Raw genomic sequence first — 287,140 nt, forward strand, 5'->3', positions numbered from 1 at the left:
GCCTAACAAACCGAGCCACCCAGGTGCTCCTCACAACAGGAATTTTTAAATTATGAAACAAGGTGGGAGTTTTCTTTGTTCCAATCCTCTTCTGCCCCCTAGTGGTAGCATATTTTATGCAATTTTTATGTAATTTTTTTCCAGCTCACTGAACCATAGACAAAAATTATGTATATTTAAGATGTACAACAGGATGATTTGACTTAATATATATATAGAGAGAGAGACTGTGAAATTTTTACCACAATTAATTAGCACATCCATCCATCACCTCACATAGTAACTTTTTTTGGTTTTTTTTGGTTTTTGGTGTGGAGTAAGCACTTAAGATCTACTCTCCTACCAAATTTTAGGTATACAATACATTATTATTAACTATAGCCACTATGCTTTACATTGGGTCCCCAGAACTTATTCATCTCATAACTGAAAGGCTGCCCTTTAACCAGCAACTCTCCATTTTCCCCACCGCCAGCCCCTGGGAACCACCATACTACTCTGGATCTGTGAGTTTGACTTTTTTGCCATTAGGAATATTTGGTTGTTACATTTCTACCATTAAAGTAACTTTGTACTTTATACCTATTATAAACCTTAAAATCAACTTCATAAACACATTGGACTGTGTGATAAAACTTCATGATAATTTTAGAACTTAATGTGTATATTAATTCACAACAGCATTACCCAAAATATTTTCCCTGAAAAACTCTCAGAGAGAAATATTCTGAGACATGTATGTGATTGTCTGAAAGCTTGGAAAGCAGAGAATATCATATCCTTCTCTTAGAATTCAAAATACACATTACCCTATTAAACACAAATCCTACAACTTTGATACTTTTTGTGATTTCCTAAGCTTTGCCATTAAACACCTTTTCCATATTAGACCTGATGGCATGCTGTAAAATACATTGGGAGGTGTTGGGATATAGGCATTGTTCCCAGCTGTCTGCTCCTGAGCATGGCTAAAAACTTCCTTCTTTGTGATTCTTCTTCCTTTGTCACACTTATTATTCCCTACTGTATCAACTTGAGTTCACCTGAATACTTTCCATCAGGTTGGCAAGGCAATGTATACCATAGTTCCATACCTAGAACTCTCACACACTCTCAAAATCAAATTTTGAAATACTACTCAACAGTAAAAGGGAATGAACGTTGATATATGCAACCACTTGGATGACCTTAAAGGCATTATGCTGAACAGGAGGGAAAACTCAAAAGGTTACATACTATATGATTCCACTTATATAACATTCTCCAAATTAAAGAGACAGAGAACAGATAAGTGGTTACCAGGGATTAAGGAAAGAGAGGAAGCGTATAAGATTAAAGCTACAGGAAAGAGTTCCTTTGTGGTGATGAAATGGGTCTATATTTTGATTGTAATAGTGGTTATTCACATTTGTAAGGACTAAGAATGGATCTTAGTCCATTCAAGCTGCTGTAACAAAATACCATACATTGGGTAGCTTATAAACAGCAAACATTTATTTTTCACAGTTCTAGAGGCTGGAAAGTCCAAGATCAAGGCATCAGCAGATTTGGTATCTGGTAAAGACACCTGGTTCTTCCTGGTTCACACACAGCTATTTTTCCCTCTATAGCCTCACAAAACTGAAGAGAATAAGGGATCGCTCCAGTCTCTCTGATATGGGCACTGATCTCATTCATAAAGGCTCTGCCCTCCTGACCTAAGCACCTCCCAAAGGCCCCACCTCCTAATAGCATCACCTTGAGGGTTAGGTTTCAACATATGAATTTTGGGGAGACACATTCAGACCACAGCACTATAAAATGCCCTAGAATTCTACATAAAGACATATAAGAAAATAAATGCATGGAAAAAGATTATGAAAATGAAGTAAGGTCTGTAGTCTAACTAATTGTACCATTGTATTGATGTCTCGCTTCATTAGTACACTGTAGTTAGGATGTCCCCATTGGGGAAGCTGAATGAAGGACTTACAAGACCTCTGTGTACTATTTTACAACTTGTGAGTCTATAGTTATCTCAAAATAAAAAGTTTTTTAAAATCAAATCCTATGGTTCATACCAGTGAGTTTGCTATATGAATTCTTTTGGATTTTTCTAAATTCCTCTAGACTACAAAAAAAAAACCCAAAAAAACCAGAAGTGATCATTATATAGGAATAATTAGGTAATGTGGCATTATTTTTCTTTGCATTGGCAATGTTAAAAGATAAATTGAGGCATATGTTAAATTTTTAACAGTTTATGTGCACAAAAAATCAATTCGAATTGGGCAGCATCCAATCCAACAGAGAGAAAGGAGTTCCGAAGAGTTATACAAAATAAGACTTTTATAGCCAAGAGGGAGTGGGAACAAAGAAATTCTACTAGATAAAAAAGCAGGCTGGTTATTGCAAGGTTATTTTCCTTTAGGGGATGGAGGGGGTGTATCATGCAGATTATCTAACCAGTGCTGACCAGGTAATTCCTGACTGACTAGTTTAAGAGTCCATTGCTTGGAGAGTCAAAACTGTTATTAAATCTCGGTTTGGTGACATGAGGCTTAACATAAGCAACTCCATTTTGGGCCTGTTTGTCTTGTTTTTAATAACAGACAGCTGGATGTTCATAACTATACGTCCTTCCTCTTCACTGGGAATGGAATGAGATATAATGATGCAGAATGGAATCTGTGATGTCTAAATTTGGTGTCTCTCCTGATCTGATGGGTGCCCCCAAATGTGGGAAGACAGTGGCACAAGCGGTGAAAGAATTCACCTGAGGCAGAACAAAGGAGATAGAGGTTTACTGAATACACTGCAAGGGAGCCTGGGCAGGACAGCAGAAGACAGGCTGTCTGCTAGGAGGCAGTGAGTGGGGACTGTTTTTAAAGAGGGAAGGTAAAGAGGTATGGGTGTCGAATGGAATTTTCCCCTTTTTGGTAACTGCATCTAGTTGTAAGTAACCCATTGGTCAGTTAGGGCCTATGCATACTCTGAGGTGGGTCACCTGTTGGGCCTGTGCTCGCTGTGGGCCCTTTCTACATTCCATTGCTCAAGGCTGTTTGTGTAAGAGGCCTCTACACAATCTTTGATAAACACACACACACACACACACTTAAGTGAGCTTTCTCTTTCTCTAGTCTTTCTTTTTCATCTCAGTAAATGCCTCCCCTCCCTAGCCCTCCCCCACTCACCTAGTTGCTAAGGCCAGACTTTTTTAACTCCTCTTTTCCTCACTCCCTACATCCAATCTATATCAAAGTCTTTCTGATAATACTTCCAAAATAACCTCAAGTCTGAAGTTTAAAAATATACAAAAAGAAGTGAGAATTGAAAGGAGACTAGGACAATGCATCTGACAGAGGGGAGAAAAACCAGGAGAGTGTGTAGACATAACAAGTGAAGGAAAAAGAAGATCCAGGAAGGAGAGTGGTCAACATTGTCAGATGCTACTAACACGTCAAGAAGAGAAGGAAGGTCGGGGCGCCTGGGTGGCGCAGTCGGTTAAGCGTCTGACTTCAGCCAGGTCACGATCTCGCGGTCCGGGAGTTCGAGCCCCGCGTCAGGCTCTGGGCTGATGGCTCAGAGCCTGGAGCCTGTTTCCGATTCTGTGTCTCCCTCTCTCTCTCTGCCCCTCCCCCGTTCATGCTCTGTCTCTCTCTGTCCCAAAAATAAATAAACGTTGAAAAAAAAATTAAAAAAAGAGAAGGAAGGAAAATGTTCATTAGATGCAAAGGAAGAAGAGAGTTCATCAGTTTATTTAGAGTGTCTTCCATACAGTAAGGCCAGGTTTCAGCGGTTTGAAGAATGGATATGAAATCACAAAGTGTAGATAATAAATATAGAAAATTGTATCAAGAAGTTTGGCTGTGACAGGAGAAGAGATAGTCATAGCTGACAGGGACACAGAGTTTTTAATATGTGAAAGCCTCAAGATTTTTAAAAATTCTCCTAACAAGGAGCCATGTTACTATTCTTTCATATATCTTACTTTAATACTCCATAAGTATATTCAGTAATTCACAACTATGATATTCATTATTGAAATTAGTTAAAATTAAGAAAATTAAAACCTTCTTCCTCCTACAGACTTAAGGTTAACTTTTTACTCAGCACTTATAACACATGACTTCAATACCTATAGTGTTTGGGAATCAGCCGAAATTCCCCAAATCCCCATAACTGAAATATATTAAGTCAAATAATGCTTATGCCTAGAACCATTCCATATTTCTCCATCTCCTGCATTTCTTTCTACCTTCTTCCCCCTTTACTTCCTCTATCTCTTGTCCTGTACATTTTATTTATTCATGTGGAAAAGTTCTTAATTTTGCAGGTACTTCAAATTCTATTTTTCAGTTAAATATTTCCAACTATCTACAGTGTTAAAGGTAGCGTCAGGTCCCGTGAGAGATAAAGTATGAGTGTGATATTACACTGTTCCTTATAATTAGTAGCTGTGATACCATCATTTATAAGAAAAATATATGTTTGGCCATCTGAATGACCCTTAGAATTTCTTAAGCGTTGAGAGTGAAAAAGGTGTCTTCTGTTAGGTTGACGAAACGCCCTTTGGTGCACCTAGCCGTGGAGCCTGGTTGCCAGTGCAACCAACCACTGATTAGAGAATTGGGGAAGGCAGGGAGAGGCTGGAGATTGAGTTCAATCTCCAATGGCCAATGATGTAATCAATCGTGCCCATGTAGTAAAGCCTCCATAAACCCCCAAAAGAATGAGGTTGTGAGAGCCTGCAGGTTGGGGAACACACGCAGGTACCGGAGAATGACACGCCTGCAGAGAGTGTGACAGCTTCACACTGGTTCCCTGCATCTCTTCCATCTGGCTCTTGCAGACTTTTATAATAAACCTTTTATAAAAAACTGGTAATCTTGTAATTAAACAGATTTTCTGAGTGGTGAGCCTCTCTAATTAAACCCAAGAAGGGGGCTATGGGAGCCTCCAATTTGTAGCCTGTCAGAAGAGCAGGTAACAGCCTAAGCTTAGACTGGCTACTGTCATCTGAAGGGCAGGGACAGTCTTGTAGGGCTGAACCCTTAATGTGGAATCTGATGCTATTTCTGGGTACTGTCAGAACTGAACTGAGTTCTGGACACCCAGCTAGTGTCCCAGAATTGCTGGGTGGTGTGGAGAAACCCCTGACATGCATGTTAGAATTGGTGACCAGAACACTTGTATCTAAACAAATTCACTGAGATTCTGGAGGAAATCAGGCAATGAATGGCCCTGAAAAATAAGTAATACTGTCTTTATTCCCCCCAAAAGTTAATTTTTTGGTATCTACTATATTGAGTATCTACTGTTTGCCAAACTGTATAAATGCTGAAAATTAAAAAACTAAGTAAGGCATAATCCCTACCCTTCAAGGAACCTGCTTCTCATTACTTCTGATATGTGGAACAGAGAAAAGACTAAGGCAAGGAGGTGATATTAGAAATGAGCATAGGACTTTCCAAAGGTACTGGGAAAAATGCCACAAAATTTTAGTTTTAAATTTCCCAAGAACAAAGAGACTCTTAAAAACTGAGAACAAACTGAGGGTTGATGGGGGGTGGGAGGGAGGGGAGGGTGGGTGATGGGTATTGAGGAGGGTACCTTTTGGGATGAGCACTGGGTGTTGTATGGAAACCAATTTGACAATAAATTTCATATATTGAAAAAATAAATAAATAAATAAATTTCCCAAGAACAGAGGAAAAATCCTTTCCAGTATGTTTCCTTAAAATAAAAGCAAAAAATTAAAACCTTCAAACCATGAGCTTCTACTTGTCTAATTTACCAAATTATCTTATATGCCTAAATAACTCTTCCTGTTCTTTAATATCTGTTGACCAATTCCTAAGAAAACAAAATGTGTAAGTTGCAGAGAAAAAAAAAAACTACTAAAACTGGAAAATGAAAGTCTTTATGAAAAAAAAATGTACATTGTCACTAGTTTGGAATGCCAGGAACTTTAGTGCATAATTCTATTATTATTTTGTTGTTGTTGTTGTTGTTGTTGTTGTTTATAAATCTACTGTTCAGGGGCGCCTGGGTGGCGCAGTCGGTTAAGCTGCCGACTTCAGCCGGGTCACGATCTTGCGGTCACGATCTTGCGGTCCGTGAGTTCAAGCCCTGCGTCAGGCCCTGGGCTGAGGGCTCAGAGCCTGGAGCCTGTTTCCGATTCTGTGTCTCCCTCTCTCTCTGCCCCTCCCCCGTTCATGCTCTGTCTCTCTCTGTCCCAAAAATAAATAAAAACGTTGAAAAAAAAAATTAAATCTACTGTTCAGACCCTACAGAGCACACCGAGTGCATCAGATAGCATTTATCATAAATATGGTGATGGAGATAAATGAGAGAGATATCATATATACAAAGAGTGTCTATGGTAGGCGTAAACTAAGGTTTACAGTGCAGTAGGTGAGTCAAGGCCAACAACAATAAAAGGAATTAGTTTATGGTGCAGGACAATATAAATGTTAAATGGTGCAATGCAGACCCTAAATCAGGAATGGCAAATTTCCAGGTCACGTGCCACCACCTGGCCCTGCTTCCTCCATGTAGACGTTCACAGCTGATTCTAGGTCTTGTTCCCACGGGGTTCAGACATGGCCTCAAAATCCCTGGTAGGATCCCTCCAGGCAGTCATTTCCAAACAATTGCAGCTGGTATTCATAAGGAAATCTATTGGCCATCACTGCTAAAAGGGTTTATAAAGAAAATAGTAAGTTAGCCTAGAATGAATGAATGGCAATCCCAGTCCTCCCACCTGTGAGTGAAAGCATGGAGGGAGAAATGCCAAGAGCAGAGTATAAATAAAGGGGGCTTAACATCAGCACTGAGCCCACAGGACAGGGAGCAGGAGCTGGGAAAGCCATCAACATGGTAGAATCCAAACTCAAGGTAAAGTGGTGGGTTAATTCATCCCACAATATTGATTTAGTGCCTGCTACTCACCAGGCAGAAGTCCCAGTTTTGTTCTTAAGAAGTTGTGGAGGGGAAAAGAAAAGCTGTAGAACGTGTGTAAGGCACTTAACCTCCCTAGGTCTCCATAAAATTGGGCAGCCATATTAGTCTAAGACTGCTGTAACAAAGTATCACAAACTGGGTGGCTGAAAACAAGACAAATTTATTGTCTCACAGTTCTGGACACTGGAAGTCTGAAATCAAGGCGTTGGCAGAGCCATGCCCACCTGAAATCCTTCTTTGCCCCTTTCTAGATTTTAATGGTTTGCTGGCAATCTTGGGCATTCCTTGGCTTGCAGCTGCATAAGTCCAATCTCTGCCTTTGTTGTTGTCACATGGCATTCTCCCAGTGCGTCTCTGTCTTCACTTGACCAGTCATACTGGCATAGGAACTTATAATGACACCAGTCATCCTGGCATAGGAACTCTCTCTAATCTAGTGTGACCTCATCTTAATTAAATCTGCTACAATACTATTTCTAAATAAGGTCACATTTGGAGGTACTGAGGGTTAGGACTTCAAAAATTCAATCTATAACAACAGTGAAAGTAGAAAACCTCTTAACTTACCATTTTAAACACTCAATGCAAAATAATAATAATCATAATAATAATAATAGTAGTTACTGTACATTTTAAAAAGTGTCAGCCTCTGCCAAACCCCTGTCAGGACCATGTGGTCACCACCTTCTGGAATAAGGATGTTCTCTTTAATTCCTCCTGATAGTGTACCAAAATCTACCCACTTGTAACAATTCTGCAGTGTGAGCTTGCAGATGACAGCCTTTCAGATATTTAAAGAAAGTGTTGAGACCACATTGTTTCTTTCGCCAGCTGAGCATCCCCACACCCTGTGATCTTTCATCATGACACCATTAGGGCCACTTTAGGACTCTGAGTGGTCTTACTTTCTTAAACTGTGACATTAGTACTGGGCACAACACCCTGAAACAGGCAGGCTACCCTAGAACTAATACCTCCCTTGTTGAACAACTGGAGGCATTGGCTCTCGTCACTGACTCACACTTTGCCTGACCACCAACTCTTGTTCGTGTATTCTGCCACTTAAAGTCTCCCTCATCCTGAATTCATGCAGTTGTCTGACCTTTTAGATCACTGGGATAACATGGACGAGAATAAAAGCCAACTACCAATCAGAGTGGAGAATCGTCCAAAGGGTTTTCATCACCCCTCCGCTCAAGGGACATGACCCAGTGGCAGAACAGGCAGAGAAGAGAAAGCTTTGGCCCACCACTCACATGAGACCAAGGGAAAATTGAGGGCAGAAGAGAAGACTTAGTATTTGCAGCACTCTAAGAGGAAAAGTGAAGAAGGTGGGAGCTTCAGGATGGAGAACAGAGATAGAAGCAGGAGGGGGGAGAAGGAAAGGGCCTAGAGAAAGCTGTGGGAATCCACCCACTGCTCTCTGCTGGCATGGGAAATGCCCTTGTGGGGACATTGCAAAAGTCTAGGGGTGACACCTCATGTGCCTGTGCAGCATGACTAGTTCAAGGGGCACAATACCCCATCTCTGAATCTCCTTAATCTGGATTTATTATTAGTGGCCTCAAATAAATTGTTACTTGAAACTTCTTCAAGGTCCATTTGTAGATCACCTTAGCAGAAATGATGACCCAAGCAGAAGCAGAAAGGAAAAGAGAATCCCACAACCCCCAAGCCAACCACCACCTCTGGTCCATTGTGAGAATCAGAGACAATATCAGAATCAAAGATTCTGATAATCTTTGATTACCAGAGACAAGTAAGCTGCACAACAATCCATGACCCCATTTTCCTGTGTACACAAACTGCATTCTATATCTATATAACTTCCACAAGCTGAGTGAGTTCTCACTTCATGGTTTTTATTGGCGTATATCTCTTACCTCTCCACAGACCCTACTCCAGCCTGACAGCAAAGCATCAGGAGGTAGGTGAAGCAGGTTGGTGGCTGTTCCCATCACCTCACTCACGTCAAACTCCTGTAACACAATAAACCCACTCTCCGACATCCCATTTCTCATAGTTAAGTAGGTTTAAGTAAAGGAGATATGTTATAGACATGATTCAAAATAAACAAAAAGAACACCGATAACAAACAGATGGGAATTTTTATTGATAAACCATGATTTCCTACTGGATACATAAAAGAATACAATTAACAATAACACAACATTCTAACATGTAAAATTTAAACCTTCAGAATCACTTTGATCAACATATGATGCTTTAATTTCTGGGAAAATAATGTTTTCTTTCAAAAGTATTCTCATATGCAAAAGAGCTTCTTAAAATAGGGGACTTATGAATAAAATTTTATAAAGCTTCCTGTGTAGAAAACAAGTGGACTCTACCACATCAGCTGCACCCTCCTAAAAATCCAAAACAGAAAGCCTTGAAGGGTCAAAATAGAGCCACATTCTACCCAAGCTACCAAAGATGAACCTTAAAGATCCACAAGTGGAACATGGCACTACCCCCTACCATTAGTTCAATACAATAGGCAGAAGAATTATAAATCGTAGCCTCATGACAACATGAGATAAAATTACTCTGAAAACATGAAGCAACATGTGTGTCAATATCATCCATCCCTACTACAGAGATACCCACATATTAATGTGTAAGTGTCCTTTGAAAGGAAAAGTTCAGAAATCATCTACAAAATTTCTATCTTCCTGGATTACAATAACTGAAGTGAAAATGGCATTTTATGGAATGATGCAGTGTGGCACTGTCTTTTGAGGAAGCTTACGAAAACACAACTCACAGGCTAGAAACAGTTTTGAAACAAGCCTACTCTCACTAATACACACTTACTTAAAAATGTGTATTTCCTGGGGCACCTGGCTGGCTCAGTTGGTAGAGCATGCAAGTCTTGATCTCAAGGTCATGAGTGCAAATCCCACGCTGGGGGTAAAGATTTCTTTTAAAAAAATAAAGTTTCTTTAAAAAAATGCATATTTACTGCTTGGTTTCTGGAAGAAAGTAGGATAAAAGTCCTCTATTTAAAATAGTGATAAAAATAATTGCACCTCAAACTATCCCCTATGTAATTTAAGATATTTACTATTAACATAAATATCATTTGAATACATGCTATGAAATTTTTAAGCCTTTAAAAGTGCTATGCTTTACTGGAGTTTGAAAACAAAGAAAAATGAGGAATATACTCTTCTAACAGAAGCCTCTACTGAGGGTAGAATAAACTCTAAAGCTGACCCAGGAGCAAGTCCACTTACTATAAGTGTCTCAGACTTCTAATGTGCAAGAAAATGATGCCTCCAAGAATATATAGTGGCATCTGGACCCATAGTAGCCACTTGGCAAACTCAAAATAAGTACTGTCTTTATGTTAAGAAAGGAGGTATTTACAATATATTTCTATAGAAATCAGTATTAAACTTCAATAAAGCAAATGAGAAAAAAATAAGGCTATTACAAAAAATTCCAGATTATATGCTAGCAGGTTAATAAAATAGCTTGTTCTAAAAATGACCAAAAAAAAATAAATGGTAGCTCCAATTTTCTTTAAATGTCATAGGACAGCCAGAAATGTTGACTTAAATAATTGAATTATATCAAAGATAATTGGTATTATATTACCAGACTATTTATAACTATATTTTACATAAACAGAAATTAAGGCTAAATATAATTTAAAAAAAATAACTATACCCAGGTTCAAAAGAGTGGGAGCAGGGAGAATTATGCTATCTATAACTCTGAAAATCCCCACATGTAGGATATGATATTGCATATTTAAGTAACAAGTTGTTAGGTAATAGATGTATATCTGGATTTTATATAAGCACAACACTGCTCAGATTATACTATACCCAAAATACTAAACCAAATATACTATTGTCAAAGTATTTTGAAAAACATAAAGTATAATAGAACAATTAAAAAAAAAAAAAAGCATTTTGTTGACCAGGCAATTTTTTCTGAACTCATCGATATAGCAAACAAATTATTAGTTGCCTTAATTTCTTTTTAGAATTATAACTAAAGGTGACAGAATGGTAAGACCCAATATAAAAGTGTTGTTCTGCCTTTAAATTGTTTGGCTACTAGTTATTCAGTCTCTGGAACCACTGGTCAGTCAAAACTGACAGTGACCTACACCGCTGTCATAATAAGGTTCCCCCTCAGTGAAAGAGAAGGGGCAATTTTAAATTAGTTCTTATTAGGAAATGTAATTGATGGCATTCTAAATGGAAGAATCTCACCATAAGCAAACTTAAAGGTAAAATGAGGTTTTTTAAATATTATTCTTCATAGCATATGAAGAAAAGAAAATAGTCTATACATTTAATTATTACTACTACAGGTCCTCCTTTTCCCTTACGCCTGTGGCTTTTTAATCACTTTTAATCCAACCCCACTGCTTGTAACAAAGTCAGTTCTCTAAAAAAGATATGAAGGAGGATGGAGACAAGGCATTACCACAGCCCCATGCCCCATGAAGCACAGCTGACTTTCTCCTCCTCCTCCTCATTCTCCTCCTTCACTTTTAATAAATTTATAATAAAAGAGATGCATTACAAGAACAGTTACAAGATGACTTTTTAATCTGAAAATCTGAAGTGCTTCACAAAAAAAGTATTCAAGTTCTAGTTTTTAAATGAGGAAATGTGGCCTAAAAAAGATACAAACTGTCTTCCATTGGCCTTTCCATTCTAGTCTTTCCCAATATACTATACTAGAAATTCAGTACAACTTATTTACTGAAGAATATAAGGTACTGGTGGTCAGTATAAGAGTCCTGGGCAAGGCAAGGGAGGAGAATATCCTTTGCCAACACCCTCCCCCAACCTCTTCAGAAGATACTGTCATCTTTAAAGATGTCCTAGGATATAAAGACAGAAAACACCATACAGGAAGGCCCAAACATAACAAATGTCTTTTTTAGATCAGACTGTTTCAAAGGTGTAACAGAACTACAAGCTTTTATCCATTTAAAAGGAAATACAAGAAGATTATTTATTTGATATTTAACTTCCACCCTCTCCATTGACCACTCTCTGAGGATCTATTTTCTACATATAAGTTTTAAGCTTCAAAACAGTGAATTTTGTTAACTCCTACCTTTGTATCCAAAATATCCAAAAGGAATATATGAACATCCACTCCCCTATAATTTCTTGAACACCGACTACAATTTCTTAAAATTCACTAAGATAAAAAAAAGTTGGAAAATTAACTTTAAAAGATATATTTGCATACTTTATTTTCGATGGATTTATTTTTAGACAGTTGAAAATGTTGTAATGCAGACTTTTGAAGCCCATGGCAATTATTTTTCTCAGGTTCACTTGAGAGAAATGCCATGGAATTAAGGAGCAAAAGTAAACCATTTCTTAGATTTAGAAGAGATCTTTATTTTTTATATATATCTAAAATATTTCAATATATTTAGAAGGAAAAATGAAAGGAAGAAGGAAGGAAAGGAAGAAAGAAGGAAGCGAGAAAGGAGAAAAAGAAAAAAAAGAAAGGAAAAAAAGGAGGGAGGTGGAAAGAAAGAAATTTTCTTTAAAATTTTCACCCAGAAAGATGAATATTATCTTCCAGAATACAGGGTAATCAATTATCCAGGTGCTCAAAGTTCAAATATCTTAAAGATTCACATAAACATTACATGTCACTAGACAGCTGGCCGGCCATCTGACACTCAGACACCTGAATCTAGAAGAGCTTCTACAGGACCCTGGGCAACACCTGACCATACTTGAGGTCAACAGTCATGTTCACCTCTCTTGTCCTTTGTCAAGCCCCAGCCTCTTTCCCAGACCACAGGGAGGCCAGCCTGCTGCGTCTCATACAGGATCTTGTTGTACCCTGGCTAATTATGCCCCATTACTAACAGAGCTGTGTCTTCTAGTCTAGGATCTTCTAGTCTAGATCACCGAGGGCACATACTGCTATGCCCTCTGACTCTCATCCCTGAAACAGACCCAGTGTGGGAGGCTGAGGAAGTGAGAGGGAGGGCAGTGCACCCAGAACCCCTTGGAGCAGTTTCTGTACACTCCTCAAGCTCTGAACCAGACTGCAAAGCACAGGAAAACACATTCTCTCTCTCCTTCTCTCCAGAAGAAAAAAAGGAAGGGTAAAGGTTGGGGGATGAGATTACAACTGGAGTGAAAAAACATCACTTTTCTTAAAAAGAAAAATTCTGCCCCCCTACATTTTAAAAAGAAAGAAGTGATATCCAATCAAAAAGGATATACCGGGACCACTGGGGGTGGAGTGGGCAGAGGGTAGAGTGGATGCTGGACGGGAACAGAGAAAGCTCCTCTTTCTGGTTGTTTTCTCCCAGTTCCCAGACATCTGTGTTTAATGCAAAAGCCAACACTGGTGTACAATAATGTTTAAGAACCTAGCATTTCCTCTAGAAAATAAAAAGAATAATCTAGAATAACACATTTATTCTGGAGAAGACAACACCTCCATGAAAAACTCCTTAACTATTTTTAAGAGGGGGAAATAAAGACATACAACTGCAATAACTCTGATTTTTTGTTCTACACAGAAGTCAAATGAAGACGTCTGTACAGCTATACATACTAGGACCTACTGTGCACCATCCCCCCCAACCCCATAAAAAGAAAAAATTATTTTTCAAAAATAGTCAGAAGCAATACTTGATCACAAAAACAAGACAATCATATGTGATTGGAAATGTCAATGTTACATGGAGTCCTTAAAGAACAAATCACAGCCACTGGTGCAAAGAAAACAGAAACGTGAGACAGAGCACAAAAATTTCTGAAGGGCGACAAAGGGAGGCCGCAGCTCCGCTCTCACAAGGACCGCATCCGCGAATGTCCCCACAGAGGTCACAAGAAGACAGCTTCGCTTCGGAGTTGTAACTCCTCACCGCTCGTCTCCCTGTGCAGAGGCAGACATCAGTTTACACAGATCCCTTGTTTAGAAACATTTACTCTGCCAAAACTTAAGAGCACTTCGATACACTGTCCTGAGTTTTCCATTCTTCGCATAATTTTATTTTCTTTACAAGAAACAACTGAAATGCTAAGGAGGGGCCCAAACTGCTAACCAAATCCAAGAGAGAAACAATGCCTTCCGTGCACTGTGTCCACCACCAGCAGCTGGCCAGCAGGGAGACAGAAAACAGACTACAGCTGCACGTCATGATCCCAAGTACACTTGACTCTCTTACTGGAACAGGGAAGACTTTAAACTGAGAATTGTTTAACCTCCAGGAGAGTTTATTTTAGGGTGTCATTTTCTATGCATTCAAGCGAAGCTCTAATCATTAGGACTACTGAAAAGAGATTTACCGTGGGCTTCACTGAAAAACACAAACAGATGAAGAGAAGCCTGCCTAGGTAATGCATTTCAATGTTTTAAAATGTTGACCTTAGGGGCGCCTGGCTGGCTCAGTCAGTAGAGCATGTGACTCTTGATCTCAGAGTTGTGAGGTTAAGCCCCACATTGGGTGTAGAGATTACTTAAAAATAACATTTGAAAATAAATAAATAAAACATTGAGCATATAGTATCTAGAAACTATTCAACTTGGGTAAAGTTTATAGTACAAGCTAATATTAACAGAAAAAACCTAAAGTTCCTACAGCACTAAAGTAAACTTACTATACAACATAAATGATTTTTATTTTTATCGTTTTTAAAACCACATTCCATTTTTAAATTTATTCATGATTTTTTAATACTGTTACATTTTTAATGTTTTTAATATTGTATATTTTTAATTTTAGGTTCTTCAAAAATGGGATGGTAGGTTTCTATTATTTCTGACCTTTCCCATATTTTCACTTGAGAATGTCACCCTCAAAAATAAGTCGCCTTTCACAAAAAACTGTACGTAGACCGAATGTTTTTTGTTTCTTAAATGTTTGAAATATTCTCCATTCACTGAAGAAACATCCATTGGAGAATTTTGCAACGACTTTAAATTACAAAGTTGGGTAACTAGGCACAACCATTGAATCTCAGCAGTGGATCCCACCTTCCCACCAGAAAAGAAGTACTGCCATCAGTGTCTCCCCAGAATGTCCCACAAGAACCTGGGCAAACGCTCTTCCCCAACTCTACCAGGGGGTGAAAGATGAGAAGAACTGGCTTGTTGACTTAGAAGGAAAAAGAACTGGTGTTCTTAACCGTAGTCTTCAATGATACTCCACTGAACACTACTAATGATGTGAACAAGTTCATTTGACGTTAGAGTGTAATTATCTACAAGTACTTAACACGTGAAAATGTCCACAAATCTCATGCGTTCTAAGGATTCTGAGCCATCAGGAGGGCTCACTCAGAATAAGACTTATTACAATTACAGAGATCACACACTCACAAAACGTCACTCTGTGACTGGGTGTAGAGTAGCCCTAACTAACCCGGGTGATCTACAAACCAGATCTCTACTTTCACGTCCTACATTTTCAACATTTTCTAAAGTAACGACTTACCAGTAAAACCAAAGAAGCTCAAGTTATTTTCCAAATAGACTATATTTTTCTTGATATGCTAAAAAAATCTGATATAATATTAGTATAAATGTTAGCAAAACAACAGACTTCCTCAATGAAGAAACAGCTAAACCCATCCCAGGATTTTATATTGCAAAGGAGGCTCATGTTCTCTCCTGAAGAAATCCCATTTTAAAACAGGAAACAGATGAAAGGGTTGCTTGGAACAGAAGCAAAACCTTGGAAACCACACATAACTGGGCTCTTGGTTATTTCAGTTTTTCTTTGTAAATTTTGTAATTGTGAGTTAAAACCTAGAACATGAGGAAACACCTAAAATTATGAGCAAAAACATCACTTTTTAATATTCATTGGCTAAACGGGATCATGTGACTTTTGTAAACTATCAGTTGTCTTCATTTAAATGGAAAACTCACCTCCTGCACTCCACCTCCCACACTCTCCCCAACAACTACCCCCCCACACACACACACAAAATAGGTGGCCACTTCAAATAAACGCATGAATACGGGAATGAATGCTTGCTTCCCTTCTAAAATATTAGGAAATCTAAAACACACTTACTTGGTTCATAGTAATCCACTATGGACACCAAAGCATCTTGTGTATTTGAAACTTTAAAGTTTCTCACAGCAGGAATATCAACACAAAACTGGGTTTCATTTACCTTGAAAATACAAAAGACTCTTAAGGGGGTGACAGACTATGTGTTCGTGACAAAGCAAGACACTTCTTTTTCTTATTATCTTAAGAAACAGAAACTAACATTTAGAGAGGATTTCTGGGTGCCAAGTACTATGGTAATAAGCACGTTACATAAATTACCTCACTTAACTCATGAAACAATTCTTACAAGATAGGTATTGTTCACATTTCTATTTCACCAAAAGGGATACTGAGAATCAGAGGGGTTAAGCAGTAAATCCAAGGATGCATTCTCCTGGGCCCTGGTGCCTCACCCAATCCCTGTCTAGGCAACACACCCCCTAGGTTACTGCTAATGGATCACAGCAGCCCCCTTCTCTGAAGAATTGCCCTCAGCTCAGGGGAGCAATCTCACCAGTAAGTGAGGTAACTGCAGGTGGGGGTTGTGCGCCCCACAACCAAAAACTGACATGTCGTACAAAAGGCCAACTCCTTGCCTCCTGGAGGGGCAGTTTATGCCAATTTGGCAACCAATATTATTAAAGGAGTCTGAAATTGATAAGTTCCTTCAAATATTCCATTACATGCCAATAGAAAAGTCAATTAATCAGTCAGAACATACCGGACACTCAAATTAAGATAACCATTAAACAAGTACATCACAGATATGAGACAAACACTAAAATCAATTACATTATTAAATGAAAACCTTAAAATTATTTTTCACGTCCCAAATCAAGCCATGCTTTTCAAACAGGATGTAAGATATGAAAATCCCTGAACAGAAAAAGAAGCTAGAGACTTTGGATGAGTTTTAACAGGGTTTTAACCAGAGTTGTTTATGAAGTTGTTTATGAACAAATGAGAACTAGCTTTTTTTAATGTGTATATATATTGCCAAAGCAATGTATTACTGATTCATACTTGGCAAAACTGGAAGAAGAGATGCAGGTAGGTATTCCCTCCTCAAAACATGATATCATAAGAATACTTAAACTCAATTGCGTTTCAACCTGAGTTTCATGTAGATGTTACAAGAATAAATTACATGCCAGCAGTTTTGAATACAAATACATTCTTGAATTCTTACATTTCTCTCACATATTTTATACACCTTATTCTTGGATCAGTAATTTTCATACAACAATGAGAAGAATATATGAAAATTATATAATAATTTGCGTTAAGATCAAACCTCTGAGAATATTCTTCTAGGATGTAAGCATGTATATATTCGATGCAGGAATGTTAATCCCTTTGGGATTTATTAAAAGCTTCATGAAAGCATTTTAAAACTCATAATTAAAGCTTTCATCATCAGCACTGAAACTGATAATTTTAGCAATTCCCTGAGGCAGAGGGGTTCTCAAATTGGGATCAGGACTGAATTTTTGAAATTACAATGTGACAATTTCTACAAAGTTTACATGTGGCATGAAATAATGATTTAGCTAGAAAGACTTTTCATCAGGCTCGTCAGTAACAGTATTCACTTTAAATCGATTTTATAGTGATGCCTGTTGAGTGGAGACAAATATGTGGTTGCCATGTCAGAGTCATTCGGGGACACAGAAAGCTCAAACAATGACAAAGGAACCACTCACAGAGCAAGGCAGACTTTCAAACACAATACATGGCAGCCTTGTCGCCTATACAAAACTTGCATTTTACTACTTACAGAATCTAAATATAGGTTGAGTTTTCCATGATCGTGTTCCACTTTCTTCACCGTCTCACTCAGAGGAATTGCATCTGAAGGCACGGTAAAACCACTGAGCAGGTTCACTTCCATAAGGGCCATGCCACTTCTAGCTGGGCCCAAAAACCTAAAACAAAGAGAAAGGATGGAAGGAAGAAAACCCTTTAGGAAAAACCTAAAGCCGTTGGCAAACTATCTTTAGATAAAAATTAAAACTGCCAAGCACTATTCCAAATATTTACTGTTTAGTTGACGTAAAAATCACTAGACAAAGTTGTAAAACCCGTAATCCTTTCCTTACAGGTATGAAATTCTGTAATTTTCAACGATATGAGGAATAATAATTTAAAAATGTGTTCATTTGTCATGAAATGCCTGCCATGTATCAGCCTTGTGCCTGTAGATCATAACAAGTTCAACCTGGATGCCCTTTCCATGGGCAACTCTGTGTTCTAGGGGTGATTCCAAACTGAATTACATTTTTTCATTTTCTCAGAATTTGACAGCACTAAGCTTTCTAGCTGAAAGCCAGGAGCTGAAAAAGAAACTGAAAACTTGACCACTTAACAGTAGACCACCGCCAAGTCTTAAGCAATCTTCTCTTCATCTGGTTTTAGAAAAAGAAGACCAGTAGGGAGAGTCCTTCTCTTTGTTCTCCCACATACTTGGAGCACATTTTGTGTTTTCTTTGGCCACCTGGCGAGAATTACAAGCCTTGGAAAGTTTTGTTACACTACATTGTTCTCTCATCCTGTTGTACACAATGTGAGCATCAAAGGATCCGGGCACCAACAACGTTTTGTCTCCTTTAAAATAAATAGTTTTCTAAAATGAATAGGTGGCAAGAGCTCTTTTGTTTGGAGCAGAAAGAGCCCAATGTGGTTAGGGAAAGGAGTTTGTCTCCAACATGAAAGGATCATTGTTAAGTGAGTTCCTGTTGTCCTTTCAGATGGCAAAAGCCAGAAGGGCTGGTAGAGAATCTTGCTTTTTAGAGCAGCAAACAGACGGCTGCCAAACATGACTGATGGAAAAGCCATACAGTTACAACTGCTGACGACAGCTGGCTCAGCGACCCCAAACAAGTGAAACCATCTGTGGGGCGATGCACGCAGCCAGAAGAGATGCTATTGAAAACCAATAAGTGCACTGCAGCTAGAGGTGTTTGTATTTGAGCAGACATTAAAGATGAGAAGAATGGCCAGTCTGCTTAAATACGATGACTTTCAGCACACCATCAAAAGTGCCTTGGTTGACCTGGTCTTTCTACTGGCCCACGACAGAACTTGTTAAATTACCATGCCATACACAGAAAACTTTATCTGAGATGAGTAAGGGCTTGGACCCTACTGATGGGAATCAAGTGCCTGAAATACCAGTTTTTCTTTCCATTAAATGCCACTGAAAATTTTCATTGAAAATATTTGTATTTTGTATCATATTTTTCTCAGAAGACTAGTAGCAGCATCCAAATCCTTTTTATAAGACCAACCCCTACTTTCACATGAAAACAGTTCCCTTCTCCAGTTTCTCCCAAAAGGTGGGGCGGGGTGGGGAGGGAGGGATATCCTCTATGTATCAAAGTCTATTGTCCCTCTGATTCCTGATAATAAGTTAAGATCTGGAATTCTGCATCCTTTCATGAGCTCTTATAAGTAAAAAGGCCCCATCATGATCTGAATCTTAGTTTCACCTAATTTTCCTCATCTGTTTCTTCAATTGACCTCCCTAAAGGGTAAAATCACTCTCACAGCTCCAAAGACTATGCTGCTTTGCCCATTTCAAAACCAGAATTTTAAACTTACTTAGAAGATTTATTTTTATTAATTTCTGTCTCCCCTCCAAACAGTAAATTCCATGAAGACAGGGCCTGTGTCTTTTTTAAATCACCATTATATGCCAACATCTGACACTGTGTTTGGTACATAATGGAGACTCAAATGATATTTACTGAATGAATGAATGAATGAATGAAGAATGAATAAATGGTGAGTGAATGAATGAGAAAAGCAGGGTTAATAATACCACCTGCTTTATAGAGTTATTGTAAAGATTAAATGAGATGCATGTAAAAGTGCCTGGTATAATGCCTGGCATGTAAATTTGTGATAAGTGTAGGTTATTACTACTTACAATAATAATAATAACTTGATGCTGCTCTTCCGGGGAAGAACCCAATCACAAGCTTTGCAAGGAATAACTTTCTTCTTAGCTAAAAGGAAGTCACTGAAGAAATTCTGATATCCCCCTCCTGCTGGTCCAAAATGCCCAGTAAGGGAAGGAAAGGGGCAAACACATGTGACATTTATACCAAAATCATGAACATGAAGGCCCAAAGATAGTATATCTGTACTAGTATGCCTGCAATGTATCAGCCTTGTGCCTGTAGATTATAACAGGTTCAATCTGGATGCCCCTTCCGTGGGCAACTCTGTGTTTTAGGGGTGATTCCAGATGAATTTCATTTTTCATTTTCTTCAGTTTCTAGTAGCAGTAACAAAGGAGACTGGATTCAACAAGAAATGGCTAAAAAGGTTGGCCACCGGGGGAAATACTCAGAGATGACTCTGAAGAGCATCTGCCAGCTCAGTACCACATCAGTGACTTCCAGCCCAACAACAAGCTAAGCTCAACCAGATCACTATGGGGTATTTAAAAAGAGCAAACAGTAGCTCCTCAATGTCAATGCATCTTTACAGTAACTCCCCACATTACATCAAATCATGCAGAGGTAAGAGGGCTGACAAGGAAGAAACTGTAAAGTCTCTTGATTCAAGAACCTTCTAAAGGATTTGCTCTCAAACTTGTGTGTGCATTAGAATGACCAAGAAAGCTGAAGAAGGCAGCTCACAGACTCTGAATCTGTGAAGTCTGTGAGTGGGAACCCCTTTTCCTTTTGACAAGATCTTCAGATGCTTTGGATACAGAACAAATTTAAGAATCACCTTATTAAGTACTCCTAGAAGCTAAAAGTGCCTATTTATCCAAGGTGAGGACCTTCTAAACTGGAAGATTTCCACTGTGTCTAAAAACCCCATTCTCTTCATTAAATTTGCATATTCTTATGAAGTCTTGGGATAAAAGCATAACACTGAAGGTTAAATATGAAACTGGAATAATTATTTGACAGAAATTACTAACTGCCAAGAAATAAATGATATTAGAGTTTAAACATGATTGGTTCATTTAAAGTTTTCTTAAATTAGACCTACATTTTATTAACATTTTCTATTCAGATTTGTTATGAATACAAGGAAAACTTGTAAACAATTTTGGACACATTGAAAAATACTTAAATAGAATTAAACAGAATTTCTAATTTGTAATTGGAAGTGTAATCATAACTAAAATCTTTGTTAAATGTAACTCATATTGGTATAGTTAGATAACTACATATATATAATAAAACCTTCAAATCTATTTTTTTAAGAGAAAGGACTTAAACAGATACCAACCTTGTACACACATTCAAATTCAAGTGATTTATATCATCCTTATTGTCTTTGACAGCAACATCTAAATCAAAGGCTTCTTGGTCTTGAACAGATCTTCGTCTTCTGGAGGAACCCGAATCTTTCACATTATAAATAACATTAAGCTGCAATAAATAATAAATTAACATAAATACTAAACTAGTAATAAATCATTAGCAATATATTACACCACCATTATGTATTATAAATATCAGGTAATGATTCTCTTTGGGATAAACCCAACTAGAACTGTAATCTTCAATCAAGGAAAAAGCTAGTTTTACTAGCTAAAAAAGTACTATTATTAACAAGTGTTATAAAAGCTTATAAGCAATGATTTTTAAAATTGAGGGAATTGTTAGCTAATACTCCAAAACAAGTATAGACCTTCAGGATATTATGGGTATGGCTTTTTTTCCTTCCAAAGAATGTAGAACATTCCCTTTAGGAAAAGAAGCAATACTACTGCCTATCTCCTCTTGAGAGCATCCGCTAACTCCTAAGTTCTGCTGCCCAACTGGTGTCATTTGCACAAATGGGAACCTTAGAAACTCTCAGTAAAATGAATCAAAAATAAAACATTCAAGAGCCCTGGTTGAACAGAAACCTGTTCAATTACTCAGCATTCTTTTTGACCATATAACATTTTTCAAAGATGATAAAATAAATGATGAATTTCAAGACAACTTGGTCTTTTTCAGCAAATACTCTGTGCCTACCACTAGTGTGAAAGGTACTGTGGGGACACTGGGCAAGTGTAAGGGCAAGTTTTGTTTTTTGTTTTTTGTTGTTTTTTTGTTTGTTTGTTTTTGTTGTTATTTTTTTCCCCAAAGAGTTCCTAAGATCAGAAGCTCTGGAATACACTCAAAATTTCCTACACCTGCCTCATGCCAAGTTGAATTGGAACCTATTGCAATTTTGTACCTCTTCCACCTTTTTTGATACCACAATTCATAAGCCTTATTGTTGCTATGTAATGTTGTATTTTCTTATACTTAAATCTCACACACACACACACACACACACACACACACACACACACACACACCCTCAGAACTAAACACCTAGTACCCACTGTAGATTTTCACACTTCAAATTTTTTTTAATTTTATTTCTTTACTTTTGGGGGGGTGGAGCATGAGCACGTGTGTGAGCAGGGGAAGAGCAGAGAGACAGGGAGAGATAGAGAATCTCAAGCAGGCTCTGCACTGTCAGCACTGGAGCCTGACACGGGTCTTGAACCCATGAACTGTGAGATCATGACCTGAGCTGAAACCAAGAGTCAGACACTTCACTGACTGACTGAGCCACCCAAGTGCCCCTGATTTTCACACTTTAAAAAATATTCTTTCTAAGCCTTCCTCTTTCAAACCTAAGAATTACAACTTTTTATTCTACTACACCTAGCTCATATAATCCTTCATTCCCTTGATCATTCTGGTTATCTCACTCTGGATATTCTCTAACTCTTTCTGGAACCACAATTAAAATTTTAGAATATTCTTAGAGGAGCTGAAGAATGGTTTCATAAAATTGGAGAGACGGTCTCTGTTATTTCCATCATCCTCGTTCCAGTGGCATGCAATTGTCGTTAGAGACCAACGTCATCAGGAAACAAACAAGAACTACAAAATGTGTCCTCTGGATCATAATTAATACCCATCTATAACGTAGTATTAGGGTTAATGTTTGACCTACAAAAAGCTCAACTGCCCATTCAGAAAACTTTGAGATGTCTTGCAGTTTATTTCCAACAGTTTAGCATTTTAGTACTTCAAAGAGGTTAACACTTACTGCAAACCTGAGAAGTTTCTTTGCTTTTCTGTATCCAGAGTGCTTACAAAAATATCAACTAAAAGAAACCTCAGTAACTATTTCTGGGTGACCAACTTTTTTGCAATTTGTTTCTCCATCATGAGAAGTGCCTATATAAGATTTCTGCATGTTGATACAGATTTGGAATAGTGAGTGTTCTGACCAGCAGGTGCCATTTTTTTTTTAACAATTTATTCATTTTTGAGAGACAGAGCATGAGCAAAGGAGGGGCAGAGAGAGAAGGAGACACAGAATCTGAATCAGGGTCCAGGCTCTGAGCTGTCAGCACAGAACCTGATGTGGGGCTTGAACCCACAAACCGCGAGATCGTGACCTGGGCTGGAGTCAGATGCTTAACCGACTGAGCCACCCAGGCACTCCAGTAGGTACCACATTTACTGCTGTGTTCCTTCAAAACTCAAGTAAAACTCATTTGGCTTCAGTAATTCGTCTACATTTGGTTTATCAAGAATCAATTCCCACCAATTTGGTGATTTAAGTACATATAGTTTTTCAATTATACCCAAAATAGCCTTTGTATTTACTTTTAGATTTGCTATTTGCATTAAAAGACAGCTTGGGAATGAGAATTTTCACATGGCCTTTGTTAGTAAAGACAAATATAAATTATTCACCCTTTTCTTTTTCTATCCTTTTTGTTGGATATTATTCCTTTTAACTATGATCATTTTTCCTTGATTTTTAAAAAACATTTACTACTATGTTTTGAATATCATACAAAATAATCTTAGAATCACTTAGAAATAATTCTATCTGCCCTCCTTAGCTAGTATATCTGTCCTTTCAACTAGAATACTTGTATGGTTTTTTGGAAAAGTAACTTCCCTCTATCATAGCCATTTTTTAACTTTCTCAGTAACTCTTTCAGGGTTTGTTTGGTTTGTATATTCTAACGAAACACATAACCATTTTTGGTCCCATCACATATTGTTTTTGGTTTCCAGTAAGATTATGTCAAGTCCCAGAGCATGTGGGTGGCTCAGTTGGTTAATGGCTCAGGTCATGATCTCATGGTTCATGAGTTCGAGCCCCACATCAGACTCTGTGCTGACAGCTCGGAGCCTGGAGCCTCCTTCAGATTCTGTGTCTCCCTTTTTCTCTGCTCCTCCTGCACTCAAGCTCTGGCTCTCTCTCTCTCTCTCCCAAAAATAAATGAACATGAAAAAAAATTTTTTTTAAAGATTATGTCAAGTCCCTGTAATTTTCAATGTATTATGTACTATAATAACTATTTGATTCAGGATTTTACATACTATTTTGATTTTATTCTAGCCCTATTGTACCATTAAGGGTAAGTTTCATTGGATTTTATTCTTATAACAAAGCACTAAACGTATCATGCTCTAATTGTTTTATTTACTATTGTATAAGATTTTCCATTAAAAGGACACATTTCCTATCTTCAAGTCAATTCCTTATAATATCATGTTGACCTTTATGTTTTTAAATGGATATTAAAAAGTTATAGGTAAAATTTAAAATGTATTTATTTATCAAGTCATAGTAGAAACTCTCCCAGCATTAGAATTTCTGAGCTGTATTTTCACAAAAAAAGTGAAAGTTGGGAGTTCCCAACAAGTCACATGAATCACATTGGAAGAATTAATCCTAACTTCAAAAAGCATACGATACTCAAGAAATATTTTTCCAAGGTTATCAATCCATTTGGTTACTGTCAACTGACTACTAGTAACATCTCTAATACTTTTTATTAAAGAGAGTGATCTATCTTGCCTAAGTCCACAGAAATAAATCCTCAAGAATTTTATACATTAAGTTAAAGATTTAGCAGTACCCCCCAAAATTATTAAAACAAGCCATATTTAACAAAACAAAAATAAACATTGTTACATACCTGACAAATCGCAAATCCAAAACCACTTGCGGAAATATTAACTGCAGTTGGCTGTACCACTGAAAGCTGAATAAAGGTGGAAAAAAGGTGAATAAGGTTAATATTCCGTATCTAGGTCCTTCCAGGTAGCAAAAGAGATCAGTGTTATCCCTCACTAGGAGTGTATGCCATCTGTGAAAAGCTCTAAGAATTTTGCACAGTCTCACATATCAAAAGCTATGGGCTCATCAGAGAAGAGAGGTGAAGACAGATGAAGGGACACTCTCCACACACCCTCACCTTTGCCCTTTGGGAGGGCACATCAGTGCCATAGTCAGGGCTGCCCTTCTGAAGCAGGAAAGACAAGAAACAAAGGTCATCTCCCTCCTCCAGTGTCCCTTAGTCAGCACCTAATCTTCTGGCCTTCCCACGAACCCAGTGGCACATGATCATTGATTATGATTAACACTATTCCTTCTCTTCTATCACTATTCCTCTTCCTCATTTTTCAGCCTTGAAGTTAGCACTTTCATCCCTCACTCTCAACTTCCCACAAGGTTAACCACAGGAATAAAGTTAGGGTCTAGAATAGTCCTTTATTAACATTTCAAAGGAAGAATCCTACTACTGGCTCTATCTCCTAAGAGGACATGTGGTCTAGCTAAAAAAGAACATGGCCTGAAATCATGGGTTCAAACCCTAGCTCTACTATTACTAGCAACATAATCTTAAACAAGTTACTTAACCTCTGTCTCAGCTTCAGTTTTCTCATGTGCATGGTGGGGATGAAAGTACTTACTTTCTTAGTGTCGGTTTGAGAAGTAAATGCAATAGCACATGTAAAGAAATCTGGCACAGTGCCTGCAAAGAATAGGAACTCAACAGGTGTGTTCATTCTTTTCCCAATATGATAGAGCCCATGGTTCCTCCTTTTCCAAATCTTTCCAAAGTTCCCATCCCCTCCTTTCTTCCCCAGCTCAGCAGTTCAACCAACGGAGGACACTCCTTCCCCCCAGTCCCTTTACAAGGCTCTAGAAACAAGTCTTTGTTGAAGTCGATAGAATGGAAATAAAATAGCATTCCAGCATAAGGAATCATCCACATGGAATTTTAAATAACCACCCCCTTGTCCATACCTCTGCCATCTGGAGAAGAAAGCGGTTCTGTCTGTCAATCTGAAACTTTATAGGACTTGGTGAACTGGGCCCCATCACAGTCACTTGGACGTTTGTACTTTCTGTGTTCATTAGAGCTGCAAATTCAGATAGGGCCTTCAAGGCCACAATGGTGTCCTGTTGAGGAAAGAACAACATGTGTGCATGTAAGTATATATCAAGGTCACCAAAGAGTAAATTTAGTAATGTTTAGGACACCCACTATGCATTCATCCACCTTCCTTGAGAGTGGAGCTCCCCTTTATTCATTTTTAAATGTCCTTGACCTACAGTACAGGAGAGGTGTGGAAAATATCCGCTGATTGAAGCTGAGTATCTACTGTATCAGTTACCATAGATGAAAGATGACCAACATAATGGGGAACTAATTTATTCCATATACATATCAGATACGTTGTTTATATCAGTGATGAGAAAAAATTAAAATGAGTAACTCAGACCTTTGACTTAAGGTACTGAATTTTTTAATTGCCAATTTTATGAAGTCATGAAAAAAGCAATCATATACTTCCTTTAAAACATTACGTTGGGGTGCCTGGGTGGCGCAGTCGGTTAAGCATCCGACTTCAGCCAGGTCACAATCTCGCGGTCCGGGAGTTCGAGCCCCGCATCAGGCTCTGGGCTGATGGCTCGGAGCCTGGAGCCTGTTTCCGATTTCTGTGTCTCCCTCTCTCTCTGCCCCTCCCCCGTTCATGCTCTGTCTCTCTCTGTCCCAAAAATAAATAAACATTGAAAAAAAAAAAACATTGCATATATATTTAAACTATTAATTAGTTTAAAAAATTAAAAACTATGGGGCGCCTGGGTGGTGCAGTCGGTTAAGCATCCGACTCTTGATCTCGGCTCAGGTCATGACTTCATGGTTCGTGAGTTCGAGCCCCACATCAGGCTCTGCACCAGAGTGCTTGGGATTGTGTCTCTCCTTCTCTCTGCCCCTCCCAGGCTTGTGTGTGTGCACTCTCTCTCAAAATAAATAAATAAACATTAAAAAAGTTAAAAACTATCATCACTCACCTGGGTAGACGCAAAACCTCCCAAGCTATTCCTTTGCCTGCTTAGCCACCTCATAATGGGGATTCCCTCAGAAACCTGATATTGCAGGAAGTGTGAAAGTAGCGCATAGGCTGCAATTTCAATATCCAGGGAGCGTGGCTGCCAGGATTCAGAAAGTTTAGACTCTGAAGACACCCAGAATTGCATGCCTTCTGCAAAAGACAAGTAATAATAGTCTGACCAACTGAACAAAAATTACATTTTATACCATTAAATATCCCTACACTGGTCCAAGTTCTACCTGACTATATATAAAAATATATACGTATATATTTATGCCATGCAAATACATGTGTATTCACAAACACAGACACACATATAAACATTCACTTATATGTCACTTTCTAAACTATCATAACTTTTAAATTTTCATCTTTTTCCTCTTGCTTATATTTTAGAATGTTTTGATGAAAATAATTTCCCAAGAGAAATCCCACATGTTTGGCTCGAGACTAAACAGCTATAAATGAGAAAAAACATATACTCTAGAAGATTTCTGACCAGGCCATCCCAAAAATATTTTAGGATACATTAGAAAGAACCCTGTTCTGGGAATCTGCCATTAACCAGCTCTAATGTTCTAGGAAACCTCGCTTTTTTTTTTCATTATCTGAAACTTGGTGTTATAAGTTCAAAATCCAAGGCCCCAAGAAAAAATGAAGGACTCTGGCCAACTTGACAATCTTCCTAGAAATATCCCTGCTGCCCCCAGAGGAACATCTTACTTGGTGCTCCCTACCGCTTTCAAATATTACTCTTTAGATGATGATTACACTTAGGTGGAATGTGAAATAACTACCACTTGTACAAGCAGAGAAGGAATACCAAGGACTTCCATCTCTGTGTAATAATCTATCCCCAGCACTGCAACAGGCAAAAAAAAAAAAAAAAAATAGTAAGAATTCATTTTAAGGTACCGCTAACAATAATGCAATATTTTTCACACTCTTAGAAATCACTTTCTGTAGTGTAGTGTGGAAAACACTTTCTACAATTATCCCTTCTTGAATTAACAGGGCTTTGAATCAGTAGACATTACCTAAAATTATTTCTGCCCACCCATCCCCATCTCTGTGTCTGTCTGTCTGTCTATCTACCTATCTCTCTCTCTGTCTCCCTCATACACCCACACCACTCCCTGGATCCCTGACCAAAGAGGCCATTTGGGAAGTAGCAACACCTGTACTTTTTGTCCTGTTGTAGTTCATTAAAACAAAAAGTCATCCAACTCAATAACAGCATTTTGTGGCATTCGCATTCTATGAGTTAGCATATTCATTCAAATTTTGAACATTTGCTAGGAGTTATTCCCATTTTACATCTAGGGAAACTGAAGCTTATAAAAGCAAGTAGCAGAACCAGAATTCAAACCCAAGTCTCTTCACAACCCAACATCCTACGGACCATTGAAGGCCACCCAACCAGAAATGGTATCAGAGAACTCAAAAGGTAACTGACATAGGGCAGAACATATCTAAAAGAAGGAAACAACCAAGCCCCGAATTCTCTAGAAAACTCAGGGAGAGCAGAAGCAGCCATGTCAGACCTATCTGATCTCATCTGCATTTCATTTTTCTTCCATTTCACAAATTTTTTTAACGTTTATTTATTTTTGAGAGACAGAGAGAGACAGAGCATGAGTAGGGGAGGGGCGGAGAGAGAGGGAGACACAGAATCCAAAGCAGGCTCCAGGCTCTGAGCTGTCAGCACAGAGCCTGATGCAGGGCTCAAACTCACGAACCATGAGATCATAGCCTGAGCCAAAGTTGGACACTTAATCCACTGAGCCACCCAGGCACCCCTCTTCACATTCTGAAGATATAAATGTTATCAACTTCATATCTGGCTTACAAAACCTTTTCACATAATTTATATATTTCATAATGCATAGCAGTCTAACAATCTCAAATGACCCCATGCATTACCTTCTTGTTCTGCTCTCCAAGTCAACATATTCAAAGCTTCCTTGGCTTTAGGGCTCCCCACAGATGACAGTGCATAAGTTATAAGAGCTAAAGTATAATTGTCTGAAATTCCTCTATTAAATTCAGACTCCAAAAAGTTGATAGACTCTTGTACATCAATATTAGGCTAGAAAAAAAAACATATATTTTACTATTCAAAATAACCCATAACCACACATTTAAATGAAAAGTATTTTTAAACATTTATTCAAAAAATAATTTCAGTGTCTGTTAAGCCCCTAACTTTGTCCTAGGCAATAGGAATCAATGATGATCATTGACATTTAAATATTTGCTATTCATTTTGAAAATAACACTGCTTTTGAAAAAGAAATGCAGGAATCATACCCATTTATAATTGCAGAAAAAACAATAAGATATCTAAGAATAAACCTAACCAAAGAGGTGAAAGACCTGTACTCTGAAAACTATAAAACACTGATGAAAGAAATTGAAGATGACACAAACAAATGGAAAGACATTTCATGCTAAGGGACAGGAAGAACACATTTGTTAAAATGTCTATACTACCCAAAGAAATCTACACATTTAATACAATCCCTCTCAAAATACCACCAGCATTTTTCACAGAGCTAGAACAAACACTCCTAAAATTTGTATGGAACCACAAAAGACCCTGAATAGCCAAAGCAATCTTGAAAAACAAAAGCAAAGCTTGAAGGCATCACAATTCCAGAATTCAAGTTATATTATGAAACTGTAGTAATCAAAACAGTATGGTAGTGGCACAAAAACAGACACACATATCAACAGAATAGAAAATCCAGAAATGAACTCACAACTACATGGTCAATTAATCTTTGATAAAGTAGGAAAGAATATCCCATAGGAAAAAGTCTCTTCAACAAATGGTATTGGGAAAACTGGACAGCAACATGCAAAAGAATGAAACTGGACCACTTTCTTACGCCATTCACAAAAATAAATTCATAATTGATTAAAGACCTAAATATAAGACCTGAAACCATAAAACCCTAGAAGAGAACACAGGCCTCTTTGACACTGGCCATAGTAACTTCTTTCTAGGTATGTCTCCTGAAGGCAAGGGAAACAAAAGCAAAAATAAACTATTGGGAATACATCAAAATAAAAAGCTTCTGCACAGCAAAGAAAACAATCAACAAAACTAAAAGGCAAACCTATGGAATGAGAAAAGATATTTGCAGATTACATACCTGATAAAGGGTTAGTATCCAAAATATATAAAGAAATGATACAACTCAATACCCAAAAAGCAAATAATCCTATTAAAAATGGACAGAAGAGGGGCACCTGGTTGGCTTGGTCAGTGGATCATATGCCTCTTAATCTTGGGGCTATGAGTTTGAGCCCCATGTTGGGTGTAGCGATTACTTAAAAATTAAAAAAATAAATCTTTTTAAAAATGGGCAGAAGATATGAATAGACAGTTTTCTAAAGAAGACATACAGATGGCAATGGGTAAATCAAAAGATGCTCAACATCACTCATCATCAGGGAAATGTAAATCAGAACTACAATGAGATATCACCTCACACGTGTCAGAATGACTAAAATCAACAACACAAGAAACAGCAGGTGTTGGCGAGGATATGGAGAAACAGGAACCCTCTTGCACTGTTGGTGGGAATGCAAACTGGTACAGTCACTCTGGAGTTTCCTCAGAACATTAAAAATAGAACTACCCTACCATCCAGCAATTTCACTACTAGGCACTTACCCAAAGAATACAAAAATACTGATTCGAAGGGATACATGCACCCCAATGTTTATAGCAGCATTGTCTATAATAGTTAAATTATGAAAACAGCCCCAGTGTCCACCAACTGATGAATGGATAAAGAAGATGTAGTACACATACAAACACACACACACACACACACACACACACACACACACACACTGCAATAGTACTCAGCCATAAAAAAGAATTAAATCTTGCCATTTGCAATGACATGGATGGAGCTAGAAAGTATTATGCTAAGCAAAATAAGTCAGAGAAAGACAAATACCATAGGATTGCACTCAGATGCAGAATTTAAAAAACAAAACAAATAAAAAAAAATGAACAAAGGAGGTAAAAATGAGGGAGAGGCAAATGGACTCTTAACTATAGAGAACAAACTGATGGTTATCAGAGGGGAGGAGAATGGGGAGATGGGTGAAATAGGTGATGGGGACTAAAGCAGTACACTTGTGATGAGCACCAGGTGATGTATGGAAGTGTTGAATCACTAAATTCTACACCTGAAAGTAATATTACACTGTATGTTAAGTAACTGGAATTTAAATAAAAACAGAAAGAAAGGAAGGAAAGAAAAGAAAAAAAAATTAAAAAAAAAAGAACACTGCTTTCCAGTTTTTATGAGTAAATAGGCACCATTCCCTAGAAGGAATAAGAAATAAAAAATAGAATTTTTTCTACCATTTAATATCATGAACTCAGATGACAGCACAAAATATAGCTTGAGAAAAATGTTACTCATATCTGATCTCAGGTGTTAAGGCTCTAAATTTAGGGGAAAGTTTATCTTCCATGTGCCTAGTACTGGACTAGGGAAATGGCAGGAGCTTACAACAGAGAATGGCTGTTTTCAATCATGTGAAACGCAGCTGGCATTAAGGCAATAAAGGCATCAATCACTGAGACAGCTCTGGAGCATAATTAAGCTCATTAACATAACTTTCCATGTATACACATTCTCATCCAGACATCCATGCCTATTTAACATGCTTTTTAGAGTGTCGGTGTACTATGTACTAAATTAGCAGACATGGTCGTTGCTCCATATTATTTTAGAAATTAAAAAAAATCCTTTGCAATCTAAATGTGCTAGAATCCATTCCCAAATTCTGAAGAATTTTCTTTCCCCTAAGAAATTAACCTTTCCAATGATAAAATATGTATTGATTTACCTTACCAATAGCAAGTACAAAAACAGTTATATTAAAAAAAATTTTTAGAATTCTCTTTGTTATTCTGAAAGAGTGGGTTAATATTTTCATTTTCAGATTCTAAAATAAAGCCAGAAATGCAAAGCCAAAGGTGTCCAAATTCAGACCTCAAAAGTGATATACAATTGCAAAAGTCTTTAAGTTTCCAGACATACATTTGATCCATCAAGACCTACCTTCCTTGCGATTTTCCACCCATCATTTATTAAATTAAAGATTAAATACCTGATATTTTTTATAGCCCAGGAGAGAAGTCACAATATAAGCTGTAAGTGTCACTGGACTTTTATTGCCACCTTGAAGCTCACTATGGATCACTCTTCCTGGCTCCCAAAATTCACCATTGGATTTCTGACGTCCTTTGAGCCAAGTATATGTTCTGTGTAACACATTCTCATCAATATCTATGTAAGGATCAGCTTCAAGGAAACATCTTAAAACAAAAGCTGACAACCTAGGTGAGAAAGGAGAAAAAACATATAAAATACACTCTATGAAGTCCTCTAACAGTGAACGAGAAAATATCAACAATAACAACATATTTTCTACCAGAAGATTCACCAAAGGATGATCACTAAAGAAAGAACAAAGGTAAGAAAGACAACCAAGAAACAACATAAACATCTCAGCCCAGCTGGTGGATACATTTTCCACTTGAGTGTGGTCAAGAAATTCCAGGTCAACTCACAAATTTGGAAAGGAATTTAGAAATCATCTAATCCTGCCTTATTATTTTATAGATTGGGAATTCAACACTCCAGGAGAGTTGAAGAAATTGTCCAAGGTTATCATCTTTGGACTTTTCTAGGTATTTACCAAAGAAGATCCCACCACACACTTCACTCAGCCCTAAAGCCATGGATTAACTATATATAATTCACAGTCAAACCAGAGTACGTTAAACTAGCAAAAATGGATAGTTTCTCTCCTATGAGACAGGAGTCAGAACATTACAGCCTACGAACCAAATCTGTCTGGGCCAAATCTGGTCCTTGTGCCAAATCCAGCCCAGGGTCTATTTATGTGTGCCTCTCTTCCACCACCCTCCACCTGAGCATGGTTTTTAAAGGGAAGGAAGGAAGGAAGGAAGGAAGGAAGGAAGGAAGGAAGGAAGGAAGGAAGGAAGGGAGGGAGGAAGGGAGAAAGAAAACACCAGAGACTTTATGTGGCCTGCAATGCCTAACATATTTACTATCTGAGCCTTTATAGCAAAAGTTTGCCAATGCTTGCTACAGAACAATATTTCACCTAAATATTTAGATGAAAAGATCATCAAGCAATAAAACACTGAAACCTTTCTATTTATGGATCTATATCCTGATGCATGCCAAAAGAATATCTGAAGCAGATATGGTTCATCCTATGAAATGTTTAGTGTGATAAATATCACCAATATTCAGTAATATCTGGTCCTCTATTTTACTTTGAGTATGCAGAGAAATACACTTCTTTGCCCTTTTGAAGTTAAGCATGGCCATGTGACCAGCTCTGATAATGATAAACTGAGAAGAAATGTTGCACCCAGGTTGAAGCACCTGATTACCAGTGGTGGATACTCCAGCCTTCTCTTTCCAGGCTGCTGCAAGCCTGGAGCCTCCTGGTGAGATGGTGGCTGTTGAGTAGATTACAGAGCCCCCTGCCGACCCAAAGAAGAAATGCAGCCTGAGCAAGAAAAACCCGTGTTAAGGGATTTTAGGGGTGGTTGTTACCACAGTGTGCCTGGTCTAACCTGACGGCTACAGTTAGTCAATCTTCTTCTGAGTGAAATGTAGAATTAACAATAATTCAAGGAGAGAAAGTAATCATCCAAAATCAGCCACACATAGATTCCATTCTGGAGGAAATGTGGATGTTTATTACTTAATTCTATCACTGTTTTCCACAAAAAAAAATAATAATAATAATAATAACCTTAAAGAAACAACGTTGACTGTGTTAACACAAAATTTGTATTCATCATGTCTGATTAAGAAAAGAACTATGTTGGGGCACCTGGGTAGCTCAGTCAGCTGAGCATCCAACTCTTGATTATGGTTCAGGTCATGATCACAGGATGGTGGGATCAAGCCCTGTGTCAGGCTCCACATTGAGTGAGGGAGTATAGGAGCCTCTCTCCTCCCTCTGCCCTCCCTCTGCTTGAATGCTCTCTCTCTAATAAAAAACTTTCAAAAAATGAAGAAAAGAACTATGTCACAATCACTCAGTATTTCTAACCCGTTTTTCTTGTCAATGACACGATCATTGTAAGTATTTTTATTGTTTTTCTCACCACAAAAAAAAGGATGTATGACTTATCTTTTCTAAATAAAAACACTTTACTTATTATTGCTTTAAAACCATATTGTAAAAGGAAAATCTACTTTAAAGCCAGGCAATAGGAAAAGAAACCTACAAGCCTATATACACAGGGACACATCTGTCAATTTCATGGCCATTTTGAGAGCCCATTGGCTATTAACTGGCAATTAATTGGCTAATGAGAGCCCATTCATGGCAGATTTGTTCTGTTAGTAAAACACTTACCAAGTACTACCAGAAGGGTCATCATTCCCAAAAGCACTGAAAGAGCCATCTTCCCTCTGGTAGAGAAGTTCTCTCTGATAACCTGAAGACACAAAAATAGATAATCAATGTATCACAACATGAAATGAATGAGTTTCTAATCATGCCTCTATACTGAGGAAACATGAACAGAGAATGGGAAAGAAGATATCAAATTAAGAACTAATATTGAATACTTTCTACATTAAGTGCTGTGAGAGATTTAAAATATCAACACTTTTTAAGTAGAATGTGTAAAATAAGAACTGTGATAACCCCAAATTAAATTCAGAAGAATACTGTAACAGAGACAACAATTCTAGCCATTTTAAAGCAAGCAAAATTAAAGGCCAAGTTTTATTTAACTCTGTAGTGTTGACTACAATAGTTTCCATGCTTAATCATATAAAACTGTTTGTACCTAAAGTATCATAATTAAAGTTTAAGGCTAAAATGAAAGGTAAAAATACTTTCAATTTTTAGGCCAACAATAGCAGGGGAAAATTGCTAAATAATCTAAGAGAATTGCTTTAAAATTTTTTGGCCATGGCCAACTGAGGTAAACCAAAGGACCAACTGGTGTACCAACCACCTCAATCCAAATTCTCATTATAAAAAAAAAAAAGAAAGAAAAAAACATGGGGTGCCTGGGTTGTTCAGTCGATTAAGTGTCTTTCACCTCAGGTCAGGATCTCATGGTTCATGAGTTTGAGCCCCACATAGGGCTTTGTGCAGACAACTCAGAGCTTTGGTTTCTCTCTCTCTCTCTCTCTCTCTCAAAAATAAATAAACGTTTTAAAAAATTAAAAAAACAAAAAACAAAAAAGAACCCAGCAGTGGTAATGAAGTCTCACTATACAAGTAAATCGAGGAGGGGGTTAAGGCTCATGCAGCTGCTTTAATAAAAGCAGATGATTCATATTCGCAAACAAATAGTGCAAATAAGGCAGATGTTTCATATTTGCAAAGCAATGCATGCAGGTCTCAAAGACCAGTGACCGAGAAATCATAGGCCAAACACTAAAAGATTCACCAAACAACCCACAACAAAGTAAGTTGCTAAAAATGAAATTAAAATAGCAGTAATTTATCCAAGATTCCACTACAGGCAGGTGATGTCACACAGGATGAACTTTGCAGCATGGTCACATAGAGCCTGGCAACCAGAAACATTTATAAAATGTTGAATTCAATCCCTCGTAAACTCCAGTAACAAAAAAAGTTTACTTTATGAATAACACATTTTAGAAGAATCAATAACTAGAATTATTCATATTTAACTAACAAAACATGAGCATTAATGGTTTAAAATTATAATCTGCTCTTGCCATGTCCCAAACTGTCCTCCCTTCTTGCCTTTCCCAAGACACCCAGATCTGAGTATCTGACTTAAGCTACAATAAGATAAAGAGTGTAAAAAACAAGACACTGTTTCATGGTGATCTTTAACACCTCTAGTAAAAGAAATATAAACAACATTTAGGTGATGTCAGAATTTTGCTTAATTTAAACAATGGGGTTATAATCTTGATATTTAAAACTGAAATACTACAGTACGATAATTAAATATCCAACCTTTATCCAACACTATGTGTCAGAAACTGTTCAAAGCCCTTTCAGATATTAACTTAGGTTAATTCTCACGACAACCCTATGATGGAGATGCTATCTAGAGGTAGCATCTTGAGGGATAATGACACTGGAACTCAGAACATGCCAAGTGCAAGGTCATACAGCTGGGAGGTATTGAAGCCAGAAATTAGCCAACTTCTATGACCGGACATAGCCAAGGTTTATGTGTCCAAAGCTGCTGTTTCCTGCTAGCTCACAGAACTCTTTCAGTGATTAATGTATGAGAAGTCCTCAGAACAGTACGTTTTACATGGCAAGCCCTCAATGAACAATAGGTATCACTCCATACTATGAGCATAGGATAAGGCTTTCTAACCATCCAATTTTTAAGAAAATATTTAACAAATTTAACCACAAAATTGTTCTAAACTTTTCCATGGCAAAACACACCATTAGCAAAGTTAAAAGATGATGAATTAGAAGAAAATATTTGCAACATGTAACACAGATAAATGGCTAATGTCCCTAATATTAACATATATATTTTATATATATCTTTATATATGATTACTACATATCTACACATATATTTACATAAAGTATATATTAAGTTTAGAGAAAAAAAGTAAAAATCCTACAGAAAAAAATGGGACAAAAGAAAAAAACAATTTCACACACACACAAAAAAGAGAGAGATGGACCTCAATATATGAGAAAATGTTCAACTTCGTAAGTGAAATGCAAATTAAAACTACATTGAGATACCATTTTTCACCCATCCTATTAGCAAAGATTCAAAAGTTTGACCACTCATTCCCTTGGGGAAGGCTGTAAGGAGACCAGTACCTCTTTCATTGCTAGAGGGAACTCAGAATGCACAACTGCTGTGTAAGGGAGTATCTATACCTTTTGACCCAATAATGCCACTTCTAAGATTCTACCCTGAAGATACACCTCCAACAATGCAAAAATATGTGCAGAAAATTATTCATTGCAGCATTATTTGTAATTACAAAAATACTGGAAGTAGGTGCACCTGGGTGGCTCAGTTGGTTAGGCATCTTACTCTTGATTTCAGCTCAGGTCATGATCTCACAGTCCGTGAATTTGAGCGCCCCATTGGGCTCTGTGCCAGAAGCCTGAAGCCTGTTTGGGATTCTTTCTCTCTCTCCTCTCTCTCTCTGCCCCCCCCCCCATACATTCTATCCACCCACTTCCCTCTCTCTCTCTTTCTCTCTCTCCTTCCCTCCCTCCTTCCCTCCCTCCATCAAAATAAATAAATAAACTTAAAAAAAAAAAAAAACCACTGGAACTACCTACATGCCCCTGAGTTGGAGACTGATTGAATAAACTGTAGAACACATTCAGTGGAGTCTATGCAATTGTGAAAAAAAGATGAGGAGTAAGTCTCTGAACTTATAAGAGTGATTTCCTGGATGCACTATTAAGTGAAAAAGACAAAGTCTAAAATAGCATGTATCATATACTACCTTTTGTGTAAGAAAAAGGGGAAATAAGAAAAAATATATATGTGTTCATTTCTGCAGAGAAAAAGAAACTAGAAATGAAGTTACCCACAAGGAGTTGGGAGAAGGGATACAAGAGGGAGAGATACCCCTTCACATATACCTTTTAGAATAAGTTTGACTTTTAGAAACATATTAATGTTCTACATATTCAAAAAAGAAAACAAGTAAGAATAGAAAAAAAATGATAGGCATTATTAACACTACTTTAGCTCACTTCAACATGTTTTAGTCTTCATAAACGTTGAAAATAACATATCATATAATCTCTTTCTTTTTCAGAGGCAGAGTTCACAGAGAAGCAGAATAACTTTCTAGTGTTTACAAAGGAAATTAGCAAAAGAGTCCAAGACATTCTCCCTCAATTTCCAATTCAAGACTAAATCCACCAGATAGCAGAGTTTCACTGTGAACTCGATGTGACAGAGGAGGGGAGGAAAGGAGAAGGCAGGAGATGAGAGGAGGGAGGGATGGAAAGGAGAGGAGAAAGAAGAAAAGAAAATGTTCAGGACCCATCATCACTAAAGGAGGTGCCTCTGTGGGGAGAAGGACCAATTTCTAAAAACAGGACCATGTGCCTCCAAGCCCCCAAATCACGTCAACAACTGCAGTTCCAAGTATGAGTTATTGTAAAACCAGTCAGAGAGATGAGATCATGCAGATGAGATCAGTGCTTATGGAAATTACCCCTCAGGTGGCTGACCTCCAACAGTCCCCATTAATATCAACAACTAACACCATTCCTCTCCTAGGGGCAGCCAGCGCAGAGGAGGGGGAGGACTCACAGACAATCTCTAGCTGTGGAGTATATTTCTTGAGCTGGCTTAGATGACCCTAGACTCCAAACCTCCAGCTCTGCTCCTATGGCAGAACAAAGAAGAGAATCAGAACCTAGAGAGAGGAACTTCTATGACTCTCCTCATAGGAATATCCTTTGAGGTTTCCTTCCTCACCTTAAACCAGCCATGCACCATCAGAGAACCCTCAGCTGCTTATCCTGAAGGACCCTGTTGACTTGGCTGGAATATTTACCATAACACAACGATTCAACATTCAAGGGCAGTCAACTCAGTTAGAGACTTTTCGTGATAGGTAAAAAAGGCAAAACTGGGGCGCCTGGGTGGCTCAGTCGGTTAAGCGGCCGACTTTGGCTCAGGTCATGATCTCGCGGTCTGTGAGTTCGAGCCCCGCGTCAGGCTCTGTGCTGACAGCTCAGAGCCTGGAGCCTGTTTCAGATTCTGTGTCTCCCTCTGTCTCTGACCCTCCCCCATTCATGCTCTGTCTCTCTCTGTCTCAAAAATAAATAAACGTTAAAAAAAAAATTAAAAAAAAAAAAAGGCAAAACTATGGTCTTCTCTAAAAGTTTATGAGGAAATAGAAGTATTGCCCTAAGTTCCTAGTTTCATGAATAGCTCTTGAGTTAGAAAGCAATAGTTCAGTAGGAATTAGGAGATACTTCTCAAAACTAAAATACAGAAGAAGTCAAGAGTTGATAGGATAATGACCCAGGAACTATTATTTATAAAGGGCCAGACAAGATACATACTTACTGGGTCATGAATTTTCTTTGGAATGGCCATGAATGTAAAATATTTTTAATTTATCATAAGAAAGATGAAAACACTGTTCATAGAAACAAATAGAAAAAGACTCTAAACATAATGTGACTTGGTTTACCTCAAGTGTCAAAATTACATTTAAACAAAAGAAGTAAAATCAGCTCCTTGTAACTCTATCACTCACCTCCTCTGGTAAAAAGCTGATAAAAAACATTTTCTGTACTAAAAGAAAAGTAATCATCCTCAACACCCTTACTCTGTATGATACCGCACATGGAAAGTGCGAACTTACTTCCTGGATTGTTAGTTATTCAGTGTCTTCACTATCGCCTCTAGCCGCTCTTGTGATGACCAGAAGCAGCATCAGAATTCTCAAACCTATTTTTCCCGTTTTTATGTCAATGGAAAAAATACGATGTGTTTTCAACTAGGCTTGGTCTGAGTCTACACTTGAAAAATAGAGCCACAGGCACTATGATTTAAATATCTGAGGAAAACAAGTGGTTTAAATCTCTAATTCACAGGATCTCTAATCCTTATCAAAAACAGTTTTTGTTTTATGGTTCTATTTTTTCTTTCTGACAGCAAAAGAGACTTCATTCAATGATGTAGCTGTTGTTTTGAACAAAAAAACAATGGGTTAGGTTACAAGGCTCCTGGGCCAAGCATGATTTAAGTAAAACAATGCTCTGTTCATAAATGACATTTAAATAATATAATCATGACTCATGCCAAAGCCACTTTAATTTCTTGAAAAATAAAAACAACTACGGTATATTTAAAGGACTTTGGCAAATGTGATGGCAAAAGAAAAAACAGTCTCTGAAATGAGACACTGATTTCATAATGAAAATCATTATACCAAGAAGCTTTTGTCCACTACTTTGAAATACAATTCAGTTCAGCATGTGAAATAATGTGTTTGGGGGAACTCCACTGTGTTGACTTCCATCAGCCACTTTGCCAGCTCAAAAGGTGAGCTGAAGCCACGGGTCCCATTTCCTAGCTAAGAAGAACCTGCCAAGGCCAGGTAGAACCTTTAGTGTTTATAAACAATCACTGAATTATGGAAGTACTTGAGAGATGTTCTGGGCCCAATCTCCACTTTAGGATGATGAACATAAAGCTCAAAGAAATTAATATTGACAGTAATTCATTCATCCAGTCTGTATTTATGGAGTTGCCTATATAGTGACACAATGGTGAGAAGATTAAACACGGTGCCCACTGTCAGGGAGCTTACCTTCTAGCGAAGAACACACACAGATAACAGGCAAACAAGATAATTTTAAATAATGTTAAATGTGGTGAAGAAGGGGCACCTGGGCAGCTCAGTTGGTGAAGCGTCCAACTTCAGCTCAGGTCGTGATCTCACGATCTGTGGGTTCAAGCCCCGCATCAGGCTGACTGCTCAGAGCCTGGAGTCTGCTTCGGATTCTGTGTCTCCCTCTGTCTCTGACCCTCCCCTGCTCGTGCTCTGTCTCTCTCTTGCTCTCTCAAAAATAAATAAACATTAAAAAAAAATTTTTTTGGAAGTGTGGTGAAGAAAATGAAATGGAGTCATATAAATGAGAGTTTCTAAATGGAAAGGAAAGGCCATTCTGAGGGAAATGCCACCTAAATGATGAGAAGGAGCCAAGCCATGGAAAGACCAGGGAAGAGGATCCCAGGAGAAAAAAGAGCAAGGTGAGAGACCCTGAAGCACCATGGGGCTGCGAGTGAGTGTTCCAAATGTAGCCAAGAGTGAGCCAAGGGAGGGCAGCCTCAGGCAAGGTGAGAGAGGGAGGCAAGGCCAGTTCACCCACTGGAGAACCCATTAAAGAATTTTAAGCAAGGAAGTGACATGATTTTAACATTTTCAAAACATCCCTTTTATTATATGGGGAGCCTGTATTGAAGGGGAATGGGCATAGCAGAGAGGCTTTCCAAAGGGAAGCCACTGGAGTTGTCCAGGTGAGCAGTGACAGTATTTGAATGGAAGGATTCACCACGGGATGGAGACAGTAGAAGAATTTCATATTTGCTTTTGAGGCAGATGGACAAGACTTACTTGCTGACTGTGGAACCTAACTCCCTGGTCAGATGCAACTAACTATACTATGCCTAAGAGTTATTGGGTGTTTACTGTGTTAAAGTATGAAAATGTTTTATTTAACCTTCAAAACAGCCCCATGAAGTGGGTATTTTATTAGCCCTGTCTTATGGGTGGGAAAATGAGGCTGGGGGAAACCAGCCTAACATTACAATCCATAAAGCATATAAAATATGGAATTATGTGGCATTTTCTAAAATATTTTGCTTTATTTCATTAAATTATCCCAAAGAATATGTACCAAATTATAAAGCAACAGTCTAGTTCCTATGTGCTTTCTACTTGAAGTCAGTCACACCACATTTTGAATACATCAGAATCTTGTTTTCAAACAGTACAGAGTTAAATTATGACAATCCCAAATATTCTTCATCTCCTTTAATATAACCATTATGGCAATGTGTAAAATCTCATTTGTTTTTAGCATGGCACTGACTACCACAGGGAGCACTTGGTGCCACTTCCTAACCCTAATTATGATAGGACTTGAAAATATAAGCTCTTGTGTTTAAATACGAACGATCTACAAATACATGTATGAAGGAGGATAATTTAAAGTTTATTTATTTATTTTTGAGACAGCGTGAGAGAGAACAAGTAGGGGAGGGGCAGAGGGAGAAGGAGACAGAGAACCCCAAGCAGGCTCTGCACTGCCAGCACAAAGCCTGACACGGAGCTCGAACTCATGAACCATGAGATCATGACCTGAGCTGAAATCAAGAGTCAGACGCTAAACCAACTGAGCCACCAAGGCGCCCCTGAAGGAGGATAATTTTAAATGGGCAGCTCTGTCTGGAAAGAACCAATTGCTAGATCTTTGAGGACTTCCTGGAAGACCTAACCACATTTGAGGCCTGCAGGGCCTGTCTCTAATCTGAGGGAAAATATACCACTATCTCTTTCCCCCACAGCAGCACCCACGTCACACCCCGCTCTGATTCCAGTCCCTGGCCCTCCTCAGTTTATCCTCTCACGCAGCCTATGGCTCCTGACTCACAAACCCCTTCCTCTCTCTTAGCCCTTGTCTGTGCCAGCCTACCCCAGGGAGAGCTTTGGACACTGGCCAGCTTTTCCTCTTTGCTCCCACATCTTACAGCTCACTCTGGTCTAACCTGACACTTCAGATTCTAACCTTTGCTGTCTTCTTCCCTATAGGAGCCCACATTCCTCTCTTACTATTTTATCAGAAGCCCCATTGAGACCTCTTGCACATTGGCCATACTCAAGCATCTTGGCCAATTCCTGGACCTTTTCCATCCTAAGCTTACTGCTTTTAACAATCTAAGAACATTGCAAAGTAAAGTTATCCCCTATAGGTCTGAGGAAGAGCATGAATTCCAGAACAAGATCACCTGGGAGTAAACAGGGGTAAGTTATATAACCATCCTGTGCCTCAGTTTCCTCATCTGTAAAATGGTAGAAGTGACAGTACACCCACCTCCTAGTGTTTTTGGGAAGAAGTAAACGAAAACACTTGTAAAACATTTAAACAGGGTTAGTTATTACCATTATTACATAAAATTTTGTTCAGGATAAACACGTCCCTACATAATGAGGGAACCTGGAAGAAAAGCTCACATCAAAATAGTGTCTTTAAGCTTTCTAATTCTTAACTGTGGAGAAGTTAACAAAACCTAACAGCTGGCCTCTATTTGCATTTAACCCATTCATTCTAAAAAAAAAAAAAAAAACAATAACAAAACACTTGGGAGTTTAAAAGTGTGGACTCGATTTTTTGATTATACTGAACAAGGATTTTTTTTAGCATTTTGCATAAACCACTCTAATCCTCACGAGTTTGATGGCAGCAGGTATCCCAAATTGTAACGAGAGATAAACTCAGCCACACAGAGATTTGGCTAGAAGTTCCCTAACATGGAAAAGCAAAAGCGAGACTGAAACTTTGGGTGGTTGGCTTCTGGAGTATTTGAGGAAATCAAATTTACATTATTCTTGTTAAAAATGTTTTTGCAGGGGGCGCCTGGGTGGCGCAGTCGGTTAAGCGTCCGACTTCAGCCAGGTCACGATCTCGCGGTCCGTGAGTTCGAGCCCCGCGTCGGGCTCTGGGCTGATGGCTCAGAGCCTGGAGCCTGTTTCCGATTCTGTGTCTCCCTCTCTCTCTGCCCCTCGCCCGTTCATGCTCTGTCTCTCTCTGTCCCAAAAATAAATAAAAACGTTGAAAAAAAAATTAAAAAAAAATGTTTTTGTTGTTCTCTAAGTATGGACTGTAAGAGCATGGACTCTCAGGCCAGGCAAGGAGTTCAAATCCCATCTCCGCCACTCACTTGCTACGTGACCCTGGGAAAGTTACCTTTCCTGTGTCTCAGTTTCCTCATCTGTAAAAATAGGGGGACAATACTAACACTGTGAGCATTAAATGAGGTATTAGGTGCAAAGGGCTTAGAACACTGCCTGGCACATATAAGCACTCAGCTAATGATAACTGTTGTTATTTGCAAGTTGCAGGCACAAAGCATCTGGTGTCTGGGAACAGACACCTCTCAAGGAGTCAGGGGAGAGTAATCCCCAGTGTGGCATTTTCTGAGGGGCCAGCAGGGCCTCCCCATGCAAACTGTTCCCTCCTAACTCCCACCTACTTGACACTTTAAACGCACTGAGAAGGTGCCCGCCCCATGACACCACATGTGTTTATGTATAGACTGTCTTCACTGAACAGAGAATTTCTTGAGAAGAAAGGCCCTGACCTCCTCTGTTTCCTTAGCAGTGGAACTGACACTGGCACTAACAGATGCTCCATAAATGTGGGATGAATAAATGAACAATCAGTCCTCTAGATGTTTAGTAGCTTTAAATTTTAAGCCCCTTATTAAAATACAAGCCCCTCTAGGGGCGCCTGAGTGGCTCAGGTGGTTAAGTGCCATTACTTCAGCTCAGGTCATGATCTCACAGCTCATGAGTTCGAGCCTTGCATCTGGCTCCGTGCTGACAGCTCAGAGCCTGAAGCCTGCTTCAGGTTCTGTGTCTCCTTTTCACTGCCCCTCCCCCACTCACACTGTGTGTGTGTGTGTGTGTGTGTGTGTGTGTGTGTGTCTCAAAAATAAACATTAAAAAAAAAAAAATACAAACCCCCCTAGACACTAACTCCTTAAACATGTTAGCAGCAATTTGTGACAATTACATCTTCCCATTGCTCATTCTTTTAGCACATTTCAGCACCATCTAGTCCTACAACCACAGAGCAAGGACAAATCACTTTATTCTGAAATATGGCATAGGGTGAACTCTGCCTAAAAAAAAAAAAAAAGGTTTTACAAATAAAAGCATATTTCTAAAATGCTTACCTTGCCTCATAAATGAAAGGGCTTTTTCTTTTAAGTTTTCTGTCAGTTGTTTCTTTTTAGTTAGGTAATCCAAAACATAAATATTTGGAGCAAAATTTATCATATTCTGTTCACCACAGCCATAAGGCATCCGAATCAATGAGGCCAAGCCATTGATGGAAGAACCAAGGATATCCCCTGAAAGCACAAGATATTCAATACATTCAGCAAATACTCAATAACTGTACCTCCTGGTGGCAATGAGACTCCCATTAAGTACAGAAGGCATCGGACACTGACGCAATAGTTATTCCACTGCTTGGAACAGAGTACAAACATTACATCAAACTTTTAGGAAGACTGGCCAAATAACTGATAACACAGTGGCAATGAACTTGTAAATTATGTGACACATTAGACTCTTAGCTCAGTTAAAGATGTGGCATACACTAGGCAAAAAATAAGTTTAAAAAATAATTCTTGGACAAAAATATGTCAGGGATTGATCATCAGGAAACCATCATTTTTATATAGGAAAGGAATGTTTTATTAGTAGTATTCTTCACATAGCTAGAACCTCATTCTGATTTCTTACTAAGACACTATAAGATTTTTTAAGGGCAAGGCTTAGAGTAGTTTTCACTGTGTTCTATTTAGCAACAACAAAGTAGAATTAACCAGTCAAAGTCTTTCAATGAATATCACAGTCAAAAAGGATTAGGAATAGTCTTCAAAGTTAGTAATCTAAAATTAAACAAAATGCATGTTTAAGAGACACCTCTATCCAAATTCTAATACCATGACTGGGGAAACAAGTAAAAATTCAGAAATACAGAGGCTGAGTTCTAATTCTGACCCCGCTGTGGTTGAGCTGTATGGAGAAGAACATTCTTCTGTCTATTATTATATTTTAGAAATTTACACCATTCCAAGTCCAAATACTTAGTGAGCATCTAATCCTAAAATAAAATTTTTAAAAATGAATCTAAAAAATAAAGCCCTCTTTTAAATGAATAAGCTGCAGCCATGCTAGCATATGATGTCTTAAAGTTTAGATGTTAACACCCGTTAACACGTTAACAGATGTTAACAGAAAAATAGAGGTTATATTATTACCACTTATGCTTTTATGGTTTCTAATATTTAAAATGAACATAAACTTAGATTCTCCATATTCAAAGAAGCAAACTAATATTCACACTAATATTCTGGGCTACTAAATAGATTTTTTTTAATAAATATCATATAGGACCACCTGGGTGACTCAGTTGATTAACTTCAGCTCAGGTCAGGATCTCACAGTTTGTGAGTTTGAGCCCCATGTCAGGTTCTGTGCTGAAAGCTCAGAGCCTGGAGCCTGCTTCAGATTCTGTGTCTCCCTCTCTCTCTCTGTCCCTCCCCTGATCACACTCTGCCTCTCTGTCTCTCTCAAAAATGAATAAACATTAAAAAGAAATTTTAAAAAATGTATCATATAAAAATACAACTTGAAAAGCCATTCTTTGCGCCACGGTTAAAAATCAAACCTCAACAGTATTTCAGTAACCAAAGATAGATTCATTCAATGTAAGAAGTGGTGGTATACATTTGAAATTCAAGTCTTCTTCCCTTTGTGTGTATGTGTGTATATGTGTGCATGTGTATTGCATCCCCTGTGTGCGTGCTGCACCTCCCAGCATCACAACACTGTGGGAGAATTTATTCCTCTAAGTAGAGAGGTTATTTAATTCTTCTTAAGAATTATACCCAAGGTGAACGAGCCCCATTTGGGGCTCCATGCTGTCAGCACAGACAGAGCCTGCTTCAGATTCTCTCTCTCTCTCTGCCCCTTCCCTGTTCTCTCTCTCTCTCTCTCTCTCTCTCTCGCTCTCTCAAAATAAATAAATAAATACTAATTTTTAAAAAAGAATTAGGGAAGCCTGGGTGGCTCAGTTGGTTGAGTGTCCGACTTCGGCTCATGTCACGATCTCACAGTTCATGAGTTCGGGCCCCGCATCAGGCTCTGTGCTGACAGATCAGAGCCTGGAGCCTGCTTCGGATTCTCTGTCTCCCTCTCTCTCTGCCCCTCCCTTGCTTGCACTCGGTCTCTCTCTATCTCTCTCAAAAATAAATAAACATTAAAAAAAAATTTTTTTAAGAATTATATTCAAGACTCCCAAAAAGTCCTCTATGGAGGGCTTGGTTGTTGGAGTTATAATGGAAAACACTACACCTACAGATGAGATTTAAAATAACTTCTGAAAAAGTGCCTTAGGTCCTGACATCTTGAAGACCTAACAAACTATTTATATTCGTTAATCTTCATTAATCTAAACATTTCCTTCGGTTATTTGTAAAGCACAACTATATAAACAAATCGTTTGTGTGGAAGCTCTGTTTAACAGCTGATGCAAAAACACACTTAGGTTGCCAGAAGGTGACTAGGACAGGGTGAAGTCAGTGGCTTGCTTCCTGTTATAAAGGTTATCTGTGTCCTGCACAGAGAACTGCTCTAGGCAAGAGAGCTCAGCGTTTGGTCATCAGAAGCACTTGTGGAGCCTTTTCAAAATATACACACCCTAACCATAGCTCAAGAAATGCTGATTGCGTAGGTCAGAAGTGCAGCTCTTACAAAGCTCCACACAAGATTCTGATATTATCAGTGGTTGAAAGCCACAGAAGCCAGAAGCTCTGCCCTTAGAAATACTCCCTCCCTTGGGGCCCCTGGGTGGCTCAGTAGGTTGAATGTCTGACTTCGGCTCAGGTCATGATCTCATGGTTTGTGGATTCGAGCCCCGAGTCGGGCTCTGTGCTGACAGCTCAGAGCCTGGAGCCTGCTTCAGATCCTGTGTCTGCCTCTCCCTCTGCCCCTTGCCCACTCATGCTCTGTCTCTCAAAAATAAAAATTGGAAAAAAAAAATTTTTTAATTAAAAAAAAAAAGAATCCCTCCCTCAAGCCACATTATAAATGAGCGCTGCTAGTCAAAGAGTGATCTTCACACACATCAGAAGCATCAACATCAACTGGGAGCTTGCTAGAAATGCATAATCCAAGGCTCCACCCCAGGCCTACTAAACCAACATCTTCCTTTAAACAAGATCCCCACGTGGGGCACCTGGGTGGCTCAGTTGGTTGAGGGTCCAACTTCGGCTCAGGTCATATCTCACAGCTTGTGAGTTCAAGCCCTGCATCAGGCTCTGTGCTGACAGCTCAGAGACTGGAAGCCTGCTTCAGATTCTGTGTCTCCCTCTCTTTCTGCCCTTCCCACACTCACGCTCTGTCTCTCTCTGTCTCAAAAATAAAGAAACATTAAAAAAAAATTTTAAACAAGATCCCCACGTGATTCAGATGCACACTGAGATTGAGAACTGGTCTAGGTAGAACACCTATCTGCTAGTCTTTCTACTGTAATCAGTAGTTGGTACCAACTAAAAACTTTAGCAACCTCTTCTCATTAGGACTAAATTAGAAAATACATCTATAATAGATAACAAATGTGTTATACACACACACACACACACACACACACACATATATACACATAAACCTGGAGTCATGGCAATATATTGTATTCTTACCAATTGCAGTGATCTGAACTCTTTCACTACCACTCACTGTGTTGGGAGGAAATGAGAAACTCAAAGTTTTCAGGGGAGTTTGTAATTTGTGGACAGCCAAGTCTAACAAGATGGATTGTGAATACAATTTTTCTATTCCTTCAGCCTGTTGGAAAAAAGGAACATGATTAACATGGTCTCCACTCATCCGTCTACAGAGAGTTTTATGCAAATAAGATAAACATCTTGCCTGCAGTGTCTGCACTATGTGTACATTAGGTAAATACCTACCATTTTTGATTCCTGCTTCAAATCTGTTAATAAATGCTTACTTTCTAATTAAAGTAGATAAAACATTTCATGAAATAGCAATTGAGAGGTGCCTGGATGGCTCAGTCGGTTAAGCATCCAACTTCAGCTCAGGTTATGATCTCACAGTTCGTGAGTTCAAGCCCCATGTGGGGCTCTGTACTGACAACTCAGAGACTGGAACCTGCTTCAGATTCTGTGTCTCCCTCTCTCTCTGCCCCTCCCCCTCTTGCATTGTCTTTCTTTCTCTCTCTTAAAAATAAATAAACATTTAATAAAGTTAAAAAAAAAGAAATAGCAATTGAAATGATAAAGGAGAAGATGAAAAGGTAATGATAAAAACTCTCTGAGGTAAATCCTATTATTATCCAAAGAGAGATTTAAAAAGAGAGAGAGAGAGATCAAACTCCTTGCCCAAAGTCACACTTGACAGAGCTGGCATTTGAACCTAGGGCTGTCTCACCCCAGGACACAAGTGCTTACCCACCAGGCTGAGTTTTTCTGCATAATGCCTTCTCTAAAGAAAAATCTACAAAATTGCTTCTAACTATACATTCAAAATACATACAACTGTAGATTCAAAATCTACATATCAACTTGGCATGTTTTTTTTTATTTTTTTAATGTTTATTTAATTTTAAGAGAGAGAGAGAGACAGAGTATAAGCAGGGGAGGGGCAGAGACAGAGAGGGAGACACAGAATCTGAAGCAGACTCCAGGTTCCCAGCTGTCAGAACAGAGCCTGACACAGGGCTCGAACCCACGAATCATGAGATCATGACCTGAGCCGAAGTCAGACGCTTAACTTACTGAGCCACCCAGGTGCCCCTCAACTTGGTGTGATTTGATAGGACCCTAATGTAAAACAGTTTGTAAATGTAATTAATTGACTGCAAAAGAGATTTGCTATATAGACATATCATAAATTTGAAGAGGAAATGGATGATTACTTCCAAAACATATTATGTATCTTTACACACAGATGAGATAACAATTAGACAATACCAGGGTGGAGGAGATGACCTACTAGATCTTGCCAACAAATTTAACCAAGAGAAAAACCATCTTCTGTTTCCTTTTTAATTATATATTTCCGTTTCAATTATTCAAGACTTCAAACATTTACCTTTACTAAAATCCTCTGGGTGACAGCATCAGAAGCAGCAGGTGAAATGGCCGTGACTGTGATTGGAATTTCCCCCAGGTGTGTTGGCTTGACTGGGAAAACAACAGTTGCCCCATCCTCACTGGGAACCAGAATGGTCTGCTGGTGTCCGGTCGCATTTATTTCATTTAAAGCCATTAGAATATCAAATTTGTCACTTTTCTCAATGATTACTTGAACCTGGAAGGAAAATTATCAAAAGTTTTGTATAATAAACGCTCATAAGTAAAGTGTTGCTTTAACCACATCAAGTGCTATTAAATCCATGAGGCTCAAGACTGGAGAAATAGGAGACAGAGATTCAGCCAAGAAGAGGATGAGAAGGTTATCAGGGAAAACTTCATTTTCCTATGTTCTCCTCATCCACTTCAAGATTTGTGGGAAAAGGGCACTCTTCGGTTCCATTTCTAACATTAAACTCCCACTAACATTAAATTCTGTCATCATCCGAAGGCTTTGAGTGGGAAGGATGTGCCCAGAAAGGTTATTTCATGTCACAGTATTGCCACAAGCCTGATTTAACTGCATCATCCAAGGACACTGGTCCCATTAGAAAAACCTAAGACAAACAGGATGCAGGGTTATTACATCTTTTGAGAGTCTTGGCTAAAATTATCCCAAGGAAAGAATGATGCAGACATCAGTCCTAAAGCATATGTTGGTTGTAAACTTGTGTAAAGTCTGTCAAAGTTGCCAGTCTTGCCAAGGATGGCATTTATCTAGGCCTTACACTTCATGAATTGTTTTCCATTTATTTTCTCATCTTTTTCTCAAAATACTTTGTGTAGAAACAAGAATTATCATTCCCATTTTACATTAAGTTATTTGCTGGTAAGGGGTAGAGTGGGACATCGAATCCAGGCCTTCTGATTCCAGATCTTCTGCTCTTTTCAAAGTACCATTGTTGACTACGTTAAAAAGTACAATTTAAAAATAATTTACAAACATAGTGCTTAATGAGATTGTGGCATTTTCACTTAACGAAGTTAATAACATAGTCCTACTTACTCTGGGGGGAAAGAATTAATCACTTGGTTAGCACTACAATGGGCACAACACAAACGGTGGCCTAAGCCTGCCTTCCAGGGAACTGACTAGCTAAGGAAACATTAGGCACATGACTCAAAACACAAAGCCTTGTTTTGAATATGTTGTATTCAAAACAAAATACATTATAAAAACATGGAAACAACCTAGAACAGAATGGGTGAGGAAAGATATCCTAGTTTTATGCCAGGTCTTGAGAGGAATAAGTCAAGGAGCACAGAATGGCAGTGTAAAGGGGCAATGTCTCTAGATGTGGGGAAGGCTGGGAAACAGCACAGGGAGTCAGGAAAGACACAGACCTGCCTCACATACAGTAAGGAAGTTACGTGGCTCAAGTAGAAAACATGTGCAAGAAATTAAGAAAGGACAGACACACTAATACAATCCTTAGACATTAATAAGTAGAAGAAATTACTGACAAAGTGTGTTTATTTTCAATCTCTCAGAAATGTATAGAATGCTTACATGCCCAGATGCCCAAACATTAATAACCCTGTGTGTTTTCTCCATTTTTTTCCTGAAGTGTGAATGATTAACAAAACTTTTAATACATTACCTCAGTGGCATCTTTCAAATAATTGAATATGGTTACTTCCAAAGCAAATTCTTCACCTCTGATAACAGAGTAGGGAAGATTCAAAAAAATGAAAAATGGCTGGAAGGCTTGTAGCTGGAAAAAACACAATGAATACATATTTTATTGAAGTCAAAATGCTTCATATTACATGCAATTAAAAGTAAATCTCACAAAACCTATGAAGCCTATAATTTCACATAGAAATGGCCACTTGCCCATCAACAGAAAACAAACAGCAACTTACCCCAAATGAATGATGATGATAAACTGATGTGGCTTATGGTATTTAACATATCAATCACTACATTTTACTAAATGCCTACCAGGATCCAGGAACTTTATTTTTTTATCATTTTATTTTATTTTCATCATGATAATCGGTGTACTGTCTAATCCCCACCCCCTCCATCCATCATCCTCCTACCCATCCTCCCACCCATCCTCCCACCCATCACCCCTCTGGTAACCATCTGTGCTATAGTTAAGAGTCTGTTTCTTGGTTGTCTATCTGGTTTTTTTTTTTTCCTTCACTCATTTGTTTTGTTTCTTACATTGTACATATGAGTGAGATGATATGGTATTTGTCTTTCTCTGACTGATTTGACTTAACATTATACTCTCTAGCTCTATTCATGTTGTTGCAAATGCCAAGATTTCATTCTTTTTTCTGGCTGAATAATATTTATATATATACACACATATATACACATATGTACACATATACCACATCTCCTTTATCCATTCATCTATCATTGGACACTTGGGTTGCTCCCATAGTTTGGCTATTGCAAATAATGCTGCAATAAACATGGGAGTGCATATGTCCCTTTGCTTTAGCATTTTTGTATTTTGGGGGGGGGGGGGTAAATATCCAGTAGTGTGATTCTTGGATCATAACGTTCTACTTTTAGTTTTTTGAGGAACCTCCATATTGTTTTGCACAGCCAAATTGGCTGCACCAATTTGCATTCCCACCAACAGTGCAAGAGTGTTCCGTTTTCTCCACATCCTTGCCAACACTTGTTGTTTCTTGTATTGTTGAATTTAGCCATTCTGACAGGTGTGAGGTGATAGTTCATTGTAGTTTTGATTTGCATTTCCCTGATGATAAGTGATGTTGAGTATCTTTTCATGTGTCTCCTGGCCATCTGTAACATCTTCTTGGGAGAAACAGCTGTTTATGTCTTCTGCCCATTTTTAATTGGATAATTTGGTTTTGGGGTACTGAGTTTATCAGTTCTTTATATATTTTGTATTTTAACCCTTTATAGGATATGTCATTTGTAAATATCTTCTCCCGTTCAGTAGGTTGCCTTTTAGTTTTATTGAGTGCTTCCTGCACTGTGCAGAAACTTTTTACTTTAATGTGGTCCCAACAGTTTATAGGTACTTTACACAATTTCATTTAATTCTTACAACTCATAGGAGGCAGGTTCTATGCACATATTTTACAGAAAAGAAATCTGAAATCCAGATATATCTGAAACGAGTACAAGATCACATTGGTAGTAAATGAAGGAACCAGAAATGGATCCCAGAATGTCTGATGCCAAAGTCAAGCTCCTGACCTACTGTGCTATAATGACTCCACTAAGTGGCCAAATCAAACAACCCCTGTTTTAGACTCGTGGAAAGTCTAGACGATGTTCTGCTTACTATGTTCTAACATATACATGCACATGTACTTCCTCATTGGTGACCCAATTCTGATACTGTTGGCCAAATCCTTCATGGGAAGCTGAACCCCTACCCTGCCTCTGAAAGCAGCCATTGATTAATTTAGGCCGATGGTTGTCACTGGCAGCAGTAATTTCCTCTAGAGGTTTACTTAGACATTTGTGAAAGTGTCTTAGATTGTCACAATGATTGAGGGGCACCATTGACACATAGTGGGTGAAAGTCTGTAATGCTCAGGACAGAAGAACTGTCCCCTGTCCCTCATGATTCTTGAATATCTCTTCAGACATTCATGTAAAGTACCTTCTTGTAATGACCTGAACTTCAAACCTAATTCCAACTTATATATGAACCCAAATATTGGAAATATATTGCATTTCTCAATACACACTGAATTTTTCATAAATACAGCTATTTTATAAATCAACAGAAGACTGCCCTTTGTTTTGTTTGTAACTTTACCAAAAGTCGTTCAGTTTCAGAAACCGACATCACCACAGGCAGTACTACTCAAGGTGTTTGAGCGGCTGAAACAATACCTATACATCAAACTTGCAGCTATTACACACAGGGTGATTCCATGCCTGGAGTAAACAGTTAAATATGTATGACTCTTAGTGCAGCTATGACTGACAACTTATATACTGTAATATGTATTACTTTATTACAGATTACTTTCCTTTTATTTCTCAATATTTCACTTAAGGCATCATATGGATTTTTTTAATTGAGTATGTAAGTATACTACATTTTCTATGACTTGCATTGTAGATGGTAAAGGGGAAAACAAAATATCTGTTATAAAAAGGGGCTTCAGGTATGACAGAGGTGAGAACTACTGGTCTAAGACCAAACATGTATATTCCTCTCGCCAGCCACTGGGTTAGGAAGTCACATATGCTGCAATCTGACTAGAAATGTGAAGGCATGTCTTCTAGGGGACATCTTGAGAAGTTCTGCTCACCCTTATCAGAGGGACACACAGAAACCCTCTGTCTTCTGGCCTTTGGAAATGGTTGGATTCAGTCAATAATAAACTTTTTATCCAAATCTTAACATGGATGGAACACATTTAGGAGTTCAATACAGCTCACATTCTAAAGTAAACAACTAATAAAAAACAAAAAGGAAAAGCCAAGGAACCTCTAAACACTGAGCAACATCATAAGCAATTGTTTTTTGAAAATCCATTGAAGAGTGGACACTTTTTTTGCTTTGGGTACTTTAACATTTATAAGCAGCTCTTTCATATACTACCTCCACTGGAGTCCTGGTTAGTCCAAGACCTAAGTCCTCAGAGATCACAAATGCGGTAGCCACCCAAGAAGTGATAGAATCAGGCACGGTAACTTCAAAGTCTTGGTAAATCTTGGAACTAAAGTCAAGATAAAAATAAAAATCACAACCCCGAGAACTGACACATTTCCAAAAAAGTCAACATAACCTAAACCATTTTTGGAAGAGTTTTAGTTTTCCAAATTGTTTGCCTATCTAAATTTTTTTGAGTGAGCATGAAACAGCAGATCCCAAATTCTCAAGGACCAGGTCATTTAATAAGGCCATAACACTGCATCCTGACTCGTATTCCATTAAAAGCTTTCAACAATGTTTACACTTTCAGAATGACCATGATTTTCATAAATGTACAGATAATAAATACATATTTTCAAATTTAACTTGATTTATTTCTGTCAATTTACATGAAAGTTTCCCTCCGTATCCTGGTCATGTATTTGTGTGTGCGTGTTTTGAGCTTTGACTTGTGTCTTATTTCAAGTTTCCATACATGGCTGACTATAAAATATATGCATATTTCATGATTCATCTGCTCAGTCATCAGACCAGATAGCACAGGGTTTGTCAACTAAGCTGAGTCCCTCCACCACCTGTGCTGCTTCTCCCTGTGGCTCACGGGGATGTTTTACAAGGAGCTACAAGGCAGAGACAGTAATCGTCAGTACTTTCACCCCAAGGTAACAAGTGTACTCTCAGCAATTTTCTCAAACAAGAACCATGAGACTTCAAGGAAGTTCAAAACACCCTTCGTTAGAAGAAGGTCTATCTTCTCCTTAATGATACTCTCACTGCCCAATTTGCATGTGGCTTTATTATATACTACATTTAAATACACTAAATATCGTTCTAAGATAAAAAACCTCTTGGTCTATTTAGCTTTAACCACAATATGTTTGCACTTAAACATTAGAAAGAACACAAAACTTGTTTAAAAATAACACTAAACAAAATATATATAAGCAAAGAACATGATAAATCTTTACCCCATGTTGGTGTCTAGCCAAATCCAAGTCTCTGGAAAATGCTTTCTGACACGTGGATCGCTAACCGAAGAGAAGTCATGGAAATCTACCAAGTATCCTTCATTTTCCTCCACAAACCTCTCGGCAAGTTCTACGCTGTCATCTAAAAATCAACATTGGCAACTGTTAGGAAAAAAGTCCCTGTAGAGAATGATTATAAACTCAGTCCATGGAATTGCAGCACCTCTCAGCTGAATGGGACTTTAGAGCTCATCTTATCCAACCTTCTCGTTTTACAGATGAGACACCTGAGACCCACAGAAGTCAAGTGACTTACCCAAGGCCCTGTGGCCAGTTACGGCAGCGCCAAAACTTAAAAAAAAAAAAAAAAAAAAAGTTTCCTGCCCATATGGCCAACACCTAAAAAACTACTTACAGTGCAGTTGCTAAAAAATAAGTTAAATCACATTTTTAAAGTTACCTTCAATTTTTCTATTCTTTTTAGCTCCCTGGTGCCAGTTACCAATGGCTATCCCAGCCATAAGATGCCACAATCATCCTGGTTACTAACTTAAAAACAGCCATGTTGCCATACAAACTCTGGGTTACCTACTTCTATTTTTTCAACTTTTCTATAAGTCTATAATTATTTCAAAATAAAATGTAAAAAAAAACCAGACTACAGTCAGTACCAGGGATACAAAGATGAATGCAGGGAGCTTCTTCACTCACAGTCTATTGGAGGAGACAAATAGAAAACTGTAGTAAACATGTTAAGAGTGACACAGACAGGGGTGCCTGGGTGGCGCAGTGGGTTAAGTGTCCGACTTCAGCCAGGTCACGATCTCACGGTCCGTGAGTTCGAGCCCCGCATCGGGCTCTGGGCTGATGGCTCAGAGCCTGGAGCCTGTTTCCGATTCTGTGTCTCCCTCTCTCTCTGCCCCTCCCCTGTTCATGCTCTGTCTCTCTCTGTCCCAAAAATAAATAAACGTTGAAAAAAAAAAATTTAAAAGAGTGACACAGACATATAAAAAATGCCTATTGTGCACAATAATGGCTGATTTTATCCAAAATCTGAATGATGAAAATAGTGTGGCTAGGGGAAAAAAATTCATTTTGCAGGGGTTTTGGGGTTTTTTTATTCTGTTTTCTTTAAGTCTCCAGTTAAAGAGTACCCCACATGGGAAAGGGACACAGGGCAGGTAAGCTAAGTACAAAGGCATGTCCCGAATATGACAGCGAGTATTAGGTAAGAGGGGTGTAAAATGAGAAGAGAAAGAATGGCTAAATCCAGATATTAAATATCCAATCTCCCATGCTGAAACTTAGATTGATCCTTTAAGCAATCTTGACCTATTGAAAGTTTTAGAATAAATTAGAAACATGATCCAGCCCACAGCTCATGTTTTATAATGATAACTCTGGCATCAGTGTGAACAATGGTTTAGAGCTGGAGGAAATAAAAGGTGGGCAAAGCAGGTAAGTTAGGAAGTTATTACAATAGTCAACGAGACACTGACAAGGGCCTGAAGCAAGGAGAGGAGAGGAAGAATAGTCTCAAGAAATGATTCTGCCCTGCCTCTTGGGTGGATGACTTCTGTGTATGCCCATGGCATGCTGACTCTCCCCACCCCAGTCCTCAGCACACTCTTCTATATATTGTTTTGCCCACTAGACCAAGTTGAAATCTCATTGCCTCGTACATACTAGGCATGCAATTAATATCATCACTATCCATTAAATAATGAATGAACGAACTGGATCTGAGGAATAAAATAGTAGGTAATTGCAGACTTATAAGTGCTAAACATGTGTCATACAATTTAAATGTTTTTGAATTTAACATCATAATACCCCTGTAATACCAATAATATTATTAGCACTATATTTCAATTGGAGATTTGAGGTTTAGAAAGGTTAATTGACTTTCTCAGTGTCAAAACACCAGAACTTAAAGGCAGAAGTATTTGATGGCAATCCTTTTCTTAACTACCATGTTATTCCACATCTGACAGAGAGGAAGGAACTAAGGATGTGTTGTGGGTTTCTGATTTAGGCATCTAGGTAAATGTTGATTTCATTAACATAGGTCTGAAATTATATCAATTCAAGGAATCACATATCAATAAAATTATATTAAGGAAAAGCAAGGCTGTAAAGGAAGAGAAGATCATAAACTTGGCTTGTGACATACTGAATTTAAAGCATTTGTGGGATGCAGAAACAGAGGGGTAAGATAAACAGTCAAGATGTTCCAGAGTTTGGGTTAATGAAGAAGATGTCAGGGAAGGACAAGGAAGTAGGGAAGAATGCTACCAAACTGAATAATCATGGTGGTCCAGGCCAAGTACTGGAGGAAAGTGAAAGCAGAAGGAGCCAATAACCCAGAATAACCAGAAGTCAAGACCAAGGAAGATATTTGGTCTCTAGTAAGGACAAAGAAGGCATTCAATAGATTTAAGGGAGTGAGTGAATATCCAAGGTAGAAGGATAGGCATTTGAAATGTTAAAAGTAAAGCAGTGTTCCAGTGATAACGTGACCTTGAGTAACTACTGATGCCATAGTGCTGACTGCAAGATACATTATGTATTTAGGAACCCTGATCCAGAAGAGAAGCAGAAAAATGAATGCCAGTCACTTAAGAAGGTTTCTAGGGACACAGTATGCTAGGAGGAGGATCAAATTTCTTCTGTTAAACAGTGGGGGAAAAAAGGTAGAAGAAAGTTCTTAGGAAATGTAAAGGATACAATAAGTATTACTAACAACAGAATGAGTATTACAGTGGAAATCAGGATTTGATAAGTAAGGATGAAAAAAGATGGGTAAAAGCAGATACCAACAAAGAGAGAATGGAAAAAGATTGCTTAGAAGGTGTCTAGGATGGATTGTTACATGAAGAAAGCTAACCATACCATATTATCTTTAATGCATAGAAATCATAATGACTTCATAAAATTTTTAATACTATAAAATGATCTTTTTGCTTCAGGACAGAGGCTCGGGTATCCTGTAGTGTCAAAAATCAGCCCAAAGCTGGAGAGCCTGGGGCTTAGTGTGGAGTAACTGAGAAGACCTGACAGGAATAGGGAATCCGGGGATACAAATTGTGACAGCCTTACAAGATGATATTAGCATAATGTTACCTAAAGGAAAAGAGAACAACTCCTGGAGTTAACCATTCTCATTTCCACACTTCCTTCAGTCAAAACATTTCACTTCTTCCTAAGCACTCTTATTATTAGTTGGGTAGCAACTCTATTTAGCAACACAGGGAGCTAGGATGTATAGATGTGACCCTGCTCAGGAAGAACTCAGACTGATGAGACATGCACGTGTGCAGGTGCATGCATTCACGCATGCTCACTGCATGTACCAGCATACTTATGGCATCTGGGCTATATGCTAGGTGAACATCAAAATGCCAGAGAACAAAAATGTTTCAAAACTATGTTGTTCCTTTTATCTAATTCCAAAATAACAGCACAGTTTGCAATACAAATTGGAAGCATAGGATCTTCCAATATGCCCCAAAAAATAACCATTTCAAACAACTACAAGGGAGCAAATGGAAATCTAGACAGAAGCCCAGACAAATATTCCATGTCATGGCTCAAATGTACATTAAACTCCAAAGACTTTAGGAAAAGAGAACAGAAAATGAAATCACAATATCCATATCCATTAAACCAGAAAGCATCCATACTTATAAGTAATTTTAAATACCTGAGATGAAAGACTTAAATACTTTGAAAGCACATTGCTAGGTTCTACTTACAAACACCATCAATGTAATCCTTCATAAGGTTTGCATCTGTCAATACCCAGAGGCCACATTCCTAAAAAGAATAATTTAAAATTTTTTTAAAATAAAAGTTTAAATGCTTTGTAAAATGTCACAGCCATCTTCTATACTCTTAATTCACTATTGTTCATTTGTTTTTATGCAGACATGAAAGTTTTGTGTTTTTTTGACTCTATCTCATTTTTGAGAATTTAGGTACATACATGAGCATTCTCTCTCTCCCTCTCATACACAGATACAGATACACACACACACACACACACACACACACACACACACATTTTCCATTTGCTTTTAAAATTGGAAGGATGATTATCTTTCCATTTCAAATTATATTTATATAACACTATACTTCAACAACACATTTAATAAAAGGTTAATCAGATAATTAATTCTGAAGGTGTTTGCAATAGTAAAAGATATTAATATCTTTCCAAATTATATAATAAGCTAAACATACCTGAAAAACTGCAAAAGAATTCATGAACATGCCTAAATAATACCCTGTGTTATAGAGCTCCAACTCATGGACCACCTAAGGAGAAGATAAAATATGTGGAATGAATTGATTTGTATCATACTGTTCTGCCCTCTGTAATATTTCTTGTATGTTACTTAGATAACACACAGCCCACATGCTTATCTAATTTGAAAGTGACACAAATGGAACAATAACAAATATTTGAATGCCTTATTCATGATTCAATCAGCTAAAATTACATTGATTCTTTTAACTTATTTTCACTCTGTTCACTAATCCAGAGTTCCTAAGAAATGTGGGCTTGAGGTTTGCTCAGGAGGAATTTAAATGTCAATTCCTAAACCAACACACAGGGGTCAGCATTGAAAACAACCCATACTTCTGGCAGAAATAAATGGGTTAAATTTGATGGTTAATATAAGTTCTGCAAATGTCACTTAACTACATTTTCTTAAATAACAAAAAGAGATAGTTTACAAAAAAGAAATGTAAATTATTAACAAACAGAAAAAATATTCAACCTCATTGATAAAGCACTGCAAATTATAACATTAATGAGATAGTTTTTTCAATATTGAGATATTTACATAATCACATTAGCAATGTTATTTTTTTAAGAGCAGCACTCACTACTAGGAAGAGAGAGTAAAATAGGCTAAAAGACTGAGTAAAGTTGGCAGCTCCCAAGAGATAAACACAGATTAGAATATGACCTAGCAAGTCCATCCCAATGTATATGCTGAAAAGAACAGGCACTCAGATATACATGTATGGCCAATGTTCATTGTGGCATCAGTCACAATAACCAAAAGACAGAAACAACTTAAACGTCCATCAACAGAAGAATGGATAAGCAAAATGTGGTATATACATCAAATAGAATATTATTTAGCCATAAGAAGAAATGAAGTTCAGATACATGCTACAACATGGATGAACCTTGAAAACATTAAGCTAAGTGAAATAAGGCAGACAGAGAAGGAAAAAATTTTATATGATTCCTCTTATATGATATGTCTAGACTAGGCAAGTTCATAAAGACAAGTAGATTAGAGGTGGCTGGGGCTGGGAATAGGGGGAAATGGAGAATTATCACTTAATGGCTACAGAGTCCGTCTGGGGTAACAAAAAAGTTTTAGAAACAGATAGTGATGATCGTTGTACAACATGAAAGTAATTAATGCCACTGAACTGTCTTTCAAAAATGGTTAAAATGGCAAATTTTATGTTACATAAATTTCACCACAATAAAAAAAGTTAAGATATTATACAGTTTGGTAACTATTTCAACCTATCTCTCTTATTTACATTAGCATTAACTAGACAAATTAAGACAAAGGCAGGAATACAAATCATGAAAGAGTCTAAGTGCAAGTTTAAAAAACAACCACGTTTGGAGCCCCTCAGTGGCTCAGTTGACTGAATCTTGATTTCGTCTCAGGTCATGATCTCGTGGTTTCGTAAGTTCGAGCCCCACATCAGGCTCTGCACAGGCCGTACAGAGCCTGCCTGGGATTCTCTCTCCCCCTCTTTCTCTGTCCCTTCCCCACTCACGCTGTCTCTGTCTCTCTTAAAATAAATAAATAAATCTTTTTTTAAAAACTTAAAAAAAACACACACACATTTAAAATCAAACACCTGTAGCACCTGGGTGGCTCAGTCGGTTAGGTGACTGATTTCAGCTCAGGTCATGATCTCGCGGTTCGTGGGTTCAAGCCCTGCATCAGGCTCTGTACTGACAGCTCAGAGCCTGGGAGCCTGCTTCGGATTCTGTATATCCCTCTCTGTCTGTCCCTTTCCTACTCACACTCTGCCTCTCTCTGTCTCTCAGAAATGAATAAATGTTAAAAAAAAATTAAAATCAAACACCTGCATCCACTTTTTTTGCCACACTAACAACAACTGCAACTACATCCATGGTAAGCAAACACGGTGCTAGAACAGGCACCGAGAAGAAAACAACAGAAGGAGAAAACAGAAAATTTCATAATATCTCAACAAGCTGGCAAATACAACCAGTATATAGTCCAACTATAGACAATGGAGCCAGAGCCAGACATAATGGAGAGAAAAGATTTTAGTCCCAAGACTCAAACTCTGCTATAGGACACAAATGCATGCAAGTTCACCTTCCCCTGACACTCAGGCATGAATCAATGGAATTATCAAGAAGAAACATCTATCTCAAAAAGAAATCCTCGTTTTCTCACTGGCTCAACAAAAAGGCATTGCCAAGGCTGGAGCAAAGGCTGATGTCTGAAAATCATTTCTGGAATATCTAGCACACTTAAATTTTCCCAAAGTGTTCAAGAGTCTCTCAGCACCATGTATAAATTTAACAAAAACAAAAGAAACCAAAATGGTCTATTACCACAGGCTCCTGATGCCCTTCTCCAGAGCCAACTCTGAAGAAACAAGAAAAGCAAGTAGGAAACTTGGATGAGTGGTATGAGAAAAGCCTGAGAAGAGTAAAAGATAACTTTAACTGGTGTGTTGGGAGGAAGTGGGTGGCAGAAAGCTGCTAGAGGCTGTCTGGAGAAAAGATTTTTTAATTCTGCTCTTGCTTCTTTCCAGGAAGCAGCCTTGGGACAATCATTCCTTGCATTTTCACTGCCAAAATCAGCAGCTGCACCAGCAGCCTACACTGCCTGTGTAAGGGTCAGGAAGATAATACCAGGTCAGCACCTCTGCTTTTCTGGTGGAGAAACTGAGGAAAACACGTGGACAGACCCATGGCCACAAGCACTCACTCTTCCTCTGCACTCCAAACCCTAAAAGCTGGTGGATCATGACCCCAAAAAACTGCCTTTTCTTGGTGATGCTTTTCCCTAAGAGCTTAAAAGTGAAACATTGAATAAAAGCCAGCAGCACACAGGGAAGATCAAGAGTAGTTCTCTAGTCTCTGAAGCTTGACCCCTCCCCCTCTTTAAACTCACAAGACTTACACAGATTGGAATGGGGTGTTCATCCTTCCCCAATGGACAATATCAGAACAGCTGCCAAATCAACTACATCCAAAGAGTATGACTTCCATAAAAGACATCCAAATGGACAACACGTAACATATGATGTGAAATATTGAAAAGGCCAGTTCAAGATTTTAAAATAAACATGGCAGATAGACATAAGGAGATAAAGGAAAATATTAGCAATATAAAACAAGAACGAAAGATAAGAACCCAATGAAAATAATATACATTAAAAATATAATAGCTGACATAAATAACCCAATACAAGAAATCAAAGGAGGATAGATACAACTGATAGATGATCAGGGAGCAGAGTCAACTGTGGAGCTCTCTCAAAGGAAAAAAGGAAAGTCAAAAAGATAGTGAACATAAAACAAAAAGCTAAGAGATATGGAGAATGGAAGTAGACGTGCCAATCACTGAATAACAAGAGTCTCAGAAGAAGAGAAATGGAGAATGAAGAAATAAATGAAGAAATAACAGATGTAAATTTCCAGAATTAAAAAATGAAGGAAGAGCATAGACTGCAAGGGCAATCAATAATGACACTGAATTACAATCCTGTACAATCACAACATGGTCTGGGCAGGATTGGAGAAGAAGGTGGTAACAAGTGAAAGACAAAAGGGATGTGCAAGAAAATGAGAGCATACTGGGGCACCTGGGTGGCTCAGTTGGTTAGGCATCCGACTTCAGCTCAGGTCATGATCTCACCATTCCCAATTCGAGCCCCGCATCAGGCTCTGTGCTGACACCTCAGAGCCTAGAGCCTGCTTCGGATTCAGTGTCTCCTTCTCTCTGCCCCTCCCCCACTCACACCTCTGTCTGTCTCTCTCTCTTTCCCTCTCAAAAATAAATAAACATTTAAAAAAATTAAAAAAATAAAATAAAATGAGAGCATGAGAAAAAATGCTCGTCTTGTCTGGTGAAGATGGAATTTTGATAGTCTTAAGAAATCAGCAAGAATAAATAGTAGTATGGTTCATGAGTTAAGGGCATCTGTCATAGGAACAAAAACAGAATGTATAACTTACAAACCAGAAGAATAAAATTTGATCTAACCCCTGGAAAAAATAAAAATAAAAAGAGGGAAGAAAAGTAATTGCATTTAAAAATATGAAATAAAGTAGAAATAATTCCTAATTAAGACAAGAATTACCATACTTGTAAATGTGTTAAATAAGCTTATTAAAAGATATGGACTACCAGACATTAAAAACAAAATATAATATAATAACATGCTACCTACAAGATAAACTTAAAGGAAAACTTATAAAAGCTTGAAAATAAAAAGGTAGAAAAATATGCCAGCAAGGTTGAACCAAAAGAAAGCTGGGATAACAATCTTCTGTTTTTTTAATGTTTATTTTTTTAGAGAGAGGGAGAGAGAGAGACAGAGTGCAAGCAGAGAGAGAAGGAGACACAGAATCCAAAGCAGGCTCCAGGCTCCAAGCTGTCAGCACGGAGCCTGATGTGGGTCTCGAACTCTTGAACTGTGAGATTATGACCTGAGCCGAAGTTGGATGCTTAAATGACTGAGCCACCAAGGCGCCCCATGGGATAGCAATCTTATATATGACAAAATTTTATGTAAATATATTAAAAGATAGACAAAGAAACAAAGACAGAAACAGAGCACAAGCACTAGATAGGGGTGTGTGTGTGTGTGTGTGTGTGTGTGTGTGTGTATGTACATACACAGGGAAACAAAAATGAAATAATATACTTAAGATATTTAGAAAGCTATAAAATGAGAGATATTACTAAATTCAGTTAAATCAAATCCAAAATGCTATAGACTTTTTAGAATAACATGAGTTTTTTAATATCAAGAGAAAAAAATGACCAATTTGTTTTAAATAAATCTTTTTTAAAAGGGATTGATGGGAATGCAAGCTGGTGCAGTCACCCTGGAAAACAGTATGGAGGTTCCTCAAAAAACTAAAAATAGAAGTACCCTATGACGCAGCAATTACACTACTAGGCATTTATCCAAGGGATACAGGTGTGCTGTTTCGAAGGGACACATGCACCCCCCATGTTTATAGCAGCACTATCAACAACAGCCAAAGTATGGAAAGAGCCCAAATGTCCATTGATGGATGAATAAAGAAGATGTGCTATATATATATACAATGGAGTATTACTCGGCAATCAAAAAGAATGAAATCTTGCCATTTGCAACTACATGGATGGAACTGGAGGGTATTATGCTAAGTGAAATTAGTCAGTCAGAGAAAGACAAAAATCATATGACTTCACTCATATGAGGACTTTAAGAGACAAAACGGATGAACATAAGGGAAGGGAAACAAAAATAATATAAAAACAGGGAGGGGACAAAACAGAAGAGACTCATAAATATGGAGAACAAACTGAGGGTTACTGGAGGGAGGGGGGATGGGCTAAATGGGTAAGGGACACTAAGGAATCTACTCCTGAAATCATTGTTGCATTATATGTTAACTAATTTGGATGTAAATTTAAAAAAATAAAAAATAAAACAAGTCAAAATAAATAAATACGTAAATAATTTAAAAAATAAAGGGATTGAGAAAAATTACCTTTATAGGCTGAAAAAATATATAATTTTTCTCAAGATGACCAAATTAGCCTAAATATTTATATCTTTTTTTCCCATGTGTTGTTAATTACTATACTTAATTAATTGACATAGGTTATACAATGTAGATACAACTAGCAATGGCTAGGGTATATCAAGGATATATACAAGAATACATCAAGAACTTACATATAAAAATGAACAACAATGAACTTACAAAGCAAAATTGATTAATGAATAGAGGATTAGTTTATGTAACTAATGTAACTAGAGGTTTATATATTTCTTGGTTTATAAGTGTTCTGCAAATTAACAGGATTTCACTCCTTCAATATACCACAAATAGTAAATTCAAAAAGGCTGTAATTATATATAACCATTATGTATAACCAAAATAGAAAGTACTTCAAAATTATCGAAAGCTCTCTTCTCCAGGGTCATCCAGAATTGTACAAGTCAATTTCCTAGTACTTTCTTGAGAGTCTTGAATTCAAATACAGTATGAAAATGAGGGAAAACTCTAGATGGCATCTCTCATGTAAGACAGCAAAGACACTGCACCACATAAGCCTCTTCCCAACACAACAACCAGAATGCAAATCCTTTTTATTTGGAAGCTTTACTCATTACTGACTTACACTTGAAGAGGAACCAATAAAATTTCCCTTAGATATTTGAAGTAATGCAATAAAGTTTCTTTTTTGCTCTTTTAGCATGTATTTTTATAATGAAAAAATAGCTATACTCACATTTTCCATTGTAATATCATTAGAGGCATTCATCAGATTCACGCTTTTGTCAACAGCCACAACCCCAACTATCGAGTCTGGCTGTGTCACAGATATCCTAAGAGAGACTTTCTCAGATGGTGCAGCATGAGTTTTACTCCAAAACAGCTTTATCTAAGAAAGGGAGAAAACAGGATTGATTTATGTGACTTTTTTAAAGCATTACTTACATGTCTCACCAACAGCAGTTCAAAGGACTCAAAATCTAGCAGAGATTCTCCATTTGCCTTGACTCAGGGATCATTCTAAAACCATACATAAGCCTTCTCTGGGGGAAAGAATTAAAAAAAAAAAAAAAAAAAAAAAAAAAAAACTTTACTCACAGTATTTGCAAGTAATAGAACTTCCCACAGTGGCATAAATCTGAATTTTCCTTCACTTCTCTACCTTTCCTCTTCCCTTTCTCCCACACCCCTCATCCCCCAGCCAGTGCCTGGCACACCTGGGGAGGGTCAGTATCCTGGAGGAGGAACAGGAAAGAGCAAAGAAACTGGAGATGCCCACGTGCTGGTAACCTGAACTTAGAAGTGAGCCCAGGGAGAGGCCCCTTGGGGACTCACAGAACTACTTGGGTTGGGGACAAGGAGATGTCTTCCCAACTGAAGAGGTGATCAGACCAAACACTAGTTAGGCCCAATGCTCTGTGTCCCCATGGCTGCCTGAACTTCCTCTGTTCACTACATTCATCAAATGGCCCTAACTCATACTTCTTAATGAGCCTCAATCATCTCATCACAGCAAAACTGAATGGCTTTGTCATGAGGCCCCTTCCTACTAAGAAGGCTCATCTTGTCTAGCTCTGTTTCAACATTCTACTGCTGCAGTGACTGTACTACCTGACCAAAACTGCCTTACTGTTCCCCTCGACTTGACTGAACAGGCTTCTTCCTGACCATAAGCCCCTGATTCTCCCTTTACTTACAGCATTTACTTTAGAAAACTTGGAATTGTAAATTCTTTCTCTGTCCCTTTGAAATGTAAGGCTTCTCCCAGCCTCTTGCCACTTTTACCACCCAGGAAAGTCTCTCCCAAGGACGGGAGCCAATCCTTTGAAATGTAATCACCAAAAAAGAATCACTAATTGATCTCCCAAGGCTCTGTGGGAGGATAGGACCCTAACTTATACATTGACAGTTAGCAAACACAGATGGCCTAATCACATTACCGATCTCTTCTCAGTGTCCTCCAGTACTTTTCCACAAGCTCATTCACTGCTTAAAACTCTCCTGCCTGTGGAGCAACTGGGTGGCTCAGTCATTTAAGTGTATGACTTCAGGTCATGATCTCACAATTCGTGGGTTGGAGCTCTGCATTGGGCTCGACGCTGACAGTGTGGAACCTGCTTGGGATTCTCTCTCTCTCTCTGTCCCTCCCCCACTTATGCTTTCAATCAGTCAATCAATCAATCAATCAATCAATCAATAACCTCTCCTGCCTTTTGTTTTAATGAAGTTGAATTCAATCTCTCTCCCCTATTGCCAACACTCTTGAATAAAGACTTGCCTGTTTAACTTGTCCAGTGAAATTTTGTATACATATACCCTTTATACCACTGTATCTAGTTTACTTTTAGTTTAAGTTTCCCCACGTATACCCAAAATGAAGGGGAGCAACATGTTCCAGCCTTGTACTTCTCACTCTTGACTCTGCGCCTCAGAGACCCTATGGCTTCCATGTACACTTACGAGTGGATGATTTCTAACCCTCCATCTCTTGTGCTTTCCACATCCCATCCAGTTCAGTCATTACCAAACATCCAAAAGACTCGTTAATTTTCCCTTGCTTAAATATATTCTATTTTCAAATTTGCAGTTTCTTTGTGAGTAATGGAATAAACATATAAAAAGTAGAGAAAGAGGGGCGCTTGGCTGGCTCAGTCAGTAGAACATGTGACTTTTGATCTCAGGGTTATATGTTTGAGCCCCACATTGGGTGTAGAGATTACCTAAAAATAAAAGTAGAGGGGCGCCTGGGTGGCTCAGTCGGTTAAGCGTCCGACTTCGGCTCAGGTCATGATCTCACGGTCCATGAGTTCGAGCCCCGCGTCGGGCTCTGTGCTGACAGCTCAGAGCCTGGAGCCTGCTTCAGATTCTGTGTCTCCCTCTCTCTCTGACCCTCCCCCATTCATGCTCTGTCTCTCCCTGCCTCAAAAATAAATAAAACGTTAAAAATAAAAGTAGAGAAAGATATATCTTTGCAAATATAGCTGAAATTATATTTCTTATCTTTCATATCTAAGAAATTTCTTGGAATTATGCTATTTATATACTCTGCTTCCTCAAAGCCAACAACCTCTTACACTAAACTTTTTTAAAACTTGGTCTCACTTTCAAAGATATATGCCTTAAGTCCAACTCCTATTTTAGAATTCATCTTTGTTACGGGATTAATGGAATTACTACAAGTCAAAATTTGCTCTCTAAAAATAACAGAGCATACCATTATCTTTGAAAAAACTTCCCATAAAGTGAAAAATAGAAGTCTGTATTCTATTTTGACAAAACTAATTAACAACTGTCAACATAAGACATGTATGACTACTACAACCTCTCAGAAGTTTAACAAACTAAGCAAACAGAAATGCTATCAAAGAATTGTACTTGGCAAATCAATACTTTTAAACAATGATTATTTTGCCTAAAAAAACCTGAGAAGGCAGCAGCTCTCAGAACGATGGCTCATTTTATTATGCACTAGATGATTCAATTCCATCACGCACTCTTTCAGCCAGGTTACTTTTCAAAGTTGGGGTTCAAGGGGGCATCCCACACAAGCCATACACCTTAAGCTACAAAAATCCCTGGTGCTTTTGGAGATCAAACTCCACACAGATCTCCACATGCAAGGTAGCCAAGCGTCCTGTAAATCTGTCCCGGGTTAGATTCCAGGCCCATGAAACGGATAAACCAAATCTGGGCTCTGCTTCCACATATCACTGCTGACGGCCTCGTTCCCTACACGCGCTTCATTTCACTCTCATGCCAGCATCAGCACCACACAAATTCTGTATTGTTGCTGGAACTGCATGCCAGAACAATATCGACCCTGCCATTTGAGAAATCCTGAAATAACTTCAAGAAATTGAGTTCAAGTCTTAAAGCCAAGAATCATAACTTACAAATAAGACCCACACTGCCCAGTAACTCTACATGTGAAAATCCATATGTGGTAATAATACTGAAGGGATTTAACCATAGTTCTAGATGTAAGTATAAATTTCTAACCAATGTTATTTAATGATACTTTTCTAAAGAAATATTGCATTTCTCAGACTTCACCAGTATGAAGTTTTCTTCTCACATCATTACCTTAAATCTTACCTTATTTTTAAAAACAAGCTGAACAGGAATTTTTAGAACATCATTTATAATTTCTCCATCATCTTCAACATAATACACAATAATACAGGCTTTTGGAGCCCAAGAATTTTCTGGTGTTAAAGAGAAGGCTGTTGAATTTTGCTTGCCTACAGCCACCAACTGTCCCCTGGATATTACCTGAAAAGAGTAGCAGAAGAGTTTCATTTTATGCCAAAGCTAATGAGACTCTCAACTGCAGCTATATTTAACACAATTTTAACCATACACACAAACTGTTGACTTAAACCAACTTCAAAGCATTTTTCAGTGCAAGGAAACCTCCCTGACCAACAGAGAGAATATAAGCCAGGAAACAGAAAAGGATAAGATAAAGAAATAACTGACTGAGACATCAGTAGCTTCACAGTTAATTTATTTTTGAGTAGAGAATATAGAGCGCCACTGGGGAAAGCTGAATTAGAAAGATTCAAAGCTATGGGTAGCAATTTTTATTTTTTTGTTTTTCTCATACTTTATAATTTTCTATGATGAACTTATGTGGATTATCTCATAGAAACTTAAATTTTAAACATAATGCAAGATTTAATCACCCATCTTAAATTGGAAATGCAAATATAGGTGAAAAGAGAAAAAAGGATTTTGATTGCAATATAAAAAGGGCAGGCTAAAGGGTATGAGACTGAATTTTAAAAATTAGTGAGTTTAGTCTAGGGGCGTCAGGGTGGCTCAGTCAGTTAAGTGTCTGATTCTTGGTTTCGGCTCTGGTCATGACCTCGTGATCTTTGAGTTCGAGCCCCCTGTTGGGCTCCACGCTGATGGCGCAGAGCCTGCTTGGGATTCTCTATCTCTCCCTCTCTCTCTGCCTCTCCCCTGCTCACACACACTCTCTCTCTCTTTCTCTTTCTCTCTCTCTCAAAATAAAGAAATAAACTTTAAAAAATAAACATAAAAATTCGTGAGTTTCGTATACACATAAGGGAGACATAAGGTAGCTCATTTGAGATGATTCTATAAGAGATAATAAATTTAGATTCTCTATTGATTACCATATAGCTTAACTCCTTCCTTAGTGGCTTGTTGCCACTAACCACCAACTCAAAAGGTGATCCCACCTAGAAAAAAAAAATCTTAATTAATGAATACACATTAATGACAAAAGACTACAATTATATTGTAATTAAAAGTGACTGCACCCATTACCTTTATATTTTCATCTCTTGTTTTTAGCTGGATGTATGCTTTACTGGGAGACTTAAACATACCATGAACTGCCATGCTACTCACACTGTTAAGAAAAGAGGCCTATAACAAAAGAAAAGGGAGCTATAAATTTTCATCCTTAGTAACACCCTGAGAAAAAATACTATCTGTTTTACAATTCCTGAAAGGCAAATGCACTTTTCCTTTTTTCTCTCGTAGGAAAAATCTGTTCCCCAGCCATTGGCTCTTCATCATTTTATAGCTTATACTGTAAAGAAAGTGACAGCTTTAAAACACAGAAGAGGGTCTTCATCACCATGATCTAAGAGGAAAAAGCATAGTCCTAATTTATTTCAGAAACAAAAGCATATTATCAGGAAACTCTGTGAGAAGAGAGAACAAAATGAGAAAGGACTCCTTTCCTTCTCTCCACAACACACAGTCCATTTACAAGCAAGAAATCATACCAGCCCATGTGATCTACCAATAGTGTGAAACTCAAAGGGCCAAACGTGTGGCGGAACCAAGTAACGAAAAGAAAGATATCAGAATGGTTGGGGGAAGGGGGATCTCAGATGAGCCACTCTGAGAAGGAACTCAGCAAAAGAGGTTTAAAAAAAACATTTTCCTTTTTCATTTCAGCTTCTGCCAAAATACACTTCCAAATGATTGAAAACCAATCTAGGCTGGAATTTGGGGAGCTTCTTCATCATACCTTCAGATTGCTATATTTTACTGTGCTCTTCAGAATGAAATTATAAGGAAGCATTTCATCTACCCCTCACCCACTGTTATTAAATTACTTTTAACACTCCCCCATTTTTTTAAATAGAAACATGTGTCTACTTCCTACTTCCTGTGCACTTTGACCTCTAATAGGTTGAGTGCCTACCACGAGATTACAATTTTAATGATGTTGTTGCAGTAACATAATGATGAGAAACAGATGGCACCTCCAACTGTAGCTCATTGGAATCATCCAGGATTGGGAATTCAATTTTAAAGATTCCATTTTGAGGGACAGTATAATTTATGATCTGGACAGCTTCTAGTTCCTGGTTCCTGCTGCCCCATCTGCTCCAGTACTCAGAAGAGTTTTTCTGTGTTACTGTTATAACTACATTATTTCTTCTTTCTTCAAAAGTCAGTCGATTGCCATCAGCACGGGTTACCTTCACCTAATTGTCAAAACACAACAGTTTAAAAACGGGTAACAAGAAAAACAAAGAATTGAAGTTCAGTTGAATCTAGTTCCCATCTGTGCTACTCCCATGAAACTGAACTCTCAAAAACTGTTGGCAGTACCCTAACCTCCAGATGAAGCACTCTCTCTAGATAGCATCCAACACTACCGACCATTCCCTTCTTGATATTATTGCTTCTCTTGCCTTCCATGGCTCCACAACTGCCTTCTTTGTTCCAAAGCCCTCTTTCTGCCTCCTCACAGTGTCCTTTTGGGTTCCTCCCAACTTTCCCTAAATTGGGGAATTTGTCAAGGTCAAATTACCAGTTATCTGTGCTTCTCTTTTTCTCAAAGACCTCATCACTCTTACTGCTTTCCTCACCTTGCTCTGGAGCTCATACTCAAAACCTCCAAGTTCTACTTGCAGGAAATTTCTACTTGTATATCCCTGCCACCCCAAATTCAGCACATCTATAACTGAGCAACCATCTTGCCTCTTCTATTTTTGCTAACACCACAATTCTGCCGACTTAACATCTCTGGACTTCCCCCTCCCTCTTCCCACCTCCCAAATCCAATAAACACCGAGTCTTATACTTCTCTCTTGCATCCTCTCCACTTGCACATCCATCCCCTTGAGGCTACTCGCCACCTCACTCCTGGGCTACACTCCTGCACATAGCCTGATCGGTCTCCCTGGAATACTGCTCTCACCATACCCCTCCAACATTCATAAGGCACCTAGGCTCTTCACTGACTAAAGCATAAAGTTCAAAAACATGCATGTGCCATTTAGAATCCTCTACAACTCCCCCCACTTCACCCCCTGTTTTCACTCTCACACTCCAGGACACAAACTCCCTGCTACAATTGAACTGATCTGGGGGAAGGCACCTGAACTTGAGAAGCAAGGCTCTCACCTGTGTCTCAGCTCATCTCGCTCTCCATCTCCCACCCCTACACCAAACATTTAAAATCCTACTGATCTTTTGGGGTGCCTGGGTAGCTCAGTCAGTTAAGCATCTGACTTCAGCTCAGGTCATGATCTCACAGTTTGTGAGTTTGAGCCCTGCATCAGGCTCTGTGCTGACAGCTCAGAGCCGGGAGCCTGCTTCAGATTCCCTCTCTCTCTGTCCTTCCCCTGCTCACAATCTGTCTCTCTCTCTCTCTCAAAAACAAAATAAATACTTAAAAAATATTTTAAAAATAAAATGAAACCCTACTGATCTTTTAACAAATAGCTTACATCTTCCCCTTCCATAAAGCGTCCTTTAATGACCCTCATCCCTATCCCAAGGACAACTCTTCCTCCCCAAACTCTCAATGTTTCACTCTATTGATTTGGAAGTTACCATTTGCAGCCTCAAGGGGTTTTTTCTTACCTTTTCAAACTAAATTATATGATCATTGAAATCAGGAATTATCTAAAACTTCTCTTGATCCATTCAACAAGAAGAGACAGCTTCTTTCTTTAAACCAGAGATCAGCAAACTATGGCGGGCAGGGAGGCCAAATCCAGTCTTTTTGTAAATAAAGTTTTATTAGACACAGCCACCCTCATTTGGTTACAAAGTAGTTACGGCTGCTTTCACGCTACAATGGCAGGGTTAGGTATCTGTCACAGAGATAATATGTCCCACAAAGCTAAAAAATATTTACTATCTAGTCCTTTGCAGAAGTTTGCCAGCCCCTCCCTGCTTTAACTCACTACAGAAATGGGGACACCTGAGTGGCTCAGTTGGTTAAGCATCTGACTTTGGCCAGGTCATGATCTTATGGTTCATGAGTTCAAGCCCCGCATCAGGCTCTGTGCTGACAGCTCAGAGCCTGGAGCCTACTTCGGATTCTGTGTCTCCCTCTTTCTCTGCCCCTCCCCCACTTGTGCTCTGTCTCTCTGTCTGTCTCTCTCTCTCAAAAAATAAACATTAAAAAAATTGTTTAAATCACTACAGAAATGTATTCATGACATTGACATTATCCTGCCTTAAATCATTATTTGTCACCATCACAAAAACTGTGAATCCAGGGTAGGGACTGGGTTCTTCTTAATTCTGTTAAGCCCCACCCAGCAACCTGCCTTGCACATTGCCAAAATTCACCTAATAAGTGTTAAATAATAATAATAATAATAATAAGTAGATTCGTTAATAATTTTTAATGCAACATCTTTGCTAGAACTAAAATTAGTCATTATGAAAATCAAACTGAAATTGAAATATTTCTGCTAACATCTAATTCTTTCTAGTAATTTATAAAAGCTTTGATGTAGCAATCCAAATCTAACTTAAATTGCTTATTAAAATTTTTTTGAGGAAAATACTTCTGTTGGAAACTACTTTTTTAGAAAACTTAGACAAAGTTCATTTGGGAGCAATTCTATATATTTCACATATCTAAAGGGGAAAAGTAATTTATCTACTTTGGGCTTAATTTTTTTTGAAAAGCACTGAAAATATTATCTGCCATTCTATTTCATTAAACTGAACTTACTGCTTTAGATCATTAATAAACATGCCAACTTACAGTGGCTGTAAAGTTCAGAGATGGCTTCAAGACAGTAGCATAATCAAAAAACTCAATGATGTAATCATGTTGCTTGAAAAATACATTAGAGCTTGCATTTCTTGAGATACCTGTTTTGGAAATTGCACCATTTAGAAAGTAAATGTTACACTTCACGAACAGCTTCTATGCATTAAATTTCTCTATCTAAGCTACTTCCCCAAGAAGCTAAGGTATCAGGGCACAGAAGCCTCATTCCCATACTGGCTTGGCCATGAAGAGAACTACACAGTTCTATTACATCCTCCATGGACCCCTCCTGAGCGCCATTACTGCTATGTCCACCCACAACATGTACACTAAAAATGAAGGCCTTGACTGAGTCATCTTTTGCTCTTTCGGAGTTTGGTGAAAGCTGTTGATAGCAACAGAAAGATCCAAGTAATTAACTCTTATTTTATTACTGAGAGAGAAAATTGCTCATGAGCAGACAAGAGCTCAGAAGATGTTAAATGACTAAGAAAAAACAAAACAAAACAGAAGATGGTTAGTCAGCTGAATAGTTTATGTAGTTTTCAGGTTGAAAAGAAAGAGCAGAAATGGAGAAAATTACAAATACCTATTACATGTGGTTGAAAGATAGACTGTCATAGAAAATAAGTTCCCCTTCCTTATGAAAACATTCTGCAAGAGACATTAATTAATAGTCATGACACATTCAGCATTAAGTAACATCTTTACAAAGGACCCCAAATGAATGTGCTAGTTATAATAAGAAGAGAGAAGAGCGCCTTGTAAATAACTTTACCTTCGCTTCAAAGTCTACAAACCTGTAAGTGATTCTGTCACTGTGGCTAAAATTTCCACCGGCCCAGGGGAAGACAGATACATGTATTCAGAAAACCCTTCTGAAAAATCCATTACTTTCTTCATTTCTTCATCATTAAAAGAGAAGTTTGCAGATCCATTTATCTGTTTTGTTTAAAATAATTCAATTTTACTCTTCACTTTAGCAATTCAAATTTTAGAAATAAAACTCAAACTAAGTCACAAAAATTTGATAGCTCTGGTTCCATTTTAATCACTATAAAAGGGTAAATTCTCATTTGTCCAATGCTAGAAAACTCTTGATTTTATTACATTCAATTTTTTCTTAATTCAGTATGAAATCTTATTTCTATAAAAATTATCACTTATTGTGTTTCCCCATTTGAAGTTATAAGATCTCTGCCGAAGTTACCTTAAAATTTTTCGTAATATTTTTCTTCCTGCCCCAAAAGGATAAAGGTAAAAATGTAAGTGTTACATCTCCTTTCACTGGCTTCCCGTATGTATACCTGAAAAATAATAAATGGTTTTTTCTACATTTTCAACTTGATATTCTCAAAATAGCACATGAAAATATTACTTTCAACAGCATACACTGGCAATCCAACTTAAAAGAATTATATTTTTAAAGATACTCTCACTGCAAATTTTTAAAACTAAACATAGCTTGGAATATCCTTAATAAATGGTGAACCTTGAAACTAAGTCTCCAAAATGAGAAGACTTTTAACTACAATACTTCAAAACCGTTCATAATACATACTTTACCTCTAACCATTTTAGAGACTCCAGAAAATCTAATCGTAACTGCAAGTGACAGTTTCCTGTCCAAAGATCTTTTTTGAATCACGAAAATGTTTTATTCCTAGAAGTCTGAACTGGCCCATTAACTGTGTGCCCAGGACACGTCGCAGCTTTTGAACATTTTTAAATGTTAGTTGAAATTTCAATCGCCCAAGGCCCATTGTTGCACGTTCTGATATTAACCAGGAGGGTTTACTAGACCAAACATAGTGGAGCACCAAAATGTGCTCATGGCTATCAAAACTTGGATTTTTGCAGAAAAATGTAAAAGAAGAGTCATTTTCTTTACCCATAGTACCAAAATTACCTTTTTGAATCAAATCGCATCTCTGCTGCTTTACATTCCATGTATTAATTTTATTCCTCTTCATGTGAAACAGAGAGGTAGTCTTTGGTAAACCATTTTACTGCCAGAAAGCCTTTTTTAAAATGTGTTTCCTGGGTTCCTTCCATCTCTATTGTGTAATAAATGCTCGGCCAAACACGGAAGTCAATTTTGCTTTGCACTCTATAAATCTAACAGTAAACTCCTGTTTCCTGAATCCATTAGTTGAACGTGGAAACAGCCCCTCATCTGGATCAACTCAACTCAAAAGCCAATGGTAAAATATAGCATATTCCAAATTAAGGAGAATAAAACAAATCCATTTTCAAATGTATCACCCAAATGAAGACAGTAAAGTTAGTGATAATCCTGCTCAGCAACTTCAGCACCAATTCATTCATTCAAAAGAGAGTCCTCAAACTTAGTATTGCTTTGTGCCTTGTTAAAGACTAAATAAATGAATTACTAGGATACCAGGACATAATACTGTAAAAGAGTTATATCACATGATCGTACAGGGGGCTTGAAAATCCAGACATAATTTAAGGTATTCTCAGACACAAATATTTTTGTTGTTGTTGTTTAAATGTCAAGCAGATTTAGCTTTCTACACCCTAAGTTAATCATAATAATTGGGAAACAAGGATACTGACAATTATTGTCCTAAATAAATCTGGAAGCATTTAGAATAAACTAATGATTCAGAAAATAATAGTTTGGCAACATTTAAAAAAGCAAATCACACATATTCTAGGACCATATCATTAACAAAACAAGGATTTTTTTTAAACAGCCATAGGACAAAAGATTTACAAAATGATACATAAAAAATTGAACCTATCAATTTTTCTCCCACTTTTTTTTCCATGTCATTTCCAGGATACAAATGTCTCAATTCATCAAATAATAAATACATTTAAATAAACTTTAGATTAAAGAATATTTTTTTAATTTTACTGTCTGCAGAATATACAGAAATAACTAGATGTGTGCTATGTTATTTTCTTTACAGTCCTCTAGAACTTTCTGTGGTTAGCAGAAAAGAGTCCATTATTTATTTTAATGAGGTGGGAATAGTGAGCAGATGTTCACATCAAAGCTAATAAACAAATGCAGATTTTTATTCATATCAATGAAAGATTTCAAAAGAAAAAAAAAAAAAAAGACTGTTAACCTTCTCTGGGAAATTTCCAGCAATGCTCTTCACATTATGCCTCGATGGGACAGATGGCTACTAGCAAAAGAAAAGCCCAAACTGTTTAGCATCTGCTCATAGGATCATCATCCCCATCATCATTTCCATCTTTTCTGGGACACAGTATTTATAGAATAGGCCTATGCCAATTTTTATAGACTGATAAAAGACTCAGCTGGTCAAAAGATTTCCTTAATCTGTTGCAAAGACATACAGTATATCCTCAATGTGAATGTAATCCAGCCTCCTACAATTATGTAAGCCAATTCCTTGCAACAATCTCTTAATATATATCTTCTACTGGCTCTACTTTTCCAGTGGAACCTTGGCTGATACACATACTAACGAAAATGATGTGAGTACAATGTGGTGAATGCTAAAGAAATACTAGGGGCCATCACTATGGTCATGCTGTTCTCAGGCATCAGTATTTCAAAGAGGCTTAACAAACAAGAATCAGGATAAAACTACAAGGGTTCTTTTTTTTTTTTTAATCTAATTGGTTTTATTAAGCGATTCATGAATCAGCGGCATCCCCTCTAGCAAGTAAAGAGATGCTCCTGTAAGGGTTCTTACTACACTAGCGGGGAGGAGGGTGTCAAGAGACCCACACTCCCTAAAATTATATATAAAACTTTCTGAAGAGTTAGCAGAATTTAAGAATCACTGTTTTAACTGATTGTAGTGAATCCCTGGCACAGCCCTTGGAAAACCAGAAACAGAAGCAAAGAAGGCATCCATACTCAACCTAATGCGCAAGGACCCTGATGGTCTGTGTAGATTTGTACTCACTGTTTTATAAACACTAGTCAAGAAACTCAAAATAAAACCCAGACAGAATCCTTAGCCTTTAGCTAAGATCAAGGGCAGGATAATAATTATGTAAAATTCAGGCATTTATGTGTTTTCTAAACCATAAGTCCATCCATGGTACCCAAATTCATATTGCAAGCCACCTCTTAGTTGAACACAGGCAGAAAACTAAGTTGTATATAAATTGTAGACATATTTTTGCCTTTGTGTGTTGCATGGTTTTCACATGGTTTTTTTTGACAAATAAAATCTGAAGCAGAGGTCCTCAGAACGTTTTGTCTGTGGGCTGCTTCCACAGGAGACTCACACCCATCACTGCCACTGTCACAAATCCTCACCAAGAGAGGAATATGGTGATGAGCAAGCAGTAAGAGGGAGTCTAGTGTCTATGAGATATTACAAATAAAGTCTGAAACTAAATACATTTCAGAAACCAAAGCACAGCTACTGACCCATCAAAAGTGAGAGCTACAGAAGGTCATTCCTGGAATAAGCCCAGCCCACACTTTTTGAGAACCACTAGTCTGGGACTCTGAGGATGCTTTTTGCCTTAGTAAAACTAAATGCGATCTGTCCGAGCCACCGGATCAAAATCATGTGCGCCATGATACATCTGTCATATGGGGGGGGGGGGGGGGGGGGGGTTGGAATCGCTCTGTGTACATCTGCTGAAATGATGAGGAGTGTGAACTATTTACTCATTTGCTAACTGCAATAAGACAACCAAATCCCTCCCCCATGATTCAACCTCCATTGTTGATAGAAAAAAAAAAAATTAGGATTTAAGAAGAGGTAGGGCGCCTAGATGGCTCAGTTGTTATGCATGTGACTTGGGCTCAGGTCATGCATGATCTCACTGTTCATGAGTTTGAGTCCACATCAGGTGAGCTCGAGCCCCACTTTGGGTGAGTCCCACTTCTCTCTTTCTCTCTCCCTGTCTCCCTCTCTCTCTCTGCCCCTGGCTCACTTGCACCCTCTCTCTCTCTCTCAAAAAAGAAAAAAAGAAAAAGAAGTAAGTAGGAGGGCCTGGGTGGCTCAGTCAGTTGAGCATCTGACTTTGGCTCAGGTCATAATCTCAGTCTCACAGGGTTTGAGCCCTGCATCAGGCTCTGTGCTGACAGCTCAGAGCTTGGAGCCTGTTTCATGTTCTGTGTCTCCATCTCTCTCTCTGCTCCTTCCCTGCTTGTGCTCTGTCTCTGTCCTTCAAAAATAAATAAACATTAAAAAAAATTTTTTTTTAAAGAAGAGGTAAGTAGCCTCTATTCTCTATGTCACCTGAATTAAGAATGAAGATACAACTTTCTTTTTTAATCTGGAACAATCTATAATATAGATCCCCTGACTCGTCTGAGAAAGACAGTTGTTCATGGGAAATATTTTAGGACTGGATCAGCTTGGAAGCAGACAGATGGGTGCGAAGAACTGTGCAGACATGTTCCATGCTTAATTATTTGATACAGATATTTGTTTCCTGCCCATTGGGGTATTTTAATAAGCAGAACATTGTGCTAACACTCTGGAGTATATAATGAGCTCTCTGTCAGACAGTTTTATAACAGCATTATCCATAAAAAAAAATGATACTTACTTCGCTGTGACACTACCATTTAAGCTCTTAGAATTCAAAGAACAGTATAATGGTGTCTGCAAAGTAACTTCAAATTTTGGTAATACTGGAAAAGAGAAGCAAGGATAAATATCTTAATCTATTTTATTATCATTTTTAGCTTAACAAAATAAAGACTAAATAGTTCTAAAGGAGTCAACAATCCGTACTCTTTGAACCTAGATTCCTTAGCATCCAAACACACATTAACACAGATGAAAAGCACTGCAGTTCACCCTTACAAGGCTGGTGATGGACAGTGACAGTGGGGGCCAGTTGGTGTGGACGCTTGTGTCAGTGGAAGCTTCTCATCAATAGAATCTAAATTGTATCCAGAACCCTAGATGCTAAGGCATCTGAATGCTGGGAGACCAGGCATTCATTCAACCATCACCCATCAGTGCTGCCTTACGGTGTATTAAAATACTTGCACATCACATGTGCTTCTACTGCAGCCCCTTCCCTAGGACCATTCTCCAACTTGGTTACTAAAAGCACATCTTGGGGCCCCAAGACTCTCCCTCTACGTGTGCTACATATGCAGCCATGCAGAATCTTTATTTTTTGAGGCAATCAAAGGCAAATCTTGTGACAGTCTAATGTAATGAATTGCTATGAAGAGAAAGTTATGTAGTAGAATTTCTAAGTTAATCACTAAGATATAGCTACAAAGTAATGATGCTTTTTGTGTGACAGTGATTCCTTTTGGCAATCCCAAAGCTAAAAACCTCCACTTTGGTCAGCTTTATATAATCAAGATATGAGATATTTTACAAATATGAACACTATTTGATATAAAGCATACTATCAGAGTAAAAAAAATTTTGTATCCTTCCAGTCTAATAGAAATGTTTTTCTCTAACTTCACTAGCTATGAAGAAGAAATAGATCAGTCTCATTACAAAGCATCCCACCATTCAATTAATATAAGAAAAGTATCAAGGAGACCAATGCATCAACAATATAGATCAGACCTCCAGCTCCAAACCAGGCCAAAGGCCCTTAGTCTGTCAAGAAAGCCAAAAAAGGCCAGGAAAGCCAAAAGAGCCACACGATCTTCTCAGAAGTGGAATTTCCTTAGAATAAAGAATTCTGATGTCCCCTCCTCAAACATCATAGGTTGGCAATCAATTCCCCACCTCTATCATATCCAATTCAACAATATATAACCACCCAGCACCACCTCTATGTGAAATGAAAATAACCTAGGGGCGCCTGGGTAGCTCAGTTACTTACGCCTCAGACTTTTGATACAGGCTTAGGTCATGATCTCACAGCTCTTGGGATTGAGCCCCACGTTGGGCTCTGTGCTGACAGTGCAGAGCCTGCTCGGAATTCTCTCTTTCCCACTTTCTCTGCCCTTCCCCTGCTTCCTCTCTCTCTCTCTCAAAAGAAATAAACATTTTTTAAAAATAAAAAATAAAGTTAAAAAATAGCCTATAAAAACCTTGGCCACCTCTGATTTATTCTTTTAGGTCAGGGCTCTTCAAAAGAAATAAAATGTGAGCCACGTATAATTTTAAATTTCTAATAGCCACATTTAAGAAGTAAAAAGAAGCAGGTGAAGTTAATTTTTGTAACATTTTATTTAATGCCACATGCCTAAAATATTATCATTTCAACACGTACTCGATATAAAAAGTTATTATTAATGAGCCCTTTTCCTTTCTTCTTTTTGTACTAAGTCTTCAAAATTTGGTCTTTACCCACTTAGAGCACATCTCCACTTGGACTAGCCACACTTCAAGCACTCAATAGCTACATGTGGTAAGTGACCCCCAAAGTGAAAGATTAGGGGGTAGTAAATGGTAACCAGCATGAGCTAAGAATAGTTTTTACATTTTTAATTTGTTGGAAAAAATCAAAAGACAAATATTTTATGACGTGAAAATTATAGGAAACTTTAATTTCTGTGTCTATAAATAAAATTTCTCTAGATCACAGCCACATTCACTCACATATTGTTATGATTGCTTCCTGCTACAATAGCAAAGTTGAATAGTTATGACAGAGACCTATGGCCCACAAAACCTATTACTATTTGGCCCTTATTTTTTTTTTTAAGTTTTATTTATTTTTGAGAGAGAAAGCATTAGCAGGGGAGGGGCAGAGAGAGAGGGAGACAGAGAATCCAAAGTAGGCTGTGCGCTGACAGCAGAGAGCCCAATGCAGGGCTTGAACTCACGTACCGTGAGGCTCCGACCTGAGTTGAAGTCGGACACTTGTCCAACTGAGCCATTCAGGTGCCCCAATATCTGGCCCTTTCTAGAAAAAAAAATTTGCTGACCCCTGTTCTAGGGGATCATGAGACTTAGGAAGTGACAGTGCTATATAAGATATGTGGAGCCTGAGCCACAAAAGTGTAAACAAACTACTTTCCAGAATTTCTATTCCCTGAATGAGACACAATGTCAAAAAGTGACACAAATCAAATGAAAAAGCTCATGTGTAACCTCAAAATAGCCATTCAAGTTATAACTAATAGTGAGATCCTATACTTTCATGCTCATCTTTCCTTCCCCTCCAACCACCAACAAAATAGTTGGGCCACACTGTTTTTATCTGTGCATGACTGTGATATAAACATGACAGCTGCAAGAAGAGTATTTACTCAAATTAAACAGTCTTACCAATTGGCAAAACAGATTTACCAATTAAACAGATTGTCTTTACCAAAGCTGACCAAATGAAAAATATGGGAAATAACTAATGTTATGTTTTTAAAAATTACAAATCTTTAAATATGTTAAGATCACAACCAAGTACAAAAAAGAAAAATTATGCATAAGAGAGACCATATAATGAGACTATAGGTGATCTGTTTCCTACATTTTTTTCTTTACAATGACCTTTTATATCTTTTAAAAAAGAAAAAAATACGTTAGGTCTGTAAGAAATGCCAGGATTTTACTTTCACTAGGATTTTTACTTTAAATAACATATCTCTTAGAAATTTCTCTTATCTCTGTGAAAAGTAACAAGTATTTTTTTCCTTCAAAATAAACCGAAGAACTCTTACCATATTCTGAAACCTGAAATGATTGATAATATGTCTGGTCCTATTGGGAGGAAGAAAAAAAAAGACAAGAAAACATGTGAGTTCTTATTTACTTATTTTGCTTGCTTACTTACCTGTATTAAAAAGATTCAGAAAATTATTTTTAACTGTATTTATAATGATTTAATGAGCAAAACAGATTATTTTAATTTCTGGAAGTTTATTTTTAGTCATCCACAACATGAAGCCTATGAGATTTCTTGATTTTTTCTTGTCAATTTACTATCATAAAAAGATGGTCTAGAAAGAATTGGCACGATATTTTCAGTGTGCTAAACAGGAAAAATATGCAGCCGAGAATCCTTTATCCAGCAAGTTTGTCATTTAGAATAGAAGGAGAGATAAAGGTCTTCCCAAACAAACAAAAACTGAAGGAATTCTTCACCACTAAACCAGCCCTACAAGAGATCCTAAGGGGGATCCTGTGAGACAAAGTACCAGAGACATCACTACAAGCATGAAGCCTACAGACATCACAATGACTCTAAACCCATATCTTTCTATAATAACACTGAATGTAAATGGATTAAATGCGCCAACCAAAAGACATAGGGTATCAGAATGGATAAAAAAACAAGACCCATCTATTTGCTGTCTACAAGAGACTCATTTTAGACCTGAGGACACCTTTAGATTGAGAGTGAGGGGATGGAGAACTATTTATCATGCTACTGGAAGCCAAAAGAAAGCTGGAGTAGCCATACTTATATCAGACAAACTAGACTTTAAATTAAAGGCTGTAACAAGAGATGAAGAAGGGCATTATATAATAATTACAGGGTCTATCCATCAGGAAGAGCTAACAATTATAAATGTCTATGCGCCGAATACCGGAGCCCCCAAATATATAAAACAATTACTCACAAACATAAGCAACCTTATTGATAAGAATGTGGTAATTTCAGGGGACTTTAACACCCCACTTACAGAAATGGATAGATCATCTAGACACACAGTCAATAAAGAAAAAAGGGCCCTGAATGAGACATTGGATCAGATGGACTTGACAGATATATTTAGAACTCTGCATCCCAAAACAACAGAATATACTTTCTTCTAGAGTGCACATGGAACAATCTCCAAGATAGATCATATACTGGGTCACAAAACAGCCCTTCATAAGTTTACAAGAATTGAAATTATACCATGCATACTTTCAGACCACAATGCTATGAAACTTGAAATCAACCACAGGAAAAAGTCTGGAAAACCTCCAAAAGTATGGAGGTTAAAGAACACCCTACTAACGAATGAGTGGGTTAACCAGGCAATTAGAGAAGAAATTAAAAAATATATGGAAACAAACAAAAATGAAAATACAACAATCCAAACGCTTTGGGACGCGGCGAAGGCAGTCCTGAGAGGAAAATACATTGCAATCCAGGCCTATCTCAAGAAACAAGAAAAATCCCAAATACAAAATCTAACAGCACACCTAAAGGAAATAGAAGCAGAACAGCAAAGGCAGCCTAAACCCAGCAGAAGAAGAGAAATAATAAAGATCAGAGCAGAAATAAACAATATAGAATCTAAAAAAAACTGTAGAGCAGATCAAGGAAACCAAGAGTTGGTTTTTTGAAAAAATAAACAAAATTGACAAACCTCTAGCCAGGCTTCTCAAAAAGAAAAGGGAGATGACCCAAATAGATAAAATCATGAATGAAAATGGAATTATTACAACCAATCCCTCAGAGATACAAACAATTATCAGGGAATACTATGAAAAAATTATATGCCAACAAATTGGACAACCTGGAAGAAATGGACAAATTCCTGAACACCCACACTCTTCCAAAGCTCAATCAGGAGGAAATAGAAAGCTTGAACAGACCCATAACCAGCGAAGAAATTGAATCGGTTATCAAAAATCTCCCAACAAATAAGAGTCCAGGACCAGATGGCTTCCCAGGGGAGTTCTACCAGACGTTTAAAGCAGAGATAATACCTATCCTTCTCAAGCTATTCCAAGAAATAGAAAGGGAAGGAAAACTTCCAGACTCATTCTATGAAGCCAGTATTACTTTGATTCCTAAACCAGACAGAGACCCAGTAAAAAAAAGAGAACTACAGGCCAATATCCCTGATGAATATGGATGCAAAAATTCTCAATAAGATACTAGCAAATCGAATTCAACGGTATATAAAAAGAATTATTCACCATGATCAAGTGGGATTCATTCCTGGGATGCAGGGCTGGTTCAACATCCGCAAATCAATCAATGTGATACATCACATTAACAAAAAAAAAAGAGAAGAACCATATGATCCTGTCAATCGACGCAGAAAAGGCCTTTGACAAAATCCAGCACCCTTTCTTAATAAAAACCCTTGAGAAAGTCGGGATAGAAGGAACATACTTAAAGATCATAAAAGCCATTTATGAAAAGCCCACAGCTAACATCATCCTCAACGGGGAAAAACTGAGAGCTTTTTCCCTGAGATCAGGAACACGACAGGGATGCCCACTCTCACCGCTGTTGTTTAACATAGTGCTGGAAGTGCTAGCATCAGCAATCAGACAACAAAAGGAAATCAAAGGCATCAAAATTGGCAAAGATGAAGTCAAGCTTTCGCTTTTTGCAGATGACATGATATTATACATGGAAAATCCGATAGACTCCACCAAGTCTGCTAGAACTGATACATGAATTCAGCAAAGTTGCAGGATACAAAATCAATGTACAGAAATCAGTTGCATTCTTATACACTAACAATGAAGCAACAGAAAGACAATTAAAGAAACTGATCCCATTCACAATTGCACCAAGAAGCATAAAATACCTAGGAATAAATCTAACCAAAGATGTAAAAGATCTGTATGCTGAAAACTATAGAAAGCTTATGAAGGTAATTGAAGAAGATATAAAGAAATGGAAAGACATTCCCTGCTCATGGATTGGAAGAATAAATATTGTCAAAATGTCAACACTACCCAAAGCTATCTACACATTCAATGCAATCCCAATCAAAATTGCACTAGCATTCTTCTCGAAACTAGAACAAGCAATCCTAAAATTCATATGGAACCACAAAAGGCCCCGAATAGCCAAAGTAATTTTGAAGAAGAAGACCAAAGCAGGAGGCATCACAATCCCAGACTTTAGCCTCTACTACAAAGCTGTCATCATCAAGACAGCATGGTATTGGCACAAAAACAGACACATAGACAAATGGAATAGAATAGAAACCCCAGAACTAGACCCACAAACGTATGGCCCACTCATCTTTGACAAAGCAGGAAAGAACATCCAATGGAAAAAAGACAGCCTCTTTAACAAATGGTGCTGGGAGAACTGGACAGCAACATGCAGAAGGTTGAAACTAGACCACTTTCTCACACCATTCACAAAAATAAACTCAAAATGGATAAAGGACCTGAATGTGAGACAGGAAACCATCAAAACCTTAGAGGAGAAAACAGGAAAAGACCTCTCTGACCTCAGCCATAGCAATCTCTTACTCGACACATCCCCAAAGGCAAGGGAATTAAAAGCAAAAGTGAATTACTGGGACCTTATGAAGATAAAATAGCTTCTGCACAGCAAAGGAAACAACCAACAAAACTAAAAGGCAACCAACAGAATGGGAAAAGATATTTGCAAATGACATATCGGACAAAGGGCTAGTATCCAAAATCTATAAAGAGCTCACCAAACTCCACACCCGAGAAAACAAATAACCCAGTGAAGAAATGGGCAGAAAACATGAAAAGACACTTCTCTAAAGAAGACATCCGGATGGCCAACAGGCACATGAAAAGATGTTCAACATCGCTCCTTATCAGGGAAATACAAATCAAAACCACACTCAGATATCACCTCACGCCAGTCAGAGTGGCCAAAATGAACAAATCAGGAGACTATAGATGCTGGCGAGGATGTGGAGAAACGGGAACCCTCTTGCACTGTTGGTGGGAATGCAAATTGGTGCAGCCGCTCTGGAAAGCAGTGTGGAGGTTCCTCAGAAAATTAAAAATAGATTTACCCTATGACCCAGCAATAGCACTGCTAGGAATTTATCCAAGGGATACAGGAGTGCTGATGCACAGGGGCACTTGTACCCCAATGTTTTATAGCAGCACTCTCAACAATAGCCAAATTATGGAAAGAGCCTAAATGTCCATCAACTGATGAATGGATAAAGAAATTGTGGTTTTATATACACAATGGAATACTACGTGGCAATGAGAAAGAATGAAATATGGCCTTTTGTAGCAACGTGGATGGAACTGGAGAGTGTGATGCTAAGTGAAATAAGCCATACAGAGAAAGACAGATACCATATGGTTTCACTCTTATGTGGATCCTACGAAACTTAACAGAAAACCCATGGGGGAAGGGAAGGAAAAAAAAAAAAAAAAAAAAAGAGGTTAGAGTGGGAGAGAGCCAAAACATAAGAGACTGTTAAAAACTGAGAACACTGGGGCGCCTGGGTGGCTCAGTCGGTTGGGCGTCTGACTTCGGCTCAGGTCATGATCTCGCGGTCCGTGAGTTCGAGCCCCGCGTCGGGCTCCGTGCTGACAGCTCAGAGCCTGGAGCCTGTTTCGGATTCTGTGTCTCCCTCTCTCTCTCTGACAGTTTCCCATTCGTGCTCTGTCTCTTTCTGTCTCAAAGGTAAATAGACGTTAAAAAATTAAAAAAAAAAAAAACAAAAAAAAACCTGAGAACAAACTGAGGGTTGATGGGGGGTGGGAGGGAGAGGAGGGTGGGTGATGGGTACTGAGGAGGGCACCTTTTGGGATGAGCACTGGGTGTTGTGTGGAAACCAATTTGACAATAAATTTCATATATTAAAAAAATATATATATGGCCTGTTTCGGGGCACCTGGGTGGCTCAGTCGGTTAAGCATCCAAACTCAGCTCAGGTCATGATCTCATGGTCTGTGGGTTTGAGTCGCACGTCAGGCTCTGTGCTGAAAGCTCAGAGCCTGGAGCGTGCTTTGGATTTTGTGTCTCCCTCTCTCTCCGCTACTCCCCTCAAAAAATAAATAAATAAACATTACAAAAAAATATTTAAAAAAAAAATGACCTATCTATATTTCACTGCATTTGAACAAATTGCTTAATTTGACTTCCATCATTTGTAAAATGAACACTAAATTAGATAGTTTAGGAATTTATGAAGCAAGAATAACACATGTCAAAGTGTGACTTCAGATTTGTTCTGAATATAACTCTCAAAAAAAATCAATGTATAAAGTTACACATAATTCAAGTATTTACACACAATCAAAAATACAAAATCATCATGGGCCAACATCTTCTACCTTTCAAATTCCTTGAATTATTTTCTAATCCAACTCCTAAAACACTGCATTCTACCCTATTTTAACAAATATTGTTAATTATTTCCTTTTCCAAGATCAACAAGAAAACATGTGGCCTATTATTATATCATTTTTTCTAATTTCCCATATTTCTGTACACTCTAAATCTATGAGTAACACATTAAATAGAACCTCTTCAAAATAGCTAAGGAGTGCCAAAAATAAAATTTGTATTCTAGGGTTGCCTGAGTAGCTCAGTCAGTTAAGCATACAACTGTTGATTTGGGCTCAGGTCATGATCTCACAGTTATGAGATCAAGCCCCACATAGGGCTCCATGCTGAACGTGGGGCCTGCTTGGGATTCTCTCTCTCCTATACAAGGGCCCGCACACTATCTCTCTCAAAATAAATAAACTTAAAAAAAATTGAATTCTAAATCTGATTCCCTATGTTTATCAAAGCAAATACACAGATGCAGCTACAAAATACTAGTTTTTTAAAAATCATCCTTGGTTAATCAAGCAACCGTACACCAAGTTGTTTCTTAATCCTAAAAGATGGATAGAGTTCATTGCAAAGTATAAAACAAATGTAACTACTTATATGCTAACAAAATAACTGTCTGAAACTTGGTTTTGATGATATCACTTAAAGTAGATCCCTAATCTTTATCAAAGCAGGAAATGACGCCCAATGGAAAAAAGACAGTCTCCAACAAATGGTGCTGGGAAAACGGGATGGCGACATGCAGAAGAATGAAACTGGACCACTTTCTTACATCATACACAAAAATAAATTCAAAATGGATGAAAGGCCTACATGTGACACAGGAAACCATCAAAATCCTAGATGAGGACAGGCAGCCAACTTCGCCAGAGGCAAGAGAACAAAAGCAAACATGAATTATTGGGACCTCATCCAGATAAAATGCTTCTGCACAGTGAAGGAAACAATCAACAAAACTAAAAGGCAACCAACAGAATGGGAGAAGATATTTACAAATGACATATCAGATAAAGGGTTAGTATCCAAAATCTGTAAAGAACTTATCAAACTCAACACCCAAAAAACAAATAATCCAGTGAAGAAATGGGCAGAAGACATGAATAAATACTTTTCCAAAAAAGACATCCAGATGTCCAACAGACACATGAAAAGATGCTCAACATCACTCATCATAGGGAAATACAAGTCAAAAGCACAATGAGATACCACCTCACACCTCTCAGAATGGCTAAAATTAATAACTCAGGAAATAACAGATGCTGGCAAGAATGCAGAGAAAGGGGAACACTCTTGCACTGTTGATGGGAATGCAAACTGGTACAGCCACTCTGGAAAACAGAATAGAGGTTTCTCAAAAAATTAAAAATAGAACTACCCTATGATCTAGCAATTGCAGTACTAGGTATTTACCCAAAGGATTAAAAAAATACAGATTCAAAGGGGTACATGCACCCTGATGTTTACAGCAGCATTATCAACAACAGCCAAACTACCAAAAGAGCCCAAATGTCCACCAACTAAAGAATGGATAAAGAAGATCTGGTATATATATGTGTGTGTATGTACACACAATGGACTATTACTTAGCCATCAAAAACAATGAAATCTTGCCATTTGCAACAATGTAGGTCGAGTTAGAGTGTATTATGCTAAGGAATATAAGTCAGTCAGAGAAAAATACCATATGATTTCACTCATGTGGAATTTAAGAAACAAAACAGATGAACATATGGGAAAGTGGGAAAGAGAAGAAAGGGAAACAAACCATAAGAGACTCTTAATGATAGAGAACAAGCTGAGGGTTGACAGAAGGAGGTAGGTAGGAGATAGGGTAGATGGGTGATGGGTGCTAAGAAGGGCACTTACTACGATAAGCATTTGGTGTTATAAGTAAGTGATGAATCACTGAATTCTGCTACTAAAACCAGTATTGTCCTGTATGTTAACTAGAATTTAAATTTAAAAAATAATAATAAATAAAAATAAAAGGAAAAAACAAATTTTCATTTACTTAAAAAAAATAATAAATAAAGTAGATCCCAAAGAAATTGTGTTGATCAAAGTCTTAATAATCTACAGATTTGTGGCTTGTATCTTAAATTGTTTTCATGCCCTGTATAGGAATGTTATAAAATACATGTATTTGGTTCAGTTATAAATTCTAATTTCTCATCCTCAAAAATCAAATCAAGAAGGTGATCTACCTGTATTGCCTATTTTACTTATAAACATAAGAAATCTAGTCCTTAGGGGTGCCTGCATGGCTCAGTTGGTTGAGCATCTGACTCCTCATTTGGGCCAAGTTCATGATCCCAGTGTCATGGGATCAAGCCCCTCATCCGGCTCTGTGCTGAGCATGGAGCCTGCTTAAGATTCTCTCTCTCTCTCTCCCTCTGCCCCTCTCCCCGACTCGTGTTCTCTCTCTCTACGTCTCTCTCTCTCTCTAAAATTAAAAAAAAAAATTTTTTTAAGAATTCTAGTCTTTAATTTTTGCTTTATTACTAAGGTCAGCAGGTGAGTCTACAGAATAAGTAATTTTATAACAATGATGATGTCTCTGTCAAGTTAAATATATCACAAACACTAAGTGAGTACTACATGAAAAATACTACATGAGGCTATGTAAAGACAAATTACAGTCCTCAGCATAGGAGTGTCAATCGAGAGACGGAGATACACATAGTAAAGAGCAATAATGCAAGACTGACAGTGTCCTGCAGTTTGATGCATTGTGCTTTGTCTCTTAGTCTCTCCTATGCTAGACCCACACATACTTCCATCTCTACTCATTTTCTAAGACATAGTTCAAATATTACTGCTTCCCTGAATCCCCAATCCAAAAGGAATCTCAGCACTCTAAGCCTCAATGTTCTTTAGTCCTTCCTTCTGTCCCTTTTTACCCTGTAAAAAGTGTATCATAAAGAGTTATCTTAAAGAGTATCATAAAGTAGTTTATCTTCCTGCAAGTTCTTTGATGGCCAGCTCCATGCTGGATAATTTTTTATCCTTTATAGTTTACCCCATGAAGTGCCAACCCAACCCAAGAGTTCTCTTGATACTCTTAAGGATCTTTCTGACTCCTTCCTTCCTTCCTTAGTGGTCCCCTCTTTCTGCTCCCGAAATGTTGGCCCTACCCACCCTGAGCCCAATACTGTTCTAATTCTCCAGACCCTTAAGTGAGCTCATCAACTCTCATGGTTTTAACTGCCATCTCTATACTAAAGAAACCTAAATCTTTATCTCTAGCCTATACCTCAGCCCAGAGATTCAGACCCACTTTCTGGACATTTCTATCCAAATGTCCTACAAAATGTCCTGGACTTCTTTAACTGCATTTAGCCTCCTCCAGGCTAACCATATTAGGTTAGATATGGTTCCCTCCCATAATAACTTGTATGTAACTCCATCATTTTACTTACCACAATACAATTATCTGCTTCATATCCATCTCCTATAACAGACTATGAAATTTTTGGGAACACAGCACCTATTCAGCATGCCTTCAAGGTTTGTTGAATGAATGTATGTATAAAATGAACAAATTGATTTTGTCCCCAGGCTGGTTCTTATGGGGCTCTTTAGATTGGCCTCAATTATCACACAGTATCTCCTGCCAGAAATTGAAATAACCTTCTCATATGAAGAATCAGACAACACTGACAAGGCTCAGCCATTTGTGAAATGGCCCATAGAGTAACCTTAACTCTCCGCCTTGTGTCTGAAAGGAATATAAATGCCAAGAAGTGGAAGAAGCCAACATCATGGAAACCGGGGGGGGGAAAGGCAGCAAAAAAAAAAAAGTGCTTCTTCTCACTATCATTTTAAATTGTTCCAATAAATCACAAAATCATTTTGTAACTAAGTGCTGACAGGGTGCTTTGTACCAGATGAGGTTTTCCCAAGGTGTTTATAAGTGGTGAAATGCAAATCAAGAAATAAATTACTTTACTGTCCAAAGGGTTTGAAAAGCAGAAAAATGGATTTTGTAATTTTCAACATATTGTCCATTAGGCAATCAGGTCATACCAATTTCCACAATGAGTTGTTATTTTTATTAAATATTTTTATAAAACATATAATCAGGAATGGTAGAAGATACTGAAACACTTAAAACTAATAGAAATTTATGTCATAAATAACCATAAAAACATTGATGCTGAGTACTTTCATAAGGATAAAAGAGGTATGTGCAAACTTTTTCTATAAAGGGCCAGATAGGAAGCATTTTAGGCTTTACAAGCCCATATGGTCCCTGTTGCAACTTTTCAACTGTGCACTGAGGTAGCAGGTAAACAATGAGACTGTGTTCCAATAAAACTTTATTTACAAAAACAGACATTGGGCTGGATTTGGCCTGTAGGCCAAGGTTTGCTGAATGTTAGTCTAAAAAGTAAAATTGTTCTATGCTAATTCTAGCTGAACTAAATTGACTAACCTTAACTGAAAACATGGAGAAGAAAGAAAAGAAAAAAAAAACAGAGCTTTTGTATGAAGCACAATTTCATTTACTAAATAATTTTCCTTCAGCTCCACAGAAACAATCTGATTCAAAATGAGTTTTCATGTTTATTCTAGCTCATCAAATATAGTTCGTGCTCATTCACTCTGCCAGCAACTAAAGGAGGCTGACCTGAAAGACTTGAGCAGCATGTCTTCTAAGCAAACACCTTTCCAGGTGCAAGAATACATGACTCATTCACATCTTCTCAGTTCCACTTGCCCCAGATGGTCACTGTTCCCTGGAGAAAGCACTCCCTTACAAAGCCCACTCTTAAGCACTTACATCCACTCTCGTAAGCCTGTCTCCATTATACTTTCTAACCAAATTCTAAAGGAGAAATGGAAAAGAAGAAACAGGAGGTATTCTCAGTAATCTCTGTAATTTCTTTGTTCCCCTTATCCCTAAATCAATAATTTGTTGTGATGGTATATGTTATGAATATCAATCAAATGAAAGGGAAAAGAGAAAAAATACACTATTTTAACTAGTTCCTTTAAAATATGTTATGACTAAGCATAAGAGACTGTTAAAAACTGAGAACAAACTGAGGGTTGGTGGAGGGTGGGAGGGAGGGGAGGGTGGGTGATGGGTATTGAGGAGGGCACCTTTTGGGATGAGCACTGGGTGTTGTATGGAAACCAATTTGACAATAAATTTCATATATTAAAAAAAAATAAAAATAAAAAATAAAATATGTTATGACTGTATGCAAATTAAAGATATGTGAATTGCTAAAAACATCTATTCTAGTTACAGAATTTCCCTTGTCTAACCACGAAGCCATCCAACTCTTGAGAGAGTTTCTATTTTTAATAAACTTGAAGGAATATGGCACACTATATGACCATTTAAAAAATATATATAGTAACATGCAGGCAAGCTTCTAGCAACTCTTGCTTCTGGAGTAAAAAGAAATGCCAGAAACAGAAGTAAGGATTTTTGTTTGCACATTTATGTTCATACATGATTGTTTAAGTTTCCCAAAAGTCTGCTTCAGCACTGATCTCCAGTGTCTGGATTTAATTTGTATTTAAAGGTTAAGAAAGGCACTGAACTTTCTAAATCCACACATAACAAATATAGAACTATTTCAGACTCAGTTTTGGTTTTGTCCCCCAAGACAACAGATGCCAACTATATCCACAGTCCCAAACAGGTGCAAGTCTAGCACATAGGACTTGCAAAGGAGGTTTCCAAAAAACTAGTTTTGCAACACTTAACCAAAAGGGTCAAGATGGAAATTAACTAGAAAGGAATTTTAGGAGAAAGTTTTTGATGTGCTTTCACACATCAGTGGCAGTAGGCAGGTACCTGACATGCCTGAACAACCTTAGAGCAAATACTGGTATTGGCCAGCCATGCGGACAGCTAAGCTAAGAGAGAGTGTTGCATTGGGAGTTGCAAGAAGTGTTGCCTACTTAGTTGCAAGAACCAAAGAAAGTGTGACCATTTTCCCTCAACTAGATATGCAAAAAAGAGAGAGCCACCATGGGGCTGTCCAGTCCTGATCAAAAATAGCCTCCAGGGGCACCTGGGTGGCTCAGTTGGTTGAGTTCTGACTCCTGATTTCAGCTCAGGTCATGATCCCATGGTTGTGGGATCAAGCCCCACATCAGGCTCCGTACTGAGCATAGAGCCTGTTTAAGATTCTCTCTCTCTCTCTCTCTCTCTCTCTCTCTCTCTCTCTCTTTCTCTGCTCCACTCCCCAGCGTGTTCTCTCTCTCTCTCTCTCAAATAAAAAAAAAAAAATAGCCCCCACAGGGGGAACACCTCTGGAAGGTATACTGTATACTGTAGATGCCTAGGAGCTGAAGACAAAGTGAAGAGCAGCCAGAGGAGGAGACAAATTTAAAAGCATCAAAGACACTGAATGGAAAGCCTCTCAGCAATGGTAGGCGTGCTCCAAAGAACCCACAAAAGACTTTTATGAAGGGAAGTTGTTTATTTTAAATACCTGCCAAGCCCAGAGAGTTCTGATGCCAGATGACAATGGTATCATGTCGAGCCATGTTAAATTGCCATTTTTGTAGGACAAATATTGGCAAATTCATATAACTCATCTTTACATATCAAGTAAGAATTTTTTACCCATTGTCTCTCTTCCCTCCACCTCTTTCAATCATGGAGGAGTTGAATGCAGCTTAGTGACTCGGGGAGAAGCAGCCAGACCAGAGAAGACCCAAGCTGGGACAAGATAGCACTTGATTTTATTGGACCAGACATATTAGTTATTGGACATAGCCTCATTTTTGTGTATAAATATAACCAAAAATGACAGAACCTTTTATTACCAAAAAATAACTCAAAAAATGGTGAGATTTTCCCTTTATTTCAACCAACTAATAGGATAGAATGTGTCCCAAAGAGCAGGACTAAATGGCAAAAAATAATGCTGTGGTTTTTGTATTGCACCTTTCACGTTATACATGTTCAACCTCACAGTCACACACAAATAACTGGGCACACCAAACAGGCCAACTGTTCATGTTAAGAAAGGCTGGGGATGCAGAGGGTATCGACAATTCTGACTCATAAGATTTCCCACTGAAACAGTTATGGTTAGAGTTCTCGACAGATCTACAAATGTCTCCTTAATCCATAATAGGAATGAAATTATATGGTGTTTTTGCTGCTGTACCCACAACATACTATATTAATGTTCTCCTTCTCAGAAACAAAAGATTTAAATGAGCTGTCTATACTCTTTATTGCCCCTGTCACCCAGATTCCACCACTACCATGTCACTGGCATAGAAGGGCACTCAGTAAGCGGTGGCTCCTTGTCTCTGCTAATTGCCTATGGAGTCTCTCTCAGGCCTGGTTCTCCTGGAGACTTCTGCAGCACCTAATGCTGTAGCCACCCTCTCTGAATCCCTTCTGCTCTGCTCTGTGCCTGTACTTTCTTGGTTCTCTCATTCCAAACCTGGCTGTTCATTCTCTGTTGCTTTGGGTGGTTCCCCTGCTTAGCTGATGAATGTAGTGATTTCCCTCTGATCAGCCTGCCCATCTCTCTTCCCTAAACCAAGTTTCCAGCCCCAAATTCCCCTGTAATGGGCGAATTTCTCCCAGAGCCCACACTTAAAATCCCAGGGTCACCTCTGTTAAAAGGTAAACTGAAGCACATTAAAAATTTTAAGAGTTTGGGGTACCTGGGTGCCTGAGTCAGTTGAGTGTCCGACTCTTGGTTTCAGCTCAGGTCATAATCCCAGGGTCATGGGATGAGACTCAAATTGGGCCCGGAGCCTGCTTGAGATTCTCTCTCTCTCTCTCTCTCTCTCTCTCTCTCTCTCTCTCTCTCTCTCTCCCCTTCTGCCCTTCCCTTGCTCAAGCTCACACCCCACTCCCTCTCCCTCTCTCTCTAAAATAAAATAAAGTAAAATAAAATAAAATAAAATGAATAAAATAAAATAAAATAAAATTATCTTAAGAGTTTATGTGAACAGAATTCGATTGGAATTGGGCAGTGCTGACCAGCAATTGGTTAGGCATGCTCCACCAACAGGAGCTCAGGGAGAAACTTTTAAAGAGAAAAGGCAGAAGCAAAGTAAGGAAATTATTGATTGGCTATAACTTAAAGCCTTAGTTGGCTGTTTGTGACTGGTTACCCTTAGCATTTTGATTTTGTAACCTTGGGGCATTCACAGACTTAGATTTTGGTTTGCATAAGTAGTCAGCCATGGCAATACAGCCACATCAGTCTAATGACCTCCTTCTTTAATTAATTTAACACCTTTTGGGGCACTTGGGCAGCTCAGTAGGTTGAGTGTCCGACTTTTGATTTCGGCTCAGGTCATGACCCCAGGGTTGCGGTATCCACGCTCCACCCAGAGCCTGCTTGAGATTCTCTCTCTCCCCCCTCTCTGCCCCATCCCCCACTCACACTATCTTGCTCTCTCTCTCATTTTAAATAGATAGATAGAGAGATAGATAGAGAGATAACATCTAAAATTTCTCTTTCTCCTTTTCACAATCCGATCTAATCAGTCCCTAAACCTGATGAATCTTCCTTTAAAGTGTCTCTTGAATTCACCGATTCCTCTTTAGTTTGTGCTGCTCCCCTAAAGCAATCTCCTATTACCTTCAGACTAGACTGTTATAACCTAACACAGAAGGTAGGCTGTACTTGCTAAGCAATGATACTGACCCTCTGGCATCTCCCTGACTTCAGTTCCTCTCCTTTCAATCACCTCACATGCTATGATCTTCCTAAAATACTACTGTAATCATGTCACACTACAAAAATCAACAAGACAACAAATATCAACGACATTTTTTGTTGTTGTTTTTCAGAGGTTTATCGTGACAACATGTCATTCTTTCTACTGAATAACATTTTGGTGTTTTTACATTGGGCATGCATTACTTTTATAATCAGAGAAAAATAACAAAAGTGTAATTTTTATATCTTTTATAATAAGAAACTCATTCACATAAAATTTTTGCTTTCTTTGTCCTCCGAAGTCTTATATGAAATTTATAACATTAACATTCAAAGTAAAATAGTTTTTAGAGGCCCCCACTGTCTACAAAATAAAATCTAGGGGTGCCTGGGTGGCTTGGTTCGTTGGGCGTCTGACTTCGGCTCAGGTCATGATCTCACGGCCCGTGGGTTTGAGCCCCGCGTCAGGCTCTGTGCTGACCGCTCAGAGCCTGCAGCCTGTTTCAGATTCTGTGTCTCCCTCTCTCTCTGCCCCTCCCCTGTTCATGCTCTGTCTCTCTCTGTCTCAAAAATAAATAAACATTGAAAAAAAATTATTTTTAATAAAATAAATAAAATAAAATCTAAAACATTAGCCTAATATCCAATATGTTCAATAGCTTGACCCACAAACTCTTCCAACATTCTCTTTAACTATTACTCTCTGCAGGGCCTCCACTCCAGGCAAGTGCTTGCTCCCAACCCTACTGCTGTCACCTAGCTCCACACCTCGTTCCACCTCTCCCCCACGGTCCCCATCTGAGTCCTACAGTGCCCTCCACCTCCATCTAGTTGAAGCATGGAATTTTTAAAGATGTGAAGAGGCTTACAAGTCCTCTGACCCAAGCTCCTTATTTTAGAGCTGAGGAAAACAGATCCAGAGCTGAAAGAACTTGTACACAGTCCCTTGACCACAGCATGAGGCCCCACATCATGTAACTCCCAACCTAGTGCTCTTTCCAATTATTACATGAAGTCTTCCCTGACTGTAAGCTCCTTGAAAGTAGGTTTTGTGTCTTATCATCTTTGGATGTTTACTGACTGGTATTTCTTCCCACCTAATGTATATTAAGAAAATTCTATATTTTTAGTTTCATTCAGATTCCTACTAATTCTCCTATGCTTAAGCCTAATACCTACAGAACAATAATTGTGTAACATCTATCTTTTTCCCACAGAACAATAATTGTTTAACATCGTATCTTTTTCCTCTTTCATTTTTACCGTAAAATTAGCAAATAACTTAAAAATTAACAAGAAATCACAATGAAAGTATCATCCATAAAAGTCTCAGTAGATGTATATTGACCTACTTGGAGAAATGATAGATGTGCAAAAGAACGGAAATGTTTGTTAACATTCACATTGTCCTTTCCTTTCCTGTTTAGAGTCTAAACATCTGTGGCCTAAAGTGTAGTTGCAACATATTTCTCTCGGAGTTTTCAAGCCAGGCATCGGGATCAACTGTGGTAGATTCAATAAACAGAGATGCCCAGTTCCCACCCCCAGTTACTGAATCAGAACTAACAGAACTACAGCCCAAACAAAACAAATGCTTTCATTCATCTATCCTTCAACAGAGAATTATTGAACCTAAGTGCCAGCATTGTGCTAAGTGATGGACAGACACCTTCCCAGGATAGGGTTTTTAATTTGGTGAAAAGAAATATATTTATCAAATAATCATACACATAAATATATAATTACAGACAATGATAAAAGTTGTGAATTAAATTCATAGGGAATTATGAAACTTGAAGATGAGGCTGGAAAAGTAGTCAGATCAGGCAAGGCCTTGTGTAGGCCATGGTAAAACATGAATTTTATTCTGAGGGCAATGGAAAGCCTTTGGAGAGTTTTAAGCTGAGAAATAACATGATCCAATTTAACGTTTAGATTACTTTCACTGCTATGTAAGGGACTGATTACAAGAGGAAAAAAGTAAATGTAGGGAGATGCATTACGAGAAACTGTAAATATCTAGGGAAAATATGATGGTGGCTTGGACAAAAAAGGCAGAGGTGAAAATAAAGAGAAGTAAAAGTAGACGGATTTGAAATATATTTAAGGGTACAATCTGTGGGAACTGGTGAAGGTCTGGATAAGGATGGTAGGAGAGATGAAATGTCAAGGAAACTCCAAGGGTACCAGCTTGAATAACTGGATGGAAATGGAGTAATTCAGTAAGATAAAGAATGCTGGAAAAGAGCCAGGTGTGGTGAGCGATGATTATAAGAATGATACTGGATACGAGGACTTCAGGATGCCTTTAAAACATCCAAGAAGAGATGTTAAGTAGGCAGATGGTTATAAAGGTCTGCAACACAGAGCTCTGGGTTCTCTCAGACAAATTTGAAAGTCATTAGTGTATAGATGGAAAATGCAACCATATCTATTAATTAACTTGTCTAGAGTGAGAAATGAAAGAAATTTAAAGCCAAACTCTACAATATCCCCATATATATGAAAGAATACATGGCAAAAGAAGACAAGGAGAAGAACCCAGGCTAGCAAACTAGTAGAAAGAAACTTAAGTACCAAATTGGAGTGAGGGGAGGAAGTGGGAGGTACAGAGATGAGACAACTTAAAAAAAAAAAAAAATTGGCTAGAATGGGAAAGAAAAAAGTAGTTACTGGCAAGGAAACTAGGGTCAGAGTTCAGTGTCTGCCTGTCTCTCTGTCTGTGTCTCTCTCTTCCTCCCCCTCCCCCCCGCCGTCCCCCCTCGCTTTCGCTCCTCCTCCCCCTCTCCCTCTCTCCTTAATCCTGTGAGAGACTTGAACATACTAGATTTTGTGGAAAGATCCAGGAGAGAGAGATCCAGGTTGAAGATTCAGGAGAAAGAAGAGATAATTAACATTGTAAGGTTTCTGAGAAAGTAGAAGGGAGAAACCAGGGAAGAGGTTGAGGTTTTGGTCTTAGATATGAAGAATTACATCTTTCTGTAAAAGAAGAGGACGACCATGAGATGGGTACACACACAGGTAGACATGTAAATCTGGCAGAGCAGTTTAAAGAAATTCCTAACTGATAACTTCTGTTTTTTATGAAGTAGAAAGAAAGATTATCTACTGAGAGTGAGAAGGGAGAGACCAGAATCTCCCCCATCAGACAGCATTTTCCTCAATCCATTCTCTCATTTTAGAAATAATTACAAACATTCTGGTACTCATCAAGACTATCAACTAGGGAGGCTCAGAATCTGACTTCAGCTCAGGTCATGACCTCACAGTTTATGTGTTCGAGCCCCAGGGCAGACTCTGTGCTGACAGCTCAGACAGAGCCTGCGTTGGATACTGTCTCTTTCTCTCTCTGCCCCTCCCCCCACTCACGCACTCTCTCTTTCTGGGTCTCTCTCTCTCTCAAAATTAAACATTTTTTTAAGTTTTTTAAAAGACTGTAACTAAACTAAAGATGAACATAATTTGTTCTATACCTGATAGTTACTCATAGTACTAGGACTTGGGGAAAATGGATCTAATGAATAACCAAGACATAGACCATTTAAGACTCCAGTTAGAAGGATGGTGGACCAGACACCCAATGCCACAAGCACATGCATGCTCCTAAAAAGTTTCTCCATTTGCAGTACAAATATATTATGCTGTACAAGAGACAAGCTGGTTTCCTTACCAGAAAAGTGCTAACTAGAAGCATACTCTAAAACACACACACGTGCGCGCGTGCACACACGCACACACATTCATTTAACCCTCTCTGTTCCTACTGAAAGTAAAAAGAATAAAAGTTTTTAAAGATATGCCACATGGCCACCTTTCTTGGGCACCTATCTCAAGCAAGAGGAAAAAGGAGAAGCATAGCTACAACTCTGTATTGAATGGGAAAGTTACCCTTGAAGCAAAATAATTCCATTTCTTGCTCATTTCTTCTTTTCTCACTCTACCCAGGGACACAGTACTCATTTTAGTGTCCCACCTGGGACCCAGGGCTGTCACCAGCAGAGTCCAAAGAGCTGTAACTTTCCAAAACTCCCTCTATGCCATTGAAAACTGAGCATCTTATAGAACTATATACACACATCATACCAATGTCAAGTTCCTGTTTTGGAGGTTGTACTAGAATAATGCAAGATAAAACCATTTAGTACACTGTGTAAAGGGCACGCAGGACCTCTCCATACTATCTTCACAACTTTCTAGGGTGAATCTACTTCAAAATAAAAAGTTCTTCAAAAATTAATCCTCTATGTCTTATATCACCAAGATTATATAGTCTGCTAGGTTACAGCAAAGTAATCCTCACTAATACATTAATGGATGTTAGCCTATTTCCCCTACCAGATAGCCTGTATGCTATAACATGAGTCTCCAGCACTCAAAATCTTCAGTCTAAAGCCATGGCTGTTGTGGTCAGAATGTGATACACGTTGAAAACAACCCAATGTGAAACTCAAATAAATAAATTCACAGATGAGAGAGGAGAAGTAACAATCAACACCACAGAAATACAAATAATTATAAGGGGTATTATGAAAAACTAAATGCCAACAAATTAGACAACCTAGAAGAAATAGATAAATTCCTAGGAACCTATAACCTACCAAAACTGAGACAGGAAGAAATATAAAATTTGAACAGACCAATAACCAGCAAAGAAATTGAATCAGTAATCAAAAAACTCCAAAAAAAAAAAAAAACCCTCCCAAAAAACAAAAGTCAAAGGCTTTACAGGCAAATTCTACCAAATATTTAAATAAGAGTTAATACCTATTCTTCCCAAACCATTCTAAAAAACAGAAAACGAAGGAAAACCCAAGTTCATTCTATGAGGCCAGCATTACCCTGATACCAAAACCAGATAAAGGCACCACTAAAAAAGAGAATTACAGGCCAATATCTCTGATGAACATAGACACAAAAATCCTCAACAAAACACTAGCAAACTAAATTCAATAATACATTAAAAAAAATCATGCCCCACAATCAAGTGGGATTTATTCCTGAGTTGCAAGAGTGGTTCAATATTTGCAAAACAATTAACATGATATAGCACATCAATAAGAGAAAGGATAAGAACTATAAAATCATTTCAATACATGCATAAAAAGCATTTGACAAAGTACAACATACATTCATAATAAAAGTAGATTTAGAGGGAGCATACCTCAACATAATAAAGGCCATATATATGAAAAATATAACATCATCCTTAATGGGAAAATACTGGAGCTTTTCCCCAAGGTCAGGAACAAGCCAAGGATGTCCACTCTCACCACTTTTGTTCAACATAGTCCTGGAAGTCCTAACCATATCAATCAGACAACAAAAAGAAATAGAAAGCACCCAAATTGGCAAGGAAGAAGTAAAACTTTCACTATTTGCAGATAACATAATACTATATATAGAAAACCTGAAAGACTCCACAAAAAAAAACTGCTAGAACTAATAAATTCAGTAAAATCACAGGATACAAAATCAATGTACAGAATCTGTTGCATTTCTATACACCAATAATGAAGCAGTAGAAAAAGAAACTAATCCCATTTACAACTGCTCCAAAAGCAATAAGATACCTAGTAATAAACCTAACCAAAGAGGTGAAAGACCTGTATTCTGAAAACCATAAAACACTGAAGAACTTACCAGACAAAGAAATGGAAACACATCCCAACCTCATGGACTGGAAGAACAAATATTGTTAAAACGTCTATACTACCCAAAGGAATCTATACATTTAATGCAGTTACTATCAGAGTAGCAACAGGATTTTTCACCAAGCTAGAAAAACAATCCTAAAGTTTGCATGAAACCACAAAAGACCCCAAATAGCCAAAGCAAAGCAAAGTTGGAGGCATCACAATTCCAGACTTCAAATTATATTGCAAAGCTGTAGTAATCAAACCAATATGGTACTGACATAGAAACAGACACAGATCCACAGAAAGAATAGAAAACCCAGAAATAAACCCACAACTACATGGTCAATTAATCTTCAACAAAGCAAGAAAGAATATCCAATGGAAAAAGACAATCTTTTCAACAAATGGTGTTGGGAAACCTGGACAGCAACATGCAAAAAATGAAACTAGACCACTTTCTTACATCATATACAAAAATAAATTCAAAGTTGATTAAAGACCTCAATGTGAGACCTGAAACCAAAAAAATCCTAGAAGAGAACATCTTTGTTCTCAACCTAACCTCTTTGACATCGACCATGGCAACTTCTTTCTAGATATATCTCCTGAGGCAAGGGATACAAAAACAAAAATAAACTATTGGGACTACATCAAAATAAAAAGCTTCTGCAAAGCAGAGGAAACAATCAACAAAACTGAAAGGCAGCCTACAGGATGGGAGAAGATATTTGCAAATGACATATCTGATAAAGGGTTAGTGTCTAAAATCTATAAAGAACTTATCAGACTCAACACCCAAAAAACAAATAATCCAATTTTAAAAAGTAGGCAGAAGAACAGGTGAACAGATGAAGAGATGAAACAGATGAACAGAAGAACAGATGAAAAGATATTCATCACTTACCATCAGGGAAATGCAAATCAAAGTTATAATGAGATATCACCTCACACTTGTCAAAAAGGCTAAATTCAACAACACAAGAAACAACAGGTGTTGGCAAGGATGTGGAGAAAAAGGAAAACTCATGCACTGTTGATGGAAAGCAAACTGATGCAGCCACTGTGCAAAACAATATGGAGGTTCCTCAAAAAGTTTAAAACAGAACTACCCTATGATCCAGCAATTGCACTACTAGGTATTTATCCAAAGAATACTTTGGTATTCAAGGGGTCACATGCACCCTGATATTTATAGTAGCATTATTTACAATAGCCAAACTATGGAAGCAGCCTAAGTGCCCATCACTTGATAAATGGATAAAGAAGATGTGGTATATAAATATATTGTAATGTCACTCAGCCATAAAAAAAGAATGAAATCTTGCCATTTGCAACAACATGGACGGAGTTAGGGAGTATAATGCTAAGCGAAGTAAGTCAGTCAGAGAAAGACAAATACCATATGTGGAATTTAAGAAACAAAACAAACGAGCGGAAAGAAAAAAAAAGAGAAACAGACAAACCAAGAAACAGACTCTTACCAGAGGGGAAGTGGGTGGGGGGATGGGTGAAATAGGTGAGAGGGATTAAGGCGTGCACTTGCTGTGATGAGCACCAGGCAATGTATAGAACTGTTGAATCACTATATTATACACCTGAACCTAATATAACACTGTATGTTAACTAACTGGAATTAAAACAAAAACTTTAAAAGCCAAATATAAAACAAGGAAACAATCTACTGTGTGAAGGAGTGATTGTCTGGCACCCTCAAATCATGTCATAGATGTGGGCATCTTCTCCACCAATGTATACAGCAAGATCTGTTGACGTCTAAACTCAACCAAAAACATGACTATCTTTAAACAGCAATTACAGTACATATTAAATAATTTAATGTTATTCAGCTGAAAGCGTCAGGAAATCTAGCTTCTAGCTCTGACCCTACCATAACACTGTGTGAGCCTAACCAGGTCACATTACTTCTCTCCAACTCTTCTTCCATAAAATGAGGAGGTGGAACGGGGTAACCTTGCTATGTGCTGATGGCTTCCTAGCACCCTCCATTTCACTGATACGCTAATACCTGACCCAGAGTTTCTGCCTGATGCCATTAAGCTGTACCTGAAGAGGACAGCAGGTAAAACACCCTTGAAAAGAAGGGCACTCCTGGGGTGGCTTTTGGAGGGAAAGAACAAGACAAGGAACTCCTCAAAAAAATTAGGTTGGGGTCCAGAAATCAAAATGCCTACCACCAAAGGAATGACAATAGCAGATCAAACAGCTCACTACAGAAGTTTATAAGAGGCTAGGATATTCAGTTCTTGACTGAAACCTTTTTTAATTTTCAGAATCAGAAAGTCCAGAACATTAATCCAAAAGGCCTGTTTTCCACTGGCTCACAGGTGCCTCAAATACAGCAACTAAACATATTCTCAAAATGCAAATACATGAACATATTTCTTCTAAGTTTGGTAGTGTATGGAAGACTAGAACTCGAAGTCAAAGAATACCACAGAGGATAATAATTAATAGCAATAGTCTAGAAGAAACTGTTCATTCACTTATTCTTTCATCCCACATGCATGAATGAGTTCCTAAAACAGATCAAATACTTTATTAGCCAGAATAAATATGAACATTAATGAAAATAGAATTCCTGTCTTTAAGCAACTCACAGTCTACTAAATAAGGCAGTCATATTTTTTAAAACTAGAATGGTGGCTCAGTCGGTTGAGTATCCAACTTGGCTCAGGTCATCAATTCACGGTTCTTGAGTTCAAGTCTCACATAAGGCTCGCTGCCGTCAACACAGAGCCCACTTCTGATCCTTTGTCCCCCTCTCTCTCTGCCCCTCCCCTGCTCATGCTCTCTCTCTCTCAAAAAAATAGACATTTAAAAAAAAACTACCCTGGGGCGCCCTGGATGGCTCAGTCTATTGAGCATCCGACTTCAACTCAGGTCATGCTCTCACGGCTTGTGGGTTCAAGCCCCACGTCGGGCTCTGTGCTGACAGCTCAGACCCTGGAGCCTGCATCGGATCTGTGTCTCCCTCTTGCTCTGCCCCTTCCCCGCTCACACTCTGTCTCTGTCTCTCAAAAATAAATACACATTGAAAAAAAACTTTTTTTAACTACACTGACCACAGTTTGGAAAGATGAAACAAATTCTGGAAATTGATGGTGGTGATGGATGTAAATGTACTTGATGCCACTGAACTATATACTTAAAAATGGCTACAATGGTAAATTTTATGTTATTTATATCTTGCCGCAATAAAAAAAAAAAAAAAGGAAACAACTGCTCTGATCAGTAAGTGCTGTAGTAAAGGTGTGTATAAGGACCCATGGAAGAACGGAGAATGAAGTGTTGACCTGCCAGTTGCCGCTGTAAGAAATCAGAATTTTAAAACCAACTCCCCTCCCCTCTCTCCCAGCACATGGAAGTAAGAACTTGAAGTCTTTCCCAAAAAAAGCAGGCTTCCTTTAAGCAGAGGCTAGCAAAAGTATTTTGGAAGCTACATCTACATTCCAGAGAGGATGCCACTGTTTTCTGACCTGTCACAGTTTGCTCCATGCTTTCTGTTAAGCTGTCATCACAAGCCAGGGGAAGGGTTACCAGATGCTACTTGCAGAGAGCTTCAAGGACAGGAACTGTCCAAACAAAGATGTGCTCCTTTGCAAAGGACAAATAGCTCCAGCAGAAGGAAACTGACTCAGGCCATAGCTAGGCAGCAAGGCCAGAAAGATAAGGAGCAGTCTAAAAGGCTATAAAAAGCCATGAGATGCTAGCAATCCTTACTAACCTTTCCACAATAATTAACTTGAAAGAAAATACATGAAACTGCTATAAACAAAGGAACAATTTGTTGCAGACTGCTTCTGATTTGCAGAATAACTTGACACCCCCATGTATCAGACAGGGTTCCAAAGGACTGATTTCAAGTCTTGGGACTACTGAGTTGAGTTCTCTACCTTCAATTACTTGTCCCCACCCTAACACTGCTTCAGAGTGAGACAAGGGCTGAGAACCACAGTCGCTTACAACTAGAAGAAACCACATGATTACCTAGTTCAGTGGTTCCCACGCTGGCTGTGCATCTAAATCACCAGAGAAGCTGTTGTAAAAATACAGATTTTCCCCAAAAATTTGCTATAGTAAGCTAGGGTACCAGAGAGCTCCATAGAGCTACTTACCTAGAGAGTCAAAGTAAACAGCCCAGAGTCTCACCACTAGAGAATTAAAGAATGAATTGGGGGTCCATCTCCTGTTCTACATCTTTTATACTACCCAACACTGTCTCTCAGCAGAATAGATAGAAAGTAAAGACTCCTGACTGCGGACATCAATCAGCATTTCTCAAGATGTGGTCCAGAAAAACAACGGAATTTCCCAGTGTTCATTTAAAATGCAAATTCTTAGGTCCTGTGCCAGCAATACTGACTTGGGATCTGGGGGTAGGGCCTGAACTCTGCATCTTAAACAAGCTCCCCAGTCAGTTGACTCTTAGGCACACTGCCGTTAGAGAACACTGGTAAGTTCTGGCAAGTGGAACTTCACACGCTCAACTTAGCTGCATGAGCTCCTCTAGAAGGGAACACAGGCTTCCATCTGTCGCTGCAGAAAAAGGGTAAGAGCTACAATTATCAACTGAGCAGGATTTCTCTGTGACTCAGGCTCTTCCTTCAGGTTCTCAGAGAAAAAGGAGTGCCAATTCTTGGGTCACCCAGAGTCCTGCAACTGAGGACTGTGGGCTACCCCCAGGGAAAGGGCTGGTATGGCCAGGTCCCTCCTGGCTCCAGGAGCCTGGTGTTCAGACACCAACACAAGCCATTCTTTTCAACAACTTTTAGGGACTCCTGGGTGGCTCAGCTGGTTGAGCGTCCAACTCTTAATTTCGGCTCAGGTCATGATCCCTGAGTTGTGGAATCAAGCCCTGTGTCGGGCTCCACACTGAGCATGGATCCTGCTTGAGTCTCTCTCTCTCTCTCTCTCTCTCTCTCTCTCTCTCTCCTGCTGCCCCTCCCCTTGCTGTCTCTCTCTCTCTCTCATTCTCTCTCTCTTTATCTCTATCTCAAATTAAAAAAAAAAAAAGGTTTTAAAGAACCTCTAAACCTGGAATATAATTTTTAAATCATAGATGAAAGATCATTTGTAATGAAACCTGGTTATACATGCAATGGAATATTTTTCAGCCTTAAAAAGGAATGAAATTCAGACACATGCTGCCATATGGATAAACCTTGAGGATATTATGCTAGGTGAAATAAGCCAGTCACAAAAAACAAAAACAAAACAAACAAACAAAAAAAACCAAATACTATATGGCCCCACCTATATGAAGTACTTAGAGTAGTCAAGTTCATAGGGACAGAAAGTAGAATGGTGGTTGCCCCTGGCTGGAAAAGAGGAGGAATGGGAAGTTAGTATTTAGTGGGTCAACAGTTTCAGTTCTGCAAGATGTAAAGAGTTCAGGAGATGGATGGCAGTGATGGCTGGACAACAATGTGCGTATATTTAATACCACTAAACCATACACTCAAAAGTTAAGATAGTAAATTTCATGTATATTTTACCACAATTAAAAAAAAGAAAAGGCTCAGTCAATAGAGCATGAGACTCTTGATCTCACAATCATTAAGTCTGAGCCCCACATTGGGTGTTGAGTCTACTTTAAAAATAATGAAAAACAAAATTGCAACTATTTGGGAGAGCCAAGGATACCAGTCAAGAGGTAGATACCTAGAAAGAGAAGGCACCTGGAGAAGTACTGGAAAACAATGAAAATATAAGCAGTGTTTAACATTCACAAGTTATCTGCCCAAGGTGTATTTGTAAGATGATTATTAAACTGGAGCACATCTCCCCAGTTGTCCTTTAATGTACCTGAAACATAGCAACTCTGTAAAACACACTTCTATGAAGAGGCATTATAGCTAAAATAAACCTCTACCCTCTAAGAGGAGGATGCGGTGCTCCTGGAAGTTAAGACAGAAATGTTGGGGCAGGGGAGGTGCTACTAAAGGAAAAAGGGATAGTGATTCTTCTCAAGAGAAGAAGCACAGTCCCCAGCACAGCAAAGAACCATTCACATTCCAGGCAGGTACACAAATTAAGTACATGCATAAGTAGCACACATTAAAAAAAAAAAAAAAAAAATCAGTGCTCTTACTAAATTTCCTAAGTTTAAAAGAGCTTAGGGGCACCTGGGTGGCTCATTCTGTTAAGCGTCCGACTTCAGCTCAGGTCATGATCTCACAGTCCATGAGTTCAAGCTCCATGTCAGGCTCTGCGCTGACAGCTCAGAGCCTGGAGCCTGCTTCGGATTCTGTGTCTCTGCCCCTCCCCAGCTTGCACTCTGTCTGTCTCTCTCAAAAATAAATAAACATTACAAAAAAAATTTTTTAAAGAGCTTAAAAGTTATTATCAAGAGTTGCTTTGCAATGTAATTAAACTAGCATAATAGGGGCACCTGGGTGGCTCAGTCAGTTAAGCGTCCAACTCTGGATTTTGGTGCAGGTCATGATCTTAAGGTTTGTGATCGAGCCCCACATCTGGCTCTGTGCTGACAGTGCAGAGCCTACTTGGGATTCTCTCCTCTCCCTCTCTCTCTGCCCCTCCCCTGCTCATGCTCACTCTCTCTCTCTCTTTTTCTCAAAATAAATAAATACTTTAAGTAAATAAATAAACTATCATTATAAAAAGTGCATGTCTGTGAATATACAGAGAACTTACTGTGTGTGTTCTACCATTATATACTGCACAATAAAGACATTAAAAAAAAAGAAAACCTAGAAATTTTATGAAATCAAAATAATTAGTCATCATTAAAAATCCTGAAAGTGGAAAGCAATACCAGAAGGTCAAAAGAAATGTAGTAACCTAGAAAGGTTAGTATATAATAAATGACTCGTTCACACTTATTCTATAAAGGTACATGTTATGGTTGTAGAAATGCCAAGGAGCCCACCAAGTGTGTTTTACCTAAAGGATTCTTTTTCTGACCTAGCATAAAGGGTGATTTAAGAATGCCTTGCTAATTGGAACACCTGGGTAGCTCAGTCAGTTAAGCATCCAACTCGATATTGGCTCAAGTCATTATCTCATGGTCATGATCTCAAGTCAAGGTCCTGATCTCATGGTTGTGAGATCAAGCCCTGAGTAGGGCTCTATCTTGAGCGTGGACACTGCTTGTGATTCTCTCTCTTCCTCTGTCTCTGCCCCTCCCTCGCTCCCTCTCTCTCTCTCTCTCAAAATAAATAAACACTTAAAAAAAAAAAAAAAAAGAATGCCACACTGATTACAGTCACTACAAATCAAAGCTCCAATAAGTCTAATACTAAGATCACTCCATATTTTTGCTAGAGACAAATGGAATTTCAAAACATTCCTCTGAAATGTTTTCCCTTCCCTGAGATCTAATCCTGAGAACAGTCACTGCCTTAGAAAAACAAAAATATAGTGTACAGTGGTGGACTATTTAAATAATAAATATATTTCTACCACAGTCATTATTCACTGCTGAAAGAAAAAGGAGTTCAATAATAAGCAATAAACAATCTTTGAATGTTGTGCAGGAGTCCAGGAAAGATAAAAACCAGAGACCAATACAGGGTCTCGGGTTGCTTCCCATAACATTTCTTTGATTACACTGACCCCTGGTGGCCCTTAAAGGACTCTTTTCTTTTCTTTTCTTTTCTTTTCTTTTCTTTTCTTTTCTTTTCTTTTCTTTTTTCTTTTCTTTTTTCTTTTCTTTTCTTTTAAATAAAAGTGCTTAGATTTCCGTAGTGTGTGCCTTAACATTATATAACCTGGCAGGAATCCTTTCACAACGTGTATGTATATCAAATAATCATACTGTAAACTTAAGTAACCTATCCTTTTGTCAATTGTACCTCAATAAAATCTGGGGAAAAAACACTGTATCACCAAGTACCTGATCAATATGCTGGTCTTTTCTAAAAGATAAAGATGCCTTATGGAATGTGGAAAAGGAGACATTATATGTATTTCAATACTAATGATTATTAAATACCTTTAATACACTCATCTAATAAATACTGACTGATATCCATGTGTGAAACACGTGCTAAGTCATAGAGATACAGATGTGAACAAGCCCCAAAAGACTACAGTCTCTTAGATGCCACCAGTTAAAAGTGACATGAATGAACCAAGAGAAGCACAGAGTGCTATGGAGATGTCTACAGGGATTAAGCCATTCAAGGCTGTTCGAGGACAAGGGTGGCACTTAACAAAGCTGAAAAGGTGGGCAAAGGCCAAATCTTGTAAATGATTTGAATTTTTTAAGCACCTACCTTTCCTTGTCTTTCTTTTCCTAATCAATATGACCAAATCAATATGACAGATCCGGTCCACAAACCACTGCATGAGAAATCCTGTTAATTTTCAACTTATGATCTCACATCTTCCAAAAGTCTTTCTCCACTATTCTATCACCCTCTGTCTTCTAGTACATATCCTGTTCACCACTCACTGAACAAATTAACCTCTTGGAGGCTGCCACCCAGCTGAGATTGTCCCTGGCCACCGTGCGGAAGTGCCTCTGAATGGACCAACAGTGGACACTGACCCAACAGAAGTCCATCCACAGCCACCAACAAAGAGGGTTGCTTGAAGGACTCTGAGATGACGGTTATTCAGATGAGCCGATGCGACCAGTCCAGATTTGGACTAGAAACACCATAGAGGTTGACAGAAGAGTGAGGGGAGAATGACGCAGCCAGAGAGACAGAATGAGACACGATCCCAAAAGCATCAGCACTCATCCTTACAATACACCTTCTTTATCCCATGCTAGTCCAAGTCACCCTGCACCCTTAGAAGTACCTGATGAGGGAAATACAAATCAAACCACAATGAGATACCACCTCACACTTGTCAGAACAACTAAAATTAACAACTCAGGAAACGACAGATGTTGGCAAGGGTGCAGAGAGAGAGGAACCCTTTTGCGCTGGTGGTGGGAATGCAAACTGGTGCGGCCATTCTGGAAAAAAGATGGAAGTTCCTCAAAAAATTACTGATAGAACTACCCTACAACCCAGCAATTACACTACTAGGTATTTATCCAAAGGATACAGGAGTGCTGATTCGAAGGGGCACATGCACCCCAATGTTTATAGCAGCACTATCAACAATAGCCAAAGTATGGAAAGAGCCCAAATGTCACAGACTGATGAAGAAGATAAAGATGTGGTACATAGATACAATGGAAGATTACTTGGCAATGAAAAAGAATGAAATCTTGCCATTTGCAACAATGTGGATGGAACTAGAGTATATTATACTAAGCAAAATAAGTCAGTCAGAGAAAGGCAAATATCATATATGATTTCACTCCTATGTGGAATTTAAGAAAGAAAACAGATGAACATAGGGGAAGGGAAGCAAAAATAAGATAAAAAAAAAAAAAAAGAAAGGAAGACAAACCATAAGAGACTCTTAAATACAGAGAATAAACTGAGGGTTCCTGGTGTGGTGTTGGGTGGGGGGATGGGCTAAATGGGCGATGGGCATTAAGGAGGGCACTTGTTGGGATGAGCACAGGGTGTTATGTATAAGTGATGAATCACTAATTTCTATTCCTAAAATCATTATTACACTATATATGTTAACTAACTTGAATTTAAATTTAAAAAATAAAATAAATTTTAAAATTAAAAAAAAAAAAAAAAAACCTGATGGACCTCACTGACTCAGCACCTCACGATTCCTCCGCTGTCACACTGCCTTGTTTTCCTGTCACGCTTACGTTATTCAACTTTTATTATATTATCCATGTCAGCACAACAATGATATTGAGGACAGAGATTTTGCATGTTTACCTCCTTATTTCCACAACTGCCCTATACGCCCTCACATATTTGATACAGGGACAGATAGATGGAAAGACAGACAGATGGATAGATAAACAACTGATCCTGGAGAACTCTATAGTGAAATCAAAGGTGGGAACTAAGAAAACCCTAATTCCTTCACACTCACAGTATATGTCCTAATCATCAATTCCCATCATTCCCAACATGTGCCAGTAACACCAAACTTCTCCCAAACCCCCAGACCCGTGAGGCTCTCTTCCATCTTCCCAACCTCTACACACAGCCTTCTCTCTGTGAAGTCTCACAAACACTGACTCTCTTCTTCTTCCATAAGCACAAATGTCTTGCTCCCCTAGAGTTCAACACCCCCTCCTCCAGGCTTCCCTGAGCCCTATACACACCTCTACACTTTCTCACTGCCCACCTGTCTCACCCCTGCAGCACACCCTCTCCGCAGGCACTCTTCATGGATGCTCAAAAACCATGTGCTGGCTAAGAGAGACTAGATCTGCTTTTAGGATGTGACCCCTTCCTAAAAGCAGAAAGGAGAAAATTTTTTTTTAATTTTTTTGGTACACTTATCCCACTTAAGGTCTTATGTTAATGAATGATTATTCCTTCTAATAAAGTGGTTCTCAGTGGGGAAGGGAGAGGGTATTTTTTCCCCGTGGAGAGTGACGATGCCTGTAGACAATTCTGTTTGGCACACTTGGGCTGCTACTGGCATCTGAGGTGCTGAGGCTAAAGATCCTGCTAAACATCCTACAGTGTACCCAACCATGCCCACAGCAAAAAATTTTTGTCCAAAATGTCAACAGCTCTTTTAATAGAACTATTTTTAAAAGCTCTTATTTGGGGCGCCTGGGTGGCTTGGTCGGTTAAGTGTCCGACTTCGGCTCAGGTCATGATCTCACGGTCCGTGAGTTCGAGCCCCGCATCGGGCTCTGTGCTGACAGCTCAGAGCGTGGAGCCTGTTTCCGATTCTGTGTCTCCCTCTCTCTCTGCCCCTCCCCTGTTCATGCTCTGTCTCTCTCTGTCTCAAAAATAAATAATCATTAAAAAACAATTTTTTTTAAAAAAAGCTCTTATTCACAAATTTATATATTTTTTAATAAACTCCAGAGAAAAATGGGACAATATTCAATGAATCTTCAAACATCACACAGGGATGCACAGGAGAAAACCTAAGGCAGAGAGATGAGTCTGCCCTGTGAGATCTCAGAGCTTCAAAGGTTGGCAACAAACAAAGGAAGTAGGTAGAGGAGTTGGGGAGAAAGAGGACTTGGGGAACAGAAAATTGGTGTGGTCGTTTAAAATCACTGTTTCTTTTTTTTTTTTTTTGTATGTTTTAATGTTTTGTTTTGTTTTGTTTTGTTTTTTGAGAGAGAGAGACAGAGAAAGCACAAGTGGGGGAGGGGCAGAGAGAGGGAGACACAGAACCTGAAGCAGGCTCCAGGCTCTGAGCTGTCAGCACAGAGACCTATGCGGAGCTCCAAAGCATGAAACGTGAGATCATGATATGAGCCAAAGTCAGACACTTAACCGCATAGCCACCCAGGCACCCCAATCACTGTGTGTTTTTTTTTTTAATTTTTTTTTCAACGTTTATTTATTCACACTGTGTTTTAAAACAATGATAAAGTAGGTTAGTCCAATCTCATCAGGAGTCATTCAGAGACATAAAATTTGCTAAATTATAACTATGTATCTGTAGGTTAGTTTTAAAATACTCAACGTATGCACTGAATAAGTAAAATAAACATTAATCAGTTTTACATTAAACACAAAACGTTTTGTGGTGCCTGGGTGGCTCAGTCAGTTGAGCATCCGACTTTGGCTCAGGTCATGATCTCGCACTCTGTGAGTTCGAGCCCCACGTCTGGCTCTGTGTTAACAGCTCAGAGCCTGGAGTCTGCTTCAGATTCTGTGTCTCCCTCTCTCTCTGACCCTCCCCTGCTCATGCTCTGTCTCTCTCTGTCTCTCAAAAATAAATAAACATTTAAAAAATGCAAAATGTTTTAACCTTCAAACATTGTATTACAGAAAAAGGCAACAATGGCTAAAACTCTAACATATTACAATGAAAGCTAACCCATTGATAAACATAGCAAATTCAAAATACACCCCTTAAATTATCTAGATGTTCAGATTAACAATTTTCTGTTCAGTGAATAAATGACATTGGAGATATTTCCCCACCTGACCTAATTAAATCACTTTAGCATTCCCCCTGAAAATATATTTATACTCACATTCACTTGAACTTGAATGGACCAGTCACCAAGTATTGGATGGGAAGATAATTGAAAAGTTTTGGAAACGATGCCAAGATCACTTTGTTCTGACAACCACTGTTGGATCAAATTGGACTTGGGGTCCTACAACAAAAACCGTACATGTTAACTATATAAATACTGCCGCATACATGTGTTATGAATGATGCCCTCCATGCAGCACTCCCAGGGACATCCTAAATATGGCACAGAGATACGTTTTGTAAAATTTTGGCCATATGTTACTAAACAGAAGACAAATCAGAATTTCTTCCTTTCTCATACCCTCCTGAGAACATCTTTATTCTGCTCCACCTTCCAATTCTTGGCACCATATTTCCCTCTACATGGAACACACATGACATGTGTAGCACCAAACCTGTGCTGTCATTGTTAACCTAGAGATAACAGACCTTGTGTATGTATTCAGGGCCCACTGCGTGTCAGGCACTCTGTCGTATCATTACCACTCATACATCACTCAATCATCACAACTCTCCCTCAGGGTAGGACTGTCCTCACATTATAGCAGAAAACAGATTCCCAGAGAGGTTAGGTAAACACTCAACTGTAAGTAATCCATGAATTCAGGATTCGAACCCACACACCGTTTAATCCAACAAAATGTATCATAGCCATGTTTAGCGAAGGTTGTGCAGGAAAAACACTTCAGTTTTCCTAGACTTCCCCAATGATCCCGTCATGCACATTCAGCCAAGCCAATCCAGCAGTCATCCCGGACTTCCCTTCACATTCCCAGCCCTGTCGACTCCACCTCTTTAATCTCTCTCTAATCCTCACATCCAGCTGCCATGTCCTGTTTTCTGACTATTACGACTAATCTCCCTCCTCCACTCTTGCCCTCCAATAAATACATCTTCCCTTCTGCCAACAGTGTTGTCCATCTGAAACACAAATCTGAGATTGAGGCAAAGTGGTGGAAATGCTTCGTACAGTTCCTGACATATGACAAGCAGTGGACCACGAGGTGGTGATAGCTTTTGTTTGCCTACAGAATGAGATCTACACTCCTTGACATAGTTTACATAACTTAGCAGTCTGATTCCATCTATACTTCTATGCTCATCTTCCTCTAAACATACAGATTTCTTTGCAATTCACTCCCAAAAGCCCATGCTTCTCAGCCTCTACAATTGCTGCACAGAATGCCCTTCCTTCCTGTCCAATAGGTGAAATAAGCTCCAGTGTCCTGCCTCCTATAAATGCTTCCAACAGACAAAATGGCCACTTCCTGGAGAGTCCCTAGTACATCTGGAGTTTACCCCTTTTGAAGACTACCCCTTTTGAGTTTACTGAACTCATGGGTTATGTGGGATTTTTTTGTTCCCAGCTAGACTGTGAACTCATGAGAGCAGGGATCAAATATTTTCCCTGATTGTTATTCTCTATCCTTTGACTAGACGTAGTGGGTCAGCCCAGTTAACGGAAGCCAGAAGAAACCTCTCTCCCCAAGTAGGGGAGGATGTGAAAGTCAGAGGTAAGGACAATGCTGAGAATTGAGTTAGGAGTAGTCTAGTAAGCCAGAAACTAATTGTTAAAACCAAATACCAAAGCAAGTCAAGACTAAGTATGTCACCCTCCTTGGCAAACTCCTAGGATGGGCATTGTAATCAGCTGTTGGCTCTCCTGCACCTGCCACAGCATGATGCGTGGGTGAAAACAAAAAATACCTTTTTTCTTCTGTCAGCCTGACAAAAATAAAAAATAATAATAATAATTCCCAGTGTTATTTAAACTGAATGGAAAGGAATGTTCATACTCTGCTGATGCATTATTTGGTGAGGGTATACGCTTCTCCCAGGTGGTACCATGGCCCTACAAAAAAAGGAAGTTCTAAATGAAGTCTTTGATGACTTTGAACCTGGAGGATCTGGACGGTTGGGAGTGAATGAGATAATCCCTCTGGTTTGTTAAGCCTGCCTCAGACCTAGGCCTAACTGTCACCAACAGGAAAACACAGAGAATGTAGAAACACCAGAAGTTTTTACACATCAGGATTCGAACAGACCATGCATGGTGGCACCACAGCAGAACCCAGCATTTGTACGTCACCATCTCCTGCTAGGATGCACACAGGACAGCCATATACAACATGAACAGTGGCCCTGACACAGCCAGAACAGCCACATGCTGGAGATGCTGCAATAGTGGCCCCTTGTGCTCTCTGAGTCACCTTTAGATGGTTCTGGTGCCTCAGCACAGCACAGTACCTGCTGCCTGTGCCAGACTGTCTCAAGCAATAAATCCCCAGCTGGAGAATATGTCCAGTAGGAGTATTTCTGCCACTCCTCAGAGTCCTGGATTATGCACCCAGCGTCTGTCTAGCATGTAGAACTGGAGAAGTCAAATCACTTAAACGAGGTGGTCCCCTCACCTCACCAGGAATGAGGTCCTGGTTTTGTCATGGCTGCCCCACACCAGAGTGTCAGGGCACAATCACAAGATACACCCTTAAGGCAACAACAGCTATTCCCATACAAGGTCATTCATCTGTACAAGAAGCAACACTTTCTTCAGGAAGGAAGTCACGGTAGAAGTCTGCTGTGCCAGCTACCATGGAGGTGTTGAAGGCACTGATTTCCATAGTGTCAAGCCAGAGTAGCCAGAGGTAGCGAGAATTAGAGCAGAGGTAGGGCACGTTTTTACCACTGTCAAAAGGGCCCTGAAGGCCTTTTCAACCTGAGAAGGTCAGTTATCAAGGCAGACAAAATTAATAATACCAAACGACAAAAAAAAAAAAAAAAAAAACACACACACAAAACACTGAGCACCCCCTGAACATGCTGTGACTTGACAGTCAATATTTTAGCTACATCCTACAGCTACAGCAATTCTTTTTCTTTTTTTTACAGCTTACTGATTTGACAAGTTTATACACTCTGCCATGCTCACCACAAGTGTAGCTACTAGCTGTCGTTAGGTCACTTACTACTACAGTATCACTGACTGTCTTCTTGACCGGGCAGGATGGATTCCGAGAAGTTAGCCTCCCAGCCATCAGTGCACTTCTCCACGTTAGCCTGAAGGTGGTGCTGTACTAGGGAGTACAGCTTTGTTCAAGTCAGGGGTTCTTGTTACACTAAGTTCCACTTTTTTCTAAGAGGTTTTGCCAAGAAACCAACTATTCTACACTGAAAGATGTAGAAAACATCACATTCTGGCCCAAATGACTGTTTTTCAGATGGAGGAAGACAGCAGTGTGGGCATCGGTGCTCCCATGTGGCTTCTGCAAGTGGCAAGGCTGGACCTGAGCTCATATCCCAGCCTCACTGCCCGGGTGCAGACAGCAGAGTATGGCAACCCCCTGGGCACTGTTCCCAACCTCTCTGGGTTCCAGGTGGAATTTCAGTCTAAACGCCCCTTCCCGAGCCAAGAGGGCCACATGCTGGCAAAGCCAGTAGGATTTCTCAGGACCACAGGTCTCTCTGAGAAAGCCAAATGTGGCAAGCAAAGTCCAGAGTTGTAGAGAATAGCCCAAGAGTACAAATCAAAGGTTTCAAAGGCAGATCCTAAAGCACCATGGCGAGGCAAAATAATAAAAATGCACAGACCAGCACAGTTCTAAATGCTTTACTTAAATTACTCACTTTAATCCTCACAAAAACCTCTGTGAGGTATTTGTCCCGCATCAGCAGGGTTAGTTCTGGGTTGATGCCTAGAACGGGCAATTTATCAAGTGCTGACTCTCATTACCACAGGTAGAACAATGCAGATTGGATATAAACCGCCAGAGACAGGCAGGTGACCTCTAAATCCTCCACCTTACACTTAATTTCTGGCACGTACTAAGTTCTCAGTATATGTGGATAAATGGTGAAAGATGATATGACTGCGGTCCATAAAGCCCTGCTTAGAGAGCTACTTGAATTTAGACATGCTATTCACTATACCAACCTCCTTTTTAGACATTCCATTATACAGTGAAGGCAGAGATTCACAGGACTGCAATTCTTGGAAATTCAAGAAATACACACTGAGCAGCATGCCAGCCGATGTGTTTGCTACAAACACAATCTGGCTTGAAGTTACATGTACACATGTTTGTTTGCTTGATTTTTGTTTGGCTTTTAGTTTAATTTATAACAACAAAGAAGTTAAGAAGAATAGGAAGATGCTGAACTAAAAAACCTAAATTTGCCTTCCATTCTATGTCATTTATCAGAACATTGAAGGAAACCAAGAGGGTTCCCAGGACCAGGGACTTTCAGTTATAAAATCAAGAGAGTCCCAGGCAAACTGGGGTGAGCTGATCACCTTATTTCCAAGTAATGATCAAATGTCTAGTATTCTCCTCAGCATAAGTATAGAAAAGCAGGTCCAGCAGGATCTCAATGGTCCTCAACTTGGTTCCCACAGGAAAACACTCAGTCTGACTATCTGCCTCCAGACTATCAGAGTGTGCAAGCAGCAGAGGCCAAATGACTCCCTGCCAAAGGGGTTCCCATAATAACAAGAGCTAATGTTCAGTGAGCATGTACTATGTGGCAGGCATAGTTCTAAATGCTGTGCTTGGATTATCTCACAAAACCTTTGTGAGGTATTATTATTACACATTCTACAAATAAAGAAACTGGGGCTCTGAGAGATTAATTTTCTCACACAACTAGCATCTATTCTTCTTAGAGCAGACAGTGATCCTTTTATAAGTCAAATCACATCACGCCTGTCCTCAGAATTCTCCAGTGAATTCTTGCTTCACTCAGAGTAAAATCCAAAGTCCATATCATGCCTAAGAAGACCCTGTATGGTCCATCCCTCCTCCAACCAACATACCTATATCTTACCTCATCTCCTAATATTTGTCCCCTCACACCCTGGTACACTTTCAGCCTATTTTTCCTCCAATGCACCCAACAAGTTCCCACCAGGGCCTTTACACAAGCTGTTCCCGCTGTATGTATGGGCTCATTCTTTTATTTCCTTTAGGTCTCTGCTCAAATAGGACTCCCCTAACAATCTAGAGAAAAGAGCAAACATAAACACTCTCTCTCTCTTACACACACACACACACACACACACACACACCAATCCCTTTATATACATATTTATGTGTTTATTTAGTGCCTGTCTTCACACTATTCACTGAAATATAAGCTTGATGTGAGCAGGGGACTTAATCTGTTCTGCTCAGTGCCCCACTCCAGAGCCCTGACCACAGAAGTTCAAAAAATGTTTAACAAATGAATTAATCAATGAAGAAGCAAGGACTGGAGCCCAAGCTAGCCAACTCTGGAGCCTGAGCTCTGACCCCACTGCTCTACCATTTCCCTTCCGAGAGAGAGTATTCTCATGTTGGGAGGGAAGCTTACCCAAGGCTAATTCTAAGATAACCTGACCAGAACTTCGCACAGAGCTTTAGTAAGATGCTTTATTTCTTACTGGCACAGAGTCCCAGTAAGTGCACAGAGCTTTATTTCTATCTGGCACTTACCTTAATTAGAATGTTTAAAGAAGTTTTATAAGGTTTAAAATCTGAGAAGAGTGTAACGACACGAAACTTCACTTCCTGCTTCGGCTTGTACAGGGACTTGTCTGTTTGAATGAAGACAGTCATTCTCTTGGTCTCAAATGATAAGCGCGTACTATTAGAGAATAAGATCTCATCCTGGGCACGTCCAGTTACACGTAGCTCATAAATCCCATCTGCACTGTTCAGAGGTAGCTGGAGAAAATGAAGAGATCAGTCTCATTATTTTACCTCAAAAATGTTTTTAATTATGTTAGAATAGAAAAATTTCTATTTTTTAGGTTTACTTATTTTATTGAGGGGGGGGGAGGGGCAGAGAAAGGAGAGAGAGAGAATCCCAAGCAGGCTCTGCACTGTCAGCACAGAGCCTGCCATCAGGATCAAACCCATGAGATCATGACTTGTCCAAGAATTGGACACTCAACTGACTGAGCCACACAGGCACCCCAAGAATAGAAAATTTAAGTCTATAGTATTATTAAACGTAATTGCCATGTTGAAAAACTTGCCCCTCCTAGGCACCAACATTAAACAATTTGTTTTGCCTCTTAACATCCTGTAGTTTTCTCTCCCGTTAAATTGCAGGGTTCTCAGAATGGAGGGCTCAACACCAGTCACCTTGTCATTTCCCAGCCCAAGTGTACATTCTTCCCAACAGTCACTGTGGGTCAGAATATTTAAGGTCTTTCAACACTTTTCCATGCCTCCCTCTTTGAGGCAGTGAACTGGTGAAAAGCACAATTTGCACAAGACTTGTTTCTTGCCATATCTCTCTCGAACACTTTTCTACAGTGTGCTCTCTTCCTGCATCCTGCACATCACAGGTCATTATCCTGGAAAGGATGGGGGTGCTGCTGCTTTCCTACTACTATTACCAACAGAATTCTTACCTTCCAGCATTAACAGACTTGAAGCCATACAGTTTACATGACCTGTCATTTTACAACAATCCTTCAGGTGGTGCTCTCACTAACACCATTTTATACAGGGGCTTACAGGAATTTGGGAAGCTGTTCCAGGTTACTAGCGGAGATCCAAACCCAAGATGAGCTATACTACTCTAAGAAAAGCCTCCATATGATGTCTTTAAAGCATGTCTGACAATTCTCTGACTCTCTGCCCTTCAAAAAGTAGAGCCTCATTCCCCAGACTTAGGGACTTGCTTCTCAAGAAAATAATGAAGCTGTGTTAGAGAAAGGATGGCTTCTGCCTGATTCTCTTTCTCTCTGGGATTCTTCGCTCTGGGGGAATCCAGCTGCCATGTGAGGAGGACACTCAAGAAGCCTGTAGAGAGGCCCACATAGGGAGAAATGAGGCCCCCCACCAACACCCACCACCAGCTCGACAGCCATATGAATGAACTACCTTACAGAGGATCCCTCACCTACTGAAGCCTTCAGGTGACTGCAGGTCTAACTGACATTCTGACTGCAGCCTTGTAATAGCCCAAAGCTTTGGGATAATCGGTTACACAATAGATGGCTAGTATACCTGACTTTTAGTTCGTTTTCATAATAAACCTGAGGTTCTGAAACTAAATTCTGGCTCGTGTTGGCAAATAAGTTTTGTCCACAGAAAGCTCAGAGATCCTCCAGTAACTGCAGCTACCTTGAAGCTCACAATATGGATGAGAATATGAAGTAAATGTAACAAGCCACCAATAAAACGGTCAGCAAAAAAATATTTAGGGAGAAAAGTACTGATGCCCACAATTTACTTGGAGACACATTTTAAAAATAAGATGAATTAGGGGTGCATGGGTGGCTCAAACAGTTAAGCATCTGACTCTTGGTTTCAGTTCAGGTCATGATCTCACAGTTCATGAGTTCAAGCCCTGCATTGGTCTCTGCACTGAGCATGGAGCCTGCTTGGGACTCAATCTCTCCCTCCCTCTCTGCTCCTCCCTGGCTTGCTTTCTCCCTCTCTCTCAAAAAATAAGTAAATAAACATAAAATTTGTTTTAAAATAAGATCAATTAATGGATGGAGAGACAGATGGATGGATAGATATGAAATAGAGCAAGTACAGTAAAGCATTAATGGTAGATTCTGAGTGGTGGATACAGAAGTGCTCACTACAAAATTCTTTCAAGTTTTTTTTATATTGGAAAAATTCTTAATAAAATGTTAGAAGAACAATCAGTAGCATCACATTTACATAACTTCTAGTGGCAATTTTTGCTTTTCTTCAATAAATATTTATTGAGCACCTCCTAGCTCCAAATTGTTCTAAGTCCTTGGAATACAACATAAGCCAAAGATGTGTGCCCTAGTAAGGCTAAGAGTCTAGCTTGGAACTTGCATTCTTATATTCTATTTTCCCAAATGATACTTCAGTTCTCAGATTCTTTTAAATAGATATTTTAATACTATAAGCAGAAAATTAAATATGCCAGCATATCATATATATGGCAAAGGTTCATAAATACTTTATATTTAAATAATGATATTTGATGGGATTGCTTTTTATGATTTGGATATAGTTTGATCATTTTTAGTGGCACAGAGCCTCCAGAACTGATAGCAGATTGAAGATTTACGTCAAATTAATAATGCAGAGGCACAAAACTAAAGAGCCCTATTAACCATGAGAATGCCAAATAAAGAAGCAGAAGTAACACAGACGTGTTCAAAAACACAATCTCTGTGCCCTACTCCATCCTCCATCAGGGAGCTGGCATCGCCTCAGGAGGAGACAGTACTATCTTCATGCTCCTTTCAGCTACCCCAAGTAATTTGCTTTTTTAGCTGCCCCATTAGAAACCCTGCCCACCCTCCATATGTAAGATTTAGGTGATTCAGGATCCTCAAAGCCTCAGTGTTATTCCCAGGGCTGGAAAGTCAGAGATTACAAAAGAACGTGGTGTATCAGTAGACCAGAGGTGACTCTATAAACCATGAGGCATCACCATACGCCTTGTGGTGTCACTGCCAAGTCTGCATGGCACTAAGGATGCTGAGCTGTGGTAGAGAGCTTGACCCTCCACTGTTAACAGTAGAGGGACATAATGTGAAAGAGAATGAAGAAAATAATGTGGATTTTCAGCAATCTTTATGAAGGTTTTTCTCTGTATCGGACCTAGAATGGGTTGTAACCTGCTCCCCACAGTGGAGAGGCCACCAGAAGGTATTAAAAGCGCTTGTATCTCTACTGATCCTTCTGCCTTCTTGGGGTCCCAGTTACTGAAAGAGTTCCAGGGATTGGTAATAAAGAGGTTCCCTCATCAGAGACTTCCCATGCCCTTCTCTTATGCAAGAACCGTTATCTACTCACGGGGATTCTGCAGTTTCACATGTTGAGCTGAGCGCCGAGGGCTGGAAAAAGATACAGTTCCCACAAACGGACACTGCCTGGCAGCAGTACATCAAGGAGCTTTGATCAGCCAAGTACCAACTGGCACCTGAGTGGCACGTGCTCATTATGCTAAGTCTATTCTGTGTATACATAAATGCAAATTTCCTGAGTAAATGATTGCTCTTTGCCCAGGGTATTTAAGGCAAGTGTGCTCAAAAAGGTCCTTGGGGAGGGACTCCTGGCTGGCTCAGACAGTGGAACTAATGACTTTTGGTTGGGGTTGTGAGTTCAAGTGCCATGTTGGGTGTAGAGTTTACTTAAAAATAAAATAGAAATAAATAAAAATTGGGGCGCCTGGGTGGTTCAGTCGGCTAGGCGTCTGACTTCAGCTCAGGCCATGGTCTTATCACTCGTGAGTTCGAGCTCGCATGGGGCTCTCTGCTGTCAGTGTGGAGCCGGCTTCAGTTCCTGTCTCCCTCTCCTTTTCCCCTCCCCAGCTCATGCCTTCTCTCTGTCTCAAAAGTAAATAAAAACATTGAAAAAAAATTTTTTTAATAAAAATAAATAAAAATTTACAAAAGATCCTTGGTGGGCAAGGAATTAATCTGGGATGACTAAAACCATTTAACCTTCTCTGAAAGATCAATTATCAAGGAAACAGAGACAACAAAATAGGATTTATCCTACTCTACTTCATTAGTTACTTATAATTACTAAAATAAGGAGAGATTTCAAATAACTTTCAAAATAAAATTGAGGGATTTAAGATGACAGTTTCTACTTAAAATATATTTTTGAAATGTTAATTATACATAAAATAAACTTCAAAACATTCCTAACTTTAAAAACCCCTCCCTCATGTTAAGTTGGATTTACTTACAGAGAATAAAAGAAATTTGCCTAAAACATTTTCTGCAAAAAAATAACCTTTATACTAAGCATCAATCATTTTTATTTACTTCTTATTAAAAGTTGATTTTAGTGTATCAAAAATAGAAACAATGAGCTAATCAGATATTAAAAACCATTTGTTTTAATGAAGTCAAAATATTTACATTTTACAGCAAAAATTCATGAGAACCTCAAAAAACAATCTGAAATATTACAAACATCAGAATGCAAGTGCACACTCTGAAAGCTGAGCCTATTTTGACAACTCATAACAACGCAGAACTTTCTATTTTTGCCAAGCATTATCAAATTTTCCCAGACACACTTTACGACTAAGTCTTTAAATTTTTGTTTTACTAGAAAAGGGATATAATGTCTAAGAAAGCCTTCAATAGGTAATTGCTATATCTATCTACAATAGAAATGGCATTACTGGGAAAGACAAATACAGGATTTGGAGTTAGCATTTCACATAGGTAAGGATTAAAAGAATAATAGCAGCCAAAGCCCAGTTAATGATAGTTTGGACAAGTGCAATTTACAATAAACTGACATTACTGGAACAATCCCAAGCCTAATGCCTTCTCTTTCCAGCCTTTCTACACTTCCAGCCTGTGTAACTATAGGCTTCTCTGATGAAACCAGACAGTTGTACTTTAAGCTGTGGTTTCTGAACTTAAATCCCACCCCCTTCTGCTACAGGACAATTCTATTACACAGGATTTATTTTAAGCTTCTCATTGGAATACTCTTTCAACACTCATGGCCAGCATCTATTATTTTAGGGTACATAAACGCAATGTAATGTTTTATTACCACTGAGATTGGGCTCTCCCCCCATTTCCACCTGCTTTGCCTCTCTTTCCCTACTTCCTATTCAACAATAGAAAAGCAGTTATATTTCTTAAGAGGGAAAGTACAAACATAATAGGTAAGAAACAACAGCTATGGTACATAAGTAATTTTTATAAAGTACTGTTTGGCAGTGCTATATTTTCTAGGAATACCATCCCCTACCACCACCCCTGCAAAAACTAATGTGCTTTCTGAATGTGCTTGATAAGTAACCTTCAAGAAGTAATGGGGGAACCTGGCTCATCAGTTAGTGCTAATCCTACATTAAGTATGTAAAGTATCAGGGCCCAAGTTGTTAAAAAGAAACCACAGGCCCAAGGTGGAGTCATTTGCTCCCAGAACAGTAAATCAGGACTTAACTGCAGTTTCAACCTCTCCAGGAGTGGAATTTTAAGCCAATCAATCTGGAACTTTCTGACAAGCACCAATGAGGTAATCTGTCACATGGGCCCTCTCCCCCACCCCCACCCCACCCAAGGGAAGATGAGGTAATCTGCAGGATAAGACCCCATGCCCTTCCCTTGCCTGGAACAATCCTTTCTTTTCTTTTGCTAATAACTTCCTTTCCCCACCTTCCTTCCTACAAAAACCTTCCGTGTTGTACAACTCTTTGGAGCTCCCCTCTGCTTGCTAGGTGGGATCCTGCCCAATTCATGAATCTCTTAATAAAGCCAATTAGATCTTCAAATTTACTGGGTGAAATTTTGTTTTTTAACAAAGTCATTAGTCAACTGTTCTCAGAAAAGTATACCAAATTGCATCTCTTGTTGGATGCTGTGGTCTACTTTCTCTACGGTACATTCAAAGTGTGAAGCTCCAAAATAAAACATGGTAATAAAAGTACAAACTTCCAAATCAAAGCTATGAGAAGCAGGATCAGTTCACAAACAGCATTTAATCACCAGGTTTTATGACTTTCTCAACAAAATAATAACCCTTTTCACTTCCATAGCAAATTTTACAGCACTTTCACATCTCATTTCACCTCCAGGGTAAAGTACCCCCTATGAAGGAAGCAGTTTCTTTATCCCCTTTTCCAGAGCTAGGACAAGGGTGGGGTGAGTGAGACCCTTGCCTCTGGTGCAAAACTTAAGGAGGAGCCAAAAAAATCAGTAATCAAGATAAGTAAATTTTTAATATTTTAAAATAGAAAAGGTAGTGCAAAAAATTAAATTATGAACACAAAATTTTTTAACAAAGACAGGATCAATATCACCAATGTCTCAGGCTTCAATGTGGCTCAGCGTGACCCTCCACTTTCTAGGACAGGGAAACCGAGGGGCAGAGTGTTAATTTCACACTCAAAACTTTGAGGTTCAGTAAGGCAGAAACAGCACCAAACCAGCCGAGGTTTCTTGGCAATACTCCAGGAAGGTTTCCCCAGTGAAGTTCCCTGTTTCACAAGCAAAAAATCTTTGCTATGAGTTTGAAGAGGCTAATAACCGATCTCCCTGAAGTAACATTCTTTTAAAAATTTTTTTAATGTTTATTCATTTTTGAGAGAGAGGGAGAGAGAATGAGCGGGGAAGGGACCGAGAGAGAGAGGGGGACAGAGGATCCAAAGTGGGGCTCGAAGCTGAGAGCCAATGCAGGGCATGAACTCAAACTGTGAGATCGTGACCTGAGCTGAAGTCGGGCACTCAACCGATGAGCCACCAGGTGCCCCTAAAGTAACATTATTCTATTTTTTTTATAATTTTTTTTTTTTTTAGTGTTTATTTATTATTGACAGAGAGAGACAGAGCATGAATGGAGGAGGGTCAGAGAGAGGGAGACACAGAATCTGAAACAGGCTCCAGGCTCTGAGCTGTTGGCACAGAGCCCGACGTGGGGCTCGAACTCACAGACAGCGAGATCATGACCCGAGCCGAAGTCAGATGCTCAACTGACCGAGCCACCCAGGCGCCCCAAAGTAACATTATTCTTAATTTAAAGGTGAAACTGAACTCAAGACAAACTCACAAGAAACGTAAATTGATATAAAAGTCAACAAAATATTAATTTATTTGTCTCATCAATGCAATGTATATTTCTGCAACCACATTTTTTAAATGGATACTTACTGATGGAAGAGTAAGTGTCTTGAAAGAGCCTAAAAGCAAAACAGGGAAGAAAATAGAGTCATAATTGGAATATGATGACATAATACAAAACTCCCAAGAATCTCCTAAATACTCTTTCAGATGTGGAAAGAATCATAAGCTTACAGAATCACAAACTTATTTGGCCAAAACAAAACAATTTTATTAAATCCCAGAACACCTGAGAGATTATTACATATCCTTGTGCTGAAGAATTAAGGAAAGTGGAGCCAGACTTAAAAGGCTATCAGTGGGTGAACCCCCCCCAAAAAATTAATTTAAGTTCTGCTCTCTTTTCCATTATCATTTTTGTTGTCATTGTTGCTGCTACTCTTGTTGCTGCTTTCAGGTTATACACATTTGAGGGACACTTCAATCGGTGTTGAGGAAGAACCTAAGGTTTATTTCTTACGTTCTCAGACCCTCATGATAAAAGAAGAAAAGGAAGGCATTAGTCATGTGAGGGGTGAGCTGGGACTCATAACTGACTCACTGGTATTAGAGTGAGGCAGACTTTTTTTTCATGTAAAGTTTCTAAACATAGGACTTCTAATTTAACTCATGCCAATTTCTCATCAGATCTAATTATTTCAAGGGGAAAAAAAATGTTTCAAGTTAAAAACAAAAGAATACTTATCCAAAGTTCCCATTTAAGTGACATGAGTTCAGAGGTGGTGACAGGTCCTCACAGTTCCTTCATTTAAGAAATATTTGTGAATATTTAAGAATTTTTACCACAATGACAAGACAGACGTGGCCCCCATCCTCCTGGAAGCCACATGTGTCTATCCGGTGGGAACGGACAGACGCCAGAGCACAGCACAGTACAGAGCAGGGGTTCAACAAGTGGCCTCTGGAATTAGACTACATCAATTCTAAAATGAATCAACCATGTGCTCACCCCATCTTTGAAAAAGTTACCTGATTATCCAGGCTCCATTTTTTCATCCATAACATGAGCATGCTAATTAATAATAGTACCAATCTCACAAGGTGGTTGTGAAGAATAAGTACGTTGATATCTGTAAAGTGGATAGAACAATGTCTGCCACACAGGAAACACTTCATAACTGTAAGTCATTATAGTGCCAGAAAACCCAAAGAGCTATCCACTGGGGATGTCAGCATGCCTCTACAGCAAGGTCTTCAAATTGTTATAATGGAGCATTGAGTCAATTAGGACATATTACCAATGTCAAGTTAGAGGATCAAGTTACATATATGTACTTTCTCAACCAAAATATTAAATATTAGAAAACCTTAATTCCTTAGTTTTGCTCAATGAAATAGAAGAAATAAAGCTAATACATGTCCTGCCTGCCTACATCCTTATAAATGGTCTTGCACAACCCCCGATGTGCATACACCCACTTTGAAGACCACTACCCCAATGGGCCTCCATGAAATACAAATATGTTTTCAGCAGCAGATAAGCAATTCATCAAAATCATTTATCCCCTAGCAAAGATCAGTTTATCCAATAACTGTCGCCATAGAAAGCAAAGAGCAAGACTCTTAAATAATAGGACAAAGGACAAAAAGTGTCTTGAAAAGGAGAAGGAGAAACAACTGAACAGATATAACTCGACATGGAAACGCTGCAATAAAGATAGGGCAGAGACCACCTCAGAGGGATCAGGGGAAGGCACCTAGAGAAAATGATGCCAGAGTCTAGGGTTGTAGGATAAAGGAAAATTAGCCAGATGCGAAAGAAAGGGAAGAGTTTCCAGGCAGAGCAGCAGCAAGTGCAAAAGAGTGGAGGTCAGCATGAGTCTACAGAAGCAAAGAGCTGGCAAAGAGAGGATTATAGAGATGAGGCTGGACCAAATCACGAAAGGCCTTTTACACAGCGTGAGTCCTTGCCAGGATCATTCCAGGTTCTGCTGCTCTCCCAGCATCCTGAGTTAGCATTTGTCCTGAATCTTTTCGGAGCAGCAAAATATCAATATGAGATGGGTTTAATGTGCACAAGATTTAACTCTAAAATACTATAGTCATGCTTTGGGAATATCTCAACTTGTGGGAAGAAACATCTCATCAAGTTCTTATTTTTAATGAGATGGGCATATTCTATACTGAACTGAAGAGAAACTGAGAAGCCCTATGATATTGCAGCAACTAAGTTTGGTGAGACATTCAAAAGCACCATAAATACAGACAATTTACTGGACAAGTTTTGTGTTGTAAAAATATTTGCTGAAGGGAGTCATGGTACTCTCCAGGCAAAAAGACAAACCCTGTAACATATTTGAACTGAAACATTTAAATAGTTCAATATGGGGGTAACAATGGAATTGAGAATATCCTCCACACAGCAGAATTTACTCTGATCTTAACACATACCTCAGCATATGTGAAGAGAGTGTGTTCTCAATTAAAAATGTACCAACAATGAACAAGTGGAATTTGAAATTAAAAATAACACCATTTACATTAGCATACCAAACAAAGAAATACTTAGGTTTAAACCTAACAAAATGGTTACAATACCTATATGAGGAAAGTACTCTGGTAAATGAAATCAAGGAAGGATTAAATAATTGAAGAGATATTCAATGTTCACGGACAGAAAGAATCAATACTGTCAAGACGTCAGTTCTTCCGAACTTGAGCCATAGATGCAACGCAATCCTAATCAAAATCCCATAAAGTTATTTTATGGAAATCAACAAACTGATTCTAAAGTTTATGTGGAGACGCAAAGGACCCAGGATAGCCATTACAATATTGAAGGAGAACAAAGTTGGAGGATTGATGCTACCAAGTCTAAAACTTACCGTAAAGCTATAGTAACCAAGGCAGCGTGGTACTGGCAAAAGACAGGCAAACTGATTAATGGAACAGAAGATAGAGCCCATAAATAGACCCCTACTAATATGGTTGAGTGATCTCTGACAAATGAGCAAAAGCAATCCAATGGAGCAAAGCTGTCTCTTCAAAAAGTAATGCTGGAACAATGGACATCTACAAACAAAAAAGTGAATCTAGACAGACCTTACCCCCTTCACAAATATTAACTCAAAACGGATCATAGACTTAAATATAAAATGCAAAACTATAAAATTCCTAGAATATAGCATAGGAGAAAACCTAGATGACCTTGGTCTTTTTCTGTACAACACCAAAGATACAATCCATTAAAGAAATAATTCATAAGCTGGACTTCATAAAAATCAAAAATTTCTGCTATGCAAACGACAACATCAACACAATGAGAAGATAAGCTACAGATTGGAAGAAATATTTGCAAAAGACACACCTGATAAAGGACTGTATTCCAAAGTATGCAAAGAACTTTAAAAACTCAACAGTAAGGGGCACCTGGGTGACTCAGTTAAGCATCTGACTTCAGCTCAGGTCATTATCTCACAGTTTGTGAGTTTTAGCCCCCAATCGGTCTCTGTGCTGACAGGTCAGAGCCTGGAGCCTGCTTCGAATTTTGTGTGTCTCTTTCTCTCTGCCCCTCCCCCGCGCGCACAGGTGCGCTCGCGCTCTCTCTCTCTCTCTCTCTCAAAAATAAACATTAAGAAAATGTTTTTAATAAATAAATAAATATTTTTAAAAAATAAAACTCAACAATAATAAAACAAATAACTCGACTAGAAAATGGGCCAAAATATTAATAGACAACTCAGCAAAGAAGATACACAGATGGCAAGTAAGCATAAGAGAAGATGCTCCACATCATAAAGAAATGCAACTGAAGCAATAAGATACCAGTACGCTGGTATCAGTCATTGACAACATCAAATGCTGGCCAGGATGTGGAGCAACAGGAGCTCTCACTCACTGCTGGTTTGCAATGCAAAATGATACAGCCACTTAGGAAGACAGTTTGGCAATTTCTTACAAAACTGAACATACTTTTACCATATGATCCAGCAATTACATTCCTTGGCATTTACTCAAGAGTTGAAAACTTATGACCACACAAAAATCTGCACACAGATATTTACAGCAGCTTTATTAATAATTGCCAAAGCTTAGAAGCAACCAAGTTTCCTTCAGTCGGTGAGTGGATAAATAAACTGTGATACATCCAGACAATGTAATATTATTCAGCTCTAAAAATAAATGAGCTATCGGACCATGAAAAGACATGGAGGAACCTTAAGTGCATATTACTAAGCCAAAGAAGCAATCTGAAAAGGCTACATACTATACAATTCCAACTAAATGACAGCTGGAAAAAGCAAAACCATGGATACAATAAAAAGATCAGGTTGCTGCAAGGTGGCATAGAAAGATGAATAGGCAGAACACAGAGGGTTTTCAGGGCAGTGAAAATACTCTGTGTGATATTATAATGATGGACATATGCCATTATACATTTGCCAAAACCCACAGAATATACAATGCCAAGAATGAACCCTAAGGTAAACAACGGACTTTGGTTGTTTATGATGTGTCAGTGTAAGTTCATCCTTGCTAAAAAAAAATATGTACGATTCTGGTTAGTGATGTTAATAGGGGAGGCTAGGCATATATAGGTACAGGGATAATAAGAGAACTCTGCCAAAAAAAAAGTCTTTATTTGAATGTTCAAATTGTCTGATCATTCCATTATATATATTTGTATAAATTATATAAATATAAATATATATAAATAAAATATTATACAAATAATAATATAGTAAAACCTTGGTTTGCGAACATAATTCATTCCGGAAACATGCTTGTAATCCAAAGGACTTGTATATCAAAGCGAATTTCAAGAACCATTGGCTCGGTTGTGATCATGTGACATTCGGGATCACGTACTACTCCTATTGTAAAACATCGCTCATTTATCAAGTCAAAATTTTTTAGAAAAGTTTGCTCATCTTGCAGAACACTCAGAAAGAGTTACATGCAATCCAATGCTTTAATGTATATATAACGGAACGGTGAAAATACTTGAATGTTCAAATAAGTTATGGATTATAACCTACTGAATAAAGAGTCAGTGTGCTCATGCTGCCCTATAAGTAAATAGATGAGTGAAAGAAGAAGAAAAGGTTCTTCTTCACCATAAAATTCCAACTAATAAACACAGAAGGAATCATGGAATTAGAAAATTTCACAACTATCATGGTAATAATTGATTCAGCGATAATCATCAATCTTGTGTGTGCAAGCTGGATGAGACTCGTGAGAAATAATGAGCTATTGTTGTCCTAAACTACTAAGTTTTGGGGTGGTTCAATCACAGAAATGGATGACTGGAATACTCTTGAAATAAAGAGTAACTAGCAAACCTCTAAAGGTATAGTCAAACACAATAGCCTGTAGCCATAGTGGCTATTGAAATGAGCAATTGAAATGTGCTACAAATACAAAATGCACCCATATTTGTAAGACTTAAAAAAGTAAAAGTATATAAACTATCTCAGTAATAATTTTATAATTACTACATGTTGATAATATTTTATGAATTACTGGGTTAAACAAAAAATATTAAAATTAATTTTTTAATTAATTTTTTTAAGTTGGACTCCACCCAGCATGGAGTCCAACACATGCTCAAACTCACGACCATGAGATCAAGACCCAAGCTGAAATTAAGAGTCAGACACTTAACTGACTGAGCCACCCAGGCGCCCCTAAAATTAATTTCACCTCAATTTTTTTACCTTTTTTTTAAAGATCTTATTTTTAAGTAATCCCCACAGCCAACATGGGGCTCAAACTCACAACCTCAAGATCAATAGTTGCATGATCCACTGACTGAGCCAGTCAGGCGCCCCCCCCCCCCACTTTTTTTAACTTTTCTAATATGGTTACTAGAAAATGCTATTACATGAGTGGTAGCACCATACTTGTATTGGACAATGTTGGTGTAGAGGATGGAAGACTCACGTGTTTGCTTAGAAGCAATAAAACAACGAACGGGTCTGACTGCATACAACTTTTAAGTTTGGTGAATAAAATAATAACAGATACTATTTATAGTGTTATAAAAGCATTACATATTTTAGCAGATCTAATTGGCATCATAATCTTATTAAGTATTATTATCCTTCTTTTACAAATGAGAACCCTGAGTCACAGAGGCATTAAGTGACTTGCCCAAGGTCATACAGAAAAGAAGTAACAGAGCCAACATTCTAACACAGGCAGGCTGCTTCTTGGATCTGAACTGTAAATCACTACTCTCGGGGCATCTGGGTGGCTCAGTCAGTTAAGTGTCCGACTTCGGCTCAGGTCATGATCTCGCAGTCCCTGAGTTCGAGCCCTGCGTCAGGCTCTCTGCTATCAGCTCAGAATCTGCTTCAGATCTTCTGTCTCCCTCTCTCTCTACCTCTCCCCCACTGCTGCTTTTTCTCTGTCTCAAAAATAAATAAACATTTTTTTTTTTAAATCACCACTCTCAGGACAAGAACAGCAGCTGTACCTCTGTTCTTTTACCCTGCGTACCTTTGATTATTATAAAGGTTCCCCAGCCTAGAGAGCCTCTTTGTGCACGTTATCACCACTCAAAATCTCCATTACCTGGGGCTCCTCTCCTCAACTCTATGCTAGTCATCAGAGAACCTGGGGATTCTCTTTCATCCATGTTTCTCCCAACCCTTAGAGTCACGCTATAAGCACTGAAGTAGCAGAGCTAATTTTAAAATAATTCATGTTATACAAGAACTTCTGAAAAGGAAATAAAAACTTGAAAATTCCCCGACTCTCATAACACTTCCTCACACTAGTTTTGATACAGTTGATACATTTGATACATTTGATACATTCAATATCTGAAAAATCCCTCTTCAAAGGAAAGTTAAATAATCACATCTGTCTATGGTTGGGATCCCAGGGAAGCCAACGCTGAGATGGTGATTAAAGTGCAAGGGGTTTGGGGAGCTCCGGGGTGGTTCCGTCGGTTAAGCACCCACTCTCGATTTCTGCTCAGGTGGTGATCTCACGGTTGTAAGATCGAGCCCTGCTTTGGACTCTGTGCTGGGGGTGGAGCCTGCTTAGGATTCTCTGTCTCCCTCTCTCTCTGCACCCACTCTCTCTCACAATAAACTTTTTTTTTTTTTTAAGTGCAAGTGGTTTTGTAGGGAGTGCTCTTGGGATCAGCACCTGGAGAAAGGAAGGGAAAGGAAGGAGAGGGGACAGGGGAGAGAGGGAGGCAGAACTACAATGCAGGCTCCAGAGGTGTCACAAGAGGCGCTCAGGAGCAGCCATGATCCTTGAGAACTGTCCTGAGTCAGGGGGAGGGGACTGGACACTCACCCAAGGAGGGGTGCCCCTGGGGCAAGGTGATTCCCTTTACCACAGCCAATTCCCAAAGGGAATTGAGTAGCTAGAGGGAATGAGTCCTTCTTCTCTGAAAGGCTCCATTTGGGAGCATGCACAGCACAGCATCCACCACAATATCCCACATTGGAACAAAATCAAAAAAATTACACTGCAGAAAGCAGGGCCCCAGCAAATCAGTACCTTCGATTATTGAGAGGTATTTATTTTTCATTACTTTAGAATAAATCATCAGGGTTGACTATTTTGTCAGCCAGTGACTTGGAGGAAACAATGTGCTTCCTTTCCATCATGGACTAACATACAGTCTACCTCCATCACCACCAGATTTACAAAGACTGTGTGTCTGTGTGTGTGTGTGTGTGTGTGTGTGAGCGCGCGCGCGATTAGGGCAAGGGGCGGGGGATTTATTTTTATCTAAGTGTGACACCAAATAAGGAGAAAGTAAAAAACAGCTGTGAATCTACAATCCAAATAAATCCAGTAAGTTGATTAATTGGAGGGCAAGCATTTCAGCAATTCAAGACGAGCTACCAACCCTTTTTTTTTTAATGGAGCTCTTTTGGTCAAACTTTTGAGGGGTTTTCTCATTAGAGAAAAATTGGAAAAGGATGTTGACTGCATGCCTGGGTCCCACTACTCTGACACATGAGAGTGTCTGTGTACAGACCCAGGAAAGACAGAGCCAGAAACAGAACCTGGCCCCAAAAGCTGGAGTGTAGGGGCAGAGACGTCCCGCCCACCCCTGATTCTGACTGGATTCAGGGAGTGGCTCAAAGCATGTGTAGAGAGATCCAATTTAAAGCCCACTCACTGCTCTTGTGTGTCCTTATTAAAAGGTCGACTTCAAGTACTTGACATTTTTTTTCAACATGTTGTGTTCCTTCTAAATTTACAAATGCAGCTTGGAATTTCCTAGGCACTTACTAAGCCTTATGTGAAAGTCCTACATTCTAGAAATAATTTACACAGTCAAAACATAAAATTGGGAGCAGAGTTGTGGGAGTGCAGATGAGGAATAGTAATCTCTTTCTGTACTGTTGCTAGCTTGAAGATTAAATAGAATTTGCAAATTGTTGTGACCACTTCTGCTCCCTTTTAGCAAGTTTCCATTCAGACACGGGAAACAGTCCCCACCTCTTGAAACACTGCATGGCACTCTTTTAAATCAAAGGCTAATGATCCGCTCTGTTATGTGAAGTCCTTCTCAACATTATTGTAGGTAAGTCTGTAAAACTCCGGTCATTTTTGTGTATAACCAGAGTCAATCTTTGAACCCTTTCAGATGCTTTCTCCTTCCCATCGCTGCCGAAGCCACTCAAAAGAAACCTTGTTTTAAGGCTTCACAATTGGCACAAGCCTGAGAGCTGGCCATTTGATTTACAAATAGAGTCCAGCTATTTTTAACTTGTGTAATAAGCATACACAAAAACTAACCTTCCCTTAACTTTTTAAACACACTCTATAATACCATATGCTGCCTCTTCTGACATCTGTGCTCACCAAATAGCTCTGCAGAGAACTGCTGAAGGGAATGGGTAGTGTGTAACTGGAAATCCAATTGGTCCAGAAATATTCTGTATGGGAAAAAAAAAAGAAATAGCTTTTCCACTATATACGAGTGTGTGTGTGTGTGTGTGTGTGTGTGTACTTTTTTTCAACTTGTTCCCATTAAATTTACAAATGCAGCTCAGAATTTCCTAGGCAAATATATGCCTGGCTTAGTATTTACAGCTTAATTATTTTTGGCAACTCTCTGCTATTGAGGAATATATAGTAATAAACTTAAGTATATCACTGTTTTAGCTGAAAACTTTGACCTCTTTACCAAGTTATTACATATTCTCAGTATTCAGTATTTTCTTTGTTCACAGACTGTGAGAATGGGGTTTTCAACTCCAAATCCGTGGAAGACAAAATCTTAAAATATGCTTCTGCTTCACAGTTTAATGTCACCTTAAGGTTAAGTAACTCTTCAGTGAATTCAACCTATACAGAAAAGACAAGCATTTCTAGTAAAACAAAACAAAGCAAATCTCTTTTGGTCCCATATACACCCTTTTAATTTTTTTTTTCTCTCCTGCCTCTCCTTACTTACAAACATCTCAATAAACACGAGTTTCATAAATGATGTTTTGTTCCATTTAGACCACTGAGTATAAACAGGTCGAACAAAACCCACTAAAAGTAAAATGAATAAAATGGTACAGTATAAACTAAATGTTAGGTGCGATACATATGAAAAACCAAGAGTCACACAAGACTCTGGGCTACTAAATGTACAGGGCACTTTTGATGTCAGGGTTAGCAAACTACGGTCCACGGGCCAAATGTTGCCCACACCCACTTTCATACAGTTTGTGAACCAAAAATGGTTTTGCATTTGTAAATAGCCGGAAAAAGAAACAGAGTAATATTTCATGACACATGAAAATTATATGAATTCCAAATTCAGTGGCCATAAAGTTCCATGAGGACACTCATTTATTATACAGTCTATAGCTACTTTGCCTCTACAAAGACAAACAACATAAACCATAAGGCAGCAGAGCCTATCATGTTTACCATCTGGCCTTTTACAGAAAAAGTTTACTGAACCCCTATGGTATAATGCTCCTTTTAGGGAGATTTCCTCCTTTCTCAAGGGATAAGAAATAAGGCCCACTCGAAGTCAGAATCGAAGTGCCTTAGTGGCTCAGTCGGTTAAGTCCAGCTCTTGATTTCAACTCGGGCCATGATCTCACGGTTCATGAGTCCGAGCCCCAGCCGGCTCTGCACTGGCAAGCAGAGCTTGCTTGGGATTCTCTCTCTCCCTCTCTCTGCCCCTCCCCCACCAAAATGAATAAGTAAACTTAAAAAAAATTCAAAGTGCCTTCAACAGAGACCTGGCCTGATGCCACAGCGTGTGCTCAGAAGGGTGGCATTGGTACTAACATCTGATACTAGGAAATGCTGGGTACGACACAGCTAACATTCTCCAGTGTTTAACTTTAGCCAGCTAACATTCTCCAGTGTTTAGCCAGACACTATGATAAATGTTCTAAAGAAGTGCACTAAAAAAGAAAAAAAGAAATGGGTAAAATTAATTTTAATGACATATTTTATTTAACCCAATGTACCCAAATATTATCACTGAACATGTAATCAATATTAAAAATTTATCAGTTTAAAACAATTATCGGGGCGCTTGGGTGGCGCAGTCGGTTAAGCGTCCGACTTCAGCCAGGTCACGATCTCGCCGTCTGTGAGTTCGAGCCCCGCGTCAGGCTCAGGGCTGATGGCTCAGAGCCTGGAGCCTGTTTCTGATTCTGTGTCTCCCTCTCTCTCTGCCCCTCCCCCGTTCATGCTCTGTCTCTCTCTGTCCCAAAAATAAATAAACGTTGAAAAAAAATTTTTTTAAACAATTATCAGTTTTGTTGCACTTTTTGGTATGAAGTATTCAAAATCCAGTATTTATTTCATACTTGCAGGCCATCTCACACAACCCACATTTTAAGCACTCAAAACCCACGTGTGGCTCGTGGCTACCACATTGCACAATGCGGCTCTGAAGCACTGTTTCATGTAATACTCACACCAATGCCCTAAGGTAGGTATTGTTATTATTGCCATCATTCAAATAAAGAAACCGAGATTAGATGAAATGAAGTGACTTGCCCAAGGCCACTTAGGTAGTAAAAGGTAGTGCACAGGGTTCAATTCCAGTGTGGTTCCAGAGCCCCCACTCTGACCCACTGTGTCTCCCAAACTATACAGAACAGACCTGGCTATCACTTCCAAAATATTAGTCCAAACGAAATCTCATGTTTCGTCCCTGCCCCTCCTCTGTAGCTTAGTACACTCTTGTGTTAGTATTTGAACACACCCACTCTCACCTTTCGGCTCTTATCTGCATTGTCATTACCTCAAGCCCCTATGTAGCCCTGCAGAAGACCATCCCTCTTCAACCCAACATTCATTTGCAACATTCATACCATACTCCCCCTTCTCATGCCCAGGGCAGACACAGCTAATCCATCCACTCTATTCCAGTGAACCCAGACTTGACCTTGAAACCATCAACATGACACTCCAAGCAGCCTCTACCATCAACTCAAGATGGCACATGAAACGAAACCTATTTTGCTTCCCCTTGAGGAGACAAATATTTACCCTACCCAATACTGTGCCATGTACAATTTGATGCCTAATAAATATCTGGAATTCTCAAAATAGTAATGCCCTGTCTTAACCATATTCCTGAGAAGATTTAACAAGAATTTCAGCGAAACTTAAATTTATCATATTAAATCATTTCTGCCAGCTACATTTTCATAAATATAAACTCCCAATATTGCCCTGCTACCAACAGCTATCAAGTACTCTTAAAAAACATAACTCCTTATTTGTGTCCAAACTCTTTACCACTCTGGTTTTTAGATTAATTCATGGGCCATTTTCTTCAGAACTAAAGACCCAAGGACCTGCCCACTACCTCCCTACCCAACTCCCCCCATCAAATTTTCTTTGGCCAATTTCACCCTCATCCTTTCAAAGGAAGAAAGTCAAGTCATGGAATTTTCCGAAGAGAAATGAAGAATGCAAGACATACGGCAAGACCAGACCCACTATAATTTCCTTCTGATTGTCAAGTTTTGACATTGCACCTTTGGTATGATGATCATCTTAGCCCAGACCAAGAGATGATATATTACAATTCCACTTCTTACTCACACTGACAACCTCATGGCAATAATAAAATAACTACCCCATCCCTTCGAGCTTCAAGTAAAGCATACTACCACCATAAATACCCCTTTCTCTTCATTCTCTTGTGCTCCCTCCCCCAATAGCAATACAAGTATCAGCCCTTGCATTCCAACATCCCACAATCCAGCAGGGGCCCATTTGGACACCACCAGCAAATATCTCCAATTCTGCACTTCTTTCTCCAATACTTATAATGTATATCCCCACTTCCTATGAAGAGATGACCAGATGTGTACAATTTAGAGGCAGATTTTCCTAAAACTGTATTTCAATTTTATTCCTCATCTCAAGTTCATCCCTCAAAATATTTCTTTCCTTATCTCTTTCTTGCATCAAAACAAAAAGTACAAGTCTTTTTTTTTTTAATGATTAATCCACTTACCTGTGCTCCTGATCCTGATCCCACCATTTCTTATCCATGAATTATCCACCCGTCCCCTTTTGCAGCCACCACTTTTACCTCTCTACTGTACATTTTAAAAGATCATCTACCTCTCTCCTTTAAACCATCAAACTTTGGTAAGAGTAGCCTACCCTCATATTCTCTCACCACCCTTTTGTTACTTAAAACTAGGCTTTTGTTTCAACTTAAAACCATTCACTTGAAGATCACCAATGTTCTTTTTTCTGTCTTTGTCTTTTCTTCTCTGACCTTCTGGGACAGTTGGGACTATTAAAACTTTCCTTTTTTGTAACTTTCTTCCCTTGGCTTCTGAAACATCTTACCATCTTCAATCTATCCCAGTCTCTGGCTGCTCACTGTTTGTCCATTTCATTGATTTATTTTCCTTCTTCCAAGCTTCTATCAACAGTCTTGTTCCATAGGGTTTGTCTCTCTTGTGCATCTTACATGTTCCCACCAAGACTTCGAATATTGTCTGCCTCTGTGAAAACAATGCCTTAAACTCTCTCCCTAGCTGCAATTTCAAAACTATCTGCTGTACATCTCCCCCTGGATGTCTCCCTAAACTTTAAAGCAGAATGTAGCATCTTTTCAGAAAACACACACACAAACTTCTATCTCCCCATGACTACCACTCCCAGCCATCAGCTCTTTCCTCCAGCACACCCTTCCCTCCCCTAGTATGTGAAATGACTGTTCCCACTAAATGCCAAATATATCAGCAGAAGTAGAACATTTATGAATGGGCATTTGTATAGCTCTGGATGTAAAAGGTAGTGGTACGGGACACAGGGTCACACACAAGAAGCACTATTTACAAACCACATTGGATTTTTTATACAAAAAAGAAATAAAAATTCTCCAGCCTTCTGCATTTTAAATATTATATGTTATGTTATCCTTCTGGAGTCTCTGAACCTCCTCTAATCCTTCCTTCCTCTTATTCCCCCATCGCCCCCATTCATTCACACTCAGATAGAGCAAATAACCGATAAATAATAAGTTAACGGGGGGGAAATGTCATCGGGCAAACAACTGGTTTCAGCATTGTAAAGTCCTCTTTACAACATAAAGGATCAAACGGTAACCCAGCCCAAATTCTTACAGGATCTGATTTCTATTTCCACCACAACCCCTCCGTGAGTCACTGGAGGAGTGACTCATTTCGTGTTAGAAGAGGAGCAGCACATGTTTAACTTGGAGTTTGAAGAATCAGTATGTTCACTTTCAGCTTCACTCAGTCACTGATTCATAATCAAACCCCAAAATATGCTTCTCTACCGCATAAAATGAACCCCAATGCTTAGGGATGGGGGTTGCTTGAAAGCAAATACGGAAGTCTAGGAAGAGACTTCTCTCAGCCAGCCATGAATCATCCTAGACTTGCAAGGGCATGTCTCTCACCCTCAGGCTTTCCAGCACTTACCTGGTCAGAAGCAATTCGTGAGATGCTGAAGACGAGTCATTCTCATTTTAATTCTCATTTTAATCAGTTGTGATGACTGCTTAACATAAAGTTTAGATTCCTGGACCTTACCAATGTCTTGAAGGAGTGGACATGAGTCTACTTTTTTTTTTCAAGACTTTATTTTCAGGTAATCTCTATACCCAACACGGGGCTCAAACCCACAACCCCGACATCAAGAGTCACATGCTCCACCAGCTGAACCAGCCAGGCACCCTGAGTCTGCATTTCTAATAAATACAACTCACACTTGGAGAAAGCCACAGGATTTAGTGTTAGAAAGATCTACGAGGCTCCTAGCCCCACCCCCACCCCATGTAGAACCATTAGTCCATAAAGAGCAACTCCACCTTGAGCTGAAATAAGAAACTTGCACAAATATGCAGGTAAGCATTTTAAAACTCCTTAGCTAGCCTTATTTTCTTCCATATCAGGAAAATCAACATTTGCAAATACACCCTAGGTCTTACACACAGTTCTCCATATGTTAGGCCTTCCGCAGGGCTCTCCATGTGTTAGGAAAATTTCCTAGAGTATAATGGAAATAGCACTGGATTGAAAATCTGGGGGCCTGTGATGTTTTCAACTCTTGGTCAAGTCACCAAACACCATGCCTTAGTCTCCTCAGCCATAAATTGCTGACTGAATAATTTATGAATTGGCTTATCTCAGAGGTCCCATCCAGATCCAAAATTCTGTGAAGCTCCAAGTAAATTAGGTGGAGAGCTAGCATTTCATTGTGATTCTTCAGATCCAGATTAGATTTCATTAGATCCAGGACTAAATCACCACACACAAACACGACAATAATTTTACAGCAAGGTGACTGATACAACATTGCACCAATACCCCAAAGTAAGGCAAACAAAAAATATGCCATGTTTTTTCAGGCAGTATAAACCTGCAAATTCAGAACCAACAGAACCGACTTCAAAGTCAAGCTTTACTATTTACCCTGTTAACTCCAGAAAGTTATTTCTCCTCTCTTAGCCTCAGTTTCTTCATCTCTAAAATGAAAATAATAGTGTCTTCGTCACAAGGTTACTGAAGTATTGTGCATTAAGTCCCTGGCACTGTAAGGAAACTCAGTATTTAATATGTTAAATCTCTTCCCAGTTCCTCCTAGTGATGTGCCTTTTATAGAGTTCCCAGTTCAAGATCATCCCAACTGATGATTAATAATTGCCTGTCATGATTGTTACTATTCACTTTTAATAACAATAGCTACCATTTTCTTGAATAATGCCTATGTGTTAAGTGCTATAAACATGTTATCTCACTTAATCCATACAATAACCATGTAATTGCATAAGGCAGGAACCACTATTCTTCAGATAATAAAACTGAAGCCTGGTGAGATCATGACTGACCACATACAATCACTAATGGAAGGTTATTCAGGTAGCCTGGCTTCAGAGTCTAACCACATCGTGATTACACTATGGTCCTTTACCCTCTGGCACCACGTACATACTCACACACGTATATATATTTGTGTATATATATATACGTATAAATACATATCACACAATAGTAAAGACATGTGAATGAAGAGTCCACACCCTTTAAAAATAATTCTCACAAAACTACAAGTTCAGACTGAGTTCTACTGGCAAAGCTTCCTGTGAAAACCTGCCCTGGGAGACCTGCCCACACACTAATTAATCTACTCTCATAAAAACCGTGGGACTGATTTTGATCTACAAGCCATGAAACGTACGCTCAGGAGCTTTGTATCCACCAGAAAGCCCATCCAAACTGAATTGGATGATTTTTTGTTTTTAATTTTTTCAGCTAATATCTCAAATTTGAGATATATTGATTTCCCACCCTTACCTGGATCAAGATAGAAAATAAAACACCCTATCATCAATGTGAGAAAGACAATAAAGGACAAAGAAGAATTTTTAACTTTTTTTTTCTAATGTTTATTTATTTTTGAAGGAGAGAGAGAGAGACAGAGCATGAGCAGGGGAGGGGCAGAAAGAGAGGGAGACACAGAATCCAAAGCAGGCTCCAGGCTCTGAGCTGTCAACACAGAGCCCTACGCAGGGCTTGAACTCACAAACTGCGAGATCATGACCTGAGCTGAAGTCGGATGCCCAACTGACTTGAGCCACCCAGGAACCCCAAGAATTTTTAACTTTTAAAATATAGGAAGTAAACACCCCATTAACTCTCCAAGATTTTAAAGCAAAAAGAAAAAGCAATAATAAATAATATGGTTACACTCATAGAGTAAGTCTCATGCCAATGCCTCAATGGGAAGACGGAAGTAGGCTTGGCACCATAACTAAATAAACAATGAATTCCCACTGTAGCACAAGACGCCCTACAGAACAGCCAAGGTTTCCACTGACATTTTCTGTTTAGGTTTTTTTCTTAAATCAGGTTTATATAAAACCATCAACAGGGAATTCATTAATAAGGGGAAAGGGTGTATTGGTTATTATTTGAGGCAAACCTCACTCAAGAGAAACACTGAAAGTTTACAAATGACCATCTGAAACTGTGGAAAGAGAAGGGGAATAAAGCAGAAAGAATGATTTCTAGGACATTAAAAAATAATTCAATCATTCCATATGCCTTCACAGGTGAGAGGACAGTTCTCATATCTGACCCATGAGTTCAAGTGTTCTTAAACTTTTTTTCTTGATTTGGCATGGAACTCCAGGGTAACATCACACCAAAGGAAAAGATAAAAACCAAGAAGGGAAGAAATAAATTGACAGACTCACTCTCCACCCAACGTAGAGTCTGATTCGATTTCAAATACCAAAAGCTACTCCATCTTCTCTCCTCTGGTAATTACGGCCTGCTGAATTTTTACCATGTTTTGTCAATTATGTCCACTTAACTATTTTATGCAATGGAAGACTATGAACTTAGCTCTTTTCACTATAAAGAGGATGATGACGACGGTGGCCATGAGGGCTGCGGTGGTGGTGGTGGTGGTGATGGTAGGGTACGGTAGAATAGTGGCAGGGATAATGACCAGCACACTTCAATGTCTGAATCTCACCACTGAAGAGGCATTAATACACCTGTACAGAATGCCACAAAGCTTAGTAGAAACACTTATGCTAAAGGGCCATTGTTCACCCAAAAAACCTCATAATTGATCCCAATAAATGTAGAATTAATATATTTAAAAATGAATAAGCTAACTCTAATGTAATCAATGCTGCTGGCCTCAAGGATGGAAATGTAAATAAAATTTTCCCTGGATCTGTCAAACAAATAAATGAACTCTTCCTTGAGGACAAGCGATACTTTCCTGACTTTTTTAAATTTTATTTCTATCTTTTCCATTTTTAAAATTTTAATTCCAGTGTAGCTAACAGACAGTGTTATATTCATTTCAGGCGTACAGTGTAGTGATTCAACAGTTCCATATATTACCCAGTGCTCATCAAGATTAAGTGTATTCTTAATCCCTTTCACCTGTTTCATCCATCCCTTTTTTAAGGCATATTCTGCAATGTGAATCCTTTAGCTATTATCCTTTCTGACACGAATTAGGTTACAAATGCATTCTGGTTATGCTGGAACACTGCTCTGCACCAGGAATTTCTAAAAACACCAAGACTGTTAGAAACAGCCACCCAGAAATAGTCCCCCCTCCTTACCCAGTTCTGCTGGAAGATGAATCTTTATTAGAACCAACCTTTTCCTGGAGGCCCTCATAAGAAAGTGATGAAATAATCAGACCTAAGGTGTATTTATGTGTTTGTGTTTATGTGGCAAGGGAGAAAACATTGAATCCTAGCAGGATCTCTGGATGTCGAAGATGCACTGATTTAAAATGCTCATTTGTCTATGTACTGCTCCAACTGGAGAAGTCAAATAAAAAAAAAAAAGTCATGGTCCTTAAGTCCTAACATTACAGGAAGCATCTGCTTTGAGAACAATGACTCATAGCCTCTGATAACAGAGTAACATTCTCCTTTGAAAGAGAGAGAGTACTCCCAGAAATGGTATTTTCAATGAAACTGTACGCCAACAGAGTCAAAAAAACACCCATTGAAAGAGGTACATTTTCTCTCTCTCTTTTTCAAAGATCCATTCTGCTCTCAGGACAGTGTTGTCTGATGCAGTCTTGAGCACATTAGCCTTCCCAGAGGCATATGACCAACTCTCTTCCCAAAAGAAAAATCTAAGAATAAAGTTTAAAAACGAGCCACAATATCCCCTTCCCCCCACCACAGTGTTGGTACTATTTGCAGAAAAAAGAAAAGAGCCTGATAAAGGAGATTGCAGAAAAGATAATGCAGTAGAAATTCTAAAATAAGAGCATGCAAACATCTCAGCAAAGCCCAAACATTATTAAAATCATCCATGTTATTCTGGACCTCTGCATTGCAGTAAAACTGCCACACTAGTAGAGCCAAGATGATAAATTTTAGTTAGTAAATAATGAATGTGGAACTACATGAAATATTATCCGCCCTGACTTAGTATTTCAATATTTTCTTTAGCCATTATCATAAGACCAGGATTCATTCATTTTCAGAAATAATAATTCAATAACAAAAACAGAGGTCTCCTCCCGTATAAAAAGGAAATAATGCTTCCTGCATCTTCTTCAGTATTACTACCTATAATATTAACTGCTGTTTACTGAATTCCCAATAGATGCTAGACACTGACTTTCACTTTACACCTGCCCTGGGAAGTAAGTTTCATCATCCCCATTTTATAAATGAGGAAACTGAGGCTCGGAACAGTTAGGTTACTGCAGGAGATCATGCAACTGGTGCTAAGACAATCTCAGATCTTTAGCCCTAATCTACATTTCCTCTCCAGGGAAACAAGGCCTCCCACCTTCCTTTCCTTACATTTCTCCTATGAAAGACAAAGTGGCTTGGCCCCTGTACACACCACTTCTTGCTGACTTCTATCCCAAACTTACCCACCTAGTCAGTCAACTTCTGGTGGAGATATAGATAAACTTTGATTTTATCTCCTTTCACGATAGTGTTAACTTCTCTATGCTGGTAGAGGATAAACATTAATATAATGAACTATTGTGAAATCCCTTCCACTCTTAATTATGTGCCCTTAAATTAATTTTTTAAGATAACTCTTAACATTATAGGCATTGATGCCTCAATTTCTGCCCTCTGACTAAACATCTAAACATGCTTCCAGTTAATTGTGCTTATAGTTAGGTGGTTAGGATTATGGGTGATCTTTGCTTATTTCCTGTACTTCCAGGATGGTTTATCAGATTGTAAGCACTGAGCATATATTTCTCTTTCAATTAGAAAAAAAAATACTATAAAGTTTCATTTTAATGGAAAAAAAGCTAAGGTATTTACCCCCAAAATTATTTTTCCCTTAGAATCGAAAAAGAAGACATTCACTGAGCCAATTTAACCCTAAACCAGATTAGAATCCAAACTTAAGGGAAGTGGGTTCTTTCACAAATGGCTCCCACATATATATCATTTTCCCCTGTACTTTAAAAATTAAGAAATATTCCGTAAAACTGGACTTTAACATTGTGTAGCTCTTTTCCTTTCCACAAGCCTATTTATTAACATCCTTAGCACTCAGTAAATATAAAGAAACACAGTTGCATATGGTTTATGTAAGCTATATAAATACGGTTTTGTGTCAGACTATTAAGTTTGCCCATTTCCTCTTCTGGGCAGTCACCGGCCTACATTTCCTAGCCTTGTTTGCAGCTCCACGTGGCCATCACAAGAGGAACAGAATTGATAATGAGCCACTTCTAGGCCTATCCCACAAAAACCTCCCACATGAGAAACTCAGTGCTCTTTCCCTGAAGTCTCAGAAGGCACATGTTGATGAGGGAGCCACAAAGTGGAAGGAACCTGGGTCTCTTGGAAGAGCATACAAGAACACCATTTTAGACTTCACAGGAGCAAAAATTAAAAGTGCACTACATAAAACACTGCAACTCTGGGGTTTCTCTGTTACTCACCCTAGCACATGGCTTTATTAACATACTCCAATTATTACTACAGAAGGGTAAGACTCTGTGCTGTTTATCTTACCTTTTTCAAAGACTCCCTCTGCTTCCAGGACAGAGACCGTGAGGTTGGCTGCCATCTTGATGACCTCAGCCTTCACAGTGACCTGGGAGGGGCTGTGTTCCAGAAGCTCTACCCCAACAGTCACATTTCCTCCAGGCCTAATGACCCCTGGGGCTGTCACCAGAAACCTAGGCCTAAAGAGTTCCCAACAAAAGAAAAATACAATTTCTTATCTTTACATCTGCATTCTTTTCCAATCCTCAAATTTCACAGACAGTGAGATAGACCCTCCATACTGTGTCAGTTCCAATTGTTGCAATTATCCCTGTATTGCTCCCACTGCTCCATTTAGCAACTGCACTGAAATGCTATGGAAACAAGAAATCCCATAAATCAATTTTAATGCAGTAATTCCTGTACACTAGAGGTGGGCATGTGTTATTTCCATTTTATAAGCCACGAAGAGCACAGGATGGCATACACTGTGGCATGCATAAGTTAGTGGCAAAGTTATAAGCCTCTAAGCTTCTCCTTTACAGACAACCTCATCCCAGTGTGATTTTTTTTTCTTGGGTTAAACACCCGCGCACGCGCACACACACGCGCACACGCGCGCGCGCACACACACACTTTGCGGGTTTTATTCAAACTTTCATCCTTGGGCATCTGCCCCAGAAAACATCATCTAACAAATACCACTGATTGAAAGACACCATCTGAAATTAAACTGCCAGTGGTAAAATGCCCAGGTGTAGCAGGGCATAAAAGTCAGCAAAAACAGCACTTTCTCTGCCCAAGCCAGGGGTTAAGGCTCAACTGCAAAACCCTTTAGGAGTGAGGCACTTTCCATTATGCGGCTTGTCTCATTAGTTATCTTCCTGCAGTGTCTGCACCTGAACCACTTCAGTCGCCGCAGCCCCACCTTGCCAATGCCGAAGTTGGGACAGTTAGGAAAAAATAGATCATGTGCCTTCGGGAGAAGAAGGCACGCTGTGTGGGAGAAGAAAAAAAAAAATTGCTTTGAGGAAAAGGCAGAGGCGACACGGACTAAAACTGGAAGGACTCTCTAGAAAGTAATTTCGGCCAGAGAGACGCTTCAACAACTTCACGGGTGGAAAAAGTAACTGTTCCGTGGAGAAGCACGCTGAGGCGACAGGCGGTCAAGCCTCCAGGCCGGTGCCTGGCTAGGGAGTGCCGCGGCGCGGCGGGTTCCCACCCGCGGCCGCACGGCCGCCGCCCCCTCCCGCCCGTCCGCCCGCCCGCCCCCCGCGCGCGCCCCGCGCCCGCGCTCCTACCCGGGGGCCGCGGCCAGTACCACGGTCCACACGCACACGAGGTGGGCGGCGGTCAGGAGCCCCGGGCCCCGCATCTCGGCCGCGTCTGCCTGAGCCACCGTCGGCTCCTGGGGAAATTCGCGGGCGCCGCGGGGTGTGGCTTTCCACCTCCTCCCCGCTTTTTTTTTTTTTCCCCTGACTCTGGAGTTTAGCAATCTGAAATGGGCGCGCCTAGAAGCGGAGTGAGAAGTCTAAATTGAGACGGGACTTGGTGGCTCCACCCCTCCCACCGGCATCACAATGGCGCTTCTGGCTGCCCCGGCAGGCATCGCAAACCCAGGGGGGGTCCGAAAGCGGTCTCTAAATGCGGTCAGCCCCACCTGGCCCCCAGCATCCCTGCTCCCCGCGGAGAACACAGGGCGCCCGCTTCCCCAGCCCACCGGGTTCCTCGGGCTGTTTACACTAGCGCTCTACCAACGATGCCCAGAGTGAATAAACAGGCCCATCCTTGTGAGGAGAAATTCAGAGCAGCTATGTGAACTGGAAAAAAATCAATCATTGTCCCCCAGACTATGAGTCATAATTTTAGAGAAATGGCACACACACACGCATAGACACACACACACGAGGCCAAACCAAGGTACTTTCTGGATAGTTTAATGTATGTGAATGAAACAGGAGGGAAACGATTTTTACTTAAAACACAAATTAAGGTATTTTGTTTGCCTGTCCAGGAAAATGTTGTGGTTTCTCAGTTTAAAAAAAAAAAAAAAAAGGAAGAAAGAAAAGGAAAGAAAGGAATTCTGGCACATGCAAAAGCTAGGTGTTGCTACTCAGAGCTGTGAGAAACAATTTTCCGGGGAGACGCTTTATATTTTGGGCCGTCTCTAAACACTCTTGCTACAGAAAGTATTCATTAAAACTGTAAAGTTTGGGGCGATTTGTATAAACACATTTAGGATTGGGGCAGCTCTCCTGTCCCAATAGGACAGTGGCCCTGGGTGCCCAGCAGTTACTCGAGCCCAGCTCCTTGCCATCCTGGCTTGTCAACAAGCTCCTTCCCCAGTTCTTTGGCACGGGCACCATCTTCAGATGACTCAGGTTTCACCATGACTACACCATAAAAGCAGAGAACTGCCAGAAACTGTTGGAAACAGGGCACATTCAGTCCCTGACAACTTAAAGTTTCTAACCCATGGAGAAAAGTTTTAGATGGTGACTTTTGAATGCGGGGTAAAATGCAAAAGGAAAAGAGGTCAGCAAAGGGATGTCATATGACAAAGTTATGTGCTAAATAAGGGAGAAAGTAGCACCTAGACAAACTGTGGTTTTTGGAATCCAGGAACTTGCCTTCCTCCTTTTCCTGTTCCACCCTTTTTCACCCTGCTGCACAGCTAGCAGAGGTCCCTTATGTCCCTATGTCTCCCACAGGCAGTCTATCTTTAGTGGCCGGCTTCCTGTGCAGGCAGGGCTTGAGGATAGTGAAAAGTGTCTGAGTGGATCCTTGGGTAGAGATCCTGTCCCTAACATAACTATTACCGCTGGTCTAGTCTCCTTACCTCTGTTGTTCAGCGAGGAGGACCGGGGTCAAGTGTGAGCCAAGCCTGGAGCTCTAAATCCGTGCTTCTCAAACTCTAACACGTATGAGAACCACATGAAAATGCAAGCGCTATTTCTGGGATGGGGACTGAGATTCTGCTTTTCTCCAGTATACTGTGGGTCACAGAAGGTCTACAAGGAGAGGCAATTTGGAGGCACTTTGACTTAAAAAGGGATTTGGGAACATGGAGAGAATTCTTTTCAAGCTTCACTTCACGGGGATGGATCAACAAGTTCAGCTTTGTTCTAGAGGCAAGCAGATGTAAGAGGGACTCCAAATGTTGCATTCCAAGAAGACCTATAGAAAAGTTTAGAATGACCTAGTTATTTATTTTTTTAAGTTTATTTATTTAGAGAGAGAGCACAGGCAGGAGAGGGGCAGAGAGAGAGGAAGAGAGTATCCCAAGCAGGCTTTGTGGGGCTCAAACCCATGAACTGTGAGATCATGACCTAGTGGAGATCAAGAGTGAGACATTTAACTGACTGAGCCATCCAGGCACCCCTGACCTAGTTATTTTATAAAATTAAATCCGTGCCAATCTTAAACAAATGTACCTCTCTATGCCTTCCTTCTTTCAATACACTTGTTGAAAAGCTTAATCACACAGAAATTTAGCGATGTAGATTTGCATAGAGATGAAGCTACTACAGGCGTGGTACAGAGCACTCAATAAAAATGTTTTAAAAGGATTATCTCTGTTCATCTCAGAGGTTTTTTTAATCAATGAAGAAAAATTGAAAATAATCTGAGGCTAAAAATAAGGGATTGGCTTAAATAAATTATGGTATATCCATGCAACAGAACACTGCAAAGTAATTAAAAATTAAGTTCTTGAATTGGAGACTAATTATCTAGAGATAAACATTCATGATATGCTGATGTGTGGATAGAGAACCTGTTTTATAAAACAGAATCTAAATATTCCATTTTCATAAAAATAAAGTATGTTTATGTATACATATATATTATAGATATATGCACTAAAGACAGAGTTGAAGGATATTCACCAAAATGTTATCTGTATCCTGGTAATTACCTGTATCTACCAAGTGTTCCATAATAAATATAATTGTCATTTTCATTTTTGGAAGAAAACAATAAAATGGTAGCGAGTAAGGGAGCATCTTAGAAACTCTTCTGAATAAAATTCATGAATTTTAATACTAAAAAAAATATGTGTGTTCCTCCCATGAAAACTGAATGGCCTTTGGCATAAGAATTCCCCACTGCTCCTATGTCCCTCCTGACCTATCTTCAGGGTGTGGTTCAACGAGAAAGCGGAACCAGTATGAGACTGATCCTATGCAATCATGGCAGCTGGTGGAGCAGCCATGGCTTCTGTGTCTAGTGTTGAACCTAAAGTTGCTCTAAGTCAGCCAGGGGGTGGGGTGTAGAGCTAAACGTGGACAAGAACAAGGAAACATGAGGGAGAACTGGAACCCAGGTCTCTCTTAGCACCTCCAACTGTGCTGTCATGGGTAATCTGCAAGAGAAGCTGGCATCTTTCACCAAGAGCTGCATATGCACTTAGCCCAGAAGTCAGAAAAGTTCAAGGAGGAGATCTAACAACTGAAGAAACATAGGCCCCATTGCCACCCCATACCCACAAAGTGATTTAGCAGATCAGTAACAATGAGAGCAAGTGGCTCACCTGCCTAACACCTTGCACTGACCTTCAGAGAGTAAGCAATATGGTTTCTGCTTCACTACCGGCTTCCAAGTTCACACAGAACGTCTCTTGCAACCAACTCCAACTCAGAACCATACAGGGAGGGGAATTCTGAGAAATTTAGCTCCATCTTAGATAAGTTGCCACAGTACAAAGCTACCAAAGTCTGTGCCTCATCAACTTGACATCTGTGTCTTATCCCTTTTAACGCTATTAACTTCAAAAAAAAAGACAATAGAAAAGTCATACTTTCACTTAGCATGAGACAACTATCCCTCATACAACCAAACACAACCTACACCTCTCTCCAAAAGGGGATACAAAGTTCCTTTAATCATCTTTGGACTTTGTTCATGCCTCATCTAGCTGAATCACATTCTCACTTTGAGATCCTATATAGTACCAAGGTATAAGTTAATAGCTACTATTAACACATATGATAAAAGAATGACAGGGAGAAAAAAATATTTGGTTAATATGTACACAAATGTATTTATAGCAAAACAAGAGGGAAGTGCAAATACACTTTGAGAAATGAGGGTACAGTCCTCAGTTTTGCTACTGGTCACATGGAAGTAGAAGGTATTTATAAACTACCTTCTTCCACTACATATTTCTCTGCTCTCAATAAGCACCTAACTTCTTTGCATGGTTCTTTGTGTGGTGAGGTGACCCAAATCTTCATTCCTGAAGGATCTGGGCCATTAGCAGTTCTTCCTATATCGTATTGTTGTTTTCTACTGATCTTAATCATGGGACCTGGGAAAACTAAGAGATGCCCCAGTGTATCTTCTGCATTCTAGAAACACTCCAAACTTTCAGTGTGTGGTGGCAACTCCTTGACAAGCAGGATCATTCACTCACTCCTGCCAATAGATAGAGTAACCTCTTCTTTGGCTATTGATCCACTGACATGAGGAGCCCCAAGTGACCAGATAGCAATCTCAACCACCAGTTTAGCTGAAACATTGCAGTCAACTACTAGAAGAAGTGCTCTCTTGGAAACCGAGACCTCTACACCAGCAGAGCCCAATGTTACTCTGGAATTGGAAGCAAAAATTTCAGTAGTGGATCACTAGAGGTAATAGAGGAACCACTCTTATTTCCACCCCTTTATTCTCAGACCAGTGAAACTGGCTTTAGGAAAAACATTAGTTGCTGATTTAGAGCACACACCACATCCTAGAGTTTATTGTTTAATTTTTACACACTCAAATTTGCAACATTTCAGAAATATTATATATGTAATTAATGTCAATTTATATACATCATCTATTTGAGACCTATATCGATAGAATGCTGCACAGAACACCAAAGTATTCCCTGAGAATTTTTTTACCCAAGAACAGTAAGAAAAAAAATCCCTGTCCACTGGAAAACAAGGAATGATATTGAAATTAACTAGGGATAATAATAATGAGACATATCTTTAACTTTCTATATGACAGTACAGAGTTTAAAATTAGAATTCTATGTCCAACCAAAATATCAAACAAGAGTGAAGATAGAAGAAAAATATTTCCAGAAATGGAATGGCTCTGAAACTTTGCCTTCCACAAACTCTTTTTAGGAAGTTACTTTAGGAAGACATATTTAGCAAACCAATTTTAAAAAGCCAAGACAAAGGAAGTTGTAAGACTCAGGAAAAAGTATATATAACCCCAAACAGCAATGAAGAAAGAAGTTTCAACAGGAAGAATTCTAAGAATAAGATCTCACGGGGGGAGAGGGGGAAGGGAGATCTTAATAGAATAGATTAACACGATGGAAAATTGGGGGAGAAAATTGAAACAACAATATTGTAAGATAATGCAATAAAAGGTAAAGTAAATTAGATGCTCAAGGAAAAAGAAAACTGAATAAAAAGGGAAGTATAACTGTAATTCATTAGTTGGGTCTGCAGTAAACAATAATTATATAATTATGTTGATACAAGCATGGTATATTGATCTGTAACTTACAGAATCGACCTCACTGAAGGGAAGGAATTAAACTTTATTCCGCTTTTCCTATACAAACTGTATCACTGGGTAACTAGTAGATATGGGGACATTTCTCCTTATACAAGTTTTTGAGCTGATAAATGTAAAATGAATATGAGAATTAGAGCAGCACCGAAACACACCCTTAATGAATTAATAGATCTAGACCAGTGCTGCCCAGGAGAACTTTCTGTAATGATAGAAATGCTTTGCATCTGCCCTAACACAGTAGCCATGAGCAACATGAGGTTATGAGCATTTGACATGTGGCTAGTAAAACTGAAAAACTGAATTTTAATGTTATTTAATTTGAACTAATTTAAATGTAAAAAGCAACATGTGACTAATAGCAACCACCATAGATCATGCAGACCTAAACAATGATCATAAATGCCCACTAAGTATCACAAAAGGAGACATCCAGATAGTATGTCTCCCAGTAGAAGAACCCATACCACCTAAGTGGGCTTGCCAAAAAATTGAATGCGAATCAGATCAAGCCTCTAGATTCGACTACCAATTTGCAAGGAAATATAGGGGATCATATTAAATACTACATGGATGTATTAACAAAATTCAGACCACAGGAAAATTTATAAAACAATCTAATTTCTTCAACAAATAAATTGCAAGGAAAAATAAAAGAATGGAAACTATGGATTTAAAGGGACTTAAAAGACAACTAATAGCAATATATTATGAAAAATTTGGTTCCATTACCAAAAACCTAAAAAAGAAGTTATTACATTTCTGAATGGTTGAAATTGTGAATACTGACAAGATAATGGATGATATTTTAAAATTTTTATTAATTATTTACATTGGGGTTCTATTTTCTTTTTTTGAGTTCTATTTTCTAAAAGGGTGTTTATCTTTTGGAAATACACACTGAATATTTGTGGGTGAAATATTACATCTGGGATTTGCTTCATAAATAACACAGGAACCAATTCAGACCTATAAGATGGCTATTATAAAAACAAAAACATGGGGCATCTGGATGGCTCAGTCAGTTAAGTGTCTGACTTCAGCTCAGGTCATGATCTCTTGGTTCATGAGTTTGAGCCCTGCATTGGGCTCTGAGCTGTCAGCACAACTTCAGATTCTGTGTCTCCCTCTCTCTCTCTCTGCCGCGCCCCAGCTCGTACTCTGTCCCTCTCTCTCTCAAAAATAAATCAACATTTTAAAAAATTATAAAAACAAAAACAAACAAAACAGAAAATAACAAGTATTAGAAAGGGGTGTAGAAACCTTTGTTGAAAGGTGCATTGTGCATTGTTGGTAGGAGTGTAAATGGTGCAGCCACTGTGAAACATGGTATGGCAGCTCCTAAAAAAAATAAACATAGAATTACCATACGATCCAATAATCCATTTCCGAGCATATGCCTAAAAGAGTTGAAGGTAGGGACTCAAACAGATATTTGTACACCCTTGTTCATAGAAGAATTCTTCACAATAGCCAAAAGGTGAAAGCAACCCAAGTGTCCTTGATGAACGGATGAATAATAAAATGTGATGTATCCTTACGATGGGATATTATTCAGTCTTAAAAAGGAAGGAAATTCATGCTCAGTTTGGGACCTTGAAAATATGCTAACTAAGGGAAATAAGCAAGTTATGAAAGGACAAATGTTGTACAAGTTCATTTATATGAGGTACCTAGAGTAGTCGAGCTTATGGGGATAGAGAGTACCTTCCACTGGTGGTTGCCAAGGGCTGAGGAGAGGGAGGAATGGAGAGTTATTGTTTAACGAGTAGGGAGATTCAGTGTGGGAAGATGAAAAAGTTCTGGAGATGGATGGTAGTGGTGGTTACACAACAATGCTAATGTACTTAATGACAAAGAACATTATGCTTAAAAATGGTTAAAATGGTAAGTTTTATGTTATGTATATTTTACTACAAAAAGTAACAATACAGGAAGGGATAAGCAGGTGGGGCAAAGATGGAATTATACGGCTGTGAGTTGATGACTGTTGAAGCTGAATGATGAGTATATGGGGATTCATTTTACTCTTCTCTCTACTTCTGTATATGTTCAAAATTTTCCATAATGACAATATTTTTGTACCAAAACAAGATTTATACGAAGAAACAAAAAAAATCAGTTTAAAAGAAAAAACTAAGGGGCACCTAGGTGGTTCAGTCAGTTAAACATCTCACTCTTGATCTTGGTTCAGGTCATGATCTCACGGTTTGTGGGTTCAAGCCCCACATGAAGCTCTGCACTGACAGCACGGAGCCTGCTTGGGATTCTCTCTCTCTGCCCCTCCCCCGCTCATGTGCACACTCTCTCTCCCTCTCTTTCTCTCAAAATAAATAAACTTTAAAAAAAAAAAGGAAAAAACTTAAACAGAAAAATAGCTAATAAAACTCACCAGAAAAATATCATCACAGAGAAAACGAAAATTATGACCAAAAATTGTGTCCTAAATTACCACAGCCTAAGGAAGATACTTAGGTAAGACTTCAATGAAGAGATGGAGAGCCAGTGGAGAGATGAAACTGGAACTAGAAATGCAAGGAAAGAAAATTCTCAGCTTAAAATGACTTCCTCTAGAAAGAGACAATTGTAGGTAATGGGGATTGCTGGGTTTTCTTTTGTTTTTCTACTAAGTCTTGTAGAATTATCTGAATCTTTAAACTATGTGCATATGTAATTGTTTTCACACTATGTGTCAAGATTTTTAAACCTCACCAGTAGTATATACACACCAAAGGTTAATTGTTACATTGACCTAATACTTTGTTTTGTTCTGTTACCAACATTTTAACTTCTTGGCTTCTCCTTGCTTTTCATATTCATTGTTCACTTTTGGCACCTGTGTAACCTTAGAAATGAACACTGTATATTGACTACCAGAAAGTGATCCAGTGACTCCCTCTGCCATATATTCCTTTTTCAGAGCTGGAAAGGTAAAATACACCTTTCTAGTTTCAATCCAGCTAGACGTGGCCATGTGACATAATTCTGCACAACGATACATCCAAAAAAAGACTGCAGAGAATGCATTCTCTCCCTGAATAAAAAAGCAACACCCCAAGAGAGCAGGCCCTTGGCTTGTCTGCTTCCAACCTGCCCAGGACACAGGCATCAGACCTTGCAACTCAGAGGATGAAAGCCACCTGAGGAGAACAGAAGGAAAGATAGGTACAAGGTACCTGGATCTGGAGCGCACTAGTAAGCAGCTGTAGCAGCCCTGGACTGCTCCAAATGCCTCCTTCCCCATCAGTTCATCTCCTTGTGGGAGGGAATTCCTGAGTCAGCGCCAGCCTGTCAAGCCTTTCCCCATGGGATTCTCCCCTTGGGCGAGGTTGGCAAGCTGTATGGTGAGCCTACTGTTGCCTCAAAGCTCTCCACTGCCACTTCTCTCTCCTGCCTGTCCAGAACATGAAAGGTGATCTTTCACATCCTGTCTTACCCCCACAAAACCAGCACACCCTTGAGGTCAATGAGAAATCAAGTTCTCCACCCATTCTTCAATATTTTTTCTTTTGATTACGGCATACATTTCCACTGTCGTATTTTTTTAATATTTCTTTCTTTCTTCTTTCTTTCTTTCTTTCTTTCTTTCTTTCTTTCTTTCTTTCTTTCTCTTTCTTTCTTTCTTTCTCTTTCTTTCTTTCTCTTTCTTTCTTTCAAGAGACAGAGAGTGTGTGCCCATGTGCAAATGTGTGTGAGCCAGGGAGGGACAGAGAGAGGGAGAGAGAATCCCAAGCAGGCTCCAGGCTGTCAGCACACAGCCCATACCAGGGGCTCAATCTCACAAACAAAGACCTAAGCCAAAATCATGACCTAAGCCAAAATTAAGACTTGAATGCTCAACTGACTGAGCCACCCAGGGCCCTGCCCCCCACTGTCATAGTTTAATCAAAAGTTTCATCCAATCAAGCTTCAAGGGATGTTATAAGGATATATTTACTCCCATGTGCTAAAATGTGTTTGCTTATTGAACTTTTATCAAATCACAGATTTTCGGAAAAAGGAATTGTATAACAGAAAAGAATAAAACCTATGTGAATAGCATTATATAAATCTGATTCTAATATATTTAGAATATAAACCAAGTATTCAATGTACGAAAATAAAAATGATTTGAAATGGAAACAAAACACAAATGAGTCATGAAGCCAACCATATCCTTGGGTTTGTAGTGCCTAGTTTCACTGTCTTTGCTGACCTGCCTCCAGATCTTAGACTCAGTTCATCCATAATGGCTAGACTTGCCTTTGCCATGCAGTTCCCACCTCAGGACTCAGCCTGAGCCTGTGTGCATTCATACATATTTAGCTCATTTTGGCTTCTGCTCCCCTCCCAGGGTCAGCTGGCCCAAGAGCCACACAGCTGCTGTTCTCAATTCCTTGCTTTCACTGGCACCAAATATATACTTTGACTCCTATAGGGCCTGGTACTCTACCACCATTGAGCTAGTCTCTTACAGAAAGATGACATTTTCATTTTCAATACGTTAAAAAATCATATATTAATGAGGACTTCATTCAGATGCCTCTTTCAGTTACTGAAATAATTTATTATTGCATACTGCCTTTTTTCTCTTTTAATTTTTACTTCTTCCATTTATTTTTTTATTTATTTATAGAGAGAGCAGATGTAAGTGGGGGAGAGGGGCAGAGGGAGGGAGAGACAATTTTAAGCAGGCTCCATACTCACCGCGGGGCCTATCACAAGGCTCGACGCAAGGCTCGATCCCAGGACTCTGGGATCATAACCTGAACCGAAATCTAGAGTCAGACGCTCAACTGACTGAGCCACACAGGTGACCCTCCTTTTCTTTTTAAATTAGCTAGGCACAACCCATGGATCAGGACCACTGGATACTTCATCAAGAATTCTTGGGCTTTAGCTGGGAGGATGGCCTGCCAAGAGAGAGAAAACAAATTGACTCAGGTATCCTGTATGTCCCCAGGAGTCAGTGTAGCAGAAGTTTATTGAAGACAAGGAACATGGGATGCTCTCCTTTTGCATGAGCAAAGAAAAGAAATGAGCAGGGTTCTTCTTCAAAAGTCAAGATAAGATGCCTGCATTTCCCTTCATAGAGATATAGCATCAAAGAGAATTGGAGCTACAGGATTTCTACACAAATGGTGGGTCAACCTTCTCAGCCATGGCAAGGGTCCAGGACGATGCAGGGAGGACTGTTCCTTCTACTCTCTTTTGTACACACAGGGACTAATGGATAAATAGACAGTGTGTCTCGTCCAAGAGTGGGCAAAGTTGAGAAAAACCCAACTGAGAGGGTTTTGTGGTTTGGCTTTGTTCCTTTCTTTTTTTAACTTAAAAAATTATGTGACAACTCCTGACAAGTTCAACACCTACCTCTTTGTTCTCTCCTCCATTCTCTTCCTCTCCCTCACTAGATATTTGACATTGTCTGTCCAGAAGCAACCATCATCGTCATTTAGAATACACCCTTCCACTCAGTACTCATACTAGTAAGGTTGAGTACATCTTCACATATTAATTTTCATCTTCTATAAATGGCCTCATGAGATCTTTTCTCCCGTTTGTATTAGGTTGTCTTTTTCTCACAGATTTGTAGGAACTTTATGTGTGCTGGACTGAAATGTTATCCTAATGTATAAGTTACAAATATTTCCCTCAGTCTCTCTAGTTTTTGTTTATTCTCTCCTATGTGGTACAGAAATTTGTATTTATGGTATGGGCAAATTTGTCACACTTTTATTTCATGGGCTGTGCCTTCTGTTAAAAAATAATCTCTTCCTACTGCAAAGTCAAAAAGATATTCTCCCATAATTTCAAGTAGTCTTAAAGTTTTTTCACGTCTAGATTTTTAATCCATAAAAATTTTTTCTTTACATACAGTGTGAGGAAGGTATCTGATTTTACTTTTCCATAGGAATCCACTGTCCCAATAAATGGGTTAAATAATGATTCTTTCTTTAATTTATTTGTATTGCCACCTGAACAGACTTTTAGTTCTTCAGTATTTTGTCTGCATTTCCTTCTATAGTAACAAAAATTTTAACTGGAAACCTGGGCATTCAGACTTAAGTACATTTCCCAGCCTTACTTACAGCAGAATGTGGCCATGTTCTGGCCAACAAGTTGTTAGAGGAAGTAGTGTATGCAAACTTCAGGAAATGTCCCCAAAGGGAGGAGACATACCTTCTTCCTTCCTAAACCTCTTCTCTTCTGGTGGAATACAGACATGTTGGCTAGAGCTGGAGGAACCATCCTGAGCCATTAGTTGAGTTTAGGAAATTTGGCCATGCACAGTGGTATAAAAAGTTATAAGAAGTGGTATAAAAAGTTGCTCCCTCACTTCCTCTGCATTAATAGGTGAGAAAGAAATACACATCTATCCTGTTTAAGCCATTGCCATTTTGAGAATTCTGTCTCTCACAGAAAGAAATTCTAACTAATATATTTATATCAATCTGCCACAAATACTTCAGTCTATTTCTAAGCTCTCATTTCTCTTCTACTGACCTATTTATCTATCATTGGACCAGACACTAAATGCTTTAATTAATATAGTTTTATATTAAGTTTTAATGTCTAATATGTAAATCACCTCTCCTAGTTACTTTTCAGAATTGCTTTTGGCAGTTCTTTGACTATTACTCCTCCATATTGACTTTAGAGTCTGTCTAGTTCCATGGCAGAAAGTGTTGTGGCATTTTTACTTGAATTTCATTTAACCTATAGATAACTTAAGGAGCATCAACACCATTATGAAATTGAATGTTCCCATCCATGGGCATGGTATAGCTCTAGATTTATGTTTTTATGTTTTACAATAACATTTTTTGCTTTTTCTCCATAAAGGTCTGCATATCCTTTGTCAGATTTATAGTCCCTGGGGCGCCTGGGTGGCTCAGTCGGTTAAGTGTCTAACTCTTGGTTTCAGCTCAGGTCATGATCTCATGGTTTGTGATGTGAGTTCGAGCCCCATATCGGACTCTGTGCTGACAGCTTAGAGCCTGGAGCCTGCTTCAGATTCTGTGTCTCCCTCTCTCTCTACCCCTCTCCCACTCATGCTCTGTCTCTCTCTCTCTCTCTCTCTCTCTCTCTCTCTCTCTCTGAAAAATAAATAAACATTGGGGAAAAAAAAGATTCAGGGGCGCCTGGGTGGCTCAGTCGGTTAAGTGTCCGACTTCAGCTCAGGTCATGATCTCACCGTCCGTGAGTTCAAGCCCCACGTTGGGCTCTGTGCTGTCAGCTCAAAACCTGGAGCCTGCTTCAGATTCTGTGTCTCCCTCTCTCTCTCTCTCTCTGCCCCTCCCTCACTCATGTTCTGTCTCTGTCTCTCAAAAATGAATAAATGTTAAAAAAAAAATTTAAAGATTCATAGTCCTTGATGTTATTGTAAGCGGTATTTTTATTGCAATGTTTAATGGGTTACTGACGGTATAAAAAATACCATTAAGGGGCGCATGGGTGGCTCAGTCGGTTAAGCATCCGACTTCGGCTCAGGTCATGATCTCACAGTTTGTGAGTTCGAGCCCCGCGTCGGGCTCTGTGCTGACAGCTCAGAGCCTGGAGCCTGCTTCACATTCTGTGTCTCCCTCTCTCTCTGCCCCTTCCCTGCTCATGCTGTGTCTCTCTCTGTCTCAAAAGTAAATAAACATTAAAAAAATTTTTTTAAAAATACCATTAATTTTTGTGTATTAATCTTATATTCAGCAACCCTGCTGAACTCATTTGTTCTAAGAGTTTGTCTGCAGAGTCTCTTGCATTTCCTATTAATTACTTTCCATCAAGTAACCACAGGGATGTGGAAAAAGTAGAGTTGAATTGACTCAATGGTGACAGCATCAGGAGTCTTGAAATAGAAGAGTAGTATAGGCAAGAAGTTTGGATGCTAGCAGTAGAGACAAGCCAGTAAGATGGTGACAGGATGAACAAGGCAGAGTTGGAATTCTGAGCAAGAATACAAGCTACCACTCTTGAGGGGTATATGTTAGCACTGGAGCCAGAGATAGGGCCATGAAACACAGGAGTTGAGGGAAAGGAGAGTAGAGTCTAAGAAGATTCAAGAATCACAGGCAGTAACTGAACCAGACAACATCAGTCCCATAGAGATCATTTAAGGCAGATCAGTTTGGGCCAAAAATAGACTTTGTCCAATCTAAAGAAACATGGGGACAAAAGTTGCTCTGTCTTAGTTGAGACACTGAATGCCACTATGGGAGTCAATACCATTGCTAAGCAGGAAGGTGTATGGCAGAAAAGAGAAGAACTGGATCCCAGCCAAGGATGGATGACTGGAAGCCACTTTAGACTGAAACATTTTGACATCTCATAAACACTGAAAAGAAAGGTAATTTTGTCAGGGCTGCAGTGTCTCTCCAGAGCTTGTAGTTAATAAGCCCTTCTTTACAATTCTCGTCACCACTTCTGAATTCTGTAGTGTTTTACATTTTCATTACAGGGTTATGTGAATTTTAATAAAAGGCTCAGAATATTACAGCAATGCCTCTGAGTTCTAGATGTCTATGTAAGGGGCCCTGAAATCACATTAGGATAGTTAGGAAACAGCTCTACTATCTGGAATAGGATTCTTACTCTTTTCAACCTAAAGGTCTAAAAGCAGAGGGGTGCCTGGATGGTACATCAGTTGGTTAAGCATCCAAATCTTGATTTCGGCTGAGGTCATGATCTCATGGTTCATGGGTTCAGGCCTCACATTGGGCTTTGCACTGACAGTGCGGAGCCTGCTTGGGATTCTCTCTCTCTCTCTCTCTCTCTCTCTGCCCCTTCCCGGTGGGCACATCCTCTCTGTCTCTCTCTCCCTCCCCCCACCCTCTATCAAAAATAAATAAATAAATAAACATGAAAAAAAATTTTAAGGTCTAACAGTAAAAATCAGGAGGGATGGTAATTGGGACTAGAGGTCCATAAAGTGATAGATGCCAGAACTCATTTGACTTTCATTCTGAATCTAGGAAAAGCCTGCTGCAAATGGTTACCACCATGCCAGTGGCCAGAGAAGTAGCCAGACTTTTAACAACCTCCAGAGACCCAGGGTGCTGCCATTCTGCATCAGCCTGCCACCTAGTGGTCATAGCAGTTTATGCAACATGTTACTTGAGTCACCACATGATCTACCTCCTCCTTTTCTGTGCCTCAGAGTCTACGCTTACTGGGTCAAAATAAGGAAAAAAAGGGAAGTAGACATTCCTGTTACAATGTGACATGGCAATAAAGTTATTGATAAAATTATTATGGCAAGATGTTTCCAATAATAAAGAAATGTAACTCTTATACTTGTTATATAATTAGGAGTTTCCTTAAAACAACTGTTTCAGGGTGCATGGGTGGCTCAGTCAGTTAGGCATCTGACTTCAGCTCGGGTCATGATCTCATGGTTTGTGAGTTCAAGCCCTGTGTCGGGCTCTGTGCTGACAGCTCAGAGCCTGGAGCCTGCTTAGGATTCTGTGTCTCCCTCTCTCTCTGACCCTCCCTTGGTTCTCTCTCTCTCTCTCTCTCTCTCTCTCTCAAAAATCAACATTAAAAAATAAAAATAAATAAAAATAAAACATTTGTTTCAATGTTACTTGCTTAAACATCAGTGAAATGGACTATCAGTATCCTCAGCTTATGCCACAGTTAGATGATTGGCTCAGCCTTGTAGAATGCTATGAAGGACACAAAAAATGAGACCACAGAGATTTTAGGATTACCATACTGATCTTGAGTAGTCTTATATTCATCACTGTAGACATCAGGGTGGACAAAAGAATTTCAATTTCCTTCAATAAAAATTGAAGATAACCTCAAATAATGCCAAGCTCAACCTTAGAACAAAAGCCATCCTAAAAATACCTTTCACTCATACTTCTTAGAGACTGTAAGTAAGACTAGGTTACTTCTTAAAAAACCTGTAAGTAAGATTAGGTTATTTATTCCAAAATATTTTCCATTGTATTTAGACCTGTGGTATGAAAAGAGGTTACTCTGAACCAACCCAGGGACTCTCAGGATAAACTTGAATGATCTCCCAACTTCAGGTCTCTCCAGAAATAGCAGCTGTAGGGAACAGCAAGCCACCAGGCAGACTCTGGAGTAGTGCTGAGTAGGAATTTCAGGCCCAGGCCTAAATCTGGAGCCCTATTCATGCAAAGTCATCTGGGATAGGGACCATTCATGGCCCTTTCATAGCTTTACCTCTAGATTATATGCACTCAAAAAGCATCATCAACCTTGGGAATGCAAGCTGGTGCAGTCACCCTGGAAAACAGTATGGAGGTTCCTCAAAAAACTAAAAATAGAACTACCCTATGACCCAGCAATTGCACTACTAGGCATTTATCCAAGGGATACAGGTGTGCTGTTTCGAAAGGACACATGCACCCCCATGTTTATAGCAGCACTATCAACAATAGCCTAAGTATGGAAAGAGCCCAAATGTCCACTGATGGATGAATGGATAAAGAAGATGTGGTATATATATATACAATGGAGTATTACTTGGCAATCAAAAAGAATGAAATCTTGCCATTTGCAACTACGTGAATGGAACTGGAGGGTATTATGCTAAGTGAAATTAGTCAGTCAGAGAAAGACAAAAATCATATGACTTCACTCATATGAGGACTTTAAGAGACAAAACAGATGAAAATAAGGGAAGGGAAACAAAAATAATATAAAAACAGGGAGGGGGACAAAACAGAAGAGACTCATAAATATGGAGAACAAACTGAGGGTTATGGGAGGGGTTATGGGAGGGGGGATGGGCTAAATGGGTAAGGGGCAGTAAGGAATCTACTCCTGAAATCATTGTTGCACTATATGCTAACTAATTTGGATGTAAATTTTAAAAAATAAAAAATAAAAAAAAAGACACCTGAGACACTTGAGATAGTTGGAAAAAGTGAATTTGGACCGGACACTAGAAGATATTATGAAATTATTGATAACATTTTCAGATGTGATAATGGTATTGAGGTTGTGTTAGAGAATGTCCTTATTGTTAGGAGAAGCATAATAAAATATTTAGGAAAAAAAAAGTATCATCAACCCAAAACTCCATGATGATGATAGTCTCTAATTTGGAATTAATCAGTGCTACCCTCTCATATATTGGAGTTTTGTTTGTTTTTACTTTTTGTTTTGGTTTTATGCCATAAAAGTTTTTCTCTACTTGATGACTGTAAATCATTTATTAAAATGAGCCCAGTTTAAGATAATGCTTAGTAAAAAAACTGATCTCACATGTTTAAGTGCAAAAAAGGGAGGAAAGGAAAATACACATGAAAGGACATCTCTCTTTCTCACGATTTAGGAGGATAGGAATCAGCATTCATGGAACACTACCCTGCTCTGGATATTTTGCCATCTTGTATATTACTTAAACCTTCAGATAAACTTATGAATTTGAGAAGGTAGTACCTAGGTTCAGATCCTTCCTCAACACTTACCATCTGTGTCCATGAGCAAACTGCTTACCATCTCCAAGCCTCAAGGTCCTTGTCTGTCAAATAGAGATAATACCTGGGAAGAGCCATAAAGATAAAGGACCTGGCACAGGAAACCACCCAATAAACTGTAGTAGACATTAAACTGAAGCCAGGTATTAATTCCATTTTATGGATGATAAACATGTCAGTTCTAAATTGTTTTCAAACCATTGCAACTTAAAAAAAAAAAAGAGGAATAGCAAAAATCTACAATTAGAGCCATATCTAGAAACCATAACAGCTATTGTTCCATTGATTACTACAGAAAAGAGAAAGAAATGCACTAGCATTTTTTTAAACTTTTTTTTAAAGTTTATTTATTTTTGAGACAGAATGAGCAAGGGGGGTAGTGAGAGAACAAGTAGAGGGGCGGGGGGATGGTGTGCAGAGAGAGGGAGACAGAGGATCCAAAGCGGGCTGACAGCATACAGCCCCATGAGGGCCTCGAACCCACAAACCATGAGATCATGGCCTGAGATGAAGTCGGATGCTTAACCAACTGAGCCACCCAGGCACCCCTTTCTCTTTTTTCTGTAGATTTCTTTGAAGTAGTCTCTACACCCAACATGGGGCTCACACTCACAACCCCAAGATCAAGAGTCACGTGCTTTCCCAACTGACACAGCTCTTCTAAATTCTACTTTCAGGATACCCAGGTTTGTTTGTTTGTTTTACACATACTGGGTTTGTAATGAACTATCAGAAAAGAAAAGATTTATTTTTCCCTACTTTTCTCCAGCTCCTGTCAGAAAAGTTTTCAAGTTTCCTAAGATTTGAGCAAATAATTGCTAGTGCAATTTTGTTTCCTCAAGATAGCTGAAACTATCTCCAGCAATTCCATTCATTCTCAAGGATCCAATTACAAGAATGCAGGGTTTCCTTAGGCAACAATGAAGTGCCATGTATATTTCTGTGCGATGCTTTGGTATTGTTTTTTGTATTCCTTTTGAACTTACACAAGATCCAAATTATTACACTGTTAATAAGTTAATTAATATACATCAACCCTGGTCAGGAGACAGCAGAAGGAACTATTCCTATCATTTGCAATGCGATAAAGAACTTAAAAGATCCCTTATGTGTAGGAATTGATCTGAGCAGCACCAGCAAGTTTACCTAGAGTGAGGGACAGTTTCCATAGAAATACTAAGCATCTTGATAACAATTTATCAATCCCAAAAGATATATATGACATGAGAAGTTTAGCGATAAAAATATGCATTAGATTTTACGGTTTTCACTACATGAAATATTTTTTAATTTTTTTAAATGTTTATTTATTTTTGAGAGAAAGAGAAACAGAGCACAAGTGGGTGAGGGGCAGAGGGAGAGAGGGAGACAGAATCCCAAGCAGGCTCCATGCTGCCAGCACAGAGCCTGACACGGGGCTTGAACACACAAACTGTGAGATCATGACCTGAGCCAAAATCAAGAGTTGGACTCTTAACCAACTGAGCCACCCAGGTGCCCCTAAAAATATTAAATTTCAGTGTTAATATGTAAAATATAGTAGAATCTTAAAGCCTTTCCATCCAATACGATCTTTTGTATGTGTTCTCTTCAAACATGAAGATGATGATACAAAATCTCTATCAAAAAGCCATGACTTGACAAGAGGAGACAGGTAGAGAACTGTTACACAGGGGGAAAAAAGAGAGACTTAGAATGTTCAACATTATATGTCAATAGGGGATTGCAAATCTAAAAAATAATGAGATACCTCTACAGACCTATTACAATGGCTGAACTCCAAAACAATGACAATACCAATTGCTGGTGAGGATGTGGAGCAACAGGTACTCCCATTCATTGCTGGTGGGAGTGCAAAATGGTAGTCACTTTAGAAGACAACTCAGTGGTTTCCTACAAAATTAAACATACTATTACCATATGATCCAACAACCGTGCTCCCAGGTATTTACCCAAATAAGCTGAAAACTGAAGTCCACAGAAAAACCTGCTGAAGTGGGGTTGGGAACAAATGGTCAAGAAAGAATTCTTGAGACGTGTTATAGTGCAACTTAGTAAGTTTATTTGGGTAGCATGGAGACAGGACCTGTGGGCAGAAAGGGCTGTCCTTTTGCTGTGTGAAGCTGGTAGTTATATGCTTAGTGCTCAGGGAGAGGGGATGTGCAGGGAGTATTAGATGATAAATGTCTTCTTCGAATTTCTATTTATAAAACTACTTTTGCAACATTTCTCTGGCGCTTATAATTCAGCTTGATATTAACTATCGGTGAAATGTACAGGAAGTCATGAGACCCTTTAAGAATATAGCAGCCAGTACCTATTTGATCCTTAATGAAACTGCAGGGTCAGCCTTCTGGGCTGAAGGTGAACCTTTTTCTGCTTCTATGCCTCATTACTGCAATACATATTTATAGTAGCTTTATTCATAATTGCCAAAGCTTGGAAGCAACCAAGATGTCCTCCAATAGGTGAATAAACGAATTATGACACATCCAATACAATGGATTAGTATTCAACCATAAAAAGAAGTGAGTTATCAAACCAAGAAAAGATGTAAAGGAATCTTAAATGCTTAAGGAAGTTTGCCTGTAAAGACGTCATATTATACGACTCCAACTATATGTCACTCAGGAAAATGCAATATTATAGAGACAGTAAAAAGATCACTGGTTAAAAAACTAAAAAAAAAAAAAAGGTAAAATAAAATAAGATACCATTGGCTGCCAGGGGTTGGGAAAGAGGGGTCGGGAATAGATAGGTGGAGCCTGGGGACTTTTTTGGGCAATGAAACTATTCTGTATGATACTGTAATGGTGGATACATGACATTATGCATGTGTCAAAATCCACAGAACTGTACAACACAAAAAGTGAACCCCAATGTAAACTATGGACTTCAGTTGATAGTAATACATTGGTTCATCGATTGTAACAAATGCACCAGTGCAAGATGTTAATAATAGGGGAAACTGGATGGGGTGAGCAAGATTGAGGAGTGGGGCTAATATGGAAACTGTCTATACTTTTGTTCAATTTTTCTGCAAACTTAAAACTGCTCTAACAAATAAAATCTACGGGCACCTGGGTGGTTCAGTCAATTAAGCATCCGACTTTGGCTCAGGTCATGATCTCATGGTTTGTAAGTTCGAGCCCCACATCAGGCTTTGCTCATAGCTCAGAGCCTGGAGACTGCTTCGGATTCTGTGTCTCCCTCTCTCTCTCTGCTCCCCCTCTCAAAAGTAAATAAACATTAAAAAACAAAATAAATAAAATCTATTAATTTTCTAAATAAGAGAGACATATACACATATCGATGAATTTCAGTTAAAATTATTTTATTGATTTTGATTCTAACTAAATGTGCTATAAAAAGATATCTTTGAGACAACTGAGGAAATTTAAATATGGATGAATGATAGATGATATTAAAGAATTACTGCACGATTTGTTTTCTGTGATCATGGCATCATTATTTTTTAAGCCCTTACCTGAAATGTATGAAATTATATCTGGAATTTGCTTAAAAACACTCCAGTGGTGGGGCACCTGGGTGGCTCAGTCAGTCGAGTGTCTGACTTCAGCTCAGGTCATGATCTCATGGTTCATGGGTTTGAGCCCCACATCCAGCCCTGTGCTGACAGCTCAGAGCCTGGAGCCTGCTTCAGATTCTGTGTCTCCCTTTCTCTCTACCCCTTCCCCACTCACACTCTATCTCTTTCTCAAAATCAAATAAACATTAAAAAAATTTTTTTAATAAATACATACATACATACATACATACATACATACATACATAATAAAATAGTCCCATGATGGGGTGCTTGGGTGTCTCAACAGTTAAGCATCTGACTCTTAATTTCAGTTTAGGTCATAATCTCACAGTTTGTGAGATTGAGTTCCATGTCAGGCTGTGCACTGACAGTGTAGAGCCTGCTTAGGATTCTCTCTCCTCTCTCTCTCTCTCTCTCTCTCTCTCTCTCTCTCTCTGCCCACCTCCCCAAGATAAATAAATAAATAAACATTATAAAATAGTCCAATGATGGTTTTGGGGGAAAGGAGGACCAGGGGACACAAGTTGGTAGAATGGGAGATAGATGAAACAAATTTGGCAAAATATTGGTAATCATCAGAGTTACATAAATAGTCAATTGAGGTTTATTATTCTATTCTGTCTACTTTTGTGCATGTTTGAAGTTTTTCATAATGAAAAGAATTTTTGGCATGTACTTTAAAATGTTTTTAAGGATTGTGCTGATCTGTTTCCCTCATAACTAAAGGGCATAGGAGACTGGATTAGAACATAGTCTAGGTTTTCAAATAGGACCACCTGCTACACAGTGATGAACACGGACAGGGTGGGAATGATTGGGTGGTAACTGCTATTCTTTTTCAAATGTTGTACTTGCAAACTAATCCAAACATAGGTGACTTTCCTTAAACCTGCATCGCAGCATTCAATTTATACATTCCCTTGCCTAAGTAATCAGAAAAAAGCCAACAACAAAAAACCTGAGACACAGCTGAAGCTATCACTGAAAGTTTCTTCCAAGCTTTACAAAGGTATAAAAGCGTTAACTTCCTTAAACCTGCATCATAGCATTCAATTTGTTCATTTCTGTTCCTTAACTTATCAGAAAATGTCCACAATAAAAACAATGACTCTGAGATACAATTAAAGCTATCAGAAGTAATGAGGTCAGCGGACAGGCACCTACTCCAGTCCAAACCTGCTCCACTTTTTTACAGCTCTCTATGTGTATACTAAAACTGAGCTTTGTTTTCAAAAATATCCTTTACAGTCCACTTGGTACTTTCTAGGACAAAGTGTCTTTAAAAGTTCTTTTACCTTTGTTTGTTTGTTTGTTTTCATATTCATGTCTATCAGCCTTCTAATCCTCTGGGGTTCCCTTTTCCAATCCTTGGACTTGATAGAATCTAGCCTCCTTAGTTCTAACACTACACCCTCTAGCATAACAATTAACCCCATCCTCAGACCCTTTCCATTGATGATGGGTTCAGATGATGGGCCAAAAAACTAACACCTAAGCCAGGCAAATTTTTAGCACCCTAAGAATGAGAAGTTATATAGATGATCCACTGGAAGACGGCATGGGGTCTGGAAAAATACAAACACACATTCTAATCCTTGTGCTTAAGTAAATTCCTCTCTCTGAGCTCAGGTTTCCTTAGCTATAAAATGAGAATATTGTTACCAAAACCTACGAAAGCTTTGAAAATTAAATAATATATGTGTTACCATGGTGTCTGACATTAGTTTCTTCTATTATTAGTTTCTTCTATTTTCTAATACATTGGACCAAAGTGGTGGTAGGTGTGTTTTTACCATAGGTTCTAACTTGTAAGCACTGTTGGCACAGGGTTGTTTTAAGAAATTAGCAACCCTGGGGCACCTGGCTGGCTCAGTCAGTAGAGCATGTGACTCTTGATCTTAGGGTCATGAGTTCAAGCTCCACATTGGACATAGAGCTTACAATACAATACAATACAATACAATACAATACAATACAATACAATACAATAAAAAAGTAATATAAAATGAAATGAAATTTAAAAAGAAATTAACAACCTTAGTTTCTGCCCTTACTCTGATCATCTTTTCTCCTTCAGGCAAAAGTCCTTCCCTTGGCTTCACCTTCTACTCCCTGTATCCTTGTATCTTTTTTCCTTATCAATTCACTGATGCCCTCCTCCAGGAAGTGTTGTATGGGGTCTGCCTCTGCTGACATTACAGTAGCTAAGCCAACAGTTTGGTTACATGACAGGCAATAATGTAACAATAAATCAAGAGGCTACTGGGATTTTTTTTCCAAATAAACACACATTAATGTAAAAGGAAAGGTAAATTTTAACAGATTTAAAAGCTTTTCTCCAGTTTTCCTATCCCTCAAAATACTTTGGAAACTTTCCCCTAAAACTGTCTTAAGAACCTATTCTTAAATTTCTCTCTTATAAAATCTCATTATTTTATAGTCACCTCTTGTAAGTTAAAACTGAGACCTGGTTTAAGTGCTTTCTTTTATATGTAAGGATGGCACTACATAGCTCATTAATTATGTGTCTTACTGTTGGCTTTTATTTGGGGCTGGGGATTGAATCAATCACATTCTGCAGATTGAGTTTTCTTTTTGTTGTTGTTATTAGATTTCTATTCTTTGCTATTTTTTTTTGTATGTTTGTTTGTTTGTTTCCACAACATTAAAAGGGGTCTATTGATAGAACTGAAATCATCTCACCAACTGATTTGCAGATTGCAATTTTTACTCCTAAGGAACTTATTTAGAAAGATAATCTAAACATAACTGCTTTTCCCGACTTAAATTACTGGAAGAGAAAAACCAGTAAGTGTTCCCTATTAATAGAATACATAAAAAATGAAAATTCAGCTGTCCCTCGACTAAAGGATTAATCATAGTCTCTCTAAAAATAGCAAACTTGCATGTGTCATCTTAAATATGATTGGCTTTGTATAAAACTTTAGAAATACATCCTTTGGAAAAATAAGGTATTGCTGTACTAATAGCAGGTTATCATGATGCCCTCACACTTATTAATATCAATATTCCATTGATCACAGATTTTGTTTTCTGTTATAAAATAACAAGTTATTTTCTAAGCCAGTATATCTTTCCTTACTCAGAATGAATGTATGTGTGGACAGAATTCTGACCAAAAGGGTTACCAGGAAGGGCTGACTCAACAGAGCTGTGGCTTCACATATTAGTTAGAAGAACAGATTTGAACCTTAATCTTCTAATCTGCCTGAGTCATTCAATTTCAAGTTGCTTTGCATGCACTTTTAGCTTATTTCTGAAGGTCATTCTGTTTCTTGCGCTTCTTGTGTGTTTAGCCAGCTGATTTACTATCTGCTCCACTGATATTTCACAACATTTGCAAAATTTGGTTTACTTTCCTTGAAGTTGAAGAGATAAAACTATGACATATCTTCTTTCCAAGTATTTAAATGTTATATATCAGCTTTTTACAGGCTTTTCCCAGAGGCAACATTACTCATAGCTTTTTTTTTTTTTAATAAAGCTGCTTTTTTGGCTCCCCTACAACAAGGCAATGAAAGAAGATTGATAAAGAAAATGTCATATGATTTGTAATCAGCATTTGACAACTTCACATACTATATACCTATCATTGAAATGACTTCTACAACTAAGTGAAACTGTACCCAAAAGTTTTAAGATGGAAAGTTAACATATAAAATGTAGAAAATTAAGGCAATTATGGAGACTGGTGGTCCTAGGATTTGAATACCAGAAAAGGCAATAACTCTGAATTGTAATAGTGGCTTTCACTGATCTTGAACAAATCACTTCATTCAATTGCTATCCATTCATTCCCCTCTTTAAAAATGTTTATAATAATACCCACATCTGTGGATATGTTCCAAGAATTACCCAATTATTAGGTTATAAAGCACTAGGAAATTTTAACTCTGCTGTGAAAACAATTAAGTGCATGCTAGCATATAAACATGACAGAAAACTGCATATTTACCTGTCTTATTTTGTTTATGTCTTGATCACTATCTGAGGACATCTGACAGTACAGCTACCTAAAGTTAACGGGATATGGGAAAGTATGTCCAGACTATCCATTTTTTAAATTCCTTCCTAAAAATATTATTGCTCTTCCTCTGGAATATATTAATCATATACCACTTGCTCTCTAGAAAATATAAATAAAAACTACATCCTCTAACTTTCATAATTGTTAGAGAAATATTTATACTTCTCTTGGACGATAATTGATAAATGTTTCCTTCGAGGTACATCTTACTCAAAAACTCCCTGAATGCAGAAACCATGTTTATACATCTTGTAGACTCCCATAGCAACCAGGAAAGGGCCTCTCACATAATATGAAGCTCCATAAATATTTTTTTCATAAATATTTCTTAAGCTGTTCTCTCTGCTTAGGACGGGGAATGAAAAATAAGTAAGACAAGGTTCCTGTTCTTAGGCAATGACACATATTATCATACTGTCTTAGATAACTCTAATACAATTTGCTATAATAAAAAATGGAAAAGGGAGAGATTGTTAAGAAATCAAAGCTGACATTTTAGTCTAAGGACAAATAACTCATTATACACAAAAGAAGCAAATAGGTAGAGGGAATAACACAAGGAAAAACATTGTACGTATAAGGTTCAGTGAGTAGTCCAATGTGTAAAGCATAGAGCAGATGGCAGGAAGTGGTAGATGAGACTAGAAACAGGGTCCAGTTTGTAAAGGTCTCGCGTTGTATACCAAAGAATTTGGATTTTATCCTACAGACAAATGGTCTTCAAAGTTGGGTGCACTCACCCAAGAGCATATGTAAAATTATTCCAGGAAAAATCACAACATCTATTTATATTTATCTTTTCTCATCCTTTTACATTTTGAGTGTTTGATGAGTGTAGTGTGTGTGTGTGTGTGTATGTGTGTGTGTTATAAAGAAAAATACATGTGTTGGATGCATATTCATAATTTTTATTGATGGAGTACACAATCAAAAAATGTGAAGACCTAGGCAATAAGCTACCACTGAAAGGCTTTTTTTTAACTTAAAATTTTAAAAATCAGATTTATATCTTAGAGAGATAACATTGAGGTACATATAGATGATATAGGCAAAAGAATTTTTTTCAGCCTTATTGAAATATTATTGACATGTAGCATACATAAGTTTAAAGTGTTCAATTTTGATATGATACATGTATATATTGCAAAATGAGTATCACAATAGTTAACACTTCTATCCTATCACATAATTACCTTTGTGTGTGTGTATGTCTGTAGTGATTACATTTAAGATCTACTCTCTTAACTACTTTTTTTAAAGTTTATTTATTTATTTAATCTCTACACCAACATGGGGCTCAAAGTCACAACCCAGAGATCAAGAATCACCCACTCCTCTAACTGAGCCATCCAGATGCCCCAACAACTTTTAATTATATAACACAGTATTATTAATTATACTCCCATGCTACACATTACATTAGAATTTATTGTTATAACTGGGAGTTTGTACCCTTTGACTGACATCTCCATTTTCCTTACCGCCCCCAGCCCCTGGTAACCACCATTGTACTATTTCTAGGAGTTCAGCTTTTTTAGATCCTGCATATATGCAAAACATACAGTATTTGTGTTTCCCTGTGTGACCTAGTTCACTTAATATAATGCCCTCAAGGTCCATCCATGTTGTCACAAAAGACAGATTCCTTTCTTTTTATGGTTAAATAATATTCCATATCCTTCCACATTCATATTCCATACTCACTTCAATATTCCATTTTATATATGTTACATATCACATTTTCTTTATCCATTTCTCTGTTGATGGCTCCTTAGGTTGTTTCTAGATCTTGGCTATGGTGAATAATGCTGCAAAAAAAAAAAAAAATGCTGCAATGAACATCAGGGGTGCAGATATCTCTTTGAGATAGTGTTTTCATTTCCTTCTGATATATACCCAGAAGTGAGATTGCTGGATCATATAGTAGTTCTGTTTTTAATTTTTTGAGGAATCTCCATACTGTTTTTCACAGCAGCTGTACCAGTTTATGTTCCCACCACCAATGGTGCGTGAAAGTCCCTTTTATCTCTAATCCTCACCAATACTTATCTCTTGTCTTTTTGATAATAGCCATTCTGATAGATGTGAGATGGTATCTTATTGTGGTTTTTTGATTCATATTTCCCTGATGATCAGTGATGCTGAGCATCTTTTCATGTACCTTTTGGCAATTTACATGTCTTCTTTGGAAATATGTCTACACAAGTCCTTTGTCTAGTTTTTAATACTATTGCTTGGTTTTAGTTTTGCTATTGAGTTGTATACGTTCCATATATATTTGGATATTAACCCCTTACCAGACAGATGGTTTGCAAATATTTTCTCCAATTTTGTAGGGTATCTTTATATTTTGCTGATTGTTTCTTCTGCCGTGCAGAACATTTAGTTTGATATAGCTCCACTTATTTAAGTTTTTATTTTGTTGCTTATGCTTTGGGTGTCACGTCCAAAAAAAAAATCATTGCAATGACAGATGTCAAGGAGATCTTTTGGGAATTTTACAGTTTCAGGTCTCACATTTAAGTCTTTAATTTATTTCAAGTTAAATTTTGTGAGTAGTGTAATATAGGGGTCCAATTTCATTCTTTTGCATATAGTTATCCACTTTTCCAACACCATTTATTAAAGAAACTATCCTTTCCCCATTGACTATTCTTGGCTCCCTTGTCAAACATTAGTTGACCATATAGGTGAAGGTTTATTTCTGAGCTCTCAAGTCTGTTCTATTGGCCTTTGTGTCTATTTTTAATGCCAGTACCATACTATTTTGATTATGATAGCCTTGTAATAAAGTTTGAAATAAGAATTTCAAAAAGATAATGTAAGAGAGAAATATTTTTAAAAAAGAAAGAAAGAAAAGAAAAAGAGAAGTATGGAGAAGAGAATAGAGTGGAGGGAAACCTTAGACTTTAAAAAAAAATTTTTTAGTGTTTATTTATTTATTTTTGAGAGAAAGGGAGAGAGAGACAAAGTGTAAGCAGGGGAGAGGCAGACAGAGAGGGAAACACAAAATCTGAAGCAAGCTCCAGGCTCCGAGCTCTCAGTACAGAGCCCAATGCAGGGATCGAACCCACGAACCATGAGATCATGACCTGAGTCAAAGTCGGATGCTTAACCGACAGCCACCAAAGCACCCTGAAACCTTAGACTTAATGGAAATTTTTCTATCAATCATATCTTTTAAAAATATTTTAACATTCCTCCTTAAATAATTATACCTAAGTCACTAAGTTTAGTTGATACCCTTGTATAAGTTATAAAGATATGAGAAAAAAATGATTAGTGGAATTTAACTCACATAACTGTATGAGGAAAAGATCTCCAGATGGTGAAGAGTTTCTTATAAATAATAATGTGATACAATTTAAAGAAAATAATTACTAAATCCTAGAGATTCAAAACCATAAAATGACAAAAATTTATAAATTAACCCTCAGAAATCAATTCTCAGATGATTGTCAAGTTTGGCAAAACAAAACAAAACAAAATATTGAATAAAACATTTCAATTACCAATATAATTCAATAATCATGATAATTACTGATTATTTATTTTAGAGAAAAAGCTAGGAAAAAGAAATGATGATTTTATAGGACCACACTGTTCATCCAAAAATTATTATAAGGTTTAATATTTCTAAATTTAGTGGTTCAAATATTGTCCTCCATTCAAATTTTTACTCCCTGTATATTTCTATCTACTTGTAATTCTCACCTTAGTAGTCTCACCAAGGCCAAAATAATAAGGCACTGTGAAACATGATAAGCACAGTGAAAGAACAGATGCTAGGAGCTGCATAGCCTGCAAAGGTAAATAAGATGTGGTCCCAGCTCCTAGGAAACCCAAAGTCTTAAAAGGGAGCTGAGACAGTTACACAGCCAACTACTAACTACATAACTCCAGAGAGAATGTGATATGTATTTTTAAAAAGATATAATGAAAGTCAAAGGGAGTTCCTAGCATGGGTAAGCTCATTTTGCAAAACAAACTTAACAATAAAAATTGTAATAGCTAACATATATTGAGACTTGCTACCTACCATGTACTGTGATGTATATGCATTACGTCATTTAATCCTTACAAAAACCCTATGAGGTTGTTTCTACTATTATCTTCAGTTTATGGAGGAGGAAAACAGCTAAAATCTTTTGAACTTGGCACTCTGCCCAGATGTCTTTTTTGTTTTGTTTTGTTTTCCCTATCCAAAGACATTATTCTGGGAGCACCTGGGTGGCTTAGTCAGTTAGACATCCAACTCTTGGTGTAGGCTCAGGTCATGCATGACTTCACGTCACGGTTTGTCAGTTCAGGCCCCACTGTCAGCATGGAGACTGCCTAGGATTCTCTCTCTCCCTCTCTCTCTTCCCCTCCTCCGCACTGTCTCTCATAATAAACTTAAAAAAAAAAAATTAAAGGCATGAGGGAAAAATAAACCCTCATATGGTCTAGAGCTGCTCTGTCCAATATGGTGCCCACTCCACATGTGGTAACTGAATGCTTGAAACATGGCTGATCCTAATGATGCTGTGCTATAAGTGCAAAATACACAGAGATATTGAAGATTTAGTACTAGAAAAAGAGTGTAACATATCTCACTAATAGTTTTATATTGATTAGATGTTGAATTGATAAAATTTGATATAATGTGCTAAATAATATATAGTATAAAATTCATCTCACCTTTTGTTTCTTAAGTTTTAATGTAGCTATTAGAAAATTTTAAATTATATATGTAGCTTTCACTATATTTCTATTCAAAGCATCAGTTTAGAGTGTTGATAAAACAAGGAATTACCAACCAAAAAATAAATAAATAACATTGACAACAATCCTTTATGGTAGTGAGGAATCAGGAAGTAAATGCCAGAAATGAGGGCAAAAAAAGATGCCATCTTATGCTTTTTTTTTTTTTTTAATTTCTCTCTGGAACATTATAAAACAACACAAAAGTATTTTCTCTGGGTTTAGAATCAATGACAATGCAGTAGCAAGAAATACATCCAGCACCATCTTGGTTTCTAACATCATTCATTTTGGAGAAATGGCAGGAGCAGAGGCTATACAGAGCCTAGAATCTGTTTGTTTATTTTGAGAGAGAGAGAGAGAGAGAGAGATGGAGAGGGGCAGAGGGAGAGAGAGAATCTTAAGCAGGCTCCATGCTCAGCGTAGAGCCCAACGTGGGGCTTGATCCCACTACCTTGGGATTATGACCTGAGCCAAAATCAAGAGTCAGATGCTCAACTGACAGCCACAGAGAAGCCCTTAAAACATCTTACTAAACCAGAAAGAAAGGTAGAGATAAAAACAAAACACAACAATGGAGACATGCAAAAGGGACACAGGAACCAACTGAAAGATCTTCCAATCACCAACTTGGAACAATTTGAGCAACAAAATAAGTAACATAGTGTTGCATTATAACCCAAAGTATAAAATAAATAACCATGGGCCTGTAATATAGATAAATACTTGAATGAATGAATGAATGAATGACTATGAGAGAATACACAAATCTCCCATACAAAAGAATTCTGCTCTTCAAAGACTTAGAGAATAACTCCCCTATCCCTTAAGTGTAAGCTGCATTACTGACTTCTACCAAAGAAAAAAGTTGGAAAGGGAGGAGGGGAAAAGGAGTAACTTTACAGGGGGGGAAAGCTGACAAACATGATCTCAGGCATGTGATGAAGCTTAACATCACCAGTGATAATCATCAGTGATAAGTTATATTGACAGCACATTCCCTTGAAATTACAGGATGAGAATGGTACTTTACCTCTGCAGTCTTCCCCCAGTCCAATTACAAGAAAAACATCAAACAAACCCAAATTGAGAGACTTTCTACAAAAACTACCAGTACTCTACAAAATTGGCAAGGTCAACAAAAACAAAGAAAGTCTGAGAAACCATCAGTCTACAGGAGCCTAAGGAGACACAGTGACTAAATGTAAGTGTTATCCTGGATGGGATCCTAGGACAGAAAAAGAACATTAGGTAGAAACTAAAGGAATCTGAATAAAATATGAACTTCAGTTTAATAACCTATCAATATTGGCTAATCAGCTGTGACCAACATATCAAAGTATTGTAAGATCTTAAGAGGTCAAACCAGGTAAAGAGTAGAGAGCACTCACTGTACTATCTCTGCAACTTTCCTATAAACCTAAAACTCTTAAAATAAAAAGCATATTTTTAAAAACGGGGGAGGCCTCTTCTGGTTTGAAATTTTTCATATATGTTGGAATCCTTATTCCAAGTCTTCTATAAACTTGTTATTCATTGCTTCTTAGCAATACAGAATCTCAGGCCCATTCCAGATGTATTAGTCAGGGTTTCCTAGAGAAACAGAACAGAGAGAGAGAGAGAGAGAGAGAGAGAGAGTGTTATATAAGGAATTGGCTCATGCAATTATGAAAGCTGGGAAGTAAAATCTGCAGTGTGAACCTGCAGCGTAGACACCCAGGAGAGACTGTGTTGCAAATGATGTGTAAAGGCAATCTGCTGGACAACTACCCCTTGGCTGGGGAGTGGGGTCTTTTGTTCTATTCAGGCCTTAGATTGAATAAATTCAACCCACATTATAGAGGGCAATCTGCGTTAGCCAGAGCTCACTGATTTAAATGTTAACCTCATCCAAAACACCCTGCAGGTTGACACATAAAATTAACTGTCACACCAGAGCTGATAGATCTGAATTCGCATTTTAAGAGGCTCTGCGGGGTAATTTCACCCATAGTCAAGTTTGAGTGGCATTGCTGTAGAAGACTCCAAAAAGGCCAGAATCCCACCCCCTACCCCTCTTGAAGAGCTTAGAATCTGCATTGTCATTTCAGTAACTCAGAAACAAGGCTTGATTTGTTGTTTTCACTTGGTAACTCTCCTGGCATTTACTGATCTGGAGGTGAGAGAGAACCTCAGAAATCTTCACCCTCCGTGCTGGGTAAGGTTAACCCTCCCATTCGGTCCCTCATGGATCTCACCAAGCCCCTGACCTGGTTTTTACTGGTCTGTGAGTCTTCCCCGACTACACTGAACTCCCCAAGGTCATCTACCACATCTTATTTTTCCTTTCTCCAGGACTGTATTACTCATGATAACAGCTCAACTAAAACCTGTGGCCTGTGGTCAGGACCGCAGGCCCACCTCCGTCCCACTCCCACTGCCCCATCCCCCAATTCCCCACCCCACCCCCTAGGCAGACTGGTCCCTTTTACTCTTTCCCAGAGTCAGCAAATGCCGGAAGCTGCTATTCGAATTAGAACTAGGGAGACATTACACACACATATTAGAGGATTCTATAAATTGAATCATGTGAAACTGACAACATTGGCTTTTTTGACCCACAAAATCAGCTATTTCATAGGAACGAACAATATGTGTCTATTCAGTTTTTTCCTCCTCAAAAGCTACTTTAGGGACAATATGCTGGGCGGGTAGATAGTACCAGGATTGCTGATATTCATGGCAATTTACTACTGACAAATGAACGTCAAATACACACCACCCACTTCTAAATTTGCTCCAAGCCCTCCCCTTAATTATGCGCGATTCAAGTCGTTGTCTCCTGAAGGGTCCCATTCAATCCGGGTCCCGCAGGAGCAGCCCCTAAGCTTTACAAGGGAGCGCAAGAGGGGTTTTCCTCAGAACACCGACGATCCGACAAGCCCAGAGCCCCAGGGCCGAGAAAACACTGACCTCGCCCCGCCAGGCCACAACTCCCAGAATTCTGCTTTCCCCCGCCCAATCGCTCCAGAGTTGCCCGAACCTAAGATGGCGGCGGCGGAGGAGGCGGTGCAGCCGCCTGTGGGCGGTGCCGCGGTGACGAACGCAGCCGAGGGGCGGTGCCAGGCCCGGGGCTGTGCCCGCGCGGCCCAGGCCTTCGGCTGTCCGGCCGCCGCTCTCCTTTCTGCAGGTATCGCACGCCTGCTCCTCGGAGGCGTCATGAGGTCCCCGGTTCGGGGCCTGGCCTCCAGCGATGGCGAGGAGGGCTCAGATAGGACGCCCTTGCTGCAGAGCACCCCGCGGGTGGAAGCCGGTGAGTAGCGAAGCTGTCCGAGGGCGGGGGTGGCCAGGGTATGCTCGTCCTTGGCAGATGGGACCAGAGCTGCTGCCCCTCAAGGGGTCTTGAGAAAGGGAAGCCAAGGCGCGAGGGAATTCGAGGAGCGGGATCCATTCCCCGCCCTGCTCAGCCCCCTCCTGCCCAGGTGCCCCGAAGCTGCTCTGGGGTCTGGAGGGGACCTTGAGGCCAGGCCGGGCTGAAGTCTCGGGTGGGGCCTCGGCAGGTGCAGCCCTGAAGGGTCTGGGCGGGAGCTGCTGGGCGCCGCAGGCGCTGGGCTCCTGGCAGTTTTCGATAACATCAAGCGGGGCACCCTGTGGAAGAATGCATTGGAGGAGAACCTGCAAATCAATGGGCAAAGGGCCGGGCAGAGGACCCGGTGTAAGAGCAAACTGTGAGAGATGCCTGCAGATGGGTGGGCAAAAGGTTGGACGGAACTGCTAGGTCTCCTTCCCTGTCACCGCCAGGTTTCCGCAGCTGCTGTCCGCCAATTTGTAATCTGGTAGCTCCTGGGGCGGAGAGGGGAGACCGAAAAACAGGATTGAGGTTAACATGTTGTGTGTATATGGAGGAAGACTTGCATAACCCAGCGAATATCTTGAACTTGTGCACACATTTTTTTTTCCGTATGGTAGTCTCCGATTACATCGTAGCAGTCCACGATTTAAGTTAGAAAACAATTTAGTTATCCTCAAGATAGGATATCTATAAAGCTCTAAGATAACTTGTCAAAGGGCTTGCAACAAATAGAAGTATTTAACGTATCTTCCGTGAATTTGGGGAAGTTAAAATATATTACTATTTAATATTTTTAAATGTAACTTCTTTGAAAGTAATTAAAAATAAAGAACAAATCCGTTTGCAGGCATTCTGTAGTTTCAAAGATGTGTGCATGAGAAACAGAGTTGAATTAGAAATTTGACTTTTCCTGACCAAGAATCGGGTAGTCCTGTGGTATCTTTTTTATTTGTTTTTAACATTACCAGATGGTGGCAGTAGATGTGGCAACGTCAGAGCTCCATCCGGCAGCTGGGAGCTTATTTTAGAGGAGGCTCAGTGTAAATACTGTACCAGTGACGTTTTACCTAGAAATTGGACTTAGTTCCGTAAACTGCACTTTTTCTGTGGCATAGCTGTTAGCTTTCTATAATTTTCTTCTGTAAAATAATCTATTACGGAAATACAGAAACAAATGCCATAATCAAGATATTCCCTAGAGACTACTATATTCTGTTGCAGTTGAGAAAATATATATGTCTGTACCTTATCTATGCCTAAGTGTATACTTCTGATTTTAAGAAGAGAAAAGCTGATAAAATATCAGTTGTAAAATTTTACAGTAGTAAAAAGAACTTAGAAACTACCATCTGGTGGTGCATCATTGTATACATAGACATCCGAGGGCCACAGAGGTTACATCCCAAAGGTTGCATGTAGCCACATTTGTGTTATATTTGAGAAATTCGTATTTGAAAAATGCTTAATCATTTTTACTTGATCCATCACAAATTTACAAGTTCCCTACTCCACCATCAGTAAGAGGACATGGTTTTAAATTATACATAGTGTTTCTTTATTAAGAGAGCTAAAATTAAGATATGTTTCTTTAGTGTTAAGAATTAATACCACTCAGGTTGATGTAATATGATGGAATTTTCAGTAACCCAATTATTGTTTGCCTCTTAAGCATTTGCTTTTACTCAGCCTGGTGGATTTCAGAGATGCACACCAAAATGATGGGGAAAAGCTGGCCCAACACTGATAAACAATAGGAAGTCTATAGATTTTTCTGCTTAATTTAGGTAGGAGGAAGGGAGGGAACTAAGCAAGGAAGAGCAAAGCTTCCCCTCCAACACATAAAAATGCATTCCTCACACTTTATACCAGTTGAAGGTTTACTTTTGTATGAATGACATGTGCCTTGTATTTGATTAAGTGGATTATCAAAATACTGTTGCACCAAAAATGTGTTCACTCAGGAGAAATGAGTTTTAGGGCTTCTAAGACATTTCTTTGTGTTTAAAGACAGAGCATGGATCTGGAGCCAGAGCGCCTAACTAACTTCCAAACCCAGCTCTGCTAACTTGTTCTGTGAGCTTTAGCAATTACCTAAGCTCTCTATGCATTCCTTATCAATAAATCAAGGAAAATAGTATACCTAACTTACAGGGTTACTGTGAGGATTAAATGAGCTAATAGGAAGTGCCTCGAAGAGTTTGGCACATAGTAAATGTTACTATTACTATTATTATCATTATCATTATCATTATCATTATTATCAGTGAAGACCATTTGGATTTTGCATTCCTCAGAGAATCTCGGCACAGTAAAATGACGTCCCCATTCTTCATGGTCGCACTCTATTGGAACTTGTGATTCCTAACTTGTAACAGTTCATTCTATGCTTTGTTTTCATTAATGGGGAGAGTGGTGTTTCCTTTCGTTTTTTGCCTCTACTGTTCTGTTGCAGGGCTTACATTCAGGGCTCAATTACACAAGCACTGAGTTTCACAAATATACTTTGTGTATTAAATGTAAGGTATGGCGTGCTGGTAGAGAGCAACCATGTTATAGAACAAAGGCAAATGGCCTTGGGTCATTGGGTCATTTGGGTCATGTTGTGTAACTGAATCCATTTTAGTGGAATTTGGTGTTTTCACATGAATGAGTATTAATTTGGGAGCTAAGAATACATAAAGATTTATCAGGAATTAATTACCCATAAGGCAGAGTAAGACTAGTTGAATATTACCCTTTTTAAAGGCAAAACATATTGTATTTGTGTTCAAGATTTTTTTTTTTTTATGTTTATTTTTGAAACAGAGAGAGTGTGAGCAAGGGAGGGACAGAGAGAGAGGAGGACAGAAGATCTGAAGCGGGGCTCCGTACTGACAGCAGCGAGCCCAATGTAGGGCTCGAACTCACAAATTACAAGATCATGATGTGAACTAAGTCAGACACTCAGCCGACAGAGCCACCCAGTCACCTTCAAGATTTTTATTTTTTTTAATCTCTATGCCAAACATGGGCTTGAACTCACAACCCCAAGATCAAGAGCTAGTCAGGCACCCTAATAGGAAATTTTTTTGTAATGCAGTTCTTGGGCCAAGGGTGCTCTCTGTGTCCAGTGTCCCCCTTCCTTTAGGGAAAATCATCATCTGCATGGGTCAGTGCTCCCAACCATGAATTTTCCACCTGAGTCTCTCCCTCACTACTCAGTACTTCCTTGCTTCTTCCCACTGCCAAACCCTTCCACAATGAATAAATGCCTGGCATTCTAAGATTTTCACCAGCCTTCTCTCCACCCACACATCCTTGCTTCTACAGAAACCTGGCCTTCTGGGCATATCACTTTCACTCCTCACTGCTGCCTCAAGGAGTTATTATTTTCTCTTGCCGTGTGCTAATTGATGAGATTGACTCTTCTTTATTCCACATGCATGATGCTTCCAGGCAATTACCCTTCACTCTCAATGCCTGGTGACTTCCTACTCATTGATGAAGACTAGTATAAATGTCCTTTCTCCAAGAGGCTTTCCCCGACCCCCCCATCCACACATACACACACACAAGCAATTTAATGTGACTCCTTTGCCTCTTGTTACACACATATATGGTGGCACTCTATCTTACTGGTATAACTTTATCCAGGGTGAACAGGAAAGGAACTCACTTCTACTGAGTGTTTACCATAACTTCCCTAGAGTATTTCATTTAATCCACACACAACCCAGTGAGGTGCATTGTGGTTGCCTCATTCTAAGAGCCAAGAAACCTGAGAATGAAAACTATTAAGTAACTTCCCCAAAAACACAGACGATGAGATTCAGGACTGAGATTCATTCTCAGGTCTGCTTTTCTCTAAATTAGACTGTGTTCTTTCAAGTACACCCACTCCACATTCCTAAGTTTAAACCATATTTTAGAAGCTGGTGTTTGTTTTGATGGGTGCTCTGTTCGTTATGCAAGCATGATTTTGCTTTGAACCAGATTTCAAGGTGGCAGATGCCTGATGGATGTTCTCTCTCTTCATGATGCAAGCGTTCTTTTGTTGGACCAATTTCAAACATTATCCAAATTCACAGGCACATCTTGTCTAATCATCATACTTTCTTGAAATAAAATTTTTCTGACTGATTTGTAAGCAATAACCATTTTTATAAAGTAGCAACCATGTATTTTTAGTATCTCTTAAAACCTCATAGTCATATACTTTGTGACATCTGTGTTTTTTTATTTTCTGATTATTGACCGTGCCCCCAGAAAGTTAAAATTGTCTGATCCATAACTTCTTTGTCATATTTTCAAGTAATACCACCAACTTATAGCCTTACATCTTCTTCATAGGATAAGGTATATCAAAATCCAGGGGCACCTGGGTGGCTCAGTCTGTTAAGCATCTGACTTCAGCTCAGGTCATGATCTTGTGGTTCATGACTTCGAGCCCTGTGTTGGGCTCTGTGCTAACAGCTCAGAGCCTAGAGCCTGCTTCAGATTCTGGGTCTTCCTCTCTCTGCCCCTCCCCCACTTGCACTCTGTCTCTCTGTCTCTCTCTCTCAAAAATAAAAACAAAACATTAAAATTTTTTACAAAAAGGGTATGTCATAGTCCAAATAAAGCATCACATGGGGAGAAACTGATTACAATAAAATATGGTAACTGCAAATAGGATAGAAAGGAGTAATAACATTACAAGTCAGAATAGCATAAAATAAAGTTGTCTGGACTAATTAGTAAGCTGAATTACTAGTAACTTACCCCCTTCCTTTCACTTACTGCCACATCTAATATGTAGGCAAGGGCAGTCAGTTCTGCTTTTAAATTTATCTTAAATCTGCCCATTTCTCTCCATTGCCTCTGCTTTATCCTAGTTAAAGCCACCTTCATCTCGGGGCGCCTGGGTGGCTCAGTCGGTTAAGCGGCCGACTTCGGCTCAGGTCATGATCTCACAGTCTGTGAGTTCGAGCCCCGCGTCAGGCTCTGTGCTGACAGCTCAGAGCCTGGAGCCTGTTTCAGATTCTGTGTCTCCCTCTCTCTGACCCTCCCCCGTTCATGCTCTGTCTCTCTCTGTCTCAAAAATAAATAAACTTAAAAAAAAAAAAAAGCCACCTTCATCTCTTTCCTGAAAAACTCTAATAGTCCCTTAAGTGATTTTTCTGAGTCTACATCTTCTACCATGATTCACACTTTTCTCCCTTTGCAATTTACACACAGCAACCAGAGAAGCTCTTGAAACCACAATTACCTGTTGTCACTACTCTGCTGAAGTAGGTAATGAACTTTGTAAATAATACTTTGGCAAAGCAGACAGTACATATATCTGGAGTTTTCTTACTCCAAATTACACCGAGTAACACATTTTGGTTGTCCAAATTTGGCAAGATTATGAGGCCCCATCCAGATTTCTTTGTATTACTGGCACAGAGCAATGATAAAACATGCCTTGCACTATCCAAAGCCTCCCTAACTAGATAGCAGCCCATTGGTTGGAGCAGAGAGCAAACGTTTCTAGATTCAGGTAACACAGACAGCATGAATGGAGCTTTAGAAATACAGTTCTCACAGATCTAGGTCTAACAATGGCAGTGGTGCCATAATTCTAATAGCTGTACTCCTCCAAAAGGAGTCAATTGAAAAGTTCTGTCATAAGTGATGTAATGCCTACACAGAAGAAACACTGATAGCAGTTGTTAAGTGTCTGAAGGCTTATAGGAAAGTGAGTTTGATCATAGTATTTAAGAACATCCCTAAGTATAGTCATGCCATATTCATTAATGCTTCAGTCTGAATCAGTCAGTCTGAATCAGTACCAAGACCTTTGTACTCTGAAAAACATATTTTTGTTTGAGGGTAGGTAAATGAAAACACCAGGATTCCTGAGTAGGGGAAAAATGTGTATGTAGTATTAATATGTAACTACCCAAATAAAGCATACTTATATTCATATATAGGTATTGAACCAAGTAAAACAGATGCTCATGTCTTTCAACAGCTATTTCTCTCTCAGTGCTTACCAAACTTAAAGGTGTAAGACCCTGGATTAGCCACTCTCTCTGTCACTAAGGGATCAATCAACCTTAACTTCCTAAATTCCTGTCCCCTCTCCAATTCTGCAACTCAGTAAAAGAAGCAAAAGACAGAATAATGTGCATACGCCTGTAATTATAGTAAAAAATAGATCAAAACTCCTCCTCTCACATGATCTTTCTTTCATTGGTTCCTCCAGCCATTCCGCCTTCATTTTTTTTTTTTATCCTTGTGGTACCTTCACTTACTTCCTTTTTTAATGTGGGCCCTTTAAGCATGAGCAACTGAGCAACTGTCACAGATGCTGCAACTGTCATAGATTCTGCAAGTTTGCTTCTGGATTCTTAAACACATTTAGTTTAGGAGGACCTTAAGTGTTAATCATGGCTTCTGATTCAAACCCAGCCTCTGAGGATACTTTTCAAGGTAAGAAATTTATCAAGAGGAGTTTCAGGCCCTAGCCTTGGCAGGAAATTTTTGTGCTGTGCTACAATTACAGTGAGATGGCCACTAATCCATAGTCAGCAGTATGTGTGCTATGCTGTGGTGAATACTCTAGTACTTATCGGCCATGAGTTAGATAGTTTTTCAGAAATAGTGATGCCATTAAACCCCTTATCTGTTTTTCTCATATCTTTGTTAACTGACAGTTCTGAGGCTGTAATGGAGATCTTTCTGAGCAGAGTTGGTAAAGCTATTGCCTTCGTGTTTTAAAAAACTGTCTTATAGTTCAGGCTCTCATGTGTTACATGTTTATCAAAACTACAGCTACTGAGAACAAATTCTCTTTGATAAATGTTTTCAGATATGCTCAACCTGAGATTATTCTCAGAAAAATATTCATTATTTATGAATTTGTGTACTTCTAAAAAGTAACCTTTTTAGTAATTTAGACAATATCATCTAAGTTATTCTTCTAGTGAAAGTTGTCCCCCAATATTTATTTCAGCTCCAGTGTGCGGCTCTGCTCGTTATAACTTAGCAGTGTTGGCGTTTTTTGGTTTCTTCGTTCTCTATGCATTACGGGTGAATCTGAGCGTGGCATTAGTGGATATGATAGATTCAAATACGACTTTAGCAGATAATAAAACTTCCAAGGAGTGTGCAGAGCATTCTGCTCCCATAAAAGTTCTTCATAATCAAACGGTAAGTGCTACTTTATAAACAGTCTTATTCCTAAAATATGACCAAGTTAAAATACTGAAAAGTCTTTCTGCATCCTATAGAAACCATCAACACTTGATTCATGTAAGCTGAGTCTTTTTCCTTTGTGTTTTTCCAAGCACTAGTTGAACAGTAACATAACTACAGCTACTGCTACTTGGTGTAATACACCTTGATCTGTTTGAAAAGTAGTTTTTCAGTTTCCTCTGTAAACATACCAATCATCCTTGAAGATAATTTGGAAAAACCCATTTAGCATACCAGAAAATTTGATTGTTTTAGATGTTGCTGAATAATTTTTATGGGATTTTTGTTCAATAGCTGTTTTGCTTAAAAGGTTATGGTTGCAGGAAAGCTTGGGTCATCTGCAGTATGAAAAATAAGAACAGGTCAGTCTTTTAGGACATTCTTTTTCTAAAACTTACGTTATGCTTAACCTAAACTGCTTAAGTCACTTTGCCTGCTTCATGTTATAGTAGAATTGATAAGTGTGTGCTCATCATTTGTTCAGAATTGAGTTTTATATACTTTAAACACTTTATTTTGCTTATCAGACAGAGAGAAAAGGAGAAAAGGCTGGTGTCCTTTTTTATGAGCATATTTTCATCCATTCCCAGGGTTCACGAAGAAGCCAGATCACACTTGGGTTAGTCTCCTCTGCCATTTATAAACAAGAGCATTCAAGTACAGGAAGTTTTTGCCTAAACAAGCATACATACAAAATAGTGACTTACCAAATAAATTTTTATTTGACCTTAATAATGTTGCTGAATTCATATTTGGGTTCACATCACCCACTTTTCCTACTTCAACCTATGACTTATAACTGCTGGACAGTTCATGAAGTCCAATAATTCCACAGATAAGCTACAAATTAATACTGCAAATAAGGATAATTAGAGGGGTGCTTTGTATCTTTCCCTTTGGCAAGTGCTTTCGTTGACCTAGCTAAATTGTATTCATCTGCCTTATATCAGCAGTAAAAACAAATCCTGCAATTGTTCTTGACACATTGGCTCAGTGATACAACTACATGCATTAAAGATGTCAGATATTCTGATTAGTCACTAAATCTTCATCATTACCTTACTGTGTGCTGCTACTAATTAAAAGACATTTCCTACTCACATGAAGTTTATGGCTTGGTTTAAATTCTTGTTCTTTCGTCTTGTTCTTTGTGCTTGTTCAAGTGTTTGTTCTGAATCGGGGAGATATTAATGATCTATATTTATGCATACTAATAACCAACATTAAGTGAACACTTCGTGTGTGTCAGGCCTTTTTCATTTAACTTCCCAGATCACAAATCCAGTAAGTAAAAGAGCGAGGCTTGAACCCAGGCCTGGCTCCAAAGCCTAGCTCAGCCCATACAGTATTCGGTTTAGTAGAATTTCTGGATTGAACCTGTACCTTTTTTTTTGGTCCTTCTTGGTCATGGTCATTACAAAGCCTCTACAACTCATCCTAGAGTCTAGTTTCATAAAATAGCGAGCCTTCTTGCAGTTTACGGCTTTCAATTATTTTTATTCTCTTCTAGAAGTGGCATGTCTGTGTTGTGGTGACTCACGTACCTAGTAGAAAGTTTGCAAGTTCTTCACTCGAAAACAGCGATTCAAAATTACATTTATGTGTACTTAGATGCCAATTAGACAAAAGAGCTGTTTAGTCAAGGTCTTAAAAGCTTGTTTTTATCCTCCTGCTCTTTATAGGGTAAAAGGTACCAGTGGGATGCAGAAACACAAGGATGGATTCTCGGTTCTTTTTTTTATGGCTACATCATCACCCAGATTCCTGGAGGATATATTGCCAGCAAAGTGGGCGGGAAACTGCTGCTAGGATTTGGGATCCTTGGCACAGCCATCTTCACCCTGTTCACTCCTGTTGCTGCAGATTTTGGAGTTGGAGCCCTCATTGTACTCAGGGCCCTAGAAGGACTAGGAGAGGTAATCTTTTTCTCTGTTTTGTTTTTCCTCTTAGCCCGTATCACTTTCTTACCTCCTTAAAATTATCATTCTTTGGTATGAATATAATCCAACAGTTGACATCAGAAGATAGGACTTATTTTTTAATTAGAAGGATGATTAATGGGGTGCCTGGGTGGCTCAGTTGGTTGAGTGTCCAACCCTTTATTTCGGCTCAGGTCATGATCCCAGGGTTGTGGGATCCAGCTCTGCTTCAGGTTCCACGCTGAGCATGGAGCCTGCTTGAGATTCCCTCTCTCTCTCTCTCTCTCTCTCTCTCTCTCTCTGCCCCTCTCCCCTGCACATACCCTCTCTCTCTCTCAAATTGAAAAAAAAGAGAAGTGAATAACTAGAAAATAATTCGAGTGATTTCATATCAGTGAGGTCAGTGGGTTCTCAAGTGGGAACATGATGAAACTGGAAGCTTTGCTAAAAACTCAGAGAAAACATTTCCCAGGGAACACTTCACAGGTCTTCTGACTCTTACTTCAGGAGATAAGAAAATAAGTGACTAGAGGAACATCTGACTTCAGCTAAGGTCATGATCTTGCAGTTTGTGGGTTCAAGCCCCGCATCCGGCTCTGTGCTGACAGCTCAGAACCTGGAGCCTGCTTCGGATTGTGTCTCCCTTTCTCTCTGCCCCTGCCCCATTCATGCTTGCTCACTCGCTCTCTCTCTCTCAAAAATAAATAATAAAACATTTAAAAATGAAAAAGAAAAGACAAGAAATGACTATTAAAATGGTTAAGATAGACCATCTTTACCTCTTGAATTTTTGCTGGTTTATCTCTCCTTTATCATTAATTGATTGCCCAGATCTAAAACACATTTTACACAATGGTTTGTCAAATTGCCTTGTTTTACTTTTAAATGTGTTGTTATTCATAGAGCTTCCTCTTTGTTCTTTTTTCTGGTTCTGAACTTAGAGACAAATAATTTATCATTTTTTATAACTATCTTTGGTTTTATGATTTTTCTGGCCTTTCTGCTGCTTTGAGAATTGTTATCAGTTTTTATCTGTTTTTTCCTCTACTCCTAAGATTTTTATCACTTGAAAATTTTAATTCCTTATCTTTCATTTCCTTTCCACTTCTCTTTTGCATTTCATCATATATACCTCTATCTTTAAATAATGATCTCTTTTTGTTTCTAACTTTGCGCTTCTACCTATGAAATGGAAGCATATATTTATTTTGCTCTTAACATTTCTTTAACCCAAACAAAATAGTGTCCTCTAGGTTTGGTATATAGAATGAAAGTTAAGGGGTGCCTGGGTGGCTCAGTCAGTTAAGTGTCCGACTTCAGCTCAGGTCATGATCTCACAGCTCGTGGGTTCTAGCCCCGTGTCAGGCTCTGTGCTAACATCTCGGAAGCAGCCTGGAGCCTGATTCGGATTCTGTGTCTCCCTCTCTCTCTGCCCCTCCACCACTCATGCTCTGTCTCTCTCAAAAATAAATAAACATTAAAAAAAAAATTTTTTTTTTAAAAGAATGAAAGTTAGTAGTAGCAATGTACATGCTGTGTTGGAAAAACACTGACTAGAGTCATAAGATCAGAGTTTGGATAACAACTCCACTGTATCTAATGGTGAAACCGTAGGTAAGCCCTAATCTCTAGACCTCAGTTCCATCATTTTTAAAATTGGGACTAAACTACGTGCCCCATCCTCAGTCACAGCTCAGATGTGATAATGATTGCTAGAGTGCTTTAGAGATTGCCAAATACTGTTTAAATTTAAGCTTTGATCACTTAATAAGCAATCTTATTTTGTCCTTATCAAATAGAGATGTACTAAATAAACTGTTTTGACTACAAAATAAGAATTACTCCCCTATTACCAGGTTCCTCTTCTCCTTACCTAAGTAAAATATACTTCGTTGCAGCATAATTTCTCTGATCCAGATATTGAATAGCCTTGCTGAATGTATTCCCATATGTTAGCTTCTTGTCTGTTTATGCCACTAATTTAGCATTATAGTATATTGGTTATATTAATACTACTCTCTCAAGTAACCATGTTACATCTAAACAGAAGTTGTGTTTGTTCTTTTGTATTTCTCTGTTCCTCCAGTATATATCATATGTACATTGCCTAATCCATAAACTTAAGTCAGCATCTTTCCTCCCTAGCATGATTCACCATAAATATACCTACATTGTCCCTAGGGTTTTATAATGAAGTTTTCTACAACATAATCTCTGTAGATGTTTCCCAACACCTTAATCTTTATTCTGTAATGACTCATCCTGTGGTTGCTCTATGATACAAATTCTTATCAACTTGCAATGCTGCTTAAATCATTTGTGCCTTCTGTTGGTATTTCTTGCTCCCTTTTTTGTTTTTGAAGGAATCAGTAGAAAGTACAAAGTGTTAAAGCATTTATTCTTATCTCCACTAATAATAGCACTAGCTATTGGCTTTACAACAATCGTGCAAGATAGGAAGTATTGTATTTGTTTTACAGATAAAGAAATGGAAGTTCCAGGAAGTTAACTAATCTTTGTGAAGCTGCACAGTTAGTGGCCAAAGAGAGCTATGAATCCACTTCTTTGAATATACCAAAATCTATTCCCTCCCATTCTCCTCCAGCATCTCCTCCTCTCCCAAGTCTCTGTGACTCTCCTGCCTGCCCAGTTCCAGCCCCTTTATATCAGTAATTGGCATTTACTAGGCTAGTTATCACTGAGGGTGGGGAGGAAGACTATAAATGCTCTAATTCAATTCATCGGGGTTTTTTGTAGGACAATTTTTCTTGTTGATTAAGGTCAATTTGAATTTTCTTCCAGTACGCCAAAGCATTAGCTCAGCATTTTTTAAAGTTATATATTGGTAGTAATATTCCCATTTCATTCAGGCCATTAATAAAGTAAATGAATAAAATTGGCCTTGAGAGGGATTCCTTTATGTCATCATTCAGTACCTTCTTTTAGATTTATTGTAACCCTTACCCTGGAGTCCTCAAGCCAATTGACAGAATCAATCTTTGTTGAGACTTCGAAAGTATTTCACTAGAAGGTATTTTCACTCAAGACTGTAGAGGCATCTCACTTCATGGAACCTGATTCTAGTTTGATTCTTATCCAGAAATTTCTCTTACAACAAAATACTCAACTGAATTTAAAACATTCACAAATCTACCTTGTATTTCAGCAGAAATATCTTTTTCCTCTCCTCAGGGTGTTACATTTCCAGCTATGCATGCCATGTGGTCTTCTTGGGCTCCCCCTCTTGAACGAAGCAAGCTTCTTAGCATTTCATATGCGGGTAAGGCAACTATTCTTATATAAATTTTGCTACATGTGTATATCAGCCTTGGATTAAAAAAAAAAAAAAACACCTGCACACCAGAATGATGTTAGATGCCTCCTTTACATGAAAATTAAGTTTTAGAGATATAATTTTATTATTAATTTTTTTCTTTGGCTTAACATATAGCAATGCAGCTTACTTAACTAATATCATTTTCTCCATCTGCCATCATTTATTTCAAAACATGTTGCTCATTCAGATGTGAATGCCACGGGTTTTGTTTTTTTTTTTTTTCTTTTTTAAGGTCCAATAGCTGGAAAGCTGAACACTTTTGTCCTTAAAGTGTGATTTCAATTTTTTTTTTTTGTAAATGTTTGTTTATTTTTGAGAGAGAAAAAAAGCACAAGCAGGGGAGGGACAGAGAGGGAGACAGAGAATCTCAAGCAGGCTCCACACTGCCAGCACAGAGCCTGATGTGGGGCTCAAACTCACAAACCGTGAGATCATGACCTGAGCTGAAGTCAAGAGTCATACGCTTAATCAACTGAGCCACCCAGGTGCCCCTTCTGATTTCTCATTTGATTGTCTAATGAGCATATCATGATTCTCAGTCTCTCTCTTCATACATCTTTTTTCTCTGCATTTATTTGCCAACATTTTTATCTATGGGTGAGATAGCATAAGCTTTATATATGAATTATAATTTTACCAGATCATACACTGAATGAAAACTTTTGGACTGACTGCTTTTAAATACATTGGCTGAGAAAGACCTCTCTGTGGTGACTTTTAAGCTAAAATCTGAAGGATAAGAATGAATCAGTCATGCAAAGAGCAGAAGGAGGAGCATTCCAGCCAACCAGAACAGCATGTACAAGGACGCTCAGGCAGGACATAACATAAGAGTTCAAAGAAATGAAAAACCACTGTGGGTGGCTAGCACTTAATGAATAAAGGGCATAATGGCATAAGATGAGGTTGGAGAAATATACATGGGCCAGATTATATCAAACCTTACAGGCCACAGGAAGAAAAGTAGATTTGGGATTTTTTTCCTCCAAAATACAATGGGGAGACATCAGAGGTTTTGAATCAAGAGAGAGACATGATCCGATTTACATTTTAAGAAAATGATTCTGACAGCAATGTAGAGATTGATGTGAGAAATCTGATGATAGTTCATGAGCAGGTACTACCTGTGGTTCCTCTTTACCTATTGAGTAAAGTCTAAGCCTGAACTGTGGGTCAAGATTCTTTACAGTCTTCACCACTTCATTTCCACTAGCCTGGTCCCTGACACACAGTGTCTGAAGTAAAGTAGATATTCAGTAACTATCCAACCTATTTTTCCAGCCTTTACCTTCTATTCCTTTCCTTTACCCGAGTGAAGTTCCGAAACTCACTCTCTGCTTCCCTACATCCATTCCTTTACTCCTCCTATTACATCTGCCTCCATATCATCTTTCTTACCTTGTTTCTACAAGACAAAAATCTCACCCGTCTTTCAAAGTCTATTGCTGCTTCATATATCTTTTCCTGACCTCTATAAGTCAGAGGTAATCTGTCCCATGTTTGAACTTCCACATTGCCCTGTGACACTTAACACTTTCTAAGATGTGATAATTATTTGTTTATTTTTGTCTCCTACATAAGACTAAAACTTGAGACCAGAAACAATATCTGATTATTTTAGCTGCCACTGTACCTATTAAGATATCTTCTATTTGATGATGAAAATTAATTTCAAGGCACCTGAGTGGTTTAGTTGGTTAAGTGTCCAACTCTTGATTTCGTCTCAGGTCATGATCCCAGGGTCATGGGATCAAGCCTTGCGTTGGGCTCTGCTCTGAGCATGGAGCCTGCTTAAGATTCTCTCTCTCTCTCTCTCTCTGTCTCTCCCTCTCTCCCTCTCTCACTCTGCCGCTCTCTCCCACTCATGCTCTCCCTTTCTCAAAAAACAAAAAAACAAAAAAAAAAGAATTTCATTATTTATTTATCTGAAACAATTGTTTGTAATATATTTTGGGCAAATTACATTACTAAAAGCTTCATTCTTATATCATCAAGTATACTGCAGTACATTATGTTTATCAGCCTTAGAGACCATATTTGAACCTTCCCCCAAACACCTGGATTTCTAACACATTTACTAGTAATGTGTCATTTACTAGCTCATGTTATGATAGGTCCTATATTGATGATACATTCTAATTCATCAACAGCTACGTAGTTGTAACTAATGTAATTACATATTAATGTGTACATTTTATAAACTGTGGATTTTCTAGTAAATGATTCCTTGAGAGAATCTGTTAGCCATCTCCTTTAAGCAATAAATCTGTCCCCTCCTTGTTCATTTCTCTTTAAAGTTTACAAAATCTTTGTTGTTCTAGGAGCACAGCTTGGGACAGTAATTTCTCTTCCTCTTTCTGGAATAATTTGCTTCTATATGAATTGGACTTATGTCTTCTACCTTTTTGGTAAGCTTATTCAAAAATTTAACTTAAATCATAATGTAACAAATGCAAAATGTAATAGAAGTCTAATAATTGTTTAAAAATGTATATTCCAAATCACTGAGGTTACCAACTCCTAAAAGTACAAAGTTCTAAAATACTGACAATCTGTTTTTTAACTTTATATGGTTAAAATGATCTAGTTATGACATGTTAATTTTGGAATATTTCTCAGTAGAAACTGCTGTTGAATTCAAGACTTTAATGCCATATGAAATATCAAAAATTACTGTGTTGGTTATTATAAAAATTTATATTTTGAAAAGTTGTTTTTTTTTTTTCTCAAGCAAAGTAGAATGCCCTCACTTGGTAGTTTTAATCTTTTTTTCTTTTTATTCAGTCCCAGGGCTTTTCATTTCTCAATCTCACTAGCAGGTTGATTCATGTTTTTAATAAATGAGATTGCCATGTAGACATTTCATGCAGAAAATACATCTGCAATCTAAACAAAAAACAAATCAAGCAAAACCAGATACCTGTGGAAATAATAGGTTGTGGACATTTATTTTTTAAAATATTTGGTAAACTCTGAGAGGCAGACTCATGTGGTTAAAATTGTTCTGTTCCCAAATTATAGGAGATGATACAGATAGCAAATATCCCATTAAGATATGAGTGGAACTTGAAATCAGCATTAAGCTGAAACCAATTTTACACTAAGTTTATGATTCCATAATTTTTTCAAGACATGTTAAAATTGCTGTTGGTGCATTCTAATTTTGTTTAATTTATTTTTCTATTCTAAGGTATAGTTGGCATCATTTGGTTTATTTTATGGATCTTGTTAGTTAGTGATAAGCCTGAAACTCACAAGGCAATCTCCCGCCATGAAAAAGAATATATTCTTTCATCATTAAAAAATCAGGTATGGACTTTGGCACATTTTTAAAACAATTTCAGAACTTTTTTCTTCTCCAGAATTGAGGTACCAATTTTTTTAATAGATATTTCTATTGTGCATGCTCTGGGCAAAGTAGAGAGCAGGCAAATGAAATAAATATATGAAGTAATGGTTTGTTTTGTCTGAAAAATTACAATTCTTTCAAGATTAAATATGTGAAAAGTTACTTTTACAAGTCACTTTAAATTTTATTTTTTTAAAGTAATCTCTATACCCAATGTGGGCTCGAACCCACAACACCAAGATCAAGAGTCCCATGCTCTACCACTGAGCCAGCCAGGTGCCCCTATAAGTTGCTTTAAACCTTCTAAAGTAATGATTATCAGTAAGTCTTAAGTTTGTCTTCTTAATTAAGAGAAAATAAAATGTGTTATTTATGAAAAATCTTATAGCCACATTCTAAATGTTGTTAGGAAACTAGTGTTTTTATCTACATTTTATTTATTTGTTTATTTTTCTCTTTTCTTTTTTCCCCTCCCCACCCCCTTTCTGTATTTTAAATGAGTGTGATTTAATAAGGAAGACAGCACATTTATTATAATATATAATATGATTTAGACCTACCTGGTTGATTCTCTGGAGTAGACCCTTAGAAAAAAAATTATATGTTATTAATATATAATATCAATAATGCACAATAGCATGTCAGAAATAAAAGTCTGTCATAATTTAATACAATAAATCTTCAAGTCATGAAAACAAAATATTTGTCTTTTGGGGGGAATAAAAGAAGAACATGAAAAGTCAGGAAAAATTAAACAGTTTTTTTCTTTAGCACTATTAATGACTTCATAGTTATTTTATTGGTTTTAAGAACATAAAATATTTTATATAAAACTTTCCTTGCCCATTAATTTATTATTGATATTTTCAATTTTTATATATAGTACAAATAGGCAGCAATTAAACACTCATTTACCTTTCTTTTTAAGTTTTGTTTTTTTTTTTTAACATTTATTTATTTATTTTTGAGACAGAGAGAGACAGAGCATGAATGGGGGAGGGTCAGAAAGAGGGGGAGACACAGAATCCGAAACAGGCTCCAGGCTCTGAGCTGTCAGCACAGAGCCCGATGCGGGGCTCGAACTCAGGGACCGCGAGATCATGACCTGAGCTGAAGCCAGACGCCCAACCGACTGAGCCACCCAGGCGCCCCTCTTTTTAAGGTTTTAAATTTTGCTACAAATGTTTCTATAAGCTGTTGAACTTTCAGAAATATGGCATATCTTGGTCTTAAGATTGGCAAAAACTCAGAAGAAATCATAATATAATAAAGTTACTTTGAGTCTTCTGCGATGTTAATCAGATGAATCACCCACTTTTTCCCCTAAGGAACAGATAAAAGTAATTTAATGCATTGTGAACAGATCTTGCCATATAAAACTTGCTATGTTTTGTCATATTTTCTTAGCATTGACGGTCAACAGCTTACTTATTTCAGTACTTCATTTTTATTATTTTTTTATGGATTCATGAAAATTTTCGTTTATTTAGATTTTTTTAAAAGCTTTCTTTCTCGAGCCACCTGAGTGGCTCAGTCAGTTAAGCATCCGACTCTTGATCTCAGCTCAGGTCTTAATCTCAGAGTCGTGAATTCAAGCTGTGTTGGGCTCCGTGCTGCATGTGATGCCTACTTAAACAAACAAACAGGGGTGCCTGGGTGGCTCAGTCAGTTAAGTGTCTGACTTTGGCTTAGGACATGATCTCACAGTTCGTGTGTTCGAGCCCCGCGTCTGGCTCTGTGCTGACAGCTCAGAGCCTGGAGCCTGTTTCAGATTCTGAGTCTCCCTCTCCCTCTCTCTGCCCCTCCCCTATTCATGCTCTGTCTCTGTCTCAAAAATAAAAAAATAAAATAAAATAAACAGTAAAAAAAAATGTTTAAGAACCAAAAACAAAAAAGCTTGCTTTCTTTTTCTACCTTGATATGTGTCTAAATCTTTCCATATCTAAATTTAAGGTTAATTTGTTTTTCCATATGCTTCAGAAAATGGAATATTCAGAAGCAAGGGGAGTCAGGAGAATTATGTTCCACAGAATCCCAAACTGCATTCTTAAACCAGATGATGTTGTGGTTGAAAACATCATAAAATAAGGGCTCCTGGCTGGCTCAGTTGGTGGGGCATGTGACTCTTAATCTCAGGGTTGTGAGTTTGCCCACAATGGGCAGAGAGTTTACTAAAAAAAAAAAAAAAAAAAAAAAGAAAAGAAAGAAAGAAAAGGAAAAGAAATGCCATAAAATAATGATGTGTTATATGAAGCTCCACCTTTAAATCTTGGATCTAAGAAAGGTTCTTTGTCAGATACTGAGGACTTAAAAATTAACATGAGAAAGAAAATGAACAAGACATGGTTCCTATGGTACCTGTGATCTCCAGAGGGAGACAGACATTGATGAACATAACTTCAATATAATATATGCTGCTGTGTAAAAAGAAATGCTCCCTTGGGGTGCCTAGATGGCTCAGTCAGTTGAGCATCTGACTTCGGCTCAGGTCATGATCTCATGGCTTGTGGGTTCAAGCCCCGCATCAGGCTCTGTACTGACAGCTCGGAGCCTGGAGCCTGCTTTGGATTCTGTGTCTCCGTCTCTCTCTGCCCCTCCCTCTCTCTCTCTCTCTCTCTCTCTCTCTCTCTCTCTCTCAAAAATAAATAAACATTTTTTAAAATTTTTAGCAACAAAAAAATAAATGTTCCATCTCCTTTTCCCCCAAATACCCTACACCTTTGATACAAAGTGGATAGCATAAGAGTGTAGCTACCAAATCAGATAAAAAGAAAAAGCCACAAGAAGGTTAATACTAGCTCTTCCTCTTTTTGAAATAACAGTGAACTCTGGAGGCAAGGTTCATAGGCAGGAACATAGATTGCTTTATTAGCTTTTGAGAAACCACAGAGCCTCAGTGTACAGGAAATGTAATAATCTGATGCTCCAGGTTAGTGGATTCCAGGCTTCTTAATCACGCATCAATAAAAAGATGGGAGCTAACACTCTGAATAAAGGTATATTTGTTCATGGTTACATACATGTACTACTGTACTTATATGTATCATAAAACATATACAAAAATGGATTTTTTAAAGAGTAAATAAAATGAAATAAATAGTATGTACATAAATTTGTAATTTTAACAGGAAAACCTTTTTATCACATAAAAATTAGTAATGTTGTTTAATGGGAGCAGTGTTGAGTATGTTATATTTGATGACCCTACTATTATTTTGCTTGGTGAGGTAGCTGACAAAGAACTCATATGAGGAAAAGTGTCAGATTCACTATTTTCTTAGTGTTCCTTTGTGCCTATGTTATTAGGATTCTCTTCTATGACTTGCTCTGTAAGAATCTTTTTGAAGACACTGTCAATTTTGTAGATTTGTTTTATTTAAAACTGACTAACAAAATCCATAAACCCACTTAAAAAGGTAGGTAAAAACTGTAATATGTTGTGGTACACTGAGAGCAAACCAGAAAGTGAGGATCCCATTAACCCCTTTGAATTGGGGAGACCATACAATATGTGACTGATACACTCCAAGGCCAACCTATGTATTAAATATTAATAGAGTTTCTTGTTTTAGAATAAAAGTGAGTATAGATAGAAGTTCTAATATGTTTTTCCACACAACAGTTAATCATCTTGTATCCCTAAGGTGCTTACACCCTACTTTGAAGACCATTTCTCCAGAAGCTACGTAAACAAACTTTCTGTTGCACAGTTCTTATAAATCATTATCATTGAGTAAAGATTCGATAGTGAAATATAAATTATAAGAGGACTTCCAATCTCATTCCTTTGCCCTTATGTCAGCCTCTGAATTTGATTATGAAACTATATTTTCTAGATGGAGAAATTAATACTGCAAGTGAATTCTGACGTTCATAAGGGATGTTTAGGGTTGACATTATAGTTATAAGATTACATTTCTATTTTTCTTTAATCTGAATCATGGATTCTTTATTGCTGTTTAATATTTTGAAAGAGTTGGTTTAAAACTCTGGAATTTACTAGTCAAGGCTGGTAATGTGTTCTGGATGGAATTTTGGCTGCTAAGGTACAGATGTAAACATAAACATAGCATACATGAATTGTGCCTGTCATTTTGTTTTGTTTTGTTTTTTTCAGCTCTCTTCACAGAAGTCAGTGCCATGGGTACCCATGCTAAAATCACTACCTCTTTGGGCTATTGTAGTTGCACATTTTTCTTACAACTGGACATTTTATACTTTATTGACGTTATTGCCTACTTATATGAAGGAGATCCTAAGGTTCAATGTTCAAGAGGTAAGAAAAAAGAATCATCTCCTTCTTGTATAAAGTGTACATTTTTAAACTACAGACAGAATTTGTTTTTATCTATATAAAATTGTTGTTTTGTATCTTCCATTTTACTCTCATATCCTGAACTGCTCTTCTTGCTTCACAACTGTTCCTTCTTTTTTCAGTGTGTGTTAATTCTTGATTCAAGGTACCTTTGGGCTGGTATCTCCCTTAACCATAAAGGTCTTATTAGTCCCTAGTAACATGCCAGGATATCAGACAACAAATTCAAGTGTACCCGTATTCACTTCTCAAAGGGACGGCGGTAGAACTCGCTGGCAGCTGAGAGGGGACTTGGGAGACCTGAGGTCGCTCTGCAGCATTATTTAGGCACTGGCAGAGCTATAGTTGCAAAGCTGTATAAGAAGAGCCTTCCTGAAACTGCCGGTCCTTTGGAACCCATCAGATTGAGGCAGTTTCTATCAGAATCTCTGTGTTGATGGGTTTTGTCTTTAAAGAGCTTGAAGAAAAGCCTGAACAGAAAGAGTCAGTTTATAAGGAAAATTGGTGGTGTTTTTGCCTTCAAAGTAAAAGATCAAAGACATAAATGTGAGAGCTAAAACAATAAACTCTTAGAAAGTGTACATCCTTGTGCCCTTGGCACACCAAAAGCATAAGTCACCGAAGAAAAAAATACATAAATTCTATTTCATCAAAATTAAAAACTTTTGTGACACAAAAGACACCATCAAGAATGAAAATCCACACACACAAAATGAATGAAAATCCACTAAATGGGAGAAAATATTTGCAAATCATATTTCTGATAAGGATCTAGAATATATAAGGAATATAAAGAATATATTCCTTATATATTCTGGAATTCATACAACTCCATAATAAAAAGACAACCCAATCTTTTAAATGGGCAAAGCATTTGAATAGACATTTCTCCAAAGAAGACATACAAATGACCAATAAGTCCATGTAAAAACGCTCCACATCGTTAATCATTAGGAAAATGCAAATCAAAACTATAATGGGATACTACTTCATACTATTGGAATTAAAAAAAAAAAAAAAAAAAACAGAAAATAACAAGTGCTGGTGAGAGGGTAGAGGAAATGGAACCCTTATACATTGCTGATGGGAATGTAAAGTAGTGTAGCCACTGTGGAAAAGTTTGGCAGTTCCTCAAAAACTTAAACATAATATATAAGACCCAGAACTCCCCTGGATATAGACCCAAGAGAACTGAAAATGTATATTCACACAAAAACACATGCCTGAATATTCATAACATCGTTATTCATGGTAACCAAAAAGTGGAAACAGCCCAAATGTCCATCAGCTAATGAATGAATAAACAAAATATGGTGTATTCTACAATGGAACAACTCAGCCACAAAATGAAAGATGGCCCTGGAAGTAAAAAAGCAGCCCGGATGATGAATGTGAAGGCAGCAGGACTGACTGCACAATTGCATTGGCTACAGAGACAGATACACAGCTTTAAACATCGTTAAAGTGAATCTCCAGTCACCTGTCTTCCAAAGCATACTGGGAACACTGGCCATGGACCGAACCTTAAACTGCATCCAAGCAGCTAAGCTGGGAAGAACTCTGGCTACTGTTGAAAATCAAGATCATCTATACTCAAATATATCCGCAAATTGCATTGACAGAAGTTAACCTGAAACGAAGCTTTGGCAATAGCATGGGGTGAGTTTCTCATGAGCAATCTTGTTTTCCTAAGCATTCTGTCAGTAGAGCCTGACTATAATCTACTGTATGACAAATTGCATGGAAATTTAAAGATCATTCCACAGATGCTTCTGTTTGAAATTTTCCTGAGAGAACTATGGAAAGAATGAAATATCAATTAGTGTTGTGCATTTAATTGCCTTCATCCATTTTTCATTGATTTTTTTAAGTTCTATGAGAGACTTTAAAACCAGAATCATTTATCTTGCATTTTTATACCAAAAGGTATTTTCTTTCCAAATTCAAAGAATTGTGAACAAATTTTCAAAATAATTCTCTAATTGTATAGAAGCCTTTTTTTTTAATGAATTTCTTTTTTAGGCCACCTGAGTGGCTCAGTTGGTTGAGCGTCCGACTCTTGATTTTGGCTCAGGTCAGGATCTCAGGGTCAGGGGATCAAGCCCCACATCAGGCTCTTGCTGAGCATGGAGCCTGCTTGAGATTCTTTCTCTCCCTCTGCCCCTTTCCCCTGCTCATGCTCTCTCTCTCTAAAATTAACAAATAACAATAAAAAAATAAAAATAAGAAAATTTAAAGCTCTTGATCCTTTGTTATAAGCTTGCTTTTTCATAGAAGTTTAGCTTCATTAGTTATCCTTACTTTTCTTTTTTCTTAGTTTTTCCCAGTTCTAGTATTCCTGTTCCCTTTCTCTTCTTTTTTCTTCCCTTTTTTCTTTTCTTTTTCCTGTCCCTGTTTCTTTTTCTTTGTTTTTTTTTTTTTTTAGTTTATTCTGGGAGAAAGAGAGAGAGAGCACACGCATGCACAGGCAGAGGAGGGGCAGAGAGAGGGAGAGAGAGAATCCCAAGTAGGCTCCACACTCCCAAGCATAGCCCAATGTAGGGCTCTATCCCACAAGCCTGAGATTATGCATGACCTGAGCTGATATCAAGAGTTGGACACTTAACCAACTGAGTCACCCAGGTGGCCCTAGTATCCCTATTTCGTACAGTTCAGTGAGAGTTGGGGCAATATCTATTATCCTATTCTGGATATTAATATTTTAGAATCAATTTTTTAAATAAATGAGTATTAAAGCTTAACAACTGTGAAAGATACCCATGGATATACAAATGTTGAAGATTTATAATAATTTGTAGAAGGTGGTAGTTTTAGGTTGTTGGGAAAGTTTTTAACATTTGAACTTTAAGTGGAAAAATTAAGTAACTCTGATGAATTATCAGTCTCATCCCACCAGGGAACAAGACCAAGATCAGAAAATCCACTTCTCCATTTGCTATAGTTTATTCCTAAGTAGGATTCTGCCACAAATAATGATAGAAGCGATCCCGCTATGCAAAAAATCTAAATAGAATAAAATTTAAAGAGGAAATTACTTAGCTTAATACCAGAAAGAAACAAAAATCTTAGCTACAGAAGTAGAATTGGAAATATACAACATTTGAATACAGATGACTATAACCTATGATGAAAAAAGTTAAATCTTTTCTAAAGCTTTTTTGTAAATATTTATTTTTGAAAGAGAAAGAGAGAGAGAGAGAGAATCCGAAGCAGGCTCCAGGCTCTGAGCTGTCAGCACAGAGCCTGACGTGGGGCTCAAACCCACAAACTGTGAAATCATGACATGAGCCAAAGTTGGATGCTTAACCAACTGAGCCACCCAGGTGCCCCTAAATCTTTTCTTAAGCATACTTAAATTTAAAATATTAACAGATTTTATTGGTTTGTGCCATTAATGATACTTAAATAGAAGATTTAAATATCACTGATAATATATCTTTCTACCTTTTTTGTGTGTTTGTAAAAGACTAACAAGTGTACCCATCTTTCTCATACTATAAAACCTTTGTTTTTATCAGAATTGTGTCATTTAGTTTTGGCACCTCAGGTGTTTATGCTGGGGAAAAATGACAAGAAGAAAGAATTTTCCTTTCTCCACGTATGTGTTCTTCATTTTACAGAATTTGGGATTTCCTAAAAACTTGACTGCCAAATCATTTCCTACAAAGCAAATAGCATAGCACATTGCCAGGATAAATTCTGTTTCATATCTTCTGGTGCTTTTATTTTGTTTAGGTGGCAACTTAAAGGAAAAGAAGAGGGAAAAATAGAGGTCTATCAACTCACTACCTTTGTCGTCTGCTCAAAGCATGTGGTGGTGCATTGTACACCTGATCTAGACAATGTGCATTTTTGAGCATTTCATTAAGCTAAACATTCAATTCATGTGGTTTTCTGTATCTGCACGTTATTTTATAATATTTCTATACATATAAGTATGTATAATTATATATAATCTATAACAGTCATATAATTTATAAATGTATTTATATTTTCTGTTTTATATAAAGATAAATATCTATATGTAAAATAAATTTACCATTTTAAAATATAAATATAAATTTTAAATAGAAATATAATTTTTAAATATAACTGAATATTTATAGTAAATTTGTATATTATAATTTTATATAACTTAAAATATAAATATTATATAACACATATATAAGTATGTATAAATAAGTGAAAATTGACAAAAACTTTTCAATGGGGAGAATCTATAGGCTAATGTAATAGAAAGATTTGTCCTCTCCTACTGAAACTGCACCCCAAGTCCCAAAATAACATGTAAGATTACTTTGAGCATGGGGCGCCTGGATGGCTCAGTCGTTTAAGTGTTCAACTCTTGATTTTGGCTCGGGTCATATGCTCATGGTTCATGAGTTCCAGCCCCACATCCGGTTCTGTGCTTAAACACAGAGCCTGCTTGGGATTCTCTCTCTATCCCTCTCTCTCTCTGCCTCTCCCCCACCTCAAAATAAATAAATAAACTTTTTAAAAAATTATAAAAAAAACAAGATTACCTCGAGCAGACTGGACTGTATTAGTATCAACACTATATTGTATGAATTTCCTTTGTTTTTGAGTGGTGGTGAATGTGTGTATATGAATATTATTTTGGTTCTTACTCCCCTTCCCCCCACCAATTAATTCTGTATCTTCTTATTCCTTCCAGAATGGGCTTCTATCTGCACTGCCTTATTTTGGCTGTTGGTTATGTATGATCCTATCTGGTCAAGCTGCTGACAATTTAAGGGCAAAATGGAATTTTTCAACTATATGTGTCCGAAGAGTGTTTAGCCTTATAGGTAAGTGAAGTGAATCAATGTTTGTTTTGATTTACAATCATTTACTGTGTTTATAGTGCAAAGCAAAATAAAAATGATATTAGTCATTTATTTTGTTCACATATTAAAACACTATGTTTTAATGCATGTAGTGCATTTCTATACAAGATGGTTGGATCTGGGGCACCTGGGTGACTCAGTCAGATGAGTGTCTGACTCTTGATTTCAGCACAGGTAGTGATCCCAAGATTGTGGGACTGAGCCCCATGTTGGGTTCCATGCTGAGCATGGAGTCTGAGATTCTATCTGTCTTTCTCTGCCCCTTTCCCCTGCTCGCACTCTCTCAAATATAAATAAATAAATGAATGAATGAATGAATGAACGAACGAACGAACAAATAAATGTTGTTTTTGAACTATGTATTTTGCGGGTTAATATTTATAATATCCTATTATCTCCACCCTAGTCTTAACCATTAAAAATGGCTTGCTTTGCTGAATATCATTTCCAGAATTTTGTAAATCATTTTGTTTTCAGCTCCAAGTTTGCAGTGAAAATAATATTTTTAAGTCTCTATCCCTTTTCTAAGTGAATACATTTTAATTTTTAATCCAAAAACATTTACTGGCATCATTATATTAAATGAGGAGCTATAAATCAAAGAACCCAAAGCTACCTTAAATAATCGTGTGTTTCAGACTGCTTTCATCAAGGTAAATTTTAAACTATCTATGATAATTATTTCATTTTTTTTTAAGATCTTGAGTAAGCAGGGACCCTGGAAGTCGCTGAAGGTTATACTTGAGAAATTACATTGTAGCAGGACCCTATTCAGGATAATTCTACAAATACCTTCTGAGCAGCTACTGCTGGAAGGTGCTGTCCTGTTCCATTGCTTGCTTGTCTCAACTCTCAAGAAATTTCTCCACACCTGCAAGTGAAGTAGATTCAACCCAACTTTCTCTTTTTTGCTTCCTGTTCACCTCCTCTGTCCAATATGGTAGCCACTATCCACATATGGCTATTTACATTTAATTGAATTTTAAAAATAAGTTTCTCAGCTGCAGTATATAGAAATACAACATTTCCATCGTCACAGATGGTCATTGGATAGCACTGCTGTAGAACAGAAAGAATGGCAACCCATTCATTAAGTCCCTTCCTGTTACTTATATTGTATGTTTAAATGCCTGTAGTAAAATGTGTATATTACTATCAATTGCTAAAACCTAGATGGAGTGTTTTTCTAACTTTATTTAATAGAGTTTATTTAGTTTATCTTCTTTGGTTATATGAATTTTAAATCTCTTTCTGTATCAACAACTATTGCTTTCTCGAGAACTATATTTTTCAGTTATCCTCTTCTTGCTTTTCCTAGAACTTTAGCTGAGTCTAGGTCACATGTAGATTTAATCATATTCCATAATGATATTTTCTTTTTACTTTTACATTAGTTGCATTATATCTGTGTTTTCCAGTAGTTTTTTTTTTTTTCATGAAAACTATGTAAGTTGTCTCCTAGGCAGCACAGTGTCTCTACAGTAGGTGGCAGTAATATCAAACCTCAGATTTGTACTATATTATTGGTAGCACAAGCAAATGTTAATACTGGAGCTTTCTTTTCTGTTTATAACTTTTTAACTCCAGGAATGATTGGACCTGCAGTATTCCTGGTAGCCGCTGGATTTATAGGTTGTGATTATTCTTTGGCCGTTGCATTCTTAACCATATCAACAACACTGGGAGGCTTTTGCTCTTCTGGATTTAGCATCAACCATCTGGATATTGCACCTTCGTGAGTACTAACATAAAGATCGGCTAAGATAAAGATTGACTTTAAATTCATGTCTTTAATTGTGGTAAAATATATATAGCACAAAATATACCACTTTAACCATTTTTTTTAAATTTTTTTTTTTTAACATTTATTTATTTTTGAGACAGAGAGAGACAGAGCATGAACAGGGGAGGGGCAGAGAGAGAGAGGGAGACACAGAATCTGAAACAGGCTCCAGGCTCTGAGCAGTCAGCACAGAGCCCGACGCGGGGCTCAAACCCACAAACCGTGAGATCATGACCTGAGCCGAAGTCAGACGCTTAACTGATCGAGCTACCCAGGCACCCCATAACCATTTTTAAGTGTACACTTCTGTGGCATTAACATTAAGTACATTTACATTGTTGTGCGACCATCACTAGCATGTGTCTCCAGAACTGTTTCTTCCCATGCTGAAACTGTACCCATTAAACACTAGCTCCCCGTTCCCAACCTCCCCACAGTCCCTGGCAACCTCCATTCTCCTTTCTTTCTCTATAAATTTGACTACTCTAGGAATGACTTTAAATTTTGAAACAAAACTTCAGTTTACGTGATAATTAACACTTGAAATTGTTTTTAAATTTAAGCTTTTAACTGTTATCACCTCTGTACACAAGTTCCCATAAAAACATTACACGTTATAACTTGTGTCTCTCTACCCAGCTAGAATAGGAACTCTGAAGGCAGACGCTGTCTTATTATCCTCAAAGTTTACTGTGGTAATTGGCACATAGTGGCCATTTAGTTGGATGGATGAATGCCTAAGACCAGACCAAATTATTTGTCTAATTATTATCTTACCCATGTGCAAATATATTTGTCTAACTTATCAATCACTTTCACAAACATTACCTCATTTTTATCTTTAAAGCATTCCTATAAGATAGATATTCTTAACTTATTTTATGACTAAGAAGACTCAGATTCAGAGAAGTTAAGTGATTTGTCTTGTACTACCACAGCTAATAAATGATAGAGCCAAAATACAAACCTAAAATTCTTACTCTTTAAGCCCAGAATTATTTTTACAATTCCCTCTCTGGAAATATTCTTTGGGCCACATACTTCTAGGATTCTTTTGTGCCAGTTATCAAGGTAGAGGAGGAGGCTGTGTAAATATTTTAACCCAGAAGATTTGGTACAGTTAATTTTTAATGGATATGAATTTACATTTGGAGAAAAGATAGATGGTCCCCTACCATCTTCCCCCAGCCTAAATTCTTCACACCTAGACTACCACAGAATTTTCTGATTCCTGTTAATTCTCAGTCTCCCATCCCTTCAGTAAGTACCTAAAGTAAGAAGTCCAAGGAGGTTCCACACGATCAGAATATAAGTGTGCCCAGCTCCCTGATAAGTCTTTCTGCCGCTTTGCAGTGCCTTCTACTAAGGCTCATTCTTGGCCCCTGTGGCAGGGCCATTTTCTCCCCATCCCTCTGCATCCTTCCCAGTTCACACCCCAGTTCTTCATTAGGCCTTTCTAGACCATTAATGCTTACTTTTTTCTCCTCTTCTTCTCAGTGCATTCATTTATAATTTTATGCTAGATGCATTTATATTAACTGCCTTACCTTGATTTGTAATTGTTTCTAAATGCAACTCTTCTTTCTTATCTCCCCAATTTGGAGGTAAACTCCCTCAGACTGAGTCATGCTATATATCTATATCACAACTTCTGCACAAGGAGAGGCACACCCAGTCCACACTTGTTGAGTGGTTGACTTACATGACCATACCAAGAAAGTAGGAGCTTCAGTGTTACATATCCACCCAACAGTGGGGAACCAAGGAAGAAAACCAGTAAAATTTAGGCATTGGACCAAGAAACCATTTGATATAAAAGGTGGTAACCTAAGCAAAAGCTCTGGGACTATAAGCTCTGAGAGCACAGGGGCCACATCTCTTATTTACACCAGCCACACCATGGCCCTGTGCTGGGTCATGGTCAATCAGGTGCATGAATGGAAGAATGAAAATAGCCTTTCACATTTAGTACCACACTAAAACTCTTTCTAAAAAACAATTTGGGTATTGGTCTTATTGTATGTCAACACTTTACTATTATATAATAAAGTCAAATTTTATATTCTCTATTAAATTTAAATATAGAATTCTCAGCCAACATGCAAAACCCTCCATGTTATAGTCCCAATTTATCTTTATAATTTTATTCCTCCCTCACCTACATCACTTTCTTTGTATTCTTTGCCTCAAATGAACTGAGCTACTCTTTATTCTCAAAAAATATTCCCTGACACACACACACACACACACACACACACGTGCATGCGCATGTGTGTTCTTTTCCACTTTTGGTCCTTTGTTCATGCTAGCCTAAATGCCTGGAATGCCCACACTCGATGAGGATTTGTCTCATGTCTTGTGATTCCATTTAGGTAATGTATCCCTGACCAGATTCACTGGCCTGTGACCTCAGGGAATCACATCCAGGGGCCCCTAGTGACATTAATTTTGATCACCCAGTCAAGGTGTTGTAATTTCTCTAATAACAACTTACTTTTTCCCCCTTCAACTAATAAAGCATCTCTGGAAAGATGCTTTGAGATCATACAAACACCCTGCTCCTCGTCAAACTCCCCTCACCACCACCAACTTAGACTTGATCCATGCCAAGCCAATTTTTACTATAGTGGCTTCAAAACAGTGGTATTTCCACCCTCTTTCCCTCCACATTTATCATTTGTCATTCTATTGTAAGAAGATCTTCCCTCCTGCTCCACTTCTTTATCTAGCATCAGCGTGGCCTCAGAGATTCCTAATTTATTTAATGAGTTACAATCCATGATTGTCCTTATCTGTTTTTATGCCCACATTATCTCAGATTTAGCCAACAGGTTCCCCTTCAATCTGGCTCCTATAGCCTATCAACATTTCCCCCTCCTCCTTGCCACCCCCATCCCACTTCCTTTTGACCACTTCTTTATTGATGCAACAACCAGATATTTTCACTTTGTATCTTCCCTGCCTTGAAATACCTTGGAATAGCCATTTCTCCAAGGAACACCAGTTCTTTTTAGTGAAGAATAGTATTTAGATACCAAGGCCCTGGCAAGGGATCATATACTTTCGTTACTAAGTTACATTGCCTCCCCTAAGCAGATCTACTTAGAAATCACTTGGAGCATTGACTAGTGTCAAAGGTTTACTTACAAATAGAAACAAAAGGCTGCACTTTTATCAAATTATTTCTTTTACAACTTTTATATGCTGAATATCACCTACTGGGCTTTGTTTTAAACCTTTTTTCACTTTCTTATCTTTGGGATATTGAAAAGTGATCCTTCAGTCCTTCATAGAATTATAAAGACCTGTCCATATTATTATATAGCCTTGTAAATCTTTTTAGGGTGAATTGTAGGGTCGCCTTTTCCCAAAAATTAGCAAAAGATGACAGCTTTAAATGTATATTACTTTTATTATGATATTGTTATTTACCAATTCTAGTATGAAACTTGTTTAGTTTCATAATAATCATAACTGTTAATTAGAGAAACTGATGGGTTAAATAGCTGAGGTCACATATCAGCTACATGTGTATGTATTTAAATAGCTCTAAAAAGTTATCTGCATGGCACCCAGCTGGCTCAGTTAGAGCTTATGACTCTTGATCTCAAAGTCATGAGTTCAAGTCCCATGTTGGGCTATTTTTTTTTTTTTTTTTAAATAAAAAATAGAAGCACCTGGCTGGCTCCGTCGGTAGAGCATGCAACTCTTGATCTTGGAGTTGTGAGTTCAAGCGCCATGATGGGCATAGAGTTTAATTAAATTAAAAAAAAAGTAAAAGTAAAAACTAAATAAAAATTAAAAGTATCTGCATAGGGGCGCCTGGGTGGCTCAGTGAGGTAAGCCTCCGTCCAATTCTTGGTTTTGTTTCAGGTCATGATCTCATGGTTCGTGGGTTCAAGCCCTGCATCAGGCTCCATGCTGGCAGTGCAGAGCCTGCTTGAGATTTTCTCTCTCTTTCCTTCTCTCTCTGCCCCTCCCCTGCCTGTGCTCACACACTCTCTCTCTCAAAATAAATAATCTTAAAAAGAAAAAAGTATCTGCACAATAGTGAATTCCACAGAGTACTATGTAAATTTATATCGATAATAATACTGAAATTAAGGTTGAAAATATGGTATTTGCTGAGATTAGGAATGAAAGGGAATAGTACATCTAAATGAGATTTTACTCATTAAGATATTTTGTCCTCTCAACTTCTCTACTCTATATCCAAAACAATGTAAATAGATATACTTTAATATTCAGCCATACCCTATAGATATTATGTTACATATTCATTTTTTATATATGCATTTACTTTCACATAATTCTTTCATGGAATTAACTACATAATAAGAAATGACTGCATATTACTTTATCTCATTAATTTATACCTTGCTAATCTAATCACATATCTGGGATAGGACCCTTCCAAGATTCAGAATTCCAACAAGTTAAACTGCATAAACCTACAGAGCTTATCATTTTTCCGGCATATGAATCTGGCAGTTTCTTATTTAACAATGGCAACTACTTGCCTTAAACAATAATACTTTTGTTAGTAATTAGAGATTTGTAGGAACAATAATTAGTTACATATTGACTAAATAGCCACTGTTCTACAGAGAAAGTGGTACCTTCTTGAGTTATCTTCATAGCTTTTCATATAATTAAAATCAATTTAAACTTTCAGAACCAGAAATAGGTGTGAATAATTATTAAAACCATTAGTTATAGTCTTGGCAGTGTTTAAATTCTGAAGTTCAAACACCTTTTGTATAGTTTCACCTGATTTTTATTTTTAATCTAGAAGTTTACATTAAACCCTATTAAATATAAAACCTGTTGTGTTTTTAATATGAATATACATATTCATATTACATTTTTAAGAGTATAAGGATCTGATCATCAGAATAATAAAAATATTACACTGTGAGAAGTCTATTGTGATTTAAAAAAAAAAACTCTGAATATATCTCTTATCCTATCTAGCAGTGTAATCATGTTTTCACATCTCAAGATTGATCATGCATGAAAGTTTTATTATACTGCCTGTCACATAGAGTGTGCTCAGTAAACATTTGCTGAAGGAATAAATCTCTGGTTTTAATCACAAGACTAAATGTCTAATGTTGAAAGTATTTACAACATACCAGAGTCTTTTGTCAAAAAACAATTAAGGGGCTCCTGGGTGTCTTAGTCAGTTAAGCATCCAACTCTTGATTTCAGCTCAGGTCATGATCTCACAGTCATGAGATTGAGCCCCACATTGAGCTCTGCTCTGACAATGAGGAGCCTGCTTGGGATTCTCTCTCTACTTCTCTCTCTCCCTCTCTCTCTGTCCCTCCCTGCTCACACTCTCCTTCTCTCAAAATAAATTGACATTTTAAAAAAACAATTAAAATAGAGAGAAAAAAATGGAGGGAAGAATTTTGTGAACCTTATAAGCTAGGAAATGCTTATTGAGTATAGTTGTTGGTCAGTGAAGAAGTAAAGGAGCTTAACATAATGAAAAACGGGCGCCTGGGTGGCTCAGTTGGTTCAGCATGTTGACTTTGGCTCAGGTCGTGATCTCATGGCTTGAGTCTGAGCCCTGCATCAGGCTCTGTGCTGACATCTTGGATCCTGCTTCTGATTCTGTGTCTCCCTCTCTCTGCCCCTCCCCAGCTGGTACTCTGCCCCCACCCCCACCTCAAGAATAAATAAACGTTAAAAAAAATTAAAATTAAAAAAAATGTTAAGCATAATGATGAAAGAAAGGGAGGATTTGAAAAGCAAATTAACTTCAAGAAAAGTTCATTAAATTTAATGATAATTTGAAAGATCTGATACAAACATAACTGAAATAAAAACCCCTTGAAGCTGAAGGAGTAAAGGCATGAGAAGCCATTTCTGTGGGAGAGAAGATAGGAAGAAGCCTAAACAAATTGCTGCACAGTGACTCTGAGGCTTGTATTTGAGATTTACAACATAGGAATGAAGCCTGATTATCCAAAAAAGGACTCAAGGAAATAAGACATAATTAAAGGACTGAAATATGCTCCTTTATGCTACTGATTAGAAGAGAAATCTGGAAAGGATTTCACTTGAAGTGAGTTAAACAAAATGATATTGTTCAGTTATGTAGTTTATAGACTCATAAAAAGTGAGAACCAGGATGGATTTAGAGCAACTCATCCCTTATTAGTCAAAGTTTGGTCCATGGAGCAGGAGCATCAGTATTATGTAGGACTTTCTGAAAAACACAGAATCTCAGGCATCACTGAATCTGGACTTGCTGAACTAGAATCTGCATGTTAAGATCCTCGGGTGATTCTTGTGCACCTCAAGTATGAGGCCCTGACCTAGTCAAATCCGGTTACTCACACAACAAACATGTCTGGGGTTCCTACTATACATTGAGCACAATATACATGATGCTAGTAGAAAATAACACCCAGCTCTTACTTGCAAGGAGATTAGTCTATTTCAGGAAATAAGCAGTTAAAAAAAAAAATTAAACAATTGTAATATATTATGATAATTCTTTTGACAAGTACTTATCAAATGCCTGCCAAGTACCAGTCATAACAGACACAGCCCTGACCTGTGAAACTTTTAGAAACATAAGGCTCACAAATAAAAAAGTTTTTGAAGAAAAGATGAGAGAATATGATAGAGAGATATAATGTGGATCAAGGAGTAAGGGAAGGTTTCTCTGAGGAAATGATATTTAAGCTAAAATCTGAGCAATGAGTAAGAAGAAGTTAGCCAGGCAAAAAAGGAGTAGTATTCCTGACAGAATTTACATAAGTAGAAAAAGAAATTGGTGTGTGTCTTAGTCTGATTGGGCTGCCATAACAAAATACCATAGACTGGGTGGCTTAAACAACAGACGTTTATTTTCTCACAGTTCAGTGTCCAAGATCAGGATGCCAGCATGGTTAGTTTCTTGTGAGAACTCTCCTTCTGGTTTGCAGATGGGCTGCTTTTTGCTGCGTGCTCACATGGCCTTTCCTCAGTGTGTCTGTGCATGTGTACAGACAGAGAAAGAACCCCAGTGTCTCTCACTCTTCAGATAAGGGTGCCAGACCTATCAGATTGAGGCCCCATCCTTATGACCTCATTTGACCTTTATCATCTGAAAGCCCTGTCTCCAAATATAGGGTTAAGCCTTCAACATATGAATTTGGGACACACAAACATTCAATCTATAACTGTATATTTCAGCCAACTGAGAGAAGGTCATTTGTAGCAGAGCTGCAGAGAAGAAAGCCACTGGAGAGTAAGCAGGAGCCTATAGTAAGCATTTTATATTGTATCCCGAACAAATAGGAAATGACATCCTCTGCTCTGTTTTTTAAGATCACTCTTGTATGGATAAGAGTACAAGTAGAAGAAACCAATTAGGAAGCTATTGCAGCAACCCAGATAAAAAGTGATAGGGTATAATAGGAGATATAAAGAAGTAGATGGAGGGGCGCCTGGGTAGCTCAGTCAGTTGAGCATCTGACTCTTGATTTCAGCTCAGGTCATGATCTCACAGTCATGAAATGGAGTCCCGTGTCGGGCCACACACTGGGCATGGAGCCTGCTTAAGATTCTCTCTCTATCTCTCCCCCAGTGCCGCCCCCCCGCCCCCGCCTCCACCTCATGTACTCTCTAAAAAAAAAGAATAAAAAAGAAGTAGATGGATTTGGGATGATTTGTAAACACAATAGGTGGGACTTGACAATAGATTAGACCTGAAGAGTGAGGAGAAGATATCAAGGATGTGGATTTCCAGGTATTTTTTTTTTAATTTTTTTTTTCAACGTTTATTTATTTTTGGGACAGAGAGAGACAGAGCATGAACGGGGGAGGGGCAGAGAGAGAGGGAGACACAGAATCCGAAACAGGCTCCAGGCTCTGAGCCATCAGCCCAGAGCCGGACACGGGGCTCGAACTCCCAGACCGCGAGATCATGACCTGGCTGAAGTCGGACGCTTAACCGACTGCACCACCCAGGCGCCCCGATTTCCAGGTATTTTGTATCAGCAACTAGGTAGATGGATATACCACTTACTGGAATTGGGATGCCTGAAGGAAGAACAGTCTTGGGAGAAGATAAAAATTTCAGACATGTTAAATTTTAGTATTTATGAAAACATTTAGAAAATAATAGTTATAGGCAGTGTGATATATGGATCTGGAACTCAGGAAAGCAGTCTGATTTTAAATGAAAATTAAGGAATAATAATCCACATTTTGAAGTACTTAAAGACAAGAGTTGCCTTGAGGGAGAAGGTAGAATGACAAGTGATCCCAAGAGTGGATCGTGCAAACACTTAGGAGAAAGAGGGGAAATAATCAAAGAAGGAAACTAAAGAGGAGCAAGAGAGAGATAGAAAGAAAATCAAGAATAAGGTGTCAAGGAAGCCAAGACCACCCAGTTTTCAATTCAAGAATGGGCTCTGGGTTAGAGATAAAGATTTAAGAGTCATTGACATATGAGTAGTAAATGAGGCCATGGAATCAGATAAATTACTCAAGAGACAGTGATGAAAACCTTGGGAATTCATCAAGAGATAGAAGAACCTGATGCAAGGGTAATTGAGGAGAAGTGAGCAGAGAAGGAGAAGGAAAATAAGTAGAGATCAGGATCCCCAAAGGGAGAGCTTGATCAACAGTGTCAGATGTCACAGAGAAGTCAAGTAAAACAAGAATGAAAATGTTCCTCCCCAGATGAAGATGTTCATTAAACATTTTGGTGTAAATGCTTCTGGGGAACAAGAAGAAGGAAGCTAGGCTGCAGTGACTTAAGGAATGAATGGAAAGATAAGGTGAAGACAGTCAACATAAAGCAGTGATTTTGAAAGTGTGATCCTTAGCCCATCTATATCAAAATCATCAAGAGTGCTTGTTGAAAATAAAGCAGAATTCTTGATCGCAGGAATAGGGAATCTGCATTTTGTTGCTCCTCTGGGTTGTCTTTATGGACCTTAAAGTTTGAGAACTACTGCCAATAAACAACTATTTCAAAACAATTAACTATGAAGAGAAGGAGGAAAAGCTAAAGATGGGCATATATTGGTAGATGATTGTTTGAGTTGTTTTTTTTTTTTTTTAAGATGAAAGAGACCCAGGCTGTTAATATTGCTGAGAAAAAAAGTTCAATCAACAGTGAAAGATTAAAGCTAAAAGGAAGAAGTAACAATGACTAGTTGGTAGAAATCAGGAAGGAATGAGATTCAGAGTCTGAGTGGAGGGATTAGCTTTCAAATGAGAAGAAACAGAAGGTAGTAAAGAGGATTTCATTAAAGAAGAGTTTTGAGGTGAGATGAGAACTTGAGAATTGTAGTGGTTTAAAATATGTCCACAAATTCCACACCTCTCCTTTTGAAAGAAAGAGTCTAGTTCCCCTCCCCTTGAGTGTGGACTGGATTTAGTGACTTGTTTCTAATGAATATGGCAAAAGTAATGGTATCTGACTAGGTCAAAAAAGGCATTACTGCAACTTCTTTGCTTTCTGTCTCAGATGATTCAACTGTAATGTAGGGAGGACACTTAGGGGCCCTGTGGCAAGACCCACATCGGGGGGAACTGAGACTATCGCCAGCAGTGACATAAGTGAGCTTAGAAGTGGGTCCTCAGGGTGCGCCTGGGTGTCTCAGTCGGTTAGGCATCCGACGTCAGCTCAGGTCATGATCTCACTGTTTGTGAGTTCAAGCCCTGCAACAGGCTCTGCCTGACAGCTCAGAGCCTGGAGCCTGCCTCAGATTCTGTGTCTCCCCCTCTCTCCCTGACCCTTCCCCACTCGCACCCTCTCTGTCTCTCTCAAAAATAAACATAAAAAGATAAACATAAAAAACTTCTTTTTTTAAAGAAGTGGATCCTCTGGCCCCAGTCCAATCTTCAGGTAACTGCAGCCCCAGTCAACATGATTGGGGGATCCTGAGCCAGCTAAACCACTTCTATATTCCTGACCCACAGAACCTGTGAGATGACAAATATTTGTTGTCCGAAGTTGCTAAGTTTGAAGTAATTTATAGTGCAGCAGTAGATAACTAATTGAAAAATCTTAACTGTTCGTCTTTGATTTCTTTTTGACATGGGAGTCAGGTTCATTGCTGAGACTAAGAAAGAAGACAGGTGGAATAAAAGACTTGAGAATCATAAAAGTTCGAACTAACTACCCAGGAAAATCATCACTAAGAACTCATTGAAGGGATTTTTGCCATTGATGAGGATCAGCTGTGATTGGAGATGAATTTTTACTCTATTTTACAGAGATGTTCTTTCAGTGGTGTTCAGCAGCCCAAGTGTAGTATTAAAATTAGGCTGTTGGATTGGTCTAAGCTTGAAATTTTAACAAGCTGAGGGCTGATGAACACTCAAAGGGATATGGGAATTGAGAATTTGGGCACAAAAGATGTCTAATTCAGGCTGGCTGAACAGCAAAATCTATTGATTCGCTTTAGTGTAAAGTCCAGAGACATCTGGCTTCAGGAAAGAGTTTACATCAGCTGTCCACTAATATTACCAAAAACTCCTTTCTTTTCCACTCTCTAACTTTCATAATAGTTTTAAAAAACTATAAGGCTGGGTATGCTTGTAAAATCACACAATGACATAATTGCCAGTAACAACCAGAATTACATCCTTCTTTATTTAAATCAGTCAAGAAAGAAAAGGATTGGGGACCCTGGGTGGCTCAGTCTGTTAAGCCTCTGATTCTTGATTTTGGCTCAAGTCATGATCTCGTGGTTTGTGGGTTCGAGCCCTGCATCTGCACTATCTTAGGATTCTCTGTCTCTCTCTCTCTATCCCTCCCCCCCTCAAAATAAATAAACATTTAAAGAAGAAGAAAAAAGGAAAAGATATTTTCCTCTCTCCACCATGGAAGTTAAGTCCTAGGCTTCATTTTGACTGAACTAAACCAAATCCCATATTCATCCCCTGAACCACTCCTATGGCCAAGGGAATACCATTTGACTTTAGGACAATTAGCACCCACTCTAAAGTTAGAGGTGAGAGTCGATGTTCCCCATAGCTCATGGGAATGGATACAGAGAAGGCCATTGGTAACACTCACCACACACAAAGAACTCATTTTGAAGATGAAGAAACTCAGGTACAGAGGACTTATATGGCTTCCAAAGTCACAGCTAGTAAATGGCAGACTTGAATTTAGGTCTCAACAGCATAGTCCAGGGATCTTTCTGCTACATCATTGTCTCTCAAAAATCTTAAAAATTAGTCACTGCCTAATAGTTATTTTGAGAACTCAGGGAAAAGAACTCATAGCCAAGAACAGACATATTCTGGTTGCCTCAGTTTATGTGAGTTTATTATAAAATTAAGTAAATAAATATGAGAAGTAAAAATTGTAAGGAACATAAAATTGGCTCACCAGCCAGCTAGCCAGAAAGAAGGCAGTAAGCTACCCACTCCATTTCATGGAGCTGAAATGTAGTTCAGGATTCATCAGGTGCCCTCCATCCATCAGAAGCTCTGGAATCTGGCAGGAGCTTCTGGGAAGGAAAAAAAACAAATATACATGGTACCTACCTTGTAAGATTGTTGTAAAAAAATAGAACACACATACATTCACATATATACTTAGCTCATAATGTAATAAGTGTACCTGGACATAATGCAATAAACTATTATTTTCTGGCAAACTTTGAGTCAGGTGCCATGACCAGAGTCACAAATCAATCCAAGTAAAATATTAAAGGGATGACTGGTAAGCTCTTAGAAAAGAAAATATTGATTACTAACGAGATAACATTAGATCACTAACAGTCAAAATAGCAAAGTGGTCTGATTTCTCAACATTTCTAGCCTCAGACGTAAAGAGAATACAGTATATTTAGTATATCAGGATTTCAACTAGATCTCCCATGATAATCCTTTTGGATAGGATGGAAAAGATGAATTGGTTGTACAATTAGGTAGATGTGTAATTACTACATTTCAGTGTCATAGCATGCTGACTAATGGATCTAGTCATTTAACAAACACTGTGCCAGGCCCTGTACCAAATGTTGAAGACACAAACATGAAAGTAACATGGCCCTTGTTTGCATCTGTGTAAGCTTCTGCTGGTGTGGAGAGTGATAAAATCATGTCCTGAAGCATATACTGGATGTTGTGCAGGCAGGATCCCAGAACTGGGCTTCAAGCATCAGATGAATGAATGGCTAAATTTCACATCTGTTCAAGCCCTGGCATTTTGTGAGTCATAAGTCAAAAAAGACATTTATCTAGATATAGTATGAAACTAAACAGTTTAATAACATAAATGATACCAACAAATAGTTGTAGAAGTTAGAAGAGTGGTAAGTACATGTAAGCACCAGATTTGTGGTTGTGATCAACATATGTATGTATATGAACAACATATGTAACTTTTAAAAGTATATAGCTGTACAAATGTAATTTCATCAAAGTCAAAATTATCCCTCCCCCCCTTATATTTTGATTCAATCCCTCAGATGAGCTTTCCAACTAGAATTTCTTGATTCAAAGGATACTAGCTGTTTCTGGTTCTCCACCTCTTGGTTAACTGGGGGATTATATATTTTATGACCATGATGTTGCTTAGCTCCTTTTTCTTTGGTAACAGCTGAGTGTCTGTCCATGCACAGGGAAGCGCTCTGATAGTTAGAACAGGAACAGTTGAGGACCACAGACTTTTAAGCATTCAGCACTGGAGCTTATGGTAAAAAATTAAGCATGAGAAAACTGGCATTCCCTACAGATTGAATTCAGTGACGACTATGTTGTTAAGAAGGCAATGTTATAGATTTTAACCTTGTAATATTAAGTACTGATTTGGAATCAGACAAATTGGGTAACATTTTACAATATCTTTCTTCATCTGTAGAAAGGAGATATCAATCCCTACCTCATGGAGTAGATTTTACTATTAAAATGGGATATATATAAAATACTTAGAGCCATACCTGAGATGAGGTTTTTGAATAAACTTGTATATAACATACACATGTGTTCATGGTATTTTCTAAGCCTTTTCTTCTATAGAATGAGATAGAGATTTTCTATAAATGATTTTGTTGCCCAGATATCAGGGAATCGGATAGATTTCTAACTGTTAATCCCATAGCATTCTAGTATTCCACCACCACAGAATCCAGACTGAGTCTGTACAACATGTTTTTTTCCAAATAGCCATCAATCTTTCATGGCCCTTCCTGGCCAAGTGTAATAGAAATACCTGAATGAGTTTCTTGGTGCTGACATTTAGAATTTCACAGCATTCATCTGCACTTAATATCTGTCACTGAAAAGGCCTGGCAGCATTACAGTCAGTTCCTCCTACTGGCAAGGTGTTAATGGTTTAAAAAAAAAAAAAAAAAAGACAGGTTCTGCCAAGCCTGGTTAATTTAAGATACATTCCCTACAGGGCATAAGCTAAAAAGACCTGTGCCATATGCTTTCGTTATTGTATCCACTATGAATGAGTTTTGAACATAAAAATGTTTGATAGTTGTAGATAATTTAATTCAGTTCAGCAGGATGTTTTATTTAGGCACTGTATTAGTCAACTCAAACTGCCATTCAAAATGCCATATACCAGGTAGCTTAAAAAATAGAAGTTTATTTGCTCACAGTTCTGGAAACTGGAAGTCCAAGATCAGGGTACCAGCATAGTCAGGTTCTGGCGAGAGCTCTTTTCCTTGCTTACAGCCACCTTCTCTCAGTCTCTTCACATAGCCTTTCCTTGGTAAATACTCACAGAGATAGAGCAATTTCTCTTTCTTCCTCTTCTTATAAGGCCACTAATCCTATTGGGTTAAGACCCTACACTTACTTAACCTTGATAACCTCCTAAAAACCGTATCTCCAAGAACAGTCATAATGGGGGGTTAGGCCCTCAACATATGAATTTTGGGATGACACAGTTAACCCACAGTAGGCACTTGTCCATATCCAAAATGGAGAGAGGAATTTCAGATTCGTCATCTGCAACCAAGATACTGAGGATCCTAAATATTAACAAATCTTAGTATCCCACAATAAGACTATATGAACTAATAAATTTCAAGCTTCTTTAATTTGGACCAGAATTTTATTTTATAATAACACTGATTATTTCATGAAAAATTAAAAGCTCTAATTGGACTTTGTATATACCTAGATGATTCTTATGAAAAATAAATTAATAAATGCCATTTACTTAGTTAACCAATTTTTAACTCCATCACCACCTTTAAATTTTCTTGCTAAAAAATCAAAGCTGAATCTAATGCACCCTCTGTGATCTAGAGTCTAGATACTATCAGTATACAGGAAATACTGGGAATGTAAGATTATGCTAAATGATGTCTCAGGAATGCAGTCTACAAATATAGAACATAGCACTGACTGTATGACAAAATCCCAGTTTCTTCAATTAAAAAGAGAGCAATAAAAAATGAATAAACTATTGATACACATAACAATTGGGATGTTTAGCAACCCTAGTATATAATTTAAAAGACTATATGCTGTGTGATTCCATTCGTATGAAATTCCTGATCAGGAGTCAGCATGCTTTGAAGCCAATGTCCAAGAGAGGTACTAGTCTCTGTAAGACAAAGCTCCAGTATTCAGTGCAGCCAGTGCCCCAGGGATCCATGGACAGAGCCTGAAACAATCGTGGGTCATGTACCACTTCTCTGGTTGGCATGAATGAGCATATATGTAGTGGCCCTGCAAAAACTAAAAGGGAATAAAACACCGGACAGAAAGAGTGTGGATTTCAGATACTGAGTATAGTATGAGTAGAGATAATTAACAGGAATGAGCATACCAGATGTGAGCAGCTGGAATGAGAGCTGTCTGAATGTGAAGTTAGGTATTATAGACTACTAGGTAATAAGGCAAGGCTGGGTAGATGGACCAGGGCCAGACCACTGCCAATCAGGCAAAAGATTATAGTCTTTTTAGGGTAAGCATTAAATCATCCTTGTAAGTTTTCGAATAGAGATGACCTGGCAAATTATGATTATTCAAATTAAGGCTTATACATTCTGAGAGGCAGCTCAACCTTATGTAAAATGTCCTTTAAAATGTTTATTCCAGTAAGTCCCGTTTCTTGACCGAGTGCTAGCAACATGGTTGTGTTCACTTTGTAAAAATTCATCAAGATCTACACTTAACGATTTTTACATATTTCCATGTGTATGCTATACTCAAAACTAATATTTTAGTACATTTGGTGGGTTGTGGGGGATCTTGTGTGGTACCACCAAATATGTTACATGTATACATTGATGAACCCATGAATGATAAGGGAAATAATCTATCACTAACTGGCCCAAGGTTACATAGATGGTCAGTGGCAGAACTGGGGAGTCACACATCTTTAGGTCTCCTGATTATCAGTCCAATGTAACTTTTTTTTCCATATTTATTTATTTTGGGGGTGGGGGAGGGCAGGGGAGAGCCAAGAAGAAGGGAGAGAGAGAGAATCCAAGCAGACTCAGCACTGTCAGCACAGAGCCCGTCATGGGGCTCGAACTCACAAGCCATGAGATCATGACCTGAGCTGAAGTCAAGAGCCAGATGCTTAACCAACTGAGCCACCCAGGTGCCCCATATGACTTCTTTTTAGAAAATGATAAGCATTTCATTTAGCCTTCCTCAGTCTACATACATTCTTTATGTATTGGAGAAGTCAGCAGATCACTAGTGTTTCCCAAATACAAGCAGGAATTCTTTCTTTAAAGATTTGCACCTAAACATAGGTGAGAATATCTGACTCCTCTAAGCTTTACCCTTAAAATAAATCAACTTTTTCTGTGTTTATTAAAAAAGCATTTTTGCAGCACCTGGGTGGCTCAGTCAGTTGAGCAACTGACTCTTGATTTTGGCTCAGGTCATGATCTCGCAGTTTGTGAGATTGAGCCCTGTATAGGTCTCCTGAACTGATAGCATGGAACCTGCTTGAGATTCTCTCTCTCTCTCTCTCTCTCTCTCTCTCTCTCTCTCTCTCTGACCCCTGCCCCCTTCTCTCTCTCTCTCTCTCAAGATAAATAAACTTTTTAAGAAATGCATTTTTTTTGTTACACACACACACACACACACACACACACACACACACAATGTATACCAAACTTGTCTACTTCTGGGATAGTGTGTAAGGACTTAGCTATAAGCAGATACATTATAAGCAGAACAAGTAAGCTATAGAATTATACGTTAAATATTATCTCATTTCTCTAATAATATTAGAAATACATACATATGAACAAAAATAATTAGGATATTTACCAGTGTTAATGTTGATTATCTCTATATGAAAGGACTATAGGTAATTTTATTTTCTTCTTAATTTGTTTCAAATTTTCAACACTGAAATAGATTTTGTAACCAAGAAATAATTTTTTTTTTACTAAAAAACCTTAAGATATATCAAGCTTCCTATCTAATATAGTCATGTATAAAAATCAATCTCAACACTTTTCTAAATCACTATAAAAAGGATCATTTTAGTGGCTTGCATTCCCTATATAATGTTAGAATGCTAATTAACTATTGAAATGCAAATTTTTCGCCAGCTAAATATATTCAAAGTATATTCAGTCCAACTTAGTAAGACATTTCATTTAGACATAAAATTTCACAAGAATACAGCGTATTCTGGAAATAGTACAGCTATCTATTGAAAGAAACTACTTAAATGTATAACACAATAATAAACCTCTATGAAAATGTTTCTGCAGGTATGCTGGTATCCTCCTGGGCATCACAAATACATTTGCCACTATTCCAGGAATGGTTGGACCTGTCATTGCTAAAAGTCTGACCCCTGATGTAAGTAGATAATTTGCTTATAAACTACAAAGGTCTACATAGTTCATTTGAACCTGCACATCTGTGTCAAAGTCGAGTGTATTTTAATTAAGAGTAAAATTCTGAACATTTATTCTTTCTTTTTTTACTTTTTTTTTTTAATGTTTATTTATTTTTGAGAGAGAGAGACAGAGCATGGGGCCCGGGGGCAGGCAGAAAGGGAGACACAGAATCCAAAGCAGGCTTCAGGCTCTGAGCTGTCAGCACAATGCCCGATGCAGGGCTCAAACCCAAGAACCCTGAGACCATGACCTGAGCCAAAGTTGGAGCCCAACTGACTGAGCCACTCAGGCACCCTTGAGTGTTTATTCTTATGAAATTCCTTGTATCAACAAAAAGCTAAATGCCCTAATGGATAGGGAAGTCTATTTTCAAAGAACACTCTTTGGATTTTAGAACAACAGAACTAAATTCAATGAAAATGTAGCTGACACCACACATGTACTTCGAAGTCATGATTTTATACAGTATCTTGTGTCTTTGGTTTGAACAAATAAAAATTGTTTGTTTATGTAAAATTATTCAAGAAGTGGGTCCACAAAGGTGAGAGAGATGTCAGGAGGTCATGTGCAAATGAATAAATATCAGGTGAAATAAATACTGACAGAAGCAGAAGACTTGTGAAGACATGATAGGTAACTTCACATATTGAAGGACTACCACACAAAAGATGGTGACTTATTCTCAGCAGTTCCACAAAGACAGATGGAGAGAAGTAATGAGGACACAACAGGAAAACTTCCTGCTTAACGCTGTCTACTATATGGAATGGGCTACCTTATGAGTTAGTGAGCCCTGAAATAGTCAAACATGGATTGAACAGGCATTTCTTTTTTTTTTTTTTTAATGTTTATTCATTTTTTGAGAAAGAGAAAGAGTGCAAGAGAAGAAGGGCAGAGAGAGGGGGAGACACAGAATCCGAAGCGGGCTCCCAGCTCTGAGCTGTCAGCAGAGAGCCCGATATGGGGCTCAAACTCACAAGCCATGAGATCATGACCTGAGCCGAAGTCAGACACTCAACCAACTGAGCCACCCAGGTGCCCCTGTTAAGATTTTTTTATTAAAATTTTTCTAATGTTTATTTTTGAGAGAGAGACATAGACGGAGTATGAGTGGGAGAGGGGCAGAGAGAGGGGAGACACAGAATCCGAAGCGAAGCAGGCTCCAGGCTCTGAGCTGTCAGCACAGAGCCCCACATGGGGCTTGAACGACTTACTGTGAGATCATGACCTGAGCTAAAGTCGAACACTCAACCGACTGAGCCACCCAGGTGCCCCTAAGTAGGCATTTTTGAGTGCTTATTAATATGCCAGATACTGAGGATCCAAAGGCAAAATGACAAGCTTCTATGCTTGAGAAACTCATCATTTAGAGATTGTATGTAATCAAATAAAGTACAGTATGGCAAACGCTGCAGAAAAAAATGTCTGCAGAGTGCTGTGGGTACAGGGGAGAGAACACGCAGTCTGTGGAGAAGGAGCCCTAGAGGAGTGGATGGGGTGCAGGAAGGGCACTGAGCCCTCCAGGGGCCCAAGGCTGGTCTGGCCTTGAGCAGGGAGGCAGCATGGCGCCACATCAGTAAGCAGAGACTCGGCCCTGTAAAAGTTGCCCACACATGCAAGAAATAAAAATCAGTGACCTCCAACTCCAGTTTTCTACTGTTTAAAACAATGTAACACCTGATGAAATATATTCTTCAAGACGCTGACTCTAAATGTGTAAAAAAGACTTAATTCTTTGTCTCTGTAATCAAATTAACACCATCTAATCCTTAAAATTTCAGGATACGCTTACAAACTTTTTTATTGCCAAATATACTGATTTCAGACATATGTGTTCACCACAGTGTTCCTATTTCTTGTCTGCTCCTACCATTTCTAATTCCCTACATGAATGAATCGGTGCCTCCTCATTACTGTTTTCTCTCATTTAATAGGAATGGATGTTGAGGGGCACCTGGGTGGCTCAGTCAGTTAAGTGTCCGACTTTAGCTCAGGTCATGATCTCACAATAAGTGGTTCAAGCCCCGTGTTGGGCTGTGTGCTGACAGCTCGGAGCCTGTGCCTGCTTCAGATTTTCAGATTGCGTCTCCCTCTCTCCCTGACCCTCCCCTGCTTATACTCCTGTCTCTCTCTCTCTCTCTCTCTCTCTCTCTCCCTCCCTCCCTCCCTCGCTCCCTCCCACTCTCTCCCTCTCCCACCCTCCCTCCCTCTCTCAAAAAATAAATAAATGTTGAAAAAAAATTTTTTTAAATAGGGATGTTGGGAAAGTTTTTTTTTCCCCCTAAAATTCTGTGTCTCATTATAGACACATCAAAAAATATATAATATATATGGACACATCAGAAACGTTTAACCTTATCTTCATGGAGCATTGTGGCACACACAAACTTAAGTCAACATACTACCATGTATTAATTTTACTTATTATGGATAATTGTAGCATTTCTGCTAGGGAAATCCGGATTCTTCAATTAAAGTCTTGAATGTAAAGTGGGAACTGAACTGAATTTTGGATATGCTATCATAGCATTTGTTTAGTGTTATTAAAAGGATATTTTTTAAGAGGAAAAACACATATTTGCCTTTACAATTGTAATTGCTCACTATTAAAAAGTACTGCACTGCCTCAAAAACTTTGTGGAATGAGTCAAGTACAAATAAAAACCACATTGTTCACATACTAAATAGTTACTAAATTTTACAACGTATTTCTAAGATTTTTTTCCCCAAATACATGCATCTCAGATAAGTATAACTTAACAGCAGAGTGCTTTCTTTCTCCATGATTTTCCTTTTTTCCTAAATGAATGACCTCATACTAGCCTCCTAGTGCCTTTCTTTTTTCTTTCCCGTTACCAGTTCCACCACTTGTTTTTTCTTTTTTAAATGCTGCAAATGTAGCATTCTGGTTAGACTGACATTGCAAAATCCAAAAAGTGGTTGTAAGTTAGTCACATGACCCAGAAATTAGCTAACTGCCTAATGTTTTTATACCACTGGATTATACACTGAACAATTGTGTTTTGTTGATCTCTTAACTGGCAAATCCCACACGTGTCCTGTTTTGTGTGCCATTCAAGAACTCTGTGTGCCAGGCCTCAAACTTGAACTTCAAAGTTCATCTTAACTCATCCTTACTTGATCTGCCCTTTATACCTCCACCTGAGAACTTGGGAGATGAGTACTTTCCTAGCAATGCATGTGGAAAGACATGCCACACGTTTTATTTTGAGTAAGCTTTTTATTGAAGCATTACAGTATTTAAAAAATACACAAATCCTAAGCATACAGTTGGATGAATTTTCACAAAGTTAATAACTGGTGTAACCAGCTCCCAGTCAAGAAACAGAACGTTACCTCTTGTGCAAAGCCTCCAGGTACTCTTCGCTGCCATTCCCCCATCTCCCTACCAAGAGGAGCCTCTACTCTGACTTTTAACACTATAGATTATAGTTTTGTGTATGTGATTTTGAGCTTTTATATAATGGAATGTTATATAAAACAGTCCCTCAATACGTGCTCTTTTATGTCTGGCTTCTTCCGCTTAACGTTTTGTTAGTGAGGTGCATCGATGTTGTTGTAGCTCATTCATTTTCATCATGTATAGTATTCTGTTGAACAAATAGACCACATTTGTGCTGTGGACATTTGGGTTGTTTCCAGCATGGGGCTTTTATGATTAGCATTAGTGTTGTAACAGTCTTGTGACACCACCTTTTCTATAAAGTGGACTGTAAACAAAGTTCTTTTTCATTGGCATGTTTTCCTTTCTATAGAACACGATTAGCGAATGGCAAACCGTTTTCTATATCGCTGCTGCTATTAATGTGTTTGGTGCCATTTTCTTCACGCTATTCGGCAAAGGTGAAGTGCAAAGCTGGGCTCTCAACGATCAACATGGACACAGAAACTGAAGCAACCGATAAATAATCCTGTCTCTATTAATGTATTTTTGTTGATCATGTAACCTAAAAGTGCCTTTGATATTTTAATGTGTATGCATTGTATGTATAAGAAAAAATTGTACTTGTATTAAATTTTTAAGGCTTGTAATCATGAAATGTCACAAGTTGCCAGATTAGTAAAATTAACTATTTTTAATTATTAATAACACGTATCCTGGAACTTACACTTGAGGGTCACGCATCTGGCTGTAAATCAGGTGATATAAAGGAGGGGAGTTGTGCTTATTCTTAAGGGCCATACATAAAGGAATGAGCTGAAGTGGACCCCTCTATACCTTTGCTTAATTAAACTAGGTAATAATTCTCAGGTCGTGGCCAACACCTGTTTTTGACCACTTTCCTCATAAGAATGATTTGTCGGCAGCAATCCCGGACACTTAGGTCTCAAACTGCAGCATCTCCACGGAGCTGCCAACCGCTGTATAATTTGGCCTCGCAACCAGGCTGAGGGAAGCATGCCCAGGCAGCCGCCTAGCATTCCCTCCCTGGCTTCAGGGACAGTGCCCAGCATTTATCAGAGGCAGCGCCCAAGACCAGGGTCAGCGCCAACCCTTCAGATGGCATTCTTCCCCCGGGGGGCTCTTAACGTGTAGATAAAGCTGAGTAGACCCAGGCAGCAAGACCCGCCGCCGTGGTCTGACGCATCCTCACACTTCCCCCTCCCCAGCTCACTGGAATACGGCTTGGCATGTAACCTGCAAAAAGACGGTGTGATGCCCACTTAACCACAAACAATATCACCCTTGATTGGAACTACCTTCTCATGGATTAAAATAGAAATTTCCAACTCCTGTGTTCTATGGGCTTCCACAAGAATAATTTCTTAAAAATTTTTTTTTAATTCTCACATTTTTTTCCATTTGACTACATGTAAGCTTCTGGCCTACAACCGGTGGTGTAATCATCCTTACTTCCGGCTCCTGAATCACATTTTCCAGTTTTTACCTGACCATCTTCCAGTGGTTTTTGAGCATGCTTCGAGGGCATTTATGTGATTTAGAACTTCATTTATGTTTTTTTATGTTTGTTCAACACTACCTGTAACATTTTAACTGAAACTGTTTGATGTAATATGATGTGGATACATTTATTTTTAAATTTGTAAATAGCTTTAAGTTGCTATGGTGATATTTCTTTTATAAATCATCAAAATTAAACATTTTTGGATGGATTTTTGGATCTGGCAGTTCTATGGTAGCTTCTAGTGTCTAGAGTGGCTATTTTACATCTCTACCATCTTCCTCAAGCCACCAGTCTACCTCTAGGTGCCTCTGTGCCATCACCAAGCCAAGGCCCTCTGAGTGATCCAGCATTAGAAATCTTTGTTGCCCTCAACCTGCCCTTCCTAGTTCTGCAAAGGACCCGCTCTTCTCCCCAAAGGGTATGCCTACACCACAGACTGTATCCTCTCCTACCTCCTCTAAGACCTTGCTTCAGTAATTCCTCTGTAATTTCTGCTTCTTCAATCTCTACCTCTCTTCTTGTTCTTTTCCTTCTGTCTCAAAAACACTCAAGTCTTCTCTAGCCTTTAAAAACAAAAATACAGGGGGTGCCTGGGTGACTCAGTTGGTTGAACGTCCGACTTCAACTCAGGTCATGATCTCACGGTTAATGACTTTGAGCCCCACATCAGGCTCCCTGCTGTCAGTGCAGAGCCCTCTCTGGATCCTCTGTACCCCTCTCTCTCTCTCTGCCCCTCCCCTGCTCACGCACTCTCTCTCTTCCTCTCTCCCTCAAAAAATAAATAAACATTAAAAAAAAAACCCATAAAATTCTCTGGAAACAAAAAAAAAAACAGATACATACAGAATATCTTTACAATGATACTCAGGAAACTGGAGACAGGTTACCTCTGAAGCGAGAAAAATAGGCAACCAGGGGTAGGACAGAGAATTAGTTTTCCCTTTACCAAATGTGGCAGTATAACTGTTCAAATAAAAACATCACTTTAAAGAAACAAGAAACAAAACACCCGTTGCTCAAACTACTGTGTAATCACCACCAGGTTTTTAACTGCTCACCGGACATCCCCACTGGCTCTCTTCTCTACACTTAGGACTTTTGTAAATCCAACCTCTCTCCCTTACCCCTGTCTCCAACAAAATCCACCACTTCCTTATTTTTGTTAGGAGCATTCTTCCTTCTCTGTCCTCTCCCACCCTACCCCCATACCAGTGTATAATTAACCACATGTCTTTTCCATTCCAGTTTTTCAAGTCTCTGGAATTTGTTTAAATCCCTCTCCCATCTTCTAAATAAGATCTCTGTGACTTTTTTTCCACCTGGAATAAAAAAGTTTAAGTGGCCTTGAATCTGATCTTCTGCCCAACTTCCACCCATGCTGGGTCATTGGTCCCAACACATCTCATCTGCCTGATTAGGATGCTCCCCCAAGCTGAAGCCCCTAGCTCCCCTTACTAGCTGCCCAGTAAACCACCCAGCAGCCTGCCCTCCTAACTCCTAGGCCCACCTGCTCCATCTCCCAGCACACATCCACCAGCTACATCCAGCTACAACTACTTAACCCTTCCCCCATCTGCTCTCCATTTTTCCTCCCCTCCATACCTTTACCAATTTCATTCCTTGGACCTGGAAAGTCACTCTTCGTCTCCACCTCCTTCGTGACCCTTGACTTCCTACATTCTCCCTGACCTAGATGTGGTCTCTTCCTCTGATCCACTGAAACATCGTATTATTTATTTTGAGTTTTTTCTATATTTTAAGCTCAAGGACTCAGCCTCAGTTTTGAGGAAGAGGTCATTCATTCATTCATTCATTCAGCAAACAGGGATATCTACTCTTTCCTAGGCAATAAGGGTATACTGATATGCATTTGACACAGTCCTTTCTCTCCCTGCAGGCCTTCCTGAAGTCACTCCTTGGTCCCGTTTCTTCTGAATGGCCTTTTCTTTATAATACAGATGAATACTGTTCGTGGCCAATCTCCCTATTAGAGTCATCACAAGCATCTTGATTTGATTCATCTCAGCATGGTCTCCCTTGTAACAATACATGCTTTGTCTTAATATTTTAGTTGCTTAATAAATGTTTAGTAAATCACCCTTTGGCTAAATGGGCTATACATCGAAATTTTCATCTCCTATGTTGTTCTTTTCAATATGTTCTTTTTCTCAAAAAACGAAGTGAAATAAACGTGCCAACACCAACACCTTTTAAAGAAGAAACAATAATGCTAACCTCAAAATAAGGTGTAAGTGGCAGTCATTGGTAAATGGTTTTGAAAGTATGTATTTGAGAATAGTTTAGTTCTAGATAAGCAAAATATTTCTGCCAGTTATGCAACAAATATTTATTGAGCATTCATTACAAGCAAGGCTTTGTTCTTGGCACCAGGGATACAACAGCGAGGAAAAGCAAATCCCTTCACTCATTGAGCTCCCATTGTGATTTATCAAACATTTTCCTTCATAGATTCCAGCCTTTGAAACCTTCCATGTAAAAACATCATTATCCACCCAACAATCAAATCCAGTGGAAATGAGTGTGCCGGCTAACCTTGAGAAGCAGAGTTATGAAAGAAATGGAGACAAACACTGAAGTCAGCAGTTTGTATTAACCATTGTAATGTCCTCGCTTCAGCCTGTTTCATTTTCAAGAAATCGGAAATAGACATGTTTGAATTTAGACCCTATCGCAAGGTAAATAATCTCTTCTCTAAGGGCAGTTTACCACTGTTCTAAATAAAACGCCCTCAACAGGAAAATATTGGTAAGAGTATTTAAATTTGAAGGCAGGAAGAGCACCATAGGAAGTGGCCTCGTTCGTCTCTGGAAAAGCACCAGTTACTGCCTGAGAGGCATAGACCTGGGGTCAATGTCTAATTTCAGTTAAAGAATAAATTATCTCTCTTCTAGAAATGTAAATTAAGATGGATCACAAAACCTTTTCAGATGCCTCTGCCTTTTAGAGTAACCATAAGCAGAAAAGACAAATATAAAAAGTTTGTGCTCTAAGAGAGTAATAGAGAAAACACTTTCTAGGGGCGCCTGGGTGGTTCAGTTGGTTGGGCATCCGGCTTCAGCTCAGGTCATGAACTCATGGACTGTGGGTTTGAGCCCCGCATCGGGCTCTGTGCTGACAGCTCAGAGCCTGGAGCCTGCCTTGGATTCTGTGTCTCCCTCTCGCTCTCTCTGCCCCTCCCCCACTTGCACTCTGTCTCTCTCAAAAATAAATAAACATTAAAAAATTTAAAAAAAGAAAAGAAAAGAAAACACTTCTAGAAGCTCCTGCTATGAAATGCTGTAAGTACACCCATTACTGAAAACAAAAGAAATGTAATAAATTTTCTGCCCCCCTTTTTCATGTGCTTTGATGAGGAAAAACACTAGTAACTTTCCAAGCGCCTGTTTACTTTCACTTTATCTTGATGTTGCAGGAGGAGGAAACTTAGAAGTTCCACGTCATTGCCAGTCCTGTGCTAGTAAAGTGAGAAGCCATTAATGCACAACTGAGCTGAAAAGCATTTAAATGCCCTGTTTCCCCTTACTCTCGCCTTCACGCTAATAGGCTGCACTTCGGGCAGGGAGAAACTTACCATCCTGAATATCGCATTAAATCTTTTCCTGAAGTGCTCTTTTTTGGCAGAAGCTCCTGAAATATGCTAGCATTTCAAACGAGTCATGGCCTGTCACATTAAGTGTGCGTCTTGACCTCTGTCTTCCTGTAGAGCACCACAAATAGCCCAGGTTTGAAGCGTTTTAACGACTTCACGCTGGCTCCCCAGTCTGAAACTTGAGCTTGCCATGGAACTTTGGTTGAGATTGAAGGTGATCTGGGTAGGATACATAGTCTGGTCTTTTTAAGGCTCAAGAACTGTTCTGTGTGAAGTATCAGGAAGCTGTTACATGAACTTCAAATGTGCATATTGGATAAATTACCTACAGGCTCTCTGTTATAAAGCACTTTTTTTTTTTTTTTTTTAACACCAAGATGATACTTGAGATGTCTGCAGAGCTTTGGGCTGTTCTTTTGTCAGGGGAAAGAAGCTGATCCTGGGGCAGTCACAGGATTCTCTTGGTGATCATCACCAGCTATAGAGAATCACAGAGAGACCAATCCATTTGTACAGCACTGCCACATACACCACCACCTCAATACTCACAATCACCTTGCAAATGCAGGGACAAGACCTATTTAAAGTTGGGATCAGACTTGTTAATGGAGAGGTCCTTGGCCCTTACAGGGACTCAGCCTCCCAATGCCAAATTCAACCAAATAAGCCCACTGGCTTTAACTATTATATCAGGCCAAAGAAAAATTCCTTAATATCTGTCCCTAGAACAGAATCAAATAATGATTTGAAGAACAAAATTGTTGCTTATTAATTTAAAAGATTCTTATAAGAAGCCATGTGCGTAAGGGCACATTTAAGATTCTTACCTTCTCCTCAGTTGTAAAATTAGCCCTGCCTCAAAGCGACTCCAGCTAGGAATCTTATATCATTATCTTTGCCCTATGTGTGATTTTAGGGAATATTTAATTGTTCCATGTTTGTTCTATAGGATTACAGATTTTTTTTTTAATGTTTTCTATAAACTTAAGCCAGGACACAATTTGGTTGCTTCTGTAAAAACATTGAACTCATTATTTCTACTCACATACTAGCTTGAAATTTTCAATGATTAGGACACTGGTGTGGTGTGACAGACCAACCCTTCTTCTCTGTGCTGTTACTGAAAAATAGACTCCCTCCAGGAGAGCTGTTGATCTTCTATTCTTGGTTCCATAAACCTTATTATTTCAAATAACGGGATGGGGGATGGCGGCCAGGGTGGTTCAGTTGGTTGAGTGTCTGACTCTTGATTTCAGCTGAGGTCATGATCTCATGGTTCATGAGATCAAGCCCCAAATGGGGCTCTGCACTGACAGCTCAGAGCCTGCTTGGGATTCTCTCTCTCTCCCTCTGTCTCTCAAAATAAATAAATAAACTTAAAAAAATTATGGGATGGGAAGCAAGAATTTGGGGGGACCTCAGTTCCCATTGGGAAGTGAAAGTTCAGAATGTAGGAGAGAAAAATAAGTCCAAAACCTCACCCTTTCTTTTCCATACCTCCTCTCCCACACTTTCCTCATTTCTGCATCTGTGAAAGGCTCCCCTTCCAGTGAGGGCTCTAACCATCACCCATTTTCAATGTTTACTATAGCACGAATGGTAACTGGAGAGCCACTGCCCATGCCCCTGGCTTCTGTTCTTTCTGGGAGGGTCTCTCACACACCAGACCCTCTTTCTGCCCTTGATTTTTGACCTACAGAGTAAGACGGAACACAACGAGGCTGATGAGGAGTAATGGTGGGTTTTCTCTCATCAGATTTAGACTGACCAGAGGAGCAAGCAGGCATGAGGTGCACATTATTAAATCTTCCAAGTCTCCATTCTTCCAAAGTCTGAGGAGATTGGAAAGAAGAGTAAGAGGGTGGAATGGATTGAACCAGGACTAACTGAGACTGTCAACCGAATAAAAACTAAATTATTTGAGGAAATAGTGAAGATGTGTTCAAAATTGGGTATAGAAGTACCATCTAGTATTATAATATTATAAATAACAATACTTATAAATATCCTAGAGTAGAGACTTGGTGCGTGGTACTGTATGAGGGCTCTACATGCAACATTGACTGAATTCTCCCCAAAGCCCTATCGTGTACATATTAGCTCCACCTTTACAGATGAGGAAACTGGAAAGTCACACAGCTAAGTGCCAGAGATAAGATTGAAATCAGGTTTCTCTGTTGTTACTACAGACTCTCTTTAATCCTATGCTATACTGTCTCCATTAGAAATCATGTCTGAACACTGGTGATGGGCATAAAAAACATTACAACATTTGTGTGAAGTAATTTCTCAGTAAGTCAAAGTTAAATCAATATATTCATTGAACTGGCAATCCTACTTAAGGTAATCTAGCCTAAAAAATACTTGAACAAGCACTAAGCATTTTTTTTTTGGAATATTATCAATTTTCCATCAATAAAGAAATTGTTAAATAAGTATGGTATATTCATAGAAGAGAATGTTATGCAGCCATTAAAAAGGGAGAAAGATCTGGGGCACCTGGGTGGCTCAGTTAAGTATCAGACTTCGGTTCAGGTCATGATCTCGAGGCCCATGAGTTCAAGCCCTGCATCAGGCTCTGTGCTGAAAGCTCAGAACCTGGTGCCTCCTTCAGATTCTGGGTCTTGTCTCTCTCTGCCCCTCCCCCACTCGCTCTCTCTCTCTCTCTCTCTCTCTGTCCCCCCCCCTCAAAAATAAATAAACATTAAAAAATAAAATAAAATCAATAAAAAGTGAGAAAAATCTGGATAGAAATATAGGAGAAAGTCCATACATTTTGTTGGAGGAAGAGAGTTACCTAACAATATACATTGTTTTATCTTATTTTTGTTACCAAATTACGTATGTGTTGATAAATACATAGAAAAAGATCTGTTAATAGTAGCAATGTAAAATTAGAAGCTAAATAGAAAAAAAGATTGGAAAATATCTTTAGAGCCTAGAAATAGGGAGGAAATTATACGGATTTCACTATATTAAATTAAGTACTTGTGTTCAGCAGAAGATACCAAAGTAAATGGATGACAGACTAGAGGAGAGATTGCAACATCTTGTCAGTATAAGAGATTAATATCTAGAATATTCAAAGAGTTCCTGCAGGTCAACAAGAAAAAGTCAGAAAACCCAAGAGAAAAATGAGCCAACGATGAATAGACCACTCATTTAACAGAGCACCAGATATCAAACCATTACATGGACAAAAGGTCAAACTCCCTAGTAATTATAGAAACAAGAAGAAATGTAAACTAAAACTGTAATGAGATATTACTTTAGACCCACCAGATCAGCAAAAATTAGAAAGTTTGATGGTACCTAGTATTAGCAAAGGATATGGAGAGATGAAAATTCTTGTCCATAAGGAGAGCAGAGAGAATATGAACTGGCATATCTGTTCCAGAAAACGTAATGTTTGTGCTTAAGTTAAATAAGAATATGTCCTTTCACCACGTATAATGCCCCAGACCTGGGTATATGTCGAAGCGTGATTCTCGCTTAAGTACTTAAGATAGCATACGCACTACCCTGTTTATTGTGACAGACTTAGAGGCAACCTAGATATCCTTGTTTAGGGAAACATGAGTTAAATGTGTCTCATGTTTATTAGGGTATAATATCACTCAGAAACATGCAGAGACATCAAGAAGTGCCAAGTAAAAAGAAGACTTATAGCACAATACCACTTCCAAAAATTAAAAACCCACACACAAATAACCAATATTTCCAAGGATACTTGCATAAGTAAGAACATATAATAAACACATTAGAGTGAGTGGCAATGCAGGGAAGGAACATGAGAGTAGAGATGGGAAGTGTTTTATTTAACGAGACAGTGGGCTTGCTCTGAACATAAGCATCTATGAACAGAAGAGTATGAGATAGAAATAATTTTTAAGCAGTACTCTGAAGATGTTAAAGTTGGGCAGGGGAAGAAATATTTCACTTTCTAATTGTCACTCTTCTGCATTATTTAATTTTTTTTTACAGTGAATGTACATCACTTTGACTATTAAAAATGAAAATGTCAGGGGCACCTGGCTGGCTCAGTCAGAAGAGCATACAACTCTTGATCTCGGGGTTGTGAGTTCAACCCCCCGCGTTGGGTGTAGAAATTACTAAGAAAGAAAGAAGGAAAAAAAGAAAGAAAGAAAGAAAGAAAGAAAGAAAGAAAGAAAGAAAGAAAGTTCACAACTATATGGTCAACTAATCTTTGACAAAGCAGGAAAGACTATCCAATGGAAAAAAGACAGTCTCTTCAACAAATGGTGTTGGGAAACTGGAAAGCAACATGCAAAAGAATGAAATTGGACCACCTTCTTAAACCATACACAAAAATAAATTCAAAATGGCTGAAAGACCTAAATGTGAGACTGGAAACCATCAAAATCCTAGAGGAGAACACAGGCAGCAACCTCTTTGACCTCGGCTAGAGTAACTTTTTACTAGCTACGCCACCGAAGGCAAGGGAAACAAAAGCAAACATGAAATATTGGGACTTCATTAAGATAAAAACCTTCTGCACAGTGAAGGAAACAATCAACAAAAGTAAAAGGCAACCTACAGAAAGGGAGAAGATATTTGTAAACCACATATCTGATAAAGGGTTAGTATCCAAAATCTATAAAGAATTTATCAAACTCAACACCCAAAAAACAAATAAACCAGTTAAGAAATGGGCAGAAGAAATGAATAAAGACTTTTCCAAAGAAGACATCCAGATGGCTAACAGATACATGAAAAGATGCTTGGCATCACTTATCATCAGGGAAATACACATCAAAACCATAATGAAATACCACCTTGCACCTGTAAGAATGGCTAAAATTAACAACACACGAACAACAGGTTTTGGTGAGGATTCAGAGAAAGAGGAACCCTCTTGCACTGTTGGTGGGAGTACAAACTGGTACAGCTACTCTGGAGAACAGTATGGTGGTTCCTCAAGAAACTAAAAATAGAACTACCCTATGATCCAGCACTTTCACTATTAGGTATTTACCCAAAGGATACAAAAATATATATTCGAATGGATACATGCACCCCATTGTTTATAGCAGCCTTATGAGCAATAGCCAAACTATGGAAAGAGCCCAAGTGTCCATCAACTGGTGAATGGATAAAGATGTGGGGGCAGCTGGGTGGTTCTGTCAGTTAAGCATCTGGCTCTTGGTTTCTGCTCAGGTCATGATCTCACAGTTTGTCAGTTCGAGCCCCACTTCAGGCTCCGTGTTGACAGAGTTGACAGCCTGCTTGGGATTCTCTCTCTCTCTCCCTCTCTGTCTGCCCCTCTCCTGCTCATGCTTTCTCTCAAAATAAATAAAAATTTTTAAAAAAGAAGATGTGGTGCATATATATACAACAGAGTATTACTCAGCCATAAGAAAGAATGAAACCTTGCCATTTACAATTATGTGGATGGAGCTAGAATGTATTATGCTAAGTGAAATAAGTCAATCAGAGAAAGACAAACACCATATGATTTCATTCATACATGAAATTTAAGAAACAAAACAGATTAACATATGGAAAGTAGAGGGGGAAGAAAACAGAGGGAAGCAAATGACAAGGACTCTTAATGGTAGAGAACAAACTATGGGTTGACGCAAGGAGGTGGGTGGGAGTTGGGCTAGATGGGTGATGGGTATTAGCGCACTTGTTATGATGAGCACAGTGTGTTGTATGTAAGTGATAAATCACTGAATTCTACTCCTGAAACCAATATTACACTGTATGTTAACTAAAATTTAAATTTAAATAAAAATAAAAATGCAAAAAAAGTCACAGAATACTTGTTACTGGGAATATTAGAGAAATATTCATAATATATTACTGGGTACAGTGCGATTACATTTTTTGTTAATTTTTCATGACAGCTTTATTGAGACATAATTCACACAAAATCTACCTTTTTAAAAGTGTACAATTCAGTAGTTTTTAGTGTATTCACAGAGCTGTCCCATATCTAATTCCAGAACATTTCATCACCTCACAGAAAAACTCAGTATACATTAGCTGTCACTCCCCATCTCCCCCACCTTCCAGCCCCTGTCAACCACTAATCTACTTTCTGTGTCTATAAATATGTGTATTCTGGACATTTCATGCAATGGAATCACATAAAATACGGTCTGTGTGTCTGGCTTCTTTCTTAGCATAATGTTTTCAAAGTTCATCCATGTTGTAGTGTGTATCAATATTTTATTCTCTTTTTTAAAAAACTTTTTTTAATGTATGTTTATTTATTTTGAGAGTTAGAGAGGTGAGCGGGGGAGGGGCAGAGAAAAAGGGAGACAGAATCTTATGCAGGCTCCACACCATCAGCACAGAACCTGAAGCAGGGGTTGAACTCATGAACTGTGATATCATGACCTGAGTCAAAATCAAGAGTCAGACACTTAATCAACTGAGCCACCCAGACACCGCTAAAACCTTTTTTTAAAAATGTTTATTTATTTCTTTTGAGAGAGACAGAGAGAGAGATACAATGAGCAGAAGGGCAGAGAGAGAAAGAGAGAGAATCCCAAGCAGGCTCTGCACTGTCAGTTTGGGGCTTGAGGCTTGATCCCACAAACCATGAGGTCATGACCTGAGGCAAAATCAAAAGTCATACTATCTTCAGCGGACTGAGCCACCCAGGCACCTCAAAACTTTATTCTTTTTATTCCCAAATAATATTCCAGTAAATGGGTATACCATTTCTTGTTTATTCATTCATTAGTTGATGAACATTTTTGGATTGTTTCCATTTGTTGGTAGTATGAATATTCACATACAGGTATTTTTGTGTAGGCATATATTTTCAATTCTCTTGAATATAGTGATTCCACTTTTGTTTAAATAAAATATACATGGCAATATTTAAAAACTGAACACATACACCACACTGTTAGTAATTTTTTTCTGGATGGTAAGATAATTGGTCATTTAAATCTCTTTTCTCCTTTGAGCTTTTTATTTAAATTTTCAAAAACAGAAGTAGATTTCTATAATCAGGAAAAAACACCTTGTTTTAAAAAAATAAAACCAAACAAAGAACCACTCAGGATCAGCAGGAATTGACTGTTGCCCTGGCTTTTCAACACTAAACCCAGGGTTTCTGGCGCTGGCTGGAGTGCCCTGCCCCCAGCTTCATCACGCTTCAGACTTCACACCTCAGCCTGGGCATAAAGTGACTTCTGTGGCCTACAAAGTGGCCCTTGTTGATATTCACGGCAGGCCACAGGACATGCCAAATGACCCATATTTACTTGCCAAAAAACCAGACGCTGTGGTGGATGCCATTTGGTTCTGCTATTTTCTCCACTCCCTTACTCCAGAATAATGTCTATCACTTTCATCATAAGGATTTTATGTCTCTAAGAAATACTTTTTTGAAGAGCGGATTACTAAAGTGCACACACACACACACACACACACTCACACTCCTTCTTCAAAAGCTTGGAATGCCCTGCGCTTTCACTGCCCACTCACAGCGCGCGGATCATTTTGCCCCAGACGCCAAGGAAATCCTCCAGATTTGAGCCACTTGGTGGCGAAACGAGAACCGTGGGCACTTCCCAGCAGGGTGGAGCGGAGCAGATTATTTATAGCTCTTAGGAAACTTGAGTTTGACTCATATTTTAGCTGACTCGTGAATCAGAATTATCAAAGACTAGATTTCTTTTGTCTGAGGCAAGACGATGACAATTAGAGCGACCATCTCTGCGCGCTCGCGGAGAGAAAACACAAAGAGAAGAATTTACAATGACTCAGCCCCGGCCGCGCGGCGGGCGCGGGCCTCATGAACAATGGAAAGTCACAGCGGGGCCTCTCAACCGGTCCCCAGGCGGCATCTACACCCGCGGGGCTGCTCGAGGCAGCAGGGACGCTAAAAAAAAAAAAAAAAAAAAAAAAGTGACTATTTCTTAACTCTCTTTTCTTGCTTTTTAATCTAAATGCAGAACTAACACTTAATTGCAGTATAATGATGATGATTTTGTAAAATCCACAGGAGCTAGGAGACCTAAAGCAAAAGCTTTCAGGCTTCATTTCCAGGGCGAGGGTCACCGCAGTCACAAACAGCGGACGCCAGGAGACCCCTAATCCACACCCGTCTCACCATGCGGGTGGACAGGAGCCTGCACACGTCGTGTGAAAACTATCCTGAAAAAAGGCAGCAGGGCCCCAAAGAGCAAACCTTTGCTTCCAGGCCAGGGGAGAAGGGTTCGCTAAAGTTTGGGGAGGCCAGCGGGATCCTACAAGACACGAATTCGCCCTTTCAGAGGGGAACAGGGTCTCGGGGATGAAGTTGGCAGAGGCCTGGTGGTTTGGAGATCGTTTCTGGAAAATGCAATCAGTTGTCTACCACAGGATGTGTTGAGTTTGGGATTTCTTGTCCAGGACTCAGTTACTCTCGAGGAATATAACAGCTGCAGCCAAGATTAGAAAATCAATAGAATGTTTTAAATGCCCTGGTTTGTGTTGTCTACGTGTTTGCCGGTGAGTAGGATGTGAAGCGCCAGGCCCCGGGCAGGCCAACTTTGAACATTTCCCCGAGGTCCCCCCACAATATCCCAGGGCAGACCAGGGCCAAGCCGCCTAGGCGTTTCTAGGGCGCCCCAGTGCAGCCCACACGGTTCCTCTGGGTTGTGCCCGCACTGAGTGTGGACTGGAGTGGCACCAGGGCCCGGGAGGACGTGCTGTTATGGAAGAGGGAGTCATTGCCTTGGCGTCCAACCCACGTTGGCCGATGCCCTGCCCCCAGCCACCCCCCCACTCCCCATGTCCGGGCCACCCTGCACCTGCCCAAGAGAGATTCCAGCCAGCCTAGAAGCCAGGATGCTGTCCAAACTCAAAAGTTACCCCTTTAAACCTCCGTCCCACCTCGGAGAACACACTAACCCCATACATTAATACCCTCAACCCCAGATACCCTAAGACATGCAAGTCCTCTTTTCCTATAGATGAGGGTGGTTGTGCCTTTTGTGCGGTTTACCATCCAAAACAAGACTTTTGAGAAGGAAAGAATACACCCAGACAACAGAAGAAAATCTTCTCCGAGGCAAACCAGGATACTAGTTTGCATACAGGATCACCTTGGGGGATTTGAGCAATTTATCTAAATTTATCTAAAGTCAGAAAACATTCTTCACCCCTTACACTCTCCTAGTGAAAGGGAAGGAGGGAGAGAGTAAAGCAGGTGGAGGTGCAATTTTAAAAGAAAATAAAGCCTGGGGCGCCTGGGTGGCTCAGTCCTGTAAGCTTCCGACCTCTGCTCTGGTCAAGATCTCACCGTTTGTGAGTTGGAGCCCTGTGTGGGGCTCTGTGCTGACAGCTCAGAGCCTGGAGTCTGCTTCAGATTCTGTGTCTCCCTCTCTCTCTGCCCCTCCCCCACTTGTGCTCTTTCTCAAAAATAAATAAAACATTTAAAAAAATTTTTAATGATAAAAGAAAATAAAGCCCAATTCAGCACCGCATTTTGAAAAATACCCTATTTCGCAAAGAACACTCAGACCTCGTTAGTGTATTTTGCACTGCTTCTGTTAAATACTTGAAAATTTATTTGTACACGCTGCAACAATTTCTGTGGACATCAGCAAAGCAGGGTTACCAAATGTTGCAAGGGATGTGGAACTAGCCTCACTGTGCCAGACTGACCTAACAGTGGTATTTCTTCCCACCCCCCACCCCCGCTCCCCAGGGATTCTCTCCGTGCAGTTATCTTTATGTACATATATGTATAGTTTATATCTTTATATACATATATAGTATAGTTATTACTTACATATATACAGATTTTGAAAACAGATTTGTTTTCTAGCAGTGGCATCCTAGCTGCCTAGCTATGTGTAGCCAGCAATAAGCAACCAATTTTTTTTAACAAACTTGAAAAGCACACACTACGTGCATGCGCCCTGAGTTCTAAGCACTTTACATATATTAACACATTTAATCCTCACAACAACCTTATGAGGTAAGTATATTGTTATCTTTCTCATCTTATACATAGGGAACCTGAGGCAGAAAGGTTAAGTAAATTGCCCAAAATATCACCTCTAATAAATTGCACAGATGGGATGGGGACCCAGGATTAAAACCCAAGCCGGGTCAATGCACTCAAGCACTAAACTGTACAGATCTGCCTGTGAACATTTCATAAGGGCGGTAGGAGAGGTGTGGCCTGGATTAATCAGGCTCCTTTGCTAAATTACTTAAAGATGTATTTTACTGCTGCCCCTACCTCTTTTTTTTAATGTTTATTTATTTTTTGAGAGAGAGAGAGAGAAAGAGAGAGAACACAGCAGGGGAGTGGGGAGAGAGAGAGAGAGAGAGAGAGAGAGAGAGAGAGAGAGAGAATCCCAAGCAGGCTCGGCACTGTCAGCACAGAGCCTGACTTGAGGCTCGATCTCATGAACCATGAGATCATGACCAGAGCTAAAATCAAGAGTCAGACGCTTAAGTGACTGAGCCACCCAGGTGCCCCCCACCCCATACCTCTTTAATAAATGTTCCCATAGGCATCCCAGAATAAAGCTTCCACTAGGATTCACCCAGTGATGTAAGACTTTCAGTAGTGTGACTCAGTCTTCTTTTTACCTAATCTTCAGTTTCAGCTAAACTAAAAAACCCTAGTTTATAGTTTCCTGCCTCAGCATTTTCTCTGTGCTTTTCCCTATACCTAGAATGCCTCCCAAGCCAACTCTCACCACTTGACTTCTCTTATTAACACCCCACCTACCTTCAGGGCTCAGATCAAACTGGCATTTCATTGTCCCACAAGACAGAAATTCTCTCCCCAAAGCCTGAAATCCTACAGCCTTCATTATCTGCACCACTCACATGCCTACGTATCTTATCTCCCCTACTCAGTCAGCAATTTCTTTCCCCCACAACACTTAGCACAGCACATTTTCACATAAATAGTTCTCAGTGAATGTATAGCCCCACATTGTTTGCCCTTCATCCATCCTCTGTTATATATCTGCAAAGAAAAATGATGTATTGATTATTTCAAAAAGAAAAGACTTCCTCCTTATAAAAGAACCATGATTTTATTCAGATATCTGTCCCTCTCTAGTTCTAGAAGTAGACCCTGATTTGTCTGAGCCAGTGCTACCCAATAGAAATATAAGGCAAGTGGTATGCATAATTGAAAATTTTCTAGTAGCCACATTGAAAAAGTAAAAATAAGCAGATAGGTGTAGAATTGTTGAATCACTGTGTTGTATACCCGAAACGAATCTAACACTGTATGTTAACTAGACTGGAATTAAAAATTTTGTTTTTAATTTTTTTAATTTATTTTTGAGACAGAGAGAGACACAGCATGAGCAGGGAAGGGTCAGAGAGAGGGAGACACAGAATCCGAAACAGGCTCCAGGCTCTGAGCTGTCAGCACAGAGCCCGACACGGGGCTCAAACTCACGGACCGCGAGATCATGACCTGAGCCAAAGTCGGCCGCTTAACCGCCTGAGCCACCCAGGCACCCCTGGAATTTAAAATTTTAAAGATTTCGTCAATGCAGTCTCACATCTGAATCAATCAATCAATCATAACAAACAAGTGGGGTCAATTTTAATAAATTTGTAACCAAATATACCCAAAATGTTATCATTTCAATATGTAATCAATATTAAAAACATCAGAGAGATATTTCACTTGTGAGAGAATGGCAGAGACCGAAGTTTTTGGCATCTGGTGAGTATTTTATGCTTAGAGCATATCTTAATTCAGATTAGATACATTTCAAGTGCCCAGTATCCACATGTTTCCAGTAGCTTCCATACTGGACAAGGCAGGTCTGAGCCCATCGACATGGCATTCCCATGGCAACAGTATTGGTTCAGGAGTGGTAGGCTGGAGACCTCAGCTGGGCTGATCAGACTGAGGCAGAAGATTCACAGTCCCTGTTTGGGGGAGTTGTCTGCCTGCTGGTAGTGACCAGGGAAGCCTGTAGCTCTGATTGCCCTGGCAGCCTTAGTGGGAATCATGTTGCAACCGTGAGGGGGAAGTGGCAGGACTGTTGTTTGGATGACACCAACGTTGAGGATGACAGGAGTGGGCAGACAGAGAAAACCTTGTGTTCTTAAGGACATTCATGAATCACTGATCGCCAGGGCCCTGAGTTCACCCTACCTCTGGTTATGAAAAATAATAGGGGCACCTGGGTGGCTAAGTCGATTAAGCATCCGACTCTTGGTTTCAGCTCAGGTCACGATGTCATGGTTCGTGGATTCGAGCCCCACATCAGGCACTGTGTTGACAGTGCAGAGTCTGCTTAGGATTCTCTCGCTCCCTCTCTCTCTTCCTGTCTCCCCTGCTCGTGTGCTTTCTCTCTCAAAAATAAATAAATAAACGTTTTAAAGAAGAAGGGCACGTGGGTGACTCAGTCATTAAGCATCTGACTTCAGCTCAGGTCATGATCTCACGTTCGTGAGTTTGAGTCCCACTTCAGGTGAGCTCGAGCCCCACTTTGGGTAAGCCCTGCTCCTCTCTCTCCCTCTCTCTCTCTCTCTCTGCCCCTCACTCCCTTGCACCTTCTTTCTCAAAAAATTTTTTTTAATTTAAAAAAATTTTAAAAAGAAGACAAAAAGTAATAAATTTCCCTTTTGTTTAAGCCAGACTGAGTCAGAGTTTTCTGTAGCATCCAAAAACATCCCAACTTCAGAGCCAAGCCTTGAATCCAGGGCTGCAGGCTTCCCTAGGCCCAGGCTTCACTACCAAGATGCTTCTCAAAAAAGATTTTTTAGCAAATTCTTTTGGATATCTCTTCGATCCTCCAGGCAAGGGGGTGGCAACTGCCAATGGATTAGAGGTAAAGATCCCGAAAGATATCGGTGCTTGTGAAGGCTTCTCACTCCACCCCCAGGTAGATCAGTTCAGCTGCAGCCATCCTCTGGGGCACAGAGGTCCCTTCTCAGGGCAGCTGCCGCTGTATTGTGTGCTCAAGCTAGCCAGCGCGTGCTCCGTCTGCCAGGGCGGGCACTTGTCACAGCCCTTCATCACCTCTCCTGGAACCCAGAGACCCTGGGTCTGGCCCAAAGCTGGATAAGCAAGAGCTTTTTGCCAGGAGGCAACTCAGGAAGCCTTTCCACTGTGATATGGCAGCTTTTTCTGGCAGGGTGCTGAAGATAGGATCAGGTGTCCTAGGTCAACTGCTGTTGCAAGAATTTGGAGGAAAGGTCAGAAAGATTGACAGGAGCACTAACAACTACAGGGCCATAAACTGAAGAGGGGACAAGGAAAATAGACTGGAAAAAGCCACCCAGGAGAGTAAAATGCTCATAAATTCAGATCACCATGTGTTGCTTACCAGCAGCGGCTGTGTGTGAATGAACCTGCACTGAGGTAGACCGTACAGTTCACTCACGGCGCACAGGTCCTAGCCCCAGAACTAGAAGGGAAGACAGAGCTACATTTAGCCGAACCTCCCTCCCATCTGCCTTGGAGAATATGCGTTGTGCACCAGTGGGTGAAAAACTGGCAACGTGGTACAGTGAGGAGAATGCAGCTTCAGGACCAGAGATCTGCCACTCAGTGCAGATGCGACAGTAAGCAAGCCACAAAGCCTCCACAAAGCTCAGTTTTCATGTCTCTGAAATGAGCATTCAGTATCAATCTCACAGCTTTGTAAAGCTCACATTCTAAACTGCATGTGGAACCCTCGTAGGCTAGTAAGTGCTGTAAATGTTCACTGTTACGGTTTCCTTTAAAAAAAAAAAAACAACAAAAAAAACAAAACAAAACAAACCCTAATGATTTTTCACACCTGGAAGGTACCACCCACCTATGAATACAGCTTATGAAGAATATATGACAAACATAAGTGTTTCTAATAAATTATATGTTCTTACAGCACTTGTTCTTGTCAATTACTTTCTGTCTGTGCCTCTGGTTTCTGATTTACAAAATGAGACCTCAAATACTTGTCCTGCACCTTGCTGGGGACTGGAATGACAGCTAAATGAGTTTATAGATCCAAAAGGCTTACTAAGATTTAAAGCTTATACAAGCCAAAACATTCATAGCATCTAGTTGCAAAAGAGCTTGCCAGAGTACAGGGTCCCACTCCTGTTTTATGAAACATTTCAAATATTGCAAAGTATAGAAAATAATATGGTACCCATATTACCATCTGTTAAATCTGGATGATAGTCATATGAGGGTCATTATTTTCTGGACTTTTCAATGTTTGAAACATCTCATAAAACAACAGTTTTTTAATGATAATTTTTTTAAAGACCTGAGTCAAGGATCAACATCTCTTGGATACATTTTTTGCCTCTGAAGCCTCCATTCGCTCCATCCCCAACCTTGAGTTAGATGCTATTTCTCTGTATCTTTGCGATACACTGAAGTGACTTCTGCCAAATTATTTATCACACTTCACTATAACTCCTTGTTACCCTAGGTTTTGAGCTCTCTGAAAGCAGGAGCCAGGCCCTTATCTCAGTCTCCTCAACATGTCTCATGCCTGGCTTATTGTGGGGCTTAATAAATGTTTCATAAATGTTAAGTATTAAGTAAATTAATATGAAGGAAAGACTGGTTTTCTCTCTAAGCCTTCATCAACAACCAGAACTTCCTCTCCTCTACAAGACTGGTTCTTTTCACTCTTTCTCTTTTGTACTAGACATAACTTCCTCTGAATGTTGTAATTCTAAGTGTCTAAGAAAAATCTGATAGCAACAGATCAAAGAAGCACTGTGCTTTGGTACATATTGCTATACACTAAATGGTTGTGTTCCCCCCTCCCCCAAAATACCTTGAAACCTCATCTCCAATGTGATAACATTTAGAGTTGGGGCCTTAGGGAAGCTATTAGGCATGGATGAAGAGTCCATGACTGGTCTCAGTGCCCTTATAAAAGAGACCCCAGAGAGCTCCTTTGCCCCTTCTGCTATGAGAGGACGTGACGGATGACATGACATGAACCAGGAAGAGGGCTCTCATCAGACACCAAATCTGCCAGCATCTTGATCTTGGACTTCCCAGCCTCCAGAATTGTGAGAAATAAATGTTATAAGCCATCCAGTCTATGGTATTCTATTATAGCAGCTCGAGTAGGCTAAGACACATATACTAAAAATGCAAAAGAAAAGGCAATTAGAACATCACTCATTCTCTAGAAATTCAAGACTGTAAATACAAATTTGAAAAATATGGGAACTTTCTAATATTGATAATCCAACAAAGCAGTCCCAAGGCATCTCAAGCAGGTTCCTGCTGAGAGGACTAAAGGTCTACAGACTTGAAGAAGATTTATACTGTTTGGTCCATGAGAACAAACTCCTTTTGTTAGGATCCCTATCCTTTTTCTTAGTATAGTGAGAATATTCAAACAGTATGACTGAAATACGATAGTAGAGTCTGTGTATGACCATCCTATAGAGAACTAAACTTTTTTGATCACTGCAACTGCCCTTCCTAATACACATTTAGCTGAATACTTGTTCTGAGTTTCATTATAAGCAAAGGCAATTGTCTTCAAGGTTAAAATTACTGTTAAAAACCCCACAATTAGTTCTCTCACACTTCCTGAAGTTTCCCTACTTTATATTTAAGCAACCTATTCCAAATTATCCAGGACAAAAGCTGGTATATCCAGTTATGGGTGCAATTGTGTTATCTGATGTCCTTGCTCACTTTTCCGGTCCCATCTGCTGCCACTCCCTTGCCACACCCTGCAAGGCAGCCAGGCTGAGTAAGTCATTCTCTTTCCTGTGTTGCCTTTACACGTATTGTTTCTTCAGCCTAGATTAAAAAGTCTCCACTCATCTGCCGAGACTCAGGTCCACTGTCGCCTCCACTGGAGGACTTCTCTGAGCACTTCTTACTCTATCAGTCATTGTACATGCCTCTATTTCAATACTTACATTTTTGGAATTAGCTGCTTCCATGACTTCTCTCCTCTAGCACCCTGAAAGCCCCTAGTAGTCTGAAACTATAACGTACTCATCTTCGTGGTTCTGATGCCAAGTATGGCACCTGACACTGAATCAATGCTTAACAAAGGAGTAGCTAAGACTGAACAAGTGAATGAATGAATGAATGAATGAATATGACACAACAAAGCTGTACTTTTTTTTTTTAATGTTTATTCATTTTTGAGAGAGACAGAGAGAGAGCATGAGCAGGGAAGGGGCAGAGAGAGGGAGACAGAGAGTCCGAAGCAGGCTCCAGACTCCAAGCTGTCAGCACAGAGCCCAACTTGGGGCTCGAACTCACAAACCATGAGATCATGACCTGAGCTGAAGTCAGAGGCTTAACCGACTGAGCCTCCCAGGTGCCCCAACAAAGCTGTATTTTAAGTCACTGCTCATATGCCACTAGGAACTTATAGCCAAATGGTAAACCAAAATGCATAGACACCCGAAGAAGAAGCACTTAATTAAGTTTTCATTTAAGTTCAACAGGGAGACTGCTGGTTATGTCTGCCCAACAGTGGTGAGCCAACACACTGGGGTTCTTGGTCCTGCTGAGTCCATGGCACTGTGTGCTTCCAGAATTTGGAGCAAGCTCAGTGCAGAGGTAGTAATTTTTACAACGATGAAGGATTTTGTTGGTTGAAAGCCTGCTTGCTCATCATGCCTTGTTTGAATCCCGCTGTTCTATTCCCAAACTGCCCTGTTCCAACAGGTTTTCCAGATACCGTAAGCCAGTATATATATTAAGTGGAGCAGAGGGGAAAACAGCAACAGCCAGGGTGCCAGAAAAAAAAATGGTAGGTTACAAAATAAAGAGGCATCAGCAAGATTAGCTACACCTGGAATTCTACTGCAGCCCGCAGGATTCAACCACCTGCTTTCAAACAGTAGTCCGACTAGGAGAATGGTCTAATATGCCACTTTATAAGTATGAATTCTTTGAAATTATCCTACAGTCTATACAATGGTATTCTTGGTTTATAAAGACATTATTATATCTAAAAGCATACTTATTCAAATATTGTATTCAACATGCACATTAACTGGGAGACTTCTAATAGTGCAAAATGACTAGGAAATAACCTCAGTGATTTTTTTTTTTAACTTTATTTCTTTGTTTTGGGAGAGAGAGAGAGCGAGCATGTGTGCACATGCACACGCACATGTAGGGGAGGGGCAGAGAGAAAGGGAAAGAGAGAATTTCTGGCGGGTGCCGCACTGCCACCACTGGGGCTGGAACTCATGAACTGTGATATTATGACCTGAGCTGAAACCAAGAGCCACTTAACCAACTGAGCCACCCAGGCACCCTTAATGATTTTTTTTTTAAGCTGGCAGGATTCAAGGCAAGGAGAGGCCTAGGAGTATGTAGAACTGACCCTGGATCATGCTATGTGACTATTAGCAAGCTGCTAGGTTTCTAGGTCTGATTTCTAAGACAGATGATTTATTAAGAAAGTCATCACTTTCTAGTGGCCCCTAGTGGCTCAGTAGGCAGAGCATATGACTCTTGATCTCAGGGTTGTGAGTTGAAGCCCCACACTGGGTATAGAGATTACTAAAAAATAAATAAATAAATAAATAAATAAATAAATAAATAATTTAAGATTAAAAAAAAAAAAGAAAAAGAGGGGCGTCTGGCTGGCTCAGTTGCAAGAGCATTTGACTCTTGATCTTGGGGTCATGAGTCCGAGCCGCACATTAGGTGTAAAGATTATTTAAATAAATAAAACTTAAAAAAAATTAAGTCATCTTATTCAGTCAATGGTTCTCAAAGTGTGGTACAGCGACCAATAGAATCAGCCTCACTTGGAAACTCGTAAAATATGCAAATTATTAAGCCCCATTCAGACCTACAGAATGAGAAACTCTGGGGCCCAGCAGTCTGTTTTTGACCTGGCCTCCAGGCGATGCGGATGCATCCTAAGGTATGAAAGTCTCTACTCTGAAGTGCTGGGAACTCCTTCAGGAGTTCAAAGATAAAGACTTTGGAACCAGGCATCCCCAGTTGGCCTTTGCAAGAACCCACTTTCTTTTTTTTTTTCCTTTCCCCCCGAACCCACTTTCTACCTCAGTGCACAACCCTTGACAGTCTAAATGCGGCTGGTCCCACGCCCCTCCCCCTCTGTTTAGCTTCCTCTCAGTCATCTTCCAACTTAACCCACATGCCACAGATCTCTAAGCAATTTCCAGATATGTGTAACAGACCAAATGAATGCAAACTGAAGCCTTACATGTGCACTTTGTACCCTGCTCTCTTACACAAACTCAAGCTGGCTGAGCGCAGGAAACCTGACTCTACCCTGTGAACCAAGAACAGGCCAGGGACACCTCAGGAAGTGGCCCTCCCAGAGGATAACTGTAGTTATCCTAGTTCCCTCAAATTAATAGGAAATCACATTATACAAAGCAATCACAGCTTATATTTTTATTCTGTGGAAATATTGCTGTTCGCTACAACTATATAGCCCTTTAAAAGTATTTTTCGTGCTTTATTTTACCCCTTATCCTGAGACTGATGGTATGCAATGGGTTTTAAAAAATCAGAAATGATCATCATTTTAAAAGTTAAAAAAGAAAAAGAAAAAAGTTAAAAAAAGTTTCAGCAAGGTTTATGATTTCTGCAGACTCAGCTGAGAGAGAGCTGCATTAAATCAGGTGGCTGTTGCACAGGCCCTGCAGCACCGAGACTCATGTGGAAGTCAACATACTTATAAACATATGTGATTCTGTTTGAATTCATCTTCCACAAACACTGTTTTATCATGTAACAACCCCCCTCGCCAATTAAACTAACTCAGTGGCTCCAGAATAAGCACAAGATCCTAGCATTGTGAAACCACCATAATCTGCCTCCGTTTTCATGGATGGATTCTTTCCACAGCCTTTGAGCGCCACTTTCTGTCGGGCACTATAGAGATTCAAGGTGTATAAGGACGAATAAGATAACCATGGTTCTTGCCCTCACAGAGCTTACATTCTAGCCTTCCCTCTTCTTTCAACTTTATTTCCCACAAATGTCTGTGAAATTCTTCCCTCAAGCCAGACTGGTCTGGACTGTGATTTAGTTTCCTGCCCTCCTGCTGGTGTTCAAATAGCTCTCCACCCAGAGGCTCCCCTAGTCTCTTCTCAGGGTAGTGAGCTCTTAAGCATCCTTCAAAATTGAACTCCAAGAAATATCACTTTCCCTCAAAATGTTATAATGCTTGGCATGTGCTTATACTTCAGTAGAGAGGGGTAAGTAGGAGTAAAATGAAAAAAGACTGGCCATGAACTGTTAATAGTTGCATCTGATGATTTGACATGTCTGTCTTCCCTTTAGACTGCCAACTTCTTGAATTCAAACACTTTTGTTCTGTCTTATTTATCTATACATCTTGGGATGTGGCACATTCTTCATTAGTTGAGCAAAGGCGAAATTGTCCTTAAATACATAGTTTGTTAATTTCTAGAAATAAATTGGGATTATACTTTCAGAGAATGGAGATATTGTGATGTTTAATGGCATGTAATAACAGTGTATAGCTGCAAACTTCAGTATGTTTCAAATTAGAGAGCATTAAACTCTTCCTTGAACTGGACAAATCATTAAAAAAACAATTAGAAAGTGGTCAAATATACCCTTACAGAGTATCTTTGAGCGAGATTGCAGGCTATCCCAGCTTCTTCACTATCCTGGCATTTGCAAAAATACTTTAGAAAAATATTTGAGCTACTATCTCTTTAAAGTTCCCTCTAGCAGTGCTTCAGGCCAGTTTCTAGTGGAGTGGACATTTCTGCTTATCAGAACGCCCTTTTTGTGTCTGCAAATCGCAGATGGAGGCTGGAGATGGGAAGTTGGATACTGGCTAATTCAATTATCCTCCTGTTGATCAATTTTCTTCAAAATGCCATGGCAATACATACTCTAATTATAAGTGGTGCTGATTTCTATGTTAAACTTGCATATGGCTTTCTATTCTCTACATGTTTATATGCAGGAATCCCAAAGGTCTGGGACAGGAATGTTAGGCTGCCCGGCACAGTTAAATGGCAAACATTCTTTAAATGTCTGTGGACCCTATCCATTTCCCCTCTGTCTCCTTATCTTAAACCACCCACTGTCCTAGTTGCTGGACTTCCCCTCCTCCAACCCTTCAGCAGACACAGCACACTCCTACAACAATGCTTCTTATACTTGAATGCGCATACAAATCATTTGAATCTTGCTAAAATGTGGATTTAATTTCAGCAAGTTTGGGGTGAAGCCTGAGGCTGCCTTTTTTTTCCTCTGAGATTGTCCTTTTAACAAACTCCCAGATAATATTCGTTGCTCCTGGTCTAAAGACCATACTTTGAGCAGCAAAGCTCTACAGCAAGAATCAGCAGAGTTCCCATAAAGGGCTTGAAAATAAAATTTTAGGCTTTGTGGGTAATAGTCTCAGCCCAACTACTCGATTCTGCCATTGTAGCATGAAATCATACAACATGTAACTGAATGAGTATGGCTGTGTTCCAATAAAACTTTATTTAGGCCCTGAAATGTGAATTTTATAGAATTTTCATATGTTAGGAAATTTTATTCTTCTTTTGATTTTTTTTCCCCTACCCTTTAAAAATGTAAAAACCATTCTTATCTTGAGAACTATATAAAATAGGCAGTGGGTTGGATTTGACTGGTGCACCAGTTTGTCAATCCCTGCTTTAAAGAGCAAATTCAAGGGGTGTCTGGGTGGCTCAGTCAGTTAAGCATCAGACTTTGGCTCAGGTCCTCAGATCATGATCTCACAGTTTGTGAGTTTCAGCCCCACATCGACTGCTCTCTGCTGTCAGCGAGGAGCCTACTTCGGATCCTCTATCCCTCTCTTTCTCTGTTTCTCTCCACCCCTACCCCCCACACACTCAGGCTCTCTCTCAAAAGTAAATAAACATTAAAAACAAAAAAGGAAACACAACAGATGAACATAGGTGGAGGGAAAGAAAATAAGACAAAAACAGAGAAGGAGGAAAACCATAAACGACTCTTAAATACAGAGAACAAACTGAGAATTGCTGGTGGGGTGTTGGGTGGGGGATGGGCTAAATGGGCAATGGGCATTAAGGAGGGCACTTGTTGAGATGAGCACTGGGTGTTATATGTAAGTGATGAATCACTGGGCTCTGCTCCTGAAACCAATACTACACTGTATATTAACTAACTTGAGTTTGAATAAGTACATTTTTTTAAATAATAAAAAGAAAAAAATCTTCAAAATACTAAATCAATGTTCTTGAAAAATGGGATGGATTCCTCCAAGAGGGAGTGGATTTCCTGTTAATGGAGACTCTCCAAAACAAGCTGGACAATCAATTGGCCAGGATTTTGGAGGTGGGTGAATAGTGTTAAAAAAAAAAAAAAAAAAAAAAAAGCAACAGATCCAAAATGGAGTCACTTGTGCTAAAAGCCACACCAGGAAACCAAGACTCAATACCTAACCTATTTGCAGTTTCAGCCTCTCCCTCAGAGTATGACCTTTAATTTGCCAATCCGGAATTATCTAGTTAGCACTAGTGAAGTAATCTACCTGATAGGACCCCTTTCTTTCCCCACCCCCCCTGAAGGAAGTGGCCATGTCTGAAACAATCCACTCTTTGCTAGAAACTTATTTCTGCCCCCTTCTTCCTATAAAAGCTTTCCATTTTGTGCAGCTCCTCTGAGTTCCTTTCTATCTGCTAAGATGAGATGCTGCCCAATTCATGGAGCATTAAATAAAGCCAGTTAGATCTTCCAATTTATTCAGATGAATTTTGCTTATTAACAACAGTATAGGTTTAACTGAATAAATTGAAGATCCCAACTGAGATTTCCTCATTCTGTTTTATGGTACTTTGATAATCATGCTCTGTGAACAAATGAAATAAGAAAATACCTGATAATGTTACATAAGTATAGATACTAAATTCCCAAAACTACAATGTGCAAAAGCAGGAATCTAAGTTCTTTCTTGCATTATAAATCTTCGCAAAAGAAAAAAAAAATTCCTAGTGGGAATGAGATCCTGCCCATCTTGTCTGGTGAATAGTCATTAGGCCACAGCAGGGGAACAGGATTGATTCTTTCCCTATCCCTTTCCCTATCCACCTTCTGGTAAGATCACTTAGGTTGCTGCCCCTGGAATGTCCTTAAGTAGGCCCACCCAAATTGTTTCCTGGTAATACTAGCCTTTCATGCACTGTTAGATAAATTCAAACAATCCCCCTGGAAGTTTTCAGTGGCAGGAGAACAATATTGTGGACATGATTATTTTCTAAGTAGCCATGATAATTTTCCAGTTACAAAGGAACATTTGTCAAATGTCTGGGTTCAAATGGTTAAAATGTGAAAGGCTTCCATAATTTAGAAAATTCTAAACTTTAGAGATAAAACTTGAGCTATTAGCATCAACAATTAGCTGTTGTTCTCTCTGAAGTGCAACAGGTAAGTGTTAGGAAGACTGAGGTAATGGAGTGATGGGATTAGGGTGCTTCCTGAGATTTCGATCCTTTGCTCTTTGAAGTTAACTTTTTGTTTACTGTAAGCCATTTTTAATTTTGCACAGAAAATTATAGAACTATAATTATCATATATACAATCTGACTCTGCCCTTCCCAATGACAGAAATAGGATTAGAAATTGGGTGGTAAGAGGAAGGGCTGCTTAATGATTTGTATCTCAGAAACTGGATTTGAGATGGGACTTTGAAGAATAAAGGCGAGATTTTTTTTTTTTTGCTGTTTTTGTTTTTGTTTTTGTTTTTAAGTAACATCTCTGGTTTCTATTATGGTTATAAGCAATGATGATTAGCAATTCTTGATGGAGAGAAGTAGAAAATTCTGGAAATAGCTCACTCTCTCATTTCAACTATCCTGATTCTCTCCATTTCTATCTCCTGACAAAGCACACTCGCACCTGGAATGGCCACTGAGTTTTCTTGATAAAATAAAATATCTGTCCCTAAGCACTGCATTTGGGTGTTTAGATACCAGGGTTACTCAAAGAAGATAAGTATTCTCCCTCAGGAGAACAGAATAGTATGAAAACACAAAGCAAAAGGGGATAGGAGATTGGATAATTCAAAGATTAAGTAATTTAAAAAGAAAAGGAGGGGCATCTGGGTGGCTCAGTCTGTTAACCATCAGACTCTCTTGACAATCTTGGTTTCTGCTCATGTCACGATCTCAGTTCCTGAGTTCCGGGCTCTGTGCTGACAATGCAGAGCCTGCTTGGGATTCTCTCTCTGCCCCTCCCTCACACTGTGTCTCTCTCAAACAAATAAATAAATTTTAAAAAATAAAAGAAAAAGAAAAGGAAACAGGTCATTTTTTTTTTCACATGCACTGTTTGTTGAAAAACCTGCTGGTGATGGTGGCATGGAAATAGTCCAGGACTAATCATCAAAGACCTGCATCAACTCTTGGTTCTGCTACTTTCTGTTGTATAAACCTTAGACAATCACTTCAATCTTCTGGTTCTTATTTCCCTGGTATTTAAAATGGGGAACAACAGCACCTACATCAGGAATTTTTGAGGCCTCTTACCATGTAACGTTTTTAAAAAATCCTTCAAAGTTTGAATGATTCTTGTGGGCTTTACCTAGGTTTCTGTGATGATGCCACAGATCCTGTATCAATGGAACATGTGTGTTTGTTCATTTCATTAATGCCGGGAGTCCACACCGAGAAAAATCAGGTTCTAGGTAAAGTCAGGAACCATTTTGAAAAGGATTTAGAGAAGGAAAGAGAGAGAATTGATAAGGATAGAAGGTGGAAGACTTGCCTTATAGTTTTTGGATCAGAGAAAGACAAGACCAAGTGCAGCCCTAGACGCTAGCTCTTTACAAACCAAGCCAATCACCTGCTGCACACCCCAGTTTAGGACTTAAGGCATTGTACATTTATTGTTTTTGTTTAGTGAGAAGATAGGAAGGAGTGGAGTGGAAATGAGGAGGGAGAAAGAATAGAATTGTGGCAGCAGGGGCTCCTGGGTGGCTCAGTCAGTTAAGCGTCTGACTTTGGTTCGGGTCATGATCTCAGTTTGTGAATTTGAGCCCCGCATTGGGCTCTGTGCTGATAGCATAGAGCCTGCTTTGGATTCTCTCTCTCTCTCTCTCTCTCTCTCTCTCTCTCTCTGCCCCTCCCACCTCAAAAATAAATTTGAAAAATTAAAAAAAAAAAAAAAAGAACTGTGACAGCAGAGGACAAAATTGGTGAAGAAAAAAAATAGAGAATAAATTAGCCTTCCTCCTCCGTGGAGGTGAAATGCTCCTCATGGTCCCCATGGGCTCTGCCTCCCCAGGGGATTGTAGCTTTTTTTCCAGCACACTGCAGCTGTGCTGGGCAGAGCCAGACAACTGCTGAGCTCAGTCCTAGACAGCCTCGACCCTGTGGTGCCCAGAGGTGCCTGCCCTGAGGTGCCCAGAAGTCACCTATTTTGAGAAGGGAAGATGTGGCGGGCCTGTTAATAACAAACTAAAATACCTACCACTTCGTATTCATACTCGTCTCCTCTGGTGCCCTCAGTCCACTCCCACTAGCCCTCCAGAAAGTGAAGGACCTGGTCTTTGTGTCTCTGAGTCACTAATGCTAAAGACACTGCTAGGACCATACTGGGTGGATCAATGTGGGTGAATGACATCAGTAGTCATCCCTTGTGTTAAAGAACAAAAAATTCAACTGAGGACATTTGAAGATCTAATTGGCTTTATTAAACAACTCATGAACTGGGCAGCATCCCTTCTAGCAAGTTGAGGGGGGCTCTGAGGAGTTGTACTAAATGGAAAGTTTTTATAGGAAGGAGGGTGGGACAAGAATATTATTAGTGAAAGAAAAGAAAGAATTTTTCCAGGCAAGGTCACTTTCCCTCAGGGGAAAGGGCAGGGAGGGGTCTTGTTAGCCGAATTTCCTCATCTTCCACTGAGGGTTGCAGATTACTTCATTGGTGCTGATCAGAGTTCCTGACTGATCAGTTAAAATTATATTTCTGGGGGAGGTTGAAACTGCAGTTAGGTTATGTATTAAACACGAGTTTGGTGACTTGGCTTAAGCGACACCAATTGGGGCCTGTGGTTTTCTGTTTAAGAATTGGAACACTAGAGTGTTCACTAGGATTTTTTTTTTTTTTTTTGAGTTCTTTTAACTGGAAAAAGTCAACATACAAATTACTATTGATTAGAGAACCTGGTCTCACATAGATTTTTTTTCTTATGTATAAAAGTAGCAAACAGTGAGGTTTCAAATCTATTTACTTTTGGTTTCTAAGTATACTGGGCAATGCAAATTAAAATATTCCTATCAACCTCAAACCCGGATTAAAACTTATTTTGTGGTCTTAGTGAAATCTCACCCACTAGCCTGCTTTTAATCTCTAATGTAAAAGAGTGGTTCCAAGTCAAAAGAAAGTTGAGGGCAGTGTGGTTAAAGTCTACCCTTATTGGCTTTATAGAGGGTTCTTTATAGAGGATGAGCCCTTTATAAATTGATAACAATTATAAATGTAAATGGACCACCACAGCAATTTATCATAGTGTGTATCCTCTATCATAGGCAGAGAAAATGCCCCAAACTTTTCCCATTTTTCTGAAGAGTTAAGGGATTTCTGCTGTTAATACTAGCTTAAAATATTTAAATGAAGTTTCACACTTCTAAGAAAAACCTAGACTGGAGATAGCTAAAATAATCCGCATATACCTAAAAATGAGTACTGCCTTTAGAGTTCAAATTAATTTCCCTATTAGAGAGAAAGGCACAGCCAAGGCAGCTGCAGTGGTTTTCAATTCTTGGGTGTTAATTTTCTGCTTTCAAGAGCAGCTCAAGGGCAGCCGGGAGTACTCCTGGAAACAGCCGTGACAACCGGGCCAGCTAAGCCGTGCCTTCTCCTGGGGCTGATTTAGCTTCTCCCTCTGCGCTCAGTGGACAATTATAGCCGGGTTTCAAGTACTGACTGAAAAATTAAACGTCTCTAGAGTAATGAGGGAAATTATCAAGGCCACTTGGCCCTGGGATTGAGAGCCTGGAGTGGTTGGGCCCGCAGGGGATTTTTGGCTCTGGAGCTATCTTCATCCATGCTTAGAGGACAAAGATGATTCTAAGACCCTTCCCCCAAAACAAATCAATACACACGTGTTTTCCTGCTTTCCTCAAGGCCTTCTCATAACAAGAGGTCTGGCTTCTCTAGGAGTGTCAGAAAGAAATGATCTAAGACCACTTTATAAACTGTCTGCAGATGATCTTTTATATGACCCAGGGGAAGCCAGAGATTTGGAAAACTTGTGACAGGCTCAAAGATGCCAGGACTGGCTTTCTCCTTACCCTGTAGGGATGTTAAAAATAGCAGTGGAATTATAAAGAGGCATCTCAATCCTCCAGGAGAAAGAGGCTATCCATAAATGCAGCGTGGTTTATACTTACAGAGCAATGCCAGACAGTGGCTCTTTCATTCCAGCAAAGTGTCATCCAGCTGCTTCCCTAACACAGAACTCACAGTTGGGGGGAGAAGATAGGACCAGCAAGAAAAAAAGAAAAATAGGGCAGAAGAAAAAAAAGCTAAAGAAATAGTTTTAATTTTTCTTTGCTATTGTCAAAACTGCACCTAACAGATGAAGAAACACGAAGATATAAAGTAATTAGTCTTGCCCTGCTCTCCCTCCTTCTAAGTTAGCCAGTGATTAGGGGGTTCCTTCCATAGATTTTTCCATTCTCGTACACATGTGTTTTTTAAATTTACTGACTGACTTAACATTGGCAAACCTGAGAGTAGAAAATAGGGAAAAAAGAAAGAAAATCCCCTATTCACAGCCCTATTAACCAGAGACAACCACTGTCAACATTTTAGTGGATCAGTTTCTGGCACTTTTATACCAGAGAGGAAAAAGAGACTTGAAAGAGGAAGAAAAATGAAAACAGATGAAAGGGGAAGAAGAGATGGTAAGCATTTACATCGAGGATAGCATTAAGTGTTGAAAGCTTCTTGCCTATCTAAGAAGGCCAAGTACATTCCTCTCTCCCAAGAGTCTACTGAAACAATGGAAGGTAAAAACTAAGGAATTGCGTCTATTTGCATTTAAGAGTGATCTGTAATTCCTAACTCCTGTGACTGATATTATTTGCATTTCTAAACTGGAAACTCTTGCTTCCCTAACAACCTGGAGTTCAAGCCTGCCCACAAATTTCCACCACAGTGCAGTGATCGATTGTGAGAGTTCTTGGCAACAGATGCAGGAGGGCACGAGTTCAGAAGTGTGGGTGGAGGATTGAAAAGTACCAATTTTTTCATGCTTGAATGTCTATAGAATTACTTGGGGGAGCTAGTTAAATGGGCACATTTCCAAACCCTTCCCCAGATACTGTTATCCAATGGATCTTGAGGTTGGGCAGGACCCTCAAATTTGCATTGTTAGCCTATATCCTGGGTAACACGAATGCATATTAGTCATAGACCTCACTTTGAGAAACACTGCATGACACTAAAATTTAGCAGTCACTTAAGTGGGAGGGAGAATTTTTTTAAGTGAAACAGAGGTCAACAGATTTTTGGCTACAGGACTTTTCAGAGCCTTTACTAGACTGATGGCTACTGTCAATATCCTAGTGGAGACAGTATGCTGAATTTCTCAAATTTATTTCACAGAGGACTTTTTCTCCCCCAAGGAACATCTCTGCATTACTGTTCTGTGGAACATACTTAGCATTGCCAGTTTATTTGAGAATTACTTCCTTCCTGTTTTCTGTCTTATGTAACCACTGGGTGTTTTTTTTTCTTCTTGGATACTGCAGTAATAAAATGTAAGAAAAATCAAAAAGTTTTTCTTTAATTTGTTTTCATAAATGTACGATTCTCTAACCTATCCCAAAACTGCAGCATGATTCTGATATATGGAAATCTCAGTGTAGACACTGCAGAAAGAATATACTTGAGTAAAGAGGAGGGGTGTTACATTTCTTGCTAAACCTTTGGAGTGGTAACAAAAAAGATTTGGAATCTGTCAGATTGGGGATCAAAACTTGTCACCAGCTACAGATCTATAAAAGGCTAAAGTCTGTGAATCTTTGTTTCCTCACAGGCAAACTGGAAATAATAATATCTATTACACTGTCAGGCCCTTTTGTGAAGATTAAATGAGACTGCATTTGTAAAGCACTTGGGTCTCGGTCAATAAATGTTCATTTACCCTTAACAAAGGTTTATCTCTTTGTAAATCATTTACTGGAAAGAGTTGGATGCTTCTGTAAAGACTTCACTTTACTGATTAAACTTTCATTTGTTGGGTTTGGATATCAAAAGGAAAGTCTGAAGGAAGGGTATTCTTGGGTTTTGCATATGTAAATCATTAGAATGTTTCCCAAAGAACTGTATCCCTTTCCCTATTAGGACAATACCTAAGTTGTTTAAAAATGTAAATAATTTTTGATTTTTAGTAGTCTATATTTTATAAATGAGCTAGAAAAAGTTTACTACAGGGGCGCCTGGGTGTCTCAGTCGGTTAAGCGTCAGACTTCGGCTCAGGTCATGATCTCGCGGTTCGTGAGTTCAAGCCCCGCGTCAGGCTCTGTGCTGATGGCTCAGAGCCTGGAGCCTGTTTCCGATTCTGTGTCTCCCTCTTTCTCTGACCCTCCCCTGTTCATGCTCTGTCTCTCTCTGTCTCAAAAATAAATAAATGTTAAAAAAAAAAATTAAAAAAAAAAAAGAAAAAGTTTACTACACTAACAATGTAAATAAAATTATTCCCATGTGAGAACAAATACTGATTATTTATGTTTATACACTGGGTGGTTTACTTCTTGGGGTAACTTCCCGGTGATTTTACTTCTAACAGTAAAAGGCTGGTAGGATTTCATGGGGCTTACAAAATCCATTGTTGGGGAATGGAATTGCTTCCCACCTCCCCACCAAGGAAGTGAGAAATAGTCAAGATGTCATCAAAAGATTTTTTTAAACCGTATTTTGGAATAATTTTAGATTTATGGAAAATTTGCCAAGATAGTACAGAGAGTTTCCATATACTCTCAGTGGAAGATTTATTTTAAAAAATAACCTAAGTGCAGGGGTGCCTGCCTGGCTCAGTCAGAAGAACATGCAACTCTTGATCTCAGGGTCATAAGTTTGAACCCGCCATTGAGTAGAGATTACTAAAAAATACATAAATAAAGGTAAAAGAAAAATAACCTAAGTACTTTGTTCTAGGTGAACATCAGAAGACTAACTCCTAGGAGTGTGGGTATGTAACATAGTACTAAGTAGGCTGGTTGAATACGTTGGTGGCAGCTGGCCTTGACCTATAGATGACACTATCAGCCAGCATAGTATGCGTCAGTGAGAGGAATCAATGCTTCAGAAAAATCTAGGTAGGAGACATTCTGGTTTCTTTCCATTCTTCTGTAAACAAAACGTAGTGGCCTTTTGTCATGTCTACTGGGGTCTGACTTAAATGATCTCTGCAAACATGATAGACATCAAATCAAATCATATGTCTACCTTCCTTGATGCATTCCAGAACTGTAGCTTTATTTCAAAACTTTAATTAAATTTAGATTTTAAAAAGTTTTTAACTTTATTTTTATTTATTTATTTCAGTAATTTATACACCCAACATAGGGCTCAAACTCACAACCCCAAGATCAAGAGTTCCATGCTCTTCCGACTGAGCCAGCCAGGCTCCCTTAGATAAAATGTTTTCAATTTTAATATAAATATGTTTTCTTTACAGCATTTAGCCCCATACAAAACACATTCTTGTAGGTGAGGTTATCTGGTATGAACTTTTTTTTTTTTTTTTTGGTCTGGTATGAACTTCTTACATCAGCATGGCCTTTTTGCCTAAGCACATTATTCTCATTAAACTGAATCCAGCAATAGCCATTATTTATAGATCATTGAATTAGGAAATAAATAAGTTATTTTTCCCATGTTAACTCTATTTCCTTAATATGTAGGAGATTGGACTAGATAATCTGAGTGGTGACGGGGGGAAAAGGATTTGCTTTGGAGTCAAGCAGTCACTTGTGTATTGCCACTTTGAGTAATTTTTAAAAATTTCTCTTTGCCTCAGTTTCTTCACCTGTGAAATGGTTACAGTATCTCATTTAATAGTTTTAAGTGACAGCGTTCAGAACATACTACCCCAAAATGTGGCACCTTAGCATATCGAATATACTGTTTTTTTTTTAATGTTTATCTCTTTATTTTTGAGAGAGCACGCACACACAAGCGGGGGGAGGAGCAGAGAGAGAGGGAGAATCCCAAGCAGGCTCTGTCTGCACTGTCAGTGCAGAGCCCAACATGGGGCTCGAACCCACAAACCGTGAGATCATGACCTGAGCCGAAGTTGGATGCTCAGCTGACTGAGCCTCCCAGACACCCCAGCATATTGAATATTTTAAACTGAAGGAATTCGAGGGGCACCTGGGTGGCTCAGTCGGTTACCCGTCAGACCCCACTCTGAGTTCCAGCCCCAGGTAGGGCTCTGTGCTGACAGCTCAGAGCCTGGAGCCTGCTTGGGATTCTGTGTGTGAGTCTCTCTCTCTCTCTCTGCCTCTCCCCACTCATGCTTTGCCTCCCTCTCTCTCTCAAAAATAAACAAACATTAAAAAATAATAATAATAAACTGAAGGACTTCGAGAAGCAACAGGTACAGAAAGGACTTTCTGACCAACACCTTCTTCCCTGAAGCAGGGTCATAAGACCTTCTAGGGAGAGGTGCCCTCCCTATATTTGGAGGAAAGGAATACCTTTGTCTCCAAAGGCAAAGGAATGCCGAGAGGAATCCTAATGAACAGGCCTTGCTCTGTTCCCCCCAGTTTACTACCTTTAGCTCACACTCTTTTGTTCTATCACATTTTTCCACAACTTTCCACTCTTCATCAAACCTAGTGTAAAAATGCTTAGGCTTACTTGTTTCTTCAGGTCTTCATTTCCTTATGAGAGCTCCTGTGTCATACACAAATTAAGTTATAAATCTGCATATTTTTCTGCTATTAATCTGCCTTTTGTCAGTCCAATTTACAGGGCTCAAACTTGGTAGGGTGGTAGGAAAAAGAAATTGTGCCTCCTCTACATTAGCACCAAATGATGTGATATATAAAGCAATTACTCGTAGCAAATGAGAGTTCTCAGTGAATGATGAATTCATTATGGTTTCTTATACATTCATCTTGTCTTTCCCACTGAACTGTAAGCTCCTCAAAGGTACACTTCTTTTCTGTCCCAACTGAACCTAGCACAGCACTGAACAGGGAGTAAACTCCAGTTGACTATATTATTGTATTCTCATTCTCCAAATTACCAACTGGTTTGAATTTTAATGAAAGTTACTCATGAGGTGATATTGACTCACCAAACTCTCACAGTTGCAACATAAACCATACAAATTGAGTAATGTTTCAGCTTTAAAAAACAACACCAACAAAAACCCTAGCTATTTAATGAGGTTATTTCAAAACTACTTTTCCTGTACTGGAACAGTTCAACACTGATGAAGATAAAGTTCAAAAGCGATTAAGTGGGTCTAAGTGTGAATGGATTTGGAGGGTACAGAGGATGAGATCATGCCTATTGTGTGACCAGCGGATGTGAGTAACTTCAAAAAGACCTATTGGAAAAGAATAATTAGCAAGGCTTTAATTAAAGTGCAGTTTGTAGTCTTACCTTAAAGAACAATAACTTGAATAAGATCTTGTTTTTTGATCAGTACTTTCACTGTTCAAACATGAGTGGGACTTGACATCCTAAAGAAATGCTAAGATGTTTCACCAATTGTGAAACTCAAGGGGCCTAAATAAACTATAAACACCTCAGTGCAAACAATATGTTAGTAAAGAGCAGAGGTAGGGAAATTACTGGGGCCCACAGGCCAAATCCAACTGCTTGTTTTGTGGGGCCTGAGAACTAAGAAAGTTTTCACATTTTTAAATAGTTGAAAACAAGTCAAAAGAAGAATAACATTTTACGACATGAAAATGATATGAAATTTTACTTTCAGTATCTTTTAGTAAACTTATAGTGAGACACAGCCGCACTCAATCAATGATGTCGCCTATGGCTGCTAGGGGACCACAGCAGTACCGTTGCATAGTGATAACAGAGGCCACGTGGCCGACAAAGCCAAAAATATTCACCATTCGGGCCTTTGTCAACCCTTCGTAGAGATTACAAAAGAGGTTTAAACTGAGCTCAATAAATGACTAAGTAAAATCTATTATTTTAAATTTGGCATTAATATTTTGTATTGAACTTCATTGAATCAAGACAGATTGTTTTTTTTTCCGCATGGGCACCGAGGAAAGGAAAGAGCTGTGACCCACTATGAGTTTACTTCTCTGCTCTTGGAGGTGCAACAGGGACTATGAGTTTTGAAGATGCATGAAGGTTTTCATACTAAATGTTTTCCAAAAACTTCTCATAGAGGATGGCTGGGAAAAAACTACTAGGATCACAGCTGCATGGGGGAAGCACACCTAGCTGCAGGTGAATGTTCGAGTCCTCAGCTGTGGTGTTGAACATTCTTCACTGCCTTAGATGTGGCATGAAATATATTAGAAGGAAAAATGAAGAATTGGTCAAGGAGATATAAAAAGAAGCAAATGATAAAAATTAATATGTTATTTGGCATTGATCACCCCACAATAAATTATATGGAAAAGAAAGGGTTCTCTATAATACATTGTTTGTTGTTTTCATTTTATTTGATGTCTGAGAACAAACTCCCATTTTCCTTCACTCTCACATTACATTTCCTTCACTCTGACCCCAGATGTATGGGTTTTCCCGGCACCAGCTGGGTGTCCTACAATTCAATTCAGTTCCAGTCAGACACTATCTACCTGGAGTTAGCATCAGATCCCACAAATTAAATGCTCAGTCCTACATCCTGCACCCAGGTAATAGGAAAGAGCTCAGCTGGAACTGAACTTAACTTGAACTTGACAGAGGTGACTGGGCATTTTATATTTGTTTTTGTTTATTTATTTATTTTGAGAAAGAGGGGGGCAGAGACAGAGAAAGAGGGAGAGAGAGAGAATACCAAGCAGGCTCGGCACTGTGAGTGTAGAGCTCCATGTAGGGCTCAAATTCATGAACCAACCATAAGATCATGACCTGAGCCAAAGTCAGACACTTAATGGACTGAGCCACCCAGGGAGCCTTGGTGACTGGGCATTTTAAAGGAAGAATGAAGGAATAGGGAGGGGGTGAATGAAGATTTAGTAGAGTCAGGGTACTGAAAAATGACAAAATGCAGGTAGAGAAGTTTGATCCTTGTGAAACCCGTCTGAGTTTGTTAACTGGCTCTTATGGAAGTTAGGCTCCTAACCATCCACAGAGGCCAGGAGACAGGACTTATCCTTAAGTGTTGGCTGGAACAAACAGTAAATTCTCTTAGCAGCCTTGAGTTTTTTCAGTCAGGCACTTTTTTTTTTAATGTTTATTTTTAAGAGTGAGAGAGAGAGAGAAAGAGAGAGAGAGACAGAGTATGGGTGGGGGAGGGGCAGAGAGCGAGGGAGACACAGAACTCCAAGCAGGCTCCAGGCTCCGAGCTGTCAGCACTGAGCCTGACATGGGGCTCGAACCCATGAACCGTGAGATCATGACCTGAGCTGAACCGTCTGAGCCACCCAGCCACCCATCTCAGTCAGGCACTTCAAGGGGGAGCTAGCGTCCTCCTAGGGATGTGGCCTTGAGCTATTAGAAACATGTTAGTATTTTGTTCAAGTCTTTATAAACCAAGGTTGAGGTCTAGTCAAGTAGAAGGCTCAGGTGAGTATGGCTAGAGTTTGATCAAGGAGACTATCTTAGTCAATGTAAACACTTGATAACTTGGTGACCTGAGGGCTTTTGGAAAGGAATTTGAGATTTTAACAGTATCCTGCCAAAGGAATTATAATATTTTGGGATGATTAGTTGAGACAATTTAATTTTTAAAAATAATTTTGTTGAGAAATGATGTACACACCATAAAGTTCACTCATTTCTAAGGGCATGTTTCAATGATTTTAGTAAATTGACTGAATTGCACAGCCATCACCATAATTCAGCTTTAGAACATCTCCACCAGAGACAATTTCATCTTAATAAGTTATAAAGACTATCCTCCGAGTGAGCTTAGTGACAGAAGAGCATAATATAGTGGAGAGACTCTAGGCTCTGACGGTGAGACTCTGGTGAAGAGCCACCTCAGTTCCTACCAGTCACACAGCATTGTGCCTGTCAGGGCTTCTCTGTCTCCCTTTGAAAAAGAGAATGAATGAGTCATGGGGATAAAACTATATTCCAGCGTAAGGAATATAGTCAGTGATATTGCAGTAGCAATGTTTGGGGATTGATGGTAAGCTATACTTGTGGTGAACATAGCATAAGGCATAAACGTGTCAAATCACTAGGTCATATACCTGAAACCAATGTAACATTGTGTGTCAACTATACTCAAATAAAAAGAGAGAGAGAGAATGATTGGTCTTACCAAATGGGAATATTCTCAGAATCAAATAAGAAAATGGGTACGGGGCGCCTGGGTGGCTCAGTCGGTTGAACGTCCGACTTCAGCTCAGGTCACGATCTCACGGTCCGTGAGTTCGAGCCCCGCATCAGAGCCCCGCTCTGATGGCTCAGAGCCTGGAGCCTGCTTCCGATTCTGTGTCTCCCTCTCTCTCTGCCCCTCCCCCGTTCAATGTTAAAATAAATAAATAAATAAATAAATAAATAAATAAATAAATAAATAAATAAAATTAAAAGCAAGAAAATGGGTAAAAAAACCTCTTCATACAAATGTTGTGGCTTAGGTATTGGTGTTTCTATGTAGAAATGAATATTCCGTTCATTCATTCATCTTTCAAAAAATAGCGGAGGGCCTACTATGCCTGATGGAATATGAAGCAGGGTGGATGCAGAAACAATTGTAAATAAGACTATGTGCGTGCAAAATACACACTATCCACACATATGGCCCCTATTTTGCAGATTTTACAATCCAATGGGGAACAGAATAGTAAACTATTTTAAGACATAAGGTAACTATTTATTAATATTCAGTTAAATAGTCTTGATAAATAGGGTTCAAAATATGAAATTCAATAAGTTGTATTAGTCAGGTCAGGTGACTATAATAGTATACCATAAACTGGGTGGCTTATAAAAAAAGAAATTTATTTCTCACAGTTTGGGTGGCTGGCAGTCCAAGATCAAGGTGCCAGTCGATCTGGTGTCTGGGGAGAGCCTGCTCCCTGGCTCATAGCTGGCTATGTTTACATTGCATTTGCACATGGTAGAGGGATGAGGAGTTTTTTGGAGTCGATAGTAATTGTCAAACAATTTCAGGCTTTCCTTGCCATCCATTTATCAATCTACAAGAAGAAATAAGTATGAATCTTATTACTATGTGCTGAAAGTCATCATAATAACTACAGAGCATCCTACCTTTCGTTTGCCTAACACTTTCAACACAGACCATATCACTCCTCTGCTCTAAATCCTTTCCTGGCTCTCTGCCTCATTTGGGATAAAAATCAAAGTCCTTACATTAGCCATCAAGCCTATATGATCTTCTTTTCCTCCCCTCTCTGCCCCTTCCTAGCTACCTGGCCCCCTTGCCATTTCTCAAACACTCCAAGGGGCTCCTAATTTCTATTGTCTGAAAGGAATGCTCTTGCTCTTCTCATTATGGCTTATTCCTTTAGGTCTCTGTTTATATGTCATAGTATCAGAGAAGACTTTCCTGGACATCCTATATAATATGATCTACCCCCATAGTTCTCAAAGTATGGTCCCTGGACCCACAGCATCAGCATCAGCTGGGAACTTGTTAGAAATACATATTTTCAGGGGCGCCTGGGTGGGTCAGTCGGTTAAGTGGCTGACTTCGGCTCAGGTCATGATCTCGCAGTCCGTGAGTTCGAGCCCCTTATCAGGCTCTGTGCTGACAGCTCAGAGCCTGGAGCCTGTTTCAGATTCTGTGTCTCCCTCTCTCTGACCCTCCCCTGTTCTTGCTCTCTCTCCCTGTCTCAAAAATAAATAAAACGTTAAAAAAATTTTTTTCAATAAAAAAGAAATACACATTTTCTTCTTCTTTTTTTTTTAATGTGTATTTATTTATTTTTTTAGAGAGACAGAGTGTGAGCAGGGGAGGGGCAGAGAGAGAGGGAGACACAGAATCCAAAGCAGGCTCCAGTCTCTGAGCTGTCAGCACAGAGCCTGAGGCGGGGCTTGAACTCACAAACCAGGAGATCATGACCTAAGCCGAAATCAGACGCTTAACCCACTGAGCCATCCAGGCACACTAGAGATACAAATTTTCAAGCCCCTGCTTGAGCCCTACTGAATCAGAAACTCTGGGATAGTGTATATCAATTTGTTTTGTGGGGGATTTTTAAATCGATTTGTATTTTTTTTTAATGTTTATTTTTGAAGGAGAGAGAGAGACCGAGTGTGAGTGGGGGAGGGGCAGAGAGAGAGGGAGACAGACTCGGAAGCAGGCTCCGGGCTCTGAGCTGTCAGCACAGAGCCCGATGTGGGGCTCGAACCCACGAACTGTGAGATCATGACCTGAGCAGAAGTCGGACGCTCAACCGACTGAGCCACCCAGGTGCCCCAATCAATGTGTATTTTAACAACTGTCTTACTCCCAGGTGATTCTGATGCAAGTCACATCTGAGAACCCCTCACCTTCATCCCATTTCCACACTCCCCTATTGTCCTCCACAGCTCTCATCTCCATCTGCCAAATTCTACCTTGACTTCTTTATCATCGTGGGTCTCCCTCTGCTAGAATGAAATCTCCAGGAAGGCAGGGACTTGTTTTGGCTCCCTGCTGTGTACCTGGCAGGTAGAACAGCATCTCACTCCCCCACATGGTAAGTGCTCAATAAATTTGTCAAATGAATGAGTGAACTAGTTAGTGGGAGAGTCTGGAATCACTGACTCCCAGGCCCTAGCTCTTTTCATTGGTTTAAGATGTTTTATTTATAAAAACATGACTCCCGACCTCAGCAAGAATAAGGATTGTGTTTTAGTCCTAATGAAGGCTTCAGACCTTGTTGAGGAGGGATGTGGCAGTAAGAGAAAGATGTAAGAATGTATGCAAACTGGTAAGTGCACAGATTGTGAAGAATGAATGGGAAGTAGTTTATCATTCCAAATTTGTTTTTCTCAATTAATCAGTATCAGCCCTTCCTTTCAGGAAACAAAGACTACTGGAAAAGAACAGAAAATAAAAAATTAATCTAGTTTAGCAGTTTGTTTGTGCTTTGTGTTACCCTGCACTTACAGATTTTGCTCCCTGACCTGCATATAACAAATACTAAATGACCCAAACACATTCTCTCTTATTGATCAAGAGTGACATACTTAAAAAAAAAAAAAAAAAAAAAGAACGAGTTACTCAGTACTGACTCCGAGAAGAATCCTGTTTTCTTTGAATGGGATAAAAAATATTTTTCTTCTTCTGGCCTCTGAAATGGTGAGAACCCTTCCCTTACAACCTTCCAAAGTCCTATAGTTCTTCGTGTCCAACTTGCTCATTCAGGTTTTCAGTCACATTTTGTATTTGTGCTTTGTTTTCCAAGATTAATCCAGTGTCAACCCTTCCTCCCAGGGAACACACTGATAATTCAAAAGCAGATAAAACCCACTTCTCAGGATCAGGCTAACAATCCTTCCAGCCTTGGGTTTATTTAGGACGGTAACACCAGGAGAATTTTGTTAGAAACCGTGGTATTAATCTCAAAAAGATTGAGCAAAACACATGGATCTTAGGGTTCATCTGGTCTAATGCCCTCATTTTACAAACAAGTGGCAAGGAGCACAGGAGAAGTATGGGACCTGCCTCCAGCCAGTCAGTAGACCCTGTCACCTAAATCTTCAGACGATGTTTTGTCCCCCGATGCTATTTGCAGTTCTCCTGATAACCTGTGTGTCTCTCACCCGGGAATTTATCTAGACTCTTCTCAAATGCATTCATAGTTTTACATTTTGGCCATGCTGCATTATCAAGATGTATATTTACAACCACGGTAAAAAAACTATCTTTAGCCAAAATGGCACCAATATCAATTCTGTTAGTTGCTTTGGCCTATGACCTGCATGAATTTTTTAAATTTTAAAATAGAAATAACCTTACAGACTTATAATTATATGATAAAAAGTTGGTTACTATATGGTTATATTAAAAAATCATTCCTGGGATGCCCGGCTGACTCAGCCAGTAGAGCATGCGACTCTTTTGTTTTTTTCTTTTAACTTTAAAAAAAGTTGTGTGTGTGTGGTTTTTTTTTAACGCTTATTTATTTCTGAAAGACAGAGTGTGAACAGGGGAGGGGCAGAGAGAGAGGGAGATACAGAATCTGAAGCAGGCTCCAGGCTTCAGGCTCCGAGCTATCAGCACAGAGCCCAAGGAGGACTCGAACTCACAAACTGTGAGACCATGACCTGAGCCGAAGTTGGCCGCTTAACCGACTGAGCCACCCAGGCGCCTCCCCCCACAAAAAAAACCTTTTTAGGGGCGCCTGGGTGGCTCAGTCGGTTAAGCGGCCAACTTCGGCACAGGTCATGATCTCACAGTTGGTGGGTTCGAGCCCCTTGTGGGGCTCTATGCTGACAGCTCGGGGCCTGGAGCCTGGAGCCTGCTTCAGATTCTGTGTCTCCCTCTCTCTCTGCCCCTCCCCAGCTTATGTTTGCTCTCTTTCTCTCTCAAAAATAAATAAACAGTAAAAAAAATTTTTTTTAAGCTTTTAATTTATTTTTGAGAGACAAAGCACGTGTGCGCAGGACAGAGGCAGGGGTGGGGTGGGGGGAAATTGGGGGTGAAGGATCAGAGGATCTGAAGCAGGCTCTGCACTGACAGCACAGAGCCCGATGTGAGGCTCAGACTCAGGAACCCATGAGATCATGACCTGAGCCAAAGTCAAATGCCTAACCAAATGAGCCACCCAGGTACCCCAAGCAGGTGACTCCCAATCTCAGGGTTGTGAGTTCAAGCCCCACGTTGGGAATAGAGCCCACTTTAAAAAATATGAAAATTTTTAAATACTAAAACTTTAGGGAGTGTCTGGCTGGCTCAGTCGGTGGAGCATGCAACTCCTGATCTCGGGGTTGTAAGTTTGACTCATGTTGGGTGTAGAGATTACTTAAAAATAAAGTCTTAAAAAAAGTCTTATTCCTACTAACCACTACTAAAATATGAGTATATCCTTCCAGACATTTTGAAGTACAAAAATTGACACATATTATGTCCTCCAAAATTCAAATATCACGAATATGTATGAAGCACAAAATGAAAATACTCCTCCTTTACCTCCACCCCTGAGGAGGGCAAGTCTAAGACAACCTCAAGATTTCCTGTCTCCTTGGTATACATTCATGTTCTTGGTGTGCAGGGATATTGAATATGAACTCTAGTCAATGTCAGCATAAATTATCTGAGTTTAACCTAATCACACGAGTCATTTAAAAGCAAGGTTTTCTCTGGCTGATGGCAGAAGAGGAAGTGATAAGTTTGAAGTATGAGAAAGAGTAGCAGACCTGAAGATAGAAAGGATCACCTGACGAAGAATGTGGACAGCTTCAGGGAGCTAAGAGCAAGCAGCCCTCACTACTGGCAGCAAGGAAACGGAAACTCAGTTTTACAACTAAAGGAAAAGAATTCTGCTAGTAATGATTTTGGTTGCCAATTCCCATGGGGAGGGGGTGGGGTGTAGCTTCCCCACATCACCAAGCAATTCTCAGGCATGAGCTGGGGGATCTACAATTCAACTCCAATTTTTTTTTTTTTTTAAGATTTTCGGTTTTGTTTTTTTCTTTTTAAAGTAACCGATACACCCAATGTTGGGCTCTAACTCACAACCCAGAGATCAAGAGTTGCATGCTCCACAGACTGAGACATCCAGGCTTGCCACTCCCCTCCTTATTTTTTGAAGTAAGTTCTATATAAGCCCAACGTGGAGCTTGAACTCACAACGCTGAGATCAAGAGTCACATGCTGTACCAACCGAGCCAGCCAGGCATCCCTCAACTCGATTTTGACATAATATGCCCTGAAGTAGCATCAGATCCCACAGGTTAGGGGCTCATTCCTACAAGACTATACACCCCCTACCCCCTACTTACCCCCAACTTGAGACACCAGTCCCAAGCCCAGGTTACCACCTCCGCTTCTGACCCAGTGGCTAAAAATTGGAGGTTCCAACAGCCCCCACTCCCTCCTTGTGTTCAACCAATTTGCTAGGGTGGCTCACAAAACTCAGAGAAACATTTTACTTAAACGATTACCAGTTTATTTTAAAAGGATATAAGTCAATAACAGCTAGATGAAAGAGATACCCAGGGCAAGGTACAGGGAAAGGATGAAGAGCTTCTGTACTCTCCCCAGGTGCGCCACTCTCCCCAAGTTTACACACCCTGGGAAACTCTGAAACTTGCCTTCTGGTCTTTCATGGAGGACTCACTGCACAGGAACGACTGATTAAATCTTTGGCCATTGGTTGATTCAACCTCCAGCCCCTCTCCCTTCCTGGAAGATCAGTGGGGGTGAGACTGAAAGTAACAACCTTCTAAATCCAAGGTTGGTTCTCCTGGCAACCAGCCCCTATCCAGAGGTGGAGTCCAAATGTCACCTTGTTAACATAACAAAAGATGCTCCTTATGTTCTCCTCACTTAGGAAATTCCAAGGGTTTTAGGAGCTCTATGTTAGAAATACAATGGAGACCAAATATACACTTATTGCTATAAATCATAGTATCACAGCCAGCAACCTGAATGACTTTGGAAGTGAAGTCCACATGAGAACTCCACCTGGCTGATAATTCTTTTTAACGTTTACTTATTTTTTGAGAGAAAGAGAGAGAGAAAGAAGAGAGAATGAGGGGGGGAGGGGCAGAGAGAGAGAGAGAGAGAGAGAGAGACAGAATCTGAAGCGGGTTGCAGGCTCCGTGCTGGACATGAGCCTTGAACTCACAAACTGTGAGATCATGACCTGAGCCAAAGTCGGAGGCATAAATGACTGAGCCACCCAGGCGCTCCATCTGGCTAATAATTTGATTTCAGCCTTGTGATTCCCCACACAGAGAACCCAGACACACTGTGCCTGACTTCTAACTTTTTTTTTCTTTCCTTTTTTGAGGGAGAGACAGAGAGAGAGAGAGCACGAACAGGGGAGAGGGGAAGAGGGAGAGAGAATCCTAAGCAGGTTCCAAGCTCAGTGCAGAGCCCAACTCGTGGCTACATCTCACAACATTGAAATCATGACCTGAGCTGAAATCAAGAGTTGAACGTTTAACCAACTGAGCCACCCAGGTGCCCCCTTGACTTCTAACCTATAGAAACCATAAGGTAATCCACTAGGTGTTAGTTTAAGTCTCTGAGTTTGGTAATTTGTTATGCAGTAATAGAAAACTAATAAAACCCCAATCCTACTTCTTAGGAGGTAATCACTTAACACACTTTGGAGAGTCTCCTTCTGGATATTTCAATTCTTATACAAGTCTATATTTAAAGGGGATCACTGCTATTATTTGCAAATTGTTTTCTTCATTTAACATATTGTCAGCATCTTTCAATGTGGCACTTGTGTATTTTTTATAAGACAAATCTGTAGAAGCTTTGTCAAAGAGTATGCTACTTAAAATTTTAGAAGTCTAGGGGCGCCTGGGTGGCGCAGTCGGTTAAGCGTCCGACTTGAGCCAGGTCACGATCTCACGGTCTGTGAGTTCGAGCCCCGCGTCGGGCTCTGGGCTGATGGCTCGGAGCCTGGAGCCTGTTTCCGATTCTGTGTCTCCCTCTCTCTCTGCCCCTCCCCTGTTCATGCTCTGTCTCTCTCTGTCCCAAAAATAAATAAACGTTGGAAAAAAAAAATTTTTTTTAATTAAAAAAAAATAAAATTTTAGAAGTCTTTCAAATTACTTCAAAAAAAGTGGGGGGGGGGCACCTGGGTGGCTCAGTCGGTTAAGCATCCGACTTCGGTTCAGGTCATGATCTTGTGGCTCGTGAGTTCAAGCCGCGTGTCGGACTCTGTGCTGACACTCAGAGCCTGGAGCCTGCTTCAGATTCTCTGTCTCCCTCTCTCTGCCCCTGCTCATACTCTGTCTCCATCTCTCTCAAAAAAAATAAAACATTAAAAAAAAAAAAAAAGATTCCACTGATTCCCAGTCCCACCAAAAGTATATGAGTCCCTACCTCCCCATATTTCTCCTGGACCAGATATTCTTACTCTTTGAATAACTTTCCTTGTCCATTGGTATTTCTTTTATACGCAACAAATTTAGAGTCAAGTAACAACCTACCACTGTAGTCTCCTTTTGTTTATTAAGCATTATCAAAACAGCCTAGGAATGTCACTTAATACAGATATTTGTACTTAAACACACAAAAACTAAAGCAAAATTACTGAAATTTGGCTTACTTGCTGATTAAGCAAGTGTTGTTTCTAGATATAAATATCTATTTTGGAAGAGTCTCAAAATTCTCTTGAGTTTTGGCAGAATATCTTTTCAAATCCACTTGTATTAACTTTTATTTTTTACCCCAGAGACTCAAAATATTTTTTTTTTAAATCTCCAATATTGCTTCCTTGAATTACTTATTTGTTAGTCCAAAAAAGCATGGTCCGCCAAAACTTGGAAACAACCAAGATGTCCTTCGGACAGTGAATGGATAAACTGTAGTACATCCAGACAACGAAATATAATTTCCCTAAAAAAAATAAGCTATCAAGCCTTGAAAGAACATGGAAGGGGGGCATCTGGGTGGCTCAGTCAGTTAAGCGTCCAGCTTTGGCTCAGGTCATGATCTCACAGTTCGTGGGTTGGAGCCCCACATGGGGCTCTGTGCTGACAGCTCAAAACCTGGAGCCTACTTAGGATTCTGTGTCTCCCTTTCTCTTACTGCCCCTCCTCCGCTTGCACACACACTCTGTCTCACTCTCTGTCTCACAAATAAATAAACATTAAAAAAAAATTTTTTTTAAATAGATAGAATGTGGAAGAAACTTAAATTTATATTATGAAGGGAAAGAAGCCAATCTGAAAAGGCTACATACTGCATGATTTCAACTATATGACATTCTAGAAAAGGCAAAACTACGGAAATCATTAAAAACAAAACGAACAAGCAAACAAACAAAAACAGAGGTTGCCAGGGGTTGAGAGGAAGGTGGAATGAATAGGCAAAGCAGAGAGGATTTTTAGGGTGGGGAAACTACTCTATATGATACCATCATGGCAGATATATGTCATTTACATTTGTCTAAACCCATGGAATGTGCAACACTAAGAATCCTAATTAAACTGTGGACTTTGCGTGATAACGTCAGTTCATCAGTTGTAACAAATGTACCACTCTGGTGGGGGGTGTTCATATTGGGGGAAGCTGTGCATGTGGGGGCAATGGGAGGCACATCTGGGAAATCTCCATACCTTCGGCTCAATGTTACCATGACCCTTAAAAAAAAAAAAAAAAAACCCACTTGAAAAAAAAGTCTTAAAAAAAAAAAGCATGGTCACATCACTAATCAAAGATGACATACATGTCAAGGTGAACTATGTGGGAACCTTAATATAGTCCAGTAGGGGGTCCAAATTTGTAAACCCTATATTGTAGGACATAGGTCCTTCCTGGGCCTGTTGGCCAACGCTGGGTAAGAGAGCCAAGGACAGAAAGCATTCATAAAAAAGAAAATCCTTTTGTAACGGCAGAGCCCGGCTCTAAAAATAGCCACCCATAAGCTAATTATGGTACGTCTACAGTAAAAGAAACCCTGGGTCCATGAGGATGGTGTGAGCACTTTTCCATTCCCTGGAGGCCCCACTTCCTCCAGTCTCAGACGATCACCAGGTTTTGATTTGCTTCTAGCATTAAAGCAGCCTACTCTAATAAAAGTATTGTTTTTGATCTATGCAGTGTCAAGTGCTTTCATTTGCTCTCACCGAGATCTTAAACAGTACTCAGGGTCACTTACAAATCCCAAAAAGATAACATAGGAGTAACAGTAAGCCAGAATAAAGCAACCCATTTGTGTTGAGATCAGATATTCCATGCAGACATTTGCATTTCCGCAATCTGTGCTTTACATAGTATTGTGACAAAACCATGTTCTGATTCTCCACCAATCAGCTATGCATTCTACCTGATGGAAAAATTTCCCCTTAACTTCTAGTTGGGCATTATAGAAGAAATCCTCTGTGGCTTTAAGAGTTTAACCTTGGACTTCAAAAAATTTTTTTAACAAATTAAGGCAAAAAAACTGCCTTTAGGTAGAAATTAGTAACTATAATTTAGTAGTGTTTTACAATCTCTAATCCTGTCCTTTGGAACCTTTTAAATGATATAACCACAGTATGATACAGTACTTTTGTACCCTGTTTGCAATTTTTAGCTCGACTTTGTGTACCTTTTCTACACTAATGTGTGTATATTTTGGTTGTTTTTCAACTCAGTAATTTATCCTTTTACTTCTAAAAGGAGCCCCCTGCACTTAACCTCAAAGGTCCAATTCCATGCTTACTTAGTTAACTGCAAAAGATAATTTAAGAACAGCTAAATGTGCAAGGACTTGTTTTTTTTAATAGACTATTTTTTAGAGCAGCAAAATTGAGCAGAAGGTACAGAGATTTTCCGTATATCCTTTGTCCTTACACATGTACAGCCCTCCCCAATAGCAACATTCCCCACCAGAGCAGTACATTTGTTACAATTGATGCACCTACATTGACACATCATTATCACTCAAAGTCTGTAATTTACATTAGGGTTCACTCTTGGTGTTGTACATTGTGTGGGGTTGGACAAATGTATAATGACACATATCCACCAGTATGGTACCATACAGAGTAGTCTCTCTGCCCTAAAAATCCTCTCTGCTCTACCAATCGTTTCTCCCCCACACCAACTTATGGCAACTACTGATATTTTTATGGCTTCCATGGTTTTGCCTTTTCTAGAGCGTCATATAGTTGGAATCATACAGTATGTAGCCTTTCCAGATTGGCTTCTTTCACTTAGTAATATGCATTTAAGTTTTCTCCATGTCTTTTCATGGCCACATAGCTCATTTCTTTTCAGCGCTGAATAATATTCCATTGTCTGGTTGTACCACAGTTTATCCACTCACTGTCTGAAGAATATTTTGGTTGCTTCTGAATTTTGGCTGTAGAGGCACCTGAGTGGCTCAGTCAGTTGAACGTCCGATTCTTGATTTCAGCTCAGGTCATGGTTCCAGGGTTGTGGGATCCAGCCCAAGTCGGACTGGGGCTGAGCATGGAGCCTGCTGAAGATTCCCTCTCTCCCTCTCTCCCTCTCTTTCTCTCTCTCTCTCTCCCCCTCTGCCCCTCTCCTCTGCTCATGCTCTCTCTCTCTCTCTCAAATAAAATAAAAATAATAATAATTTAAAAAACACAAATAGGCTACTATAAATATCCACATGCAGTTTCTTTTGTGCACATAAACTTTCAACTCTCTAAGGACTTTTTTGTTTTTATTATCCATTCCTGAAATTTAACTAGATTGCCCTCAGTTATCAAATAGGATCAAGCTGCCAATAAAATGTAACTGAAAGAATTAAGTGTTTTTGTTTTTGTTTTTGTTTTTAAGATTCTATTATTTTTAAGTAATCTCTCCACCCAATGTGGGGCTTAAACTCACAACCTGGAGTTCAGAGTTGCATGCTCCACCAACTGAGCCAGCCAGGCACCCTGAAAGAATTAAGTATTATTTAAACTGCTGAATTAAGTTTCAAAGATGTCCATTGCTCCGTGGAAATAAAAAGTGGTTCTTTTTAGAACAAGGCCTTTTTAAGGGGACTGAACCTACATTTGCCTGACAGAAGACAAAAGGTACTACCTCGTCCTTTCTGTGTCAAGTAAAATGTCCTTCAACATTTGTCCTGAATTTAACTTTTAACTGGTTTTTCAAGACTTAAATCCATTGCACGTATATTTATTAATATATGTGTGTCCTAATCAGTGTTGAGGATTAAAAGATGGACTTGGGTCCTTCCATGATAAAGCACCAAACTGAATATCCAGCTTTGTTTGTTCTAGAACAGGATTTCTCAACTTTAGCACTACTGGCATGTTGGGCTGGATAATTCTTTGTTATAAGGGGCCACCCTGAGCACTGGGAGATGTTTAGTAGCAGCCCTAGCCTCTACCACTTGATGCCAGTAGCAGCCCCAAGTCGTGACACTAAAAAATGTCTCCAGACATTGCCAGTTGTCCCCTGGGAGAGAAGTGGGTAAAATCACCCCTGGTTGAGAAAACCCCTGGTTTTAAAACCACACAGGACTACTCAGTTTTCCTGAAACAAGTCATGAATTTACATGTCTCAAATTACTGTTTTCTCAGCCTTGAATGACTATAGAAAGCCTTTAATCTTTCTTTCTTTTTTTTTTTTTTTTTAGTCATTTGTTGACTTAAGTAATCTCTACACCCAACGTGGGGCTCAAATTCATGTGATCAAGAGTCACATGGTCTTCTGACCAAGCCAGCCAGCACCCCAGAAATCCTTTGATCTTTCAAGACCCACATTCTCTATGAGGATTCCTCTGACACAGAGACCCCAATGGTGAACCATATATACCTGGTCCCTTCTAACTTTCTCAAGGTCTGTGGGGCTAAGGGGCTTATGGGTTTGGGGAGGCTTAGTTTGTCCTACAAACTAGGACAAGTGCCCTGAAGGAAGACAATACAGAAACAACTTGGTTCTATAAAAAATTATGCAAAGGAAACAGTCCTATATTTGAAGGAGGGGGGAAGCAATAGAATGGGTGGAGAGAGGGTCAGAACAGGATTCCCTGAGAAGGTGACTGGGATGAGATCTAAGGAACCAGTCACATTTAACTAGAAGTGAGGGGTTCACCCAGGCCCTGTTAGGAGCAGGGAACATCCCAAACACTGTTGCCTTGAAGGAATTTATAATCTAAAAAGGAGAGGGTCATATCAAAAGTAATTTATTATTTTTTCAGATGTTATTATTTCTTTAGTTTTTAAAATTTATTTTCAAGTTAGTTAATATACAGTGTAGTCTTGGCTTCAGGAGTAGATCCCAGTGATTCATCTCTTACTGTGACACCCAGTTTCCTTAATGCTCATCACCCATTTAACCCGCTTCCCCCAGCCCCCATCAACCCCCAGTTTGTTCTTTGTATTTAAAAGTCTCTTATGGTTTGCCTCCCTCTTTGTTTTTATCTTATTTTTCCTTTCCTTCCCCTATTTTCATCTTTTAAGTTTCTCAAATTCCACATATGAGTGAAATCATGATATCTGTCTTTCTCTGACTGATGTATTTCACTTAGCATAATACCCTCCAGTTCCATCCATGTTTGTTGCAAATGGCAAGATTTCATTCTTTCTCATCGCTGAGTACTCTCAATGTGGCAAATGTTACACAAGCCTTGCAAAAGGTGATGGAGAAGCACAGAGGAGAGGAATTCAGGAAAGATCTTTAGAGGCTTTGTTCTTACTGCTTCACAGGTATAAAAACTGATGCTTATGAGGAATACACACCTGATCCAATCCCAAGTCTCTCCAACCCCAGTGCCATGCTCTTCCCACTCCTCCAGTTTCCTCCCTGAGGCCACAGCACTTTGCTCATTTCTCCTGTTTAGCACTGACTTCATCCTAACATGTATTATATGGTAACACTTCCCCTAATTTTGGGACAGTATATGTAGCTTTGCTTAAATACTGTTTCATCATGATGACATATGTCAAAAATGATTTAGAAAATTATCATCATTTTTGTAACATTATCTATGTTACTCTAAAAAGATTATCAGCTCCTTCTCAAAGACCACTGAGCAATAATGCTTAAAAAATGGTTATAAGTAGGGCCCCTGGGTGGCTCAGTTGGTTAAGTGTCCAACTCTTGATTTCGGCTCAGGTCACAATCTCATGTTTTGTGAGATCAAGCCTAGCATGAGTCTCTGCATTGACAGCAAGGAGCCTGCTTGGGATTCTCTCTCTCTTTCCCTCTTTCTGTCCCTCCTCTGTGCTCTCTTTCTCTCTCAAAATAAATAAATGTTTTAAAAAATGATTTTCAGTTTTCTCATTTATAAGCTGGATATAGTAACAGTACAAACCCTTAGGGCAACTATATAAATTAACATGCATAAAACACTTAGAACAGTTCTGGTATAGGTTCTGGTATAAATACTATAATTACTGAATGAAGGGATGATTGATGAATGGATTGGGTGGGTAAATGAAGAAATAGGGACACATCTTTGTTCTCAATGAGCTCCCTCAGGCTTCATCCCCCTCTACTTGTTTCTAAGCCAATCTCAGTTATGAGTATAATCAACTCCTTTTTTTTTTAAGTCATATGGAAATATCATTCTCTATTTGCTAAGCTGACATCAGGATAGTGATGTCTAGAAATGTCCCCTGCCCTCACCAGGCCTGGGGTGAACCTGTCACTCCTAGCAAACCTAAAAAAATCAAACAAGAGGGGGCGCCTGGGTGGCTCAGTCGGTTGAGCGTCCGACTTCGACTCAGGTCATGATCTCACGGCCCGTGAGTTCAAGCCCTGCGTCGGGCTCTGTGCTGACAGCTCAGAGCCTGGAGCCTGCTTCAGATTCTCTGTCTCCCTCTCTCTCTGCCCCTCCCCTGCTCATGCTCTGTCTTTCTGTGTCTCAAAAATAAATAAAACATTAAAAAAAAAATCAAACAAGAGGGGTACCTGCCTGGTTCAATCAGTAGAGCCTGTGACTCTTGATCTCAGGGTTGTGAGTTCAAGCTCCATCATGGGCATGGAGCTTACTTAAAAAGAAAAAAAAAAAATCAAACTAGAAATCGTTGTACAAGTCCAAGCTCAAAAAAGAAAAAGACCAGGGCACGTTAGGAGGGTTACTAGAAAACAAAAATTTGGGAATGATTTGTAATACCAAAGAAAGGTTTTTATGATTGCTTGGTTGATTCTCAAACTGGAGATAGCATGCACGTGTCAAGGAAGAAGTTTACTTGAGGAGAAGCAGATTGCAGTTCCAAATTTCTTATTCATTCAACAAATGTTTATTGACCATCTACTATGTGTCAGGCAGCAGATACCAAGGTAAAAAAAAGTAGGAAAATATTTTTGTTTTCATGAAAATAGTAGCCAAACGAATAAGATAATTACATGTTGCAATAAGCTTTAAGAAGGAAACAATGAAGGGGCAATAAAAGGGAACCTTTTTGGATATGATAGGATCCCTCTGAGAATGCGAGGTATGAAATGAAACCTGAGAGCGGAAGTGAGCCAACCATGCTTGTGTCCTCTCCTTTGCTCATTTTAGAAATTCTTGTAACCATTGTGCCATAAAAAAAGTCATGTAAGCAAAATATTCCTGTACTGTTGCTTCATTTTATGATGATTAACCAAGATAAAATGCATTTGTTTTTCAGTTTCATAGACTCCTGTCTTCTAATTCCAATTAAGCATTCTGACACTAAAGGTTCCCAGGTTCCATTCTGTAGCTGCATACTTTTTTATGTTCTCCCACACTCCTGTCACACAACGGACATGTGCACATCTGAAGAGGGTTTCTGCAGACAACTTTGCTTCAGGTTAGGAATCTAATAATAGACTCCTTCTGCCGGCTGGCTCTCATTTGCTTCATTTGATTCCTAAAGTTTGGTGTCAGAATAAAATGTTTTCGACCATAGGAAGACTTTGATAGAAGCCATTTAATTTAGTAGGAGACATTACTTTTTTTCTTTGTTGAATATTTACAGGCCTAAGGGATTGTCATAGAGTGAGGTATTTTTTGCTCGCTTTGCATTGTTGTGAAGATTTTTGCACTTTTCTTTTCATTAAAATACAGTGTTAGTTCGGGGCGTCGGGATGGCTTGGTCGGTTAAGCGTCCGACTTTGGCTCAGGTCATGATCTCACGGTCCGTGAGTTCGAGCCCCGCATCGGGCTCAGGGCTGATGGCTCAGAGCCTGGAGCCTGTTTCAGATTCTGTGTCTCCCTCTCTCTCTGCCCCTTCCCTGTTCATGCTCTGTCTCTCTCTGTCTCAAAAATAAATAAACGTTAAAAAAAAAATTAAAAAAAATACAGTGTTAGTTATAAATCTATTGAAAGCAGCAACAGGAGTAAAAACTTCAAAAAATCTTTTCTCATCAGTTGTGTTTTTTTTAATGTTTATTTATTTTTGACAGAGGGTAAGGGTGGGGGAGGGGCAGAGAGAGAAGGAGACAGAATCCCAAGCAGGCTCTTCAAGGTTGGCATGGAGCCCAATGTGCGCCTTGAACTCACAAACTGTGACCTTAGCTGAAATCAAGAGTTGGATGCCTGACTGAGACGCCAAGGCGACCCTCATCAGTTTTTTTATATAATGTTTTTTTTTAATAATTTTTTTAAGTGTTTATTTATTTGGGGGCAGGGGGCGGGAGAGATAAAGAGAGCTCAAGTGGGAGAGGAGCAGAGAGAGAAGGAGACACAGAATCTGAAGCAAGCTCCAGACTCTGAGGTGTCAGCACAGAGCCTGACGTGGGGCTCGAATTCATGGACCGTGAGACCATGACCTGAGCTGAAGTCAAATGCTTAACCAACTGAGCCACCCGGACACTCCATTTTTATATAATGTTTTTAAGAAGATATGTGAATTTACTCTTATCATCATTGATGTTGATGATGATGGTAACTACCATTTTGTAATCCATGAAGTATTATATTGATGAAGGAACTAAAGATGAAGGATGAAAGAACAAAGCTCAATAAATAAAGTTAAGAAATTTGCCTGACGACACATAGTCAATGTCAAATCCTAGAGTAATTCAGGGATATTTGACTCTAAAACCATGATTTCAATTATTCTATATAGTAAAAATATGGTATTAAATAGGAGTAAAACAAATGTTTACATTAAACATTGATGAGCTTGTACAGAGTGAAACAATGGAAAGCTATAATAAAGTAAGTATATAGTATGTAATTATTATAAGCAAATGATAATGCCACGAAATAGTACATATTTGCCAAGTCCATTATAACCATTTAATAATTATTTTTAACCACTACAATTTTGGACAGTATAATTCTTTCCCATCTTATTATAGGATACCTTATAGAAATAATAGTGATTGAGATAGGCAAAGTTTAAAAGCCACTTCTAGGTACGCCTGGGTGGCTCAGTCAGTTAAGTGTTAAATTCTTGATTTCAGCTCAGCTTGTGAGTTTGCTGTGACTTCGAGCCCTGTATCGGGCTCTGCTCTGGTAGTGTGGAGCCTGCTTAGGATTCTCTCCCTCTCTCTGTGCCCCCTCCCCTCTAAAATGAGTAAATACATATTTGAAACATAAAAATAAATTAAAAAATAAATTCCATTTCCAATGTGTCCAAATAAGTAAAACCTATTCACACAATCATTTAACAGCTTTTTAAATATGTATTTAAAAAAAATTTTTTTTTTTTTTTTGAGACAGAGAGAGAGCATGAACAGGGGAGGGGCAGAGAGAGAGGGAGGCATGGAATCAGAAGTAGGCTCCAAGCTCTGAGCTGTCAGCACAGAGCTGGATGCGGGCTTGAACTCACGGACCGTGAGACCATGACCTGAGCTGAAGTCGGACGCTTAACCGACTGAGCCACCCAGGCACCCCATCTTTTTTAATATTTAAAATGTGTCTCTTGTAGACAGCATATAGTTGGGTCTTGGTGATTTTTTTAAATCCATTTTGACAAATTATGCTTATTAATTGGAGTGTCTACTCCATTAATATTTGTTGCAATTATAGAAATAGTTAGATTTAGGTCTATCATTTTACTGTTTGTGTACTTTGTCCCATCTGCTTTTGTTCCTTTCCTTCTTTGGATTGTTTAAAATTCTTTTAGAATTTCACTTTATCAAATGACTTTTTAGCTCTGTCTCTTTGCATTATGTTTGCATTTGCTTCAGGGGTTACAATAGTCATACTCAACTTTTCAGTTATTAGAGTTAATATTAGCTTTTTGTACAATGTAGAAGTCTTGTACACCATAGGCCCATTCACCCCCAAATCTGCCCTTTAAGATACAATTGTTATATGCATTCAATCCACATGTGTTATGAACCCTGCAAATGAATGTTAAAAAATTTTTGCTTTAAGTAGTTTTATATATTTTAAAGAAATTAGGAGGAAAGGTAGTCTTTAATATTAACCTAGATATGTATCATTTCCATTTTATTTTTTCCTGAAGATTTGAGCTTCCATTTGGTATTATTTCTCTTCAGCCTGAAGAATATCCCATAGTATTTCTTATAGTAAAAATCTGCTGGCAACAAATTCTCTTAGTTTTTATATATATTAGGGTATATTTTATATATTGGATATAGATATATATAGATAGATAGATAGAGAGATATCCAAAAACTTATTTTGCTTTCATTCTTTTTTGTTGTTTTTTTCCCTCTATTTTTCTTAATTTTATTGAGGTATGATTGTCATCTGATACATTTAGTATATTTAAAGTATACAATTTGATTTTTCATATATACCAAAAGCGGATGGTAGTAAATTGGTGCAGCTACCATGGAAAACAGTATGAAGGTGCCTCAAAAAATTAAAAATAGAACTACCCTATGATTCAGTAATTGCACTACTGGTATTAACCGCCTCCCAAACCCAAAAACACTAATTTCAATAGATACACGCACCCCTATGTTTATTGCAGCATTATTTACAATAGCCAAACTATTGAAGCAGCCCAAGTATCCATCAACTGATGCATGGATAAAGAAGATGTGGTATATATATATATATTTATGTGTGTGTGTGTGTGTGTGTGTGTATATATATATATATATATGGAGTAGTACTCAGCCATAAAAAAGAATGACATCTTGCCATTTGCAACAACATGGATAGAGCTAGAGACTATAATGCTAAGTGAAATAAGTCAGTCAGAGAAAGACAAATACCACATGATTTCACTCATATGTGGAATTTAAGAAAGAAAACAAAGGAGCAAAGGTAAAAGAGAGAGAGAGACAAATCAAGAAACAGACTCCCAACCATAGAGAACATACTGTTACCAGAGGGGAGATGGGTGATGGGATGGGGGAAATAAGGGAGAGGGGTTAAAAGGGTACACTTATCATGATAAAATAAAAATAAAATAAAATAATTTTAAAAAAATTAAAAAGCAACAACAACAACAAAAGCAGATGGTACTAAAAACAGATAACAGCAATAATTTAAAAGATACTATACTAATTTTTTTAAATTAATTTATCTTTTAGAGAAAGAGACAGAGGGTGAGCGGGGGAGGAGCAGAGAGAGAGGGAGACACAGACTCTGAAGCAGGCTTCAGGCTCTGAGTTGTCAGCATAGAGCCTGACACAGGGCTCTAACTCACAGACCATGAGATCATGACCTGAGCTGAAGTCAACCGCTTAACCAACTGAGCCACCCAGGCACCCCTATACTAATTTTTTAAAAAGGATGCAGGACATTTAAATTTAGAAAGTACAAGAATGTGACAGGGCTTTAGAATTAGGGGTTATGGTTAATGCTGCCTTTAATTAAAAAAAAATCCTAGTTAAAAAAAAACCTTTCCTTTAACATTTCTAACTTCATGATTATTCAAAACATGGCATCTTGAAGATTCTGAAAAAGGGGCTATGAGACGGGTGTCTGGGTCGCTCAGTTGGTTAAGTGTCCAACTCCTTTTTTTTTTTTTTTAGTTTATTTATTTTGAGAAAGAATGCAAGCTGGGGAACGGCAGAAAGAGAGAGAGTGCAGGGCTCAATGTGGGGCTCGAACCCATGAACCATGAGATCATGACCTGAGGTGAAATCAAGAGTCAGATGCTTAACTGACTGGGCCCATCCAGGTGCCCTGAGTGTCTGACTCTTGATTTCAGCTCAGGTCATGATCTCAGGGTTCAGATCGTGAGTTAGAGTCCCATGGTAGGCTCTGAGCTGACAGCAGGGAGCCTGCTTGGGATTCTCTCTCTCTTCCCCTCTCTCTTTGCCCCTCCCCAGCTCGCATGCTCTCTCTCTCTCTCTCTCAAAATACACAAACTCTTTTTTAAAGGGGGGGGGGGCTATGAGAAAAATTAGTAATTAGCTAAAATGCAGGGATGTTAAACACAGAGCATACAGCAAGGTAGTTTGGCATTTGTTTTGGAAAAGAAACTTCATTCTGTGACAAGATTCCAGTTAATGAGGACCCTCCAATAAGAAAAAGGAAAATAAGCAACAATTCAGATTTACTGAATGCTTCCCAGGTGCCAAGGCACTGGGTTAAGTACTTTACATCAACTTACTTAAGCTTTACCACAATCCCCTGGGGTAGATATTATTTATTATCGTTTGCACTTTATAGATATGAAATCTGAGGCTTAGAGAGGTTAGATCTCTGCCAAACATCCCCTCCCTAGTGGTGGGAGAGCCAACAGGGATTTGAGTGAAGGCTTTCTGATTTCAGAGATGCCTCACTCTGAAAATGCTATACATTACAGACAGTGCGTAAGAAACAAACAAAAAGGAAAAAACAAACAGCTCCCTGACAATTACTGTTCTAACTTGGTGAAAAAAAATTTCTTATCTAATTTTCATAACAGTCTTATAGGTTAGGTATTATCATCTTCTTTTTACAGATGGGAGAGCTGAAGCTTAAAAAAACATATAATTTGCCCAGAGCCACACAGTCAGTAAGCGATGGATGCAAGACTCAAACCCGTATCTGTCTGTCTCTGAAGCCCCAGCGTTCTACATATGTTCCTCAGGGGCCTCAGTGAATGCCAAATAGTTTTATCTTTTTTTTTTTTAATGTTTATTTATTTTTTGAGACCGAGAGAGAGAGAGAGAGAGAGAGAGAGGGCGTGCACGAGCAGGGGAGGTAGAGAGAGAGAGAGACAGAGAGGGAGACAGAATCTGAGGCAAGCTCCAGGCT

The 287,140-nt window shown here is 38.9% G+C and overlaps 2 protein-coding genes and 1 long non-coding RNA gene across 10 annotated transcripts; 2 read left to right on the forward strand and 1 right to left on the reverse strand.

Annotated features, from left to right (window-relative positions):
• Positions 1-6,412: 6,412 nt before the first annotated feature.
• CD109 (CD109 molecule) lies at positions 6,413-180,047 on the reverse strand. 5 transcript variants are annotated; one of them, XM_053222566.1, is made up of 37 exons: positions 179,943-180,047; positions 173,952-174,055; positions 157,907-158,112; positions 154,484-154,561; positions 149,541-149,878; positions 146,729-146,901; positions 126,841-126,869; positions 119,702-119,932; positions 114,229-114,354; positions 82,587-82,626; positions 79,550-79,634; positions 75,237-75,333; positions 74,827-74,968; positions 74,018-74,127; positions 71,265-71,489; positions 70,312-70,413; positions 70,158-70,223; positions 69,112-69,288; positions 65,753-65,905; positions 59,451-59,525; positions 58,964-59,024; positions 55,209-55,350; positions 54,187-54,304; positions 51,232-51,345; positions 49,590-49,808; positions 48,176-48,320; positions 44,639-44,815; positions 34,570-34,651; positions 32,272-32,500; positions 29,053-29,218; positions 27,089-27,279; positions 26,036-26,191; positions 24,921-24,986; positions 21,212-21,354; positions 17,739-17,886; positions 15,980-16,082; positions 9,033-13,833 (listed from the first exon to the last, which is right to left on the reverse strand). In XM_053222566.1, exons 6-37 carry the CDS (start codon positions 146,781-146,783, stop codon positions 13,658-13,660), a joined length of 4,149 nt encoding a protein of 1,382 aa, XP_053078541.1. In that variant the 5' UTR covers positions 146,784-146,901; positions 149,541-149,878; positions 154,484-154,561; positions 157,907-158,112; positions 173,952-174,055; positions 179,943-180,047; the 3' UTR covers positions 9,033-13,657. The 5 variants fall into 5 exon arrangements, 3 of the variants coding, with proteins under 3 accessions (XP_053078541.1, XP_026913199.1, XP_026913198.1); XR_008298528.1 differs by lacking the exons at positions 9,033-13,833; positions 149,541-149,878; positions 154,484-154,561; ... (1 more) ...; positions 173,952-174,055; positions 179,943-180,047 and adding exons at positions 6,413-6,673; positions 8,829-8,924; positions 148,003-148,388; XR_003419529.2 differs by lacking the exons at positions 9,033-13,833; positions 149,541-149,878; positions 154,484-154,561; ... (1 more) ...; positions 173,952-174,055; positions 179,943-180,047 and adding exons at positions 6,413-6,676; positions 8,829-8,924; positions 148,003-148,388.
• LOC128315601 (uncharacterized) lies at positions 38,488-48,681 on the forward strand. Its single transcript, XR_008298529.1, has 3 exons — positions 38,488-38,777; positions 40,781-40,930; positions 48,320-48,681. It is a non-coding gene; the product is annotated as an uncharacterized LOC128315601 (long non-coding RNA).
• Positions 180,048-180,081: 34 nt separating the features above from the next.
• On the forward strand, positions 180,082-229,015 carry SLC17A5 (solute carrier family 17 member 5). Of its 4 annotated transcripts, none has more exons than XM_027057401.2 (11): positions 180,084-180,282; positions 187,280-187,476; positions 189,204-189,437; positions 192,633-192,720; positions 195,099-195,185; positions 195,968-196,086; positions 200,244-200,402; positions 205,117-205,249; positions 206,876-207,023; positions 223,748-223,838; positions 227,656-229,015. In XM_027057401.2, the coding sequence occupies exons 1-11, from the start codon at positions 180,189-180,191 to the stop codon at positions 227,791-227,793; spliced, it is 1,488 nt and encodes a 495-aa protein (XP_026913202.1). In that variant the 5' UTR covers positions 180,084-180,188; the 3' UTR covers positions 227,794-229,015. The 4 variants fall into 4 exon arrangements, with proteins under 4 accessions (XP_053078542.1, XP_026913202.1, XP_053078543.1 ...); XM_015078210.3 differs by lacking the exon at positions 180,084-180,282 and adding an exon at positions 186,343-186,756; XM_053222567.1 differs by lacking the exon at positions 223,748-223,838 and having other exon boundaries at positions 180,082-180,282.
• The last annotated feature ends 58,125 nt before the right edge of the window (positions 229,016-287,140 follow it).

The sequence above is a fragment of the Acinonyx jubatus genome, chromosome B2 (genome assembly GCF_027475565.1).
Source record: "Acinonyx jubatus isolate Ajub_Pintada_27869175 chromosome B2, VMU_Ajub_asm_v1.0, whole genome shotgun sequence".
Lineage (NCBI taxonomy): Eukaryota > Metazoa > Chordata > Mammalia > Carnivora > Felidae > Acinonyx > Acinonyx jubatus.

Coding starts and splice junctions, on each gene's coding strand:
- CD109 (XM_027057397.2), bottom strand. CDS start 148,076: ATGCGGGGCCCGGGGCTCCTGACCGCCGCCCACCTCGTGTGCGTGTGG. Junction 69,289..70,157: donor GGAAGGAGTTAAGCTATATG/GTAATCAATAGA, acceptor TACTCTTTTCAG/GTAATATCCAGGGGACAGTT. Junction 27,280..29,052: donor TTGGAGAGCAGAACAAGAAG/GTAATGCATGGG, acceptor TGTCTTTTGCAG/AAGGCATGCAATTCTGGGTG.
- SLC17A5 (XM_027057401.2), top strand. CDS start 180,189: ATGAGGTCCCCGGTTCGGGGCCTGGCCTCCAGCGATGGCGAGGAGGGC. Junction 180,283..187,279: donor CACCCCGCGGGTGGAAGCCG/GTGAGTAGCGAA, acceptor TATTTATTTCAG/CTCCAGTGTGCGGCTCTGCT. Junction 192,721..195,098: donor TCTTAGCATTTCATATGCGG/GTAAGGCAACTA, acceptor TTGTTGTTCTAG/GAGCACAGCTTGGGACAGTA.